Source organism: Dermacentor albipictus, chromosome 1, assembly GCF_038994185.2.
Source record: "Dermacentor albipictus isolate Rhodes 1998 colony chromosome 1, USDA_Dalb.pri_finalv2, whole genome shotgun sequence".
In the NCBI taxonomy this organism is placed as follows: Eukaryota; Metazoa; Arthropoda; class Arachnida; order Ixodida; family Ixodidae; genus Dermacentor; species Dermacentor albipictus.
Genome location: NC_091821.1, coordinates 180028737 through 180317094, shown reverse-complemented (window position 1 = coordinate 180317094; position 288358 = coordinate 180028737). Strand labels below are relative to the sequence as shown.

Below are 288358 nucleotides of genomic sequence, written 5' to 3'. Positions count from 1 at the left end.
TAAGACGATTAGGCATCGTATTTTCCACAGAACTGTTTTCGCCTCTGCAAAATGTTTCCGTGCTTGAATCATTTTCATTCCCAGTGGACGCAAAGAACTTCATTAAGACATTGTTTCTCAAACTGGCGCTCCTGACCATGAAGGGAGTCGTGATGTACTGATCTGGAGGTTGCGGGACGTATCAAGGCTTCAGTAAAAGGACAGAAAATTAGCATGGGCATCGATAAATGCAAGGCACACGTCGAAGCTGCGCAACGTGTTGCAAGTTCGCGAGTTATAGTGACCAGTCACTGCGTTCTTTGTTGAAAAACAATGTTCCTGGAAGCAAACTCGTTTAGATCGTTAAACCCATTTATTCCTAATTATAGGCGTTCCTTCCCCCCCCCTTTTTTTTTTAGTATCCCAAAAGCTTGCAGCAATGCAAGAAATCTGAATGGGTGGCATTGAAAGGTTTTAATAATTTTGCCAACAATGTAGCATGCGTTCAGGTAACATTACATTGAAGTTTAAGTGTGGAATGTGTAAGTTCTGCCTGACCCTGCTTCACCTCAGATCACCGATGCTAAGCAACATTGGGCATGTTTGACAGGTATACCGTCTGGGAACGCTGAATGCTGATCCTTTCCCCACGGAATAATTCAGCTGCTCGTCTGGAGCGACACATTTGCAGTGTCGGCGACTAAAATGTTCCGCTCTCCCCTTCCACCTTCTCCTCAATCAGACCTTAGGAATCACCTTTCATAACGTTAGTACTAATACCAACATCCCCCCCCCCTCCTCGTCCTCAAGACAACGCCAACTTGCGAGTTGCTTTCGCCACATTCCCCGCTGATGTGGCAAGCAAAGGGGAGAGTGCGTTGCACTAAGCGAACTCAGCCTTTGAGACACAGGTAAACTGCGAGGACGCCGGTCGCCGATGACGGCAGCCGCAGCTGAGACCCGCCACCCGTCGCTCGCGGTGTGTCAACCGAAATGTCAGCCATGCCGCGCGGCCGAGGAAGAAGGCGGCACGAGACGCCACCGTGAGGAGACGCGAAAGTGTCACGCGAGTAGTCAGCGATCTCCTCGATGGCCGCCAAGTGAGTGCCGCGCGTGACAGTTTTTGTTTGTCTAGCGAGACAGCGCAAACAGCAGCTGGCAGCATTCTGACAACAGCAAAAGCGGCGAGTGAGAGGGAAAAAAAAAGAAAGGAAAGAGAGGCTCGGTAGCGAAGTGAGGGGCACGCTGCCAAGATCGGAGGACGTCCACCCGGCATTCCGCTTCCTGCGGAATTCAACGCAAAGAAAAATGAAGCAAGAGGGTAGATGCGGCTGCGGTCGTCAGCTGTTGGCTCGTGTAAAAGTGACCTAGCTTGACATACGTGCTGACTGGGATAGTGCATTTTTGGCTAGCACGCTAGCACACCCAGACGACTTGCGAACTGAGATATGTCTGAGTTTGGGGAAGCGTTACTTGTGAGATGTGTATACAATACGTGTAATAATTAGGCGTGCCGTTTCCGACGGGTCAGCCAAGGGCAACAGTGTAGTCTTAATATTGACTGCGTAAGCACGTTTATGAAATTCGCTTCATTGCCGGATCGTTTTTTGCATGACCTCCCATCATCATCCTTTGATCATCTGATCATCAAACTATTCATTGTTTGTGGAGAAGCCGGCGACACATTCGTTGCCAACATTTTCAATTTCATTAAAATCGATAACTCACGCACGCTAGCTTTCATCACCACTTTTCATCACACTTTTGAAGATGGGTCACAAGCACTGCAGCGGATTCACACGGGGATGACCTTGGAGGACCGGCCTCATGTCCCCTCCTTCGCCTCCTTCGAAACATGCCTGCACTTCTGACGCACAACTTTGCTTGATATATATAATGTGGCACAGAAAATTCGTGCACTGACAAAATTGAGCCTGCACTGAACCCCCACCTCCATTCCCTATTTGTTTTGATGAGCACACCATACTAAAGTCCCTCCCTTACACCATACCCGAAGCTACACCTTGGGTCTACCCCAGAAGGCAGTGAAGGTACTTTGATGCTTGTTGAAAACGACTGGTTCGTGCGAGAGCGTTTGACTGCGAAGTGCTGTCCCCGCATGCGCGCCCATTCACCGCCACTCCGGTCCCCCTCACCGTTCTTTATATTCCCATTTTCCCTTCTCATAGTACAAGCTAGCCAACCAGACACTTTTCTGGTTAACATCCCTACCTTCTTTTTCTTTTCTATCTCTCTCTCTGGATCCGCCCCTGGTCACATACAAGCCAAACCCTAATGGCGCAAGATCGATCGAATAGGGAGCGAGCATTAGCAAGTAGGGGAAAGAGGCACTGGTTACTCGAAGAAAGCTTTCGTGTGTGGTGGAGCAAATGAGCAAGTAAATAAATGTTCCCGAGCTTGAAAACGAATGAAAACGGTACACGGTGACAAAAGGGAAAGTAAGGGTGTACATCTTGTCACTCTGAAGTGCAGTCCTGCTGCAAGTGACCGCGGCGTTATTTTACTTGTTTTTCTGTTTGTTCGTTTTAGACGGTACTGGTCTTCTAGCTATGCGACAGCTATACAAATTTTACGCAAAACGAAAAAAAAAAAACGCTGCGCCAAACCAATCCGTTGTGGGATAACCCTTCAAGCAAAGACAGGGCATGAGCTTCCATGATGGAAAAAAAAATGCAGGAATTTTCGACGATGACTGCCAATAAAGCGAACAGCACTGAACGCTTCTGGAAAGAATGCTTTATTAGAGAAATGATGCGCTTGAAGGCGTCTATCGGTTGCAGAGAGGACATCCAGGCGGCATTTGTCGTTTCATTGCATTAATTCCGCAGAGAACAGAGGCGTTAACCAGCACATCTGCAGCGGTGCCGAAGCCCTCTCCTGCATGCAGTCGCCACTGGAGAGGGTGGTGGGAGAAGAGGAGGCCTGTCCTTCACGAGCGCTCCACAAGAGCGTCTAAACCTTCAGACGGCCTAAAGCTCTAGCGCGATAGCACATGGCGGCAGGTCCGGCTATTGGCTTAGACGCGCAAGTATACAGACGATAACACGACAGCACCCCCCCGTCTAACGGAGACAAGCTCTACTTTCGCATTGTCGCCCACTGCCTATTTTCACAACATCCGCAATTAAACTCGATGTAATGTTTATTTCACCGTTGCAAATGCCGCATCTAGAACTCCTACGTTTGTGAGAACATCGAAGGTTTCTTTAATATGATATGTGATCCACAATTAGGTTGCGTGAGAGCACGCGCTCTTTGCATCAGCGCCTTCGTATAAGGGTGAAAGTCGGACAACCAACCACCGACCAAGGAAACGAGCGAAAGAGCCAAAGAAAGCTATTCGCTGTAAAGTTTAAAGCACCAGTAATGCTGATATGTTCTTGGTTAAACCGCAGAAAACATGTTCAAATCAGACGGGAAAATTCAACTGCTGGTATAGTTACCTGGCGATAATTTAAGCAAGTCCCAAACAGGTTTGGATAACGCGCAGTCGACTAGCGAGCGTTCGGTCAGATTACAATCGCTTAAAGCATAAACTGTTTGTTCTGTTCTTTCCCCTTTCACTGCGTTTATGTGCACGATTTCACTCGACGCACATATATCCCTCGGGTGCACTTAGCTTGTAATACAGAAGCCCGGTGCGGAATTGAATTCTGGGGTTTTACGCGCCAAAACCAAAATTTGATTATAGTTACGCCAGAGCGGGAACTCCGAATTAATTTTGGCCAGCAGCGGACCTTTAACGTACCCGCAATGCACGGGACACGGGTGTTTTTGCATTTCGCCCTCATCAAAATGCGGCCGCCGCAGCCGGGATTTGATCCCGCGACCTCGTGCTTATCAGTGCAACGCCCTAAAAATTAAGCAACCATGGCAGGCATTCATCATACAAGAAATGTTACTGCGTATAGAAGTATAGACCTGCCTTTTCATGTTCGCGCATAGCGTCGGAAAGCGCCAGACTCTATATTTCTACAGCACGCGCAAAATAATGGCGTGTCTCCTTGCCTCGCCGCACGTGCGTGCGTTGAGTCGCATGACAGGCCCATACTAATCCGCCACTTCAGTGAAACTGGAATGGTTAGAAAAGCTTTCTCGCATGAGTTCGAACTCCGCCGGGAACAAAAGTTGCCTATAGGCCCATTTTTCCGGTGATCGAGAACTATACGCAGCTGGATGGGAAGGACCGTTGTCGGGTCTTCAGTCTCACAGGAGTACCGACCGCCGCGGTTTCGAGCTTAGCGAGCCACAGGGCCGCGTAAGCCGTCAGCCTCTAGCGCCGCTGCGCGCGAGCTCAGGCCACAAAGGGCTACCGAGCGACGCACGCAAGAACACTATTGCCCTGAGTTAGCGGAAACGTTTGTTGTATCCGGCGGCACTCGACACTGCACAAACGCCCGGTCCCGGAGCGGCGGAGAACTAAAGGGGTTACGCACGGAGGGCGAAAAATACAGTCAGGGGCGCCTATAGCACATCGCTGCGAGAGCACAGGCAAGCTGGGACACGCCGCTAGGAAAAGTCTCGGCGGCTATGCTACTTTCTCTCGCGATAACCGATGGGCCAACTCGCGATAGCTCGGGCAATCTCCTACGGCTAGGACCTCCGATGAGTGCGGCTCGGCGTGGTACGACCTCGCGCGAGCACTAGGCACTCGTTCTTTGGCTTAGCGTCGGGACAGGATCAACACGAGGTATGCGCTCCCCACGGGAAAAGGCACCGTGCGTGAGCTCAGCCCTAGTCACAGAGAAGAAGCATGTACGTATTCGGCGCAGTCCCAAGGAGAAAGAGACACGCTACCGTCACGACAGTAGCCACCAGAGGCCGCTTCGTGACGTCGTTGCTCCGCCCTCACTGCGAACCATCGCGAGTAGAGCGCCACCGTTGACAACTTGTTTGGAGCGAGGAGGCAGTGAGGCGTAGGGATTGCAGAAACAGATGAAATGCGCCCGCGCAATGGCGCGTTAATTTCCCCAAATCCCCACACCATATATGATGACTATCGCAGTTAAAAGCAAACAAAGGGCGCCGGCATGACTGCGAATGGCCGAGCCGAATATCATGTGCGTCTCAATAGGTATACGGTGCCCTATAGGGGGTATGCACATGACATCATGCGCTAGGAGCGCTAGCGGCATCCGCGGAGGGCGCCATAACTGCGGTCGCAAGTTCGCGCTCCCTACGTGAGCAGGCCTGCGTCGCCAAGTGGCCCACCGGTAAGCACGAACCGTCAAACGACCTTTTCAATGTGCCTTTCTGACTTGGCTATCGAGTAGTACGTCTTAGGTCAACGATGGGCCTAAGCACGTACGTGCGTGGGTTGAGTGAACCAGAAAAATCGCCTTATGAAAACGAAGTGCGCTCGTGCGACTGTGTCGACCAGCTCGAACTCAAAGATCATCAGCTTCGGCGTGATGTAGGACTACTGCCTCGCGTGAACGTCGCAGACATCAAGGATTACACTGCGAATGCAACGATCTCCGCGACCCGCGAGCGATCGAAAGCCCACAAGTCGATGGAAGGCCACAATGATCTGGCGAGCGGCTGGGTGCAGCAGCCGCGCGTCAAAGTGCTCGCGTAACATGATCGCCTTCATTATGGAATTTACTCCGCGTTGTCCACTTGCGTCGTCAAAGGATAGCGTTAAATTTGCTTCAATGAAACAAAAAAATACCCCCCCCCCCCGCCCCCGAGAACTAAACACTGATTTTACACAGCCTTCGTAATTTTTATATTGCGTCAATTATTCTGGTCTTGCCAAAACAGTCTTTTTTTTTTGCCCTCCCAGGTTTGTCAATCACAATCATTCGATGAAAAGCCACTCGCACCATGGCGTCTCGCAAAATAAAACGACGAGGTGCTGGTGGCACACTGCGCCTGCAAGGCAGGCCTGGCAGAGGCGTGCTCGCACATAGCTGCTGTGCCCTTTTACATTAAGGCTGCAGTTAAGAAGAGAAATCCACGTGTCGAGAGGAACCCGATCTGCACAACACATTCCTATCACCGAGTTTCTTTCTTGTGTGACTGCTGCATACGAACATAGCACAGTTCACCGCGACAGCGAAGCTCAGTTGACGCAAGGCCACGCCGGAGCGTAGTCTGTCCGGATACGTAAACATTGTATGTAGACCTGTTCGTAGACGTAACATCCTGCTTATATATCAGCAACTGGATAATAAAACAAGGCGAACGGCGGGCCAAAAGGTAGGGATCAGATGTTCGCGCGAGTAAGACCGCTGCCATTTTTTTCGATTTTTTTCGCCGCCTGGCGGGTCCAGCTCAGGGCATACCTCCTATACATCTGTTGCTCTCACAGCGACGAGAGGTGGAATAAACATCTTTATTCATACACTTATAGTCCTATATATTATGGCTCCTTTGATCGTGGAGATCCTTTTCTAATCGCATGAGGAAAAAAAAAGCGCGACGTCAACTTGCACCAATTACTCGACGAAACTGATACGCGCTCTTTAAGCTATTCCACTACATTTGCGCAGTGAGTGGTGCTTCTGTGGGCGACCGCCAGCCCCCGAGAATAGTTTGCACGCAGCGGATGAAATAACAGAATTTGATTTAACAATGAGAGCGGCTCAGCAACAACAAGACATAAGGCGGATCCCGCTTTCACCACCGTGGTTCCGCCGTCCCAGGGCATACGTGTGGGACAGTGTTTTGTCTCGCTCTTGCCTCTCCAGACCCGGTGTTTTCCGCAAAATACCTGCTCTGTTGGGCTGAATCGGCTTCTCACTTTCCCGGGTCTGGTAGGGCGACCTTCAAAAAGACTAGGGGCAGGCGGCAAAGCGAAACGCGGCCAGAGGTAGGGCAGCAGCACCTGCTACCCTATAAGGTTTCGGAAAGCCAAGCGTTAGCTTTCCAACCGTAATAAGATCGCACCCCTCCTAGGAAGGAAAAAGTGGAGAAGGAAGGCAGGGAGGTTAACCAGTTTCGCTTAACCGGTTGGCTACCCTACACATGGGAGCGGGATGGGGGAGATGAAAGATGGGAGGAGAGAGAGAGAGAGAGCACATAACACAGCGAACACATCGTCAGTTACAGTCCGTCACTCTTGCGCAGTACGCGATATCACTGTCACAGCCGCTTGTCCAAGCCCGTATCCTTCAAAAACCGAAGTAGTCCCTTCGTCGCCTTCAGCTGCGATGTCTTCTGTCGGCGATGTGTGAGAATGGTTGTAACTGACAATGGTCTATTGTCCAGCTGCGCTAGAACAGATGCCATGGACTGTCTCTGAACATTATATTCAGGACAGTCGCACAGAATGTGTTCCAGCGTCTCCTCGCAAAGACAGGCATTGCAGAGAGCGTTATCGGCCATTCCAATGCGAAACGAGTAGGATTTCGTGAAGGCCACCCCTAGCCATAAGCGATAAAGCAGGGTGGCCTCACTTCGGCGGAGTCCAGTTGGCATACAGAGACGCATCAATGAGGGCAGGTCGTGTTGATGATTGCTGCGGTTGGTCTGGCTGCTTGGTGTGCACCATAGAGAGAGCGTGATCTCCCGTGCAAGCACTTGAAGTCTGCTGGCTGCGTCGGACCGCGAATGTGGTATGGCCTCTTCCTGTGTGTCTTCAAGAGCTGTCCGAGCGGCTTTATCAGCGTCTTCATTTCCTATGACGCCGCAGTGACTTGGCAGCCACTGAAACGTCACGTGATGTCCTTTCTCATGTGATGTATGAAGCAGGCATCTAATATCGAGCACGAGCTGTTCGAATGGCCCGCGACGCAGAGCTGATAGCACAGATTGGAGGGCTGCCTTTGAGTCACTGAAAATTGACCATTGTCGAGGTGGTTCGCGATTGACGAAACTAAGAGCAGCGCGAAGAGCAGCTAGTTCCGCAGATGTAGATGTCGTTGGGTGGTCAGTCCTAAAGCTGATGGTAATACCTCTTGCTGGGACGACCACAGCACCGGACGAACACTGGATGTTTGTGGAACCATCTGTATAAATATGTGCACTCTCCGCGTACCTCTCGTGCAGTAGAAGCAGAGACAGTTGTTTGAGCACAGGCGACGACAGCTCGGACTTTTTCCCAATTCCTGGCACGCTGAGATGGACTGTGGGGCTGACAAGGCACCAAGGGGGTATCGGTGGCTTAGATGGAGCGGTGAAGCCCGAGGGAAGTTTGTCGTTGTACTTGGCGATAGTTTTCGAGAATGATGCTTGGTGCCTGTCTGAAGGTAGTGTTGCAAGGTGGTGATAGGGGGCACGTGCAAAATGTCTTATATGCGTTCTCAGGGCTTCCACCGTGATGTGAGTTTGCATTGGATGGTCCCGAGCAATCGCAATAGTTGCCTCAGTTGACGTGCATCTGGGCAAACCAAGACAAACTCTGAGTGCTTGAGCTTGTGCTGCCTGCAGAACACGAATATTTGTCTTGCAGGTGTTGGTCAGTACAGGTAGACTGTATCTTAAGAAACCGAGGAAGAGAGCTCTGTAGAGTCTCAGCATTGCGTCTACTGACATCCCCCACGTCTTTCCTGTCAAGTATTTAAACAACTGGGAGGTTGCTGTCAGGCGCCGTTTCATGTAGGCCACATGTGGGCTCCAACTGAGGTCTCGGTCGATAATTACGCCAAGAAATCTGTGGGTTCTGACATAGGAAATGGTCCGCCCATTGATTGAGATGACATAAGGCGTCATTGGTCTGCGCGTAAATGCTACTAGGGCGCATTTTTCTGGCGATGTGCTCAGACCTTGTTCACACAAGTAGCTCGCTGTCAAAGTAGCCGCTCTTTGAAGCCGTGCACGTACCTGAGGACGTGTGACTGCCGAAGTCCAGACACAGATGTCATCTGCGTATAATGAAATTTTGGTGGTAGTTGGCAAGTGTTCAGCAAGCCCAATAAGAGCGAGGTTGAATAGCGTCGGGCTAAGAGCACCGCCTTGAGGAACGCCCCTGCTGGTATAGCGTCGCGTAGTTGGGCCATCGTCGGTTAACACATAGAATGATCTTGCAGAAAGGTAACTTGCGATCCACAAAAATACTCGACCACCTAGGCCAACCGTCACAAGAGCGTCGAGAATTGCCTCATGTAATACGTTATCGTATGCCCCTTTCACATCTAAGAATAAAGCTGCAGATAAACGTTTACGGGACCTTTCGTGCTGGACATAAGAAACGAGATCAACTACATTGTCGATGGAAGAGCGGTCACGTCGGAAACCAGCCATGGAATTCGGATAAATCTTGTAGTATTCAAGGTACCATTCCAGGCGGCCAAGGATCATCCGTTCCATTATCTTTACTACACAGCTGGCCAACGCTATTGGGCGGTAAGAGGCGAGCTCTAGCGGGGATTTGCCCTGCTTCAAGATTGGCACCAGGCGGCTCACTTTCCATTCGTCAGGAACATTTCCCTCCTGCCATGAGGTGTTGTAGAGACTCAATAGTGCTATCCGTGCGGATTCACCGAGGTAGCACAAGGCTCGGTATGATATACCATCTGGGCCCGGAGATGATGAGCGCCTGCAGAGAGCTAGTGCTGCCTCGAGCTCCTCCATTGAGAAAGGAAGGTCCATGCGGCAATCACGGGAATGGGGGACGTCATCTCGGGCTGGAGGGTCTGGACGTGTCGCTTGGTCTGCCATCCGCGCACAAAAGTCTTCTGCGACATCGATGTCTTGCCGCCCTTGGAAAAGCGCGAGCGCCTTGAAGGGAAAACGCTGTTCCGGAAGGCAACGCAGACCTTGCACCGTTTTCCAAATATGAGATAGCGGCTTGCGGGGGTCGAGTGTCTTGCAAAACGTTGCCCAACGTTCAGACGCTAATCTATCCATTCGACGCTGAATCTTCTTTTGTATCCTCCTGGCTGCCCTAAGGTCATGCATTGATTTTGTACGCCGATATCGACGTTCCGCCCGGCGACGAAGTGCGCGAAGTCGCTCTAATTCTATGTCGGAGTCCTTCCGCGTGTAAGAGATCGTCAGCATGCGAGTGGCGTTTCGCATCGTATTTTGAATTGTTTGTTCTAACCCAGAGGGTAGGCCCTCGATGCAGGCATCTTCCATATCAGATTTGAACTTGGCCCATTGAACCGTCCGAATGGTATTCCGTGGGCCAGATCTAGACGACAAGCCTTTGATGTTCAGATAGGTGGGAATGTGATCACTCCCATGTGTCTCAATATCTGGGAACCACTTCACACATCTGGCGAGAGAGTCGGAGACGAAAGCAAGGTCGAGGCAGCTGCCGTATGACACGCCTCGAAGAAAGGTGGGGCTACCATCGTTCAAGAGAGTAAGGTCATAGTTGTATGCGATGTTTGATAGTCTTCGTCCTTTTGCATTTGTCTTTGTACTTCCCCATGCTGGATGGTGTGCATTGAAATCTCCAATGATGATCCATGGGGCGGGGCAAACACTCAAGATATCCGCTAATCTTCTAGTGTCGAAATTGCTGGAAGGCGATATATACACGCCTATGAGAGTAAACAAGAGTTTGTTCTTTTTAACTGTGATGCAAATGTACTGATTGTCGTCGTGGGGCGCAATTGGTTGCAAAACATAGGTGAGTTCACGACGAACAAAAACGATGATTTTGCTGCATGCACTATTTGTTGAGGACACGAAACATTCGTACCCTGACAGTCGGATTGGTTTCGACAAGTTGGGCTCACAAATGACAATGAGTGGAAACACATTGGTGTACACATACTGACGGAAATCTGAAATTCGTGATTTTAGCCCTCTGGCGTTCCACTGCATGACGGACGCTGCCTTGACTTCTTTTCGGAAGGATGGGGTATGGGTGGCCATCTTTCTAGTTGAGGGATTCAAGCACTGGGCTTAAGGCGTCCAGCACTTTAAGTGCGCTTCGAGCAGACGGTGTCCCCATCTCAACTAAAATCGTTCGAATAGCCTCCATGAGGGAACGTAGCACCGAGATGACTTGACCATCTGGTTTAGGCGAATCATCAATGGCCGGAGAAGGCTCCGGTGGGGCCGTGACCTTCTGAGGTTCCCTAGCAAGGGAGCGGCTCGGTAGCGCAGGCCATTCCTCTAAAGAAAGAGTCTTATCTGACTCCCTCGTGGAAGTGGTAGGCCCTTGCGCGGCGCGAGTAAGTGTTACTGTAGTGAAGCGGGTAGTATCGATTCGCGCATGCGCCTTCTTTGAAGACGTACGACGGTGTCGACGTCGACGCCGACGCCGAACTACTTCGGCTGCCTCCCTGTGGGCCGAATTGTCTCTGGCCATTTGCTTAAGAACCGCGCGCTCCCTCTTGATGCGGGGACAGTCCTTCGACGAGGCTACGTGAGGGCCGCCACAGTTGGCGCACTTCAGAACTGTGGCACCACAGGTCTCTTCTGCATGAGGTTCAGCGCAACGGGGACACAGTAGCGAGTTGGGACACACGCCCTTGACGTGTCCCAGCCTGAAGCACTGATGGCATTGAAGCGGCTTCTGGATGAATGGTCGAACCGGATGTCGAAAATGTCCGACTTTAACGTGGGATGCTATGCAATCCCCCTTGAAAATTACTTTTAGGCAGCGCGTATTCCCAAGACGGCGCACTTGCGTAATGATCGTGCCCTCGTTTGCCGGCTTGATGAGGCTAGGTAAATCATCATTGGGAATGGCAGTGTCAATGTCGTAAATTACACCAGCTATCGATGTGTCGTCGATCGGGATGAAGGGGCGCATTTTGATTCCGCCTAGCTCCGTGATTTCTTGAAGTGTTCCAAGCGCATTCGCGTTGTACACGTCTATGGCGAGTATATTCTTGCGTGGGTTTATTCTAATGTCTTTAATTTGATTCGGCACCGCACGTTCCAGAAAAATGGATAGGGCTTGCCTGTTCAGCAACCGTAGGTTGCTTGACGGTTCTTCCGGCATAAAGATGATGACGTGTGGCCAGCGCGCAGGCCTTGACTTCATAGTCGTAGTGCTCGCAAGAGTTGACGGCGCAGTGTTGGCGGTCTTTCTCTTCGCCCTCTTACTCCGGACGGGTATGAAGCCGTCGTCGGATGAGTCGTCTTCCGACATAGAGTACAGCTCGGTGTCCTCGGTGTCGCTGGTGGAGCCAACTCGCTTCCTTGCGGTTGACAGCCGTGATGACTTCTGGCCAGGTGGGCCTCTGGCATGCTCCGCGTCCATGGCCGCAAGACGGGGAGGGGAGGCACCTCGAGAGGCGAAGATTTCACCAAAAAATCAGAGAGCACAGAAACAAGCGTTCTGACAAGAAGACACTTCGTCGTCTTCGTCTTCGTCTCGCACCCCTCCTAGAACGCACAACCACTTACGGCTAGTACATTTTCTCGATACAGGTTCGATGTACTTCTCAATGCGTTGACCAGCCGTAGCCAAGCCGAAACGCACTACCCACTTCGCCTTCATATCGTCTTGCTTGTCACGCATGTGGTAATGAAGCACGTATAACAATGCAGAAACGCAAGTGAAATTTACTGAACAACTCTAGAATAAATTTGCCTTCACATAAACAAAACTTGGAATAAATGTTGAATCTTGTTTCCACCTCCAACCTCTCATATTTCACTATACGCATGCAGCTTATACACGAATCCTGTCGTTCACGTAGTTTACGTTCACTTCAGCCTGAGACCTCCATTGTTTGATCCCTGTTTATCACTAAGTTAGCCACCTCTAATAACCCGTTTGCAGCGCTAAAGACGCAGCACAACACGAAATAGACGGGACGGGCGTTGGACAGCAACAATTGTTCTCCTGCCGCCATCCTATCTGCATTTCGTGTTGTGCTATTGGTGCTGCAATGTGTCGCGCAAATCGAGCAGCCGACTAGTCCAGCTCTCTGCCTTTAACAATAAAACTTTTGGCTTTCGTGAGGCGGAGGAGGCCGTCATTCTTTAAAGAGCGCCTACTTTATGCATAACTAAGGAGGCAGTTATAAGTGACAACGTAGACAATCATCCGATGTCACTAGGTAGCCTGCTCCTTGGGATCTGCTCCAAGGAGCGGCCGATCTCTTTGGGACCTGCTCAAGGCGTTCTTTGCTACGAAAAAAAAAATTCATAGTAGAAGACAGCACCTTACTCTCTATAGTTAGCTGTGTGCAGCTACACAAAGAACGCACGCAGCGCGCAATTTAACGCAATAAAAAACTTTCATGCCAGCAGGAGTAAAAGCGAGATGCATAACGAGGCAGGGCGTGGTGAAACCTGACCATGCCTACGTTGTCGCAGCTGATAAAATGTTGGCACAACTGACAGTTCCCGGTGTTTGCCGTCCTTGGAGGTTCAGTCCAACTCAATTTGGACAAGGTGCGCGTCGCTTGCTAATAAATGAGCGGAAACGCCGAATCATTAGATATACGACCGCTCTCAGAACAACGCGCAGTGCGAGACTATGACACGCCGAGACTGTGACTGCGATTTCTGCTGAGAGTATATGTTTGACTAATCCAAGCAAAGCTACTCGCGTACTAGTGTGTAGTCTCGAATACGTGCTTAATACGATTTTTTCTTTCTTTTTGATGTTATGTGCTCACAGGCAGCGAACGAATGCTAGTCAGCACTTACAACTTTTTTTCTCATTTATTTCAATACCATAAGGACTAGATAGGGCATCAGGCAGGGGAGACTTCAAGATAATACACATATTACATATCAAATATTAAAATTTATTCAAAACCAATAAAAACAATAAAAAAGTAAAGAGTTGCTACATGTTTTATTTTTTTCTCGTAAAAGACAGAAGGATGTGTTTTGTACTGTTTCAGGTCCCAGAAAACGAGTACTGCATACTCAAATTTGCTGTAATCTGCCCTTCTTTTTATCGATACGAAAAACGTAATCATGCGAGAACGTTGCAAAAGTTGACTCGACTCAAGGCTCTTCATTAGGGGCGTTTGAATATTGAAATTTCCGAATCGAATTGAATGCAAATATTCGAGAAAAACTACCTCCGAATATGAAATCGAATGCTTTCTCATTTATGAAGCTACATCAAATACGAGGCTTACGTAGAGTCCATTCGATAAAAAAAGAAATCAGTCTTGTATATATTGGCGCATGCATACAATACCGTTCACACGTGGACGTCCAAATAACTGAGGAGCCCATATAAGATAAACTACTTTGAGTTATCTTTGGCATCATAACAATAGCAGACCTAAAACAAGGAAAGAGCACGTACAGTATTGTTCTAGTACAGGTACAAAAGTATGATACTACAGAACCGCACACTGTTTTAAAGGGATGAAAACAAGGTGATAATGGCGAAATAGTAAATCGGAACAAGTTGATGTATAGGCTGCCTAAAGGAGACCTATTCTTCCTGAATATCTGGAAATTAATCGAAAAGCTAGCACACGCTGTGCTATTCGTATTCAATATTCTACATATTCGCAGGCCCCTACTCTTCGTTGACTTTGAGTCCACTGAGTAGTTCCTGTATACACATGAACATTACCACCGAGGGGGAGGCAACATCGGCACTTTGAATTAAGCATACAATGCGTTTCAATAGTGCTTTTCAGTGATTTCTACGACGACGAGTTGCTTGACAGATACTTCTTCACTCTGTTGCGTTCTGGCAGCCGCCGAAAGCGCCTGGTTACGTCATTTTCGCTACAGAATCGCCGTTGAGTCTAGGTGAAGTGCATTGACCACTCCAGTCGAGATGCGCTGCTACTACCCACTTTCTTAAGTCGAGGCCGACTCCTAAGCCGAGGAACCTTCTAAAGCACAGGAGATAGTCCTCTTACAGTGGTGATGGCTGCTCCAGAAATAATATCAAATAAGAAGAGATCGCACGTGTTAAGTAAAGCAAGCACAAAGAGAGTACATAAGGCTGGATATAATTCGAGAAGGTAAGCATAGCTAACTTGAACGAAGTAAAGCAATTCGAAAAATGCTTCTCTTGAGAATTTGGAGATGACTAGCCCGGTATAGCGAAACTAACAGACACCCCTACAGTCACTCTTTTCTCGTTTTTTTTTCTTTTTTTTTTTCTTCCCCGATGAATTAGGTGGAGTTCTGAGCGATTCGGTTCTACCTCTCCGATCGCCACAGGAATCTCCCTAGAAGTGGTTGTATGGAGCGCCGAACAATGACATACAAAGGTCTGTAAGGACCACAACTAAAGGAACGTCAAGAGCGCGGACATCATAGCCGCAAGGACTAAAGAGGGAAAAGTAAGGTGCCTGGGATATGTAACACGAAGGGGCGATATCTATACATTGGAAAGAAGACCGTCATGGCGGATGAGAAGAATGAACGAGGCCGGCCTCAAAAAATCAGCCGGAGACGCGTAACACTGTGGAGTATGATCTAATGGCCAAGATTAAGCTCAGCAAGATATGGATCAAGCACAGGAGAAAATCGAAATGCACATCGCAACCAACCCTATCCCTATAACCATCCCTATAAAAAAAAACACGCTACTAATAATCCATTACATTTTTTTAGTAGTTTTGTAAATGCTCGATTAACTTTTTATACTCGGTGTAACGCTCACTGTTATTCGGTTACTTTTTTTCAGCACCGAATTACATGTAACCATTTACATGATTGACGAGACAAGCTCTATAACAGGCCACACAGCTTTCTTTGAGCTCTTGCATTTGGCGGGAACTGTACAGAAAATCGCCCGCGGACGTGGCACACAGCCGCTGCGCCGGTGCGCATGCTCAACAAACATGCAGACCTGGACGCAAGTCCTTGTGGCTTCCTCATCTTGAGCTCCACCAGACGTTGGCCGAGTGTTTGAACCGGCGCTGCTAAGACTGGACAGCGATGGTCACTTCGTACGTGGATGCCCGGAAATCACCTCTGGACGATTTTTTTGTCTTCACCTTGGCTCGATCGCCACGGTAGCTTAGTATCCTGGCCACGGCGACGCATTTCGATGGGGGCAAAATGCGAAAACACCCGTCTGCTTAGATTTAGGTGCACGTTAAAGAACCCCAGGTGGTCAAAATTTCCGGAGTCCTCCACTACGGCGTGCCTCATAATCAGAAAGTGGTTTTGGCACGTAAAAGCCCAAATATTATTATTATTATTACGGTAGCTTAGTGGCTATAGCGCTTCGCCGCGGAAGTGGAGGTCGCGGGTGCGAACGCTGTCGCGGCGGCATTGCGTCATTGGCCGCATTCCGATGGTGTTGGAATGCAAGAACGCTCGTGTACTTAGATTACGGTGCACGGCAAAAGACACCAAATGGTCAAAAATAATCGCAAGTATCCCACTATATGGCGTGCCCCATAAACAGATCGTGGTTTTGGCTCGTAAAACTCCGGAATTTATCTAGATTTTCATTGGCTCTCCTCAGGGTGCATTATTTCATTTAATCTTACGCACATGCATTTTACATCAGCGTGATCTCTGTTTATCATCGCAATAACTTCACTGATTAGTCGTGGCGCTCTGCGGCCAACCTAGCCCTCGCGCCAGAAAAACCAAACGAATCTTCTCCGAGCATCCGCAAAGGTGAAACGCTGTGCTTTTTATAGAGGAAGCAGACGCGAGCATTGCGGCTTTGAGTCATCATCATCATCAGCCTATTTTATGTCCACGGCAGGACGAAGGCCTATCTCCCTGCGATCTCCAATTACCGCTGTCCTGTGCCAACCGATTCCAACTATAGCGCCCGCGAATTTCCTAATTTCATCGCCCCACCTAGTCTTCTGCCGTCCTCGACTGCGCTTCCCTTCCCTTGGCTCCATTTTGTAACCCTAATCGTCCACCGGTTATCTAACCTGCCCAGTCATAGGCAGAAAGTTTTCATTTTTCCAAGAGGGGGGGCGACCAGGTTTCCGAACCCCCTCCCCATATATATATATATATATATATATATATATATATATATATATATATATATATATATATATATTTTCCGAACCCCCTCCCCATATATATATATATATATGTGTGTGTGTGTGTGTGTGTGTGTGTGTGTGTGTGTGTACGTGTGTTTCGTGTTGCGCATGAAGAAACTTCGTGTGACCTAGAAGAGTTATCTTAATATACCTCATAGTAGGAGACAGTTCAATTTCACAGCCTGAGTACTCTCCCATCCCCAAGAATCTGGCGTCTCTCGGTGGTGTAACCTTCCTTCGTGTAATTGTCGTATACTTCGCTATCACTAATACTGCTTCGCCTTTCCGGCGAAACTGCAGCGTCTCTTTGTCTTTTTTTTAATTCTCCGCGTCCCAGTATAAGCGCTTCTGCGCATGACTGCTGTTGATTCTGATTTCGAGTGAATCCAGCTTGGCCTCATTTTGGTTACTGAGTGAATTATACGGGGTGTCCCAACTATCATGCACCAATACGTAAAAAAAAAAGCATTTGCGTCACTCGAAGAAAACTATAAATCATATTGTTTCCAGTACGGTGGAAGAGCCGCCAGTAATTCTTTCGTTCCTGAAATTTTATTCGACAATTGCAATTAATTATTTGCTGATGATATTGCCTTGCTTAGTAACTCAGAAGACCAACTGCAATGCATGCTCACTGACCTGGAGAGGCAAAGCAGAAGAGTGGGCCTAAAAATTAATCTACAGAAAACTAAAGTAATGTTTAACAGTCTCGGAAGAGAACAGCAATTTACAATAGGCAGCGAGGCACTGGAAGTCGTAAGGGAATACATCTACTTAGGGCAGGTAGTCACTGCGGATCCGGATCATGAGACGGAAATAATCAGAAGAATAAGAATGAGCTGGGGTGCGTTTGGCAGGCATTCTCAGATCATGAATTATCCCTCAAGAGAAAAGTGTATAATAGCTGTGTCTTACCAGTACTTACCTACGGGGCAGAAACCTGGAGGCTTACGAAAAGGGTTCTACTCAAATTGAGGACGACGCAACGAGCTATGGAAAGAAGAATGATAGGTGTAACGTTAAGGGATAAGAAAAGAGCAGATTGGGTGAGGGAACAAATGCGAGTTAATGACATCTTAGTTGAAATCAAGAAAAAGAAATGGGCATGGGCAGGACATGTAATGAGGAGGGAAGATAACAGATGGTCATTAAGGGTCACGGACTGGATTCCAAGGGAAGGGAAGCTTAGCAGGGGGCGGCAGAAAGTTAGGTGGGCGGATGAGATTAAGAAGTTTGCAGGCACGGCATGGCCACAATTAGTACATGACCGGGGTTGTTGGAGAAATATGGGAGAGGCCTTTGCCTTGCAGTGGGCGTAACCAGGCTGATGATGAATTAATTATTTAATTCGAGAAGTACTGTCCTAATTATCAAAGTGTCAATGAGGCATTTGTAGGCACCCCCAGGAACCCCCAAATGACATCTAACAGCCGTGTTTTCAGAGACGTACTAATTGCGTGCAATTTTTTCCGACTGGCAAACAAACCTCACGAAATAGGAAAAATACCCCATGACTGCGCTCCCATCCGCATCATAAAGCAGCGCCCTCAAAATAACCTGATTGAAAGCAACTGCATTGCCTGTCGCAAACCCGAAGAGACAGCGCATCACCTTGATAATGGTACGGAAGGAGCACCAACAGCAGGTTTCGCGGCTTCTCAGCTGTTCCATCTTCTCACTTCTACTTCACATTTGTTATCCGTCTCTCAAGGCCGACAAATCACATTGATAACAAAAGCCCCTTGATAACGCGGCCGAAGTGCCGCTCTTACCACGCACGAAATGAGAAAAGCAATGTAATAGGCATAGAATGTTTCAAAATCTTGGCTTTTCTTGCATCGCATCAAATTAAGATTGCGCGCGAAGCTATTGTTTGCGCCAGAAACTTTCTTCGGACCAAAGCGAAATTAAAGTCACCGTTTTATTTTTCGTGATAGTGTATATATGTGTTGCAAAAACAGGTTCGTGTCAAAAAATAAAAGCGAAATCAACAGACCGGGAAGCGACCAACGTGTAGAGATAAGGCGAAACCAATGCGTTCAAGAAAGTAAATGAGCCGAATTGAAAATCAAGATGTTTGCAAAAAAAAAGAAAAAAGGAAAAGTCAGATTTTAGTGCTCCCTTATTATCTATGAATTCGTAAGCTCCGTTGGAGACCAGCTTAGAGGACATGTTCGAATAGGTCGCCTCTTTTGCAGCTAGGCAGTACTGTGTCCGCTTTGTCCCATCTTCAGTGGCTTTCTTGCTGACCGACGCCGTAATTCTACGGCAGACATCCGTTATCCTTGCCTTGAGCTAACCTGACGTCCGTCTCGATCGTGTAAGCACGATCTTTCACATAACCCGAAAGAAAGAAATCGAGTGGAAAGAAGTCAGGCGACCTAGCCGGTCAATTTACAGACCCGTGCCTTCAAATCTATTGCGCATGAGAAGTCGCATCCAGCCAGTTTCGTTCTCGGCTGCTGCTGTGTGCTGGTGCCCCATCTTGCTGATACCACAAAAGTGTAAGACGTGACAGTGGGACTTCGCTGAGAAACTCAGCCACCACTCCTTCAAGGATTTCGTCCACGTAACGCTGTCCAGTCAGCTTGTGATCGAAGATGGACCGATTATAGCACCGGCGTAAATTCCGCACCACGCATTCAACGACCACTGGTACTGGTGCTGATTGCGCTTTACCCAGTGTGCATTGTAGTCACTCCAATAGTGTGCATCTTGCAAATTTACCCGGGCGTTTCTGTGAAAATTGGCTTCGTCTGTGCTCGTTATATTGCTCAAAAAGTTCGGTGACTCATCGGCTTTTGTGAGGACCCAATTCGAAAAATCTAGACTGTTTTACAGGTCCCTATCTTCTTAGCATTGGTGCTGGTAAAGGTGGTACGGGTGAAACGCAGTCGCTTAGAATCCTCCAAGCCGATGACTTGGAAATTGGTAAATCGGCGGTCACGTCCCGCCCGCTATCATGAGGGTTTGAGGCCATAAATGCTAGCACATCCGTGCGTAGGCTAGGACTCGGAGATGGAGTCCTGCGCCGTTGTTTCTTGAAGCTGCCGGTTTGTCTTAGGTTTTCGTAATTTCCGATGATAGTCGACGCGTTTGGTCTACCGCCACACTTCCATGACTCATATATATTTGCGGCCTTCCTCTTGTCATTTGCAGCTCCCAAGACAAGGATCATTTTTGCCTTCTGTCATTAGAGGAAGACATGGCGACTGGGACGAAACGCACCTTTAAATATTTGCACTGACGTTGTCAATTCGCTTTTGTGATGACAGGTGTCATGGCAAAAAGACAAACAAAACATCCGCGAACTTTATCTACGCTAAGACAACAGCTAACACAGCTTGTTTCCAACTGATGCCAAACGCGATGTGTTACTTCAGCCGGGGCGCGGCAGATAAATCACTAGCTAGATTGGCTCGATCACGAAGTTTTTTCAGCGAAGCTGTATATGGCTAGCCAATTCGTCCGTCCGTCCGCCTGTCGCCTGTATGCCGAAAATTCCTCCGGCGCAACCTCATGCGAATGCACGATAAAAAAAAAGCGAGAGAGAGGCACGCGATTGGCTTCGCCAGTAGTAACGTCGTTGTAACACCCTGTATACATTTATGACCTCTGTATGCAAGTGACGATGTTTCCGTCCCTAATCCATGCCTTTAGCTATTCATACCTTTAGAAATAATCTTTTACTTGCTACCTTCTATTTCAATAGATATAGTAAACTTTGTCCTGTGTGTATATTTATATATATTGTGTATGTGCACGGTGTTTACAGTGGAAATTTAAAACAAAGTTGAAGTGAGAAAACGCGGATGACACAGCCGCCGCTGGTACTTCTAATGCGCTTGTTCACCTATTGTCAGTATTTGCAGAAATAAAAGTATGAATTAAAATCCGAGTACGTCCGCGTGCCACCAATGATGCCGTAAGCTATTAGCCACAACAAAATTTTAAGTGAGAAGGTCGAGGCAAGTCGAAAAAAATCTGAAATGATGTTGAGTAAACAATAAATATGATCGCTTGGTGCTAACAAGGAAGGACACTCCCCTTGTTCCCTTCCGTCCTTCCTTACTTGCGCCAAGCGATCATATTTATGGTCTACTCAGCAATATGAACCGACTAGATCAGCAACATGTACTTCTCAAATGATGTGAGTGACAAAACTCTATCAATGACACATTAGATGAGGGGGGGGGGTTAGGCTTCAGCATACCCCCCCCCTCCCCGGAAAACTCCGGAGGGGGCTTGGGCCCTGAAGCCCCCCAGTAGTCGGCGCCCATGTGCCCAGCTCCATTTTTTTCTCTTAATGTCAATTAGAATATCGGCTATACCCGTTTGCTCTCTGATCCAAACCACTCTCTTTCTGTTTCGTTAACGTTATGCTTAGCATTCGTTCCATCGCTCTTTGCGCGGTCCTTAACTTGTTCTCAAGCTTCTTTGTCAGCCTCCAAATTTCTGCCCCATATGTTAGCACCGGTAAAATGCACTGATTGTACACCTTCCTTTTCAATGATAATGGCAAGCTTGCAGTCAGAAGCTGGCAAGGTCTGTCGTATGCGCTGCAATCCATTTTTATTCTTCTGTGAATTTCCTTCTCATGGTCAGGGTTCCCTGTGATTAAGTGGCCTAGGTAACCGTACTCCTTCACAGACGGCTGACCGGCGATCCTGAACTCTTGTTCTCTTGCCCGGTTATTCAAGATTATCTTTGTCTTCTGCATATAATTCGTCAAACCCACTCTTACGCTCTCTTTGTTAAGGTCCGCTATCATTTGTTGTAACTCGTCTCCAGTGCTCAGGGCGCCCGTACATTAAAACAGCGCCCTTCCCTCTGTCGCGCACGTCGATCGAGTTTTCAGTGTCGTTGCTGGTGGCTTCACAAGGAAATGAGTGAGGTTGACCAACAAAAATCTTGAAAAGCACTTGTTAGTGTACGAAAACAACCTAGAGCATATGCGGAAGGTTTGAATTTTTCTGTGGGGCGGGGGCACGACCAGCTTTGTATATATATAACCCGTAATAGCAGTTGAACTTGAAGAAACTTCATGTGGCCTCGAAGAATTGTTCACTGAAGTGACGGCCCTATATGAGTGTATACAAGACCTCGTATTAGGAGACAGTTCAGTTTCACAGGCCGTGTCCTCTCACACCAGGAAGAATCTGGCGTCTCTCGGTGGTGTAATCTTCCTTCGTAAAATTGTTTTATACTTCGTTATCACTGATTCTGCTAATACTGCTTCGCCTTTCCGAAGAAACTGCAGCAACTCTCCCTCTCTCTCTTTTTTTTCTGTACGTTAGTCCGGGTATAAACGCTGCTGCGTATGACTCCTGTTGATTCTGATTTTCGAGCGAATCCTGCTTTACCTCACTTCGGTGTCGAGGGTGTATACAGGGTGTCCCAACTATCATGCACCAGGACTTAAAAAAAAAGAGCAATTGCTTTACTCGAAGAAAACCTAGTGGATATTGTTTCCAGTACAGTCGAGTAGCCGCCAGTAATTTGTTTCGTTACTGAGATTCAATTAGCTAGTTATAATTACTTATCTAAATCGAGAAGTACTGTCGTAATTATCAAAGTGTCAATAGGGCGTTTGTATGCACCCCCCAATGACATGTAGCTGCGGTGGTTTCAGTGACATAGTAATTTCGTACTTATTTTTTTCCGGCTGCTTAAAGAAATCGCACGAAAATTGACAAATACCACCTGACTGCGCTCCCACTGGCATCATAAAGGAGCGTCCTCAAATAAGCTGAGTGAAATGAATAGGAGGTCCGGGCCCAGTAGAGTCTTATTTGACTATGGAATCGCCTTCTGCTTACTATATATATACTTGTAATGTGACCCAACTTCTAATAATAAATTCTGATTCTGATTCTGAACTGCTTTGCGTGCCGGAAACCTGAAGAGATAATGCATCACCTAATTGATAATGAAGAGCACCAACAGCAGGTTTCTCGGCTTCGCAGCTATTTCTTCCTCTCACTTCTACGTCACACTTATTAGCCGTCTCGCAAAACCAACTGATCACATTGATAACAAAAGCCACTTGATAACGCACCCGAAGCGCCGCTCTGACCACGGATGAAACGCGAAAAGCAATGGAATAGACGTACAATGCTTCAAAATGCCGGCTCTGCTCGCACCGTAACGAAAGAGTGCGTGCGCAGCTATATTTCGGGGCAGAAGCTTGCTTCGATCGGGCCAAACCCAAATTAAAGTGATGGTTTTATTTTTACAGCGAAGCTGTTACGGGCTACTTTCCCCACTATCGTGTCCGCGTTTAGAAGAAATATCCCGAAGATAGTACAATGCCCGGCCGACCCGCGGCGGAGGTGAAGCAGGCGTTAAGCACTCCCCATACGTGGGCCGATCCCGAAGATAGTGAAATGCTGGACAGAGCCGCGGCGGAGCTGAAGCAGGCATTAAGCACTCCCCATACGTGGGCCGATCCCGGAGATAGTGCAATGCTAGACCGAGCCACGGCGGAGCTAAGTAGACGTTAAGCACTCCCCATACGTGGGCCGATCCCAAAGATGGTGCAATGCTGGGCCAACCCTCGGCGGAGGTGAAGCAGGCGTTAAGTACTTCCCATACGTGTGTGTGTGTGTGTGTGTGTGTGTGTGTGTGTGTGTGTGTGTGTGTGTGTGTGTGTGTGTGTGTGTGTGTGCGTGTGCGTGCGCGCGCGTGTGTGTGTGTGTGTGTGTGTGCGTGTGTGCGTGCGTGTGTGCGTGTGTGCGTGCGTGCGTGTGTGTGTGTGTGTGTGTGTGTGTGTGTGTGTGTGTGTGTGTGTGTGTGTGTGTGTGTGTGTGTGTGTGTGTGTGTGTGTGTGTGTGTGTGTAAGGGGGGTAGGTTTCGGCACCGCCGCGAGGAGCTCTGCCCCCTCCGAAGAACTCCGGATGGGGTTCGGGCCCGGGAGCCCCCCTCCCCCTTCCCCTTTCCCGTAGTCGGCACCTATGACCTAGTGGGCGCACTGAAATATAGTTGAGTTGTCTCTATTTACTGCATATGTACTATGTCAGTAAAGGTTGGCAGAAAAGTAGCGTAAAAGTAATCCTTAACATTTTAGTAATTGCACGGTTGCTTTCGTGGGGCAGTAATTTATCACTGTAATCAGTCGCAGTTCTGAATGGTGCAGTTGTAATCGGTTACTTGCTTCCGTAACGCCTGACTAGACGCTCATCTGGTGTGCTACCTAACGCATGAGGAGGAAGGGGGTTGAGAGATGAAAAGAAAGAAAGAGAAAAAAAACTGAGGGCTTCGATCATTCCAGAAATTAGTTGCTCTCCTACGAGATAGACTTAACATTAACTTTTACAGTGTACACTCATGTTTCACACAAACCAACTTCACATTAATTGGTTGAAAACAATATTCACATTGTTTTATCCAAAAACACTAATTACAACTCCTTTCACTGTCTCGCTAAATAAGTGTGTCATAGCGACATCAGATAATGTCACATTATTTTTTTTCTAGGTGTAATGTTAAATAATTCCCAAAGATATCGCTGTCATTGTAATTCAATAATCCGAAAGGTGTCATTTCGTATTTACGTTATATTTAAGAAGCTTATTTTGAACATCGCATTATTCGGCTGTTGAATCACCCGTACATTCATAGCCACTTATCATACTGTTTATCTTCGTAGAACAAGGCACACATTATGCATCTAAAGAATTTGCAGAGTATTGCAAATCAAAAGATTTAATTTATACATTCAGTTCCTTCCGCTGCCATTACAATTGCCTCTTTATCAATACGTTCTCATCTTGCCCCTTCGACGGTGATTTCGTTATAAACTTTCAATCACTACATTCAGCCTCCTTCATCAGGGCATAACTATAGGCTGCCTATATTTAGAGCACCTCATAAACACAAAAAAGTTTTCTCTGTATTCATGTGAACGAAAACTGGAAAGCGAACTTAATATATGAATCACTCTTCATGACCTCCTAACAGACGCTTGTCTTAATTTCCATGCCGCTGCTTTAGATATTGCTACTCTTCCTTGCAGTGAGTTGGCTTTCCGCTTCAGCATATTTTATTACACAAGTACAGTGCGTGCGAATTGTTTTCTGTTTGTTGGCTATGCGCAACGAATGTATGCGTAACGTGTTCGGTACGAGGTAGTTTATCATCCTAACTTCTAGCTTGTCTCGGCAAAACAGGCTACCGAGAACTCGGTATTAACTGATATTTATGCATTACAAAAACAATTAAATTCGAAGTTCCTACGTGCCAAAACCACGATCTGATTATGAGGCGCGCCGTATTGGTGGACTTTGGGTCAATCTTGACCACATCGTGCTCTTTAACGCGCACCGAAATCCAAGTGCGCGAGCGGCTTTTTTGCATTGCGCCCCCATCGAAATGTGATTGCCGCGGTAGAAATCGAACCCAGGACCTCGAGCTCAGCAGCGCAACGCCATTCGGCTACCGCGGCGGGTTATTTATATATGTGTTAAAAAAAGCTATTCATCTTTTGTGTGTGCGCGCGTGTTGTGCAAAAAACACTTACTAGATATTGTCTCGGCATTCTCATACATAAATTCGGGGATGCAAGGCTTCCATTTCCTTTACTACACCCGAATCACTTTCAGCGTGTACCATCGAACCGCTTTGAAACATTAAATACTTTTCATTTACCTAAACCCAGAACCAATTACGGCAAGTCAACTGCAAACTTTCCCATGGGTGTAATTTTGGAATTCTTTATGTTCAGGTATAAAAAAAGGGATCCGTCGAAATGTTTACAAGGGACTTGCGTTTATATTTGGTAAACTCATAATTATTATTCACGCTAACTGCTTTTTCGTGTTTTATATTGCTATGTCTGTTTATTTACAACTTAACGTGATCATTCTGTACAACTTGTTTTCCGGCGTTTACTGCTGTCCATAACGATGTTATTCTCTTATGTAAGGTCTAACAGGAGGTCTCGCTCTGTGTCTCACGAATTAGCGACCTCCTCTTCCATTTATGTATTTTTACGCAATGTATGACATATATTTTTATTACAAATCTGAAATCTGATACGTTGTTGGTGATGCGATGACTACTGTAATTTTATTTTTGCCTGCGGCATTTGTTTTTTACTCTCTCTTTTTTTTTAACGTTCGCACAGCCATTGCGCGCTGGGTAAGTTGTTAACCCGCATCCTTAATTTATGGGTAGGTCTCTGAAAGTTTTTACTTTGGGACCGCCCAATGTGTTAAAGCTATGTGATATTTCCTGTACATATATACAATATATTGAATGAATATACTTCGACTTAAAAGCGTACGTTTGAAACTCCCTACCCTATGAGTGTACCCAGCATTTCTCGGTTTTACGATTCTTTCAAGGTCAGCTAGCTAAACTTTTTATTCGCACTTGCGAAGAAATGACTCAGGTGGGAAAACGCTTTAGAATGTTTTGATAAAGGCTCGTCGTTGTTGGAGCAGTCTCAGCATAGGAAGCGGACGAGGACTTTCAAACATATACGCACATGCGCTTCTTTTCCGGTTCCTTCCGTTGAGAATGGCTCGTATGCAGTGAACTCTGTTGCATGAGCGGAGCCGGCCCACTGGCTGAAATATGCACTCGCACATATAACATGTATACAAGGTATTATTCATTTCCCTGAGTTCCACAGTGAAGCATGGATGAATACCAGTGACATGTCGGGATCGTATTTTGTAACGTTTCTTTCAGTTTCCCACGGTTTCTGCCGATCGTCACAGGCTCGTGCAAAGCCGCGCCCTTGTTGTCAACGAGATCGTCCACTCGGTAGGACGGACAAGAAATAATTAAAATCGGAGGAAAATGATCCTTACGAAATACGGTCCTGGACTGGTTGCCAGAGGCTTTTCTCTAGCATAGGCTGATCGCGCAGTTTCTGCCGCACAAGCTAAACAGTAATCTAGGAAAGCCTTAAACGAAGCCTTTCGGCTATGTGACGGAGTCACACAAGATCCTATTATAGATTTGATATGCAGGTTGGAGAACTACGGACGGCACGTGTTCGTGCTACTAGTCGGAATTAAAAAACTACTTACGCGTTGATCACATGCCGATGCGTTTGTAGACCAGAAAACGTAGCGTATATGATAGGACTGCAGCAGAGTTCGGGCAATGATGCGCTTTAGAGCTTCGCGAGGCCGGCATCACGTGGGTTTTTGTGTGACACACATCACTTTCGCTGCATTCCAGTCAAAATAACTTTCTTAAATGTGGAAGTGGAAACTCACTACTATTTGTCTTAATGGTAAGCTTGTCCTCAACGTTGTCACGTGCCTCCTAGAAGTCGAAGAACAGTCCATGATTACCCCATTCGACGAATCCCGAGCATGAAATAGTGTGTTCTGAAAATACTGCAATCAGCAAGCCACACTTTGTAATTGCCACGGTTAATTAGGCTCTGGACCAGTACTGAACTCTACGCTATATTTCCACCAGTTCCAGGTTCAAGAACTTTCTGCATGGTCAATCTGAAATCGTGTTAGAACACATAAATACAGCAAGTTTTGTCGCATCCACTATGGTGGCTTCGTGGCTATATGCTGTTGCGCCGCAAAGCACAAGGTCGCTGGATTAAATCGCGGCCGCGGCGGCCGCATTTCGTGGGGGCGAAAAGCAAAAACGACTGTGTCCCGTGCACGTTAAAGAACCCCAGGTGGTCAAAATTTATCCAGAGTGCCGCACTATGGCGTGCCTCAGAACCAGATCGTGGTTTTGGCGCGGAAAACCCCAGAGTTTAATTTAGGTTTCGTCTGATGCACCCTCCCCCTCCCCTCCCCCCCCCCCCCTTTTTTTTTCTTTCGTAAGTGGAAGAGAGCTGGAGTAAGCGGAACCATTGACCGGTTCGACCGCAAGAAGCTTCCATTCATATTCTTGTCTTGCTCTATCTTTACAAAGCTTTCCACCATGAGCGTAGTTATGATACGTTTAGTAGTGCGGTGGCGGTGCATGTGCAAGAGGCTCTCCGTGTAACTGACACATTTCTGTGTCCGAAAGCTGCCGTTCGTTATAGACTACAAACTGTGTGGTGGGCCATGTTCGTTTGTCTGCGACAACTCACAAGACACTGACCCCGCTATACATTTCGTCCTGAAAGATGTTTCGCATATATATGGTGTATTTGCTGCGGCTTGCAGGTCCCCTCCCTCTCTCTACTTTATCTTTCTATTCCCTCTTTCTTGGCCCCTAGAGCAAGGTAGCCAACCAGACGCATTTGTGGTTAACGTCCCTGCCTTCTCTCTTTATTTCCTCATCCTCTTACTGTGCGCTTTATAATAAGTGTTACAAGGCCATAAAAAATATCCCATATACTTCCCGATGGGCCAAGTATTGGCAAGTATTGTTAACGCCATATTACGTGAAGTCAAACTCGTAGTGTTTTGCTCAGTATTACTTGTAGCAAAAATTTCCGGCGCCATCTGAACAACGTGCGTATGTCCCTCTCAGGCTGAAGTCCACCATGTCGCAGGTCAGTCCAAATGCGAAGACATTTGGTCGAGGCCCGGTCCAAACCCGGCCCGCGGCCCTTCGGTTCAGCTGATTCCTTGAAAATGTATGAAAGGAAACGTTTTGCTCGAAACAACTAACTTGTGTTAATGTATACTCTGAACAAAGACTGCAGCGGTATCGGAAGTTAGTTCGCTTTCTTCATGCAAGGGTGCGGAACTACCGTTGTTGCCCAAATCGTTCCGGAAATCTGAGCGTTCGTAACGTCACACTCAGTTCACGTTTAAAGCCGTTCTCATTCTCATAAAAGAGAGAAGAATATAATATTTGACGTAGAGAGACAGATAGACGCAAATACCTACAAATTAAATCTACAAATATAAATGTCGTGAAGTAGTTAGCGTAATCAGACTGGATTGGTAAAAATGGGCGAAATCAAGGCCAAGTGAGGCGTGGCAGTCATTTTCAAAATTCCTCTCTAACAGAAGATGTTTTAGGTGTCAGAGCTTAAAGTGTCGCGATCATGCTGTTGTCGTCGTCATCGCTGTCGTCGCCGTAAAATAGTAGTCGTTGGTTCAGGGTCGTCGTCGGGCTATTAACTGCTTTGCTCTGTAAATGACTTCAGCATGTAAAAGATGTGCGAGTCTGAGCCTTCTTTGCTCCAGTATTTCTTCATGACATCATAGAAATGAGGAGAACTTACAATAGTGACAAAGCTTTTTGTCTTCGCTGTATGCACTTTGGTCTATATTTTGCTAAAACAAAGAAGCGAGAACGACAGCATATATATATATATTTTGTGTTCGTGAAATTAATGAATTCATAAGTTTTCAGGGGCATTCCGCCTGCTACACCAAACGACGGCAACGCTGTGAAAGTGGCTAAGCAGCCCTTACGAAAGTTGCATCCGGGAAACGGTCGCATACGATGGCATCATTTTGCAACATGGAAGGTCCTACCTGAACCGTGAACTTAGTGAGAGTCAACTGCAGGCATTAGGGCAGCAGCTCTACAATAAGGCCGCACAGCTCTTATGGCTGTGCCAGAAGTTTGATCACTCGCCAGTTTAACAATAATGAGTATGCCCATATTGAGGCGTATATCTCTCCCCGAACGAAGCGGAACCGCACATCTAAAGGTTCTAAAAAACAAAAAGGCGAATAAATTCACCGTTAAAACGGCGACAGTTTAGAGGCTAAATTTACTGCATGCCACTAAACCGTGTCACGTGAAGCGGTACGGTCAAGGGACGGCCCTGCAGCACTCGTTTCGCCAGGGTGCCGCGGTGTGTGTATGGGAGGGGGGGAGTCTAGGCGCTGCAGAAGTGTTCCTCCAAGGTTTGCGTCGCGGGGGCCCTCGGAAGGAGGAGGCGCGGTTCCACAGGCGCCCCCGAGCCCGCGCCCCGGCCGAGGGGGCGCCGTGCTGGCGGCGGCGCCCGGACAGGCCCCTCCTCCGTGGCCGGCCGTGTCGCGGAAGCGGGCGGGGCCGCCTTGGCGCTGGGCCGCCGTGGGCCAGAGCGCCTCCATGGGACCCGAGCACCAGGCCGCCTCGGCGCAGGGCTTCTCCGTGCAGCGCCTGCTCGACCAGGCGCCCGCCGCAGCCAGCGCACAGCGCGCCAGGTCCACAGGTGAGCGCTCAGCCCGAGAGTCACTTGCTCGCTGACGGGGCCAACTCGCGCTGTGTGGCATACAGGCATCGCGCGCTTGTCCGAGGTGAGAACGGCGGTCTGCCTGAAACCATCCGCACTTTATTAGTCCGGTTGGCGTCTGGGCACGGCTCTGTTTTGTCAAGGCCGATCAAGCGCTCCGTGAAAGGCGCGTTCGACGCAAGTTCGCCGGTCCTCCTCGAGTGTTTATAGAAAACAACGTGAATTAGTAGGCACTGAAGGGCTTAGGAGTGGCCAGCTCCCTCGTGCCTCTGTGATTGCCGCAGAACTTATCCAGGACATAAAGGGGCATAAAGATCATGTCTATTGGGCAAGTATAACAAGAATCAACAGCGCGAGCTGGGATTGTGATTAGCTGTCACGCGCCTCCTAACTTCTACTATACTCCCCCTCAGTGTCAGTGAAAAATAACCCAAATTGTCGGCAAAGCTTCAGAGGCTTCGCTCAGGTTACCCGACTTCTTTCACCAACGTGTCATCTTTTTCCTGAACACCACAAAATCTGCCTACCACCGTTATACTATACGATAAAAAAGAAAAAGAAACTAGGTTTTCTTTTGAGACTGCATACAGATTTGAGTGTGTGCATGTGTGTTCCCATTATTTGTGCGCTTTCAATGTCTGTGTACACGTCGCGTCAATCCTGACCATTTATCTAGAATAGCATGCCAGGCCTGCGGCCAAGCTACCATATTCTGTTGTCAATACAGCCGACGTCTCTTTCTCTGCAAGCCCGATAGACACTGCCTCTTGCCCATTGTGTACGGCCGCTTCTGGTACCATTCTGGCAAGGATATCCAATAAAACGACGTAGCGTAGCACGGCACACACTACTACGTCACATTTGAATTAAAGATAGCTGCCAGATAGTAATCCGTACCTGGTGTGCAACGTCCATTCACGTTGCGCAAATATACTTCAACACTGAGCAGAGAAACACAGCTAGTTTGAAGTTCCAGCACCGTCAAAACACAAGATATTCTGAAGGTTGGTAACCTAAAAGCGCTAAAAAAGTCTTGCCCCACTTTTTATTCGCTGCACCACTAGGAATATGTTAAGAAGGCTCACTTTTGTGTCTATGTGCGGCACAATTATTTGTCGATCGACTGACTTATTTGAATAAGGCTTCGACTGGGACTAGATGGTATGACATCGTTCTGTTTACTTCGCTATACTGTCCACAAACAGGATAAAATAAACGAAATCGACACACACGTGCGCAAACTTTCTACTGTTTATTATTCGCTGGCACACGTCAGATATATACAAGACAAGGTGACAAAAAACTAATACAAAACATGAAATGAAAGAACAAAATAAATGACATTTAAGTACATCTGATTGAATGTTCGTCCATGAATTTAAAAGATGTTTCTGCCAGCGCCACAGAAGGTGTGCTAACGTAGTTTCCCGAGTAATTTTTTAGCATGAAATAAGCTGCCCAAATTCCAGGTGCGTTTTAGAGCTACAGCAAGCGAAAGCGTTAATTTCGATGAAGACATGCTTGCAGCCGCATCGTGCCCAATGCGCCGTCAAATGTTCTGGTGACCGGAGCATTGCTGTCGCGTACATATGCTCTCTTAACCTGATATTAACACAGTGACCTGTCTGCCCTATGTATATGATTTTGCACATGTGAAAGGGTTCTTGTAGACAAGGTTGTCTACACGTTCCTAATACATGTGTGCATGCTTTATTTTGCATTTGTTTCTGGCTGATTTTTCTGTAGCGTTATTTACTCTTTGGCATATACATTTCATCTTTAAAGGAGCTGAAAAAAAAATACTTTTGCATCGTGTCTTTCGCTAATCTTTTTGAGGCCATGTGATAGCTTACGCATATAAGGAATCACAGTTACTTACCTCTTGTGCTCATTGTCCCGTGTAGCTGCCTTGTTTTTGTTTACTATGCCTCTAAAAACATGTTCGGCAATGGACGTTATAAGTGTGGTAGGATAACCACTGTCCTTAAGCTTCGTGACCTGCCACTGCATACTAATGTTGACCCTATGGTCACATGAATGTCTGATAGCTTTGTTCATGCTTGAGAAGGCGATTACTCTTTTAACTAACTTCGAATGCCGTGAATCGTCAGAGAGCCGAGATTTTTCGCTCCTCGCTTTGTACTCCCAACAAGTGTAAGCTGCACTGAGTGTCACACATGTGTGCAAGTTTCATGTATTTGGTCCTTTGTGTGAACAGCATAGCGCCGTAAACAGAACAACTATTATTTTTAATGGGGTTTTACGCGCCGAAACCACGATCTGATTGTAAGGCACGCCGTAGTGGGGGACTTCGGAAATTTGGACCACCTGGGGTTCTTTAACGTGTACCAAAATCTAAGTACACGGACGTTTTCGCATTTCGCCCATTTGATCCCGTGACCTCGTGCTTAGCAGCCCAACACCATAGCAATTAAGCAACCACGGCGGGTAGAACGATTATTTATTTGATGTTATAGGATATGCAGAAATTATGTGGGAAAATGAGCAAACGAGAACACACGCACAGACATACGCAGCGATGAGCACTAAGCCTCAGCGCGCTTGCTATATATATATATATATATATATATATATATATATATATATATATATATATTGAACACATGACCATTTGCGTTGCTCGTAGGTTCCCTGATGCTTGAAGTCCTCCTCCGCGCTGCAAGGTCTTATGACAGAGCCAACGCAACAAAGGGTTCAGCCACCCCAAACTGCGCAGCAGGTTATCAGGGACGGGGTTGTACTATAGGGCTCCGGATTCATTTTTACCATCCTGTGCTCATTAACATACACCTAAATCTAAGCAACTAGTGCGCTTTTGCATTCCACCCCTCTCGGAACACGCCAGCCCCGAAGGCGACGCGGACAGTTTTGAGCCAAGAAATTACTAGGTTAGGGAGCCTAAATACAAGCTGCATTTTAGGCTCACTAGACTAGGTCGACTAGGTTCGGCGCAAGCGCCATCTATTTATAGTGAGCGAACTAGCCGGTGAAAATGGTTTATGTTCAGACAAGATTGTCTTAATATCAGTGACGCGGGTTCCATTCCACCCAGCACGCGAGAAATTTCAAAGAATTTATTTTTATCATTTGAAGAGCAGCACATACCCATTGGCACGCACACAATGTGCCAAGTAGGCATCGAATTGTGTTCATTGAACCGCGGCACATGCTCAGTAACCCTAAGATGGCGCCAAAGAGGGTAATCGAAATGTGGTACACATTCAGTGGCACACACCCAATGTCGCATACTCAGTGACCCAAGTTAGTACGACGGTTGGTTTCGCATCCGCTTCCCTCATCACAGCAGCCTGATGCCTTACCCATTAAAATACCTATCGACTATACCCTGTGACTCATGCAAATCGGCGGTATAACGGTTAGCGACGAGCATTCCGGAAAGTGCGCGATGTATCCTAAAATATTAATCGCATTAACGAATCAGTTCGGACTGCTTCTCCAGATTACAAGCACCTGGCGTTTCCCTGGCGTAGCGAATTTTGTAACACAAAGATGCTTGAGGTCTCTCTCATCAAATTACGTTGCCGCATTCCCTCCCTGAATTTATACTTGCAGAGGTCGGGTATGGCTCCCTCCCCCCTCTGCTCGTTTTGTAATTAGGAGGAGACGATACATGACTTTCTTCTATCTTGTCGCCGCTTTACTGCGGCAAAAAAAAAAGATTGTTCGAGACACCTTTTTGAAGAATTAGCCTGGACTTAACAGAACCTGCTATTCTTTCATTCCGGGCATCGACATTGGGATTCAACCACAGGGATGCTTGCTTCGCTGTCCGAACATTTCTTACAGAATCCAAACGAATGCGCTGCTAAATTCTGTATTTTTTTGTAATTTTAAAATAATTACTACTCATTCGACATGACTTTCCTGATTTCATTTTAACAGATAATTCTACGATATTCAATGCTACTTACATAGATATTCGGAAATTTATGCTCCATACTGGTGGTCCCATACTCCCAAGTGGTCGAAATTTCTGGAGTCCTCCACTACGGCGTGCTTCATAATCAGAAAGTCGTTTTGGCACGTAAAACCCCATAATTCAATGTTAAATTTCTCAGGGGTTTTAACGCAAATCATAAAGAAAAGGCTTTGCGGATATTATAGTCGATTTTGAGTATAGCTTCGAAGGAGTATGTTTTCGCCAAAGGCTAGTTCCACGAGGCACCACTATACAATGTTCGTCAACCCTACGGCAAACTCGCGAATCCTGCTGCCGAAAACTGATAAAAATTGAAGCGTTGCCGTTTCAGGGAGCTCGCTAACTTTCACGTTCTCCATATAAGATGAAAGTGACATAAAATGCATTTGGTCACGTCATACAAATTGCAGCTGAGCAACAAAAAGAAAAAGAAAGTTTCTGGCATCCGGCATAGAACCTTCGCCAATTTAGCAAGCCGATATTATATGCTTAAGCTAAAAAGCGCACTTTACGTGGTGTGGGCCGTATTGCAGGTATTTACTATAACTGTAAGTTCGGCTTGCTTTCAACACACAACTTTACTTTTTTTTTTTGGCGCTTGCGAATGCCATTTCCCGTGAATTTTACACGCTCTATAAACACTAACCTTGTATCTATGGCACATGTAACGCAGTCACATTTAAAAGCCTCTTTTGATGCAAGAGCGCGCGCCGAGTTGACATTGTCAACGACGTGAGTTAAGGCGCACGAGCTTGCTCAGGGGCCGCTACTTTCAGACGGAGTCGCATAGAGGTATATGCGAGCATGATCGAGTTTGTTCTTAAAAGCATGCAGGCGTCTCCCACGCTACAAATTGCCCAAGTTTTACAGCGGAGCTTCTATACGCTAGGTTCTGGCGGTTTGTGTGCGTATACGCATATGCAAAAAAGATGGCGTCCACCCCAGAGCTCAAAGACCTAAAGCATTAAGCAAAAGCGCATCGCCGGGTATGCCCCAGCTGCGTTATTTAATCCCGAGAAGTGTCAAAACGTATTGATATAAAACAATACCGTAATAAAAAAAGCAAAACCGGAATAGACACTGTTTAGTATGGATTGCGGTTTAACGTCACGGGCTCTATAGGCAAACCACGTAAACTTATCGCAGTTCCCTTCCACCCGTGCAATGGGAAGGTCACGTGCGGTGAGGAGACAGCGGAAGAACCGCGCATCTACGAAGGACCCCGTCGTGAACAGAAGCGCGGGAATACGAGCGCGGCGACGGCTGGCGGCACGTAGTACGGTCGAAGGTCGCGCCGTAAACGCCAAACGCATGCACCTTCGGTTGGATCACCCCTACCGACTCCGCTCCCGTCGTAATTGTGGGTGATTTCAACATAGACGTGTCTCGGCCAGACGGAAAGTGGGTCGTGGCATTTCTCTTGGAAAGGTTCGGCATTCAACGTTGCACAATGTTACACAAACAACAGCGTGCCCACGACGCGTCGTCGGTCCTGTATAGGCCTCACATTGGCCATTGAACCTTTCCCGTGTCGCCAAAGAGCCACTGACCGTATGTCATAGCGATCATCAAGTGATAGTCACCTTGGGGACCAAAGAATAAATCCAATAAAGCAAACAAAAGACTGTTAAAAATTTTTTAAAAATGGCACTGAGTGTGCAATTTAATAAAACAACAAAAAATTATGCGAAAACGAAATTCATTGTGATATGTCTTATTTTCAAGCAATATATTTATTAAGAACATATTTATCACCATACATACAGCTCCGCTGGTCATCCGCCTGAATTGGTCATCCACCTGGCTCTGAATTGTTTCTACGTTGTCTCAACGAAGTTTCGAATGTTAGCGCAGCAACCTGGACACAGGATGCAGCCTCTCGAAATAGAGGCAACCACATATGCAGGCACGTACCCAGGGCGGGGCCCGGGTTACGTGGGGCCCGGGCAGATCCTCGGAACAATACACCCGCGATATCGGCTAGATAAGGCGGAAAATAAAATAATGCGAAACAGCGTCCATCATCAGACCTTGCAATAACCGTTCAGCCCATAAGCAATATGACTGTCACCCGTTACCTTGTTTGGCTTTGCCCTAATTGTACAGCACTTTTCGTGCAAAATTGGCAGCTGGAAAGAAGAGTCACAAGGAGTTGAGAAATTACGCGACCTACAAAGGGAGAGAGCCAAGGCAAACAGGAAGGAAAAGCGAAAATGAACAAATTTGACTGCTTGTGAAAATATTTATCAATCAACTTCTTTTTATTTAAAAAGGAAGTAGAGAAAACGCCGCCGGAAGTGGAGAATAATTCCGTGTGTTTTGAATGACGCTTTTACAGTTATCAGTCGAGCCGCTTGATGTAGCCACTTCTCTGCTGTGCTAATATGAGTATTTTTCTAACCTTCCGCGGTGGGCGCAGTATGTCTAGAACCGCAGCGTCATGCGCTCAATGCGGTTCTACGGGACTGGTGACCACGCATCGTTAGGGAACTTTCCGAATAACAACACGAGTAGGTTTTGCCCCTTGGTAGAGCAGCAAACCAGTAATCCAAAAGAACGGTGATTGTTCCGCAAATATATATTATCCACAATTCTTCCAGAGCTAATTAAAAAACGCGCTACTATAGATCTTTATTTTACACTGTCGCTTGTTTACTTGTTCTTGGCAGTGTTCCTCCTGCGCTTCTTTTAAGCACGAGACCATTTGATGTGGTTCCTTGTTTGCCAAGTAAAGGAGCGATGTATCTCGCTGGGCGTACCTGTGAGATACACCTCATTTCAATTCTCTTTTGCGGGTTTACGCGTCTTTATGGCGAATGGTGGGCATTATTGACATTTGTACTAGTAAAGGTACCTCCTACCCCCCCCCCCCCCTCATTTGCATAGAAAAGTTACCTTTGGTATCATGTTTTCGACGTGACAGAAGAAAGCGCGGATGTGCGACTGAGTGTTTCGAAAGGGCGATGCGTGCGACATGCCCATGTAAACCTGGAAGCATACACAGTCACACTCGATGTTGATATGCATTCTCATTTTTCCAGCTTATTATAGAGAAAATGATGACACTTGCATCCGACATGTAGTATAGCGTGATCCTAAAAGTGCGCGCGATACCTGAGCGCGATAGGTGCAAGTAAAACGTACGATCCACGAACGGTGTTGCGCGAACTTTTCTGCGCTGTCGTTTAGTTCCGTTTGTGGACGTTGCTCGGGCGACGTGTGTACTTCAGTAATAGAGGTGAAGCATGCTGTTTTCGATTTTCTGTTTCGGTCTCGGCCTGGCCCCGTGAAGCGTCATCTGTGCCTGGCGAACGGATTCGACACGCATTTGGCTGCGTAGGAGCTGAAACCGTAACGTTACGCCGATATATTTTAGCACACGGCTACGTTTACGTTAACGTTACGTGCCATCTTTGCACGTGATATCTAAGCCGTCACGTAGCGCTACACAATCAGGGCTCGGCTTCGCTTGCACGCGCAGAGCTGTCAAGGGACCGCTACCACTACTGCTTTAGTAATGGAGGTGTAAATGCCAAAATTTGCGCGGTCGCTGATGCATTGTGCCACGCTTCCGGGGCTCCTTACTTGCTGTTCGCGTTTACGAACTGCGCAGTCTATTGATACGTAGCGCGTAGCATATTTTTTTCCTGAATTGCGCCCAACTGACTGATACCTCTTTTTATGTACCTGTCAACTTGTCAGTTTACACTCGGGTCCCCATATGTAGTCATTGGCCTATGCTAACAACACACATGCAGTTTTGCGGTAGGTCGGCGGAAAAACGGCAGATGCGCACGAGGGTGCAGAAGCTGCCTGACAAATATGACATCCATCCGAGCATTTCTGACGTGTTTTTGCTCGTCGCACCGTCGGCTATTTTTGGTACCTTCTTTCGGTCACGCTGCCGAGGACAACGCCGAATTTTTGCGTAATGGGGCATATAAGGCTTTCGTAATAAAAGAAATGTGGATCCCACGAATAGCATGAATCGGTTTAAGCGAAGCTTTCACCGCTGTTTGTGCAAATCGCAGTTTTTTTTTTTTTTTAGCGAACATTTGTGATTAAGAGCGCACGACTAAGTTGGACACATCTTGAACGGGAAGCGCCTAGCTCAATGCATACTTGTGGTACTCGAACAAGCGGATTCTACACATCTCGACGAAGGGCAGACGGCGATGGCATGACGACACTTGAAGGACAATGACGCTATGACAACGACTGCATGATGACGACGCAATGCCGACGATGGATTGACGAAGAGGAAATGCCGACGACATCACCACATTGAGATGACAAACCTGGCATGGCTACGACAAAATGCAGACGATAGAACGATCATGACGTCGCCACGACGACACTATTAACACGAATGCATGACGGCGATTGGATGACGATGGCAGAGCGGAAAATATATAATGAGTACGAAGGCATAATGACGACACTATGACCATAACAGTTATTCCTAATGAAGTGGGCTGACTTCCTCGTAGGGTAGAGCCCTTAGTTCAGGGCCCCATTGGGTCGCGCCACTCCGCGTACCCGCTGGATCAGCCGTCGCTGCTCCTGTGGGTCTAAGCTGGTCAGCGCAGCCTTCCAGGAGGAAGGTGTTGAAAGAATACGGTAGTAATACGGAGGGTGTGGGCATTCCCAAGTGTAGTGATATACTGTGGACTTTTCTCCATAGTAGGGACAGTATGAGGAAGTCGTGAAGATAAAGAGACGTGGGAATGAATTAGTTTGCAGCTGTCGCCGCGCGACGGCATCTTCTCGGTTAAGGGAATGATGTGGTGGGGGGAAGTGCCTCCTGTTATCTCTGTAATGTTGTAGAGTTTCTGTATGGTATAGTGGTACTGTCGGTGCGTCGTCTGGGTTGGACAGCTCTTTCAATGGCGCCCGGTTAGCAAGCTCTCATTAGCGCGTTCATTACCATGGAGAGAGGCGTGTCCAGATGCCTAAAAGATACGCACCTTGTGTAACGCTGTGTTCGTAATGATGTAATGATGCAGTGTGTGTAGGGTGTAACCATCCCTTGGGCCAAAGTCCTGCAAGCGGTTTGTGAATCAGTGACCACTGTGATGGGTTGATCCGGTGTCAGTATAGTTGAAGCGTGTACGTAGGCTAGGGCGATAGCAGCCTCTTCCGCTGTGGCACTGTACACAATTTTTAGCGTGGCCGAAGACCTAAGAGTAGCTGTGCTATGTAGTACGACTATAGACACGGGGCAGGTCTCTCTGGGTATCGGGCGATGTCGAGGTATAGGACCGGTGTATCCGATGTGTCATCGCCAAAGAGTCCACTCAGGGCTTGAGCTCTTGCCTGTCTCCAGCCTTTACGACGGTCAGGGTGCATATTCCGGGAGAATTGGAGCCACATGAATATTGTTTTGAATGCTAAGGGCAAAAAATGTGTAGGCTTCCTTGGTGTTTGGTACCCTTAGCCGGGATAGAATGAGGCACCCCTGCCCTGTTCGTTGGAGGCGTTATAAATGGCAGCCCACGGAGGTCACCACGTATTCCAAAAGCTGCGTTTCGGATACGAAAGAAAGCTGAGCAGAAAGGAATCGGGTGCCCGTGTCGACTTCGTAACTTGCGCAGCAGTTGTTCCGTTACGGCGAGTGTACCGGGATTGCACGGAACTTGACGGTTTTCGTGCCCTTTCGTGTTTTTCATGCACCTAAATCAGCCCTTTTAAGTACTCAGGACCGCGAAAAGAGAAAGCAGCATATGACTAGAATGCGCAGGAACAGGGCTGCGCATGCGTCAGTGCTTCGTTTGTTTACCTGTTTTGCTTTTTGCGCGCAATGTCGGGGGGCTTGAACTGCTAAGCAGGTTTAGTTGTTCCTAACAGAGTTGGGTGGGGGGTGGGGTGTATTTTGTAAGTGTCCACCTAGTGGACATGTCCATTTTGTATGCTGCTGAAGTACTGGTTGGCTGGGGGCGCATGTCTCATCGCGCGTAGCCCAGCCCAGCCAAAGAGAACTTGAATATATAGCATCCGAAATGGACGTGTCCACTAGGTACGCGCTTACAGTGTAATCCATCGCCCCCCCCCCCTCCCCAGTGACTCATTCATCAATATCAATAATGGATACGCAAATTATTGCGTGTTCTCTATCCACTGCAAATAAAATATCACTACGAATAAAAAAATAAAGCTCGTGACACTGCCAGCACACGCGACTTAAAATGCAATGCTTGTATCTCGCGCACACTGCACGGTTGGTTATGCTGCTGAGTGTGTTCGTTGTCAGTGTGAACAGAGCTTATACAGACCATGCTGCTCACAGTTAGTGTCTTAACAAATAAAGTTGCCTGACCTACATAAACATGTAAGCGCTAGACCTTTCCGTGCGAATGCGTGCAGAGTCCAACAATGGAAATTCACTTTATTGAACTGCTAACAATAAACTGTGTTGTGTATTCCATTGACAAACCAAGGTAAAATTGCAGCAAAGCATGAGAATGCCCTGCAGCACAAACATTCTACTCGTCTCTCAAAAAACGGAGTGCACGCCCACTAGATGGCGTTTGGTCCCTTTAAGAAAGTGCCTCCGGCCCCAAAGACTGGTATATATACGCACATCATAGAGAAAAAAAGCTTCGCCAACTATGCAACTGCTGTGAAGCGGACGACGTTGCAGGGTGCTTCTCGCTAAATCACCTTCGCGGCATAATTTTGTCATCTTAAATGGGATCGACGCATTTGTAGTACTCCGGAGACGCCAAGACGGCTGAAGTGCTTTCGGAACTCGCCATCGCAGTCGACTGACAACTACGAACACCCTGGGGCCTGTTGTAGCTCGAGCATTGCCCGCGTGGCTCCGGCAGTCCCAAAGCAGCGCTCACACTAAAATCATCATCAGAATTAAAAAAAAACATGGCGGCCGCGTTCAGGCGCTGTATATCCTTGTCTGTAAATGTTAAATAAACATGCCTTCAGAAATGCAGTGTGTCACTACATTGCTCAAATGCTAATCGCTTACCATCGACAGTCGTCGTGAGATGAATTCTGCCGCAATTTGCTTTTTCTTTAAGAGATAGATTCCTTTAACACTATGCACAAAATCGAATAACATCCGCTAAACTTTTTCTTTATGAATTCCGTCAGACAAGCTGAAAAAATTTCAACGAGAACTAAGAACAACCAATGTCACGGCACGTTTTTATTCACGCTCTTTCAGCATCTAGAGCAGTCATTCACACATACCACAAAAAGTGCCAAGTCTAAACATAAAAAAAGTGCAAATGGAAAAGTCTCTCAATGGTTATGCCGAAGTACGAGGCTATTCGGCAATCTCTGGCGACTCTTTCGGAGCTGTATTTTGAGAACTCCTGGTGTCCACCGTGTCAAACGTAATGCTAACGGCAGAAAACTTGGGTAGATATATCCACCTGTACACCACACAAGCCGCACTTCGGGGTCGTTGTAAAACGTAAAAAAAAAAGAAAAATAAAGACAGAACCCGTTCACCAACCCATTGGCGAAAAAAAAGGCACGAACAAAATGTCTTGAAGAACTGAAGAGACAGAAGTGGTCACTCACAGATCAACACTGATATCATCTATATCGGAAATGACCGGTAAATATTTGGCGACTGACTTGCTCGGTGAGCCAAGCCCGGCATACAGAGTGGCATGGACGATGACAATCACGGCGATGGCACCGAAGGACCACACAACGGCGGACAGGATCTCGGCGGCGTAGAGAAGAGGCATCGCCACCAATGTGGCGGCGATCCTCCTGTGCTTCTTGGTGAGCGCCAGCCTCGTGCCCCACACGACCGCAGTCTCGCCGCGGTGGTGTAGCTTGAACACGGCGCACACGGCACCAACCGCCACGAGGCTCGCCACTAGTGCCATGATGGACACGACACAGCCCGCCAAGATGCCGAAGAAGATGGTGACGTAGTTGCAGCAGAAGCGGTCCACGTTCGATCGGATCCGGTTGGTGACCTCTTGGGCCGACTTTGGAACGGAAAACTTGGTCGTGTCCGCGAAATCTTTCCACGGCTGTTCGCGGTCGAGCTGTTCGCTGAACCAGGACACGGCGGTGCGGTGAAGGTCAAAAGCCTCCTGTACTGGAGTCGAGGAGAGGCGCCTGCGCGCCTTTACACGGAAGGTGGCTGGGGCATCACCTGAAGACATCGGATTTGGGTTCAGGGACTCCTGGACTTCGTCTTGCTCACGGTTCATCTCTCGATGTAGCTATAATTAGCCGCTGTGCTGGTATATGATGGCGGAATGGAAGCGATAGCTGTTCTCCTTGGCGGGCTCGCGAGCAGATTGACGTGGCAAAGAGCTGTCGTGTCACGCGCCACGTGTCGCGGTACAGTCAATGATGAATTCTCGAAGACGAAGAAGAAGCGCAATCCGATAGAGAAAGGAAGAGAAAGACGACTGATTCTCTGTCAGTTTTCTTGTCCCTGAGTTCCAGTTTTTACTAGCATGCCGTCGATATCGAAATGAGAAAAAGAAATTCAAATTTTCATTCCGAATATTGGGTATTTCTTTTAACTACTCAAAATGTCCTCTCCTTCGGGGATTTACCACTGGGCTTTAGCCACAGGAGCATCTGCGTGGCCATTTGCGTCTACCTCTGTGAGGCAAGAAGTCTGCCTTGTTAATCCTGGAAATCAATAATTCAATAGCTCATTAAATCGTTGATTACATGTTACAAATTATTCCAATACCACACACAAAAAAGATTTGCTGTTTACATATATCTGCGATTATTTTACTTCTACATATGCAGGTAAATCTATTTCCTAATTATCATAAACGTTATACCTCACCCTGATTTACTTTCTCGCTTAGGTTTTTCTCTCTCTCCCTTCCCTTTAACCTTTAACTGCCGGCTTCTTGGCCAGTCCCCCGTAGAGGGCAGGCGCCACAAGTGAGGAAGAAGAAGGCAAGCGAGTTACCCGAGATCTGCTTCAGTCTTGATTGAGTCTTTAATGCGATTAGCACTTCAGGATAATTCACGCACTTTTCGAAATGCTCGTTATTAACCGTTCCACGGCGAATTTGAGTCACTGGGTATAGTCGATAGGTATTCTAATGGGTAAGGCATCAGGCTGCTGTGATGAGGGAAGCGGATTCGAAACCAACCTTCGTACTAACTTGTGACACTGAGTATGCGACACTGGGTGCGTGCCACTGAGTGTGTACCGCACTTCAGTGACCCTCTTTGGCGCCATCTTAGGCTCACTGAGCATGTGCCGCGGTTCAATGAACACAATCCTATGCCTACTTGGCACATTGGGTGCGTGCCAATGAGTATGGGCAGCTCTTAAAATGATAAAAATAAATTCTTTGAAATTTCTCCCGTGCTGGGCGGAATCGAACCCGCGTCATTGATATCGAGACACTCTTGGCTGAACATAGACCATTTTCACCGGCTAGGTCGCTCACTATAGATGGCGCTTGCGCCGAACGTATTCTAGTGAGCCTAAATGCAGCTTGCGTTTAGGCTCCCTAGTCATTTGTTGCCTATAGACTCGCCGCGTCGCCATTGATGCGGTTCAATTCTCTGTCCCGGCGGGCGCGCTCCGAGAAGGGTGGAAAGCAAAAAACCTTCCCGTACTTAGATTTAGGTGCTAGTTAATGAACGCCGCACGGTAGAAATGAGTGCGGTGTCCCAGCTCAACCACGTCACTCATAACCTACTGTGATGTTTAATAACCTGCTGTGACGCTAAACCAGACACATAAAAAAAAATCTCTTCAATATGATATACGTGTAGGTGCTTGAGTAAGGCTGCTCATTATCAATAGTGAATTCACATCTGTTTCATTCTAAAATGGATGTTTGGGTTAAAGGCTCCTATGCTCGCAGTGTTCTGTGCATGTGTACAATGGAGAAGCATCGAAAAAAGATGTACCGCTCGCTAATGGCGCTCCGTTAACACCGCTCTCTGAGCAGCTATACTGCCCTCCCACGTCTTTTCTTCCTCCTTGTTTCTTTACGCCACAATTCCGGAATAAAATGTCGAACCGTCATGTAACTAAAACCAAAATTTTGGTGGGTCAAAACAATTTTGCGATTATTTTTGATCAAAGACAACGTTCCAAAAGAAATACGATCGCCCGGAAAGGACCCCAAATTTAGTAGGCACTCGCTCGCGCTTGTAAACATTATTTTTCTGGTTTGCACTAACATCCGGCGCCACTTTACTGAAAGACAGCGAGACTCACAGTCGCGTATAAAGATGAGTGCAATCGCCAGATAATATGCCGATGAATGAGTGGTTTCCATACCATGTAACGTAAAAAGGTTTGAAGCTTAACATTTCGCCACGAGCGACAACGTAAACATGTGATGAGCGATATTATGGAGCTTTATAGTTCACCCAAAGTCTAGAAACGTAAACCGCCGGCTATACATGAAATCACAAACACGCATGCAAAATATAGCAAGATGGGTACGAAAGAAAGCAAGCAGGGAACAGCACTTTTCGTGGGTCCCGTTGTGCACTCAAAGCCCCATTTGGGCGCACATAATATGAAACTCCCTATTATGTACAGTTTTTGTTTAGGAGCTCGCGTCCACGCTTACGCACATCACCTGCCACCGCGGGCAGCACTGGTTTGCATTGTACCCGGTGTCGGTACCGGTACTGGCTAATCGTGCAAAACAGACGCCAACAGCCACCGCACAGTGGGCGAAAGGGAAATAAAGCTTCGCTTTGACATAAGTTTCTGGCTACGTACGCCACAGAATAGCTTCCGCTAAAGCGTTGTTGCACTTCGGCAACTCACGAAAAAAAAATGTTATCGGTCGAGAATGCCTTGCATACAAAATATGGTTAATAACATTTTATTTTTTAAATGATTCACGACCTGTGTGCTTCTTCCTGGTAATATTGTAAGGCAACTGGTGGCATAGAATGCTGATGACGACTCCTTGTATCGTAAGCAAGTGTGTGCAGGTGTAAGAGTTCAAAGACTGCAGGGAACAAATAAGTCTGAACAGCATAGCACATTGGTGCAAGAACGCATTTTAATAGAAATCTGCATCGATTCCTGTATGAGCGACGCTAATTTAAGAGACAGGAAGAAAGCGGTGGTGGATGGAGGTGGCCAATATATATATACATATATATATATATATATAGTTCAGATGAAGGGGAATAAATGGTGTTGAGTAGGTCACATGATACGTACAGCAGGTCACTGGCGGTCAGTTACAGAATGGGTTCTAAAAGATGGGGAAACGCAGTCAAGGACCGCAGAGAACTGGACGGCATGATGAAATTAGGAAATTTGCAGGCATAGGATGGTGTCAGCTGACGCAAAACAGGATTTATTGAGCATAGCTGAGAGAGGCCTCCGTTCTGTGTAGTGGAGATAAAATATGCTGATTACAATGATGATGATACGCACAAGTGGTTGCGCGGGTTTGTATGGTGGTTTTGTAAAACGCGGAAAATGAAGAAGTGCTCGTACTATTATACCCCCTTGCAAAAGAAGCTCTGCGATGTAGTATTTCTACACATTCGCAACATTACCGCACACAGCCAAATTATGATCACCTATTCTAATGACGGAACGTGGTTATTGAAGCAGCGCGCTTACATCTGACACGTACACGTACACATAGAAAGGACATACACAGGCACTGGACTGCAACTACTGCTTTATTGCTCAAAGACCCACCTTTTGTAGTGTCCCTTGAGAAGCGCACAGGCTCTGACGGCAGGGAGGCGTGAACAAGACCCGCAGTAAAACACAAAAGACAAAGATAACATTTTTTGGATTCCCACTCTAGGAATAATCAAAGTCCACGATAGCCGCGCGGTGCGCTTTGTCAGAGAGGGATACCGAGGGCCAACTGATACAGCTGCCTTTCCATTTGTCAATTTATATTGGTTCAGGAATTTCCCTTGTTAGTTTTTTGTGTTCCCTTCGCCCAACTTCCGTACCTTTTAGGACGGCTTTGCAGCCACAATCCCTGCAGTGAAAGGCTAAGTGACCTGAATCTTTAACCGTGCAGTGTTAACTGTGCTTGGTTAGCCTCGTATTCAAGCACCTGCCCAAACGTTTGTCCAATGTATACCACGTTACAGGACAGAGAGATCTACTCTCTCTGTACGAGGCGATGAGCAAAACGAGAACAAGGTGAAGACGGGAGCCAACGTTTCGACAAGTGGACTCGTCTTTTCCAAGCCGACATGTGCTTTCCTCGCCACAGTATATAAGTAGGGTTCTTCTAAAGGGGAGAGCGGATAAGGCGGGTCGGTGCGGCAACGACAGAAGGTGCGTTAGCGGCGAGGATGTAGAATTGAAAATAAAGGAGAGCTGTGCACAAGGCCGGTGACACGACCGCGTGTCAGCCGCCGTGTCAACGGCCGTGTGCACAGCACCCCTCTATTACCTGCTTCGCTGGTGGTCGTGGGTGATCATGTCTCCGAAAGAGATAATAAAAGGAGAAGGCAGAAAACGGTGCTCGTGAAAAAATAAATTAGAAATTAAAAAAAGTTATTGAAATGGAATAAACATATATATACAAGAAAAATAAAATAAATGAAAGAAAGAAAGAAATAAAGGGGGAGGGGAAAAACACTGAGCTACTAAAATACGTGTTGACTTCTAGTTTTGACTTCTAGCTAGTTTTGACTTCGTGTGTATAACTATTTGCGGTGATTTCAACTTTAATGTCACTTTGAAGGTGCCGGAAGGTTTCGCACCTTCGGCAACAACATGCTTTTATTACGGGGTAATGATGTTGGCTGACTTTTGCGTGCGCCAAGATGTCCTTAAAGTTTCTGTTGGGGCGATAGGTAACCCTTGGTACACCCAGGAACTTTTTTCTCAGACGCTGGTTACATGATAATATCGGGTGGCATTTTTGTAGGATGTTGTTTATGTTTGGGAGGGCATTAGAATATTTTGTTGTAAAGGCTGGCGGTCTGTCATATTCTGGTGTAGGTTGTCTCTTAGCTAATTCAGACTGTCTCCAATCTTGACGCGACATCATAAGCTCTGTCAAGAGGAACTTGTGGATAGTTTCTTTCTGCTAGCGTTTCTTTAAGCTATTTAGGTGGCTGATCTAATAGTTGCCTTCGCTGCAGACCCTTCTTATTCGTTTCGCTTGCCCGACGAAAATTTCATGCTTGTGATGTCGAGGGTGACGACTGTTGCAGTCTAAAATATTGCTGGCTATCCGTAGGCTTACGCTGGAGTGTTGGCAATTTTCCGTTTTATATGTAGACCGTCATGCGCGGTTGAGTAACGTAAAGCTTTATCGCAAGTTTTTCATGTCGCTCTACAATTTTCTCATTGACACTTTTCATCTGATTATAATGTTTGAGGAGTTGTTTAATTGTTAAGACTCATTATCTAATTAGCCTGAATGAAAAAATAATAATTAGAGTATCTCCAAGCAACGGCAAACAACATTACATTGTCTCTGTCCAGCAACGTGGCATTTGCATATGTTTTAATGTTTGGCTAAAGTTACGTGGGACACTCTGTATAGCACCCTCCCATCTAACGTTTCTGCTCTGCCATGCAAACGTTACGGATCTCGGTATATCGGAAGCCCCAGCATGGTGGACAGAGAGAGAAAGAGAGGAAAGGAAAGACAGCGAGGTTATACAGAGAATACCTCCGGCACACAATACTTTTCAGTCTATGCTGGAGCATTGTAATCAATATTCCAGCAAACACTGCAGCTGCTGCGGCAGCACGATATGCACGTGCGAGGAACGTGGTGTGAATGCTCATTGCGCCAACGCACTCGCCGTGGTTGCTTAGTAACGATAGTGTTTGGCTGCTAAGCACGAGCACGAGGTCGCTGGATCGAATCCCGGCCACGGTGGCAGCATTTCGATTGGGGCGAAAACACCCGTGTACTTAGATTTAGGTGCACGTCAAAGAACCCCAGGTGGTCCAAATTTCCCGAGTCCCCCGCTACGGCGTGCCTCATAATCAGATCGTGGTTTAGGCATGTAAAACTGCAGAATTTAATTGCACAAAAGAGATAAGATATTTTTTTATTGCGCTTAGTGAAACTCAGACTAAGCGCTTCGGTTATCAAAACCATGTACTGCCAGAGGACAAGATCACACAACGGAACTAACACGTGTAGAAGCAACATAAGTTAACAAGCAAATAAGGAAAGGAGAAATGAAGTAACCGGATGCCTGTTGCCCTCGAATCTCTTCACCCGACAGCTCCGTTAAACCTATATTCCATCTATGACCTTCTGTACCCATTATATACTCGCGAAGATTCGAAGCTTTAAATGCAATAGTTCTTGTTGTTTCGTACGAGAATATTTATGTTATAGTGAACATACTCCGCTGATTAGAGATGTGCTGTCATGGAACGGATCACTTCCATTCATGCTCCAAGTTCACAGAGTCTTAATTAAACAAAAATGGTATATTTTGCATCTGCATTACACGGCATCACACTCCAAAGATCCTTAGCAAGAGATTTTCGCATAAGCCTGGGAGTTACCCGCGCTATGTTTCCAGCTTTCTCGCTATTGTTGGGAATCGCGCTAACCTTCATTTTCAGTCCCGGGAACTACAGATATGTGTAGGCATGTTTTTAGACTTCAAAGTCAGCATGAAAAGAACCCATTGGTCATAGATCTAATGAAAAGGGACAGCAGTCACATCCGTGGACAATTTAAATAATGTACCGATATCTGGGTATATCAATTCATGGGTTTTGGATACCACACTTTCAACATTTTCCACGGCCAATTAAAACATAAAAATAAAGTTGTAAAGTGTATGCATGGCTTGAGAGCGAGACATGTTTATCAAACATGCTCAATAGCTAGCTAGAACTTACCAGATATACATAGATATACAATATCCAAGAAACACGCCCATAAAGATGGTTCTAGTCTAACCAGCTATTATAATTCAGCACTTGTACACTTCAATTGAATAAACAATGAGCTGTTAAGTTTTCTAGCGCGAGATCGTCAACATCAGCTGAACCATTCGTTATCCCGTGAGCGTTTCAGTTCATAACTGCCGAACGAGGGGCGCCAAAATGGATATAGATTTTGAACCTCTCTCAGGCGATACTCATATGGTCTTAGCAGTACATATATTAAAGCAGTGAACGGAATGATAATTTATGACACCTTCGAAGAGTTCACAAAAGCTAGCCAACCGCAGTGCTCAATAACTTTCAGTGGATACTGGAAAACTGTAATATTGCAGCAAACCCTGCAGCGCGAGCAGCGCGCGAGAGGCAGACGAGGGGCATTGCTTTCTTTTTCCGGAGACCCTTCTGCCAAGGATGGCGACAGATAAGAAGGTACCCACGACAGAGGTCTTCGATAATTCGTAGAAAAATTCTTAACAAAAGCAGTAGGAGCGGTTATCATAGGTTGATGTCTTGGCAAGCGCGCGAGTAAAGCTATGTAATATACTGTTAAAACAAAGTCACATAAAATATATGATACTGTAAAAAAAAAAACACCCACCTCTCTCTGTGCCCCTCCCCTTCTGTTCGTATATGTTTGTACTACCCGCTTGCAACGTTGAAAACACAAGGCGCAGATATTTCAAGGGGCATAGAATCTGGAGGAACAAATATTATATGATTATCAACTCTCGAAAGTGCTAGAAGTTATCGCGTACACTGCTGCTTCTAACGCGACCTTTAAACTGAAATTACTAAGCACCAAGAGCTGCGTGTGAGTACATACGTACGTAAACCGGGCGTTTTTTTACAGAGTCCAAAATTTAGCAATACTACCTGTGGCAGATAGCACAATTCTAACCTTTGATCTAAATTACTTGATGAGGCGGCCATTAGTTGTACGAGAAATGAAAATGCTCCATATTCAAACAACCTGACACTTGTCTCGGGTGTAGTTGAAGATGCGCATGCGTCGGAGGTTATGTGCGGCTATGTGAATTCCAATAAAGTACAGTTGAAAGTCCAGCGGACCGTCCCTGTCTAACGCCTTTTCCTTGTGTGCGCGTCCTTTGTGTTTTGTTGGTACCCCTTTCTCAAGTTCACACTATATATGCTACTAACGAAGCTGTTCAAAGAAAAGGAAAAGATTTAGACACCACCGTGGAAGATACGATTTTAACACCTATACAGTGCTCGGTGGTCAGACCTCTGACGACTGAACACCAAATTCGTGCGGGAGACCTCGCAAGAGAACGGAATATTATATCATTTATTTTTACCTGCCACACACGAACGGTCTTGCGCAAAAGATTGGAAAGCATGCTGCACAGTTTGCACGAGCGATTTCTTTGCGGTAAGAGCAACAAGACTCCGATAATTGTTCCTTGACCTCACCGACGTATTTCACTGAAGACTTCCAATGACTGCATTTCATCCTCACGGTAATTAATCTAAGGCACAGGTCTCTGGTTCGTTATTGTATACCCGCCGCGGTAACTCACTTAATATACCTTTCGGCTATTGAGTGCACGAAGTGGCAGGATCGAATCCAGACTGCATACGTTAAGATGGACAGTTGCGCACTCACACCTTCGTGCCTAGATTCGAGTGCATGCTCAAAAGAACCACGGGCGGTGAAAATAATGGCGGGGCCCTGCACTGCGACGTCCCTCACAGTTTTTTATTGAATCCCAAGAATGTTCGTTCGATGTTGTCAAGCTATTCATATATTTGAACAGAATAAGAACAAAACACACCGCACATTTTGAGATGAATCAACCTAAGCGCTCTGCGTATAGCATGTCTAGGGTCTAGTTCTTTCTATCTCGTCCTTCAGAAGGTTGCTTTTTCTTGGGCATCAGCACATCTACCGTCCACCGACAACAAGTAATTAGCGAACACTCTTCGTTATGTTCGTTAAGCGTTACGTCCGTTAATCGTTCTTTTCTTTGTATGTGAAGGATATATTATGTCGTCTTTGGGGCTCTGTTCTTCGGCTCTTCTGTCCGCTATGTAAAAGATATATGACACCATGAAAATTGCAGGAGTGGCGAAGTCGGCTTCGCTGTGCATATGCTTGTGTAACAAAAGTTTACTGTGTTAAGAAAATAAACGTTAGAGCGCGTAATAGTGACGGTGACGCACGATTTCTCTGTACGTCGTTATTTTATTTTTCAGTGTATCAGCTCATTTTTCGCGTGCAGCATGTATCCAAGACCTTGCCGCTACTTTGGCTCCTAAAAGGAGCTCTTTTTAAATGTCCGACTAAGCGTCCTTGTAGTGCATTTTCTGGCCGTCGCCATAGCCATTTCTCCCTCGTGGGAGCGCGTAAGCTTTCTTTTTTCCTACAGCCCGATCAGGACTGTGAATGAAGACGCGTTCAGCGTCTTGCAGTAATCGTGCGCAGAAGCAAGCCGAAGCTAGTCTCTGCCACTTCTGTAAAGTAAACGTACGGCGTACACGCGACGTAATGGTTCACGTAGTATACGTGTTTCGGCTTCGCCAAAACCGTCGGCAGGTCGTGGCCATCCCAGCGAGCCAACGCGGCTGGGGCTCTCGGTTTCCGTAGCGAGCTTCTAGAAGCAGCCGACACGCAATCTCAGCGGGGCTCGCGTCGGTAGCTTTTACGATGCTTGCACGACGGCGCCGAAATGAGGAAAGAAAGACGACGCGCACGCAGTCGCCGAAGGGGTGACGCACGCGAAGCCACCTTGTTTCCAGGACGTCGGGACTCTCCCGGGCGGCCCACGGCGAGGCGACAGCATTCTGTTGCGCCGCCCGGCTTGCGTGCCTGCTCAGTTAAACCACAATGTATCTCCATTACGCGGAACACGAAAGAACGTATAAACCAGCGCTCGGCGAGATTTCCGGTGACGCGGAGCAGCAAGAAACCTGTCGCGGCTCGGTGACAACGCCAGCAGCACGGAATGGCCTCGCGCCGGATTAACCCGCGATCGCGACCTTTCTGATCCCTCTTTCAGCGAAACATCTTCCTTTTTTTTTTAACGAGTCACCCGCTGGGGTAGCTCAATTTCTTACGGCGTTCCGCTGCTACGCACGCGGTCGCGGGTTCAAATCCCGGCGGCCGCCTTTCGATGGGGGACGCATTGCAAGAACGCTCGTACGCAACGGGCATGGGGTGCCCCAGGCGATCAGAATTAATCCGGAGTCCCCCACTACGGCGTGCCTCATAATCAGATCGTCGTCTCGGCACGTAAAGCTACAGAATTTGTCTTATTAATCATATCATAAGAAGCCAACAAAAGAAGACATCAAGGACAACATAGGGGAAATTACATGCACTTACTAATTGTACGCATTACGCGTGCGATGATCGCGCGCGTACACCGAAGACGTCGCATCGTTCCCCACCTGCGACAAGTTCCTTTTTCATCCATTTTTATTGCCATTTATTTATTATTTCTTTAATTCAATTAGTAAGTACGAGTAATTTCCCCTATGTTGTCCTTGATGTCTTTATTTGTTGGCTTATTATGATATGATTAATAAAAATCGGGCCCCTCGGACAACCCCCTTTCTTCTAGAATTTGTTTTAATATTTTATGAGTGCTCTAGCGTCTCGCTATCAGCTCTCTCTAGTTTGTCTAACGATGAAATAAGAAAACTACTCGTGAACTCAGCGACCTGGCCCTTACCACATTTCCTTGAAATGCCTTTTTTTCGTCATCTCGACAAATTATATTCGAGCGCGGAGTGCTGCTCTGCTTTTCTCGACGCACTTTCGGCTACCTGTACGGCATACGCACATCTGATTGTGCTTAGCTCGAGCAGAAGTGTAGGCAACCCCAGTCTGATACCGGATTCAATCACAGCTAGAATGCTTTCTATCCTTGGCCCGTCGTGTGTGTGTGTGTGTGTGTGTGTGTGTGTGTGTGTGTGTGTGTGTGTGTGTGTGTGTGTGTGTGTGTGTGTGTGTGTGTGTGTGTGTGTGTGTGTGTGTGTGTGTGTGTGTGTGTGTGTGTGTGTGTGTGTTGCTTTAGAAGGTCGGAAATCTTTCGAAATTGCCAGATGGCACCATTCTGACCCTTGATCTAAATTACCCGATTACTTAATCGAATAATTAACGTAATTACCCTAACTAACTTTTCATTTAATTATTTTACGGCCGGCACGTATATAAATCTACAAATTATGATCGGTGAGTTCGCAAGGCGTATCCACTTGACTGCAATTCTCTGGACTGCACCAGTTTAGAGATAATTTCAAATGATGCCGACGAAATACATCAGTGCTCCCGTTACTATTGTGCTTCGATGCATAAAACAACGTGTACTTAGAAGTACTCACCTGCTATAATTCATAGATCTAAGTATGTACCCTAACACAATTAATTAAATACTAAATTAGCGTAATTAAGCTAATTATTTAATGAAGCATTTTCGTTTCTCGTACAACTAATGGCCGCCTCATCAAGTAATTTAGATCAAAGGTTAGAATTGTGCTATCCGCCACAGGTGGTATTGTTAAATTTTGGATTCTGTAAAAAAACACCCGGTATACGTACGTATGTACTCACATGCACCTTCTGGTGCTTAGTAATCTCAGTTTAAAGGTCGCGTTAGAAACAGCAGTGTACACGATAACTTCTATCACCTTCGAGAGTTGATAATCATATAACATTTGTTCATCCAGATTCTGTGCCCCTTGATATATCTGCGCCTTGTGTTTTCAACGTTGCAAGCGGGTAGTACAAACATACGAACAGAAGGGGAGGGGCAGAGAGAGAGGTGGGTGTTTTTTTTTTACAGTATCATATATTTTATGTGACTTTGTTTTAACAGTATATTACATAGCTTTACTCGCGCGCTTAACAAGACATCAACCTATGATAACCGCTCCTACTTCTTTTGTTAGAAAATTTTCTACGAATTATCGAATACCTCTGTCGCGGGTACCTTCATATCTGTCGCCATCCTTGGCAGAAGGGTGTCCGGAAAAAGAAAGCAATGCGCCTCGTCTGCCTCTCGCGCGCTGCTCGTGCTGCAGTGTTTGCTGCAATATTCCAGTTTTCCAGTATCCACTGAAAGTTATTGTGCACTGCGGTTGGCTGGCTTTTGTGAACTCTTCGAAGGTGTCATAAATTATCATTCCGTTCACTGCTTTAAAAACATGTACTGCTAAGACGATAATGAGTATCGCTCGAGAGAGGTTCAAGATCTACCCATTTTGGCGCCTCTCGTTCGGCAGTTACGAACTGAAACGCTCACGGGATAACGAATGGCTCAGCTGTTGTTGACGATCTCACGCTAGAAAACTTAACTGCTCATTGTTTATTCAATTGAAGTATACAAGTGCTGAATTATAATAGTTCGTTAGACTACAACCATCTTTATAGGCGTGTTTCTTCGATATTGTATATCTATGTATATCTGGTAAGTTCTAGCTATTGAGCATGTTTGATAAACGTCTCTCGTTCTGAGGCCATGCATACACTGTACAACTTTATCTTTATGTTTTAATTGGCCGTGGAAAATATAGAAAGTGTGGTATCTAAAACCCGTGAATTGATATACCCAGATATCGGTACATTCTTGAAATTGTCCACGGATGTGACTGCTGTCCATTTTCATTAGATCTACAACCAATGGGTTCTTTTCATGCTGACTTTGAAGTCTAAAAACATGCCTACACGTATCCGTAGTTCCCGGGACTGAAAATGAAGGTTAGAGCGATTTCCAACAATAGCGAGAAAGCTGGAAACATAGCGCGGGTAACTCCCAGGCTTATGCGAAAATCTCTTGCTAAGGATCGTTGGAGACTGATGCCGTGTAATGCAGGTGCAAAATATGCCATTTTTGTTTAATTAAGACTCTGTGAACTTGGAGCATGAATGGAAGTGATCCGCTCCATGACAGTACACCTCTAATCAGCGGAGTATGTTCACTATAACATAAATATTCTCGCGTGCAACAACAAGAACTATTGCATTTAATGCTTCCAAACTTCGGTACAGAAGGTCATAGATGGAATATAGGTTTAACGGAGCTGTCAGGTGAAGAGATTCGAGGGCAACAGGCATCCAGTTACTTAATTTCTCCTTTCCTAATTTGCTTGTTAACTTATGTTGCTTCTACACGTGTTAGTTCCGGTGTGTGATCTTGTCCTCTGGCAGTACATGGTTTTGATAATCGGAACGTTTAGTCTGAGTTTCACTAATTCGAAATCTCTAGGCTGTAGCGCAATAAAAAAACATCTTATCTCTTTAGTGCAATTAAATTGTTCGGTTTTACATGCCTAAACCACGATCTGATTATGAGGCACGCCGTAGCGGGGGACTCGGGAAATTTGGACCACCTGGGGTTCTTTGACGTGCACCTAAATCTAAGTACACGGGTGTTTTCGCCCCACTCGATATGCGGCCGCCGTGGCCGGGATTCAATCCAGCGACCTAGTGCTCGTGCTTAGCAGCCAGAAACTATCGCCACTAAGCAACCACGGCGACTGTTTTTGTGTAATGAGCATTCACACCCCGTTTCTCGCACGTGCATATTTTCCTGCTGCAGTGGCTGCAGTGTTTGCTGAAATATTAATTACAATGCTCCAGCATACACTGAAAATAATTGTGTGCTGGAGTTATTCTCTCTATAACATCCCCGTCTTTTCTTTCCTTTTCTCTATTTCTCTCTCTCACCACCATGCTGAGGCTTCCGATATCCCGAGATCCATAACGTTTGCATGGCAGAGCAGAAAGTTTAGATGTGAAGCTGCTATACAGGGTTTCCAAATGTACCATCGCCCCAACAGAAACTTTAAAGACATCTTAGTGCACGCAAAAGTCAGCGAACATCATTCCCCCGTAATAAAAGCATGTTGTCGCCCCAGGTGCGAAACCTTCAGGCACCTTCAAAGTGACCTTAAAGTTGAAATCACCGCAAATACTTATACACACGAAGTGAAAACGAGCTTTACTTGTAAAAGTTCGGATGTGACTTATATGCTTGAATGTTCCTTCTGTAATAAATAATATATCGGTGAAACGGGACAATAAATGAACGTCAGATTAAACGGACATCACGTGGACACAGCTAAAGAGCTTCCCAAAGCCGTCGCCGAGGATTTCAGCCAACCAGGTTTATAACTTTGATGAACTTAAACTCTATATATTATAGTCAAATTGCCGTTCTGAAGAAGAAAGAAAATACGGAGAAATATACCTTATCCATAAGTTCAAGATATTGCAACCAATAGGCATAAACATTTCAAAGGGAGTTTTAGAATCACTCGCTATTCTAAATTTCAAGCTATAGGCAACAACAAGTATATTGGTTGCTTAGTGTTTTTACCCTCACCCTTTCTTTCTTTCTTGTTTTCTTTCTTTCTTATATATATATATATATATATATATATATATATATATATATATATATATATATATATATATATATATATATATATATATATATATATATATATAGTTATTCCATTTCAGTTTTTTTTTAATTTTTTTTCAAGAGCACCGTTTTCTGCCTTCTCCTTTTATTATCTGTTTCAGAGACATGATCACCCACGAGCACCAGCGAAGCAGGTAATATAGGGATGCTGTGCACACGGCCGTTGACACGCCGGATGACACACAGCCGTGTCACCGGCCTTGGGCACAGCACTCCTTTACTTTTAATTCTACCCCTCGCCGCTAACACACATTCGGTCGTTGCCGCACCGACCCGCCTTATCCGCTCTCCCCTTTAGAAGAACCCTACTTATATACTGTGGCGAGGAAAGCACATGTCGGCCTGGAAACGACAAGTACTCTTGTCGAAACGTTGGCTCCCGTCTTCACCTTGTTCTCGTTTTGCTCATCGCCTCGTACAGAGAGAGTAGCTTATACGATTCCACTGCCCTGTAACACGGTAGAAATTGGGCAGACGGGCAGGTGCTTGAATACGAGGCTAACTGAGCCCAATTATCACTGCACGACTAAAGATTCAGGTCATTTAGTCTTTCATTGCAGGGATTGCGGCTGCAAATCCGTCCTGAAAGATACTTAAATTGAGCGCCGGGAATACAAAAACAAACAAACAAAGGAAATTGCTGAAGCAATAGAAATTGACGAATGGAAAAACAGCTGTATAAGTTGGCCCTCGGTATCACTCTCTGGCAAAGCGCACCGCGCGGCTATCCTGGACTTTGATTTTTCCTAGAGTGGGAAACCAAAAAATATCATATTTGATTTTTGTGTTTTACTCTGGGTCTTGTTCACGCCTCCCTGCCGTCAGAGCCTGTGCGCTTCTCAAGGGACACTAGAAAATGCGGTTCTTTGAGCAATAAAGCATTGCAGTCCAGCGCATGTGTATGTCCTTTCTATGTGTACGTGTACGTGTCAGATGTAAGCGCGCTGCTTCAATAACCACGTTCCGTCATTGAAATAGGTGATCATAATTTGGCTGTGTGCGGTAATGTTGCGAATGTGTAAAAATACTACATCGCAGAGCTTCTTTTGCAAGGGGTTATAATAGTACAAGCACTTCTTTATTTTTCTGCTTTTTACAAAACCACCATACAAACGGGCGCAACCACTTGTGCGTATCATCATCATCGTTATCAGCATATTTTATCTCTACTACACAGAACGGAGACCTCTCTCAACTATGCTCAATTACTCCTGTTTTGCGTCAGCTGACACCATTGCTTCCCCTGAATCTCTACTATGTATATATATATATATATATATATATATATATATATATATATATATATATATATATACATTGGCCACCTCCATCCACCACCGCTGTCTTCCTGTCTCTTAAATTACTCCAATCGTTCCATCGCGCGTCGTTCATACAGGACTCGATGCAGATTTGTATTAAAATGAGTGCTTGCACCAATGTGCTATGCTGTTCAGACTTATTTCTTCCCTGCAGTCTTTGAACCCTTACACCTGCACACAATTGCTTACGATACAAGGAGTCGTCATCAGCATTCTATGCCACCAGTCGCGTTACAATATTACCAGGAAGAAGCACACAGATTTTTTATTTTTTTTTTATTTATTTACAAATACTGCTGTCTCAGTTTCTGAGACATAGCAGGAGTGAGTACAGAGTAACAATAAAAAAAAAATACAATTTCAAGTACTTTTAACAAAATTCACCAGAATACTAGAAAACATTACCAGAATGCATAATTACGCAATTCTTTTTCAAAATCCTCAGTACCGAGTCTGCGCAGAGACCCATCAAGTTTATTCCATAAATCCACCATCCGTGGAAAGAAGGAAAACTTAAAAGAATCAATATTCGACCTGAAGGGCACAATGTTCAGGGGATCAGATCGTCGAGTACAGCGTGCTGAAGCTGCAACAAAAGAAATCGGCGCCAGAACACTCAAGCCGGTGTGAACTATCTTATGAAGAAGGATAACGCGATCAGAATTACGCCGATGTTCGAGAGATTGCAGCGTTAAAACGTGTGCATGCGAAGTAGGCGAGAATTGCCGGTCATAGCGACAAAAAATGAACCTGATTGCTTTTTTTTGGACAGATTCTAACATAGCTATGTCGTGCTTGAGGTGAGGTGACCAAACAACCGATGCATATTCTAGTATGGGCCTGACCAAAGTTTTGTACGCAGTCAATTTGCATTCTCTTGTTGAGTTGCTTAACGTGCGCTGGAGATACCAAAGTTTTCGACGAGCCTTATTGCAGATCATTTCAACGTGCTTGCGCCATTTTAAATTTGACGCTAGAGTTACACCGAGGTACTTAAACTCCGTAACATGTATTAGACCGACCCCGTCATTAGTATAAGTAAAAGAAAGGGGTTGTTTCTTGTTTGAAAAGGTCATTGCCACAGTCTTCTTTAAGTTAATAGACATTTGCCAGGTTTCACTCCAGTTACAAAACAATGAAAAAACGTTATTTAGCGCAACCTGATCATGAGCATCAGAGATGGTGTTGTAGATTACGCAGTCGTCTGCATACATTCTAAGTTTAACTTGAGTATCGCCAATGATTTCTGCTACGTCATTTATGAAAATAATGAACAAAAGCGGCCCCAGCACCGAGCCTTGCGGCACCCCAGATGTAATCTGTACCTCAGACGACTTCGCGTGGTTATACGTAACAAACTGAGAGCGCGACCGTAAGTAATCAGCTATCCAATCAACCAGCTTGCTATCACCAAAATATGTACGAAGTTTAACTAAAAGCTTAGCATGGCAAACCAAATCGAAAGCCTTAGAATAGTCAATAAATATGGCATCAAGCTGTCCTCGGCTGTTAAGGGAAGATGCAATGTCATGCGTAAATTCAAGCAACTGCGTAACAGTGGAATAGCCAGCACGAAAACCGTGCTGCGATTGGGAAAGAATATTGTTGGCATTTAGGTATTCCACAATGTGCTTGTGAATAATGTGCTCCAAGAGTTTCGAGCTGGTGGAAAGTAAAGATATTGGCCTATAATTCGGTATTATTTGTTTGTTTCCCGATTTGAATACGGGCACGACATTAGCCAATTTCCACAGCCGGGGCACTGTTGTAGAGTCTATTGATTTTTTAAATATTATAGTCAGATAGCTTGCGCACCATTCCGAGTACCTCTTTAGGAACATATTTGGAATGCCGTCTGGGCCTGGGCTTTTCGTTACATCAAGTTTTAATATGAGGTTATGTACTCCAGAGGAGGTTACATCAGGATTTGGAAGAGAGGGCAGATTGCGGCACGCGGAAAATGGGGGATTGGTGCCATTATCGGTAGAAAAAACAGATTCGAAGAAGTTGTTGAAGGCGTTGGCTATAGTTTCAGATTGGGAGCAGGATTGGTCATTAACAATAAAGGAAGAAGGTAGAGACGATGCAGGACTAATCGATCTCCAGAACCTAGATGGTTTTTTTTTCATAAATGTAGCCAATGTATTATTAAAGTAAAAGCTCTTAGCCTCTTGCATTTTCGCTCTTAATTTAGACTTCAACGTGTTCAAGAAAGAAGCATTGTTCTTACACTCGGAACGGCTTCGCTTACGCAGCCGTTTAATGCGACGAGTGAGCTGAATTCGTGAATCAATTAAAAAAGAAAATGTAATTAACCACATAGTGAATGCAAGGCATTCTCGACCGATAACGTTTTTTTTTCGTGAGTTTCCGAAGTGCAACAACGCTTTAGCGGAAACTATTTTGTGGCGTACGTAGCCAGAAACTTATGTCAAAGCCAAGCTTTATTTCCCTTTCGCCCACTTTGCGGTGGCTGTTGGCTTCTGTCTTGCACGATTAGCCAGTACCGGTACCGACACCGGATACAATGCAAACCAGTGCTACCCGCGGTGGCAGGTGATGTGCGGAAGCGTGGACGCGAGCTCCTAAACAAAAAATACATAATAGGGAGTTTCATATGATGTGCACCCAAATGGGGCTTTGAGTGCACAAAGGGACCCGCGAAAAGTGCCGTTCCCTGCTTGCTTTCTTTCGTAGCCATCTTGCTATATTTTGCATGCGTGTTTGTAATATTATGTATAGCCGTTGTTTACGTTTCCAGACTTTGGGTGAACTATAAAGCTCCATAACATCGCTCATCACATGTTTACGTTGTCGCTCGTGGCGAAATGTTAAGGGTCGAACCTTTTTACGTTACATGGTATAGAAACCACTCATTCGTCGGCATATTATCTGGCGATTGCACTCATTTTTATACGTGACTGTGAGTCTCGGTGTCTTTCAGTAAAGTGGCGCCGGATGTTAGTGCAAACCAGAAAAATAATGTTTACAAGCGCGAGCGAGTGCCTACTAAATTGGGGTCCTTTCCGGGCGATCGTATTTCTTTTGGAACGTTGTCTTTGATAAAAAATATTCGCAAAATTGTTTTGACCCACCAAAATTTTGGTTTTAGTTACATGACGGTTCGAAATTTTATTCCGGAATTGTGGCGTAAAGAAACAAGGAGGAAGAAAAAACGTGGGAGGGCAGTATGCTTACAAAGCGGTGTTAACGGAGCGCCATTAGCGAGCGGTACATCTTTTTTCGATGCTTCTCCATTGTACACACTCACAGAACACTGCGAGCGTATGAGCCTTTAACCCAAATATCCATTTTAGAATGAAACAGTTGTGAATCCACTAACTATAAGAAGCCGCCTTACTCAAACGCCTATACACGTATATCATATTTAGCAGACTTTTTTTATGTGTCTGGTTTAGCGTAACAGCAGGTTATTAAATATCACAGTAGGCTATGAGTGTCGTGGTTGAACTGGGACTCCGCACTCATTTCTACCGTGCGGCGTTCGTTAACTTGCACCTAAATCTAAGAACGGGAAGGTTTTTTGCATTCCACCCCTCTCGGAGCGCGCCCGCCGTAACAGAGAATTGAACCGAAGCGAAGGCGACGCGGCGAGTCTGGAGGCAACAAATGACAAGGGAGCCTAAACGCAAGCTGCATTTAGGCTCACTAGACTAGGTTCGGTGCAAGCGCCATCTATCTATAGTGAGCGAACTAGCCGGTGAAAATGGTCTATGTTCAGACAAGAGTGTCTCAATATCAATGACGTGGGTTCGATTCCGCCCAGCACGGGAGAAATTTCAGAGAAATCATTTTTATCATTTGAAGAGCTGCCCATACTCATTGGCACACACCCAATGTGCCAAGCAGGCATCTAATTGTGTTCATTGAACCGCGGCACATGCTCAGTGACCTTAAGATGGCGCCAAAGAGGGTCACTGAAGTGAAGTACACACTTAATCGCACACACCCAGTGTCGCATACTCAGTGTCACAAGTTAGTACGACGGTTGGTTTCGAATTCGCTTCCCTCATCACAGCAGCCTGATGCCTTACCCATTAGAATACCTATCGACTATACCCAGTGACTCAAATTCGCCGTGGAACGGTTAATAACAAGAAAGCAGACATCGGGCAACTCGCTTGCTTTCTTCTTCCTCACTTGTGGCGCCTGCCCTCTACGGGGGACTGGCCAAGTAGCCGGCGGTTAAGGTTAAAGGGAAGGGAGAGAGAGAAAAACCTAAGCGAGAAAGTAAATCAGGGTGAGGTATAACGTTTATGATAATTAGGAAATAGATTTACCTGCATATGTAGAAGTAAAATAATCGCGGATATATGTTAACAGCAAATCTATTTTGTGTGTGGTATTGGAATAATTTGTAACATGTAATCAACGATTTAATGAGCTATCGAATTATTGATTTCGATATTAACAAGGCAGACTTCTTGTCTCACAGAGGTAGACGCAAATGGCCACGCAGATGCTCCTGTGGCTAAAGCCCAGTGGTAAATCCCCGAAGGAGAGGACATTTTGAGTAGTTAAAAGAAATACCCAATATTCGGAATGAAAATTTGAATTTCTTTTTCTCATTTCGATATCGACGGCATGCTAGTAAAAACTGGAACTCAGGGACAAGAAAACTGACAGAGAATCAGTCGTCTTTCTCTTCCTTTCTCCATCGGATTGCGCTTCTTCTTCGTCTTCGAGAATTCATCATCGAATGTGCCGCGACACGTGACGCGTGACACGACAGCTCTGCGACACGTCAATCTGCTCGCGAGCCCGCCAAGGAGGACAGCTATCGCTTCCATCCAGCCATCATCTACCAGCACATCGGCTAATTATAGCTACATCGAGAGATGAACCGTGAGCAAGACGAAGTCCAGGAGTCCCTGAACCCAAATCCGATGTCTTCAGGTGATGCCCCAGCCACCTTCCGTGTAAAGGCGCGCAGGCGCCTCTCCTCGACTCCAGTACAGGAGGCTTTTGACCTTCACCGCACCGCCGTGTCCTGGTTCAGCGAACAGCTCGACCGCGAACAGCCGTGGAAAGATTTCGCGGACACGACCAAGTTTTCCATTCCGAAGTCGGCCCAAGAGGTCACCAACCGGATCCGATCGAACGTGGACCGCTTCTGCTGCAACTACGTCACCATCTTCTTCGGCATCCTGGCGGGCTGTGTCGTGTCCATCATGGCACTAGTGGCGAGCCTCGTGGCGGTTGGTGCCGTGTGCGCCGCGTTCAAGCTACACCACCGCGGCGAGACTGCGGTCGTGTGGGGCACGAGGCTGGTGCTCACCAAGAACCACAGGAGGATCGCCGCCACATTGGTGGCGATGCCTCTTCTCTACGCCGCCGAGATCCTGTCCGCCGTTGTGTGGTCCATCGGTGCCATCGCCGTGATTGTCATGGTCCATGCCACTCTGTATGCCGGGCTTGACTCACCGAGCAAGTCAGTCGCCAAAAATTTACCGGTCATTTCCGTTATAGATGATATCAGTGTTGATCTGTGAGTGACCACTTCTGTCTATTCAGTTCTTCAAGACATTTTGTTCGTGACTTTTTTTTTTCGCCAATGGGTTGGTGAACGGGTTCTGTCTTTATTTTTCTTCCTTTCACGTTTTACAACGACGCCGAAGTGCGGCTTGTGTGGTGTACAGGTGGATATATCTACCCAAGTTTTCTGCTGGGAGCATCACGTTTGACACGGTGGACACCTGGAGTTCTCAAAATACAGCTCCGAAAGAGTCGCCAGAGATTGCCGAATAGCGTCGTGTTGCGGTATACCAATTGAGAGATTTTCCATTTGCTCTTTCTTTTTTCGACTTGGCACTTTTTGTGGTATGTGTGAATGACTGCTCTAGATGCTGAAAGAGCGTGAATAAAAACGTGCCGTGACACTGCTTGTTCTTAGTTCTCGTTGACATTTTTTTGGCGTGTCTGACGGAATTCATAAAGAAAAAATTTAGCATATGTTATCCGATTTCGTGCGTACTTTTAAAGGAATCCATCTCTTAAAGGAAAAGCAAATTACGGAAGAATTCATCTCGCGACGACTGTCGATGGTAAGCGATTAGCATTTGAGCAATGTAGTGACACACTGCATTTCTGAAGGCATGTTTATTTAACATTTATAGACAAGGATATACAGCGCCTGAACGCGGCCGCCATGTTTTTTTAATTCTGATGATGATTTCAGTGTGAGCGCTGCTTTGGGACTGCCGGAGCCACGCGGGCAATGCTCGAGCTACAACAGGCCCCAGGGTGTTCGTAGTTGTCAGTCGCCTGTGATGGCGAGTTCCGAAAGCACCGCAACCGTCATGGCGTCTCCGGAGTAATGTAAATGCGTCGATCCCATTTAAGATGACGAAATTATGCCGCGAAGGTAATTTAGCGAAAAGCACCCTGCAACGTCGTCTGCTTCACTGCAGTCGTATAGTTGGCGAAGCTTTTTTCTGCACGATCTGCGTATATATACCCGTTTTTGGGGCCGGAGGCAGTTTCTTAAATGGACTAAAAGACATCTAATGGGCTGTACTTCGTTTTTTAAGAGGCGAGTAGAATGTTTGTGCTGCAGGGCATTCTCATGCTTTGCTGCATTTTTACCTCGGTTTGTCAGTGCAATACACAACTCAATTTATTGTCAGCGGTACAATAGAGTAAATTTCTATGGTTTGACTCTGCACGCAGTCGCACAGAAAGGTCTAGCGCTTACATGTTTATGTAGGTCACGCAGCTTTGCTTGTTAAGACACGAACTTTGAGCAGCATGGTCTGTACAAGCTCTGTTCACACTGACAACCAACACTGCAGTGTGCGCGAGATACAAGCATTGCATTTTAAGTCGCGTGTGCTGCCAGCGACAGGAGCTTTATTTTTTTATTCGTATTGATTTATTCTTTGCAAAGAATAGAGAACACGCAATAATTCGCATATACATCATTAATAATGCTGAAGGACTTACGGGGGAGGGGGGGGGGTGATGGGTTATTCTGCAAGTGGCTACCTAGTGACACGTCCATTTTGGATGCTATTGAAGTTCTCTTTGGCTGGGCTGGGCTACGCGTGATGAGACAGACGCTCGCAGCCAACCAGTACTTCAGCAGCATACAATATGGACATGTCCACTAGGTGGACACTTACAAAATACACCCCACCCCCCACCCAACTCTGTTAGGAACAACTAAACCTGCTCATCGCGTAGCTGAGTGTGAGCTCCGCACAATCACAGCAGTTCAAGCACCCCGACATTGCGCGAAAAAAGCAAAACAGATAAACAAACGAAGTACTGACGCATGCGCAGCCCTGTTCCTGCGCATTCTAGTCATATGCTGCTTTCTCTTGTCGCGGCACCGGGTACTTAAAAAGGCTGATTTAGGTGCATGAAAAACACGAAAGGGAACGAAAACTGTCAAGTTCCGTGCAATCCCGGTACACTCGCCGTAACGGAACAACTGCTGCGCAAGTCACGAAGTCGACACCGGCACTCGATTCCTGTCTGCTCATCTTTCTTTCGTATGCGAAATGCAGCTTTTGGAATACGTGGTGACCTCCGTGGGCTGCCATTTATAACGCCTCCAACGAACAAGGCAGGGGTGCCTCATTCTATCCCGGCTAAGGGTACCAAACACCAAGGAAGCCTACACATTTTTTGCCCTTAGCATTTGAAACAATATTCATGTGGCTCCAATTCTCCCGGAATATGCACCCTGACCGTCGTAAAGGCTGGAGACAGGCAAGAGCTCAAGCCCTGAGTGGACTCTTTGGCGATGACACATCGGATACACCGGTCCTATACATCGACGTGCCCCGGTACCTACAGAGACCTGCCTTGTGTCTATAGTTGTACTACATAGCACAGACACTCTTAGGGCTTCGGCGAGGCTGAAAATTGTGGACAGTGACACAGCGGAATAGGCTGCTATCACCCTAGCCATCGTACACGCTTCAACCATGCTGACACCGGATCAACCCATCACAGTGGTCACTGATTCACAAACCACCTGCAGGACTTTGGCACAAGGAATGGGGACACCCTACACACACTGCATCCTTACATCATTACACACTACAGCGTTACACAGGGTCCGGATCTTCTAGGCACCTGGACACGCCTCTCTCCATGGTAATGAACGCGCTAATGAGAGCTCGCTAACCGGGCGCCATTGGAAGAGCTGTCCAGCCCAGACGACGCACCGACAGCAACACTAAACTGCACAGAAACTCTACAACATGACGGAGATAACAGGAGACACTTCCCCTCACCACATCATTCCCTAGACCGAGAAGATGCCGTCGCGTGGCGACAGCTGCAAACTAATTCATTCACTCGTCTCTTTTATCTTCACGACTTCCTCATACTGTCCCTACTGTGGAGCAAAGTCCACAGTATATCACTACACTTGGGCATGCCCACACCCTCCGTGTTACTCCCCTGTTCCTTCCACACCTTCCTCCTGAGAGGTTGCGCTGACCACCTTAGACCCACAGGAGCAGCGACGGCTGATCCAGCGGGCACGCGTAGTGGCGCGAGCCAATGGGGCCCTGAACTAAGGGCTCTACCCTAAGAGGAAGTCAGCCCACTTCATTAGGAATAAATGTTGTGGTCATAGTGTCGTCATTAAGCCTTCGTACTCATTATATATTTTCTGCTCTGCCGTCGTCATCCAATCGCCGTCATGCATTCGTGTTCATAGTGTCGTCGTGGCGACGTCGTGATCGTTCTATCGTCTCCATTTTGCCGTAGCCATGCCAGGTTTGTCATTTCAATGGGGTGATGTCGTCGGCATTCCCTCTTCGTCAATCCATCGTCGCCATTGCGTCATCGTCATGAGGTCGTTGTCATTGCGTCATTGTCCTTCAAGTCTCGTCATGCCATCGCCGTCTGCCCTTTGTCGTCATGTGTAGAATCCGCTTGTTCGAGTACCACAAGTATGTATGGAGCTAGGCGCTTCCCGTTCAAGATGTGTCCAACTTAGTCGTGCGCTCTTAATTACAAATGTTCGCTAAAAAAAACTGCGATTTGCACAAACAGCTGTGAAAGGTTCGCTTAAACCGATTCATATTATTCATGGGATGCGTATATTTTTTTGAAGCGAAAGCCTTATGTGCCCCATTACGCAAAAATCCGGCGTTGTCCTCGGCAGCGTGACCGAAAGATGGTACCAAAAATGGCCGACAGCGCCACGAGTAAAAAAAAACACACACATCAGAAATTATCGGATTGACGCCAAATTTGTCAGCCAGGTAAACAAAGCCCCTTAATCGAAATGAAAATTTAGTACGTTTCTATCTGGGTGGGAATCGAACCTAGAACACTAGGGTGCGAGACGAGGACGCTTCCCGACGCCACGGTGGACCCACGGCCACGCCTGACGAACGTTTTGCTTAGTGCGTGCATCATTGCACACGTCCCGTCACTGCCTCCGTCACTGTTTCCCACGTGTCACTTGCTCTTCCGATTTCATCGGTGTTGTGTCTACTGCGATGCACTCTCGACGCCAAATCACGAGTGTATAAAACTAGGTGTGCCTAGTGCGTGCATCATTGCACACGTCACGTCGCTGCCTCCCACGCTTGCTCTTCCGATTTTGTCGGTGGTGCGTCTACTGGTATGCACTCCGAGGCGACTACCTCAGCGGCATCTGTGCAACCTGGTCGCCCACGGAAGAACGCCGCAGAAAATGAAACAAAGGAACACACACACACACAAAAAAAGAGGAATGCCGCGCAAGTTTACAACGTGCACGGCGACACACGGATGAACACCTAAGCGAAAACATTTCCATAAAGCGACTACAATACTTTCGCATTCCCACACGTAAGCATTCTTAAGTGTCTTTGACCAACATTTCTTTTTTCTCTGTGGCTGCCACCAAAGCATCTTTTTAAATGGAAAAGCTTTCTTTGGCTCCCGATTTCGCGGTCGGCGGTAGGCGGTCGGACTTTCACCGCCGATGCAAAGAGCGTGTGCGGTCGCGCAACCGAGTAGCAAGGCGTGTTAGTCGCCACACTCCAACAGTAAATACTAAAACAGATTATAAGACCTTCGGTACGAACGTACTTCTCACAAACTTATCAGTTATAAACATGACATTTGCAACGACAAAATAGATATGTTATCAAATTTTTAAATGTGTCCAGGGCTGTTCCGGGGTTTGTAGAGATAGGCAATAGGCGACAATGCAAACGTTGAGCTTTACTCTGTTAAAAATATGCCTTAGTAGACTTTTGTGCGTAAGCGATAAGTCGGGCCTGGCGGCATCTGCTGTGGCACGAGAGCTTTGTGGCGTCTGCAGGTTTAGGTGCTGTGGTGCAGCCCTCGGGAATTATTGCCCTCCTCTTTTCTCGCTGCCCTCTCCTCCTGTGGCGGCTACTCCGGCACCGGTGCAATATGCTGATCAAAGGTTCTGTTCACAACGGAATTATTGAATGGAACAACAAACGCTGCCAAAATATCCTCACTGCGACAAATATACGCCTTCAAGCGCACTATTCCTTTAATAAAACGAATAGTCGGGGGAGGGGGGGGGGAGTCGAGAACACCCCTGCGCCCACCCCCCGACTCCGTAATTGACGCTTATGGCTGTCCCTGTGTTAGTCAAAAAGAACACGACATTCGTGAGCTGAGCAGTTGTGTCCCATCTGTTGTCTCTTCACCCGTTGGTAGTGGGTCAGTCAGTCGTCTATACGTCTTGCGTTCTTCCACCGAAGCTGCGTCTCTCTCTGTGATGTGGTCAGTGACCACCAGGCGTTATCGTCAGAGCATTTCCGTTGCTGTACATTTCCGAGGGCAAAGGGGGACGCGACAACTGCGATAAAGCTTCAGGGGATGCGGTTCCGTAATTTATTGCACTGCCTCACATCTCCACGAAATTTTACGCTGTCGTGAGTCGTTTATTCCGAGTGCGAAAACGAGACGATGCGAGGTCCTTGTTGATACCATGGCCTCAACAAATGGCTCATACCCACGAAGCAGATTTTCCACACAAGGAGGAATAAATTGCACACACAACATAGATAAACAAAAAGATAAATCAAGACGGCGAGAGTACGCGACAGCTCAAAAAAAAAAACTAAGAAGAGCTTATGAATTGGTGTACGCGAAGCGACTAGTGACGCGCCGCTCTAGCCGCTGGTGGGGAAAAGGCTAATACCCCTGACACGTGTGCACTCCAACCGCATTTATCTAGAGGAACATCTACCGGAAAGGCGCTCACGCGGAATGACACGACAAAAGAGTATCTCCTTTTTGGTGAGGGCCGCTTGCGGAAAGGAAGATACACGAACTCCTCTGTGGGCTTTAAAGGGGTTCCCATTAAGGGAGCTCAAACCCCTTTATAAACCTCATTCGTTGCTCTTCAATAACAGAAAACTTGACAAAAATGCAGCAGATCCGGCAAGCTGGAATTTACCTATAGCGAAGTTTTGTATAAGTGCATAAAGAGTCGGAAGCACTAGTACACGCACGCACGCAGGCAAGCACGCACGCGCCACACACACACACACAAGCGCGGGCGCACAAAAATTGTACCGAGCCTTTCGTTAAGCGAAATTGCTGACTACTAGTGATCCAAAAACAAGAAAGGGGCTGACAGATGGAATTGCACATTGTGGTATAAAGTTTATAAACAGGGATAAGGTGCCTCAGACAGGCTATCCAACGTTTCGATAGGAGGACCTATCTTCGCCTTTGACGAAGATAGGTCCTCCTATCGAAACGTTGGCCAGCCTGTCTGAGGCACCTTATCCCTATTTACAAACTTTATACCACAGTGACTACTATAGTGAGTACGACGGACGCCTTGAACGCATTATGGTTTCATAGGCAGCATGCGCATACGTACGTAACGCAATTCGAATCCATTCTATCCGCAAGAAGCGTTTACTTCCTCATTACCGTGCAGCCGCGGATGCGCGTAGGCGAGCTTCCTGGTTCTTTTTTTTTTTTTTAGCTCTTTCCACCGCCCGGCCGGTGCCGTAGGTGGATGGATGCTATGAGGTTCAGCGCTGTGTGTGTCGTCTTCGCCGTCCTGGTCTTTCGCGCTGTACGTTATTTTTGATCATGAATTACCAACTAGCTCAAGCAACCACCCTAGTTCACTTCATATGAGGTTCCCCTTTGGAATGGTGCGGTGGGTTGCGCCACCAAGCTCTTGTTATTACATTACTTACAACGTCCTACCTATGTTAATAAAAAGGAAGAAAAAGAAGGGAAGAAAAACCACGAAGAATTCCCTTCACCAAACTTTATGAAGCCCTATTGTGAAGTTTGTTCTTGTACGCCTCCATTGTTTGGCGTTTCGCTACATTTCTTCCGCCAATATTCCAATAGCCTCTTATCTCTATTGCGGACATGTTCACTTCCCCTTGCTCTCGCTGAACCGAAGGGCTTCAAGGAGGTCTGAGGTGCCCAAATCGACCGCTGGGCAGACTACTTCACATTCTAATAAAACATGCTCCCTCGTTTCCCTAGCTTTACCGTAGCAAGCACATGCTTCTTCTTCCTTGTTGTATCTCACTTCATAAGTGCGTGTTCTAAGTCATCCTGATCTCGCTTCAAATAATAAGCTTCCTTTGAGTTATCATAAATTGCTTCATTCCTGATTTCGCTTTTTTTTCTTTTATGTGCTTACTCATAGCAGGTTTCTTTTCCGTTGCCACCACCCATCAGACTATTTCAGCCTTTTTGACTTTCGCTTGACGCTCTTTGTTGCCATGTTGCTCACCATACCTGCCGCATACTTGCTAGTAAGCTTCCTAGTTTTTTTTCCTCCACTGTGAATCAATGTTTTTTTTTTCTGTAGAAATACCTGAACACTCTCGCAGCCCATTTACTTTCTTCCATATTCCTCAGTCATTCATCATAATCAATTTTACTCTGAGCTCCCCTAACTTCAAAACTTGTCCAGCCCGTATCACCCTGCACAGCTTCATTTGTAGTCTTCCCGTGAGCGCCCACTGCGAGGCGTCTCACTGACCTTTGGTTGCCATCGTGTCCTGATGGTACTCCTGACTTCAAGCAAACAAGCACATTTCCAAATGTAAGTCCTGGAACCATTACACTTTTCCACATACCGCAGAGCACCTCGTACCTATTGTATCCCCATAGCGCCCTGTGTTTCATTATGGCCTCATTTCTCTTCCCCTTTAAAAATTAAAATTAAATTATGGGGTTTTATGTGCCAAAACCACGATATGATTATGAGGCACGCCGTAGTATGGGACTCTGGAAATTTGGACCACCTGGGGTTCTTTAACGTGCACTTAATTCTAAGTACAGGGGTGGTTTTCGCATTTCGCCCCTATCGAAATGCGGCCGCCGTGGCCGGGACTCTTCCCCTGTGCTATTATTGTTTTTTCCTGTGTTTCCATATATCTATTGCCTTCGCTTATCCATATACCAAGGTATATATAGTATTTTACCCGAGGTATTTCCTGGCCCTGTAATGACATTGTCTTTTAACTGTTTTCATTGAATACCATAACAGTTGATTTTTTAACGCTAAATTTCACACCTAAATTCTCGCCTTCCTGTCCGCAGGTATTAGCCAGGCGTTGCATATCACTTTGCTCGTTAGCTAGCAACACAATGTCGTCCGCATAAAACAAACCTGGAAGCTGCTGCTCTACTACTGTACCCGCCTGTCTGTATGAGAGATTAAAGCCGATATCGCTTCACTCAAGCGCTCTTTCCATCCTTACCATGTACATCATAAACAGCAGCGGAGATAGAGGGCAACCCTATCTCAGTGCCGTGTTGATATCAACTTGCTCTTCGCTTCTCATCCCTTCCCATCTCATCCCAGACGCGCGGAGGCGAGCGCCACCTGGTGGTGCTGCAAGGAACCCAGCCGTGCGCGCGCCGCGCGTCTTCCGCTGCGATTGGTTGGCCTAATCGCCAAGCGAACAGCCAGACTCCAGCTCCCACGATCACGAAACCCGGCGAGGTTCGCAAAACTTCGCCTTAAACACAATGGTGACTTATCAATAATTCTACTGCTTCCTAAACAGTTTTATACTTAGCAGCGGCGCAATTTTACTGCAGTGCTAATCTTAAACCGTGGCAGGCGCTGTCGCCACTGTAGCATCATGTTGACCTCCAGCAGTTTCTTCGCTCTATAGCTTCGTTCCCATGCGGCTTAAATGTGGAATCGCGGTTCTCACAGTCCAAATGTTGTCAGGGTTGGGAAGCTCCATGCACAATTTTCGCTCGACGTTTATTCCATTCAGACAAACCTCTGCTAACAACTCGCACACAGCTGCACTACAGGAATGCTATAGGGCGTGTTCGCCACGGTACGTGTTCGCACAACGCTCATTCCGGCGTGGGACGGGTAGATCAGCATTCCAAAACGCCCTCTCAACCTGCTACCAAGCCGACTGAGCAAGTGCAGCCAAGCTGACTGCGTGCGTTTGGCGTCTGACAGACGCGCTAATGCATTAGTGAAATTGGTGGCAATTCTTCGCAACGGTTGAACAAATGAAGTGTGAGTGGAGTGGACCGTAAGCGATGCTCGCCTTAAAAATTTTAATGCTTCTGACAGAACTAAAGATAGTTTACCTTTTCTTTTCTTTTTTCTTTTACTTTCCGTTCACCCAATACACTACTTTTTTACCGTTTTGTCAGTTTCGGTTTAAAGAAGCAGCGCCATGTGATCTCCGGCGTCGTTATAACGCATACTGCGCCGTACTCTGTGTCAGCGGCGAAACTTGGCGAAACTGCTTTTAGTAGGGTGTTCGGTAAAGGAAAGAGGTTTACTTCGAATGACTTTGCCCGTATGTCAGGGCTAAAAGAAAGCTTTGCTCTAAAATTTTGGTAGAGCACAATTTGTCTTTCTTATCCTTTCTCTACCGGATTCTGCATCTTCATCTTCGAGAATTCTTCGGTGAACGTGCCGTGACACGTGACACGTAAGCTCTGAGCAGTGCTAGCGCCACGTCAATCTGCTGCCGAGCTCGTCAAAGAGGACAGCGACCGCTTCCATCCAGCCATCAACTCCCAGCACAGCGGGTTACTATAGCTACATCGAGAGATGAACCGTGAGCAAGACGAAGTCCAGGAGTCCCTGAACCACAGGCCGAAGTCTTCAGGTGATGCCCCAGTCACCTTCCGCGTGTTGCAGCGCAGGCGCCTCTACTCGACTCCCAGACAGGATGAGCTTGACGTTCGCCGTGCCATCGTGTCCTGGTCCAGCGAACGCTCAACAACGCACAGCCGTGGAAAGATTTCGCGGACACCACCAAGTTTTCCATTCCGAAGTCGGCCCAGGAGCTCACCAACCGGATCCGCTCGAACATGGACCGCTACCGCAGCAACTACTGCGTAATTTTCGTCGGCATCATGGCGGACTGTGACGTGTCCAGCGTGGCACTAGTGGCGAGCATCGCAGCGATTGGTGCCTTGTGAGCCGCGTTCAAGCTACACCACCGCGGCGAGACTGCGCTCATGTGCGGCACGAGGCTGGCGCTCACCAGGAACCACAGGCTGATTGCAAACACATTGGTGGCGATGCCTCTTCTCTACGCCGCAAACATCATGTCCGCCGTTGTGTGGTCCTTCGGTGCCATCGCCGTGATTATCATGGTCCATGCCACTTTGTATGCCGAGCTTGGTTCACCAAACAAGTCAGTCGCCAAAAAGGTGCCGCACATTCGATCCCGAAAAAGCTGATATCATGGGTCACCTTTAAGTGACATTTCCGTTTTCTCAGTTCAGGATATTTCGTTCACTGTTTTTTTTTAATAATGTGTCGGTGTGTTCTTTTTTTTATGCTAGGAGCACGAGGCCCTGCTAGAGTGGTCAACAGTTTGACATGTGGAATTTTCTCGCCGTCAGCATTGCATTTGACACGGTTGGCGCCATGAGATTTCAAAACAAACCCACAGCAAAGCATTTGAAAGAGTCGAAAGAGACTCCCGAAGAAGCTCCTGCTGTGGGACTTCTTTTACAAACCTTTCCATTTGCATCGAGTTCTTTTCGTTTTTTTTATTTATTTATTTTGTCGTCCTTGCTTTTTATGAGGAAATGTGAAGTACTGCCAGAATGGTATCTGTATAGGGTCAAGTGTTGCGCCGATACTGTGTGCTATTTTCTTAGCGAAATTCGACAGGTCTTTGTCAGACGCCATTACCGATTACCGTGTTGCCCGGGTGTTTAGGTATGTCGACGATTTCCTGGTTCTCTTAAATATCAGACGAAGTGATTGTCTCCCTGATATCATTTGCAGTATTTTATCAGTTTTTTCAGCATTGCTCTCGGCATCTTAGGTTCACACACGAGGCACCACAAGAAAATTCCATCAAGTTTTTAGATTTGACTCTAACCTTTCACCCTCAAGGTGACATTTGCTGGGCTTATAGTCCAAGAACTAAAAAGACGTTGCTACCGTACCAATCCGCTCACTCGAAACTGGTCAAGCGTGGCATAGCCTCTTTGTGCTTGTCGAATGCGGTGGAAAAGAGTTGTACGCATCTAATGCAAGACAGTGCCGCCCAGCAAGAAAGGAGACTGTTAGCGGCAGGCTACCCAAAGACTTTGATCACTGCAGTGGCTGAATCTGTGTACAAGCGTTTGAAAAAGAAAAACAGGGAGGATCGCGAAGTGCGAGACAAAATAAAGAAGAACTTGGTGGTCATGCCGTATGTACATGGCATTTCTCATCGATTGAAAAAGATTGCGGCAAGAAACGACGTCAGTTTGGTTTGTTCTGCGCCTTGTAAGCTTGCAAAACTTTGCAGTAGGGTCTCACAGCACAGTTCGCGAAAGAGTACGTGCAATACCAAGCATGTTGTGAAGCACCGCACGTGCGACACTTGTGTAGTGTACAGCATCCCTTTGACATGTGGTAGAGATTATATAGGACAAACCGGTCGCTGTGTCAATGATCGCATGCGTGAGCATGCAAATCTAATACCCACAGGCACAGGAGGTAATCTTCCGCTGCATTGTAAGGAGTGCGGTTGTGATCCTATCTTCAATGACGTTTCAATCTTGGCGAAGGCGAAGACTCAGCAAGAAAGAGAACTGATTGAAGCCTATCGCATCTATAAACTTGGCCCCGAGAAGTGTGTAAGCGCCCCATCTGTGTTCCTAACCAAGAAAGAGCTTTTATTTCTTGATAACTGTAGACGTGTATAGATAAGGTGTTGACCGTGTTTTTTGTTTTGTTGTGCCTGCGCATGTTCAGTACGGACTTAGGGGACGTTGTTTTCATGAATAAAGTTCAGTTGTTAGTCCAGCCACCTTCCTGTCTCTTTGTCTATGTCTGCCTCTCGATTTTTTCCTACTCTAAAGTTTGCTGGCATTCTCCTAGCATAACTGCCAGAAGCTGAGAGAGATGGAATGAAAGGTATCTTAATAGTGTTTGATCTTTCAAGTTGAAGTTTCTCACCAGGTTTCACGGAATTCACATGAAAAAATAGCGAATTTTTCTCGTTGAAATTTCTCTGGGAGTTTCACGGAATTCATAAAAACAAAAGAATAGTGCATGTTAGCAGACTTCAAGTGTAGTTTTCCGGAAAGCACGTGGACTATCCTAAGAATGTTAATCGCATTAAAATAACACAATTCACTGAAACGTGATATCTGCGCTTTGGTACCAAACGCTGCGTTATAGCGAGAACGACCCATTTATATTGTGCTGAGTGCAGTATGTCAACCGATCTTTAATTTAAACCTTTCTCATTAGTCGCCAACTACTTTTGAGTGATTGTGTTGATCTCTCACCTGCATTGATACTTCCTTTATTTTTAAGCGAAGCTTTCTCGGATAAGCCTCCCGGACTTTCCTGATCGTGGCTGCTGGGTGAAGTTTCTGTCTTGTCGAATAGCGCACACCTAAGGAAAAGAAAAAAAAATAATTACGTGCCCGAGGATGGGAACGAACCGCGGACATATAGCAATGCAGCCTTATGCGCTACCATTAGGCCCCAATCAACTTTTTTTTTTTCGTGGTATTTATTTGAGGCACTTAAGGCACTTGCGAGAAGCAAACAGATAAAGAGCTAAGAATTCTCTTCCACGTGCACTGCGAGGAAGGCATACACGGAGCACCATGGAGTTGCTGCTCATGACAGGGTTGATTTTCACAAGAAACACTCAAACGGTGGTAAGGATAAATACCTTAACAATACAGGATAGCACTCTGGGCGAAATTCAGTTCGTTCATATAGATGTTTCAGTTGGAACATTCTTTGAATGAAATCCGTTGCAGATGAAAACATAGGTTCGACATTTCGATTCAAAATGCGTCTTTTTCCACAGGCTGTATGCATTTCAATGAGCATAAACATATCGAAGGGTACATCGTCGCAACTAGTTGGCACCAGACATCGCACGGAATGATGATTCAGATCAAAGTCTCTGATGCACATCCCGAATTAAAACGGCATCTCAGCAGCCTATAAAACAAATTATTTCGGGTGCATCACAGGAGCGACAATTAATGGGTGTCACGAAAAATGTCTATTGAACGTGTACCCAAAGTCCTGACGGCCAATATTGTTTCAGAATGTAATTTAAGGAAGAACGTTTTTATAGACACACACCCCACCCCTCCCCACCTCGGTCTCTCATTGTCCCGTGCTCCTTCGGGATGTTATAAATCCAATAATCAGCAAGCGTGTTCAGAGAGAGAGAGAGAGAGAGAGAGAGCGAAAGGGCTGGCAGCATTCGACGGTGTCACAGTTCGAACTCTGTCGCCGGTGGCGATCAGTTCTCGCCTGCTGCCGCGTGGGAGCAGCGGTTAGCGGCTCGCGCCCGTTGCCTCTTCCCGCAGCGCCCAGCCGGAGCAGCGTCGAGCCTGCCGAGAGCCGCGCGTCCGACGCCGCTCGACGCAGCCGCACCGCGTTCAGCGCCCAGCAGCTGAGCGCCCTGGAGAAGGCGTTCGAGCGCAGCCACTACCCGGATGCCTTCGCCCGCGAGGAGCTGGCCGCCAGGGTGAACCTCAGCGAGGCACGCGTACAGGTGAGCCGGCGGTTGCAAAAGAACGAGCCGGTCCGCTCTTGTTCGACCAGCTCGTTTTTGCATGCAGCCGATCCATTTCAGCAAATCCAGATACTGCAGCGAGTAAGCGTGTGATGGTGGGGTACATTATGACTGCGTCGCTATTGGTAGTGATAATAAATTCGCACAACTTTCAGTAGCACAATCATAAGCATTCTATAGACGTTGTAAACAAATGCTTTAACGCAATTTATTGTTTGTTTTCTCGATCTTGATTATTGTTTGTCTCGATCGTTCTCTCGGCTACGAAATTCATATTTAGAGTAATAACATTTACCTGTAGCGCAAAACGACGAAGTGCAGTTACAGTGCGAAGATACACGATCGCTACTTTTACTCTACTTGCTCTCCGCCTTTTTACGCTTCATTATTATATGGTCAGCCAACTCGCTCAATTTTCTGTTTTGCTAAAGTATACTTAGAGTAACATTCGTTTTCAGTATGGATTTATACGCCCGCCGCGGTGGCCGCATTTCGATGGGGGCGAAATGCGAAAGCGCCCGTGTACTTAGATTCAGGTGCACGTTAAAGAACTCCACGTGGTCAAAATTCCCGGAGCCCTCCACTACGGCGTGCCTCATAATCAGAAAGTGGTTTTGGCACGTAAAACCCCATAATTTTAATGGGGGCAAAATGCAAAAGCGCCCGTGTCCCGTGCATTGAGGACACGTTAAAGAACTCCAGGTGGTCAAAATTAATTCGGAGCCCCCCACTACGGCGTGCCTCGTAATCAGATCGTGGTTTTGGCGCGTAAAACCCCGTCAATTTAATTTTTAGATTTATCTGTATGACTTCCCTCGCTCGCCAGACAAGTCATGCCCACAAAATAACAGCAATTTTTTCTTTCTTTTGTGCGTCGACGGGCGCACCATTTGCTTCTCCCTCTCTCGCGAATTCAATTCACCGCGCTTCCGAACGCGTTTCGCCGGGGAAAACGGAAACGAGCTGTGGCACGGGCGGTTGAGCGTCGTTGACACAACAGTTTTTCCCGGAGTCAGCCACGCTTATCCGCGCGTAGCGTAAAATGCGCGGGAGTACGGTTTCGCTTTTCCTTCGCCTTGCGTGCCTGTAACGCGATCCGCGCGACGCAGACGGGCCCGCCGTCGGGGCCCCGAGCTGCGGCTGCCGACGCCTCGTTGTCGCCGAGTGTCGGTCCTCCCGGCGGGGGAGATAAGCATCGCCGACGCCCTGGCGCGCGCTCTTCCGCGGCTCGCCCAGTCCCATCAGCTGGCGGGAACTTTTGGCTGCACTCGCGGGGTCGAGCCGAGATTTCAGAAGGGGGGGGGGGGGGGCGCACTGCGGGCTTGCGCTCCGCGCGCGGCCGCCGGAAGTCTCCGGGCGTCGTCGACCCGTTGTACGAAGCTGTGGGGCGCAGCCTGCAGAAGTTGCGCCTGTTGGTTTTAAGAGCGACGTCTGGTGGGATCATTAGAGCAGTAAAACGCTGTCTACACAGCGACCTCCGATTCTGGCCGAACACATGCGGGGCATATATATATATATATATATATATATATATATATATATATATATATATATATATATATATATATATATGTGGCTTGTGATTCACGAGTTTGCATTGCGGGGAAAAAAAAAGAGATTTAAGAAACACGAACACCCGGATATCGCCGTCTCGTGACTATGGGTAAAAGCGAGCCAACCGAGCGAATTTTTGGCTGAAGGGACGCGTTGAACCAGTTCAGACTGAGTAACGCGGAAGCTGTGGGCGCGTTTGCTGGGTGACACCCAAGCACAACGCACCTGGAAAAGTGCTCAATCCCTGTTCCACTTGTACTGAATTAGCGAACAAGAAGCCACACTGTTATCTGTATAATTGATTGATTTGTCTCTCAATAATAAAGGGCAAAAATAATATAGAGCTGATAAAAAGCTGTTTTAGCCTTGTGGACGAGGCGTGGGGCGCCCGACGCCAACAACTAACCTCGGAGGGACAGGTGTATATTTCTGACAGGCAGCTCTTTCGGAACTCAGTCTGTATCTGAGCTCTGCACAAAAGAATGACTCATCAGGGGAGCACTTAAGTAAGCATCATACTTCGTTTCATGGTGCCGTCCAGTGAACGAGAAGAAACGCACAGAAGTGCACTCAAGGGCGCTCTCAAGAGTTATCATGCCAGTTTCGGCATGAAAGATGATGCCATCCCTTTTTGTTTTTTCATGATGAAAAAACGTAATTACGCTGAGTGCGCGTCCGACGCCGTACAAATTGTTTTCTACACTCGTTGCTGGGGTTCTGCGCATGCGCTGTATACGACCATGCAAAACGCGGATTGAGCGCCGGCAGTCAAACTATAAGGGGTCAAGCTATGCGGAGCACACAGTGTTGTCCCTCATTCTACGTCTACGAGGCGCATCCGATATCCACCAGATGCCTTCGCCGCATACGCATATCCAGATTTTCAGAGCACCCAAAAACAACACTAAGTGGAACACCAGTCTATTCTATACATTTTTAGGACGGATATCTCGAAATCGCTAGCTTCATGATTTCTATTAAGTGCCGTGCCTTGAGGACTCGCCGGCTCCAATCTCGCGACTGCAGTCTTCTTAAAGTCATATTACTTATAGTTTTTAGCGAAATTTAGCTAACCATTTAGTTAATCACAGAATATCGCACATTTACTAATATCCAATGCTGCTAATTATGTGTTGCCAATAAATAGGACAAGTTTCTCCACTTCACTGTCTAAAAAAAGAATTTGGCTCTTCGGATTCAAAAGGTGTGGTACGTTGTGGGATTCAGTGACATCCAGTTAATAACTATAGGGTATGCGAGACTAAATTATCATTTTCGCTGGTCTGCAGCTGCAATCGTCTAAAACTGTACCATAATCACCAATAAGATATATTAATGATCCGATTATTTAAAATAAATTTTATGTAGCAACTGTGGCACACATGTTGCGATTGTGCAGTTGAAGCTGGTCAGTGTTGATGGCGTGAGCACTTCGGAAAATTGTGAGAATGCCCTCAGTTTCGATATATCCGTCTCGAAACTTTTGCCGAAATTCACGGGTGTTCCACGTATCATCTCCCTAGCGAAGCTACATGGAACATCTACATTTAAACGTTAATCAGTGTAATTATGCTAATTATCCAATTAAGCATATTGATTTCTCGTAGAAGTAATGGTTGCTCAAGGGTTAGAACCAAGGAGGTTGAATTGGTTAGAACCCTTGAGCAGCCATTTTTTTAGCTCAAGGGTTAGAACTGTGCAATCTGCCGCAGGCATGTTTTTTTATTTGGTGCAGCTAGAAAACAAAGAACTAGTTAGTAGGAGTCGGATAGCATTATCGCGTTCAAAGTGACCTGCGCACTTTTAACAGAGACAACAGAAGTACGAGCGGACAAGGGTGATGGTGGGTGCACGTTCTCTGTGGTTGGTGCGTATAGTGCTTCCACCTATCTCTTTGCCTTCGTTTTTTTTTTCTTGAAACAGGTGAACGTGGTATCGCTTTCAGGCATACAATTGTTAGCGTGTCTTTATTTCACTTTTCTGTTGCCTTTGCATATACAGGGTGTCCCAACCATCATGCACAAATATATACGCAAACTGCCTCGAGCGGCCAGTCGCGCGGCAATTTTGCGTCTATTCGCGGGCTTCGGTCACAGTCGAAAAAACACTTTTATGTAGTACGTATTTAACAACAGAAAGCTGTACCGGGAGTTTTTCGTGCTGCTCTACAATTATCTCGTTGGCACTTTTCGTCTAACTATGATATTTGAGAAGTTGATCAATTAATTATGACTGATTATGTAATTAGGCGGAATGCGAAAAATAATCTGGGTATCTCCAGGCGACGGCAAACATTACCTTGGTTCTGTTTACCTACGTGGCATTTGCATATGTTTTTTTTTAAATCTTGGTGTATGATAGTTGGGACACCCAGTATATTTGCGTACCAATACACCAATAATATTTTTCATGTATTTATTTTCACGTATGATGCATGAGGGATGATGAGAGTCAAAGGTGCGTCGACCAACTGCCATCACCCGTTACAAGGGCAACAACAACAAAGCAATAATATAGGGGGTGATCATTTCTAATTTTCCCGGTAAATAAAGAAATGTTTAAAAATGTGTTATCTGTTGCAGATAACACAATTCTAGTCCTTGAGCTGGATTATTCAGAACAGCGGAGAGTACTTGTATAAGAAATGAAAACATATATCCAACTAATTAAAACAATATTAATTAACTTCTTAATTGATTACATTATGCCACATATTGCAGCTTACGAATTGTAGCCGTTGAGTTTGCGGTGCGTATCCACTTGGAATGCACTTCCAGGATGACACCAGTTCCGAGATATGCCACCAAACTCGCCGTAAGAAATGCGCTGTTGTTCTACTCATGTTCTTTTTTTTTTAACAAAACACTCTTTTATCTATTGAAGCACAAAAGTAACTGGAACGGTCATGTAGTTTGTCCCACACTGGGAAAGAATATCTCGAAACTGGTGCCGTCCTGAAGATTCATTTCAATGGGATACGTCATGAAAACTCGCCCGCTACAATTCGTAAATTGCAACATGTAAGTAAAGTAACTAATCGGCAAATTAATTAGTGCATATTCTGTAGTTATTTGAATAAGTGTTTCGATTTCTAGGGCTAGTAATGTTCGTTTCTTCGAATCGTCCAACTCAAGTACTACAATTATGCTACCTGCCACACAGGCGATTTTTTTTTTTTTAGACATTGCGCAAAACCTTAAAATGATCACCCCGTATATCCACAGGAAAACCTAGCCAAAGGAACATTGCACGCCGGAATAAGGTAGCAGTGAGAAACGCAATAAGAATGTTTTTTAAGAAAACGGCTCGTGCCAGGTGTATTGAAGGATCTCGAAACAGAGCCGTGCTGGGCAGGGGCGTAGCCAGGGGGGGGGCTTATGGGGCTTGAGCCCCCCCCGAAATTTTTTCGTGCTGTCATGCGCCGCCGACCAAAACAACTCCCGGCGCCGGAAATCATGCTCGATTTTGTCTAGAATGTCCTGAATTCATGCCCGAAAAGACATTTTAGCGCGAACATAGCGAAATCGGGCTGGATTTCCTGGAAATGCCCATGCATCGGGAGTCACATACCGTAACGCAAGGAGCCCCACCGAGCACAAAATTTCAAGGGCGTTTTGATGGCGAGCGGGCTCGTCTCGGCATCTCGTGGAGGCCGCGGAATCTACCGAGCGCTTGGATTTCAATTCTGAAACTTTGTGGGTATAAAGTTCTCATAACATTTTGATGCGAAAGGTGCATTGACATTTCCAAAGTCGTGCTTTAGATTTTCGATTCCGGAATTTTGTGGGTTTAATGCTGTTGTAAACATTTGACGCCAAAGGTGTATCGACCTTTCTAAAGTCGTACATCGGGCCATACAACGAGGCAAGCCAAATCAACATACTATCAGACAAGTTGACAAAGCACGCAGCGAGGTCCGATGAGACAAAGCGTTGTGGTGGTTCATTTGTGCCAATAGGTCACAGAAAAGAATATGAATTTTTTTTCACCTGCGCCAAAGCATCCATGTCAAGACACTAAAGCCACCATTGTAACTAAGTTCTTATTTATTTTTCTACCTAGACTTTTATTTGCGAGGATACATTAAGCCTCTTTCTCATGTTTTTATTTTGTTCTCGCAACCCACGGGCTGCCAATCCAGCCAGAGCGGCATGCGTTTTTCTCGTGCTGCATCGACAACCGCGCGGCGCACTTAGATGCGCGTTCGTTTTTTTCTGGCCGATTGCCTTTTCACCTGGCAGAGTTTTGGACGCTTTCTGGCTAGCAGACGAGAAAAAGAAACAATGCATAGTCGCTCGCTGCCAGCATTGCGGGGACTCGACGGATTGCAACGCGTTCGCTTGTGTGCGCAAGGGAGAAAAGCGGGGAGGAAGCGCGCCGCCTTCTGTCGCACGCGATACATTTTGGGAGTGGAGGGGGGGGGGATGCTGTGATCTGTGAATCTGTGGTTGCGCAACCTGTTTATTTGCCTTGTTTGACGCATTATATATAGTGACTTTTTCTTAGGTACGTACATTTATTGGAGACTTATATATATTACCTGTATACGTATATTTAAACATCTTGTTGCGAGGGTTTCTGTATATGCGCAGTGAACTTTGTTTGCAGTGCCAATTTTTGCCCTGTATCACGCTGTATCTTCACATATGTATATTCCATTGTATCTTCGCATTTCTAATGTACGAAGGCGAGTCAAATGAAAGTGAGACGACCCGCCCCGCGCAATAATGGTTCGGTTCATTATTTTCGAGGCACGCGCGTAGCACATACACATCTCATTTACAAGTGACATGCAGAGGTGAGGTTAAATGTTCTTTAATGTTCTCATACACTGGGTTGAACAGGGTTACGTGACATAATGGACACTCCAAAAGTTGAACAGCTTGGTGTCGAGAGGTTTTTGACACATGAAGATGTTTCCCCAAAAGAAATTATTCGCCATATGGCTGCCGTATGCGTTGAACATTGCGTTTCATTGGCCACTGTGAAGCATTGTAGCAAACTGTTCAAAGAAGGACATGAAAGTTACAAAGATGACCATGGCCGGGCCAAAGCCACCGTGCAATCATCCCCAACACAATTGAAAAGGCCGTGGTTGCTCAGTGGCTATGGTGTTGGGCTGCTGAGCACGAGGTCGTGGGATCGAATCCCGGTCACGGCGGCTGCATTTCGATGGAGGCGAAATGCGAAAACACCCGCGTACTTAGATTTAGGTGCACGTCAAAGAACCCCAGATGCGGGTGACGACATTTTGTCTGCAATTGTGACCGAGGATGACTCATGGTGCCGCTACAACTAGCCTGAAACACTACGGCAAAGCTTACAGTGGAAGCATTTGAATTCACCACTCCCAAGGAAAACTAAGGCCGTCATTTCTGCCGGAAAAGTGTTGACTTCTTTTTAGATCGTTAGGGGCCATTATTGATCGCATTTTCTAAACCTGGAGAGACTCTAAATCGTTTCAGATATTGTGAAAGGTCGGATCGGCTGCGTGTCGCAATCAAGAACAAACGACGTGGAAAATTGAGCATTGGGAACATGTTGCTTCACAACATTGCCCGTTCCTACGTCGCTGATGTGGTTAATACGAAACTGGCAAAGTTCAAGTGGGAAACGTTGCAACATTCCTCATGCAGCCCAGACCTGTTTTCTTGCGTCTTCCACATTTGGTAAAATTTGAAAAAAACTGCTCAAGGGAACCAGATTCGTGTCAAAAGATGACGTGTAGTCATTTACAGATTTTTGAGGCAGCAACCCAAGGAGTTTTATGAGACGGGAATTACGCGACTCGTTATAGTAGGACAAGTGTCTAAATACTCATGGTGACTACATTTAAATAAAGTACCCCGTTTATCATATATTCGCATTGGCTCACTTTCATTTGACTCGCCCTCGTATATTTTGCAGAACTCCTGCTTTTTTACATGTGCTCTCTGTTGCGACTATAATTTCGTAGCAATTCCTCGCAATACACGAGCGGTGACAGCTGCTCCCGCGCAATACATTCTAACAAAGGACAGCGTCATTGAGATTTACCCGTGGTCGTTGCATATGCACGAAAATGTAAACAAGGTTCTTAAATGATATATATATATATATATAGGTCCCTCGACTAATTCTGTAAGGAGGAGGCCGAGCGGCAAAGTGAGCCCCCCACGAACGAAATTTCTGGCTACGCCACTGGTGCTGGGCATTGCAACCGCGCGCGAGGACGGCTTTCATGCTGGGGCGCCGTGTCGCAGGTCTGGTTCCAGAACCGGCGAGCCAAGTTCCGTCGCAACGAGCGCAGCGCGCAGCGCGTGGCCCGCGGCGAGGCCAGCGAGCAGCCGGTGCTGGCCGCGCCGCCCCCGCCGCCGGTCGCTCAGCTGGCGCGACTGCCGCCACAGGCGCCCTGGCACTGCGCCGCCTCGCTGCTGCCTCAGCCACTGCACGGGCCGGCCCGCTGGTGCTAGTGGACGACGACGGCACCGACCGTCCAAGCCCGGTGCGCGCTGTACACACCCGGGACTGCGAAAGAGTGCTCACTGACTTGGAACGTGTGACGGTCGCACGCGGGGCCGCACCATCGGCTGAGGTGCCGGGAAGCGGAGAAGTTTGTGTTTAGGCGCACAGCTGCGTTTTCAATAAAGCATGCCTGAGAGCGGACTCTGCGACGCGAAAAGCTTACGACACCGGCAGAAATGGCCCACGAAAGGGCCGCACGTGTGAGGAGCTTTTGTCGTTGGGCTGTCTTCCTTCGTAGGACAGTAAGCCGTTCATTTCGTTTCATCGTTTGCCCTTGCTGCGGTCAGGTGGTCAGCAAGAGAGCTCTGCAGCAAGGTTCACCATCCGAGTGCACTGACTAAGTTCAGTGCTGCTCAGCCTCGATGATCTCACGAGAGCCAGGCGTATTTAGGTATCAAATGACCGATGGTCCAGTCTATACACTGTATACGACTCTTGGTATACCTATAGCTACGTACGGTATAGTACACAGGTATATGCGTATACCTATGTGTACCTTAGCACACAGAGAGATCTCAATGCATGCAAAGCCGTTCGTAATATTGACTCCTGGCCAAAAAGCGATACAGTCAGCCAGCTTGTTTGTAGTTGTTTTTACGACGAAAACGTTACGAGTTGTTGCTGAAGGACCAGTTTTATTCATTGTGTCACCACGAGATCATATCTGAAAAACAGAAAAGATACAGTACAGCTTCATCGAAATGACAAAAGGCAAGTAAAAAACGCGTCATATCCTTGTCGCGACGAAAAACGCGACAAGGATATGATACGCTACTCAAAAGCACTTATTTTGTGATTGTAACACAAACCGTATTTTGTGGGCCTAATGATAAACAGTTACTCATACGAGTCTTAAACACTTACAGTTACATGACAGCTTTAGCCACCTTTTCGAGGAACATGAACTTCTGCTGGCGAGTGAAGGGGGCCGGCAAGAGCTCCACCAGATGTCGGCCGACAATTTTAACAGGCGTTGCTATGATTCCACGCCGATGCCCACTTGGTAGGTTGTTGCCGGCAAACCACCTAAGGACGATATTTCAGATTTTCCCTATACCAGGAGTGTGTACTCGACCGCCAACTACAATGAAACGCTACGCTTCACAGATGATCCCGACGCGAGTATTGCGGCAGCGTGCAACCGTGATCTCGTGTGCAAGGTGTTTGTACGACGCAACACCGCCATTCCTTCGGGCACGCAGATCGACCGAGTTCTCAGTGCCGCTGATGGTGTCCTTAGAAAGAAAAGATGGAAGTTGAGCAATGGAAATTTTCAAAAACAGTTGTTAGTGAAGTTAAAGTGGGGAAGCTGCAACGACGCACTGAAAGATCCGTGCCAGCTTGTTTTATATATTTACTGTGTTCGTGCAATATTCACAAATGTTGAAAGGAAAGTAACGTAAAACTGATCGATCACTTTTTAGTAATTGCCAGTTAATTTTGTAAGGCTAAAATTAATAACTGTAATCAATTACATTTTTGATTGAAGTAATTCTAATCGGTTACTTTTTTTTCTATAATATACGTGTACAGGGGTAGTAGAGTGGCAATGGAAATAAACCATTACTTCCACTACACACTCTGAGGCAACTTACTGGCACTTCCGCAAAGTTTTTTACCCGTGGGTAAACTTACCTGCAGATAAACGTGCAAAAGGCCCCTGGGTGAATAGTCAGAACAAACGGCCTCTGCGTATACATAATTTCTATGTTTGTCTGTTGTCTGTACCGCTGTATATTGCAGCACCATGATAGTTTGTGCTCCTGACGAGTTTCTAACATGACGTAGACCAAAATACACAGAGAATGCTCATATGAAATCGGATCAAGACCAGCGTAGTTGATATTTATTAAGCCTATGTGCATATCCAGGTGAAATTTGAAGGTATGACAGTTAACACCCTTTTTTTTCTTTATTCTTTTTTTAAGAAAAAAAGGACGCTTCTCATTTAGAATTACGCGCAAGCGATGTTAACATGGTTCTTGCTAATATGACAGGTTCGATCAGTTATATTTAAATTATTATTCGTTTCTTACAATTTGCCAAAACATTACCAGACCTTAAAGTAAAATAAAACCAGTGCTTGAGATACTTCCCAACCCCTACCGAAATATACATATCAGATCATTTATATCTACAGGAGAGAGCAAAACGGAGCCGATTATAGTTGGAAAGTGCGCGGTCAAAAAAAAAAATGTTAACGGCGTACAAAAAGCGTGTAGGAATAGTCACAGTGACAGCGCGAGCAGTGCTACGGTATGTCAACCAATATTAGTGTTTCGAGTTAGAAGCGTCGCAGCTATATACAGGGACGGCGCTGACGCCTTCCGCCAGCAGAGACCAGGCAGAGACGTGTCGTTGCGGTTCCAGCAGGCGGGCGCGGGTATGGTGGCAAATATCTCGTATATCTGCGAGATATATGCGTCCTGCGGATGCCGTGCCAGGGAACGTAGTTGGCGCAGGAGGCGCCAACACGTGCTCCTCGCGGGGCGCGCGAAACGGTGACGAGTGGTCGCCTGATCGATGTCTGAAAAAGAGGTGGGCCGCGCGCGTGCATCTGGTGCGGAGCCAAAAGGGCGGCCGCACGAGGGAAATTGCGCGTGACACAAGCGATGAGCGCGGGTTGCGCCGCTGACAGCGCGGCTGCGGCGGCCTCCGTTGCTGCTGACTCGGCTGCCGCCCGCCCGTGCAAGCGGTCGCGCTCCTGCCAAAGCAGGGACCCGTCCACGGTGGGTGATGGATACACGTCGTTCGGGGAAGCCCTTCGCAACCTCGCTAGCACCTGCGGCTGCTTTTGAGGGGAACCGGCGCATCTACGCGCTATTCTCGCTTCTCCGCGCCCGCGTGTAAAACGCGCGGACGTTCGTCAATGATAGATAGTAGTATAGCGCCAAAAGCGCGAGTAACGGCTAACACAGAACCCCACGCTCACCCTGAGTGTTTCATGCAGTATGCGTTGCGCTCCCCGCGCTAAATCAACCTCCATTTTCTTCTAGTCGAAAATTCATTCGCTCGCTAAACTTAGGAGAGAGACATTAATGTGGCAAGAAAAAAATTCACCGACGATTATGGTACTCCCTAATGCGAAATTTGAGCGCAGCTCTATAGGTGTTGTCATTTCGCGATATATTGGCTGATGCGGACAGTCTGTCTCATGCGGCACATTGCAAACGGAGCGAAGTGTGGTGCGACTGCCTCGCTAATCGGGAGATTGTGAGAAGCAGCGCGTGGGTGACGCGATTCACAGCAACCGCCGAAAGACCTCGGCTCATGCAGCGCTTTGTTTCGATATACGTTATCGGTCGACGCGCTCGCTACATGCCATCGGTGAACAGACGACAGCGCGCTACTCTGGCGCCATCTCGTAGAGATCGTCACTGCATATATCCCATCCTGCGCGTTACTACACTTCTCACGCTTTCGCCGCACCCTCCTCCTCCGCTTTGCTCCTCGCACCCTCTTCACTATCGCCGCCTTTCATCCCTTGCTGCGCTCCGCGTTTGCTCTTTCATCCTTCACTGAGCTCGTTCGCTCGGTGACGCCGATGGAGGACGCCGAGGGAAGACGACGACGCGAAACGCAGGAGCAGGCGCCCAAGAGCTGTGCTCTAAAGAAAGTGTGGAGGTCGGCCAGAGGGAAACTTTTCTGACGTACTACTCTGCAGTACGCTGGGGGAAGGGGGAACAATATAGGCAGAGCAAAAGGGTAGACGAAACACAGCACGACGGTGAAGATAACGGCGAGACAAAAGTACGATACGCTGTTCTGAGCCCATTCTTCATTCATCCGTCGCTATGTCGACAGAAGGACAGCGCATTGTGAAAAAAAAAAAAGCTATGGGGGTTACTAAACAATTCTTATGATGGGTAAATGCGAGTGCATTACTTGTGGCTGAGTTATGTCGCTGAGTTATGTCACCGAGTTATGTCACCGAGTTGTGTTGGGGCGAAATGTTGCTGAATTTAGTGCTGCTGCGTTATGTTTCCGAGTGTAATGTTGCAGTTTATGAGGTCGCAGTAACACAAGACGATAAACCGGCCATATTGCGATCTCTCAGCTGAGTTTTATTTGAGAAGTGTTTCACGCACATTGCGTTGGATGTTCTTTCTAGATGACACCACTTTTCAGCACGATGACACCACTTTGCCGAGCGATGACAGTACTTTTCCAAGCGGTAACATGGTGTTAACACTACATTTCTTCATCGGCTTCGTAGGCAAACTCCAGCTCATCCTCTGGAGGCTGTCGTAGTCGTCGTCCGACGGGCATCTGAAGCGCGTTGCACCTTATTCGTCGTCGTCGTCCGTGGGTTCCGAAAAAGCAGCTGCGGGTCCCCGACAACGTGCAACGCAGAGCGAGAGGCTGCAGCTCGCTCTGCCATCTAGTAAATAGCCCGCCAGGCAGAGCCCAACCCCGTACACAGGCTCGAAGATATTCATCACTGTCGCCTGTTGCAACGGTGCCGCAATGGTTAGCGCGCTCGGCTATAGAGCGGTGGGGAAGAGGATCGAACCTTCACCGTGGTCACTGCTCTTAAATGCGTAAGCACTTTTATGCCTACCCAACCAGGAAACCCGTCCGTCCGTCACGTAAGACGATCGCTTTTAAGGTAGGGCCCGCAGCAGCGAGCGAATTGATCTTCGTGCTGCCTCTCACTTCAACGCGAACTAAGCGACGAGAACGCAGCGCACACGAAGCTATCAGCACTCGGTGCACTGTGTCCCCATTGCAGGTCGCTTTCGATATAGGGCCCGCGCTGCCGCGCCATACGCAACCGCAGCTCGAATACGGCTGATCACGGTTGACAATGGCTCGACGCGGATGGATGAGGCTCTAACGAGCGATGACAACTTATAACGATCGGAACGTCATCAGGGCACCTCGCGCCGCCACCTGCAGTAGTTAGTTTGCGTCAATTCACATTGCGCCGCCGTCCGCAGCAGTTCGTGTCGCCGCAGCGCTGTCATTTATACTGGCTAGTTCAAGTTTCATAACATTGATAACGACATCAGGCTGCGGGGAGGTGAGCACGGGGCACAATGTTTACGCACACTTAGAGAACTTCCAGAGGAGTTTCAGCGTGAATTTTTTACTTAGTTGAAGATGATGCAATCTGCGTGCCGTTTTTCTGCCGCGGCTTTCTGCTGACGGCGGGGTGGCACAATGAGCTACGTAATGCTCTCGCATTAAAAAAAGAAAGTAATAGTAATAAACTCATCCTGAGGCCACTCACGCATAACGAGCATAACTGCGGCGTTATTTTCGCAGTGCCTTAGGGGTGTGGTTGATCGACAAATTAGCTCCTGCAAGGTGTTACTTGTTTATTACCCATTTAGTGTGCCATTCCGACACTGTGCCCGCGGTCCTCCCGACTTATGCTCGAAGCTGCGGGTATGGAGACCCCGTTTCTGGACTCACTGCACCGAAAAAACAACCATCAATTTTTTTTTTTGCTCTTTCCTGCTGACGGTCACTACGAGGCATGTCACTAAGATTGGAGGCACACAATCCTCCCTTCAATGACGCGAACGTCTTCTTCCGCGGCACATCTAAGCTGCTGTCTCTGGTACGGCCGAACTTCTCCTGGCGTTTCATTCAAAATCGAACTCTTGCGTCTCTTCCTTGGTATTGCTTTTCTCTCTTTCTTTCCTCTTATTACACCTAACTCCTTGGTCGCGGGACTGTTCATGTGTCCGCCGACAGGTAAGACTCACAAATACCGCGGCCTATCCTCCTGCTCTGCTTCTTTTGAACACCCAATAAAACAACCAGATTTATTTTCCAGCTTTGCCGATTTCTTATCAATCGTGCTGCGCCGCGCATTGTATAGTAACTATTTCGCTTCTCTGCCAGTGAGGATTGCTCGAAAATATTTAAGTCACGTACGTTCACGGTATATGGGACAAAAGCTGACATTGCTTCGTATATTGAGCTTCCTTCCTATACGCACACAAGCCATAAGGCTTATGCGGGCTGGAACTTTCTCCTATTCATCGTTCATGAGTTGTTGTTATTATTATTATTATTATTATTATTATTATTATTATTATTATTATTATTATTATTATTATTATTATTATTATTTCTCCATCCATTAAATGTTCTTCAGAGCAAAAAAAGAAAAGTGTCGTCTTCGCCCTAAAAAGCATATGAACGCAAAAAGTTTCACAAGAGCCCCAGCCCACCACCTAACAACAGCTGGCTCCATTCAGGCGTTGTGTGAATAACAGGTATATTTTGACAAAGTTATGCTTGCATGATCTACACAGCCCGTTGCAAAGAGGCAATGAAACCATTCCGTCAGCACTCGCGAGCATTTATTAAACACTCTCGGGTGTGATGTATAGGTAGGACACCCCTGCACACAAAACCTTTAAGAATGCAGAAACAACAAGGAAACTGATTTTCCTTGCTCAGGGCACACGCTCTCACGGCAAAAGACTATAAAGAGAAATTCCTCTAACTTTTTTGTTTCCCTAACTACTTTGTTTTATAAACTGTACACTGATTTTTGGCACTTTTGTGTTTTGTATGCTATGAGTTTGTATTTTTGCATTGCGAAGTGTTGAAATGGTTACGGCGTTCTGTATTCGTGTCGTATACCTTCTTGGGCCTTCTATACCACATTATTCACAAACAAACTACTAATCCATGCCGTAACAGAAGTGGTTCGATCATGGCGAACTCACGGTGTGGCGATAGGGCGACCGCTTCTCCCTCCCCTAATGTACACGACGCTTTCCCTATGGAAGAGAAAAAAAGACTTTAATCTGCAATGCGCGACACGTAAGATTATTTTTCTGGCAACTATATTTAATGATTTTACTTTCAATCACCTGAGCCTTTGAATCTTGTCCAACACTGAGTATCATTCACCTATGTTCACTGCATCCTTTTGTTGTGCACACGATGGTAGCTTCAAATATTCATTGATTCACACTACCGCTCCAGGTGAAAGTACTGAGAAAAAATAAAGACAGCACTGGAATGAGGGTGTGTAGTCGAAGAAAGTTTCAGCTTTTCATAAGATAGTGCATGTTTATATCACTCAGAAAACTGGTATACAGGGTGTTTCACGTAACCTATTGAACCAAGGATTTAAAAAAAAAAAGTGGTTAACAGCAGCTGGGTGAAACCAACGACATATGGATTGCCGTCATGCGGCACTCCTAAAATTATTTTTAATATTCCGCTGAATTACAGAATTAACTGAGATCATTTATTCAAAATTTTTAATATTCACCTTAGGGCCAAGTGCGCTTCGTTACATAGCAGAGGGGGTTCAGAAACGACCGATCCAATTTTTTTGTGGCAACGTACGTGCTGCGTGATGATTTTTTTCGGCGTTCAAATAACGCTTGCGCATTAGTAGACAATTCTCAGATTTTCTGTTGCATATTTTTATCGATCCTCGCTCTATAAGGTCGTTTCCGATCCGCTTCTGAACACCTCCTTTCATCTTCTCTCTGTCTGTTGATGATCTCCGAGTTCATGTCGCTGTTCTCGTTCTTCCTTCTGCCGACTACGATATTCTCGTCGTTCAGCTTTCCCATACGCCACTTCTCCGTTTCACCAAGGTAACGTTTCTTTGGTGCCACTGCAAGGACTCATCTTGGCACATCCAACCGCTTCAAAGTGATCGTACGAACTAACCGTTACCACAACGCGTATATTGCCAAACCACATCTGCCAATCAGTTATTCTTATCATTTTATACTTTATTACATCAAATGACTATGTCGAGACGATGGCAACGTGACCACATCTTTTTTAATGACTCTAAAGCTACCAAGCATCTTCAGTTACACTACTATAACGATAATCTTGACCAGTTACGCACTTATTTCCCACTTACAAAGCGTTACGGACAGACACGGTTTCTCCGGGGTACTCGCCAAAGAATGCTTACGCATTAAAATAACGGAGGGGTGACCCCTCCCCCCCCCCCCCTCCTGACTTTAAGCACTGCATGCAGTGCTTAAAGTGCTTGAATGGATGTGTGTGAATGAGGTCTACAGCTTATTTGTCACAGGAGAGCCTCAATTGACGGGGGGCATTTACTCAATCGAATGAGGCGACTTATCTAAGCTTGGGATGCCAGACCGGCCAGATAGCTTCATCCAGCGCTTCCGTGTTCGAAGCTAACTTGGCAACGAGAATAGACTGTCAGGCTAGTTGGTTCATGATCGCACAACAGCAGCGCTAAAAAACAGGACAATAGAGACGTGTGTGTTGTGTAGGTATATCCTTTTGTCATGTATATGTTTGAGCGCTGCAGTTTTATGGTGAAGTTGTACCGCCCGTGGGACAGCCTACAGGACCCTTCCTGGGCACTGTTTCCAACCAATCACCCTGGCTGTCCAACAGTGATTCGGCCGCGGCACGTGCCATGGAGCCTTTGAAAAAATTATACCATAACACGATCCACAGCGCAACGCCCCCATTCGCTTCCTGCATAGAGCAACACCCAAAAACTGAACGTTGGCACCTAGTCGGGTTACGTCCCAAGGTTGTAGCTTCGAATGCGTATAGATGAATTTTCGTCTCAACCCGGGAAAGCGAACTAACGATGATTTTTCCGCCGATAGCGAGAAACCATGCGTTTATACGAGCGGCCTTGGATAGCACAGTGCAATGTCTGCTTGCCAGACAGTGGCGCTGGTACCCAAGCAGAGAGCCAGAACTAGATATAATCTACACAGATATATGAACATTTCCTCTGGCGTTGATCTCAATAAAGCGAGAGGCTAGCATGCGGAGAAGATATCAAGCAGCGAGAGATATATCTTTCTGCAGTTATACAGATTTCATCACTTACAGTGCCTCCCGGTTGAGCAAGAACGTGGTGATCAACCGACAATATAGAAGCGTTTAAGCGAAGCACAGAATGCGCCTTGTGACGCCCATACTTTGCAGTCGGCTGAAGAGGACACGGCCGCGGCCTGCGAGTACGCGCTCCTTAGCGAGAGGAGCGCGTGGGCTCCAGACCGAGCGTGATGAGGGCTGCCTGTGAAGCGCAGTCGTATGTGTGCCTCGAAGACGTCCGTGAAAGCGCCAAGCGCCGGGAAGCCATCCATTCTCTGACGCTCAAGAGCTGCAGCGCCGTCGTCTTCCGCGACTGCCACAGCGCCCAGGCATGCACGCCTCCGTCTCTGCACAATTGCTACCTTTGTTCAACGTACCATGTCAGCCATGCACACACTATTAGGTACGCAAGAAGTCTATCTGATTTATTCACGCAGTTTAACATCCCAAAGTGACAAAGAGGATAAAACAGGGAAGGCGGGAGCTGGAAATTCAAGACGATGAGCAAAACGAGAACAAGGTGAAAGCAGGAGCCAACGTTTCGACAAGTGGACTCTTCTTCTTCAAGGCGACATACGCTTTCCTCGCCCCAGTATATATAGGTGGGGTTCTTCTAAAGGGGAGAGGGCGTAAGGAGGGTGGGTGCGCCAACGAGCGAAGGTGTGTTAGCGGCGAGGGTGTCGAATTGAGAATAAAGGAGTGCTGTGCACAAGGCCAAGGACACGGCCGTTTGTCAATCACGTGTCAACGCCCGTGTGTCAGCCGGCGTGTCAACGACGTGCACAGCAGCCCTCTATTACCTGTTTCGCTGGGGGTCGCGGGCTATCGTGTCTCTTAAAGAGATAATAGAAGGAGCGGTAGAAACAGGTGCTCGTGAATAAAAAAAGAGGAAATACTGAAATTAAATAAATAAATAAATAAATAAAAGAAAAAAAAACGGAAACAATAAGGAGAAGAAATAAAAAACGCTATGAAACCAAACGAAGTGTTGTTGCCTATAGCTTGCAATTTAGCATAGCAAATAGATTTTAAGAGGATAAGGGCTCCGCATTATTGTCGACCGCGTGAGGTTCTTTAACCTCCACCCAAAGCACGATACACAACCGTTATTTGTTTATTTATCTTTTTTGCACACCACCCCCATTGGAATGCAGACGCCGCGGCCTGGAATCGAGCCCGCGACCTCACGCTCGGCAGCAGCCTCAAGAAAATAATCTGAGTATCTCCAAGCAACGGCAAACATGACCTTGGTTTCGTCCAGCTACGTGGTATTCGCATATCTATAAACAATGATGCATTATAGCTCGGACACCCTCAAATATATATATATATATCTATATATATATATATATATATATATATATATATATATATATATATATATATATATATATATATCCCACGTTTTGGTAGTACCACCCCATCACACTCCCTCAAAAAGAAAAAAAAGAAACCAGGATAAACGCCTGCATGGGTTGGGCTTCTTTTGAAGTCAGAGAAGAGCAGAGCAAAATAAGTGTCGAAGAAAAACCCAGGAAAACTGACAAAACCAAGCTAAAAAAAAGGGGGGGGGGGTTAAGTGTACGAAATACCAGTGCCTCAAAAGCGGGAATACGGAATAGAGGAGGAGGTCAAGAAAGCTGTCAATCTGCCGTGAATAATGAGCTCTAGACAGACCATGGCTTTTTTGGACTGAGGAGCGCTCACACGAGCCTATGACAGCCTTGCCAGTAAAATTCTAGTTTGGCAAAACTGCTCTACGCAATCATATGTGCCTCGGTTGCGAAAAAAGCGTTAGTGCTGTCTGGCCAAAGGTGTTACGATTTGCATCTCTGGTTGTTCACTTCAGCTAGCGTTCGCACATTCAATTTGGTTAGCTTTAGTAATCTCCTAGTAGTGGTCAAAAGATCGGGCAAGGATGACTACAGGAGAGAAAAAAAATGGACAGAAACGAAAGGACCCAGTGATGCAAGAGGTACGATGAACAAACCTGGTGGTGGTTTGCAATGATATAGATTGCACTACCATAAGGGGAGGGGGAGTTGGGGGGGGGGGGAAGACAGGCTTTGGACAACAATGTGTTCTCACTTTAATGATGTATGGGAGAGGATAGAAGAATGATCACGGTGTGATTGCACGCTGCCGGAAGAACGGTCGCACAGAGTTGGCCTGGTGGTATCATTGAGAAATGAAAAGACTATAAAGTGGCCGACTTGAAAGCTGTGTCTAACTGGTGTGCCCACTGGCAAATGACCATCAATACTAAGAAATCTGCTGTTCTTTCAATCACCAGAAAAAAAAAGTAACTCGAGCTTTATGTATACCGTTAACGACGTGCCACTAATACGAGTTCATGAACACAAGTACCTCGGATTAACGTTAAGACATGACTTCAGATGGAACTCCCATATAAATAACGTTAAAGCAACTGCAATGAAACGCCTTTTCTTTCTTGGAAGACACCTCCGACTAGCACCACCCGATACAAAACTTCGGCTTACAAAACTTTCGTCAGGTCAGTCCTCGAGTACGCAAATGTTATCTGGTTCCCATAAACTAAACAACTAATTAAAAAACTAGAAGGTGTACAATGGAAAGCGCTACGGTATATATACAATAAACATAAATTAACAGACTCGCCCACTGAACTACTTAACAAAGCCGGAATCCTAAAAGTACAAAACCGAGCTGTACTAGCTCGTTCTAAACTTATGTACCAGCTCTTACACAACAAGCTTAATATTGATACCTCTAGATACACCTCCAGAAATGAAACACGGTCAACGCGGCATAAAAACCCCCAAACACTCAATGAGCATTCTTTTCATACCGATTGCTTTAAGAATTCATTCTTTCCTTTAGCGATAAGAGAGTGGAATAAACTGAGTGAATCCATTAGTAACAGCCCCTCATTAGATACATTTGCTAATTCAGTGGAAGAACATCTCCTTGCCTTACAGCTCTGAATTACATACTCAGGTTTATTACCGATCTTCATAGCCTAACACTTTAATCTATGAGTGTTCTTTTTGTATGATGCATCATACGCATGACTGCATCCTGTTTGTCATGTTCATTAGGTATTTTATATCACATGTGTTTTTAGGTTTTTTTTTCTTGTTTGAGATTCTTCTTTGTTATAGTATATTGTACCCAAATATTGCATTTATGATGAACAACTTAATTCTTTTGTTTAGCGAAGCCAGAACCTTTGCAATAACACACTTATGATTATATAATGTATTTATATTCTCTGTTCATAAATACTACCATATGTACTTGCCCTTCCTGTTATAATACCAAAAGGGATTGACAGTATGTGAAATAAATAAATAAATAAAAACCAAGGGGTAATTGAAATGAGAAATATGGGACACGAGCCGTAAGTATACTACGTAGAATAAGTAACCTGCGTTCTAGTATGCGAAGTGACCCACTAATCATGATTTACCGTATGTATGTACGACCGATTCTAGAATTTGGCTGTGTTTTGTGTTTCCGGAAATGCAAAATATAAAATAAGACTACTTGTCCTTCTAGAGAGAGGAGCTCCTCGACTATGTTTAGGTCTTCCTAAATTCTTTGCTAACAATGTGTTATACAAGGAAGCGCGCCCACCTTCTCTTCACACGAGATTGCGCATGCTTGTGGTTCAAATCTACTTAAGACCTTATGAATATCCTTTACGACGTACACAATATGCATTTATCTGGGAATCAAATTCATTTTTTGAGAACACGTGGCCACGGTTGCATACCCCGCTGGTAGTATTTGTGCAAGCACAATTAACACCTTTATATGTTGGTATTAGCGAAATCTTTCCGCTTGATAGGTCCACGTTGTCATTCGAAATAGAATTTGGAGACATTTTCCTCCATAACGCTAAATTGCTGCCCCCAACGTATTTGAATGCCGTTTTGCAAGACTATTTGGTCATTTCCCAGTATGTGCAATGGCGGCTGATGCTTCCTCGTGTGAAGAGAAGGCAGACTTGGGAACCTACTGACCATCCCTCGATTGGTCTTTTTCAATTAGCCTGCCAGATCATACATCAATTTTTCAGGCCGAACTCCTGGCAATAGTTCTTGGTTTGCGAAAGTTATCCCTTAATGCTACAAGAGTTGTTATCGTCAAAGATTATCCTTCTCCGTGCAGTGCGCTTAACGCGTCTACAAATTCGACAGCTCTGAAGACGTTTTATGCATTAGCTCCGCCCCACTTGAGTTTAGTTCATTTAGTATGGGTACCAGGTGACCGAGACATTCATCTTAATGAAATAACTACCGATCGGGCCGCTCACCTTTACGCCCCCGCTAAACCGTAAAACCGCCCGCGCTTTCCCGGATACCGGACACGATAAAAGTCCCTACTGATTCTCTAGCACGGCCTTCTTTAAATGGTCCGGTAATATATTTGCGCTGCCGGCAACTGCGCATATCACTGCAGCTAGATATAGGCAGTTTTCTTTGACCGAAAAAAAAAGCCTCTCATAAGAAAAATCTACAGACTTTATGCATCTGAATTATTTTTGGAACTGACAGTGTTGTCCTAACCGACAATTCGAAGTATCATTTACAAGGCTGCGTCGCCGTATTCCACCACTTAATTTTTACTTACACAGATGTAGTCTGGAGGCATTCCCTTTATGCTACCTCTGCAATTAATGAGACGGAATTCATCAAGCAAGCCGCGAAGATCTCTTTTCTAGAGCCCAATAAATGTTTTCCGATCCGATCCGATACTCTCATTTGGAGCAACGGCATTAGGATACAGCCACAGGAACGTTTGCCGAGCCATTTACAATTACCTCTGTGACACAAAAAAGAGTGCCTTATTAATATTTTCCAATTTTCATTAATAATTTATTTCTCCTTCGATAAATTACAAATTTCGAAAATTCAAATAGCAAGAACAGAAGTTCACAGTAATTATAAATATTATTCAAAATTTACCTTATACATTCTTTATGTCTACCCTGTACTGTAAGTATTTTTAATATTAATTTTAATTACTATTCTTGTCTATGCAAGGCTGACTACCTTATTATATATATATACACTATATTATTTCATTTATTAACGATTTCTTTCTCATCCTCGATTATTCCTTTATTTTTCCCCTTTTTTGTTTTTTTTTATTATATTACCACCCGATTCGTGGCCTGTCCCCCACAGTGGGTTTATGCCATTCGATAAGGCCATCATCTTCATAATCATCATCATCATAATCATCATCATAGACAATCCGCAGTCCTCAAAATGATGAGATAAAAAGAGACGGTACATTCAGTGCAAAGGTTGGAAACAAAAAAGTCCATGAAGATTACAAAGACGACAAGAAAGAAAACGAGGGAGAAAATTTGTACGATAATACAAAGGAGAAGTGTTCTGCTACTTCAAGCCCGAGCTGGTTGTCCGAGGACTGAAAAATATAGGAGCCAATACTCGAAGTAGGACAAGGCATACGTGTAGCTGCACGAAAAGACCGGATACGACTCAGCACATCCCAACGGAATGCCAAGATATTGGCCCAGCCATGACCGTATGGAACGTCCACCTTCCAGAAACGCTGGGGTCAAATGTTATGGGAGCGTTAACTCTTCAACGGTCGAGATAAGCAACAGAAAGTAAGTAAGTAAATGGAGTTTAGTGGCGCAAAAGCAACCAAAGCTATGCTGCGCCAAACACTAGGGGTTATAAAATCCAATTGAAAAACAGCAAAATCTGTGTTGTTCTACACATTGTGTAAATAGCCGGTGTCATCTAGAAATTTAAGCAGCTCAGGTAACGGCATTGGCGTATCATCTCCTAAAACTAAGGCAGGGTGTAAAGGTACGTGTAATTTATATAAATTGTACAACAGTTTTCGCCTGTATGTTTCAAAATGTGTACATGCCAGTGAGATGTGCATTACTATTAGCGGTTCTTGACACTTCTCGCACGTTGGTGGGTCTTATTTTGTAAGTGAAAAAAACGTGTGTATGGTGTGTGTGTACTCAATCCGTAGTCGGCATAAAATTACTTCAATTAACTGTCCCTGGTGATTACAAGACTTCCACCCGCCAAGCACGGGTTTGTGAGATGTAGCTTGTTGTTCTTGCAAGAGTCTCATTCGTGCTGCCATTTTAACGTAAAGGCCTTCCGAATCACTCGGATACCATCGTTATAAGGAAGCGTCGTGTTCGTTTTACCTTTGTACGCTGCCATGGATGCGCATCTATCTGCTGCTCCATTGCTTGGTATCCCAACATGGCTTGGGATCCAGTAGAAATGAATTGATCTACTGTATTTGTTGCGAGTCACCATGTGCAAAATAACCCCTGCATGGGTTTCAGACTCAGATTCCCGTTTTAGAGCCTTCAGGGTACTTAACGAATCAGCGTATATGATTGTATTCCCTTGCTTGTCGGTGATGATTTCTTTAACTACAGTCCTGATGATTTCTTTAACTACAGTCCATACAGCATGAACTTCAGAAGTAAAAACAGAGGCCTGCTGTGGTATTCGAATACTTGTTTCCCAATTTTCCCTTAAGGCCCCCGCACCCACGTATTCATGTGTTTTAGAACCATCTGTGTAAAATGTTATTTGTAAAATTTAAATGTAAAATTTTAGTTTGTCCTGAAGAGCGCGGAAATCTTGCATAATGTGTTCTTTTGGGGTGTCTCTTTTCTTTATATATGTCAATGTCCAATCACATAACTTTGTAAAGTCACACCCCGGGGGCAATCGTTCTGGCTTTTTAGTAACCCGACGGACATCGTGAGGAGGGAGTAATGTCAAAATCCCGACAGCATTCCCCATAAGGCAAGTGGTCTAATCATGTTCGGTTTATTTGTGGAGTGTAAGGCATGAGTTACATTGAGTGACGATGCGGTGGCATAAGTGCTGTGATGATGATTGAATTCTGAGTACATGTAGGAAAGGGTGAGCGAAGCTCTTCGCTGCCGTGAGGGAGATTCATTACAGTCAACGTATAAACTTTGGACAGGTGATGTTCTGTAAGCCCCACTTGCCAGTCGCAGTCCTAGATTATCGACTGGGTCAAGTCGTCGAATGTATGACTGTCTTGCTGAGCCATAAACTACGCAACCGTAGTCCAGAAGGCTACGCCCAAAGACCGGTAAACACGTAAGAGGCACGTTCGGTCGCAACCACAGTGCTTATGAGAGAACGCTTTCAGAATGTTCAGCGCTCTATTTGCCTTAATTTTTATAGTAATAATGTGGCCTAGGAAATTTCGTTTCTTATCGACAAACACTTCAAGGAATTTGAATTCTTGTTTCACCGGCAGCGTCGCATCGTTAAGCTTTTAGGATCGGGTCCAAGTGTAATCCTCGTTTTTGCGAAAATAGCGCTGCAACTGTTATTTGTGTGGATCCATTTTTTTGTCAGCCCATTGTAATAGTTTATTTATTGTAATCTGGAGCTGCCTTTCACACATGGGCAGATTTGAGGCGCGGTGCGCTATTTGGAGATCGTTGACGTATATGGAGTACATAACAGTTAGACGAGGGGACTACATTGTTAATGGAGCTCATCTGTATAATAAATAATGTTATCCTAAGTATGCAACCTTGTGGCACGCTGTTTTCCTGGACAAATATGTGCGAGAGCACAGTGACTAGAGGGATTTGGAATGTACTGTTGGACATGAAATCTGTGAGACAGTTTAGCATTTTGCCACGGATTCCTAAAACAGCGAGGTCACGTAAGATTCCAAATCTCCAAGTAGTGTCATACATAGAACTGAGGTTGAACAGCGCGAATAAAACAAGGACACGAGGAAACAAATGCCACGGACAAGCGCTGACTGCCAAGTGGAAGTTTATTTGAAATTCTCCAGCCATTTTATACCTTATTCAGCAATTTCTCCAGCATAATTACGGTTGGAGAAGTTCAAATAGACTTCCAGTTGGCAGTCAGCGTTTGTCCGTGGTATTTGTTTCCTCGTGTCCTTGTTTTATTCGCGCTGTTTAACCTCAGTTCTAAATATGAACCAACTAGCCCTCATCAAGATCTCACTAGCGACATACGCTTTTTCGATATCAAAGAAAACCGCTAGAAAGTGTTGTTTGAGCAAGAATGCTTCACGTATTCCATGTTCAAGTCGCACGAGGTGGTCAGTCATTGAACAGCCTTTTTTATACACGCACTGATGAAAATCAATTAAGTTCCGTATGTCAAGAGTGAATGTTAAAGGGACACTAAAGGTTACAATGAAGTCAAGCTAAATTGATAAAGCAATGCCCTAGAACGTCTAAGGCATCAATATAATCGCGAACAGAGCTTTAGTAACCGAGAAATTGAGGCAAATGCACGACACGATTTCAAACCCTCCAGTGACATTCCGGTACTAGCCCGATGACGAAGGCACTCATCATCATAATTTATTTCACTAGTACTCAACTACTCGTATTAAAACGATCATTTCATTAGGTTATAAGACGGAAGAAAATGCTGCTTGTCTACTTCTGTTCAATTCCAAGAAAAAATAACATTTTGACGTTACCGCTCAGTATAGTATGGGTGGTCGAAAGGTTTCGTTTTCGCTCGACTCTGCGCCGCGCGCGCTTTGTAGTTTCAGTTGTTTCGTTATTGCGTCGTGCTGCACTGGTTCTGCTGGCTCGCGAAACTTGCATTTTGAACAAGCAGTGAGGATGCCACGTCCGTGTGTTGTCGTGGGATGCGCGAACGGTCCACGGAACTTGGCCAAGGGCAGTTGCAGCGGCGAATCCAACGTTCCTTATCACTGCATGCCAACGAGTGAACCTCTCCGTTCGAAGCGGTTAAGTGCCGTGCCTCTGCCACAGCGCGTTGACAAAGAGCCGAAAAATCGCATAGTGTGCTCGCTGCACTTTCGTCCAGAGGATTACGAGTTCAACGGCGACTTTCTGAAGTCGCGTGTAGTGCCTTTCAAAGCAATCATTTTCCGTAGCGCTGTTCCGTCGGTCTTGCCTGCATTTTCCGAAGCGCAAGAACAACTGCAGGTCGAAGAGGCGGTGAGTGCGGCATTTGGTTTTCACAAAGGAAAAGCTACAGATGTGCGAATATGTACAGCCATGACATACAGTTGTCGTCGTAGGAGTACGCAACGACGCTGGCAGCGCGAGCCCTCAGCAGAAGGTCACGTTCATCAGTGCTTAAATCGCTGAAGTCGAACGCAGCATCGCGAGCCAATGTGTCGTTGTCAGGGTCGTCCATTGCAACGAGCGTTGAAGTTGGCGTCATAAAATAAAGAACCAGCTTATCGTCGCGCGCTTTCCCTTCCGCTAGCCACCATAGTTTCGCTTTCGCGCTGCTGTCGGCTCTGTCTTGGCTCTGTTTCCGGCCGCGCGTTTGCATTTTGCGCAGAAAAGCCGTAGCACGGTCTGCGGGCGCCGTTTTACTCACCGACGGCGCAACGTCACTATGAGACCATGACGTCACCACTCCTCTATCGGAGGGCGGGAGATTTGAACTGCGCTAGAGGTACGCGGACGCTTCAGAACGCATTTTCTCTTAAAATAAGTCTCTTCTTCGCACGAAACAAGTGTTTCAAGGTTTCTGAGATGGTATTTCAACAGTCCACGTTGACTTAATATTAACGTTTAGTGTCCCTTTAATCTCGCATTTACGACACTTTCGTACGATTTAGCCAAACAGCTTGTCAGGACAATGGGTCGAAAGATGCTTGGGGATGTGGGGGATTTACCTGTTTTTAAAGAAGGCACAACTATTGCATTTTTCCAATCTTTTGGCATCATTCCAGATTCAAATATCTTATTGAAGAAATTAAGGAGAGCACACACCGGTGCTTGGGACAAGCATTAGCATGGAAGAATGGTTGCGGTCAACACCTACTGTTTTTTTTTAACCAGTACAGAGTGCCTGGTTTATTTCCTGGAAAGCGAATGGAGCGTTATATGCTCCCTTGGACACACAAGCAGTTAGTAATTTCTCCTTTTCTGCTGACTGTTTGTATTTTAAGAACGTGTTTGAGTAGTTCGCCCATCTTGAGACGTTATAGAAGTGCTCCCCAAGTGTATTCGCTTGTTCCTGTAGTGTTGTCTGGGTGCCTGAAGGTGTAAGTAAGGGTATCGTGTATGATGAGTAGTCCCCCCTAAATTTCCTGACCTGTTCCCACATCCTTTTGGATGTGATGGTGTTATTGATTGCGGATACGTATTTCTGCCATGACAATTTTTCGGCTTGTCTCCGATGTATTGGACTTTCATTTTGGCTTGTTCGAAGTTCAGCAAGTAGCAATTGTTGCAACTGGGTCGCAAGCCCCAAGGGTAGCGTTGGCCTGGTGGCCTGAGGCACAACTGGAAGCATTTGAAGGTCCTGGCAAAGCATGAGTCGACTGCTAACAGAACAACTTGTTTATTCTAGCATCGCAAGAGAGCGGCCGGTCAGGTCGACCGAAGTGGAGAGACGGGAGAGCACGTTACTCGACGGAAGAAATCGGAGCCTCTCTCTTGGCGTCCGGGGGCAGCTGCTTTTATACTCTCGGAGTCGAGGGCAAAAAGGAACGCCTCGTTAGAGGCGCACGTGACGGCGGTGCTCGGGCACGTTGAGACGAGTAGTGACGCATCCGCCGTGCCGGTCAGACCTCCTCGCTTCACACTTGGGGAGCTCCTCTCCCCGGCTGCCGCGCTTTGACAAGCGTGGGCACAAGCATGCACACATACACACACGCACACACGTGGCATTGAAACATGCCTGGACGCGCTTGGCGGGGAGGTGTTGCGTCAGCGCTGAACGGGCCAAAATGTCCGCCGCTTTGAACGAAGCCCCGGCGTCCATTGCATCCGCGCCGGCTATACCGCGCGTCGTAGGCGAAACGTAACACAATGCATTGGGTATCTACGCAAGATGCCCCAGTCCTTCTTTTGCTGCTCTTTTTTTTTTGCTTCCGTGCTGTCTTGTATCCACCAGGGATTCAGCCTTTTCCGAACAACGCCAGAAGGGGTTGAGAAATAGCCTTTTCAGCTGCGGCAATTACGCACTGAGTAAAGTTTTTATTGATTTCATCAATCCTTAGTTCCGTTAAAGTGAGTTCTTCCAGCTTGGCATTTTCCGAGAAAACAGACCAGTCTGCCATTTGCAGTTTCCAACGGTGCGGTTTTTAGGGTATTAGTAGCGGTGATGGGAGTTTATGGCAGGTAAATGATCACTGCCATATGAGGCGTCCAGTACTTGCCATTTAAAATCGGTAAATACAGAAGGTGAGCAAAAGGCTTAATCAAGGCAACTAAAATTACGGGAGCTTGGTGAAAATTATGTTGGCGCACCTAAGTTCAAATTGTTAAAATTAAATCTTCGATAAGTTGCCCTTTTTGGTCAGTTTTATCGCTGCCCCAAAGAGGGCAATGAGCATTAAAATCTCCTACTAAAACAAAAGGCTCCGACAATTGGTCTGTTAAATTTTCCAGGTCTCGGGTTGTGAAATGGGTATGGGGTGCAATGTAAAGTGAACAGATGATGACAGTTTTGTATGATAAAACGGTGATGGCTATACAGCCTTGCACAAAAATAGCGACAGATCCTCCTGATAGACGGCTGTAGTGTTCGCAAACCTTTCCTACGACAGTAAAACCTTTAAGAAAATTTGTATTTTTGGGGCCTAAGTTCATTTCTTGAAGGCGTAATGCTACTGGCGATAACTTATTTATGATGACTTTGACATCGCCTATATTGTGGATTAGGCCTCTGCACTTCAGATGAATGATGCAATCCATTTTAATAGAATTGAAAATATTTACTTATGTGTGTGAGCTTAGACCTTGTAAGCGACATGTATTAAAAACTTGGTTGCTTTCATCAATGGCGGTATTCGTTCAGGCTACCTGTCCTTTTCGACGCAGTTACAATAAGTTTCTTCTTCTTGGTACACTCCAAACTTACGGCGTCGATGACACCGGGTATTTCGGGTCGACCTCCATCGCCTTATCCGAGGCGCTGGACGATCGAGAGCCAGGCGCCGAGACGCACGTTTCGGGCCCCGCGATCTGCTCGCCAGTCTTCGATGATGATGGAGCAGCACTGGCTGCAGCCACTAAAGGGGCGGATGGAGTTTCTACAGGGATACCATACGTATGCCCTGTAGAACCCCGAAGGTGCGGCGCCACCCCTGCCGCGTCGCATGCACTGGCATAGCTTATTTGAGATAAAAGCCCGAGCCTTTTCCTCGCTTCATGGAGTGAGATTCTTTCTTTTACTGTGATTGCAATTATTTATTTTTCTCTCTTCTAGCAAGGACAGCTCCGTGAGTAGGCTGGGTGGTCTCCCTTGCAAATGACACATTGTGCAGCAGCACTGCAATTGTCAGAAGGATGGTCGTTGGCACTACACTTCGCGCATGTTTCTTTTCCTCTACATGGTTGTGATGCATGCTCGGACCTCTGGCACCTGAAGCTCCACCTCGGGTTCGGTATATACGGTCTCACGTTGATTTTCATATATCCTGTATCAAGTAAATTGGGCACAGCAGTCGTACCAAAAGTGAGTATCACGTGTCTCGTGGGGATCTGTGGGTATTTTCGCCGGAGTTATTCTTTGTACCTTAATGACGTTTTGCTCTTGGAATCCTTCAAGGAGCTCTTCGTCACGAAAGACGGTCGTCTTTTGCGCTGGAGCTTGGCTCTTCAACAGTACAGCTTCGATATTCGTTACAAGAAGGGTAAGCTTAACGGCAATGCCGATGGGTAGAGTAGTTACCCCTAGAGTAACGAAAGCCTCATGCTCACCCAGGTTTCCGTGGCATTTTTACGTTCGTTCATACGTTTTTTTTTTTCCGAAGTGTAGTCGATTGTTAGCTGATTTTAAAAACCAAGTCTTCACGCTTTCAAGAAATGGCTGTTTTTAGTGTTCAGGGGGGGAGGACGTGCGTAGGGAATGGGAAAGGTGTAGCAGGTTTTCTTTCTTTTTTTTTTTTTAAAGCCGGGTGTGTCTTGGGGGAGGGTGGCCTTGTGCTCGCTGCTTTGTGGTTGTGGGTCCGGCACTGTTCTGGGGCGATCGCTTACCCACGCAGGAGACGAAAAGTTGCGAGACCTGCTTGCAAGACCAATTTCAGCGGACCGGACCAAGGAGAAAAAGGAGAAAAGTCACAAGAGCGCCACGAGGACTGATGACCACTCCCAGGAATCTACCTGCTACGAACTAAGGGTTCGTCACCTCTACGGCGAATTCTGCTACCGAAACGCCGATCCCTACAGCGATCGTATAGCGGCTGCTGGCCCCTACACGTCGGGATCTTCCTCCCCCGCCGGAGATGCTGTTAGGGTTGGCGTCTGGCACCACGTGCAGAGAATTTCAACCGACCATCTCACCCTGCCTCGTCGAAATGACGCGTGGCTTCGCCTGCTATTGTTGGTGTCTCGCACCTCGTGCACAAAGAACTTTCTCTCACCCGACACTCTTCCACCAGGCCTCGTCGAAATGAAGCGTGACTTCCTAATTCGCCATGACCGTTTCGAGTGTCTGCCTGTCTGCAGGAAGCCCTGCAGTGTACAGGCCTCTTTTGTGTATGTGTGCGGGTGTGCGAGTTTAGAGAGGCCCTTTCCTCGAATTGGACCTAGAGGAGAACTTCCACGAACCCGCAACGCGCAGAAGAGACGGACAGGCGTCTACAATTCCAGGAGGCGTGACGACCTCCACTCTGCAGCAAGCTCGGTATAACCAGAGGAGACGGGGCCCTCCTTCTGTGCCGGTCACGTGGCATCGACGGAAGCAAGATCCCGCCAACGATTGTAGAGAGCCTATTTAAGGGGCTCTGAAATGTACTTTTAAACACTTCTTGCTCTTCTCATTTTATTTCATCTACCTTTGAATAAACCGCGTGCAAGTCTCGCACTAGAAATCGCCTCGCCCTTGCTTGGTCGCCATGGTCTACCGGATGCCTGCAGCCCGCCGACAACGCCACGCTACCCAATAAGTAACGTCCGTCGAGCTTCAATAGGCAGGCGTCGCTACAACTTGGGAGCAGTACAATATGCTACCCTGGAATACGCAACAGGGTCCAACCTTCATGTGCTCGGGTACGTGGTGTCACAACACACCAAACGCCTGCTGACGCAGACGCCCCTGCGGGGAAGTAATAGAGAGGTGGCGCCGGGATCGTTAAAGACATATCTGTACACCTTTACATTAAAGAGAAAAAAGGTTTTAATGAAGCTAAAGAATACAAAGTAGAGATATATGCAAAATGAGAGACTGCAATGTATTAAAACTTGATTAGCTCAACCAGGCTAGGGGACTATTTGTTGACGCCCCGTTTCAAAGGGCTGTGATACCATTAATCATGATATTCGGCGGCGCCCCAGTTAAAAAGGTCCACGTTGACAAGCTCTGTCGAATAGACAGACACTTAACATGACCACATATGGAAGAGCCGCGCTGTCAAAAGAAGGGTAAAAAAAGGAAAAGAAAAGGAATAAGAAAACCAGTCTCCGAGCGCTACAGAACGGCGCGCAGAAGCAGCCATTTGCTAAATCCGTGCAGCGTCGCGAGCCATAGCTCGCGCAGCGAGGAAAGGATGAGTTAACTTTAATTGCTTGTTCAGTTGTTTTGTTTATTATGTTGCTAGTTTTCTTTTCAATTAGCTGACTCCAGAGGTTTTGTAACGTGCGCGAGCCACAGTGCAGCGGTGAATGATCCTTAAGCTGGCTCACATATTTGGCCTAAAGTGTTTTAATGAAATCTTCATCCAATTGCGGTTGCGCGCTTGGTGGTTAAATTTTTCCACGCGCTTTACGGAAAAATAGGTGTGCGGAACGACCCAAGCAGCCCTAGCTGATGATTGGCGAAACAATGGAAAACAAGTGGCTGCCACTTTTCGCGGTCAGCCATATATGTCAGAACGAGGATTGCTTTCTCGCGTTTAATTGCGCAACTCAAAAAGTCCAGACGAGAAATATGGGACTTTTTGTTGGGAATTTTACCTCTGTGGGGATATTTTTTTTTTTCAGGGGAATTTTGCCTCTCTTGCGCCTCAAAATGTACCTTTGCGTAAATAGCACTCCGTACGTGGCAAAAACTGAGGAGGCCGCCTAAACTTCTGTCCAAACGGGGTCATAGTGGCGGATACAGACTAATGGCGAAGCATCAGCTTTTGGTCAGTGGATGACCCGTGACACTGAGGCGCACGTAACATAAGGTTATTTGCCGCTTCGCAGTGCGTCTCGGGCTCTCTCTCTGCCAGTGGCACGGTCGTCGGCGACGGGAGGAGTAAGTGTGTGTCACATGGGCACGGCTCTGCGTGTGCGCCGCGCCCAGCCATGAAATGAGCACAGCGAAGGATGAAAGCGAACGCGGAGCGCAGCGGGAGATCAAAGACGGCAAGAGCGAAGAGGGTGCGAGGAGGAAAGCAGAGGAGGGTGCAGTGGAACCATGAAGCGGAAAGTGTAAGAGGGTATGGCGAAAGTGTGAACAGAAAAGCGTAGTGCCGCGCAAGACGGACTTTGTGGCGACGATGGCTACGAGATGGCGCCAGCGGTGCCCGTCGTCTAAAACCCCTTAAACTTCGTAAAGTAGCGACACTCTCCTCCTCCGCCTTCACTCCTCTTCGTTTTTCCTCTCTTTCACGCTCCCTCCTCGACCGTGGCGCCGCTTACATTGCTCAAGCGTAGCCACGGCGCCAACATGCGCCCCTTGCCACTCCGTAGACGCTTCTCGAGCAAAAATGGCGCTGATGCATGGCGTGAGGGCCCACGTGATGCTTTTAGGCCAATAGCGACGCGGCGCCGGCCTCGGCCAGAGCGCGCGAGGAGGAGGTGGCATTCTTCAAAGCGTGGCACTACTTTAGGAAGTTTAAGGGGCTTTACCGTCGTCTGTATGGATACAAAGCCTTGCGTGAGTGGAGATCTGTCTGCGGTGGCTGCTGTGAATCGCACCCATGCGTCAAACATGCGCTGCCTCTCGTGACCTCCCGATTAGCAAGGCAGTCGCGCCACACTTTGCTGTGTTTGCAACGTGCCGCACGAGACAGATTGTCCGCGTCAGCCAAAGCACGTATAAAGCTGCGCTGAAATTTCGCATTAGGAAGTATGGTAATCGTCGGTGATTTTTTTTTATAACACTAAACGAATTTGCAGTGACGTGTCATTTCATTGCTCTACGGCCGCTAAAGCCGCATCTATACCTGTCACGTTGTAGTGATGGTCAAGAACTGTTGTAACTGCAATATTCTTCTTACCATTTCTTGGCTCAACTGAAGCCAACAAATACACGTGCCATTCTGGCTGCCTATCTTATGTTTCCTTCACCTTGGTTGATTCCCTTCTTCTCCTTCCTGCATCTGTCTTTATATTACGACGTGAACTTAAAATAAACGTCCATTCTTCCAGCTTGTCCGCTTGCGTCTAGCTTGCTTTTGTCCAGCGCAGTGTCCGACTAACGATATTTATTTATTTATTTAATAAGAACACAGTAGAAAAACTTCCCAGAATAATGTTGGCATTCTTTGGCAGAATTCTGTTGGCAGAACTGGAAGAATGCCAACATTATACTAATCCACAATAAGGGAGACGTTAAAGAATTGAAATATTATATGTCCATTAGCTGACTTCCAGTATTGTATAAAATATTCACCAAGATAATTTCCAATAGAATAAGGGCAACACATGACTTCAGTCAACCAAGGAAACAGGCTGGATTCAGGAAGGGATACTGCACAATGGGTAATCATTTAATTATTACCATTTCCACGCTCTTAAGGACTATGGGTAATCAATCAGGTAATCGAGAAATCTGCAGAGTACAATCCACCTCTCTATATGGCTTTCATAGATTACGAAAAGGCATTTGATTCAGTAGAAATACCAGCAGTCACAGAGGCATTACGTAATCAAGGAGTAGAGGAGGCTTACGTAAATATTTTGGAAAATATCTACAAAGATTCCACAGCTACCCTAATTCTCCACAAGTAGGATGATACCTATAAAGAAAGTAGTCGGGACAAGGAGACACAATCTCTCCAATGTTATTCACTGTGTGCTTGGTCGCAGGCGCAAGTTGGAATCGGTTGGTGCAGCACAGGGGTAATTGGAGATCGGAGGGAGAGGCCTTCGTCATGCAGTGGACTTCAAATAGGTTGATGATGATGATGAAAAAACTGTGATGATGATGATGAAAAAACTTTTTATCGGGCAACCTTCTGCCCACAAAATGACGCTTGAAGTACAATGGTAGTAGCAAGAACAGTCTGCAATCGTCGAAATCTGATCAGCGATTCAAGCGCGTCGGCTTTTATACGACTCTTCGAAGGTTTCAGGGTAATCACCTGCCTTCCAGAAATTACTACACAATTTGTGTCGTGCATAGTCCGACTACATAACATTCGGTGAGAAAATACACAACAGGTAGAATCAACACTTCGAGTAAGTTCCAAATCATGCAGGTGTGTTCTGCGCTCAACGATAACACCAAGTTGTTAGCGGGTGAAATGCAGTCCCCGAGAGAATGATAAGTAAGTACACGTGTCAATACCTATTCGCGTGGGTTGATCGCTTCGTTCTTTTTGGCAGGAACCCTCCGTGACAGGCGTAGTGGTAAAACATTAAAAATAAACTAAAATAATGAAATGCTTGGGTTTTATGTGCCGAAGCCGCGATCCGATTATGAGGCACCACCTGTGGTTCTTTAACGTGCACCTGGGTCACGGGTCGGGTGTTTTGCATTTCGCGTTCGGGCGGTAGGACTGCTAAAACGCCCTACTGGAAAGGCCTCCTTCTTTGTTTATTCCCCTCATCCCTTCCCTGTGCAGTACTGTTGAGGTGTCGCCGTAGCGAGACCGTTCAGGCGCTGCACTTTCTGTTCCATTTTCATTCCTTTAGAAGTCACATCCTAATTTAATTGGCTGTATAAACTTGTAATCATTTGCTAACTAAATTTACAAGCATGTTGTCACGTGTGCACAGGCAAACACATCTCACATGATGACCGCGGACACTCGTTGTCACAACGCTGGTATGTATGATGCTGGCATGAGAAAGAGTGGAAGCAACAGTGAGCGAATTGACCTTTGTGCTGCCTCTCACTTGGATGCAAACTAAGCGGCGAGAACACAGCGCATACGAAGCTATCAGCGCTCAGTGCGCAGACTCTACCTATAAGCATATCGCCTTCGACATAAAGCGGGCGCGACAGCGCTCAGTCGCGCCATACAGAGCCTCCGCCGGAGTTTTCGTGGCTGCCATGTTGGGTACCAGCACAGTGCAAGCTGCGTTCATGACGCCACATGAAACATGAGAACCGCAATCGGGCCACACTTGGGGGCCAACTACACTGGTACAAACTGGCCGAAAAACGCATGAAGACCATTTCCCAATGTCCTAACAGAACATTCGGAATGCCAAGCTGGATTGTGGTATGTCGCATAGCTTCTATATCACTATATATCTTGCGTAATTATTTTAAATCGGAACGCTCGCGTCTCCTACTGCAAGCCGGCCTCCGCTACAGTGTGACAACCAGCTATGACCGCTGGATACATGACAAATGATTCCACAAAACACTGCTTCAATTCATACACAACACAGGCCTCAAAGCACACATATAATACACATATACGCACCAAGAATTATGCCTTAAGGGCAAGTCTTTATAGCAATAAAAAAAAAATATTTTAAACCGCCGCTACAAACACTGATTCATTATATCGCATTACTGTGGAACTGCGGCAGCTCAAGAGGAGATGAACGCTTGTTAAACTTCGTAAGCTGCAAGCATATATCTATTCTTCAGACAGCTCAATCCAATATTTTGTGGCCTTCTTCAATACACGTATGTAATTACAAAGACCACAGTTAACGCTATTAATGGTAAACATACCTTGCGAGAAATTAGTAAATAATAATCGTATATGAAATGCAGAGCGCATGTCAATGCTAGGATTGAATTCACACCAAAACAACAAGTCAGGGTCTACTCGTAAGCCCATTATTTTGACTTCGGACAGATCAGAGCCACCCAAGAATTTATGTTGCAACATGCAAAGCGCACTGTTGGCACAATATAGGCACCATGTTAGTCAGCCAACGTGAGACCGTCAATTCCTAAGCTCAGCCCAACCAATTCTTGGTTGGCTCACCTCTGTGTATGATGCTTATCGTTATTGCTCTCTCGCATATGCACAAAAAATTCTATGGTAGCTTTGGTACCCAAGATCAATATAACAAGACAACCAACAGCATGGCCATCGTGGAAAAAAACTTTATTTACAAAAGAAGGATGGCAACAGCAGTGCAGAATTGCACCTACACCTATACATATGGCTTGCACATTCCCGAACTAGAATCACATTCAATAGCAAAGAAAAAAAAAGTTCATTCACTCTCATTACCTAATGGCCAGACTTGCTATCCATCACGTATTGTACTCCACCAAAAACAACCAACCCACTGCAACATTTCCACAAACAACACAGCTGTCAAAAGGCAACTGCTATTAAAACTGCACTTTTCCCCTACATGTCTTAATGGCAGCAAGTGGAAACGTCAGATGTACTTTGTACTGCCATTGTACAACCAAAGCCAACCCTTTCGTTCTACATTGCACTCATATGCTTAGGCACAGCCCTGTTGCTTATTAGCTTGGGTCAGTCATGTTCTGTGTCATCATCACTTAAAATCTCCAGGCAGGCAAATAATGACCGTGAAAACACACAAGTGCCAGAAAAAGAAATCCCACATATTTTAATAGAATACGAGAGCTGCAATATGACTAAAAGGAAACTTGGAACAGGCAGATCATAGTACTTTCTTATGTTGTGCTCTGCTAGTTTGCTTTCACAAAATTTAGCATTCAACATTCTACATTGAAGCTTTGGATCAAAATACAAAACTAGAATTTAACCTAATTTTTTAAATAAGAAGTTCTCCAGAAGTTATGAACGCTTCAATGCATTGAGGAGCTGGATGTGCTGAATGTTGAAGAAGATTAACAATGAGATATATTTAACATTACAACATGATGCCTGAACATAACTAAACATGCCAGTGTTGGTACTAAAATGGTGTGCATGTGTCCCAAAAAAACACTTTTGTTAAAATCACAGCATATTTCAAGCAAGCCAGCATGCCCCAGGTGGATGAGAGGTCACAGGAGCCTCCACATGGCACATTTAACCACAGTCAACAGTGTACAATAAACATACAAAATGACAAGCAGTTCACATGACTTTATGGTGAAGTAAGGTCATGACAAAATATGTCTTACTAGGCAAGACAAAATGCAAATTGAGGCTTTATTTTCTATAGCCTGATGTTCCTAGTCCACAAAAATTAAAGCATGATATGTCCTTCAAGTTTTGTTCAGCTAACAAATTTTTGTGCAGTAGACTGTAAAGTCTGTGCTCATCCAGCAAGCAGCACCAAGTAATAAGCATGAAACTCAAGCAGCACATAATAAATTGCTGGTGAAACTGAAGAAATTGTCAGGTGACTGCATGAAACTGTTGCTGGAAATGTACAAGGGGCACGAAAACTACGGTGATGGACACAAACACAGTGACAAAAGATCAGGTCACCTTGCAATGGAGCAAGAAAATGTGGATTCCATGTAATTCCATTGTTTGAAATGATCAACGAGTCAGTACATGACATAGCATTATTGCTTTACACTTTACAGTTCAAGTTACAGTGTCATAAGCTCAGCTGGCAATTTTTTCAATTTCACTGGAAAATTCAGTTTAATGTTCTCCTGTTTACATCTACTTTCTAAGGCTGTTCACAGAATAATTACGAGTGGCAGCTAACCCAGGATTCTTCCCTTAGCCTCAGAGTCTCAAGTTGGCTTCTCACAATGCAATTTTTGCTACAGACTTCTTGCAAGGTTGCCAGTCTCATTTTTAGCCAGCACTTGATTGTGCCAAGATCTTATGATAGACATTATGTCAAAAGCAAGAATTAGCATGCTTTACCATCTATATGAAAGACATGCACTAAAAAGCTAGTGAAGACATGCAAGCTTCTAAAAACTGGAGAGTAGAACAGATCTTCCACATCTTAGCATTATTAACTTAGAGAGATATCTCCAAAAGTGACACGAAAGAGCCTTATGTATAAGTTTTACCATTCGTGGAATATTGAAAGATATAGCTGAGAATAGCACAGAACAGCACTGCTGCAACATCTACTGATGCTGTATTTAGCCAAACAGCACAGAATTCTTAGAGCAATAGCAGCCATGTTCACTTGGCTGCTGGCGTAAAGGTATCAGCAGTGAGATCATATTCCCTAAATTTATTTTTTTTTTACTTCAATAAGAAGCAGTGCACAACACATTTCTCATGTATTATGATTGATAAATGTGTCAAAAGGATGCCACTACCAGCAGTGCTCTACCAGCATTGCTCTACCAGCACTACCAGCAGTGCCAGCACGTTGTGAACAGTAGAACACATACATAAGGCCGAAAGTCTAATGATTTTTATTATACAACACAAAACCTTCTATTTATTAAATTATAGTCATTTTTCTTTCTTTTAGGAAACAGGACTAGTTGGCTCTGGATGTATTACAAAGCTCAGATGTGTTAATAGCAACAGGCAAGCACACGGTTGACAAAACCATCAGCACCATCTGCTATTAACCACGGGCACTATTGCGAACCATAGGAGGGTGCACGGCATTCTTGAGCAGCACAGCCTCTTCAATCCAACATGAACCATGGTTTTGGCATGCACTGGCTTGGCAGACGCTGATGGTAGAGCGCTCACCAGTGTGGCTAGTTGAGCCTCCAGCTGACACAGCTGAGTCACCTGTGCCTGCCCATGGACCAATATCAAGCCAGCACATGCAAAAATCACGACTCACATCCTTCAAATGTGGACAAAAATGCGACCTAAGAACAGGTGTCTGATCTTAGAAGGGCCAGCTCATACCCTTGACGAGAGCTGCAGTGGCTATCAGAAGACAGCACTGTCGCTTTTAACAAATTGAAGCCTTGTACATCCTCACTGGCAACACATACCAAGACGAAAAGCACAACCATATATTTGTCTAAGTCACTGGATAGGCATAGCAAGCCCTCTGCATATGCTGCCAGCTCTTAATCCTATGTCCATCACAACAGTCCATAAGGCAATCACCAAAGGTGCAATGAAAAACTATATTGATGACATACACATATACTAGAGGCCATTGTGATTTCAACTGGAAGGCTGAGGATTGTTGGTGTAGTCACCTGTAGTACTCTTGAAGCACGTCTGCAAATGATTATTAGAACTAGCAGACCAGCACTTGAGCGATCTTGGGCATTTCATCATGGGCTTGGTGCCCATGACTACATGCTTGATTACCATTTAGCTTTCCACAAATAAAAGAAGATTTAGATTTAGTAAAATGACATTCCAACAAACAATGGTGGCTATGACACAACTGTTTCCTTAACAATACTGTGGCTAAAGAATTCTTGCGGCAAATTGAAGTAACCAAGTACTGCATATAAGGAGCTCTTTCATGCTCAAGTAACAGTGCAGCAGGGAGTCTACAATATCATGGTTTCTTACATTGACCTGGGTTTTCCCTGCCTGGCACAAGTACTGGCATCACTTACATCTTGTGCAGTGTGGAATGCTGGCCAGATCATTTAATAACACGTGGGTGCCATCTTTTCAGTGCCTCACAACAGTGCGAGAAAGCGAAATGAGTAAGGTTAAAAGCATGCGTAGTGTAACAGATGATGCTCCCACTTTCACATGCTTTCATCGCATGTGCTTAACCTCACTCTCTCACTCATCTCACTATCATCAGGAACTTAACAACCACAGTGTAAGACATATTCTTAATGTGTGGACATAGCATGTTGAATAATGCTGCAAACACCGTTGGAATTTTCTCTCAAGGAGCTCCAAAACAGACTTATGGTAGAGCAGCCCAAGTGTACGGTTACAAAATATAGATAAACGAAATGGGGTAGCCAGTGCTGTTCAACAATGAACTTGCACATCCCTGCTTGTTCTCTCAGGAGAAGTTTTGTTGTTGGCAGTGGTGCTGGCTGCTGACACAAATTTAAAAGTAAGATAGCGAACTGAGTACAGTGTGCAGGCCTTCCAAGTAACAATAATAAATGTTTCACTCAGAAAGAAAAGGACCCTTCTTTATAGCAGGCATTTCTCGTTCAGCTCCGTTTTCACCCCCACCACAGCATTTCGCCGAAATTTCAGCAGACCAGGGATCATGTCCCAATACGCTACGCTTCATGAATGTGATGCCACAGCATGTGCACAAAAGAGTCAAACTTCACTGCTTGAGTGTAGAGTGGTGATGTGCCGGTGCTGGACACCATAAGCTGGGTGTCTGTAACGAACACATCTGCTTATGCCAAAGAAAGCAAACTAATGTTTTTACATGAGGTATAAGAAGCATGTCAGCATTGAGTGAAACTTTATGAGCTTAAGAAATACAAATCGCCGAACTCTGTGTAATAAATTCATAATTTAAATTTTTACATAATAAAGCTGATTAATAACAATTATGTGCACATATACATATATAAATGAAGCTGCAAGTGGCTCAGTACATCAGGACGATTTGGCATATTTTGTACAACTACTATTGAAATGTTGGCATTCCATGCTTAATGCAGTTGACTTCTGGTAATTGACAATCACTGCACAATGTGAAAAAAAAAAAATTGTGGGGATTATTTGATGCTTGAAATAAAAGTAGCATATAAAAAGCGTGGCCACCTACTGGTACAGGTTGGTTGAATTAAAGGAAAACAAATAATTTTTTATTTTAGCTCTTTGAAGAAAAACTGCAGCAATTATGTGCACTTCTGAGGAACTGTTGTCAGAAAAGAAACATGACTACACGGCAATAGGATGCTTCTTAAACAAAATGTTGAGGTACTCACAAAAGATGTGAAAATAGCATGCTGCAAAAAATATGTCTTATTGCCTTCAATATCGACCTCACCAGGCATATGCATAAAGTCATAAGGGCATGAACCTAGCTTGACAACCAAAGTCTGAGGAAATAATAAAGCAAAGGTAATTGCATTCCTTACACAGGAAAGCATACAAGAGTAAACTGTGCCAAAATGGTGACCATTTTTTACATAAAAGCACTCCTTAGACTCGCACCATAGCCTTATGGAATGCAAGTAACTGGTAGCACTTTGAACTGGAGGATATCTGTTCCATAAGGCACGCTGTCCACACAGAATGAGTCTATGTCTTATACCATGTGAAAGAATGAAAGGCTACCGACCGTGTGATACACTTAAAAATTCAGGCAGCACTATGCCAGATTGCAGGTTACACTGTGCTAGCATAGGTCCTCTCTAGGCTGCAGACTGTGCACAACGAATACATGGACATTCACCACTCCCGATTTTCCATTTGACATTACGTTTGCAACTTTGCAGTCTATGGCTGACCTCGCACATTTTTCATGCCCATGTGAATTCAACCTTTAAGAATTTACAGCCATACAAATTGCTACTTTTGTTTTTTTTCTGCTTGAAATAATAAATGGCATAGCTAGACAAGTAGAACAACATTGGTGTGACACCAATATGTGCCGCATTTTTGCTGGCAAGCTTTCTCTACCAAGGTGTTTCATTACTGTGTCAGGCATACATGCTGTTGCATGCCAAGAACAGCATGTGTTCTAAGCATTCGCAGGTCAACCTGTGTTCTGCTGGTGTGTACATAAAAAATTCCTGCTTTCGCTACAATCCCATCGCATCAGTAACAGCTGCAAACCAATCTGTGCACACAGTTAAAGTTCTGTTACAATTGGCCAGCAGAATATGCCTTGGCATGCACTGGACATGATTGCAGATTTGATCCTATATGCTTACAGATATCATACTGGGTCTTTCAGTGATGACTCTCTTTAAACGAAAATCAGGAATTCAAGACACAATATTACTCTTTACAGGAAAACATTCAGAATGAGGGTGAACCAATGCCAATTGTACATATGTCACTAATGGCAAGCTCATATCAAATCAGCTTTTAAAACTGATCAAAAGCATTTATTTAAAGCATGCTCGCATAAAGAGTTCCCACTTATTTTCAGTGTGAAAGCGAAACCGAGCATGTCAGGAGCGTGTGTAACCATGCGTTAACTCTTTCCCTACTGCGCCCATTGGGCATCGTTAGGCCGCTATAGATGGTTTGAAACACAGCTTTTGATACCTTCCGCGCTGCTGACGAACACACTGCGCTATCGGACATAAAGAAGAACAATGTTTTTTTATCTATGCAGTTCACTTTTTTCTTGCAAGGTGGCGATTTTTGAATGTGCTCCGATCGTCGAAGCAGAAAGCAAAAATGGGCACTGGTATCGACGGTATGAAATGCCGCTTTTGAGACCTTCTGCACCGCTCACTAAGTGGCTTTACTGCTTACGGACACTCTGTGCCATCGGACGTGAAAGAGGAGAACTACATTTCATTTTCTAAGCGGTTTGCTTTTTTCCCCATCAGGTGGTAACTTATTAACATGCTCTGAAGTTTCATGATCGTCAAAGCAGAAAGCAAAAATGGCCACCTCTGGGAGCAGCGCGCGTGCTTCGAAAGATTGCATATCTCACAATTCCGCTGTGTTTATGGCTGATCATATCGATAGATTAAGCAGCAGCGAGTCTGAGGATGCTGCCTTTTCGTCATACTTTGACTCTGAGAGTGACGACAGTGCAAACAAGCCCAGCAGGCCAACTGTAGTGGTTGCAGCAAAATTTTTGTAGTGGAATACCTGTTCAACAAAAAATTTTGATTTTTTTGGAGATAGTGCTTATTAGACAATAAATTTCGTACATATCATAATTCTTGTTACATTTTTTTTCGTAGTAGGTACAAGCGTGTTTTTGCAAACTTTGTTAATTTTATTCCACATTTTTTATTCAGGAAATTTGTCTTTTTTATTACTATACCACGTTAATAAAATCTTTAAGTGTGAAAAGTGCATTCATTCTGCTTTTTGTTTATGTCTTACATAAAATATTAAAATCAGCAGTTCCGCAAGAAAACAAAATCTGGCATAATGTGCAAAAAACGCCCATTTTCCCCATGGTAGGGAAAGTTATTATATCATGTGGCGACATGACGAGACATGTGACATGCCATGGGTCTGATTGGAGTGCCAAGACAATCTATTCAAGGCAATTTCAGCTGGCGGCTTCCATTTGGTTTGTGCTTGTCACTTGAAAAAAGAAAACGAAGAGACTATGGTACTGGTCAATTGCAGATTCACACAGCTGTGGATCTATTGCCGACCATCGAACGCCCAATTTTTCAGCCAACGACACCTAGTTGGCGCAAGGGCTTCTTGTTTTTGTTTCTCGGCATGGCTTTTGCTATTCAACACAATTTTAAGGCATCATTGGGTGCACTCCTGATGCACTCATCATTCCCTACAACCACCCAATTGACATTAGCGGAATAAAGTTGATAATTAAAGGATTCATGAGCAAATATTAGTTAACTAGGTTGCTAAATTGCCTGACAGGGAGTTTTATTTTGTCAGTCTTTGTTGTTAATCTTGACCTGCAAAATGCATAATTGTCTCTTGAATCCCCTATTATTTAATGTTAAGAGACAGTCATCACTGAAACACATGGTAGAATAAACATCATTGAGTGTTTGACTGGCGATTAATGGAATTCTTTGATTATGCAGTCCCCTAGAGTCCTGCACAGGTAGAGACATAGCATACGTAATGCTAGTTGGCTGAAAGCACTGCCTTTTGCAGTCCTGGGCAGTCTGGAACAACAAATCGAAAAGCCCCGGGGTGGCTACTTTGACTATAAGTTTTCTGTAGTGATAACAAAAGGTTTCCATTAACCTTTTAGCAGGCAAATTTTTTGTCGGAATCATGCAAACATTTTTTGCTGTATTTCAAAAGAAAAAGCTATCAAAAGTTCCTTTGCAAAATTCCTAAATTTCTGAAGCAGCAAATGGAGACTGGGAAGCTTGTTTTTCACTTCCAAGTACAATAGCACTGAGTGAAGAATTATTCAAACTTCAGGCATGAAACCAACGAAAAAGCCTAGGACACTTTTCTTCTGTAAAAATTTTCATCACAAGTCGTAAAGAAATGCAATTAATATTTACACAGCGCTTTGTAAAGTATGACTCAATACACATGTCGCCAACACACAAGCCTTGCAGGCCTGCTTTATTTTGCTGTCTTCACACTCTAGTTCCAGCACCTTCCTTGTCACCTGTTTCCAGCAGGTGCACATCCACTCTAAGGTGTCTGATTGTATCTGGCACTGGTGCTTATTTGCAAAAAAATGTGTGAAATAATATAAACCGTTACCAAATCCTAGCCAAGGCAACCTGCTCCATGTATAGCGAGTAGAAAGCTGTATTCCTGTGCATGTTCACATTGATTCCACTCCTATTTGTGCATACCATGAATGTTTTGAAGCACTTTAGGCACCTTTACGAGTACGTGTAAAATAACATGAGGCAAGTTTATGTGGTGATGATGCACTGCTACAACTTGCACACTGCACAGGAAAAGTGGCCCCAGTGAAGCTCATAGTACAGCAGACAAAATGTCGTATTTTTCCATAGCTTTTGATAATGGCAACACTGTCCAGTATTGGGGAGAATGCTTACTGCAAGCTCAGCACTGAAGTGGGATCGTGGGAAGTTCACTGCTGCCTATTAAAAGGATAACAGAACAGTTATGTAGGCCAGAAGCCTGCTGGCTGGTGTAATAGCCTTGCTGTGTACGCAATTTCCATCCTGCATAAATTGCACCTCTCTTCACAGCACATGTAAAGCAAGCATTGACATTATGGTGTCATCAAGCAAGGCAGGGTAGTTATATAGCTGGAAATGGTCCCTTCATCCTGCTTTCCTCATCATTTTCTTTTTTGTAGCAATGGCTATCTTCAAGGTTCAGAACCTTGAGTTGCTGTTTTATTACTGATGACTGAAACAGCATGTAAGAAGCGAAAACACAAAGTACTCCTCAATGCTAATAAATGAGGTGGAATTTTTCTGCAGGATTCTTGGACATATATTGAAAACCCATGCACAAGCTTTCATACCTGCCAAGTCTCCCCCATATATCGACACAATGAGCAGATAGCTAATTTGCATGATGCAACAAATTTCCTGACAAAAGCACAATACCTGCCACTACTCTGGTCCCATGGAAATGAAAACACAAGGGGCTAGGCCAAGCCAAGTGCCATCACCCTCTAAAAATCTTAAAATGGAGAGACTCCATCTCGGTACATGCGATTGCAGCACTTCATTCTGCAATGTGCGGCTCCTACAACTTTTCACTATGCTAGCCGTGAAACAGAACAAACGTTGGTTAAGCTTACTAATGAAAGCATTTCTCTTATAAGACTCATTTAAACCACTTTGACTTGGTTAAAGTTGTTGCATTGGTGTTAAGAGTCATATCCAATATGACAGTGCACACTGCATCAACAAAAAGAAGAAAAAAAAAATTGCCTAGCCTTTCCCACTTTAGGTCAAAAGGCCATGTCTTTTCCCAGACGAGTCTTTCATTTATTAATTCATTCATGTTGTCTAGATAACAGTTGGTATGTGCTTTAGTACTTGTGTAGTTGCTATTTTGTAAGCACAGGTCAAGCAGGTGTTATGCAAGCCATTCATTACCTATGTCATGGTACTGCTCTTGTAGCTGATACAAGAAGTGTTGCATGCTTTTCATTTTTTGACTAGAATACCAAGAGCTCAGACAGCTATGTCATCAGAACTATTAAAGTAGTTCACAGGCTGGACCAACAGCAGAAAACACTCAAGAGCCCACAATGGTGGGCTCTCTATAATTCTCTCAGTACTGTGAAAGTACAACAAGGGGCACTTTTTCTCACACTTTAAAGCATATATTCCTCAGCATCAGGGAAAGTCACCAAACTTCAAGATGCACAGAGAATCCCTTGTGCTCTTTCTTTTCAACCTATGCATGCACTTAAGGGCACAGATGCATAGCACCTAAGTGAATGTCCATGCTAAAACACTCAAATAGTTACACAGGACTGATTAGAAGGAAAGAAAAATTAAAAGCACACACATGCTAATGCAGAGGCTGTACCTGTTATAAGTAGAGAGTCAATGGGCGTCTGGCTCAGAGATGTGCAGTCAGCACTCATTTCAACATCTATTTAAGGCTGGTTACGCCGCGGCTGAGATCACATGCTGACAAAAACTTGCTGTAGCAGAAAGACACAGTATGTCGCTAAGTCTATGAAATTCAAGAGCTGTGAAAAGAAGGTAGGAAAATTTGGGTTATGTAGCAGAAGAAGCCAGCTTATCGCTCAGTCTATCAAATTTAGGAGGTGTGAAAAGAGGGTAGAAAAATTTGGGTTATATAACAAAACCCAAAAAGTCACACTTTTCCACAAAACACAAGGCATTGATAGTGATAGCAAAGTATTAAAACTATTACACAAAGTAAGGCCCATAGTTTTATCGGCAGTATAAATTGCAGTAAACATCCGCTTACTAACTAAAAGAGCATTGCATATCACGTGATCTCAGTGGCAGCAAAAATGCACCTCGAGTGTCCGTATAACTGCTATTGCAATCAAACACCGACACGGAACCTTGTGTTACCAGAAAAGTAGTATTGGGACTCCTGCTCAATTTTCGCAGCCCCATAAGTGCTGCACAAGCTTCACAATGAATTCCTGTCATGTGCACCGTGGCCTTTGAGCTTCTGTAGCAGGCAGTACTATATATCGGGATTAAGCCCATTCGTCACAATCCCACTCGCTACTGGAAAACTTCTCATAGGGAAACTGGTCACACCAGTCATCTGGTTTGAGGCCATCTCGAGATAGGAACTCTCGGGGAGGGTGCCTTTTTGTTGATTTGATTTCCCCATATCACAAATGTTGATACTGGGAGCACTAATACACAGATCACCAAATTTCTTGATGTGGACTGCCTCGACAATGTCTTTTTCTGGTTTTGTGTTAGCATGCTTTAAATATGGTGGCTAAAAAAAGGGGCAAGCAAAGGCTTCAGGTGATTTCATATTTACATAAGCTATAGCACAACATAAAGATGGCAGAAAGATTTGACGTCTGAGTTTTTTGTTGTTTTTTTTTTTTGGCGGCTTGTAAACTAGTGCAAATATGCCTCCTCTTAACTAAGCAAAAGCATGATTCGTGCGCCAAGAAGCATGCGCACCGTTACACTGAGTGCACAACGTGGGTAGCATACAGGATTCTGCTGAGTGGTGACCGGTGTATATCGGTCGACCAAGGCGATATTTCAATGTCAGAGCATGTGAACATGAACTGAAAGTTATAAACAAATCTGTGGGGGGGGGGGGGGGGGGTCATTTAGTGGATCATTGCAACAGATGTGGGTGCACCCCCTACTTAAATAAGGTCACCATTCTAAAGTGTGCTAAAACAAAAACAGAAATTGCCGAGGTAGCCCACATCCAAGAAATATGGCAATCTGTGTGTCAGTGCTCCCAGTATTAACATTAGTGATAAAAACCTGCAGTTATTGGAAGATCATCTCTGGATGTTTTTTTATTCTTGTTGCTCATGATTTAACCATGTGTCGGCATGTATAAAAGCTGACTGATGATTCTGGTAATAAACAGTTGGAAGGCAGTGCCTGTCCACATCATTTTTGTGTTCCTTGCTGTCCTGTCTGTTCATGACATCATGCTGCAAGATATGCCATGTACAAATAATTCTGCAGAACACTGGCAATGCAGCTTTCAGGTCTGTTATGTATTCTACCTCCAATATCTTCCCTTGTTTATATGTTGGTTTATTATTTAACTAATTTAAATTGTTACTGTTTTATTGCAGTCTAAAGTTGAGTGCTGCTTCCTGAATCACTGGGTATTCTTGAGGTGCCTGAAGGATGAGCAAGAACTGCAGGAACTTAAGATGGCACAATCAAATGTCAGACAGCACACTCCCTGCCTCACATGCAAATACCAAGATGACTGCATTACAAGGAACCTGGTTCAACATGTCAGTGGAACAGCAGTCAATACGCTTGGCAAGATTGATCAGAACATCTGTTTTGAGCTTATTTATCAAGCATGTTGAATAAACAGTATTTTTCATTGTATAAAAGCTGTTCAATGTGCCATTTATAATGTCAGCTTGTCTCGCGCATTTTTGCTGCTAAAATTGCCTGCAACGTGTGTGCAGGTATATTACATTCCCCTCACTTCAAGCATCTCAAACTTTGATGAGCAATCACTCTAACGAGGCCTTCCATATTACTTTTCTTGTTATAAAGCTGATGAGTGGTAGGCAAAACAAATTGCTTGTCACATCGTAAACCCAGATCTTGTGTTTTGTCAAACGATATGTCATACGAGAAATCCTCGTACGACATGCCCAACGAAAAGTTGGCCTTCCCGACAAGTTTACCTACAATGAGTTTGCCTAAGATGAGTGAACTTGACAAGTGGGGCTAGGCCCCTATATATCATAACTGTGCTCTCATGGCTCACAGACTTGGTCTGCCTTTGCCTTGTTTCACGAACTTAACTTACACAACAGAGAAAACATTATGTCGTGTAAACAATAATAGAGTTTTCCCACACCATGCTTATGATGCACAATGGGCAAAGAGAAAACATCACAAAATGGACCCTATTCATAAATTTTCGGTGCTATATGAACCATGTGGCAATGCTTCCTTTATCCACCTGGCCAACAAGTCCCTCCTTAGTTTTAATCCTTACATTAAACGATGCACTTATTTACTTAAATAGCTGTTTAGCCATAGTATCTTAGCTTTGTGCTTATAAGCCATGTTTGCCCTTCTTTAATTACTGCCGATGCTCCGCAGCAACTCGCAGCAAAGCAGTAAGAGTATATTGAGAAAAAAAGGTACCTCCACATGTTTCTAAAGCATTTGATTGCATGATAATTTTGCATTCTAGATAGAATAAAAGGGAAACACTCGGCATTTTATGTCTGTGATGGCATACAGGTTCCAACCAATAAGCATGTAAGTCATCTTCAGTGTAAAGGCAGGCACAATCTCCCATCCCCTAATGCAAGATATTCCTTGTTCTTGAATGTTTGTGGCCAAAAGCCTGGAATGAGCAGCATGTTTTGTTCTATTAAACAATGTTTAAATGAAGCTTCTGCAATGTGAATGCAGCATGTCAGCAATCGAATAAACAAACTAATCAGCTATTTTTAAACAACCAAGCAGATGTGCCCTTTTTTAGCTTCACTAGCATATATTGAGACAAAGTAAAAACAAAATAAAAATATTTCAAATTTATAGTTCCTCATTAAATAAGAAATAAAAACTACCCCATTAGACAACACTTAAAGTTATCTGAATCACAGTAGTTTTCCATACCAAGAAATGAACCAAATGCACCTCAAAATATTAAATATTAAAATGATTTAAGTTCCCTGATAAAGAAAGAGTAGCAAGCTGTAAGTGCAAAAAGAAGTTTTGAAACGGTGTACTAACATGGAGTGCCAAGAACACTGTAATTAAATATTCCACCAACTCAAACAGCCACTACAGCAGGCAACACCAGCTTGGAAATTCATCAAAATGACTGCCCTCATTTACTGCCTGCCGACATAGGCAACAACAGCTTGGAAATTCAATAGGACTGCCCTCATTCACTGTCTGCCGACATCTCAATAGGTAGGCTCCAGTGAGCCCTGTCAACTTACGCCTATACTCAAGATCAATGCTTGTGCTTCATCTTCAGTGCTTGCATTTTCCCTGAAGATTTTGATAGGTCACATTTGATGGACTGCAACTGAAAACCTTGCTATCTGATATACAAGCCTGTAGAGACCCATCAACAATCTATATAGTAATAAACTCTGCAATTAACAACAAACACCCAAAGACAAAGCAAAGCCCCCACTTTCTTCTTCACCAGCAATGACTGCCTGTTTAAGTTTACAGAAATGAAATTAGTGAGCCAGAGCAAAAGTGGCCAGCAATCAGTGCCAACTGAAGGGCTGCTTTGAGCATGGTGCATGTAATGAAAACCTTATATGGAGGAGAAAGTTTTTACAGACAGAAGTGTAATCTGTCTTATTGTTAATATCCAAACAACCAGTTAGGTGGGATATTCTTGGTTTATGACCTCTTACAGGCATCATTATTCCTGTTCAGGTAAGTAACAGAGCACTAGTGGTAGAGTGCCTAAGGCCAGGCCAAGCACTGTACATCAGTAAAAATGATCACTGTTGCACCTAATGGCTGACCTAATGCTGACCTAATGAACCACTCTGGAAGGTGCATGTTCATGATTGCAAGAACAAAGGATCACATAATTTTTACTCAAATAAAATTTTGTCAAGGCAGTTGTGCATGGAGTGACATGGCCTGTGTAAACACAGACTAAACCATGGGGTACTCTGCACTGCAAGTTGTGAGCCAATAGCCAACAACCTATGCAGTAGCAGAAACCAACAGTGACACTGACGATGGAGGACTTCTTCAAGTTAACGAGCGCCAAGATGGTGAATGCTAATTATAGTGGAAGTGTGGTGTCAGGATGTGTACAAGGGCAACAGATGGGCTTCGGTATTGAACAGGTATCTGGTCGGAGAATACCGCTCCAGAACGTCCTCTTCACTAAAAAGCAAGAAGAGGTATTTCAGCGTTTCTGCCAGGAAGAAACTTTCCATCATATCTCGTGGGCCAGTTTGCTTCGTGTTCAGCACACTCCCGATAGTTGTGTACCCACCACCAGGCACCTGCACAACCCAAGAAAGACATGTCAAAAGGTTTCTGGGCCCCACCAAACTGAGCTTCTTATGTCAGCAGTAAATCCTTATCACAATATTTTAAACCACTGGCTCATCTCAGTGACGCCAACTGTCGAAAAGTAATACCGTATTTTCTGGTGTATAACTCGCACCCCCCTCAAAACAACAATTCGTCCGAAAAATAAAAAATTTGAGTGCATATAAGTCGAACCGGTGTATAAGACACACTTGTTCACTCGTTCAGTGATTTTAAAAGAATACAGTGACGTTTCACTTCGTGAACGCAGGTCACGCACAAGCAATGATATGGACAATCCAGGCGCATTTCTGCCGTCGTGGTCGCCGCAATGTACTGTATAAAGTGCAAGGGCAATAACATTGTCCATGCGTGCTGAATATGCTGTGTGTGCAAGTGAAAGCATGCGACAGTGAGCCGAATTGCAGACAAGGGTGGAAAGCAAGAAGGCAGCACGGGAGGGAGGGGGCCTTGTGCTCTGGTAGCAACTGTGTAGTTTACGCAGTGGTACACCATATTTGTGCCGTATCTTGAAAGCGACCTGAAGAGTCGGTCGAATTGTGGCCTGCCGCCATTTGCGTTGTTACTACATCCTTCTCGCACTGCACTCGGCAACTCAATCATGACAAGAATCCAGTATCCCCATGCACACAACCTCTAGCAACTGCCAGAGGAGGTCAACCCTGCGTGTTTTGGGAGGCCATAGCATCCAATCCGATTTTGACACCCGTTTTTTTTTTTTTAACTTTACTGCCAGCATCTGCCTTGGCGGAGCTCAGGGAACAGTGAATGAGTTGAACGCACATCGTCTCCCATCGAAAATGCCTATTTTTGGCCTGCCCTACGAAGATTTTCAAGCAATAATGGTAGCTCACAATGTCTAATTACAGCATTTACCCGATTATAATGTGTGCCTTTTGTTTTCTAAGGAAATTGAGATGAAGATTGCCTGCGTGGTGCAAACGGATACAAAACCGAAACCGCCTTCGCAGCGTTCGTTCGCCTTATCGCATAACACAACTGCATAGTGGCGAAGCTAACTTTAAAAACCATGCGGTGAAGCTGACTTTAGGAAACCGACCGCCATTCTAAAAAATCAGGTAGTGTTGTAGAAGTGCTGCTTGCTAGACCAGTTAGTTCATACTGCAACTTGAGAATACCAGCGACAAAAATTGATACGCAAACACTACTGAAAGAAGAGACACCACAATGCTAGACTTGCACTGACATATGTTTGAAAAGATGTATAAAACCTCGAACACCACACCGCCGACGCACGCACAATGCTCTTAGTAACATACAAAATTCTTTAAATTGATGAACACACCATTTCGCCGAATCTATTTCTACTTTCTACTTCCTTATGTTAAAAGCTCAGCCTTTTAGGAATGCTATCTCTTTATCGCTCAGAGAGATACAGCTACAGAAAAGCTGTTGCCAGATCATCCAGGAGAGCCTTGACCATCAAGTTCAGAGGGTAACTGCAGCAGGTTTTCCTGCACAAGTGCCTAAGGCGATAGCTGAGAGCCTACGTGTAAAGCTTAAAAGACAAAACAAAGGTGACCTAAAATCCGACAAAAACAAAGAAAAAAGAAAAGTTCATGTGATGCCTTATATTCATAAAAAATGTTGCACAATATCAAGAAAGTTGCTGGTTGGCATGATGTACAATTAGTGTTTTCCACTCCGTGTAAGCTGTCAGGACTGTGCCACCCTGAGCACTGAGTACTGAGCAGGATTGGCCACCCTGGTGGCCAATCCTGCTCAGTACTTGGCCACAACCTTCCCATATGAACACAACAATCAAACCCTGAGCTTATTGCTTGACAGCAAATGAGATGAGTGACGACTGGTACAAGGTCAAATGCCTCCAAGTTTACAGGTAATCGATGTGGTATAAAAAGGAACAGGTTGGCAAGAACAGATTAGTGGAAATTACTCAATTTTCCAAAGCTAACATGAGCTAAATACACAATCTTTTAGCATAACTGCTTACTAGTTCAATTGTTTAACCAATGGCAATGTAATTGCAATGTTCCAACATGTTAAAATAAGCCAACTTGCTAATAAATGCATGTGCATATTATTATTCGATATTTGATTTGTACTCAACAATGACATTTGACATTTGCACAGTCCTAGCCAAAATACCATAATACACAGCAATCACTAGATATACTTATACTCTTGCAAACTACACTGGCACTTGGGTGCTACCAATGCATTAAGCACATTAGCAACTTTCACAGTGACAGAACATGTTTTACCTCAGTGCACATCACACTGGGCAAGCAGAAGTAACAAATACCATGTCGACGAGAATTTTCTTTTAAGTGATTGTTTGGTGCCCTGTCAGATGCTGGCAACCATTACATAGCATACTCTTTAGTTGTCAGTTCATATCTTTACTGGTCGGCGTAGGGTGCACTGAGCAATAGAATATAAGCGAGCCTTTTAGATGCCATTATGGCACAAATTTGTCCTTTTCGAACAACTTGGTGAAAAGGTTTCCATGGATATCCAAACAGCACAATTGGCACAGTTCCCACACCACTGCTATATTGTCTGTACACCTCCAAAGATCACAACGATTTATATGCACTGAGTGAACAGCCAGCTCTTCTCCACATAAAAAATGGGCAGCTGTTAAATGCTTACAAACCTTGCAGTGCTTCTCAAACCCCTGGAAAATACGCCAAGCCAAATCCCGGTAAGTCTCGTTGCGTGTAAAGTAGTACATGTACCAGAGGCTTTCCAAAGTCTCTGGCCGAAGAAGATTGTGTGCATCATTGCCCTGCAAAAAGCAAACAACGCTATATCAGCATTGTGGCTATTGAGTTGCATAATTGAATGCACACACAAAAAGCCATAAATAACAATATTTTGTATAAACAGAAAAAATAAATCAAGTTGAGTGACCAGTAAAAGCCTTTTTAAAGGTTAAAAAAGAAAAGTCTCTAATTCTGATTTGTGAATGTACAAAACAAAGCAGGACATAGCAAAAGAATAACTAAGAGCAACAATGGAAAAATGCCTATATAGACTTACAAAGGTCATTGATATACAGGCAATATTGCTAAATCTTAAGCTGTGAAAGAAATAAGCACTACAACACATTCAACATTCACATGGTGAACACGATGTGAAAGTCTTACTAGTAGTTCTTGCAGGAATACTCTTCATATGACACCTGTTTTTTACTAATGATTTACCAATACAGAATACCATTATACTACATATTGCAGTACCCCATTCATATGCTATGAAAAAAAAAGAAGAAAAACATACTAACCGGGAAAATGTACGATCCAAAGTCACTCAAAAATTTGGAAGACTCAATTATAGTTGAAATACATGTAATGCGAAGTGTTGCGCAAATCACTGCAGCATGAGACGCTGACACACGCTGAACCGATGGTGCCTCAAGCGGTACCCAGACACGCAGTTGTTTTTTGTGGTTACGATTGTGTACCTAAGAATTTAGCCTGGGTCAGTAGCTTCCTCGGGCGAGGGGTTTTGGCGGGAAGCTTTGATGTGCCCACTCAGTGAGCATCGTTAAGGCACAAGACGCCGACGCGCTTCAGGCTGTAAGGCCTGAGCAACACAAGACGCGCTTTGTTGTTTTCCCACTTAGTAGCGTTTGACGATGGCGACGAAAAATCTAAACGAAATCGACTTGGTGAGCAACACCGGGATACGATGTTGCCAGAACGAAACCTGACTTCATGCTGCCTGCAGCAGGGAATGGCAGCACGTTCGGGTTACCGCATGCAGCATGCTTCCAACGGCACTGATAGCACTATGCCACATGCTCTGTCAAACATAAATGAAGATATTTCTTGCGGTAGGGTTGGCAGCGAAGCGTGAAGCACGAGAATGGTGATGTGCGACGTGATGATTCGTTGGTACCAAAAGAGGAAACTGAGCGTGCACCGGCATTTTCATGTGAGACAGGTGGGCGAGTTGCGGGGAAGCTGCTGCAGCAAGAGGCTACTGTTCGCGATCATGTGCACCTTGCGACTTTCATTGTTTACATGGGATCTAGCGGCCCCAAAAACGTAACATACAATCGCAGTTTGGCAGTGCACTGAAGGTTGGTGCCGAAAGATTGTGTCTTCCGGGAACGTATTGCTACGGGATAGTATTTCCAATGACGAAGAGCCGAGCAGGAAGAAGATGACGATTGGAAGCTAGCGCCGGCTGTTGCCTCTTGGCCAACTGCGGCGTATTGCCTTGTAAATAGCTTATCGTCGGTGTCTTCCTACGTAACATATCTGGTGGAGGTGGACGTTCCCTGTACCTCATCACGGAGCTTCGCAGTGGACGGTACGTTGAGCCTTCCTTCATGGCTCCCGGTGACGACAACCCGACTCCACCGGCTCCAACACCTGCTGTCACTTCCACGACCTACATCACCCTCTCCGCTCCCCGTGATCCTGGCGTATTCTCGGCAAAAGATGGGGAAGACGTCGAGGACTGGATCAGCCTGTACGAACACGTCAGCCGCAATAACCGGTGGGACCCTACTATCATGCTCGCCAACGTAGTCTTTTACCTCGGTGGCACACCTCGAGTTTGGTATCGGACGCACGAAGATGAGCTGACCAGTTGGGATTTGCTTAAACAAAAGCTTCGAGACTTGTTCGGCAACCCCTACGGTCACCAACTTGCCACGCAGAAGGCGCTTTCCGGTCGTGTGCAGACGTCAACGGAGCCCTACGTCACGTACATTCAGGACGTCTTGGCTCTATGCCGCAAAGTTGACGCACACATGACTGAGTTCGACAAGGTCTCCCACATCCTCAAAGGCATTGCCGATGACGCCTTCAACTCGCTCGTATTTAACAACGTGGCAACGGTGGATTCAGTTATAAAAGAGTGCCACCGCCTGGAACTCGCTAAAAGCCGACGTATCAACCAACAGTTTGCCCGTCTGCCCAACACCGCAGCGACATCTTCCTGTGCCGACGCTCCTCGTCCCAACAACACTGGCGATGTTACCAGGGTTGTCCGGCGTGAGATCGAGGCTGCCTATCCGGCTGCGTTTGACTCCAGCCCCTCCAAAGCACCTGCAGTCACTGTTTCCCTGATCCAGGCAGTTGTCCGCCAGGAGTTCGCCAACATGGGTATTCACACCATCTGCTCGGCCCATCGCCCTGATACCCACCCGGCTTCTTCGATTCCACCCCGTCCCGCACCTTCTTACCCACCACGTTTCCGCAACCCCTCTGAATGGCGCACTGCAGACGACAAGCCAATTTGTTTTCACTGCCATCGAATTGGGCACATTTCTCGGCACTGTCGCAGTCGCTGGAGTTCCCTGAACCAGTCTACATATACTGCCTACTCTCGCCCCCCAGGTGGCCTTTCTCGTCCCTATGCTGCCCGCTCAGATAATGCCGCCACCAATTCTCCTGCGCCGAACCGCCCCTATTCTCGTTCGCCTTCGCCCCAACGATGACAATCTCGCTCCCCCCAGCCCCGTCGCTCCTATTCGCCGACTCCCTTCGGACGCCGCTCCCAGCCAGAAAACTAAACAATGCAGCGCCTCGAGGTGACGCTGCATTGCTCCCTACGCCGCCAAATCCTCTCCTGACGTTGCCCACTCATCTGAACCTTCTTAACGTGCAAGTCGACGGTGTTCCTGTATTAGCTCTCATAGACATTGGGGCGCATTTGTCGGTAATGAGCGCGGACTTTCGTAACCGGCTGAGGAAAATAATCACGCCCGCCACGACGCCTGTTGTCCGTGTCGCCGATGGCGGAACAGCCCCCGTAATTGGTATGTGTACCGCCCGCGTCTCCTTCGCCGATCGCTCCACAATCGTGCTGTTCAAAGTCATCGCCCACTGTCCCCACGACATCATCCTCGGCCTAGACTTCCTCTCTGCACATTCTGCTCTCATCGATTGCTCCGCCAGTACTCTCCGCCTCGACCTGCCTGTTCTGGATCCCGCTGAACACCACCTTACTCGCCTCAGTCCCGTCGACTTCGTTCGCTTGCCACCTTCGGCACTGACTTACGTTGACTTCGTGTCATCCCCACCAGTGCCCGACGGTCACTACATCGCGGCTCCTATGCAAGACGTCCTCCTTACACACGGGATCACACTACCTCATACAGTTTTATCTATTACGGCGAATTGCGTATGCCTGCCAGTGGTCAATTTTGGCTTGACGACACAAGTGCTGCCACGCAGGATGTCTCTGGCCCAAACTTTGCTCATTCGAGGATCACTCTGTAGCATCGATTTCAGTAGACGACAATTCAGCCCATCCTCCTCTACCATCACAGTCGGCAACTTGTACCATAGCCAACTTACAGAAAATGATTGCACCCGACATGCCCTTCCAACACGCTCGTGCGCTCTACCGCGTTCTGATTTCCTACCAAGATATATTTGACTTTAACGATCGTCCTTTGACCCAAACAACAGCTGTTAAACATCGCATTAATACCGGCGATGCCCCTCCTATTCATCGCCGCCCGTATCGAGTATCAGTGGCTGAGCGTCAAGTTATTCACACCGAAGTTCGCAAAATGCTTGCCAAGAAAATTATTGAACCGTCATGTAGTCCATGGGCGTCACCTGTTGTGCTGGTAAAAAAAGAAGGATGGCTCATGGCGCTTTTGTGAGGATTATCGGCACCTTAACAGGGTTACCAAAAAGGACGTGTATCCCCTACCTCGGATTGATGATGCCCTTGACTGCCTCCACGGTGCTCCCTATTTCTCCTCTATTGACCTTCGCTCCGGCTATTGGCAGATTGCCGTGGACGATCTCGACCGCGAGAAGACTGCCTTTGTAACACCCGACGGTGTTTATCAATTCAAGGTGATGCCGTTCGGCCTAGTTAACGCTCCTGCCACTTTTGAACGCATGATGGACTCCCTTCTTCACGGTTTCAAATGGTCCACATGCCTGTGCTACTTGGACGACGTTATAGTATTCTCCCCAACATTCGCTACGCACCTCGAGCGCCTCTCAGCAGTCCTGGACGTTTTTTGGCAAGCCGGTCTGCAACTCAACGCATCGAAGAGCCAATTCGGCCGTCGCCAGATTACCGTCCTTGGACATCTCGTTGACGCGAACGGAGTGCAACCGGACCCAGGCAAGATCCATGCTGTTACGCACTTCCCTGTTCCGAAATGTGTCAAGGATGTGCGCAGCTTCATCGGCCTTTGCTCGTACTTCCGCCGTTTCGTGGAAAATTTCGCGGCCATAGCACGACCACTAACCGAGCTTTTGAAAAAAGACGCCCCTTTCCAGTGGGGCGATAACGAGGCCTCTGCATTCTCGCTTCTAATCGACCTTGTCACAACGCCTCCCATTCTGGCCCATTTCGATCCTTCTGCGCCTACCGAAGTCCGTACTGATGCCAGCGGTCACGGAATTGGCGCAGTACTGGCACAACGCCAGCGTGGCCACGACCGTGTTATCGCTTACGCCAGCAGGCTCCTCTCGCCCGCGGAGTGCAACTATTCCATCACTGAGCGTGAGTTTCTGGCCCTAGTTTGGGCGGTTGCGAAGTTCCGCCTATACTTATATGGCCGACCCTTTTCCGTTATCACAGACCATCACGCGCTTTGTTGGTTATGCTCATTGAAAGACCCTTCAGGAAGACTTGGTCGCTGGGCCTTACGCCTCCAAGAATATTCGTTCTCTGTCACCTACAAATCTGACCGACTACACAAGGACGCTGACTGCCTGTCACGCTACCTGGTAGACGAGCCTGACGACGCCGACAGTAGTACCGCCGATGGCATTTTCTGTGTGTCTGCCTTCGCTAACATCGCCGATGAGCAGTACCGAGACCTATCGCTGCGAGTACTCATCGAGCGTCTACGCTCTCCACCTATCGACACATCTGTTCGCCGATATGTCCTCCAGGGCGGCATTCTGTACCGAAGAAACTTCATCCCTGATGGCCCTGATCTTCTTCTTGTCGTGCCAAAACATCTACGACAGATTGTGCTCTTTGAGATGCATGACGCACCCACTGCAGGACATCTTGGGGTAACCCGCATGTACGACTGTGTCCGCCGCCGCTTCTATTGGCCTGGTCTCGCTCGCTCCGTCCGACGCTATGTTGCTGCCTGTGATCCCTGCCAGCATCGGAAAACACCTCAGGTGCTACCTTCCGGTCATCTCCAGCCAATCACCATCCCTGTGGAACCGTTCTTTCGTGTTGGATTAGACCTCCTCGGTCCCTTTCCCACGTCATCCTCTGGGAACAAATGGGTAGCCGTCGCAACTGATTACGCCACCCGATACGCTATCACGCGGGCTCTCCCTACCAGTTGCGCCACTGACGTCGCGGACTTTATCTTGCGTGACATTATCTTAGTGCATGGCGCCCCGCGACAGCTGCTTACTGACCGTGGTCGTAACTTCCTCTCGAAAGTTATCGCCGACATTGTGCGTTCCTGCTCTATTCAACACAAGCTAACTACCTCATACCATCTTCAAACCAATGGCCTGACAGAGCGGTTAAACCGTACTCTTACCGACATGCTGTCCAAGTACGTTTCGAAGGACCTCCACGACTGGGACGTTGCCCTTCCTTACGTCACATTTGCTTATAATTCTTCCCGGCACGACACTGCCGGATTTTCTCCATTTTATCTACTCTACGGTCGCGAACCGACCTTGCCCCTTGACACGGTACTTCCTCCTGCTGCGACCTCAACAACCGCGTATGCGCGCGACGCCATCGCCCTCGCCGACCATGCATGCCAGCTTGCCCGTGCTCGACTGACGGACTCGCAAACCACGCAGCAGCGTCAGTACAACGCCCGCCACCGGGACGTACAGTTTTTGCCTGGTGCACTCGTGCTCCTGTGGTCACCCTCTCGTCACGTCGGACTTTCAGAAAAGCTCCTTTCGCGGTACACAGGGCCCTACCGCGTGCTGCGCCAGGTGACGCCTGTGACGTATGAAATTGCTCCTGTGAGCTCAACCTCGGCATCTACTGTGGCATCCAGTGATGTCGTGCACGTCAGTAGGCTCAAGAGCTACTACACTGCTTCAGAGTCAGGCCTTTAGTCGTTCCGGGACGGCGCTTTTGTCGCTGGGGGTAGTGCTACGGGATAGTATTTCCAATGACGAAGAGCCGAGCAGGAAGAAGACGACGATTGGAAGCTAGCGCGGTGCTTGCAGCAACGAGGTGCAACTGTAGTGGGTTGTTTTCTGTATTCTCGATGGCGAACGTTGGCACCAGGGAATTGCACAAAACAGGATCGTATCAACAAGATTCTACATAACACCATTATAGCATACTTTAACATTTTCTCTAAGCGTACTCTAAGTGAACTTACTTTTGAGTGTATGCTGTAGACTAAACTATATAGGTCAATACAGCACACTTCTACTGCTTTTCAGAGTTACAATTTATTTATAAGGTGCAAAAATAGAGTCAACATATCACAATCTGGTGACACCATCTTCACTAACTTGAAACACTGTGAGCTGCAAGTAAAAGCATGCATGTGATGGGCTGACATTTAAGTATCTTTATTGACTATACCAAAACTTGTTGCAACAGTGCTTCATTGTATTTTTATAAAACGAATTCTCATTTCAACATATGTAAGCATGATGCTTAAAAAAACGAAAATAGACATATCATGACGCCAGTTCTCTGAAGTGGTGCCCCTATCAGCAGCTTTACGTGAAACCTGGCCCGACACCTTTTCAGTAATGTCTCACATGGTGTACAATACACACACTACAAGATCACACCTCAAATCCACACAGGAGGTGAATTTGAAACCAGGTAACAAAAACCCAAAGATTGCAGCATGGGGACTGCCTAGTTCATGCATCCTGACATCTCCAAATGGCAGCCTCCTGTCTCGTTTTGTCTCTTGGGACAGTACTCTAAAGAAAAAAATCCATGGGCCAAGTCCACAACAAAAGCCTTGTGTTGAGTGCTCTTCAAAATGTGACCCTTGATTAGCATGCGAACATCTCCTTTCCCGCCTCATCTATGCAAATGCTAGCTAGCCAAGCCTACAGATATAGCTTAGCCAAACCAAAAGCATTTTTTGTAGCTCCAGTGGCACCTATAATAATACCAGTCGAAATTTAATTGCGGGGCTTAACGTCCCGAAACTGCGCAGTGGCTTATGAGGGACATGTGGAGGAGTGCTCAGGGATAATTTTAACCATATGGCCCTCTTTAATGTGTGCCTACATTTAAAGAGCCATTAAAGAAAATATAATTTGAGCTAGATTGATGGAGTTTTCATTTAGTCTATCAGTGTTTTCTGTGTGCCAATACAGCCAAAACTGTTTATAACAAACTCGACAGTTCCACGCAAAGTGGTCATTGCATCACTAGTTCGTCTATGTGGACTCCCATTTACGAAACGTTTTATTCCGCATAGCAAACTTACAAATAAACTAGAAAAAAAAAACCTTTAGGAACAGACAAAAATTAACAATACCGTAGCCGGAGTCTGCATTTACAATTCGTCACCACTTCATTCCACAATAGGTTTCTGAGTACCTTCATTTTTGTTTCCGGCACTTTTCCAAACCTAAATGCAAATTTCCATTAAAAACGTCACCTAAAGAATGAAAAGCAGCTTCGTAGCCCTTTTGAAAGAGCACCTGACCGGTTCCGATCACCTGCCATTTTGAAACTACGAGCGCATCCACCGCAATTTTTTTTGCAAGAGCTTGTGATATATTTTATGGCAAATTAGTTCGGCGGAATCCTGCAATCTGGAACAAAATGTAAAGAAAGGGAAAACTTTCATCTTCCCAAATTCAGCATGAAGCTACAGAGGAAACCCACACGGATTCCTCATGAACAAAGTTTCCCAGTCGAGGAAAAATTCGTCCTGGCCTGGACCAGGGCCCGTATTCTGAAATGTTCGCCTTCCGTGAAACTATCGCCTTGACCACGCCTCCGTCAACGGCACTCGCTGATTGGCCATTTCAGCAAAACCAGAAAATAAACATCGCCATCTAGTAGTTCTGGCCTACCTCATTTTAACGTAATGGTGTCGATGGGTCCTCTCGACATATATTGAATAAACGAACATGTCCTTTGGCGTCTCTTGGCGTTCGGTTGGTGGTGGAGTGCAGTAGAGATAAGATAGGTGGTAGTTTATAGTAGCCTTTTTGGTGGCGTCTAACACGCGTTGTTTCACAGCGATATTTGTCGATTCATTTGAAGTAAAACATCTCATACTTCCTTATTCAATTTATTTTACCCAAAGCGGCTGTAACCAACCGTAATCACTACGCAGAACCTGTACTGCGGCCACTACACTCGAAAACAACACACCCGAGCCGCTCTGCACTCGCACGGTACAGTCTCTCATATGATGTGAAGCACTCGACAGCGCGTGTTGGTAGTGCACGCTAACGTCACGGATAAGCAGACGCTTGATCTACTGAACGTGACTATCGCGGCGGTGAAACTATCGCGGAAGGTGAACATTTAAGAATATGGCCCCAGGATGAATTTTCACTAAGATGTAAATCGTAAGTGCCTTGAAATGTGGTCATTATAACCAAAAGATCCTTATATCTGGGATCGCTATAAGTGGATTCAACTGTATATGGCTTTTACCTAATAGTTCTGTGGAAACCAGTAAGGTGGAAAGAAGTAATTAGTAATGGGAAAGTTAGACATCCGCCCAATCGTAGCAATTGTTACAAAGGAAACTTTGTTACACAGAAAATTGCCGCCGAAGATCCCACTGGTGCTCCTCGATTTGAACTACCCACGCCATAACGCAGGAGTTCACATAATCTCCACGTGACCTCCCTCTATGTCGCTTCTATGTCTTTTAGAAACTCTTTATTGCACTGCTTTGTGGCTGCACGTGTTCTGCTTGCGTAAGTTGCTCCAAGAAAGCCATACGACCCACAGTGGTGAGACACAGCAGCCACTCTGTGTGAATCAGCCATCTGGTGTCACATATGAGAGGTGCCATAGTCCATAGCAGGTGGCACGACTTCGATTTCTTATTCTCATCATCTTCTCGCTTACAAAAGCTGTGTTTTCATTACAAACTATGAACTTGTTATTACAGAAGATTAATCTCTCAAACTAGCTCAGCTTAAAATTTTCCTTTAGTGCCTCTTTAGGTACACATGTGTTTCGCCCTTATCAGAATGCAGCCGCTGTGGCCGTGAATCAAACCCACAACTTTGTAATCAGCAAAAGAACAGCCACTTAAGCCACTGCAGCGGGTACAGTAATACAGCCAAATTCCGATGATTCAACTCTGAGAAGATTAACGAAAGTGATCGAAATATCCGACGGGTCGAGTTATACCAAGATGCAGAAAAAAATGCCAAAACACACTGCTGATTCATTTGCCTGTATTTGCCAAATTCTAACATGATCCCCAATCAAATGCGCTCCCACTTTCTATGTGTCCAAAGTAGAAAAAATAATATTAAACCTCCTAGACAAAGTAGAAATCTAAGGTGTATGTGATTTTGTCTCAAGAAAAAATAGGTAAGGGTCTAATATGTGTTGCACAATCATGCAGGCAAATTACGGCGTAATTTTCTTCCTAAAAAACATATTGTGCATTAGAAATTTGGTGAAAACCATAATGAGAAATTGCAAGCTACCGTTATTTCTTAAAGATGATGACAGGGCAGGCTAAAAAAAGGAGTTTTCAACGGGAAATTTCAATGTGTGTCCAACACATTCACTGTGCCCTAAGCTCCGCAGAGACATGCTGCCACTAAAGAGGCCGCTATTGTAATAACGATAGGGGCCAGGCATATGAATTCTGAGGGGACAAGTTTGAACTATCCGGTGAAGGCCAATTTTAGGACCGAAATAACGAAAGTTTAGGCACATAGAAATACATAGGCACTGGTTGGTGCCTTTGGTTGGGATCGAATTAACCAAAAGATCTAATTAATTAGAGTATTAACAGAAGTCTATTGTACCGGTGCCTCCCTCCCAATTGGTAGTTATTAGGCTTGTGCGAATATTTGATCAAATACAGTTAAACCTCGATATAACAAAGTTGGTAAATCGGCAGTTTGCTTCACTATATAAAAATTTAGTTGTATTGAAATTCGACCTTTTATGCAAATAACTATGGTCGCCGATCGATTTTTCTTCCACGGAAAAGGGCTGCAGAATTTTCCAAATTATCGGGCAATCGAAAAAAAGCAAATTTGAATGAGAAAACAATTATATTTTAATGAATTTGGGAGTTGGCGACGAGTGATACGGTTTCATGCTATGTACGTCGACGATATCTTATCGGCGGTAAAAATTAAGTGAAGCCAGCCATGCTTTCGTGTGCACTCCGCCCCCGCAGCTATCAAGAAAAGTGCCGGCAGCAGGGAGTGGATGCTTCGTCTGCCTCTCGCTTCAATGGATCACCGAAACTCAACATTACGCAACCTCCAATACTAAATGCGCAGTAAGACAGCTTACATGGTGCCACGCCGTTTCAGCATGCCCACTCTTTGCACATGCCACAGACTACCTCTGAAGCACGGTGCGCAGCTGCATATGTGCTCAGACGTGCTTACAGCCATGTGCAGCCACAGCCCAGATGCATGCCACAAATCAAGACGCACGCCAACTTAAACCTTCACTTCGCCCCCTCGGGTGCGCTTGATCGCGTTACCACGAGCTGGCTCCCCTCCCCTCTTTCCCTTTGCTTGCGCGGCAAGGAGGCACTGGTGAAGCCACCATAAATTATTGTCTCACCCTTGCACACTTTCAGTCGTGTCTAAAGCACACTGTGTGGGGGGTACAATAACATCTTATCGCACTTGGACTTTATACGGAATATGATGCGTCTCCACTTCGAGGGACGTTCTTGTCATGCACAGAGGGGGGAGGGGATTTGAGAGGAGTGTTTGCAAACAATCGCTTGTAATTCAATCACTTGACCATCTGTGTCTGTGGAAGTTGCTATTTATTGTCTTGGCATTCCTCTGCGGCAGCAGTGAAATATCATTATATTGAAATCGCACACAAACACACTTTGTTATATCGAGGTTCTAAATACATGGTGTTCTATGGACAAGAGGTTATGAAAAGTTAAATAGTTTGTTATATCGACAATTTTGTTATACTGAAGTTCATTATATCGATGTTTAACTGTATTAATGTATTCAATATTAACTTCTGCTCGAATTTCATTTTTTGAAGTACTATTTGAAACTAATAAATATAGATTTAAAAACCTGGTAGGTTTCAATGCGCAAGTTTCATTGTCATAACATCACTCATAGTTATGACAAGCTAAGACAAGAATTCGTTTACAGTTGCTGCCTGAATTTTGCGGCTGAGCGATTATTCAAATATCGATCTCGTGGCACCACCGCCTTCTCTCTTGAATCAGTGCACGACAGCAACCAATGTCCTGAGCGCTTAAAGTTCTACGACTCTATTTCTTGGATATGACCTGCATGTAACAATGTATCTGAAAATAGCAGCCATGAAGAAACCTTGCATCATTCAGGCTGTCCCCCATGCTCCCGCTTTCGCTGGTGAGATGGTTTCTCAGCTTCCCAAGAGCAATACGGCAACTAGAAATAAACTTGCATCGACTCAGCGTGAAACAGTAACCTTGGTCACCAACATCCGGTGAAGCAGCGCTGAGTGGACCTAATGGTTGGGGCTGGCATGGCAGTGGGCAGCACAACGTCGTGGTACGTTCCGCACAAATCGGTGATTGGGCCCGAAATCATGCATACAGGCTAGGCTGAGAAGCAGCGAGAGTGCCCGGCAATTTTTTCTGTCTGCTTACTAGATATAATGGGATAAGCTCGCAAGTAGGCGGGCGAGTACTGTCAGGGATACTGCCATAGATACTTTCGGAGATGCTTTTGCGGGATTTAGCACAACTTGGCACTGGACACGGTGCTGTTTACGCCTGCCAGCATTTCAGCTGCTGTGCCAAGCTCACTCACTCTCTGTGAAAGGAACACTTTTGGCCGACTGGTTTGCTTGACACATCCTGTGCCAAGTCACACGAAATCTCACAAAAGTGACCTCTGAAAGTGATCGCCCAAGAATACCGCCCCTGAATTTGCTTACTGCTGGCATCGCATAGTCAATGTCACACTTTGCGCCATCGCCTGCATCGCGCCGGGCAAACGGAAAACACTCTCGCAGCCTCAATCATCGCGAAATTTCAGACTGAAGGACAACATGGAGAAAAAGACTAAATGAATTTTCTGTGCTGTTCGTATTGTAATGCATGAAAACATCTGAATAGCAGTACTGTGAAATTTAACTGATTCTAGGGATGAAACTGTTTTATTCTTTGCAAGAAAAGTACAGTCGAACCTCGATATATCGAACAGCGCGGTGATCGCAAAATAGTTCGATATAGCCAGAATTCGATATATAAAATCACGTAGAAAACGCGTCAAAAACTAGCACAAATCAATCAATGAACCAATCGTGGCACAATAGATACTCACATGAAGCTTCAAACAAAGTATTTATTTAGTTCGCTGAAAGTACTGAAGCAGCGTAGCCTGCTTCATATTGGCAACCGCGTGCTTGACCACGGCATCCTCAACATAGTCCAAACGGTCCACAAGAGACAGTCCAGTGCCTTCTATCGTGCCGCAGTAGCGGCGTACAACGGCCAAAGCAGCTACAGCCTCAGTTGCAGTCAGGAGCAGGGCAACATCAGCGCTTGCTGGATCAGCCTCGGCAGCGTCTTCGTTTTGCCGCTCAGCAGTCACTTCTGCCGCGATCTCCACATCTGTTAACTCCGCCACTGTTCCGGTGCTGTCGTCACCGCCAACGAAGTCCCCAATGCACATGATGTGTGGCTCAGCACCGACAAAGCGCTCCAACTGGCTCCACGGCCGCCCCGATCACGCGCGCACGGCGGGGGCAAGCCTCGCCGTGCGCGCGTGATCGAGGCGGCTTGCCCCGCCGTGCGCGCGTGATCGAGGCAGCCATGCTGGCTCCAAGCCGCCGCGTGTGTACGCCGCTACGTTCAAATGGCGCCCTCGGCGCAACCGATGTGGGCAGCTGTCGTACGCAGCAGTCTGGAACGCCGAACTCGCCGCCGCTATCTTCGAGAGTGTTGCGGGAAAGCTCGCCTCCTGTCAACATAGCGCACTTGGTCTGGGGCGGCGGAGTTCGATATATCCATTTTACATCCGGCGCCGTTCGAAATAAAGAATTAAAAATGCATGCGATTTTCCATGTGATATAGAAATTGTTCGATATATGCAATAATTCGATATATCCGTGTTCTATATATCGAGGTTTGACTGTACTATATTTCTATGATTGTAAGTCGACCTATATTTTTTAAATTTGATTATCCGAAGTGGTGGGGTCGACTTACAATCGAAACCAAAACATGGCACCGCCAAAAAAGCAAGACCAATGAGATATCAGGGGAGCTACAACATAGTTACAATTTTATGTTTACTCTATGGCCTTACCCGTAGCTTTTCACTATCCTGCGCATTTGTTCGCTTTTTGGAAGGGTTTTTCAACATTTTTGAGAGTTTTACAGCACACGCAACATTCATGGGGGAGTGGGTGTCGATAGTTGATTTGGAAGTGCTGCTGTTCCATTTGCGGCGGCACCCTCAGAACGGTGGCGCTTGCGGGGAGTGTTGATAGTTCGTGGAAGAGCAGATACCACTCCTGTGTTTCTCTTTCCCTGTAGCTCTTAGTTTGACATGTTCGACTTGACTGCTGGCTACGTGCTACTTCCACGCTTTCTCGGTCGTCATGACTCGTGTCATGAGTGTTCCAGGCCCATAAACATGCAGCGTTCATTTACGGCAGCATTCAAGAGGGCTGCCATCCTTTACGCCTAAGAAAAAAATTACTGCGCAGCGCGGAGCAAGTGCGATATTTCTGAACAGGTGGCGCGAGAGTGGCGATTGCAGCGAAGCAAAATTTTCATCTGTGATGGCAAGCAAAGAATTTCCCATGGGCCGAAGTCGGGACGCTTTCTGGAGCTGTAAGCCAAGCTTGCGGCGTACGTGATCAGTCCCTGCTCGGTATGCGAGACTGGTCCCTGCCAGTGAAGTGCGGCATGGCCATGAAACAAGCCCAGATCTTCGCCTTTTCAAGACCTGCTCCGCCGTGAGTACGAGTGGCTGGCGGCAGAAGACCGCGAACTTACGCCAACCGGACCTGTCAAAAGAGCTTCCCTGACGGGTGCGTGTGGTTGGGTACATTCAGTGTGGGCTGCTGTTTCACAATATGTCATGGTGCGGTCGTTTGCCAAATGTGGAATTTCGCTGAAAGACGATGTGCTATGGGACCGTAGCAGCAATGACGATGGTAGCACTAGTGAGAACGATGGCACAAGTGAAGACTAGTCCAGTGACCATGCCAGCTACTAATAAATTTTCGTTATGGAATGCACCCTCGGGTACGCTTTTTTTTCCCTTGTCACATGCGATATGGGGGGGTCAACTTGCATTCGAGTCGACTTACAATCGTGGAAATACGGTACCTTTTTTTTAGCTTTGTCCCCTTATGGCACTTGTCAAGGTTTTATGCCAAATCCACAAATATTAAAACTGTTCACATTGAAATTATTAGACACTAATTACTATTCATCATGACTTCGCTTCAAACCAATTTATATATTTGCACTACCCTCGTAGTTATCACACATTATCGGGGTACCACAGATAACAACATTTAAAGGGCCCCTGAAACAGTTCAGACAAATTTTGTAGACGTGTAGGGTACAGCTAAAGTTATTTAGTCGCACCACAATTTGTGTGAAGCGTGTCATATTAAGAGAGTTACGGATGATTACAAGTTACCCTCCTCCATAGCCATGCATTTTCTCCTCAACTAATTCGCCGACTGATCGGGGCTAAGTTCCGCCTTCACTGGCTCTGCGTCATGATGGCACCTCATGTCGTCTACTTCCGGTTGTCTAGGAGCGTGCACGTGAAGCCTCTCCAACCTCTTCGCCAGCTGCTTGGCAGTCGACCCCAAGCGAGAGCTATCGAAGCAGCGTGCGTTGCGAGCATTCTGTCACAGCGCTGAATGTGTCTGGTATTCTGGTAACCAAAGGCAAGCTTAGCGTTTCAACGGATGGGTAGAGGCATAAACTCAAGCTGATGAAGGAACTTTAGTGTCAACGTACGTGAGCGGCCTGATCGGTCTGCACGGTCCAGCCACCTGGTGGCGCAGAGCTTAAAGGGACACTAAAGGCAAATACTAAGTCAAGCTAAAGTGATAGATTAGTGCTTGAGAATCTCTAAGACGCTAATATTATCGCAAACAGAGCATTACTAATAGAGAAATTGAGGTAAATGCAGGACATGATTAGAGACTCCCCTGGGACATTCAAGCATTTCTTGATGACAAAAGCACTCCTGAGTTAAATTCTGTTACTACAGTCGAACACGGATATATTGAACCCACATATATCGAATTATTGTCTGTATCGAACTTGTAAATTATCCCCTTGAAAATTCTGTGTAAAAGTATAGAAATTCGTACGTTTATATCGAACGATACTTTTAGCCGCCATTGGATATATAGAACGCTGCGCGATCTCGGCACTCGCTGCACCCACGAGCTCCGCTCCTCCCCCGAAATGCTCGGAAAATGTGAGGGCGAGAAGGAGGGAGGCTCGGACTGTACTCCCGCTGCGCACGCTCTCCGACTTGCGGAACTACTTTTATTTTTCTCTCTCCCAATGTCTCTCACCCTTCACGTAACCATAGTGATCGGCTCGGAAAAGGTAGCCAGGAACGAAGGCGGCGGTGGCCTCCTCCTTTTGCCTTTTTTTTCTTGTTGCTTTTTCACGAGTTTTGCTCAGCCAACCACAGCTCATGCCTTTCGTACGTCGCTGTCGCCCTCGGAGGTGGCCGTCGCGAGCGCTTTGTTGGCGGAGGCTGCGCACGTGAATTCTTGTGTTTTGTGCGCGTTCTTGTGTTTCGTGTTCATTATTGTTTTGCGTGCGTCTCACGACCCATGTGACTGGATCGTGGTGAGCTGACGCGGAAGCAATGGCTGCAGCAAGCGCAAGAACCTGGACTTTGCGACAAAGCTGGGATGCCGAACTGGGCAAGTCGGGGCATCATGCTTGCCTTCTCATTGATAACTGCTCGGCCCATCACACCACCTGCGAACTCGAAAACATAGCGCTCAAGTTTCTGCCGGCGAACACGACAGCGAAGTTGCAGCCGCTCGACCAGGGCATCATTTAAGTCGTTCAAAGTCGCCTACAGGAGGCGACTCATTGATAGGCTCCGCATGGGCACCGAGCTTAAGGTTGACCTGCTGGGGGCCATTCAAATGATGACGGGCGCCTGGAGAGACGTGAAGCAGGATACTGTGGCCAACTGCTTCCGGAAGGCAGGCCTCGTGACGGCCAAACTTCCCGAAACCTGCGAAGACGGCGACGAGTGCATGGACGACGCGTTTCGCGAGTTGTCGTCCCTTTTCCCGGCTGCCTTTCCAGCCGAAGTGTCTGCTGACGATTTTGTGAACGTTGACAGCAATGTTCAGGCTGTTGCGAGCCTCGCTGACGAGGACATTGTAGCTGCAGTCGGAGGGACCCAGGCTAACAGCTCGAGTGGCGACGAAGATCGTCCGGACGAGGGCGCGGCTACACGCTCGTACTCCGCCGCTGAAGTGGCGGCGACATGGAAGGAACCGGGCTTTCGCACCTGAACAGCGTCGATAAGATCGAGGTTGGAGTCTTTAATTTCATTTGCAAGGCGAAGAAGCAGACCAACATAAGCGATTTTTTTTTCACGCAAATATAGCATTACGTTGCGTCGTTGCGTGCGGAAATAGTTGTCATTCTTGAATGCGCCGATCGGTAGGTCATCGTCCGCCACAGGTAAAGTCTCTGGGCCTGTATTTTTTATATCGAATTTTTAATATATCGAATTAATTCGCGATCCCCTTCGAGTTCGATATATCCGTGTTCGACTGTAGTACTCTACTACTCGTTGAAAAAAAACATCCTTGTATTATAAGATGAAATAAAATGCTACCTGTCCAGTTCTATTTCATTTTTAGAAAAAAGAACTAAATCACTGTTGACAACGATGCGGGCGGTCGACAGGTTTCGTTTTCGCTCGACCCTGAGTCGCCCGTGCTTTCATGTTTCACTACTTTCCTGATTGCGTAGTGCTGTGCTGGTTTTGCTGACTCGCGAAACTCGCACAAACTGCAAGTAGCAGAGAATTCAACTTTCAAGTGATGTTGCGGGATGCGCGAACAGTCCATGCCACTTGACCGAAAAGCAGCTGCAGAGGCGAATCCACCACTCTTTCTTGGCTCAGTACCGCCATCTGTCAAGTGCTGTTTTACTCACCGACGGCAGTAAAGGGTGGTGATGGTGTATGCAACGTCACCACTCCCCCGGTTAGGTGGCGGGAGGTTTTAATTTCGAAAAAGGTATTCGGAGCCTTCAGATGCAATTTTCTCGTAAAATAAGTCTTTTCTTGGCACGAAACAAGTGTTGCAATGTTTCTGGAATGGTATGTAAACAGTCCATGCCGACTTAGTATTTGCCTTTAGTGTCCCTTTAACCAGCCAAACAAAGAGCTAATATTGCTCTAACCAAGTGAAAAACATTTTAAACATTTACAAAAACAACGAGTTAACAATTACGCTCCTGAGAAAAATTTAGACCAGCAGCAAAGAATACACTTCGTTACTGCTACTGTGTTTGGTTGAGCTCTGTGCCACCAGGTGGCTGCACCGTGCAGATCATTCACGTTTGCGCTTCTGCTCATCCTGTGAAACAGCACAGTCAAACGGCCAGTCCCTGTCGCTTTACGCTTGCATTTACCCGAATACCTGACTCGCGAAACGCTATTGTGGTAGTAATATTTTGTTGTAAAGTGACGGCCGCAAACGAGCAAATCCTGGCTCCTAATGGACAGCGACGGTCCGGTGTGCTGCAGCCACTCCGCTCGTCTGCTGCCTTGCAGAGGGACACGATGTTGCAGCCTGATATATTGCCAGTCGCTACGTTTGCAGCCCACAATGCAACAAAGGCGAATCATGGTGCTTGCAAAAAGACTGAGACAGACACTAACTGCGGAGCTTTCGTCAACACGGAGCACATTGTAGCACAAGCAGACCACAATTGCTGTGTGCCGGAAATGCGCTTAAATGTAGTGAGAAATTGTTCTTGTGCATTCTCTTTCTGTTACTTTCTTTTTATAAAAACAAATTAACTAACATTCCAGTTATTACGAACAACATTTGTTCGCCATAAAATTATCGATTATGCGCCCTGGATAGCCAATCGTATAGCTCGCCCTACTAGCGTCATTAGGACAATTTACGTCAAGTGGTTAGGGGCTGGCTAAAAATTCAGCCGAGCGGTGTGCTGCGATCGGCAGCAATGTACATTTTTAAAACGTTATAATAAATTACACGCTTCATGCGGAGCACTTAGATGCGTCAATTAATGATCAGAAGGACCTACTCTAGTGACTCAGTATGCTTGTACAAAATCGTCAAAATCGTTTCAGAGTCCCTTTAACGTCTTTTTCCTAAAAAAAAAAGTGCATTTACATGATCCTTGAACTCATGAAGCATGATGCAAGACACACTGAATTCGAATTTTTGGATGCCATTATACAAAGCAGGATATTGTCTTCAGTATAACCACCTAAAGTGTTGTATACAACATGGAAAGATTCAAGAAAGAAACAGACCTTATGCAGCAGAGAAAGGGAAACGGCCCACCAACTCACCTTTATCAAGATATCACGAGTTCCCTGTGGTTTCAGGTTGAAGTGGGCAATCTCAGGTGACAAGAATGTTGGGTTGATTGAATACATGCGTATACAAGTGTCCATAAGGTCTAAAGCTAGTTCCATGTGGCCTTGTGGCATTCCTCCAACAACGTGGCCCAGCATCAATGTCCCAGGAAAATAGCACACCAAGTGGTCCTGTAATTACCGATACATCATAAAGGGAGCAAATGTGCTCTCTGGTCCACTCTACAAACATGACACCAAACAACATAACACTTTGGCAAAGTAACTTTGCCTAACAATCACTGTCAGAGTTCCTTTAAGACTGTCTAAGCATCATTTTCATGATTTATTTATCGCTTTTATTTCTTTTTTTAAGTACAGTAGACTTCTGTTAAGACGCTCTTGTAGGAACAGTAAAAATCTGCTCACATAACCAGAAGTTCACCTTAAAAGTTATTTAAACATGTCAAAATGTATTATTCTTGGCGAACCTACATATTAATGATACAAAACTATAAATGAAACATTATTAAAACCAAAAGGCAGATGTAAGAAAAGAAAGATTTATTAGATGAGCATATTGCAAAACAACTGCTTTGCTTCTGTCCTGTTGGCATGGAATCTCTTTTCCTGACAATTTTTTCTGCTCAGCACAATGATCAAGACATTATGCACACTTATTCTATTGAGTAATTGTTGCTTGCCAGTAGTACTGTGCAAACCTGTGCGCTGTCACAAAAGCTGACATTTCACCTATCTAGCTAAACATAATTCAAGACCTTCACATTGACAAAAAAAATGCAGAAAAAGATTGCAGCTGCATCATGTGAGAACACCGCTAGTTCTTATGGCTACTGGACAGTGTCATGATCATAAGTGATCAGCCTGCAAAAGAAACTTAAAAACCTTCCCAATTATCTCCATGGTAAGCCCTGTGGGTTTCCATGCTGTTGTCAATGCTGGCGCAGCTGTTTAAGTGCACAGAAACCCCATTTGCTCCTCATGTAGCTATCACAGTTGCCTCATCAAAGTCTGGCAACCCAAGCCCTTCTAACTGAGACAAGTAGCAGGCGTCTGTAACGACAGCAAAAGTTCAGCTTTGCCAAATTAGTGGTTTGCATTTAGCGCATTTATTTTGCATTGTACCTATGAGGAAACAGCCAAGTGTTCACACAGTGTTCCTTATACAGTAAAAGCTCATTAATTCAAACCGCAAGGGGAAGCCACTTCAGTTCAATTTAACGAAAGTTCGAACTAACGAAAGTGAAGGAGAACAACAGTACACTGCGATTTGGAAGCAGTAGGGCACGTCAGAAAGTGATGGCGTGTGCCGCGGGCATACGCCATCTTCAAGTCGCAGCTCTGGGCCCGACTGTGCCACACCACCGGCGTCCACCGAAACGAACATTAGCCGAGGTTTAACACCATCATAAAGAATCGCGACGGCCAGAACATCCTAAGCTGAAAACGGACGTGCACAACCGATGAAGACTGCCGATACAAATACGCTGAACATGTGAATGTGGCGAAGGTCCCGATTCGTCAGTTCTTGATTGCAAGCGCAGCTGCGACGCACTTGATTCACTGTGTTTCGGTGCTTGCCGCACCACCTGCCGCACAACATTAGCAGCTACACAAGATTTGCAAAGCCTCCGAGATTCCCGACGGGCAAGAAGTATCGGAGGTCATGTAGAACGGAGAGGAGGCAGCAGCCGCTGCCTTTTGGCTGAACCCACGCCGGTTAGATATTTTCCGATTTTGCATTCTCTCACCGTTGTCTCCGTTCCGGAGGCGACCGAGCCTTGTGTGTAGGCAGTAGGCGCGTTTCTCTGGCCGTGTGCAAGGTGCCAAGCCGCCGGCACGGTGGCGCGTAGTTCGAATTATCCGTGGTGGAACCTTCTCACGTTCGAATTAACGGGCTTTTTTTGTGCATCGACTTCTGTGGACCTTGGCCGGACCAAATCGTACAGTTCGAATTATCCATAAATTCAAATTATTGAAGTTTGAATTAACGAGCTTTCACTGTATATACGAAAATTAGGCTTAACCGGGTTCGTCTTAACGGGAGTCTACAGTAGCCGACGAATTTTTTGGACTCCAAAAATTCGGACTTGTTGGATCTTCTGGACTTTGTATATGCACTTCCAGGGTTTCCATGAGTTATTGCATTTTTGCGACCAATTTTTCAGACGAATTTAGCTGCCAAAGTTTGATTTTCCAGACTAAATCACCATTCTGAGCCATGCTACCTGATCTTAAAAGCCGCCATGTTGGATTTTCTGCTGGCTTGGCTTCCAGTGGCCGCAATATCGTCATAATTACTTAATGCGGGATCCGTTTTTTTTTTTCCCTATCTTTCCTTTTTTAAGTTTCAATTGCTATTTTGCATGCGGTGTCCACAGAGCAGGTGTGTCTCGGAAGCATTGCACATCTTTGTGCGGCTTCACATTTGTGTTAATGGCGCAACCTCCTGTGCCTTTGCGAGAGCCAAGTGGTGCAAAGAAACATGCTCGTTTCTTCGTGTCTCGGAGACATTGTCAAATCATTGTGCATGCTTGTGCGGCTTCATGTTTGTGTGATCAACGCCACCTCCTGTGCCTTTGCGAGAGCCAACTGGTGCGAAGAAACATGGCTCGTTTCTTCTATCTCCATGGCGATCTCCACCAACAGAGGTCGCTAATGTGGTGACGCTCTTGTCGACTGTATACGGAGACGACATAACTCTTGCGCAAATCTAAGCAAATCTGATCGCCTCCAAGTGATACCCTGCCTTCCAAGGCAGGGCATCATTAGGAATTTTCTTAAGCCACTCTAAACCTTAATAAATTTCATTTCTTTCGGTGAACCGAGTTTTTCTGACTGTTCAATATTTAGGACTATATTTCAGTCCCTGCAAGGTTCGGAAAATCAGTCGGCTACTGTGGGACCTTCTCAATAATGGCATCAACTGACGTACCGTATTTACTCGCATAATGATCGCACTTTTTTTGTCAGAAAAATTGAAGCAAATTCAGGGGTGCGATCATTACGCGGGTTAAATTTCCCGGGAAAAAAAAAATTTTTTTTTCGTCCGCGTTTGCTGCGGGATGCGAGATTGCGGGTGCGGGACACCAAAACAAAAATGGCGGCTAGCGGAGCGAGCCGAACGCGCCGAACGCGATTTTTTTTTTCTTCTCGTGAGTACATTGCGTGCATTGAAACAGTTTCTTCCGTATTAGTGATGAATAATATCGTTAATATCGGCAAGTTTGCGGCAATAATGTAGCCATGTCCACTTTGAGGGGACAGAAATAGGTGGGCGCGCTTAGCTGCCAGTGACAGAAACACATGACGGGCATGCTGCGGAAACTGCGGCATCTGTCTTCACTACTTTCCGCTAAGGGTGGGCGAATATCTTAGCTGTGTTACAAGCGTCGGCGTATGAATAGGGTACACTTTTAACGTATCAGAGTAAACGTGGCTACTATCATTGCCGCGCGCGATTTGTTGCGTGCTCACGAGTGCAAAAGCAGATGAAAATAATCGAAATGCGCCTTTATTGTTTTTGTTGACATCAGCCATTATAAAGCCAACCCATAATAAAGGCAAGTTTGGTTGTACCTCATTTTGTCATGGAAGTGCGGAAAGTGATGAAAGTAATGAAATGAGGCATCTACTTAAGAATGTTTAGTGCGTGCAGGCCGCTTGGCTTGTCTTGAAGAGTCGTTCGCGTAGCATTCGACAGGTGGTAAGCGCGATCATTATTCGCTAGACTTAGCACAAGACATATCGCTGCGGCAAGTTCGGGGTGCGATCATTACGCGGGAAATAAAAAAAAATCGAATTTTGACTACAAATTTTAGGGGTGCGATCATTACGCGAGTGCGATCATTATGCGAGTAAATACGGTATATCAGCCTGGGGATTAACTGATGATGAATATCAGATTGTGGATTCCACACACTTACTCCAAACAAAAATTATGAAAATAGATTACAGTCAAACTCTGTGATAATGAAAGACAGAGAGAACAACATTCTCAAATGAAATATTTTCGTATCCGCAGTAAACGCTTATAGGATTCAATGTATTTCGTGTCTCTGCACCTTATGCGTAGGTGTCTTTGGGAGAGTTTCATGCACAAGGCTAACAGCATTCCTGGTGCCAAGACGGTGTGCTTAGCAATGCAGGAATGCTGTCAAATCGCGGAGCTTTCACAAAAGTGATCATATCCCCGAAAGTGATGGAGAATACCACTCTATGCCACTGCCACCATCACTAATTGACATGCGAGGCATACTTTCTGCTGTTGGCAGTGTGGTTTTATATGATGGGGATACCACTCCATGCCTCAGCCGCCATCGCTAACTTTTGCATGGGGCGTACTTTATGCTGTTGGCAGTGCGGTTCTAGATAGCCTCGAGACAGGCTTACCAAAGTAGGCTAACGGAAGTTTCACAGTGAACTTCCATTTCTCAGCACATCTTGATGTCTGCGCTGTCTAATTTCACAACGAAATTCTCACGAATAAAATTTTTTCGCTTGCCACGCTGATTTCATTATTGGGTCTATCAACTGTATATGTAATTCATGCTGAAGCTTCCAATATGTGCTATGCTCCCTGAAAAGTAACTTTAATTAACCATACCATTTTGGGGTAGAAGGTCCGACCACGCACAAGTTCTCCAATAAAAAGCAATTTGTTGGGCTCTGAACGCCTAACCAAATGCTTCTGCACACCTTCCACAGCAGCCAGGTAGTCGTCTTTTAGCCTGCATTGAATATTAAAATTTTCAATTAGCAAAAAAAAAAAGGAAGAGTGCAAATAAAATGAAGCATACGGTAACTTTAAATGTACACCTGTAGCCCCCCGCTCATCATGAATAACAGATTTACAGTAATGGATAGTGTAGCATTAACCTTCAGGCAACTGATTACTTATACTTACTACAGTTAACCCTGGATGTAATGAACCTCTATGTAACGAATTCCTGCATTTTACATATTTTTCTCAATCCTCAATGCTATCCCCATAGAAGCTCATGTATTTGTGACTTCCATGTAACGAAGGCGTTGCGATGACTGACCCTGATCTAACGAATTTGCAACAACGATCATTTATTATTTACAGCCGCAACTTTACTGAAAATTTGTATGCACAACGTGCATTTGTAATTAAAAATATGTAAGATAATGGGCAGGCTGCGAGAGGAATGCATACGATCACAAATGAGTGCTCACTGCGATAATGACACAACAGCCGCTAGAACAGCTAGCAGCGCTCAGTGGTAAGCAGAGCAACCTTCTCACATGGCGTTCGAGATTGTCAGCCGGCGTGTCATTGCTGCGTTGGGCGTCGGGGCTGGCGGACCATCTCAAAGGCCATGCTCTGCAGCTTTTGCTTATGTAATTGTGACATCAGGTGGCACTACTATGCCTGCTCAGTTTGGCGCTTATCTGTGTTAGGCTTACTCCTGTCTCAGCGTGGCACCGGGCATGCTTTCATTGTTGGCCATGTCGGTTCGCTGCGAATATGAGTTCTGTAATCAGAAAACGCAAAGCTTTGTCTGCTGAAGACAAACTTGCCACTGTGAATGCGATTTCCGCAGGCAAAAAGAAGAAGAATGTCACTGCCCAGTTCAACATCCCAGCCACCTGCCTATTGACAATCTTGAGTTCAAGAGACAGGACCCGCAATGCAGCGGAGCCGGGTACAAGTTGCAAGAAAAAAAGGCTGAAGCCGTCTATGTACATTTACGTGGAAAAGGCTGTTTTTACATGGTTTCTGAGCACATGAGCACGAAACATGCCCACAAGTGGCACGATCCTGCAGCAGAAAGCTAAGGATCTTGCGTGCATCCTTGGCCATGATGACTTCAAGACAAGTATGGGCTGGTTACAAGGATTCAAGAGCCGGAACAGTGTCGTCGGTAGAGTTATTAGCGTTGAGTCTGCCTCTGCACACTGTAAAGCCTTTGCTTCGTAGATGGCCAAGAAGCTGCCTGACATCATCAGCCGCTATGAGGCGGCGGACTTGTACAATGCCAGTGAGATGGTTTTGTTCTATCAGATGTTGCCAAATCACAAGCTGGCGCTCAAAGGAGATGACTGTTGCGGCGGAAAACAAAGCAAACTCCACATGACGGTTTTGCTTTGCACCAATAGTGATGATAGTGATAAGAGAGTCTCATTTGTTATTGGGTGAAATATCCGGCTAATTTGAGAGCCTGGATGACATGGGAAATTCCCTCTGACTGGTTGAAGCAGTCAACGAAGACATCAAGTGACAAGGTTGTCAAACCTGCCTTCTGCTTGACAATTGCTCTGTGCACCACGCATAAGGCCTTCAGCTCTCGAACATCGAGCTGCAGTATTTTCCTGCACAAATTGCACATCCCTAATTCAGCCCTTAGACAAAGGGGTCATTAACAGCTTTAAGTGCTGCTATCACTGCCGCTTGATGGACAAGATTCTACTGGATATTCATTTTGAACAGCAGATGAAAATTGATATCTTTCATGCGATCAAGATGCTTGCTGCGTCCTGGCAAGAAGTTAGAGCAGAGACAGTCTCTAAATGCTTTGTGAAGGCCCAGATATGTACAGTCACCCAAGCTGGAGTCTGCGAAGATGAAGAGGTACCTTCAAATACACCTGATGTCACCGAAGTGTGGGATGCACTACACGCGAGTGGTGGAGCTCCCAACGACATCCGACTTCCTGACTTTTGTGGGCAGACAGTGGTGCTGTATCTACGGAAGAGGTCTCAGAAGCGGCACTTGTAGAAACCAAAGATTGCAGTGACGGTTTGTCAGAGGCAGATGCACTGTTTGCGATGCCTACCATGAAGGAGGTTATGAAAGTTTTGCACCGTCACGTCTGTTCACAGGACGATGAGGCAGCCTTGGATGGTTCAGTTTCATTGGAGCACCGCGTCATGTCATTTCTTGTGCGGAAACAGCAAGCAAAAATCACAGTTTTTTTTCTGCTAAACAAATGTTTCAGAGGGTAGTTAAGCATCCGTCACATTTTGTTTTTGCATGATCTATGCTAGTTTTTACTCGAAAACTGCATGCAACGAAAACCTGGATATAAAAAAAAAATTTGAATTTTTTCAATTTTGTTACATCCAGGTTTAACCGTACACCTATGGGCAGTGTTTGCAAGGATATGTGATAATGATGGGGTGGAAATGAATGTAACAGACTGTCTACTTGTGCAAACAAACAATCAGTACTTTTGTAGACCTTCATAGGACTCCAGGATGTCCACTCTGCGATTAGTGCTATAAATATGAGCCCTTGCGCCTCACAGAATGACTTGCTTTTTAAAGCAGGCCATTACAGCATCTAGGACAGCATCTAGCTGCTCACCAGTCAATGGTCTTTCCTGTCTGGAGCCACTGCTTCAGGAGGTACTCATAGTAGCTGTCAGCTCGAGCCCCCAAGGTCAATGTAGAATCAGCATTGAAGCGGCCAGTCTCCGCATTGATGAACATGGGCACTAGGCCTTCCTTTTTGGGCAACTGGTGCAACAGCTCTGACACGGCAAAGGCCTTCTTCTGCAAAAGAAATGTTACCATGGTGATATGTACTAAACTATCACGTACACATCCCACAGGTGTGTGCCTGGTGTGTCATAAATGCTTGTCTAGATGCTTACTGCAACAAATCAGGATCTTACACACCACAGGTCAAAATTCTGAAAAGCCCTGGAGCTAGCAATTGCAGTCAAGGGTAAAATGTAAACCCGTAAAAATACCGAACCTTGGCATAGTATGAAAGTCTGCGCACAAATAAACATTCTAGTGGTGTAAACTAGAGCAGGGACCATAAAAGTTATAACAAAATTCTTCTTACATGATGTCTATCAAGAATAATGCTACATTTCACTTAAAGAAAGGGCTCAAGCCTGAGTATGAACAGTAGGTTTTCTCTAAATAAGCCCCCCCCCCTTCTTAGAATCTTGGAACTATTCATGATAGTATGTTTGCACATAAACTTGTGCAAACTGTTATGCAATGTTATCAACTTGTGCAAATGTTATCTGCTAGGAGCAGCCTGCTTGTAAATGCACAAAACCTTCACTCATGGTTAAAAAATAGGTACATTTATTTACGCAATAAGTTTTCTTTTACAGAAAAAGACACAATTTCTAGGACTAGAAAAATGCCAACACTGTGCAAAGAAAAAAAAAAATCGCCCTATGCAAAGCTTTGTACCAAGTCAGCTGCCCTGCACAGCGGTAATCCTTTTCACAGCCACTATGGTGAAGAAGTTCAGGCTCAATTTGAGTACAACAGTGCCTGCTGAACTTGGAGGCTGCTGCCATCGCAGAGGCCATGTGCAGCAGATGCAGCTACGCACAGTGCAAAGATGAAATTATTTTTTCAGTTTTTGAGATCACAGTCACATATACAGTTTTCATTCATTTAACACAAAATTAGAAATTATGTATTATTGAGAATGTTCTCGCGATAATGAATCAGCCAACAGCGTTGGTGGGCCAACTGCTTTCGATCAGCTTTTGACGACGACACTGCGGAGGCGAGAGAAAGCATCTGTTCATTATTTTTGACACGAGATTGTAAATTCTCTGCTGCATGCAGTGCAATAATATTTGGCTCCCATGTTCCCAGGAGCCTGGCTAACAGGTTGGGAAAGTTTTTTTACAATGTTCAAAAAGTGTTTCAGGGCCCGTTCAGCTTTACCTGAAAGGCAAGCCTGCACAGCATTCTTTAATTCAAACAGGTTCTTGCAGAAAGTTACCGCATGTCAGACCCCAACATGCTGCAACTAATTGTGGCCCTGAAGACGGCCCATGCTGCCATAATAAAGAATATTTCATTGCAGAGGACTTTTTATTGTACAGAAAAGCTTTTTTGAGTTTTTGAAAGGAGCTGATAGTCTGTTTTGTCAAAGCCAGGTGCTAAGAAAAGATACATGATACATCAGCTAGAGTGCACACAGCATGGAGAAAACATGCAAGTACTGCATATGCCAGGCTGTACAACAAAACAATGTGGCATTTTAAATTTACATTCAGAAGTCAGATTTTTGTGCTAAGCAGTGAGCATAACAGGAGAGCCTTGTAAAAATTGGCTGTCCTGCATCTTGTTTGAATTACTAGCAGTCTTGTATTCCAACATACTGATTTTGCCAGGAGTTGTGCTGCACCATTGATGCTACAGTTGTATTTCCCCGATTGCCATCACTTTGTTTCTGCTCTGAGAAATGTGAAAGCAGAATAATTAAAGAATCTGTGTGACTTATTCTGTTCCTCTTGATTACATTCAATAGACAAGAACACTCTAAGTGCATCAATATGCAAAAATAGCAGCAGCAGCATGCAAGAAAAGGCCTCCGACTCTGCACCTTTACAAAAGAACCAAAGGTTCAGGTGTATCAAATACATCAACAAAACTGGCTCATGCAGCAGGCCTTTGAGCAGGATAGAGGACTTTACAAGTTTTGCACTTGAGTAAAATGAAAGTATTCATTTGAATATCACGCAGAACGCTCCATGTTGTATCACACAGCTATCTTTAGCTGACAGAACTTGTTCGCCGCCTGTTGTACCTGACTAAAGTAGCCATTCACTAAAGTTGAATGTGTATGCTTTAAGGTAGAACAAGGAAACACGCTTTCTGGAAGCTCTATTTCTGCTACTGGTTTGATTCTGTGAAAAAGTAAAAACAAGCAAATTTCAATACTTATTTCCTTATATAAATACACTGTCACAAATGGATGGAAACAAGTTTATTCAATGCATTACGATGATAAACATACATCAGAAATGTGGGCAGTGATTTCAACCAAGTTTGGTGGCCATCCAAATCGGTGATACATGCAAGAAACCTCAGATGATTAAAAAGTAGGGGTGTGCAAATATTAAAAAATTTGAAATACCAGTGAATATTATATTTTTCATATTTGTATTTGATTCGAAAACTAGATATTAGAAAATTTTTGAATATGTACGCAGCTGGATACGAATATTCAAAACAAACCGAATATACTGCTGGCTGTGTGGGAGCAAACACAGTTCTTAGCGCTTGTTTCTGTCTAATCTAAGAATATGTGTCTGATTTCGTGCTGGACATTGCAACAAATTTGTGCTGCTGGCGGAATTTCACCTATAAAAAGAGCTCAACCACTAGACACCCAAGATTTGCCAAAAAGCCAGCACCCCAGGAGCAAGGGGCATGGGTCTGCCAGCAAGGGTTCACTTAGAGTGCAATGAAAGTGGATGGGGGAAACTGCATAAAAGAACCCAACTGCAATAAGAATGCTATTTGTGGGAGTATAGGTCGCACGGGCCAAACCTCAGCCGCGATTCCTGTCTATGTGTCTGGCTTCACTCTGCAAATGTGCCAGCTCCCCACCGTATGCCCATGCCGAGTCTCCGTGCAGCATATCACATGCTGTAACAACATTTTAGGATAGAAAAATGGCCAATTCTCTACCATAATATGCGCCCTAGCTAGAGCGAAGACTTGCAGCACAGATCTCGCAGGCTATGGATGTTCCATGAACATGATTAACACGATTCCTGCATGCATCAAGGTATGCTAAAAGGTATTGTTCTGAACGACCATGGGTGCATTACACGTGCTTACTTGAATTTATCATCAAAACATTTCTTATTGCAATAGCAATTATATGGACACTCCAGGCGATTTCCACCGCTGCCGTCGGCATTGCCAGGACATTCCACATAAAGTCCAAGAGCAATAACATCGTCGCCTCACGCTTATGCTGTATCTGTGAGTGAAAGTGTGTGGGGGTGAACTGACAATGGTGGCTCCATTTCGTGCATGCAAAGGAAGGTATTGCACCATCTTCCATCGCATGCAAGGCAATATGGGGGGGGGGGGGCAAAAAGGGAGGGGAAGGCGTTCTACACCGGTGGAAACTGCGTATGACGTGGCCCTATCTTGAAACTGATCTGCGATGGGGACAGTGTGCACCAAATGCTGATAGCTTTGTGTGCACTGTGTTCTTGCCGCTTAGTTTGTGTTGATGCAAGAGGCAGCATGAAAGTCAATGTGCTTGCTGCTGATGCCATGCTTCCTCACGCCAGCATTTTGCGTGCGAGTGTACGCGGTCATCAAGTGAGATGTGTTCATGTTTGCTTGCCCACGTGTAACACCATGCTTGTTAATTTCATCAGTAAGCAAATGTTTACAAGGCTGATAAAGCTACTATCCTTACTTTGTGTAGCTGTATACTAATTTAGTACTGCAATCTATGCTTCGCCTTTCCAGTGAAACTACGGCCTTCTTATTTCATGCATTCAAAGGTGCTCTCTCCCTACTTCCTGCAGTATATGTAGTACAACTACTGTAACATGATATCGGTGGTTATGCTATATTCTTGCAACTGCACTACCTTGACAACAGTGAGTCAGTCAGGTGAAGAAAAACAGTAGGGGCTTATTGCACAAGCTGTGCTGCAAAAGTCCTGCTTGCAGTGGCATGAAACATACGAAAAGTAAAGACAATGTTCTTGCAGTTTATTTCTAAACAACGGTCATAGCAAACAGTACAACACTACACTGTTTTAGTTGGGTGTGAGTGCAACTTTTAGCTTGCTCATTTATTAGTTTTGCAGCGCCGCCCGCTATCTTGAGCTTATTGCTTGATAGAAAATTTGATGACTGACAGCTGGCACAGCGTCAAATGCCTCTGAGTTTATGGGCATTTGAAGCTGTAAATAAGGCACACGTTGGTGAGAAAAGACAACTAGTGGGAATTACCCAATTTTCCAAGTTAGCACGAGTCAAATACACAATCTTTTAGTATAACGTCTCACTAGTCTAATGTTTTTACCAATGACAGCATAATTTCGATGTTCCAACATGTTAACATAACGAAACTTGCTAATGAATGCAGCATATTTTTGTGTGTATAGCCTGCCACCGTGTATAACCTGCACCCCCAATTACAACAGCCCGGAAAGAAAAAAATATTTTCACGCATAATCTGTGGAAACAGCTGAATACAACAATGTTCACATTTTTGCAAAATCAGTCTCCACTAGCGGACTCATCCACGTCATATGTTTGGTCAGTAGCTCAGTACTCCATTCTTTGGCGATACTGTGAAAGCTGGAGTCACACGTCGGACATTCTCACGGCGAATCAGTCACATGATATGTGACATGATTCGTAGCGCATCGCAACTAGCACTAACATGACAGCGGATGACAGTGCGGATGGAGAAGCCCTCACATGGGCAATCGCGATGAAGCAAACGCGACCGAGCCGAAAATCCCACCAGCGGTTTGTCTCACTACCGTATTGCAAAGAGCTTTGTGCGAATCAAAGGAACGCCGTGAGAATGTATCAGCTTGCACGCATGAATTTGCCGGCACCACGTGCGCTATTCACTAACTACTAAATGCAACATGCCTACCTGTAACGGGGAGAAGAATTGGCGACCATCAACGAGGGGAGAAGGGAGCTTTAACATGCAGGAGTGGGGAGAGGGTGGGGTTACTTAGGAGATAACGAAACTCTGACTGGCTGAGAACCTTGCCTTGAGGTGTGGCTTCACGGCAGCACGACTGGCGTTGCTGTGAAAACACACTTCGAGGTGAACTTTGCATATAACCAGCACCTCCACTTTACTGATAATTTTCTTGAAATTTTGGCGCGTGTTATATGCGCAAAAATACAGCATATGCATTTAATTATTCAACATTCGAAGTTAACTTTTTCCATTCAATTTGTAACTGAACATTTTGATATTCATTACAGCCATACTAAAGAGCCCTATTGCAATCAGCTGAAGGACACAACTAATATGTCGGAAGAGCAACTTCCAGAAAGCTCATGGAAGTACTGATAGTGAAATCTCCATATAATGAACTTAAGGGAATGTGCAAATTGTTTATTATTCTGAAAAGTCCTTATAGTGAAAGCCCCAAAATGAAACATTCTGCCCATCAACCCATTAGTTTATCAAATGGCACCATACGAGCTATCAACGAAAACACAGCTGTTGCTATTTTCAACATATATTCTGCCATCATGCACCATTAAAGCACCTTATAGTAACAGTGGTGCACGCAAAAGAGATGCGGACGCCAAGAAAACCACCAGCAAAGAGGAAGCTCCATGTCGTTTCCAAAGCGCAACATATCTTATTGTTTGTTGTTCACATTCCTTGCCCCCATGGTCACCACAACTGTCTCACTCAAGGCAAACAACTGAAATATTCGAAAGTGTAACCGTGTGGCATCCCTGTGAACATGGAGGTTACATATCTCTGTGCACGTAGCTGGTACAGCCACAGAAAGAAGCATGAAAGAAAGAAGAGGCATGTGTAGAAAAAAAGGGCAATAAAAGAAAGAGACGTGTCTCCATTGCTAGGTGACACCTGTCTGGGCGGAGCATGCGCTAACAGAACCTGATGCGTCGTCGCTTCCGCAATAGAAAAAAAAAGTCCGCTCCTGCATTTTTCTCCTCTGGCGCTGTCTCAGGCTTCCCAAACCCATGCATGGCGGCGGCCGCTTTCTGTGCCTTGTCGCCTGCTAATCTACTGTTCCGGCTGCTACGAAGGATACATGGAAACCCAAGAATCCCCAGATTTCTTAATATTATTTCGTAGTACTGAGGCGTTGCTAACGTGACATGGAAAATGAATAACGATTGCTAGTCTGAAAAGTTTGGTATTCTGAAGTTTGTAGTACTGAATTATTTTTACATTGAAACTATAAGCAGTAAGCAGGGGATTTCCGAAAAGTCTGTTAATCTGACAAATTAATTAATGGGGTGTTTATAGTAACGAGGTTTCACTGCCTGGTGAGACTGTTCTATTGTAATGCATGAAGCTGTGATGTGACCAAAGAATAACTTCAAACTATCAATCAGCTTGAGTTTAAATTATCAAAATTTCATAGAATAAGGTATTAGTAGAACAACTATATCTGGTCCCCTTTGAATTACATATCTACAGGCTGAGTTACTTCCATTTTGGAGCAGGATGACAAAGCAAAGCGGACTGGCACAATTGTAACAGCACTTCCACTACTGCAGCTGCAAGTGGTCTGCAGTATGCAGCGTAAGAAAGTGCCACATACTTCAAACTGTGGGTCCCCTGAGGCACGACTCAGAGTACGAAACTCGAGCTGCAGTGTGGCCACCTCCGAGACACTGCTGTCTGGAGCCCAGACAGGGGCATGTGCCACTCCGGAGGCAAGGTTCACGTCAGAGTAAGGCACCCCTGATGCTGACCGGAACCCAGGTAGCAGGCGGCGCCCAAGCTCCAGCTGCAAGTCAGGAAACAATGAACAACATCAGAGAGACTATGCTACAGGCAGCTTTGCTACATATGTAGTATCCGGCTTCCTGTGGAACACAATATGTGTTTGGGAGGAGAAAAATGCAGATTAAGGACTTGAAAATATATAAGCTTGGAAGTGCAGAAAACCCAAGATGATCACTCAGCCCACAGGCCACATGTTTGAGCAAAGCCCTGTCAAAAATAACTAAATAAATAAAGAGTCCTATGTCAAAATGTACACATTAAAAGTAAAATCCAACCCCTCAAACCTGTCCAGAAAAGCCACTAGTTCACCACCACTAGTTCAACATCCAGTAGAGATTTTTGATTAGGGGGACGCAATCATTGGGCCCCGCTAGTGCTTGGGGCCATGGTACTGTATATGCGCAGTACCGTGGCCCTAAGCATTAGCGGACCTTAACACTTGCGTCCCCCTAATCTAAAACTCTCCATTAACTTTCAGTGAGCTGTAAGAGCAATGGAACTGTTTGCATAGTAGACTCCCTACGCATATTGTGTTAATGGTCAGTGCTACTTCAGGATTATCTTTTCACCTATGCAGCTCCTGTAGTCTGCAATACCATCTTCATGTGATGCATTAGTGCTGAAAATATCAAACAATACAAGCCATCTGCAATCAACTTGAAACATAAGCAAGAATGCCTCCTAATAAATGTCTGCCGACATTGTGGCTCACAAAAGCATGCTCTTAACTTTTTCATTACCGCTACAAATGCGCTCATTTTCAGTAGATTCATGTTTTAATATTTTATTTCAAGACGTAGTAGTCGCAATGGTACAACGGTACTGCGATACATAAAATTATAGCCTGATCACTGGAGTCTTGAATGGATGTATACCAGAAATAATTTCAGACAATTTTTTAGAACTCTTATGTTAAACTTCAAAGAAGCACCCCAGGAACACAAATGAAAGTAATGATTTACTGTTTTTAGTATAAGTACTGAGAGTAAAAAAGATATGAAATATACAAAATATGCAGCTGGTTCCTAGTTCCCAACTTTTTAAAGTCAGATCACGCAAAAAAAGATATTAAGAAGATTTGTTGGCCGTCAATACTAGCCATAGCGATGGCCATGCTCAACGAAAAAGCTGTAGCTCCACAAACGTGAAAGCAGGTAACTTGCTACTGTACAGGGCACACTTGATTTAGTCACTGAAGCAAGCACCTGGTTTGCTCTTACCTGCATTCTTGATGCTCACAAAGCAATGATTGTCAGGTCAGAGAGCGTGCGGAAGCCCTTCTCAGAGTTAATTATTGCGTTTTATCGGCTTTTCTTTGCAAGCAATGTGGCCTAGCGTGCATTCAACTGGCACTGGAGCCTCCACATGCTTCGTTTAGTTCCTGTACAGTGGTGTACAGTAATGTGGAGTGTTTCACAATATTGTACAGAAATCAATGAGGGTACTTGCACCGGTGGTGTTCAAAATGTAAGAGATTAAACAGAGAGTCAAGCTTCAGTCGAAGGTTGGTCCAAAATCGACTGCGTGCTCTTGTGCGAGTGGAAACCCCACACGACGACAAGGAATGCTCGTGATCATTTGTACATATGCTGTCAAAGCACTCGTGGATAAAAGCAACCCACAGTGGGAAAAATAAAGTTGCCTTTGACATTAGCCGATTGAACACAATTATCAGCATGCTTAACACATACTCATGAGCATCTACCATTGTTTGAGACATCATTAAAAGAGCCTATACGTCGGATCAAAAAACTGACAACCACAGAGAAGCGTCTGCGCCTTCAATGCTGCTGTCATTTAAAGATTATGTTGCCAAGTAGGCCAAAGTGCAAATTCTGCGTCTTTTTATTGAAGAAGTGCTAGAAGTACTGGAGGCTGGTTTCGGCAATACTACCTCCAGTTGAAATTTTATTTTTCCAGACACCCTAGTCTGTCAGAAACTAAAATCTGACAAATAGTTCAAATTCAGCCATCATTTCATACGGTGCATGACAATGCAAGTAAAAGAATTCCAAAAGAAACATTTACCAATTGGTAGAAAAATTGACAATCAAATTGATCGATTTCTATAGGTGCAGTAACAAAAGAGTTAAACTTGTAAACATAACTTGGATTTATCTGAAATCTAACTGAAAGCTCACAATCAACTCTAAACAAATCTGAAGAGTAGACCAACATGCCCATTATGCCCTTAAATTGTATTTTTACATACAAAATCCTGCAGGATATGAGAGGTAAGCAGTCGAGATTCCTTAACATGAGCCATAACGTCAGTACACAGGCCTATCCACAGCCTGCCCTCAATCAAAAATGGTGATGAAGTTTAGATATGAAGCCTCTGAAGTGATGCCCTGCAGCAGAAAGCCACATTTTTAGTTATAAACCACTGCAGCAGAACAAAACACATGTGCAGAATGATGTACTATCAGCTTCAAATGAAACGTGAACAGTGGAGTGCGTGGCCCATGCAGAAGTGAAAGTGCAGTGCGTGCCATCCAGTCATCACGATCAACAGGTGCGCACATCCTATTTGGCCACACGGCGCTCGTTTGGGAGTCAAATGGCCAAACGCGCTTGGCACGCCCACGCCGGCCAACGTCACGACTACCAGCGATACCGCGCTGTGCAAGTTGACCAATTGAAAGAATGAATGTGGTGCACAAGCATCAAAACACATGAGCGAATCTATCTCTAATGATGACGGTGCAAACTGCACAACGCGCACTGCTGTTCGCGCCGATAGCACTTATGGTTTCGCGAACTGTGAGACAATACTTGCCGCAAACTCCAATATTTTAACATATGTTCTTTTTTATCTTTATTTTCTCCCTTTCAAATGCAAGAACCAGAACAGAAGCGAAAGTATCTCTCTATAGGGGGATGGTGCTGTGCGGCCAAAGTGGATGTGCGCGCTTGTCAATGGTGATGACTGGACGGCATGCACTATAGCTTCACCTATGCTTGGGCCACGTGCTCCACTGTTCACATTTCACTTGACACTGATGGTACAGATATGATTAGGACTTTTCTAAATAACTGACTTGTTGTAGCACATATGAAGAAAACGAAGTTACTGGCTTTATATTCGTATACATGCAAGCTAAAAAAAATTCCTGGGCCATGGAACTTGTCTAAGCACTTTCGAAGTGAATGGAAAGTTGAGAATACATGATGTATTCTGCACATCTTTATCAGCCTCGACAAAGCCAAGCTATAAATTAACACAATAAGTTTGATAGAGACTGGAACCTGAATATTTCATAAAAACTTTAACCACTGTTCTTCTTTCACTATGCATCAAAACTTACCAGTTGCTTTCTGTGACTCTTCTGATGTGCAAGAAGCTCGGACAGAGTTGGAAAATTACTTGCACTATCCACACTTTTGCATGCAACAAGCTGGTAATATTTTCCACAAATGTTAGTCAGCAGATAGCATCTTATGCCTTGAAAGTAATAATCTTATTTAAAATTTTTTGAAGCTTCAGAAGTCACATACCGAAACATAGAAGTTTGTTATGTCTGAAGCTGTTGTCAAGCAGCCAGTATGAACAGCACCTCAAGCAAATACAGATATATTTACATAAGTGTAGAACATTTACTGTTTTGTGAAAAAGACTTTTGCAAAACTTATGAAACAGTGTTACCATTTTATGTAAACTGTAAATTTAAAAGTCTGTTCTAAAAATTTGGTGAGAAGTTTACAGAAATCAGGCAAAACAGTACTTTGTTGGGAAGTTACGCTGTTGTAAACTCTTATTTCCTTTATAAATTTTAATTATTTATGCCAATAGTACTTTCAAAAGAAACTGAGGGTAACAATAAAAATATGCTTGGAGATGTTCTTAGAATCTGACTTCCTTAGGCGAAAATTTCATTGCAATGAGATCATTTCTGTTTGTTTCGTACGTACTTACACTCGGAGAGACTCAGCTGAAGCTTTTCTTACAAAAGAAGTGTCACTGGATAAACATTCATTAAATGCAAGCTGTCTAAGCCTCTGTTTATGCTGCTAAGAGGGGAAAAGTGAAGGCGAAGTGAATGACACACACAGAACATGCTAGCAATCAGAAGAGCCAGACAGGGCCGAGCACCTCGGCACCTTTCTCTATTAAGACTTGACATTCCTAAACCATTACATATAGGTAGCCCTCCACATAAGGCCACCTGGCAAATAACAGCCGTTTTCTATTCCAATGTCTAGCAACACAATTAAATTACTAGCTTTCCTGGATTACACCACCTGCCCCCTATCTATGAGGAGAGTCCAAAAAATATATATAAACAGGGTTTTACTACAAACAATATATGGATCACTTAAATATTAGTTAACAAAATGCTGCCACCAGCAAATACTAAAGAAGTATGCCTGAGGTTATAATGCAGCATCACTTCTAGATACAAGCTGTCTCACCGCTTTGTCAAGGTACAGCTGCTCCTCAGTAAGGGTATGCATACTCAGCAGGCCACCCAGGACACGAATAGTAGTCTCAAACACATTCACATCTCTGTGTTGTGCCAGTTGCAGACTGTGTGCCACCCACTCCTGAGCAGCCGCCAACTCTGTGCAATATATGCAATAACCAAACTTTAAAGAAGAGCACACCTTACCACTTAGAACATTTCACAAATATTGAGCACCATCATAAGGTCTACTCTTGCAAATAACCAATGGTTACCTATAAGAGTGTAGCCATACTTGAAAAGGTGCAAGACCTTAGTCTCCTGACATCGCACTTAAAGAAAATATAAAGAGCTTCCCAGCATATATCTTGAAAAGGCAACTTTCACATATACTCCACACTTAGAGCTCTTGACATTGGATTTTAATGGGTCAGGTACACCAAAGATAATGCAGCCAATCACAACCAGACCATTTCAACTCAAGCTCAATACAATTCAGGCCTCACAATGTGACAGTACACAAGGGCTCATCAGTTAAAACAAGCATCAGCAGTGAGGACCGCTGCTTCTAGCAAAAATAAAGCAGGCGGCCCACCTTCATGAAGGCCCATGAGGTACATGGTGTCCATGCCATCAATAATGGTGAGACCCAGGCCAAACCAGGTGTGCCCTGTGCGGGAAAGAGGTCGCAGGTGGTCCTGGCCCCAGGCATACGCTTTATAGCCTTTCCACGCATGGCGAAATGCATCCACCACAGCCTCCCGGCGCTCACGTAGACCCTGCATGTTCGCAGCAGAGATGGGACCTACTCATCCAGGTGCAACACGCTATGTGTGTTGCACAAATCATAAAAATGGGAAATATAACACGCAGCATTTCGATGCTAACTATAAGTGAGGAGTTCCCAAACTGTGTTCCACAGAAACCAGGGGGTTTTAGGTTTAGTATTTTTGCCTTCCACACGGTCCAGAACCAATGCATGTGCATTGGTCTTGCAGCTTTGGACCCGACCTCGCCCCAACTCCCCCCTTTCCTCCACATTATTTTAAGGGGAATGGTAGCCGGACAGACGACTTTAACGCTTTTGGCGAATATCCACTAGCTCAATTTCCATTGGCAACAAACGAATTCAAAATTTGCTTAGCTATACAAATGTGTTTTTGCTTCTTTCATATGAAAATGTGAGCAAAAAGGTTGTGTAGTATGTCATTTACAAAAACAGAAATGAAACAAATTTGTTACTTTGGTAAAGGAACATTTAAAAAATAATGATTCCTTCTAGAGCAACAAAAGTGCTCTCAAGTCTTTTACAATACAGCGTTCTTATTGAACTACAAGAAATAAATTTCATAATTGCACTCCTCAAATACATTTTTTTTAATATTTTACACTCTAACTAGGCAGTTTTTGGACTGAGAAATTGGTAAAGTTTTAGGTGAAAAACAGTTTAGTTCAGTTTCTGCAAAGACCCCTAAAAAATTTTTGATTAAGATTTCAAAGATAAGCGTTCATTCGCTGTAGAAAAAGTTTTCCTTATACAAGTCAAAACAGCATTTTCAGAAATCTTGTTTGAAGTTTCAACTTTTCGGCCACCCTAGTACGCACCTGGGGTGTAGTCTGCAGCATCATCTGCATCAGATTTTTTTCGGAAACCTTTTCTGGCCCTTGCCTTGGTCTTCTTTCATTGTTTGCCTTACTGTTGCATTACTTTATTTAAAGTGAAAATTGCAACGTAAGCAATCTCTTTAGAAAGCCACGCCCACTTTCACGAGCGGGTGTGCATCAGAAGCATGATTTTTGACTCGCTTGTGGTGCAACTACAAGCGTGCCACTTGTTGGACATGTTCTCCATAAGATGAAGTATTTATTGCTCCTACTTTTGAAACAAAGGTGTTTTGGGTACCATACCCCTTTAAGTCTGATGGAGTAGTCGACATGCTGCTTCCTTTTTCAACCATAGTGCTTACAAGACAATCTCAGCCGTGGTAATATATATGCAGAAAAACAAGTATTCAAACTGGCCTGTACAAGGCTGTCAATTAAGTGCACTAACACAGAATTGGCTTGGTAGAAACACTAATCAGGGTCTCAAATTTAATGAACACAATGCTCAACATGCTCTATCAGCAAAGTTCTAAAACTTATACAACCTTAGCAGCTTACTGAGAGACAAAAAGTTATTTCATACTTATTTATGCAGAAATACCTCGTCAGAATTTTGGTTAGAGGATAACAAATCTATGTTCAATTGAATAACAATTAGAAAAGTTGAAGAAGCCACTAACATTAAATTTGAAAAGTATTCAGCAAGAATTGAGCAATAATTTCACTTGTTATTTGCGTATTGCTGTATGTTTAATGTTTGACAAGCCCATGTCAGCATGCATTCCTACTGAAAAGCCCTGTGTATGATGTCATGCCAACATGAAACACGTGTGAAAAAGAAGTGCCCTGCTTTTACATACAAACAGCAGAGTTGCATTGCACTTGTCTCACTGTCAAATGAAATACGAAGCAGACAGTTATGGCACAAGCAGAACACCTTTAAGAAGCTCATCTGTATACAACACTTTACAGCAGCATTGACTGCAGGCACACCTTATTTTCATAAATTTTGTTTGCCTCAAGCATTTGTGAATAAGTTGCTTTCACTAGGTAGGCAACCAAAAAAACTGATCAGTACAATGCGGCCTACCACTCTTTCCCCTAGATAGTATGCCTTGCTAATGCGCGATTCACAAGGAGCCAAGAATGTGGCAAGGAGCCATGACCATGCTGAAAGGCAAGGGAGCCAGCATCTGCATAAACTTGCCACAATATAGAAGTGGGCTTGATGTAATGCCACCGTCAAACTTGACCTAAACGCGCGAGCACGCGGCACACATGACTATCGGTTCCATAAAGCAGCACCACTTGGAATAGAGACAAGAGTGGAAACATCACATAGGCAGCTCACTCCCACGTTCGGGTTAAGTGTGACAGTGGCAGTACATCCCTTTTATCAGTCAAGCTTGAGTGCTATTTTGATTTTGGTGGTGCAATTACTTGGAGCATTTATCCCAACCAAGCAACCTATGCAATAACACCCAGTGCTCCTCATGCTGCATACTGCAGCAAATACACACACAGGCTGTGTCCGTTCTCAATGAACTACATGGACTGCACTTCTCACAAAATACACAAGATGCGCAGTGTAAATTAACTAGCATACTCCAGCACAAGGGTACAAAAAGTGGATACAAGGGTACAACAAAAGCGGCCCTTGGAAGAAAACTGAACAAAAGACCCCAGCTACAATGAGCGGGTCATGCAAACATGTAATGCCTGCTGGTTGCAAAGGGCAGTCAAGTAGGCCTTACTTCCATGCAATTTGCATATTCCTGATGTTACCACTGCCTGCTAGTACACCAGTCAGAGTAAAAATGCAGAAATTAGTTGTTCATTGCTTGTTTCTGACTAAAACTGGAGCTAGCCTCATTTTTTGCATTGTGCCAGCTTCTCAAAAGGCAAGATTACTCTTCAGTAAACCTTTCAAGAAACGATTATGCACATATATTCTGACACTGACATAGATGTGTTATCTAAACACAACACATATTGAAGGAACAACATCAGTTCAGAACAAGAAAACATGGGAGTTGGCAATTTCCTCATGCGCCATAGCTTAACTTTCTGTTTCCCTTGAATATAGCATGTCCTTCCTAAGAATCCATGAGAAGCAAACTAAATGTTTCCAAGATGTCATAAAGCTGATGGTACCAAATATACTACATAATTACAAGCACTATTGCAAGCTACACAGTATGTGGCAGAAGAATTGAAAGTTGGGAGAGTCAGTACTGGTTCATATTCCGAGTTTCGCGAGAAATGCATGGACAAGAAAGGAAGGTGATGTGGAGACATATATGATATCAAAGGTGATGTCAAGATAATCCAAACTGACTTTAGGTACAGGATGTGTGCAACCTAGAGAAAGTGCAATAGTGACTACAGCAGCTGCACGACGAAAAATCTACTACAGAAGTATAGAAGCTGTAAGCTATTACTGTAAGTTAAACAAATGATTCCTGCATATCTCTGTTTAAGCATCACCTTAATTAAATTTTGCTGTTATTCTGATTACGATGCAAATTTAATTTAATAACATAGTAAACAATTAAATGTAAGTGCTGCCATCATCATTATCAGCCTATTTTATATCCACTGCAGGACGAAGGCCTCTCCCTGCGATCTCCAATTACCCCTGTCCTGCACCAACCGATTCCAACTTGCACCTGCAAATTTCCTAATTGCATCACCCCACCTAGTTTACTGCCGTCCTCGTCTGCGCTTCCCTTCTCTTGGCACCCATGCTGTAACTCTAATGGTCCACCGGTTATCTAACCTATGCATTATATGGCCTGCCCAGCTCCATTTTTTTCACTTAACGGGAATTAGAATATTGGCTATTCTTGTATGCTTTCTGATCCATGCAGCTTTCTTTCTGTCTCTTAATGTTACGCCTAACATTCTTCATTCCATTGCTCTTTGTGCGGTCCTTACTTGTTCCCGAGCTTCTTTGTCAACCTCCAAGTTTCTGCCCCACATGTTAGCAGCGATAAAATGCATTGATTGTACACCTTCCTTTTCAATGATAATGGTAAGCTTCCAGTCAGGTGCAGACAATGTCTGCCATATGCGCTCCAACCCATTTTTATTCTTCTGTGAATTTCCTTCTCATGATCAGGATCCCCTGTGAGCAACTGACATGGATAAACCTACTCCTTCAAAGTCTCTAGAGGGTGACTGGCGGTCCTGAAATCTTGTTCCCTTGCCCGGCTATTGATTCTTATCTGTGTCTTCTGCATATTCAGCTTCAACCCCACTCTTACACTCTCTCTGTTAAGGTCCTCAATCATTTGTTGCAACTCGTCTGCAGTGTTGCTGAACAGGACAATGTCATATGCAAATCGGAGGTTGCCGAGATATTCGCCATTGATCCTCACTCCTACAACCTTCCCAGTTTAATAGTTTGAATACTTCTTCCAAGCATGCAGTGAATAGCATTGGCGAGATTGTGTCTCCTTGTCTGACCCCTTTCTTTACAGGTATTTTCCTACTTTTCTTGTGGAGGATTAGGGTAGCTGTGGAATCTCTGTATATTTTCCAAGATATTTAAGCAAGTCTCCTGTACTCCTTGACTATGTAATGCCTTTATGACTGCTGGTATCTCTACTGAATCAAATGCCTTTTCGTAATCTATGAAACCCATGTAGAGAGGCTGATTGTACTCTGCAGATTTTTCGATTACCTGATTGATTACATGGATGTGATCCATTGCAAAGTATCCCTTCCTGAAGCCAGCCTGTTACCTTGGTTGGCTGAAGTGTAGTGAAAACTGTTATTCTATTGGAAATAATCTTTAATATTTTATACAATACTGGAAGTAAGCTAACGGGCCTACAATTTTTCAATTCTTTAACGTCTCCCTTTTTGTGGATTAGTATAATGTTGGCATTCTTCCAGTTCTCTGGGACCCCTGAAGTTGTTCGACAGTTCGTATAAAGGGCCACAGGCTTTTCAAGCATGATAGCTCCTTCATCTTTGATTAAATCAACTGTTATTCTATCTTCTATTGCTGCTTTCCTTTATTTCATGTCTTGCAAGGTCCTTCTAACTTCATCGTTAGTTATAGAAGGAGCCTGTGTAACCTGTTCATTACTACTTCGCATGGAGGTATCGTGGCTGCTCTGGGTACTGTACAGGTCAGTATATAATTCTTCTGCTGCTTTTACTATACCGTCGAGATTGCTGATCACATTACCCTGCTCATCTTTCAGTGCGTACATCTTGGTTTGTCCTGTGCCAAGTTTCTTTCTCACTGATTTCAGGCTGCGTCCATTTTTTACAGCTTCTTCAGCCTTTCTCACGTTATAGTTTCGAATATCACTTATTTTCGCCTTGTTGATCAGTTTTGACAGTTCCGTGAATTTTATGTTATCTCTTGAGTTGGACATTTTCTTTCGTTGTCGTGTCTTTATTAGGTCCTTTGCTACTTGGGAGAGCTTGCCTACTGGTTGCCTTGGTGCCCTGCCTCCCACTTCAGTTGCTGCCTCTGAAGCCAGCCTAGTTACGGTTTCATTAATTATCTCTATGTCATCTTCATGTCTCTGTTCTAAGGCTGCATATTTATTTGCAAGTACCAGCCGGAATTTGTCTGCTTTATTACCCTGCTTATCTTTCAGTGCATATATCTTGGCGAGTCTTATGCCAAGTTTTCTTCTCAGTGATTTCACGCTGCATCCATTTTTTACTGCTTCCTCAGACTTTCTCACATTATAATTTCAAATATCCCTTACTTTCCCTTGGAGTACTGTGGAGCACTCCAAGAATAACTGCAAGAATTTGTACTGGATATTGTTACAATAAGATTAGACTATGCGTGTTCTTTGAAAGAAGCTAAAAGATTGGAACAAACTATGAACAATGCATTCTATTGTATACAATAATAAAGTATAAGATTGTCTAAGAAAATGCAACACACTACACCCACAAAAATACAACTGTAAAATGTGTGAATAGTGTCATTTCGTTAAAAGTTTACACAAATGAAAAAGGAGATGTTCTGCATATCAAGCAAAGTTTCTGCTGAAAGTTTTGGACCTCAGCAAAAAAGTTGAGAAAATGATTTTTATATTTAATTAAGCAAGTCATTGAGATTTTGGAAGCTCTGCTATTTTCACTCATTATTTTAAGAGTCACAATGAAGATCGTCTACTAAAATTTTTTTCCCCCAACATGTTCTCTTCACTTCCACAGTGGCCAAGCTATTCCAGGTTCTCTTCAGCAAATGAAGCTGCAAGCATGTGTACTTCACCCTTTGTTATAGCTTTAACATGCAGCACACCTGCTGTAACAGAACTGCTTAATGCTTATCTGTGATGAATAGTAGTTATGTGTTCCTGGCTTTGGCTGTGCCCCATAAGAACCTGGAGCATGTCATAAAATATTTGATGCGAGAATGTCAGCCATCTACCACGCTCTGCTGGAAGAGCCGTGAGGAGGCTGTTTCTGGTGTTGCCCCAAGGAAGCTGGGCCCAAGGGTGACCTTTATGTCTTCCGGAGGCTGAGAGGACGAGGGTAAGCTCTGCCGAGGTGTTGCCTCCTCAGGGGGCCGGCCTGTCTCTGCAACAGGAGCTGCTGGCACAGGAGCCTGGCCCATGCGTGATGCCACAAGTAGCAGCGCAGCCACAGCGAGCACCAGCAGCAGTGATCGTTGGAGTCTTGACAGCTGCTTCCATAACTGTACATGATTCCAGCACAGCAATGCTTAAAATGAGGAATAATGTCAGACTTGCATTACGTGCAACACAAGCACCTTTCACACCATAACTGAAAGAAAAAGTCTGCTTTCGCCATTGTAAAAATGGTTTCTCAGAAAAAATTCAATTACTAAGGTTGTTATGCACCTGCACTGGGAACACATAGCAGTACATGGTTAGTGCTTGCCACCTGTAATCTGCCTTTAAATAGGCCACGCCTAATATATATATATTTTTTTATGTGTGAGCAACTGTCATCATGCGTGACCAAAGAAGGACCACATTTACATCAGTAGCACACACACAAAAAAAGAAAGCATACAATGAGGAGTCAACAAGGGTCTGGATTACATAAGCTTAGTTACAAATAATTAATTCATATCAGCCAGAAGATTCAGGCTGCACACCACTTAATAGTATCTACCACTTGAAAAGCACACCCAGGCATGCACGCATGAAACATGCACACACACTCCTTCTCTCTCTTTCAAAAAAAAAAAAAAATGCACCTCCCACATGCAATAATTTTATGTGCTCATACAACCTTGAGGAATGTACATGTGCATAAAGCGACTGCACAAACAATATCAATCCCGAGTATTTGGTTGGTGCGTGCTCCATGTAACCCAACTCAGCCAACTCATTCCTTTGAATCATGCAAATGTAATGTGCATGGGAAGACAGGCAACACACAGACTAGCACCGAACATAATTAAATGTTCACTACTCAGTTTTACCACTACAGTTTTCTCAGTACCCATATGTGTTTACTGTTTGTTCCTTTTTCGAGCTGCAGCAACATAGCAAAAGCGTTATGGCCCTGGCCACACACATGTGTATGTGACCAATGCCAAAGTGTTTATGTGTATACACATGTGCATGACACATGCATCCTTGCCTTTCCCCCTTTTGGCTCTCTCAAGAACTAGCTATTCCCCTCTCTTATATTACAATTTCGTTGAAATACCTGCTTCTGGCCAGCAATAACCAACCCCATGAATGTCTGACAAAAACACAAAATGGACATCGGCATCTTAGATTATCTTTTGCAGCAGCCTGTCACAAGCTGTAGGCATATTTTAAACTTCAATTGCATAGTTTTAAGAAAGAAACTGCTTTTCTTACTGCCAAAGCGGTGCTTATATCGAGTTAAATTTTTACGTCTTGCTGCTGCCATTGTCTAAGTTATCTGCACTGCCGGCATCCACAAACTTATTTGAAACAACTCAAACATTGAAAAAAATGTTTACAATTTTTCAAGTTTTCCAAAGTAATCACTGCAGGTATGGATACTTTCAGTGATATGCTTTTGAATGAATTCTGGTGTTTTACATGCCAAAATCACGATTTGATTATGAGGCACACCATAGTGGGGGACTCCAGATTGTTTTCGACCATCAGGGGATTTTTCAGGTGCCCCCACAATGAGAGGGACCACGAGTGTTTTTGCATTTCACCCCCATTGAAATGCTGCCACCGCAGTCGATATCTGATCCCACGACTTCGTGCTAGCAGCAACACCATACCTGCTAAGCCACCACGGCGAGTAATGATAAGCTTTTCATGCCATTGCAAAACTAAGGACATTATAAACTGGCAGACAGTTGCATTAACTCCAGATGACAAGAAATGTTTGGCTGCCACTATGAAGCAGCAGCAGCTGAAAGAGCCCCCTACACAAGAGCATGCGTTATACCAAAATTTTACATACTCACTTTGTTTTGTGGCAATTAATAAATACTAGAAATGATAGCTGTCATTTATAGGTCGTGCTAAACTTAACAAGAGAGCTTCCAGTTTCTAGTGCCCATATGGGTTTTTAATTGGCACGCCCATCAATGGCCAACTTTAACTTACCTTCGATAAAGCACAATTCTTCAAAATTTGGAAGTGTGTAGGCTATGGCTGCTATCTTTTTTGGAAAAAAAGAAAGAAAAAAAAAGAAATCCTGGCACTGGGGGGAGTAAAAGGGGGATGGGTAAGGGGCAGGAGGAGTGTGTTTTTGCAATAAACACAAACAAAATGAAAACCAAATAAAGCGGTGATATGTTGAGTACAAACTTAGCATAAGTGAATTTTCTTGAAAGGCATTACAAAATTTGGCACACGTTTACAACTTTTAAGAAGACCAGCGATAAAGCCAAATGTCCAGTGGGTGTTTTCCGCAGCCCAGAGATCTGTGAGGGCATGTAAACAAATTGTGTGTTTATTAACCCACTTCCGTGCTCACTTCCGTGCTGCATTATTATACCAAATTCTGACCAAAAAATAGCCAATTTATTTTTATAAACCTCAGTTGCCACGTTTACCTTTTAAGAAAGAATAAATTCGTTGCTGCTTGCACTGTCCCATAGTTTATGCGCTGCCATCTACCAAAAGCCCATCTAAGCACTGTGACAAAGTTAGGCTAGTCCATGGCATTGCTACAAAATGCTAGGTACCGCTGACAATCTGAGCTCGTCTTTGCTAGAAACCTGTGGATGAACCCAGCTCGTCTAAGGAATGGAAGGGGTTAATTTGGCTCATGGTCAAACTGTGCCACATGAAGTGGGAAGCGCCATCAGTCGGTGGCTGCATAGAAGGCATATCAGAAGCATAAGTTGCACTTGGACTTATAGGAGAAGGGTGAGAAGAAAAAATAAATGGGAAAGGATGGAGTGCTCAGTATCAGAATTTAAGGTAGCACAACAGTTTTATTATTGCAAGGAGGTTAAGAAATTGGGAATGAATGCACTTGCAACCATTCCACTGTTTGTTATGTACAGGGATGTGCATGTTTCACTTAAACCACTGAAAAAAATCTCTAAAATATACTTTGCGCGCACCGCTGCTCTGGTGTTGATCAAATTTTGCAGAAAGATAGCATTACATGGAGCAGATTGTTCAATGTAATATTTCGCACAGTTACTTGCCTTGTTCTTAAGAAAAAAAATGCAAAGTTGCATTTGTCCAATCGTCTATGGGGAGCTAGCTGCTGCCCAAGGCTCCACTAGCATAATCTTGTGTCAGCGCCTGTCGGCAGCTGCAAAAAGCAGTTGTTCTAGGAGGGTTGCCGCATGTTCCTGAGGAGTGGGCAACATTCGACCAACCAACATTTGCCTATATTTTGTCTTCACCACAGAGTACCCCGGCAAAAGTTATCGAGTTCGACTGACACATTTTTTTGCTGCAAAAGGTTATCAACTTTCCTCAGACACTGAAAAGGGTTTTTATCTGGTAGCTCTTGACAGCAACAAAGTGTTTTGGTTACTTTGCGACCTCACCTCAAAGCGCTTATGTGGAATGACATGCAGCTGAAATTCACCCATGAAAGACCATTTTAATGAAATCAATTTAGTGCTAAGCTATTAGTGTTTTTGACATGCTTTCTGACAACAAGCAATGTGACAACTAGCTCTCATAAGCATGGTACTTAATTTCAGACCTTTCGATTTACGTCAAGAAAAGTGCTTGCATGATATCAAATACAACTCTTCACTTCTAAGCCCCGATAATCACAGCCCCTGCGCCACACAAAACAAAAATGATAATCGATCGTTAATGCCTGAAGTCCCTTAATTTTTTTTCCTACGGAGCTGCCCCACAAACAAATTTAATTACATTTGAGATGATCATGTCAACGACAGCATTTTCTGAAGTAAGCAATTTTAGGGTGCAAAATACATTTACAAATACATACCATTTACAAAAATAACACTACATCTCTTGTGGCAGGTACACTCCTTCAAAACTGAAGCTGAACACTTTGGGACCCTTTGTCAGTTTCCAAAGGCGAAACCCACAGAAAATTTGGGTGACACCGATCCCTCCACTCATACGCATTCACCAGCACAAATATTGAAGCATTGCATTAACTAGAACCCCAGAGCTACAAGGAGCCAACTACCATTTTCATAAGACACTGCACAGCTTCATATGAAAGAAAGTGTCACATAGAGAGAAACAAGGAAAAAAAAATACTGCACAAGCTATAATGAGCATACCCTTATGTAAGCACACAAACAGCTTTACCGAAGCATGAAGGTTGTAAGCAGCACCTCATGAATAATGGACATGCCCTCCATTACAATGGGCAATTAATAAAGAAAAGACAAGCCACTATGATGAAGTACATGAAGCCTTCTTAGTGGGATCAAAATCGGTCATTTTCTTAAAGAATGCTTAATAATTGCTTTCCTGTAAGTGCCACTTTACTCATGTTTATTGAATTCCTGGTTTAATAAATATAGTGCCTGTTTGCTTTTACAGCAATATGGTACTTCACCCACTCCAGTGAAACTGGGTTTTAGATAAGTGAAACATTATTTCAATAAAGCTTCGACTGGGGCTAGTTGACATGGCATCGTCTGCTTGCTGCACTATACTGCTTATACGAAGGACAAAAAAGAGACACACATGTGCGCAAACTTTTAACTGTTTATTATTTGCTAGTGCACGTCAAATATATACACAAAGGGTGACTGTAAATAAAAAGAAAATGAGATGATCCAAAAGAAGCAGCCCTGCAAGCTGCTGATGAATGCATCCATACCTACGGGGCAGTAAAGTTTCAAAATCATAGCGGAATGAGTGTTGACACCTTTCTGAAACTATTAAGGTTATACCTTTAATCACTGTTCGTCATGTTTCAGGGACAAGTGTTTTTACAGAAAGCAGGGTTCTGTATTGGGTCATGTTTAGCTCCATTGCTATGTGACATACTTCTAAATAAGGGGGGCAGGGTATTGCAGAAAAACCTACATGGCCTTGGAGCAGTCAGATGTTTCCATTACATTGATGATTTTCTTCTTTGTTTTCCATATGACCAATATGCAGAAATTACTGAAACTGCAAGTGTGGAAATGTTCACAAGGGCGCACCAAGGGCTGTAGTTTACGGTGAGAATGCCAGACAATGATATCTTCCAATTCTTGACATTCAATGCAACTCACACATGTTGGGAGTACAAAATGAGGAGTGAAAAGGGTCTGCTCCCTTACGATTCAGGGCAATATAAGTTAATAAAAAGAGCAATTGTGAAGTCAAAAAATCATGTGACCACAGCATTAACGATAGTATGCAGCGGCAGGTCTCGAAGCTTAAGGACAGTGGTTATCCTGTAACACTTATAATGTCCATCGCCGAAAAAGTTTTGAGAGGCTTAAATAACAAAAAGAAAGTTGCTACAAAGGGGGGCGAGGATAAGAAGGTAACTGTCATACCTTATATGCATAAAATTTCAGATGGCCTCAAAAAGATTGGCAAAAGGCATGGCACCAAAGTGGTTCTTTCAGCTCCTTTAAAGATTAAAGGCTTATGTAAGAAAGTAAATGATGAAACAAAATCTGACAATAACGAATGTGAAATAAAGCACGTAAAAGAAAACAGTATTTGGATTGTGTCGACAACCATGTGTACAAGATACCTTTCATGTGCGGAAAATCATACATAGGCCAGACAGGCAGATGGTTTAATATTAGGTTAAGAGAACACAAGTATGCAACAAAAATGCTACAGTCAGCAGGACATTTGGCGACGCATTGCGCATGATGCGGCTGCGAGCCTATCTTCAAAGAAAAAAAGGCAATGGCTAGATGCAGATCTAAAAAAGCGTGAGAAATTTTGGAAGTGTATTTCATGCTCAAAAATGACTCTGGAGACCACATTAGCACACCTTCTGTGGCGCTGGGAAAAGCAGCTTTTAAATTCATAGCCAGATGTTAGATCAAGCCATAGTTGTCGTCGTCAAATCAGATGTGCGTAGATTGGCTTCTTTTTTGTCTTTCATCTCATTTTCTTTTTATTTACAGTCACCCTTCATGTATATATTTGACGTGCGCTAGTGAATAAACAGTTGAAAGTTTGCGCACATGTGTGTCTGTCTCTTTCTTGTCCTTTCTATAAGGAGTATAGAGCAGCAAGCAGAACGATTATTTCAAACTGGATTGACATCTGCCTTGAAGGCAGCCTTTTTATGGTCATACTAGCAAATTAAAAGCATCTTCTGAAGATTGTATGACCACATATGAAAGTGAGCGTTCCCCTAGACAGAAGGCTGGCATGATAACAGTAAATAAAATTTAAGCAAGCCTTGAATGCCTCATGATTATTTTCTATATCAGTAACAGCTCTGTCTAAATATCTTTAAGCATCAAGATTTTAATTCTGTTGTATTTCAGACAACTAGGCACAAATTTTACACAACAATACTGAACAACTTCTCACCTGGTTCCAGGAAATATATGGTGGCATTGCCCAATATGAAACTGAGTTCACGTTTCAAGTAGCTGAGAATACAACACTACTCATAGACACAGGGCAAACCAGCCACAAGAGCAGCAATGTTCAAATGTCACTCTTTATCAATGTGTTCGGGACTGGCTATAGTATCGACGGCCTCAGTTAAAAGGCAGACTCAAAGCAACGACGACGATGAAATCCCTCGCAAGTCCAAACTAAAATCCATGTTCTAGGCCCAATGGCACGTGCAGTTATGCTTCAGAGCACCAACAAACCACACAAACAGCAGAAAACGTTATCGCTATCGCACAGCGCCTTGGCAGCACTGAAGACAAGGCGACCAGGCGATACAACAGCTCCAAAACTTCAAGTCGTATTTCTGCTAGGCAGTTACGCTCTTATCCCATCCAACGTCGCGAGACACTTGAAGGTAACTGCACGCATGAGATAAAAAATATTATTTCTGCTAACGGCACACACTGATATAGAAAAGGAAAATAGAACTGTCTTTAATGAAAGAGACTCAGGGTGACTTTATTGCAGTACTGTTACTGACTTTACTTTACTTTACTTTACTGACTGACAGTACTGTTACTGTTACTTTGACGATCAATCAATCAAACTTGTTTCACGTGGCACAACAGCTTTTGCAATGACGCGAGAAACATTACGTAACAGGAGCGATACATTTGCCGATCAGTCAACGCACAGATCTTATTTTACTTGGAAATTTGGATGATGTACAAAACAACTACGCGCATCATAAGCGTTTGATAAACCGCCTTTGATCATTCTGATACAGAACATTTTGCCATGGCAAAATGGACAAGAGGACTTCATGCGGACAGCAAACACTGCGTATGAGAGACATACAAGGAGTAAGCGTCAAAGCCCCGTCACAAGCACATGATGTGGCATAAAACATTGTACGCACCCTCCAGAGACTTTTCCTCTGACCCATCCTCCATGTAAAGCTCCCAGCCCAAGACGGCGGTGCGCCCGCCAAGTTTATCAGGCCAGTTTCAACGTCGCTCGAGCGCATGATTCGTTCGTTAGACGTCAGGACGCCGCTCATCGTAGAAAGTGATTTCTGTGCGGCGACGTTGACGCACCAGATGATAACGAAACAGTTTTAAAGCAGACAACTGATCGACATTGCGGCACCTTAGATGTCTGCCACGTTTTCGGTGGCGCAAGAGAAGGGACACCTACGTCGGAGTTGCAACCGCGACCTCGACAAATGTACAGCAACCTGCACATCGCGCATGTTGGTTGCAAGCCCCAGTCGGAGGGCAAACGTAGCACAGAAGCGGCCGATGGCCGATGTGTTTTACAACAAACCGCTAAAAAAAAAAAACTTTGCATTGTGGATTGACTTGACTCTAAATGATTTAAGATAAAAAATAAAAACGTATCATAGCATAAATTTAATTATGTACGTTTGCTTAGATTACGGCATGTATTACAGTATAAACACCAATAAATAAAAGTAACTTTCTACAAGGGTGTATTTGTTATGACCCTAACGTGGCATGTAGCCATAGAGTTACCACATGTAGCCAAAATCACGTCACGACCTATCCAACTCATGGAGGCAATGGAGGTTTCAAAAATCTGCCGACTCTATCGTATCCCAGCTGCTGCCGTGTTAAAATTGACGGTTTGGCCCGCTTATAACTAGAGTGCGCCGTTTTAGTCTAAGTAGGTACCTATTTATTTACGTGCGAACGGCAGAAGGGACAGCTAAAATTAAACGGATAAAATATCTGCGTTTGATTTGGTATTTCAAATCTCTCTTGCTCAGCGCTTCAAAGAAATTAAGATTCTAAGCAAATGGCTCAGGGTGATCACGCAGATGTACTAAAGGAATGGGACGAGCAAAAGGCCATGTTCTTGAAAGCGGCGGAGCATGTCCAAGCCCACACCCGAAACCTGGCTAATGATCAACTGCTCTACCTTTATGCCAGGTACAAGCAGGTGCGTGCGAGTGATTTTGCGTTGTAATGACCTCACGTCAGTACTATTTGTTAATGTAGGGCACATTGTGTAAGCATGCACACGTGCGCTCAGATTTTGAAGCTCGAGGAGCAGTAAATGTGCACTTGACATGAGATACTAGTAATACAAAACCGTTGAATGTGAAACCAAAAAATGACATCTTTTTTTTTTGACTCATCGTAAAACTGTTTCTTTCGTCAGTACTATATCGTGTCAAAATTACGCGAGGTAATGTTAGGCCAAATAATGCTTGAATTAATGTTGTGCTGAGCATATAATAGCAACAATAAAATTGATTCACCAAGCATCGTAGTGACGAATCAAGTAGAGCGGGACATCCTATCTTTTTTTTACAAACAGCTACGTTGCACAGGAATAAAACTAATTCTTGAAGAATGCCAATTGTACCAAACGTAGTACAATTAGTCCAAGTGCCAATTGGTACAAGTGCCAATTGCACCAAATATGGTACATTGAACTTTCGCAAATTTAGACGTGCTGAAGTCATGGAGACAGGTTGAACCAACCAAAATGTGAATTAGAGAAAGCACATTCCCATTTTGCAAGATCTTAGCCTGCGTTTAAATTACGCAAAAATTGCAGTACGTTAAATATTTAAAAAAGAGGTCTTGCAAGGGATCTCTCTTAGCCTGCGAGTTGTTTTGGGTCGTTGAACACCATAACTTAAGGTTTAACAACACAACTTAATTTTCACAACAGACAACTTGTGCTGTCTGTAAAATGGTTGCCCTTCACGATTAAGCACTGTGCACCTAATTTAAATACAAGATCTGTTGCTGTAAGTCGTGGCTAGCCCCTGGATTAATCCTTCTCTCTTTTGCAGCTCACTTCAAATGAATGAAAGCCATAGGAAGCCACTCTACACAGCACCTCCATTTATTAAGCGTAACTTTCTCTAGAGGTTATGACATTTTTCACCACCTTCTTAATGCTGTACATGATACTACAAGACCCTGAATATCTGTAGATTGCATGACATTTTTTTTTATTTTTCTTTAAACTATTGACTTAAATTATTCCAGATAGGAGGCTGTATTTCCCAATGATCCATTTCATTTTGCATTGTTCTTGCCCTTCCTCATTGGCTCAGACACCGCCACACTTGTTATCACTCCGTGGCACCTAAGTACATGGCACTTGTCAAGTGTAAACTGATATCTGGCTCAAAAATGGACCCTTTGCAATAACTCCGAGGCAGGATCCCTGCACAGTAGAAATCCCTTCACCACGCTTGTGTAGATTGTCCTCAAGGTAAAAATTGTGTGCATTGTGGTATCTGCTAATATGTTGTTTACTATGGGAACCTTAACCAGTCCATAGCAGTTGCATAAGCTTGCTGATGTCCTTCAGCTGATTGGATTAAGTCCGGCGGTCGCAAGCCAAAGTATACCAAATATAGTAGCTGCATGTAATGACCATGCATGCACTTGTTTTGTGCTAAAAGCAGCCAATGTCACCAATTTTACCTTTAGTTCCTGTATAATGGCCGATATAGAAGGAAATTTCACTGCTGGCTTGAAGGTAAAAATCTGAAATAGGTCCAGAAGTACTAAAAAAATTTTTTTTTAATGGGTGCATGTATTTTTGCTGCACAGTGTCTTTGATAAGGTGAAAAAATGTTAATGTTCAGCAGTGCCTTTGGCAGCTCCACTCTTTGGTATGATGCATATTGTTTCTTTATGTAGGCCCTGGAAGGACCATGCAAGCTACCCAAGCCAGCTTTCTACGACATTAGGAGACGCCAGAAATGGTAATTGGCTATGAAAGTGTGAAAAAAAGTCACTGGGCCTTGAAACAGGTTATGCAATGCATTGAAAGTAATAAATAAGTTATCCCAGACATTCGATCATGTAACAAACATCTGAGCTAAGCATTATACCCTCACAAACAGCAAAATATGTATAAGTTCACTCAAGGTGACTGGTCCATTTATCCATCAATTTGAAATACCTGCCATCCTTCAGTTGATGAATTGAAGTGGCACCAAACACCAAACATAGTTTTCACCAAACATAGACATTGGTTAGCTTTCAAATGTCACCAACTAGCAGCTACAAAAAACAGAAATATGCCATGAATTTGAGATGAACTGAGTGAGTGCAGCAAGTTGCATGCCTAAAATGAGTCGCAACCAGATTAGGCACAAGAGGCGGGAAAAATTGAAAGCATTGCATGGTGATTTGTCATGGGCAAAGAATTACCCCCACTTGTGTCGTCAAAGCTTTCAGCATGCTAGGAATGACAAAAGGAAAAAAAAAGAGCTTAGATGATAATAAATGGCAACTTTTGGCTTTTGATAGCTTTACTGGTACAATGTACTCTGAAAGAAGGCAGAAGGAGACTCAATGGGTTGTGCATTTTCGTACCTATGATATTTCGTAACATAGTTGAAAACGGGGCCTCATGGAAGTTTATGAGTGATGCAGTTTGAATATGAAAGTGGCGAGAGCCATGTTTAGTGAGCGCCCATTCTTTATTCCATTGGCTTGCATGCTAATGCACTGCCATCATCAACAGGATTGACCATTCAACATTATGGGTAACAAGAAGTGAATAGAATGTAAAGAAACGAATAGTTACAAAATATGGTCCCAAGTCTTCATTATGTCTGCATTCACTTCGCTTCATTCTTTCCTCTTAGCAGCCTTGTAGTATGTGGGGGTTTAACATGTCTGGCAATGAATTTCACGTTGCAACTTTTCACCAATAATTTGTATGCATGTGGTACCATGTGCTTGTGTTATTTTACTTATTGTTTCAGTGCTAAGAGAGAACTGCTATGAAGAATTGTTCAATGCACAAGTTGCAAAAATACTTAACTGCTGTCATCTGCTATTTATAGCATGGAATAAACATGTTTTTTGTATATCAAGCAAAGAGGCAGCAGTGGTGGTGGTGCCTATTCTCCATCTTGCAAGTCATTTGCAGCACTGTGGAAGCTGCAAGACTCCTTAGCCAATAGAAAAGCCAATTGTCCCTCCATATGTGTTCATTGACGCCTCATCGTCTTCTCACTGCTACAGTAATTCGCTGTATACAACATGCATGTATAAAGCTCCTAATATGTCATGTCTCATTATAACATATCATGTACCAAGCAAAAATAAAACACTGATCTCGCCAATAATCAGACAGGCCAGAACTACATTACACTGATAAAGGATATTGCCTGTGTATGCCTCGTTCCTTCGGTAGTGCTGCAAATGACTTGTGAGATAGAGTATAGACAGTTTTTCAGCAAGCACATTATGCAAAAAAAATATTGTCTTTTTTTAGTGAGACTGATCACTAGCAGTGAGTGCCCAAGAACACCCATCTGACAATTGCGAGAATGCTCCACACTGCGTGAACTCTGATGGGGAACACGCCGCGTACTCGCGGTCCTGTCCATCATGGAAAAAAGAAAAAGAAATAGTTACAATCAAAGTTAAGGAAAATATATCGTTCAAAGAGGCACGCAGGCGGGTAGCATACCTGCCAAAGGAAAGCTTTGCCGAAGTGGCGCGTCAGGGGGCAGCGTCGCAACGGCCTCCAGCGGCTGTCCGACCCACACGCAGTGAGTCGGCAGTTACGCCATCTGCCCCCACGGTGGTTGCAGCTAGCGCTGCTCCGCCAACCGAGCAGAAGGGACCATCGACCCTGAAGGTGGGCGCAGCCGAGGCTGCCCCAACCTCCCCGGCCCCTTCCAGCGCTGGCAACAGCCGGCGCAGCCAAATCCCTCAGGGAGCCCCACCGACCTCCGGGGTGGTGGGCGCAGGGGTCTTGCCCTCCAAGGCGGGACTCCCACTGAAAACTTCTCGCTCGCAAGAGCACGTGTCCGGAGCCTCACTAGAGGCAATGGACACAACACCTATCCTCAACGTGCACCAAGCGCCTAAGGAGCGGCGAGGCTCCCTCAAACGCTCCAGAAAGGGCAAAACTCCCATTACAGGGCCTCGAAAGTGCTCTGTAATTTAATCTCTGTAATTTTCATAATCACTACTTCTGTTTCCGCACACACAGCACCTACTGACCTCCAATATGGATACACAAATAATTCAATGGAACATCAGAGGTCTTCTTAGGAACCTTGATGATGTGCAAGAGCTTATCCAAAAACACAATCCAAAAGTGCTGTGTCTACAGGAAACACAGCTAAAATCACAACATACAAACTTTCTCCGACCGTATGTCAAGTTTCGCAAAGATCGCGATGATGCAGTCGTATCATCAGGCGGTTTGCCATTTTGGTTCATAAAGGTATTTCCTTTCAGCGTTTACAGCTACAAACGCCCCTTGAAGCAGTGGCGGTTCGAGCTGTTCTTTTAAATAAACTCGTCACAATTTGCTCGCTTTACGTACCCCCAAACTACAAATTAAACAAACATGAATTTCAGTCATTTATAGACGAATTGCCAGAACCTTATGTTGTTCTGGGCGATTTCAATGCGCACAGCTCCCTGTGGGGCGACTCTCGTACAGACGCACGAGGTCGTCTTGTTGAACAGTTCCTTTTTTCTTCAGGTGTGTGCTTGCTGAATAAGAAGGAACCCACGTATTACTCCCTAGCAAACAGAACATTTTCTTCAATAGATCTTAGCATAGCTTCCCCGTCCATACTGCCCGAACTCGAATGGGAAGTTACGAACAATCATTACGGGAGCGACCACTTCCCTATACTGATAAGAACATCTAAAGAAAACGAATATCCTCCACAAGCTCCTAGGTGGAAGATAGACACAGCCGACTGGGAGAAATTTCGAACTCTCACTAACATCTCATGGGCCGACATGTCTTCTCTAGATATTGATGCTGCTGTGGAGTATCTTACATCATTCATAATAGATGCCACATCAAAATGCATATCCGAAGTGAGTGGTCTGGCATGCAAACGACGTGTACCGTGGTGGAACAGTGAATGTAGGATCGCCCGTAAGAATCAGAACAAGGCGTGGGGGTTGCTACGCGCTTCCCCCACTGCAGAGAATCTTATGAACTTTAAAAAAATTAAATCCCAAGGCAGGCGAACCCGCCGACAGGCCAGAAGAGAAAGCTGGCACAAGTTTTTATCGAGTATTAACTCGTTTAGGGATGAGGCCAAAGCCTGGAACAGAGTTAATAGGATTAGAGGGCGGGAAACACATTCACTCCCCCTGGTAAACACACAGGGCGATACACTGCAGGACCAGGCAGACTCACTTGGGGAATATTTTGAGAGCGTGTCAAGTCAAAGAAATTATACACAATCCTTTCTCAAATACAAACAAACAGAAGAACCTAAGCCATTAACAAGAAAAGGTCGAGAGAATGAGCCTTACAACCGTCCTTTTTGTATTGCCGAATTGAGAGCTGCCTTGAGTGCATGCAACAGCTCCGCACCAGGATCTGATAGAATCATGTATGAAATGCTCAAAAACTTACACAATGACACGCAGGTTACACTACTCACACTTTTCAACACCATTTGGGATGCAGGGTACCTTCCAACTGCATGGAAGGAAGCCATTGTGGTCCCTGTTTTGAAACAAGGCAAGGACCCTTCCTCAGTGGCAAGTTACCGCCTGATAGCCCTCACAAGTTGCATTTGTAAGGTGTATGAAAAAATGATTAATCGGCGACTCATTCATTTCCTTGAACTGAGCAAAATCCTTGATCCCTATCAGTGCGGCTTCCGAGAAGGGCGCTCCACAACTGACCATCTTGTACGTGTAGAAGCAAATATCCGGGACGCATTTGTACACAAACAATTCTTCTTATCCATATTCCTCGATGTGGAGAAGGCGTACGATACGACGTGGCGTTACGGAATCTTAAGAGACTTGTCAGAAATGGACATCCACGGTAATATGCATAATATAATAGAAAGCTATCTGTCAAATCGTACCTTCCGGGTAAAAGTCAGCAATGCACTCTCACGTTCTTTTACGCAAGAAACGGGTGTACCCCAAGGAGGCGTGCTCAGCTGCACGCTCTTTATCGTGAAGATGAACACGCTTCGTGCTTCATTACCACCCGCCATCTTATACTCTGTCTACGTGGACGACATTCAAATAGCTTTCAAATCTTGTAACCTCACAGTCTGCGAGAGACAGGTACAGCATGGCCTGAACAAAGTCTCAGTGTGGGCAGACAAGAATGGATTTAAGATCAATCCCAACAAAAGCTCTTGCGTTCTTTTTACTAGAAAGAGAGGCCTGGTTCCGGATCCTTCCTTAGAACTATGTGGACAACGAATACCTATCAGCAAAGAGCACAAATTCCTAGGTATCATACTTGACTACAGACTCACTTTCATTCCACACATTAAATATTTGAAAGAAAAATGTCTAAAAACAATGAACTTAATGAAACTTCTATCCCAGACTACATGGGGTAGTGACAGGAAGTGTTTAATGAACCTATACAAGAGCATAATTCGGTCTCGATTGGATTATGGTGCTGTAGTATATAACTCTGCCGCCCCGAGCGCGCTAAAAATCCAAACCAGTCCACCATCTAGGAATCCGACTGGCCACTGGCGCATTCAGAACGAGTCCCATACAAAGTCTATTTGTAGAATCAAATGAATGATCTCTCCACCTACAGAGATCATACATCAACTTTACATATTTCCTTAAGATACGCTCTAATCCTGAACATCCATGTTTTGATACCGCTACCGATATGACGTGCGCTACACTTTTCAGCAATCGTCCCTCCATAAGACAGCCTTTCTCGCTGCATGTGAAGGAGCTTAGCGATGAAATGCATGTCCCACTCCTCGAGCATCGCTTAATGTACCTAACCAAGCTCTTACCTCCTTGGGAGTGGCAGGTGATACAGTGTGACATATCCTTTATAAAAGTTACAAAGCACGCTCCTGAGGCCGAAATCCGAATGCATTTCCTAGAACTCCAGCACAAGCACTCCTGCGCAGAGTTCTACACAGACGCTTCGAAGTCAAATGCCGGGGTATCCTATGCAGCCGTCGGCCCATCGTTTTCGGAATCCGATGTACTGCATCCGGAAACAAGTATCTTTACGGTCGAGGCCTACGCATTACTCTCTGCTGTAAAGCACATAAGAAAATCGAAACTTCCAAAAGCAGCGATCTATACAGACTCTCTCAGCGTCGTGAAGGCCTTAATGTCACTCAGCAAGCATAAAAATCCCGTATTTAATGAACTATATTCGGTCTTGTGCAAAGCGTACTCATCTAACCAGAATATCATAATATGCTGGGTCCCTGGCCATAGGGGAATCGAAGGTAACGTTCTGGCGGACGAGATGGCCACGTCAATCATATTGCAAGCTACTAACCCTACCGCTGCGGTGCCTGTCACAGATCTGAGGCCTTTCTTGCGAAGGAGGCTGCGAGATCACTGGCAACACATGTGGGATGCGGAAACGGATAATAAGCTCCACCTGATAAAACCACAGTTAGGATTTTGGCCCTCTACTACAAAATCGCGCCGAACAGATGTCCTATTCTGTCGTCTCAGAATAGGACACACGTTTGGCACCCATAATTTTCTACTCACCGGAAGTGAGCCTCCAACCTGTGGTAGATGTGGGGAGAGGCTGACCGTACTCCACGTGCTCCTGGAGTGTCGAGAAGCCGAATCTGAGAGAAAGAGACATTTTTCATTAGCATACCGACAGCACATTCCTCTTCATCCTGCAATGCTTCTTGGTCCAGAACTGCTTTTTAATACTGACACAGTGCTAGGTTTTCTTAAAGATGTGGTCTTACATGTTATTAGTCCCATGAATTCGTAGCGCCTCCTCTCTCGAGAGGATGCCACTGCGATAATTGTTTTGCATAGCACATGCCTCCAGGCCCTTGTGTTTCAAGGGCTCTAAGGAGGCAGTAGTGCTCTAGGATTTTTTACAATCAGATATATTTTACCTATCGTATCATTCTTTTTAAATGCATCTAAATGTTCATAGTACAAGTCATACGTCATCGCCATAATTTTATCATACAGATTTTACGCACTTTAGAGCGTATATTTTAAGGCCTTTTTACAGCCACCTCACACGAACTTCATAGTAATCATAATTACACCGCAAACTCATTAGCACAGACATGGCGCTCTTTGGCCATACCTGGCCCTTGCGCCACAAAACCCCATACATCATCATCATCAGATGCCATGCAGTGAATGAACGTGAATGCAGGTCATGAACTGTGCATATGAGGCTGCAAATGTGGCAGCCATGAACAAAGTTGCTGCCATGTGACTAGGCACAAAACCGCGTCTTTGGTTGCCAACTCTCAATGAAGTGGCGCATCGTTAGGCCACGTAGTTTAAGCAGTGCAGCTGGTGTAGTTGCTGGTGACGAGTTGTCTCGGGAAGCTTGCCACCAGTATGTCCACCTTCATAGACCTTACGGTGATCAAGTGTGAGATCAGATGCACGGACGAGACTGATGGCTGTAATAGCAGATTACGAATCCATGTGTGGTCCTCTCTGTGTCTGAAAAGTCTGGTGGTGGTGGCTTGGCTTGGCTAAACCATAGTTAGTTTAACCAAGTTACCTGTTGGCAAGCCAACAGGCCGATCCTATACATGGAGGACTCCGTAGTCCTGCAGGATAACTCTGATCGCACGGTTGGGTATTCACGATGATGCAGAGTACGTGTATGTAATTTGTTGTTCCTGTGCCTTGTATCGGCACAGAAAAATGCACATGGGCCATCAAAATCTGCAGGAGACCATTTGCTGTCCTGTTGGAGGTGCCCAGCTTACTTCTCTTTCGCATGGACCTAACTGGAATTTTTTTTATTAATGTCTATGTGCATGCTTGTAATAAATATCAAATATAACAAAGGTATTTTCGTGTCCAATGCGACTTACGAGGTTTGACTATTTTGCAAGTTTCACACCAACTGACATGTGCCTCTCTTTCTGTGCATGTGCTTGTAAAACTTCATGCAGTAGCACTTATATAATTGGGTACCATTGCTGTCATTTCAATGCAACTACACACTTTTTCATGTCGAGTTTGCTGTATTTTATGCAAAAAATTAGGCATACATATGCTGGAAGCGCACTTGCAGTGACTAGCGAATGGAAAACGTGAATGTCTCTAATTCTGATAGCATTTCAATGTCCCATACAAGTCTAAAGAGGTTATAGAGGAAGTTTGGGACAAAGAGAAAAAGAAAAAGGAAGAAACAGTTCTTAAGAGTGAGTACCTAACCAGTCCTTCTCGGCAAATCACTGGCCCAGTTATCACAAATGCACCCTGTCAAAGTCGCTGCTTTCTTTGTGCTGTACCACAGCACCCTTGCAATTTTCAACCCATCAGAATTGACATGGCAGATAAGCAGAGTTCAAGGATTCAGATAGAATCCAACAGGTCCCCCTTACCATGCTGAACACTGCTATTGTTGATGTAACTTTCAAGTACTGTCTAAATAAAAATGGTTATACAGAAAATGGCTTGACATCGAGAAGCTAAATTCACAGTTGTGATTTACCATGCTGGACATTGCTGTTCTTTATCTAAATTTCAAGCACTGTCTAAAAAAAGCAGTTGTGCAGGAAATGGGTTGACAGCGAGGAGCTGAATTTACAGTTTTGAGTGAACAGAATCAGCAGATGCAAACAGCAAGCTCATGATCAGCAATCATTTTCTAGGATTCTGTTAAACCATAAGGACATGAAAAACATTGATTGAATGAAATTGATACTGCAACAAAGCTCTTTTGTCTTTATATCTGGCTCTTATTGAAAAGTCATATATGTAACAATGTTCGCCTTTATGTCGCACAACATTCACTTCACTTTCCCTTCTAACCTTCATTTTTGTGGCAGAAAAGCAAATAATACTGATAAGTGACAACTAATAATATTGGTATGGATAAGTATATTGACAAGTAAGCAAAAATGTACTAGCAACAAACAGATGAAAAATAAAATAATTTATAAAGTATTATATTTAATTGTAATTGACATCAGTAGACTAAGGTCTGAATATGACCTGTGCCGTATCTACTTGACTAAGGGCTGCACCCCCAACTTGGCAGCCCAGAATTCAAAAAAGAAGAAAGAAAGAAAAAATGCTGAAATGAGAAATTCAAAGACTGAAGAGAGTGTCGCTGGTTGGTAGTAGTTGGTTAGGCATTGTATTTACAGTGAAGAGCATTAAGCACATTTTTCTGAGCAAATGTTAGGGAAGCTTAGAAGTCATGCGCAACATGCATTGCTGTGCTGTCTCTTCGCCTTAAACCTGAGGAAGCTTATTCTAAGTACCACTCTCATTTTTGGGCGTTCCCAGGAAATTCTCAAGAATACATCAGCTGCAACAAGCAGGAGTTCTTGTGAGTTGACAAATGCAGCTGAGTCTTAAAGGAGTACTGACACATATTCTTGAATTTGTAAAAACTACACCACATGCTTCTTGCTTAAAGAAGGATGACACTTGGCAAGTACGAAGGTTGGGGGAAACGTAAGCTATTTTTAATTGATACTAAAGTTGGTCTGTAAATGCTGGGTGTGGCGTCATCGAAACGATTGTGACATCATGACACGAAGCAAAATTTACTGATATTATGTAGCAATAAGGCCAAGTATGATGATGCTGCTCATGAAAAAATAAAATTAACGACTGCTGCGCACATTTCCTCTTGCTGCACTTGTGCGTAGCAACTCCAGCGATTATGAGAAGAAAACAAGCCAATGTAATATGATACATCCACCTCCTGGCTACTGAAACCATAACTAGTTTGTAGAAGAAAGGTACTATTATAGTAAATTATTTATGATGCTTTGACGCTTGTGAGTATTTCTTCTAGGGTTTCTGAGGTTTGGACCTTCATTTAAAATAAAAGAAAGGTAAAAAAATGCCATCTCAATACTCCAATATTTGTTTGTTCAAGAACGTTTCACTTTTGCAGCTACTATATTCACTACAAAGTGCTAAGAAAAATGTCCAAGATTTAAGAAATGACATTTGGTGCTCTTATATCTAAACTACAGCAGTGCTGTGATCTTGCTTCAATAACTAGACTTCACGTGAGTGTTACAGGACATATTCACAAATATACATCTAATGACAGGAACTGCAATCGTTGCAGCACATTCTTGTAAAATTTTAATATGGAAGGGCATATAAGATGTCAGCCAGAAAGAGTGTTTAAAAAACACAGAAGCTTAAGCTGCTAGAATATACAAGACTTTATGGAAATAAATGTGTAATTAAAATAATTTTTCACCAAAAATGCAACTTTGTTATGGTGAGATTCTAGTGTAGTCCTGTGGGAGAGAGGTAGTCAGAATTGTAGGGTTTCTCATGAGTTTTTATCATTTGTTGCAAACTTGGATAAATAATGATGACCTTGATGGGGGGGGGGGGGGGGGGGCTTGCTGTTAATGTAGTTTGTCATGGCACTAGGTAACTACGAAGGCTATGTAAAATGTTGTGCTTTTGTGCTTGCAGATAAAAGTTTTGCTGCGATGCTTCTAGCATAGAAGAGTTCACACACATGTGTCTGCAGTGGGTTCATTAGTTCACAAGGAGCGCTAGATTTTAAGAGTAAATTTCCCCCATGCAAGCTAGCTGGCTAGAGAGCAGCTGCTTGGGGCCGTCCTCTTGGCTTCTTCTGTAAAGAAACTCTTTCTCACTGTCTCCATGTTTCATCATAGCCATGGTTTTGACATCTACAGACTGGATTGCACAACAGGAGAAAAGACAAAAAGATATTTCTCTTGTTAACAGGGATGCCTGGGACCAGTTGGGTGGAATGACTGCTACCACAGCAATGGATGAATATGTGGCTTTCGTCCGTCATCTCTTCCCTGATTGGAGGCCTGAGGTAGTGTTACATTTGTCATACCAAGCCTTCTGCTTAGGAGTGAGCACCCAGCACCTACTTTTAGTGTGTTGGCATTCTTTTGGCAGTTTGCATGCTTTCAGGGGCTGTATATCTTATTTATCTGCCTATCTATGTACGTTTATATCTAACCATTTTCCTGCTTGCTTGGTTCACTGGGTTGTCTGTGGTCAAATGGTTCTCACATTGTGCTGGTGTGCTGAGGTAACAAGGTTCAAAACCAACCATCGAACCAACTTCAGTCGCTGAATACGTGGCAATGCGCATATACATGCTGATCTTCAATGAAGGCCTCTTTCACGCTGACATAGGTCACTGTATATGTGGGACTAGGTAGGCACTGCTGTTTGAAAAACTCTTTGGCACCAACTTGGAACACTGGGTATTTGCCACTCTGTATGTGCTGGTCTTGACCTGCTCAGCCACTTGGTCTGAGCGGGTCTTCAGTGAACCTCTTCAATGCCAACTTGGGTAAGTAGGTATGTGCCACTGGAAATGTGTTGCCCTACAGTGACGAAAAAGATCCCCTAATTTTTTTTGAAACTGAGCGGAATCAAACCAGCGTTACAAATGTTCCCTAAGAACAGCAATCCAATGCATTAGCAGGCTGTACCACAAATGCACTGAGTAAGTGCATCTTTTCAGTTAACGTCTTTCATGCCAAGGCTTCAGCGAGTTGTGCCATGAATGCACTGGGTGTGTGCCGCTCTTCAATGAACCTCTCGTGAACTTGGGTCACTCAGTATATGCCACTGGGTGTGCGCAAAGCAAGGGAATACTCTCAAGGCATGCACCGGCACACTACACATCTAGTCTCAGAGGCCATGTGCAGACTGCTCAGCTGCGCCACTAGATGCCACAGCATATCCCGAAAGAAGCACAAGAGAGGAGCCTGGCTGCCGCATGATGCATTTCTCGGCATTCACATGCACCAGCGCACCATGATTTCGGAGGCCACGCACAAGCTTTGGGGCAGCGGCGCTAGATGGTGCGGAGTGTTCTTAGAAAAGCATGAAAGAGGAGTCCCACTGCAGTACGTGCCTCATACATTACTCGTTTCAATGGTGGAAATACGAAGTTTTGCTATATTGATTCAATGCTAACGCATAAATGTTGACAGTCATAGTGAGATGGGTTCTGCCACAATTTTTTTTATGTAATGCTCATCTTTTGCACATACCCTAACCACATTTTTCACTCTGGTCTATCAGTTGCTTCTACACATACTGAATTGTGTTGGGTACACCCTAAAGTGTACAAACTTTATTTAATTATGTCCCCGTTCCTTGTCAAGCTGCAAAAAAGCAGCTTTTAGTTCATGTCCCAGCGTTCATTTTTTGTAAATGAATGAATGCGAAATAAAAATTGATTGATTGATTGTTAAATAAGTTATTGTAGCACCATCTGGCTTTCATTTCTCAGCATATATATATATATATATATATATATATATATATATATATATATTAGTGTTAAGCATGCATGGTCTTCCAATTTGTAATTAATTTGCTCTGCTTATAGGGCATATCATGAGAAGCCAACCAAGAAATGATAAATTATTTTTTTAATGCAAATAATCAGTACAAGTACTTTCCCCTATGTTTTCCTTGGTGTCTTTGTTTATTGGTTTCTCATGATATGATTAATAAAAATTGGGCGCTTTCTTCTCGTTCTGCTTATAGAAGTTACACATAACACAGCTTTGCATTTCGTGGTGTTCATTTTTATGGGGACTATCTGGCAGACGCGTTCCAATGTTTAGTATGCCTTTTTTTTTTTTAATAGGTGCATTTGTGCTCTACAAGGACGTCACAAAGCAGCAGTTATTAATGAAAATATCAGATCAAGAGAATGTTGAAAAGTCCAGTGAAACATGATCACACATGAAAGCAATTCTTGCATTCGTCAAGGATGGAGGCCAGATGGGCACTCGCTTTTCACCTCACATGATGTACTTTTGCTCCCCTCATGCATATTGTATAAATGTTCCGGTGTTACTCAGAAATACAATGACAGCAGCAAAGACTTAGTTCAAGGCCAAGTCAGAAAACACTACGGTACACAAACTAGCCCAAGTGCAGACTCTCTTGATTCATCATACCTTTTGTTGATCTGATGAGAGAATGATATTCAGTGCCCCAATAGTGCAGGCAACATACTTTAATTCCTGTTTTACTGAACAATTTGAACTGTTTTGAGTGGCACCATTCATATCTTCATGAGCCTGTGGCTCTAGCCACTCACAATGATGAGGGCACTGTGCTGACTTGCATTGGCCTTCTACAAACTATTGCATTGAGCAAAATCATAAAAGTTCTGTTGTTAAATTTTGCACGCCTGAATAATTAGGCATAGTAAAAAACTGAAGTGAAAGGAACATATCGGTGTATTAAAAAGCATCTATGATCGGAATTAGGTAGACCAGGTGCATCAAGCTTCATACAACAAGCTTTTCACGCTAATATGTGCTACTTAGTGTTATTTTCAGCAGATTGGGGCGGTGAGAAAAGTGGTGCTCTTCTGCTGCTCCTTTGGTATTGGAAAGATCTTCGGGTACATTGTCCATTTCAACCGCTAGTCATTGATGTGGCCTATTACTGCACTCCTCAATAAATGTCGCATTTTGTTGGCCTTTTTAATGTTGGTATGTGTAGTGGCTGTAATGCTAGCACAGCGTCGCAACCACTGGGAGGAAATTCCTCGAGGTCAAAAGCTTCCAAGGGCTGGTTGCACGCGCATCTTTTCAATGCAAATTTACCAATAAATGCCTGTGTGGTATTGAAGTTGTTGTTTTTCATTTGTATTTTGTTGTTGCTGTTAAAACTGCAAAGAGCCTAAATATAAAGTCTTGTACTCCAGAACATTAATAGTGTATTAGCCTATTTACTCATATCTGAGTACCCTCTTTTTTTCGTGGCCATAATGACCAAAAGAGAGAAGGTGCTTAGAGTTATAGTGAATATACAATACTATGAAGTTTGACCGTCAAATACAATTCTCATATCTCCTTTGAGCACTCTGTGCACAATTCTGCATTGGAAGATAGTCCATCAGAAGCAAAAGCACTGATGAAAATATAATTTAAGGCTAAACCCTATAAGAACGATTTTGTGCATGATGACGACGAGTGACAGCTTCAAGCGACGAAATGGGCCGTCACTTGAACAGATCGCTCGGTCTTGTTGCTCCATTGCTCGGTTCTGAAAATCTAGAATTCATTGCTCGTCACCTGGAAGTGCTATCAGCGACTAACCAACAGCGCGAAGCCGGAACTGGATGTACAACACTCAAATACTACCGAATGTCACACAGAACAAGCAAACAATAGAATTGTTATACTTGCAAGGAGAAGAACCTACTGCAAGACCTTTAAATTTTTATGCTGCTCTTCACAGTAAAATACATTAACTTCATAAAGCATGCAATATGTTAGATTCTATGCATATTTGCTGTCCTCATACCGGCAACACCGGGGAGACATTGCTCAACATCATCGCTCGCATGGGGTACGACTTGTAGGCGATAAGCGAACGCGACAGCCATCTCCATCGCACTGCCTGTCGCTGTCGTGTGCAAGATCACTTGCATGCTGTGTATACTTTTAACATCAATATAACGAAGTCAGTAAAATTGGCAATTTGCTTCGTTATATCAAAATTTTGTTGCATTGAAATTCAACCTTTTATGCAAATAAGCACAGCCACTGATCTATTTTTCTTACACGGAAGGGGGCTGCAGAATTTTCCAAATTATCGGGCAATCAAGAAAAGCAAATTTGAATGAGAAAACAATTCATTTTGATAAATTTGGGAGTCGGCGACGAATGATACAGTTTCATGCCACGTACGTTGACGATATCTTCTCGACAGTACGAATTAAGCGAAGCCAGCCGCTCTTTCACGTGCACTTCGCCCCTGCGGCTGATAGTGTCGCCGGCACTGGGACGATGCTATCAGGAAAAGCACCGGTGATGGGGAGCCAGTGCTTTGTTTGCCTCTCGCTCCAACGGGCCACCGAAACTCAAGATTACGCAACCTCCAATACTAAATGCATGGTAAAACAGCTTACATGCCGGCATGCTGGCATGCCGGCTCTTTGCATACGCGGCAGATTACCTCTAAAGCAGGGCGCGTGGCTGCGTATGCACTCAGCTGCCGAGACGCCCGCTAACTTAACCCCCACTCCGCCCCTCGCACGCACTTGATCACATTACAACAAGCTCACTTCCCTTCCCCACTTTCCCTTTGCTCATGCGGGAAGGCACCACCATCTTTCTTCTCACACACTTTCACTCGCACCTAAAGTGCCTAATGCGCAATAGGATCTTATTGCACTTGGACTTATACAGAACATGATGCGGCTCCACTTCAGAGGTTGCTCTTCTGCATGATTTGAGAGGTGTCTTTGCAAACAGCTGCTTGTAATTCAATCATTTGACCATGTGCATCCATGGATGTTTCCATTTATTGTCTCGGCATCCCTTTGTGGCGGCAAGGAAATTTCATTATAATGAAATGGCATACAAACACACTTCGTTGTATTTAGGTTCTAAATACATGATGTTCTATGGACAAGAGGTTATGAAAAGTTAAATACTTAATTATATCAGGAATTTCTTTATATTGAAGTTCATTATATTGAGTCTTACCTGTAATGATATTTAAAATGTTTGGTATAGTGCATCTGATGTGGGTCTAAAGGGACAGCATGGCAGATTGGTCACATTCATTGTTAACTGCCCCTTCTTTTCAAAGTGTTCTCCTACCCTGACAAATAAAGGAGTGTGGGAAAGTACCGCGCTTCTTATCTTACAAGTGGGGAGTCCCAATTACTCCTGAATGTAGCAGAGGGAAGTGTACGTAGCAAACCATTTCCAATCTAAGATGGGTCAGAAAATAACAGCATTTAATGTTACATTGAATGCTAAGTAACCCCTTGTCTTTCCAAGACATACTCCTACCCTGACAAAAGGGTACGGGAAAGTACCACGCTTCTGATCTCACAAGTGGGGAGTCCGAATTGCTCTTGAATGTATTTTTTCAATACTCCTTGAACAGTTTATCTGCACTAACACCTGGAAGATAAGGTACCCAAGAGTATATTATATGCGTTGTAAGCTATGCTAAGCTCAAGATGTATGACCAGTGGGCTACACTTAAATTGTTTTCTATATGTAAATGTGCTTCAATATAAAACTTTTCCTTCTAGTTTTCACTTCAGCCCATCTAAATGGTGCCAATCTTTGCTCATCTTAGGAGCAGTGAGTCATGGTTAAATTGGTTCATGAAGTGGCTGAAATTTCTATTAAGCAATAAATGCTCTACTGTCCAAAATTTATAAAGTACACTCACTTAAATATACATAAATATTCATTTTTTATTTATTTATTTATTTATTTATAGCTACTGCGATCTTTTACAAGATCTTAGCAGGGTGGGAACATACAAGTACATCCACAAAAACATACAGTTTAAGCAATCATGCCGACGCTTGAATTCGAAAATGGCAAAAGGACAAAATGCATGGAAAAAGGAGCAAATAAAGTATGTGCGGTTGATTCATGAGTGCAGGTGCGCCTGAAAACGGGATAAAGAATTTTCTGTAACGACTTTATCAGGAAGTTTATTCCAATCAACTATTGTTCTTGTAAAATAAGAGTATTTGAAGCAGTTGTTGTGCGGTGTTAACGGGGTTACGGCTAGGGAGTGTTTATGATGAGTAGCATAACCAGTTAAAGGTGTTAAGATGTGTGAGGTATCAATATGGTAGTGGCCATTCATTAGTTGAAAAAAGAATTTTAATCGGGAGACACAATTTTGTTCTGTAATCGAAGAGAAGCCACTACGTTTAAGAAGATCTGTTATAGATGTTCGACCGTAAGAATTGTAGATGAATCGGACAGCTTTCTTTTGAATTCTTTCTAATTTCTCAATATTTGTTTTTATGTAGGGGTCCCAAATGATTATTGCATATTCTAAAGTAGGACGAACTATTGTATTATATGCCAGGAGGCGGACAGTTGGTGTGGAAAATTTAAGCGACCGTCTGAGGGTGAACAATTTGCGAAGACAATTATCCATTACAGTGTCAGTATGTTTTGACCAGGAAAGATTGTGGGATATATGTACACCGAGATATTTATAGTGAGATACTTTGGAGATATAAGTGTTCTGGGCAAAATAGTGGAAGAGAAGAGGCTTTTTTCTTAGTGTAATTCTCATAAAGACGGTTTTTTCATAGTTAATAGTCATTTGCCATTGATATGTAAATATATATTTGTATATATATATTTATATTTATATATAAATATTTATATATATATATTTATAAATATGTATATATATATGTAAATATTTGCCATTTAGATATGTAAATATATGGCACCATGAACTAGTCCCAGTGGTGTGCATGGTTAAAAAACGCCAATTTTTCAATTCTTGGTTGCCCAGTAAGTGCTGCCACCTTGTGGAATTTTTTTTCTGGCGTCACAGATGCCAGCGCGTCGGCAACTGTGTGAGTGCACGGCAGTTAGTTTTGGTTTCGTCTCGTGGGCTGTTTCCATTTGTTGCTTTCCCCAAAACTTATGTCCATCTGGTTTCTAACCTTTTAAAGGGTCACTACTAGATGCTCGCTCGTTTATTGCTCACAGGTGTGCATGTACATCTGTTCACAGGCAGGTGCTGGTACATGCAAACGAGGCCACCGTATACGAACGATGCTGCCGTGTTGGTGTTTCCTTGCTCAAGGCTCGCGAAAACTTATTGGTGTCGGCGATTGGACAAAAGATTACTGCAACTTTCTAACTCGTTTGTTTTTCTTGATGGGCACACAACCATAGAGTTCTCTTGCCTGCACTCACATACACCGCTAGATTATGCTAGGGACATGTGCGCTGGTAGCTCTGCTACAAGTGAGTCGAGCGGTGATTCCTCTGATGCAGACTACTGCCCCAAGTGCCAAATCACGGAGTCATTGGATGGCAGCTCTCCTTACGAGCAACTATTACTAACCACTTTGGACTTGGAATCTAACCAATGAGCAACTTCAAAGAAGCATGCGCGACACAACGATGCTGACTGGGACAAAGATGATTTTTCCCACTTATTGTTTACACTTGACACCACTCATTCTGGAAAAATGTTGAGCTCTGCATTACCACTAGATGCAGAAGAAGTCAACTACTTCAGGGTTTCTGTTTTTTTTTAATGCAGAAAAACTACAGGTTTTCCCACTTAGTTTAATCCTAGTGCCATTGAAAATGATCCAGGTGCCAGCCAATTTGATCTGAGTGCCAGCATTTTTAATCCAGGTGCCACCACATTCAATCCCAGGGCTATCTAAATTAATCCGCGTGCCAACTGATTTAATCCTTGCCCAAGCCGCTTTAATCCAAATGCCATTCATTTTAATCTCAATGCCAGTAAACTTTATTCTCTTGGAAAATGATTGAGGAACGAATAAATATTGCAACAAGAGGTCATAATAGGCTTCATGAACTCCATCTATTTATTGACCCCATTGCTGTATTGGCGGCCTCTTCAGAACCATTTTCGTGAGTTATATCACTCATTTCCATCTTTTCGAGTCACGTTTCCGAGTGACAAAAGTGAGTCACATTCGTGGCACACATTGCACGACTTGGGTTGTATCATAATTTTCGATTTCCTTTCATATCGTCATGCGTATAGATAGAAATAGTTACTCCAAATAGTTATCATTGCTCAGCCACTTGACATAATAACTAAGCAACTCATGATAGGTCACTAAGCTTGTACATTAGATATACAGAGTAGCATGCCAGCGGTTATATACGTGCCGGCAAAATTCTCTGTTTTTCTAATAAAGAGCCCTCTCTCTCTCTCTCTACATTAGCATGCACTCCTATGCTCCCGACATGCATATAAAACAAAATGGTTCTGAAAGTGTAACTGCTTACCCGCCATAGTTGCTTAGTGGCTATGGTGTTTGGCTGCTAAGCACGAAGTCGCAGGATCGAATCCCAGTCGTGGCGGCCTCATTTCGATTGAGGCAAAATGTGAAAACACTTGTGTAGTACTTAGATTTAGGTACACATTAAAGAACCCTAGGTGGTCCAAATTTCTAGAATCCCTCACTACGGCGTGCCTCATGATCAGATTCGTGGTTTTGGCAATAATTTAATTTTTTTTAGAGTGTAACTGCTTATTATTCAGTCACATGGTTAAGCCACTACTGACTCACGCAATGTCACCACCGTTGTACCCAAGCTGCACTCTCATAACCTACCAACATGCATATAAAATGAAATGTCTTCTAAAGGGTAACAACCTGCTCACTATCACTTGTTCAAATGATGTGATCAGTAGTGGTTCACATGAGGTCACCACATTTTTTAGCCACACATGCACTCCTAACCTGCCGACATGTATATCAAACGAAATGGATTTCAGAGAATAACTACCTGCTCACTATCACTCAGTCAAATGACATGATTACTTGTGATTCACGTGACGTCACCATGGTTTTTATTCAAGCATGCGCTCTCCTGATCTGCCGACATGCACATTGCACCCTTGCAAACCATTTCGATCTATATGCATGATGATAGGGAAGGAAATCGCACGTTATGATACAACCCAAGTTACGCAGTGTGCATCACGAATGTGACTCACTTGTGTGAGTCACTTTTGTTACTCGGAAACGCAACTCGAAAAAAAGGAAATGAGTGATATACCTCACGGAAGTGTTTCTGAAGCAGCCATGACGACACTCGTAGTGTGGAAACTGTGCTCCTATAGTGCTGACACCAATACAGTGATGACATCAATAAATAGACGCAGTTCATGATGCCTGTTCTGACGTCTTGTTGCAATATTTATTCATTCCTCAATCAATTTCCCAGAGAATTAAGTTGACTGGCACTGGGATTAAAATAAATGAAATGAACGGCATTTGGAATAAAGGGTGGCTGGCGCAAGGACTAAATCAGTTGGCACGCATATTAATTCAGATGGCACTAGAATTAAATGTGGTGGTGCCTGCATTAAATTATTGGCACATGGATTAAAAATGCTGGCGCTCAGATCAAATTGGCTGGTACCTAGATTATTTCCATTAGCCATCGCAAATGATGGTTACCTAATGAAAGATGACAAAAGAAAAGCAGAGGTTTTCAACAAGTATTTTCATTCAGTTTCTACAAAACCTTGTAGCATTGCAATTTCTGACACATCGACACAATTACCGGAAATGGAAAACATTGCTGTAAATGAGGAAGGAGTGGCAGCATTGTTGTGTAATCTGAACCCGCATTCAGCTCATGGATCCAATGGAATTTCTAATCATATTTTAAAACGCTGCTCAAGACAGGTAGCACCTTCTTTAGTAATATCATTCAACAAGTCACTAGAAATTCAAAGGCTGCGCGAAGATTGGAAGACAGCCAACGTGACCCCAATATTTAAAGAGGGGGATCATACACACATAGGCAATTACAGGCCAGTATCTTTAACTTCCATTTGCTCTAAGATGCTCGAACATGTCCTGTGTTCTAATCTGATGAAGCATTTTCAAGCAAACAAATTTTTTATCTCAGCGGAGCTTGGGTTCCACTCTGGTCTTTTGTGCGTAACACAACCGAATTAATGCATGACATTGTAATCAGCTTGGACCATGGTGAACAAATAGCTGCACTGTTCCTAGATTTGCGGAAAACATTTGATGTTGTCACGCAAAATCTGCTTTGCTTAAAATTATCATTCCTAGGCATTCCTGAACATATTCTCAGCTGGATAAAGGATTATTTACACCTGCGCAAACACCAGGTTGTTCTTAATGGGGTGACATCGGCTCCAATGCAAGTGCTATCGGGAGTGCCCCAAGGCTCTGTACTTGGGCCACTTTTATTTCTTGTTTATATTATTACGATATTATCGGTAAATACCCAAGAGACGAGCCGCCGCGAGAACGACGACGAAATGGGGCTGTGCCCTTGGCGCGAGAAAAATGACGGCCTGGCGCTCTGGCTCCAGTCTAATGTAAATAGCTGTAAATAGCCTCTTCCGTTTGTATCTTTCTACATGTAACATTCTGGTGGAGGTGAATGATCCCCGTCCTCGCCACGCAACTCCGGAGTGGTCGGTACATCGAGCTTGTCACCATGCCTCCCGGTGACGAGACCACCTCTGCAAAGGCTTCGGCTTATCCAACCGCTCCTGTCGTCACGGTTGCCCAACATCGCGACCCTGGTGTGTTCTCTGGCCTGGAGGGACAGGACGTTGACGAATGGATCAAGCTATATGAACATGCCAGTGCTAATAACAGGTGGGGCCCAACGATCATGCTTGCCAATGTCATCTTTTATCTCGTCGGCACCCCACGCGTGTGGCACCAGACACATGACGACGAGTTAACCAGTTGGGACAATTTCAAAGATAAGCTCAGGGGACTGTTCAGCGACCCCATTGGCCGCAAGGTTGCCGCGAGAAAGGCTCTTGCATCTCGTGTTCAGACATCTACAGAGCCGTACGTTTCATACATCCTCGACGTCTTGGCTCTATGCCGAAAAGCTGACGACGCTATGTCTGAAGCTGATAAAGTGTCACATGTCCTAAAAGGCATCGCCGACGACGCTTTCAATTTGCTTGTTTTCGGCAACGTCACGACAATCGACGCTATCATTAAAGATTGCCGTCGCCTTGAACAGGCTAAGAGCCGCCGTATCACAAACCACATCACGCGGCTACCCAACACTGCTGCTACGTTGACCACGTCAGGCTACCACGTCAAGGGTCGACCACGTCAGGCTACCACCTGTGACGACGTCACCCGTATTGTTCGCCGCGAGCTCGAGGCCGCCTGTCCGCCAGCTTTCGCCGCGGCGCCTCCTGATCCACCAGCAACCACGATTGCGATGATTCAGGCCGTAGTCAGACAAGAATTTGAGCACATGGGTCTGAACTCCATGTGTACGTCTCAACCCAAGGTTCCCCAGTTCTCTACCGGCCCTCCTTGTCCCCGACAGTCCTTTTCTGCCATATCTCGCCGCAACCCGTCCGAATGGCGTACCCCTGATGACAGGCCGATCTGCTTCCACTGCTGTCGCATCGGCCACGTCGCTCGTCACTGCCGCAACCGATGGCCACCACCTTCTCGGACATACGCCGCCACTTATTCCCGCACTTTTGGACCTTCTGTTCCCTATGCCACCCGCCATGAACCCACTGTTGCTGATGCCCCTGCTCCGAACCTTCGCTACAGCCGCTCGCCCTCACCTCGGCACCATCAGTCTCGTTCGCCCTAACCCCGCCGCTTCTCTTCGCCACCTATCGCCTCCCGGACCCAGCCGGAAAACTAGGCACTGCAGCTTCTGGAGGTGAAGCTGCATTGTCGACCGTGCCCTCAAATCCTCTGCTCACGTTACCAACGAACCAAAACCTTCTTGATGTTGACGTTGACGGCATCCTGTCACTGCACTCATCGATACAGGTGCACATCTTTCTGTTATGAGTGCTGCCCTCCGACGACGACTCAAAAAGCTCCTCACCCCAGCGTCGGCACGTGTCGTCCGCGTTGCGGATGGCGGTACTGTGCCTGTTATCGGCATGTGTACAGCACGAGTCAGCATTGCCGGCCGCCACACCCCTGTCCTCTTCACCGTGATTGCTCATTGCCCCCACGACCTAATTCTCGGCCTCGACTTTCTCTCCGCACATTCTGCTCTTATTGACTGCTCCGCCAGTACCCTTCGCCTTGAGTTGCTGATTCTTGCAGAACCTTCTGACGCACCCCAGTGCCGCCTACGCCCCCCCGGCTTTATTCCCCTGCCGCCAAAGTCAATAGCTTACATTGAACTGTTGTCTTACCCACCAGTCCCTGATGGCGAGTACCTCGTCACTCCTCTACCCGGCATTCCAATAAGGTATGACGTTACAGTGCCTCACAGTATACTTAATATTACTGGAAACCGCACTCGCATGCCTGTCTGTAACTTTGGATTGGCAAAGCAAATTCTACCGCAAGGTATTTGCCTTGCCACCGTTGATTGTCTCGGCGACCAATACGTGGCAGCGTTATCGACCGATGCTTCTCGCAAGCTTAGCAGGCCCCTCGCGCCAGCCTCGGGTGCCGATCCCAATATAAAGAAAATGGTTGCGACGGACCTGTCCTCGGCGCAGGCTGAAGAGCTTTGCCAAGTATTATCGTCCTACCGAGATATTTTCGACATCGACGATCGCCCTTTAGGCCAGACGCTCGCGGTCAAGCATCGGATTCTTACTGGCGATGCTGCTCCTATTCACCGACGACCGTATTGAGTTTCTGCGTCGGAACGCCGAGTAATTCAAAGCGAAGTCAACAAAATGCTAGACAAAAACATCATTGAGCCTTCTTCGAGTCCCTGGGCGTCACCTGTAGTGTTGGTTAAGAAGAAGGATGGCACGTGGCGCTTTTGTGTAGACTACCGCCATCTGAACAACATTACTAAGAAGGATGTCTGCCCGCTCCCACGTATAGACGATGCCCTTGTCTGCCTCCATGGTTCCAGCTATTTCTCTTCTATCGATCTTCGTTCTGGATACTGGCAGATTGCTGTTGACGATATGGACAGAGAAAAAACCGCGTTCATCACACCTGATGGCCTATACCAATTTAAAGTAATGCCGTTTGGATTATGCAACGCCCCTGCCACCTTTGAGCGTATGATGGACTCCTTGCTCCGTGGTTTCAAATGGTCCACATGTCTCTGCTACCTCGACAACGTCATAGTCTTCTCGCCCACGTTCGACACTCACCTTGAGCGTCTAACAGCTATACTTGATGTATTTCGAAAGGCGAAGCTGCAACTTAACTCGTCCAAATGTCGTTTCGGCCGCCGCCAAATTACTGTTCTGGGCCACCTTGTTGACACTTCCGGAGTACAGCCTGATCCCGACAAAACTCGCGCTGTCCGAGACTTTCCTGTTCTGAAGACAGCCGCAGACGTTCGCAGTTTTGTAGGGCTATGCTCGTACTTTCGTCGTTTTATTCAAGATTTTGCGGCAATTGCTAGACCCCTCACTAATCTTTTGAAGAAAGGCGTACAGTTCTCGTGGGGTACTGCAGAAGCCGCCGCCTTCTCTCGTCTCATCACTCTTCTCTCCTTACCACCCATTCTCGCCCACTTTGACCCTGATGCCCCTACAGAATTGCATACAGATGCCAGCGGTCATGGCGTAGGTGCCGTCTTAGCCCAGCGTCAGCGTGGCCAGGACCGCGTTATTGCTTATGCGAGCCGCCTCCTCACTCAATCGGAGCCCAACTATTCCATTACGGAACGAGAATGCCTCACTGTAGTCTGGGCGGTTGCGAAGTTCCGTCCTTACCTTTACGGTTGCCCTTTTTCTGTAGTCACTGACCATCATGCTCTCTGCTGGCTCTCATCCCTAAAAGATCCTACAGGCCGGCTTGGTCGATGGGCTTTGAGACTACAAGAATTTTCGTATTCTGTGGTCTACAATTCTGGCCGCCTGCACCAAGACGCTGACAGCCTGTCGCATTACCCTGTTGACGACCCTCATGACTCCTCCAATATTACCAGTGCTGCTTGTGTATTCTCTCTGTGTCGCAGCTGCTTCATTTCGCTGACGAGCAACGTCATGACGCCAACATCAGAGGACTCATCGACCGTTTTGACCACTCTCCGGCCGACGCCACTCTACGCCTCTTCGTCCTCCACGACGGTACTCTGTACCATCGTAACCTTCATCCGGACGGCTCTGAGTTGCTACTTGTCATACCTAAACACCTCCGCTCAACCGTTCTAGAAGAGCTCCACGACGCACCAACGGCAGGACACCTCGGCGTATCCCGAACCTATGACCGCGTACGTCGCCGTTTTTTCTGGCCGGGCCTTGCCCGTTCCGTACGACGTTACGTTGCCGCTTGTGAACTTTGCCAACGACGCAAGAAGCCTTCCCAGCCCCCCGCTGGTTACCTGCAGCAGCTCGACATCCCTGCCGAGCCCTTCCATCGTGTTGGCTTAGACCTTGGCCCATTTCCAGAATCTACATCAGGAAACAAGTGGGTTGCAGTCGCGGCTGACTACGCGACCCGCTACGCCGTAACCCGCGCTCTTCCGACCAGTTGCGCAACTGACGTTGCGAACTTCCTTCTACATGATATCATTTTGATGCATGGTCCTCCACGTCAATTGCTAACAGACCGTGGCCGTACATTTTTGGCGAAAGTCATTGACCACATCATGCTCCATTCAGCATAAATTTACTACCTCCTACCATCCTCAAACGAACGGCCTCACTGAGCATTTGAACCGCACCCTTACAGACATGCTATCGAAATACGTTTCAGACGATCACCGTGACTGGGACCTGGCTCTACCCTACATTACCTTTGCTTACAACTCTTCCCGTCTCGAAACTGCCGACTTTTCCCCGTTTTACCTCTTGTATGGCCGCTGTTACGACTTTGCACCGCTGCACCACTATTACGACTTTGTGGTCCCGTAGCGCTTGTCACCCGTTTCGTGACAGAGCGTTGGTAGCGAAGACTCCGAGCCAGGCGTCGATGAGAATAACGAAAGGGATTTTATACATTATATACAGGTCATTGTACAGGACAAGATCGGATCGGCACTGGGGCCGAGAGCTCACACGAACACGACTGTTCCCGCACGGCGACGTCTGGCGAAAACGCGTGACACATCTCACCCCAGTCGGGAGCGACACTGTGCTCTCGGAGGGTCGGTGGATCCGATTTTTCAGGCGGTGCGTTGCTGCTTTTATAATCCCCGAGGAAGCATTGTCACTCAAATGGCCCAATACAAAGTCAGCACTCGGCGGTCGTCCGAGAGGTCCAACCAGCGACCGCGCTGGCCACCCGGTTCAAAGTTCGCGCGCGCGGTGACCTCCATGCAAAAGGAGGTGCGGCGCCGGGCTGTCTGGCACTCGCTGACACGTCTGAACATGCTGCTCGCTGAGGCTTCTCCCGCAGGACACCGCTGCCTGACGGCTCAGCATCTTGACTTGTGAAGGGAGAATTAGGGCGCTCGCAGGATAGATTCTGCATCTTGCAGATTTGGAATCCGGGCTTGTGGTAATGGCACAACAGCATCCCCGCCCTCAGATAAGGCGCCGGGAAGACGAGCTGCCTCCACGTGGCTCGGATGCCAGGCGCGCACGTTCGTCAGGCTCGTCCAAGTTCACGTCCAGTGTCGGGACGCCTGGTAACTTCACGTGCCCAGGTCCGACTCGCCAGGACAGGAGCTCTGCTCATCATGTTGTCGCCAAGGCACCTCGACCTGCTCCGCTCGGGTCGTTCCTAAGCCCTTGCTTCTCGCCACTGGTCCCGGTTGGTCGTTCTGCAGCTTGCAAAACCGACCGGGAAAAGGCAACACCTAACACGAACAAGTGCCCTCTGTCTCCCGTCAAACACCAGACAAGGCCATAATCCAAATCAACCTAACTAAATTGCTATCCCCCTTTTGCTCCCGCTGCAACAAGAGGCAGGTGCACGATCTAGCACACAAGGCTCAAACAACCAGTTTTCAAATTAACAAAACACCAAAATATCAGGAACAATTAATAATCAGTAATAATAATTACAAATGGAATGGTCCCCTTGAAATCACTTGGACCGAAAACATACTACTGAGGAAGCAAATGAGGTCATTCATTATTCCCGGCGATATTTTCGCGGAATCCGAAGCTGCTTATATTTGCGACCCTGCTTATCCGTGTAGCGGTGGTACAATAAGCCAGATTCCTTGCCAAATGAAACCCTCTTTTTTTTTCACTCCCCGTTTGATGCTCTTCCTCGGATCGGCTAGTGAACAATCTTCCTGTTGCTCGCGAATCCGAGTTTCCCTTTCAACTGCAGCCTGCTCCTGCCAGCTGGCGAAAACCGGGGCGAGTGTGGAGCCCGCGTCGCCTAATTGCGGCGTCGCGTCTATATCGCGGCTAGCACTGCACGCGTCACTCCCACTCACTTCCAGGACCCGCTCGTCTAGGCCAGCCTCCGAGCTCTGCCTCTCCCGTGACTGCTCGCCACTCAAGTTACCTTGATCAGTCCGTGTGCCGCACCGCCTTTCGCTCACCGACGCAAAGTCAAGTTCCCTCGACAGCGGGCGCGCTTTGGATCGCGTGAGCGCCATGTACGCCACGTCGGCAAAGAATGATTTGCCCTGATCCTTCAGCAGCTGCTCCGAGTTATTTGAGAAGGGGTAGGAAAAGTGCTCCGGGAGGGCGGCTGACACAGCGGCTTCGGTATTAAGTTTCCCAAACTCTCCTTCAATGATAACCGTTGCGATCGGTAAACAGACACTCTCCTCCTCGGCCACTTGCCGTATCCTAGCACACTCTCCCGTAAAATCACTCGAGGAGATGAAAGACGGGTGAACAACGTCCATAGTTGCTGCCGAGTCCCGAAGTGCACGGCACTTCTTACCGTTTACCTTAATTTCCTGCACATAGGGCTCCAATAGACGTATGTTTTTGTGAGTTTCCTGTATCGTTGCAAAAGCAATTCTCTCTGGGCAGCTTGCAGCGATGTGCCCTTGCTTTTTGCAATTGTAGCAGGTTAACGGTTTCCATTTTTCAAAAGAACGCGTCGTATCGTTTCGCTGTTTCGGACCATCGTCATCATTCTGAGATGCATTCTGTCCTTCCCTTACAGTTTCTTTGGGAAGGGACTCGTCTTCCCGAAACTTGCGACGCGTGATTTGCTTCCGTTCGTCGGGCTCCCTGGAAAACCCATCTCTCCTATCAGCTTTTTCTACGCGCACTGCCTTGCTGTGCAAGCTGCGGCGGGTGTAATACTCTTCCGCTAACTCTGCTGCCTTGTTTAGCTTAACCTCCTTTAGCCTATCTTGCAGCCAGAGCCTGACCTCCTCATCAATGCAACGGTAATACTGCTCCAACGCGATGCATTCGACGATTTTGTCGCGGTTGTCGTAAACCTCTTCGCCCTTCAGCCATTCCACCAGGTCGGCTTTCAGACGAAACGCGAAGTCAACATTCGACTCCTTGCCCTTTTTTGCATACCGGAACCTCTGCCGGAAAGCTTCGGGCGACAATTTGTACTTCCGCAGTAGCGCTTCCTTCACATCACTGTAGCTCTCAAACGCCTCTTTCGATAAGCAAGTTATTACGTCTGATGCCTCCCCAGGAAGCAACGCTAACAGATTCTGTGCCCAAAGGGATCGCTCAATGCTATTCCGTTCACACACGTGCTCAAATTTCACGAGGTATTTGGCCATATCCTCTCCGGCGACAAAGGGTGGAAGTTGATCGCGTATTCTTGGACCGTTAGAAGTGAGACTAGGCGCTGGCGAGCTATTTCGGGTCTCCAACTCTTTCATTTTAAGCTCGTGCTCACGAATCTCTCTCCTTTCCTCCACGCAACGTTCCTTCTCCCTCTTTTCCTCCTCGCGATGTTCCTTTTCTTTCCTTTCCTCCCTTTCCCGACGTTCATTTTCTTTCCTTTCCTCCCTTTCCCCACGTTCATTGATATCCGCCCAGGCCTCTGCGGCTTCCTCAGCCGTTACGTCCCCGGTCCTCATGACCTCAAGGATCGCATTCTTTCTTTTGGTTGAGCCCAACTCAATGCCCAACTCCTCACAAATTTCGAGAAGTTCCTTCACCTTGTACTTCTCCATCGTTCACACTGTCCTCCTGCTGTTTACCCTTTTTGAATATACCTGCCGTACGCTACTATAACACTACTAGTAAGACATATGCAAGTATTTCACACACTGCCCTGTTTACCCCCTCAGCATCCCCTGGTTTTCAAAACACTCTTACTAGGCTTGAAACACACAAGGTTATCACAATGCAACACCAAATCCTTCCCTAAGCTACTATAACCTGTGTCAGAGAAAGTCTGGTGTTTGAGGTAAACTTCAGGCACTCACCGTGCCGAGGTAGCTGATGCCGGTCAATCCCGTAGCTGCCATCCACTGTTACGACTTTGCACCGCTGCACCACTATTACGACTTTGTGGTCCCGTAGCGCTCGTCACCCGTTTCATGACAGAGCGTTGGTAGCGAAGACTCCGAGCCAGGCGTCGATGAGAATAACGAAAGGGATTTTATACATTATATACAGGTCATTGTACAGGACAAGATCGGATTGGCACTGGGGCCGAGAGCTCACACGAACGCGACTGTTCCCGCACGGCGACGTCCGGCGAAAACGCGTGACACATCTCACCCCAGTCGGGAGCGACACTGTGCTCTCGGAGGGTCGGCGGATCCGATTTTTCAGGCGGTGCGTTGCTGCTTTTATAATCCCCGAGGAACCATTGTCACTCAAACGGCCCAATACAAAGTCAGCACTCGGCAGTCGTCCGAGAGGTCCAACCAGCGACCGCGCTGGCCACCCGGTTCAAAGTTCGCGCGCGCCGTGACCTCCATGCAAAAGGAGGTGCGGCGCCGGGCTGTCTGGCACTCGCTGACACGTCTGAACATGCTGCTCGCTGAGGCTTCTCCCGCAGGACACCGCTGCCTGACGGCTCAGCATCTTGACTTGTGAAGGGAGAATTAGAGCGCTCGCAGGATAGATTCTGCATCTTGCAGATTCGGAATCCGGGCTTGTGGTAATGGCACAACACCGCGAACCGACGCTACTACTAGACACCGTGCTTCCGTCCACCACAGCTTCAACTAGCGCTTATGCCCGTGATGCAATCGCCCGTGCTGACCATGCTCATCAACTTGCGCGCGTTCGTCTACAAGTCTCTCAAGACAAACAGAAGCGACACTACGACCTCCGTCACCGTGATGTCGATTTTACGCCGGGCACCCTCGTGTTGCTTTGGTCACCATCGCGTAAAGTTGGCCTTTGTGAGAAACTGCTTTCCTGTTATACCGGCCCATATCGCGTGCTCCGCCAAGTGACCGATGTCACCTATGAAATTGTTCTAGCCACGCCCACTACGTCCTCGGGTGTGACAACCAGTGACATTGTCCACGTCACCCGACTCAAGCCGTACAACTCTCCACGTGCCTTGGATATTTAAAAGCACCGTGACGGCGCTTTTGCCGCCGGGGGCGTAGTATTACGATATTATCGGTAAATACCCGAGAGACGAGTCGCCACGAGAACGACGACGAAGTGGGGCTGTGCCCTTGGCGCGAGAAAAATGACGGCCTGGCGCTCTGGCTCCCGTCTAATGTAAATAGCTTGTAAATAGCCTCTTCCGTCTGTATCTTTCTACACGTGACAATATTAATGATGTAGTAGTAGGCCTTAAATTAAGCATTAGACTGTATGCCGACGACTGTGTCAGGTATCATCCAGTGAAATGCCATGCCCAAATGTCTCGTCTTGCAGGATGACCTTGAAAAAGTGTCTATCTGGAGCAGCCGGTGGCAAATGACTCTGAATACTGCTAAATGTTACCATGTGCAGTTTACAAAGAAAAAGAAAAAATTCCCCGGTTCCTTTAACATAAATAATATTGCACTTAGTACCACTGAGCATGTCAAATACCTCAGAGTTATGTTTTCTGAAACGCTTGACTGGTCTAATCATGTTAACTCAATTACCGCAAAAGCTTACCGTCTTCATCACTGAAAGCAACCTTGTATTTGAGTAGCATTAGGACTCTTCTAGAGTATGCATGCGTAACCTGGGATCTGTACACTAAACACTTCATAGACAAAATAGAGTGTGTACAGAAGCAAGCAGCACACTTCATAACAAGAAATTATAACGATGATGATGATGATGATGTCAGAAGATCCGGAATATGGGAAGGGTTGGTTTGGAAAACTCTCTCTTCACGCAGGAAAATCCTAAGATTGAAATTCCTTAACAATATATACAAAACTAAAACTGGTGTTGACAAAACACTGTTCATTAAGGAGCTGCATTACATTTGATCTAGGACAGACCACACTAGCAAAATTAAAGCTTACCAGTACCGTACCAATTTCTTTCTAAAACGATTAGCGATTGGAATGAGGTGCCTAATAAAGTAATGGCAGCATCTAGTATTGAAAATGCTATTGAGAGCCATATTCTTTTAATGTTATTTTATTCATCTCTGAACATACACTACTGTGTGCACTGCTGTTCCATTTTTGTTGCTCTGGAAATTATTGTACTGTTTGTTAGTTTGTCTTCCGCTATTGCGCATTTCTGTGCTTAGCCGATGTTGCATTTACTGATGTATTCTTTTGATGTTGAACATTTTTCCATTATGACCACCTGTATTTTAACCCCCCTACAATAATATGTCGTACAAGCGATGTAGGTGTACTACATAAATAAATAAATAAATAAATAAATAAATGTCAACTACAATATCGGCTATCCCCGTTTACTCACTGATCCACACCGCTCTCTTCCTGTCTCTTAACGTTACCCCTAACATTTTTAATTCCTTCGGTCTTTGCACGTGTCGATGCACAAGCAAACAAACTTCCCCATTTTACCCGTCTGCTTGCCCATCCATTCATCCAATCCAAATAGCAAGCAGGAGGCTAAATAAAGTAGAGTATTGACCTAGCGAATACTGTGAAAATCTGCATGGTGGAAGTGGATTGTTTAACCCTTTATTGGCAAGTGTTGTCGCAGGCAACATACCCAATAAATGTTTTTTTCTTGCTAAATGTCTTTGGCCAACACTGAATCACAGGCAGCAAGCGTTGTTTGTTAGTTTAAAGCAGGAACACAGGAAAAGGAAGAAATTTGGCACATGACTCACTTTGTCTTGAAAGTATGGCCAGAGGAGGCAGATCGATGCAAGATGTCAAGCTGCAGTGGTGTCACACACGTGATGTTAAGTAAATGAAATGTATGCCCATGGTTCACATATGACCAGAGCTGTCTGTGCAAATTCCAAATGAAACCACAGATGGCTTGGGGTGAAGCCCACTTCCACTTTTCTGTCTGGTGTTTCCTTCCTATTGCTGAACAAGTTTCCGCAAAATATTTTTTTCTTTTAATTTATTGTGCTTATTCTTGTTTTGTTTAAACATAGATAAAAAGTAAAATTTTTTCTCTTTTATTTATATGTGCTGTCATTAAAAGTTCTCCTTTCTTGCAACTAAAACTCAAAAATTAAATTCAGGGGTTTTACATGCCAAAACCACGATCTGATCATGAGGCACACTGTAGTGAGGGCTCTGGAAAACTTGACCACCTGGTGTTCTTTAGCATGCACCAAATGCACGGTACATGAGTGTTTTTGCAGCATTTAGCCCCTATCGAAATGTGGCTGCTGTGACTGGGATTTGATCCTGTGACCTTGTGCTTGGCAACAAAAGGCCAAAGCCACTAAGCAACCACGGCGGGTTTTTCTTGAAACTACCTCCATAGGCCCTGCAAATTTCCAAAGTACACATTAAGACATTGCAAGCAGGTCTTGTTAGATGCCTTGGAAAGTCGGGTTGACACAGGGAGGCAGTATGCTGATGCCTAAGAATGATGTAGTACAGCAACAGGTAGAGCTGGTAACATTGAAAAACCAATTCCCTCCTTCCCCTCTCCCTCTCTCTCTCTCTCGCACTCACACACACACACACATACATACACATATAAACAAAGGGGGGGATAAATGTGACTCACCCACATGTCATTTGAATTCAGGATGCACATTGTTGCAGATTTTATGCTTTTGAGAGTGTATGTGAGTTGAATCACAACCTTGACAAGGAGTATCCTGGAGCCTGAGAGAATTTCACAAAATAGGTTTATTCAGAAGATTGTTGCTGTCAACTGTGCATTATAACATAATCTCTAACATTAGTAAAGAATTAATTAGTGAATGCTAACTTATTCATCATCTGAGGGTTGCAGCCATATTACCAGGGGTGCGATCGAATATCGTTGTTCAGCGTGTTCCTTCGGTTACCGGCGCACGCGATTGGCCTACTCCACACTGACGTCGCCAGCCGCAGGGCGCAGCCCCATTTTTGGTGACGTCAAAGTGACGACACGCTCCTGTCAATCATCGTGCAACCAAGCATGTTGTTTGCTAGGCGCCGAACCTAACGGGAGTTGGAAAGTTTGGAGCGATCATACGCTCGTTACGAGACCGGCTTCGCACGGTGCATCTGGCGGATTGGATCCAATTGGCGGTTGCGGTTGGGAATGGCACGTTTGTATCCAATCCATAGTTTAATTCGAGAAAATGGTGCTTGCATTGGGAACTTTGGTTGTTGCGCTGGCATTGCTCGAGGAGGAAGGAAAGTGGGTGGAGGTGCGAAATGCGTTTGAAGAAATGGCAAAAAGCAAATTCTGACGCTGCTCTCGTTTCTCAAAATAAATAGTGCGTTGGTTGTACAACGAAATCGATCCCCTCATCGGGTGCCAGCGAGCCACTGGAATGTAATTGCTCCCTCTTGAAAAGTGCGCCGCTGTTCCCGCTGTGCGCAACACCACCTAGGGATGACGCAGAGAAACGAATAGTTATAAATTGTAGTAGTCACACGTACTACTATTTGAAAACGTGTTTAAGCTTGAGAAGGAAAAAATACATTTTTTTAGATAAAGATTTCATTCATTGTAAGACAGGGAAGACAAGAAACATTTCGTTTTGTAGTATACTGACTGCAAGCAGACAACAAACTAGAGAAGTAAACTTCTGGAGAGTTCACCGCTTGCCAATTGGCTGCTCTCTCCACCCTGTTCTCACAAATTTTGCATACTGCCACTTTGTGACGTTGCAGCAACTCGACAGAACGCGTATCGAACAAAGATCTCCGATCGCGCCCCAGGTTGTGTTTGCCTGGCCATGTTATTCTGCTGTGTTACTCCACTACCTGTGATGAGCTTTCTTAATTTGTTCATAGTAACAGAAGCATACTGGGTATGCTAAAGCCTAGCTTTGAGCTAAGGTGTGGATGGGGCATTCTCTCTCTCTCTCTCTCTCTATTTATCTATCCATCCATCCATCCATCCATCCATCCATCCATCCATCCATCCATCCATCCATCCATCCATCCATCTATCCGTCCGTCCGTCCATCCATCCATCCGTCCGTCCGTCCGTCCATCATGCTCATGAGCTATATGTCAGAATGCAGTCTAGGTTATGTATGCATTCAATCATGAATATGTAATATGCATTAATTACATTGAATAATATGTTTAGTGTTTTACCTGGTTGCATCCTTTTGCACGATTGGGAGCGTTTTTGCTAGTGCACGTTTATCAGCTGTGCAAGAGTGCTTCTTTTTTGCATGCAGGAAACAAAGAGTAGCTCAAAATCAATGCTGGGAGCTGTGGTGAGCCGGCCCTGCTGGGTAAGAGTGGGCACATTTCTACCCATTTTGCTTTTTTCTGCACCAGAACACTTTCAATTCTGTTTGTTTTCTTGAGAAAAGCTAAGCCTGCTCATACATAATATCTTGTAGCACTTTATTTTACCAGTGTGCTGCCTTCTACATGACAGGTACTTAGGCTGTAAAATCATGTGTGTCCATTGGTATGGTTTAGCAGTGGGGTCACATCTGCTCTGTCGCCAATTATGTGGAAATTGTGGCATCTGTATGCATGGGTCAGGAGCAGCCTCCGTGCATTGAGTCAGACATTAATTGATGAGGTATATGCCTCAGAAAACATTATTTTATCACAACATAATTATATAAAATATAGAACATTATGTAGCGAAGTAGATAGTAGTGCAAAATTGCATGCATCCATAGTACTAGTTCATCTTGTTCATCAGTTAAGTAGCAGGTTGCATTTCATCTCCTGTAAAGCCTCTCTTTCTCTCAAATTTCATAGAAACATGGAACATTACTTTATTCATTGTGAAGCTGCATTACAGCTTCATAATGAATAAACACATCATAAGTTATTAAGTACAATTGCTCATAACAAGATTTGTGTTTTAACTTTGTGCCAAGAATAATTATGTAAAAAGAAAGAGAACCAATGATAAAAGAAATATGGTTTAAGATAAGTGCCACTCACGTTACAATTGATTATTGAATATGACAAATTAACTGGTTGGCCATGCTTTATTTCTCTGAATGTCTTATGATGGAATAAAAATGCTAAATCTGTTGTGGCTATACCGAAGCTGTTTGCTAAGTGCAGAACACTAATGCAGAAGTTCTGGTTTATTGTTTATCCTCAAGACAGGTATTGATGGTGTGCCAAGTTCCCAGCATCAATAAATGAAATCAACATTGTCTTTGTTTTGGATGGTTGTTGCTTTACTTTTTTTTTAGAGGGCGGTGAACTGTAACTTCACCATTAGGTGCTTTGTCACTTTGCTTGAGGGTCATACTGGTTGCACCAAGTTTCATCTCCCACAGTGATGCTTAACACAAATGTGGGGTCACTTGTGGCCCTTTCCAAATGTTCAGTAGCAATTGTCCATCTGGTTTCTCTCTGTTTGTCTGTTAGTGTGCAAGGGACACTTTCTTCATACAGTTTTCATACTTAAATCATTGTGTAAGATCATGTGACGCACATTTCTGTTCAATTTCAGATCTTTTGGTATTATGCACACAGTAACACGGCAATTTTTATGCAGTAACTGTCTACACATTCTACATATATAGGGTTACGTGACACTGATGGGTGACAGACTCTAGGATCGTCTTGCACTGAATCCCAGTGCAGAAGTAACATTAACTCTCTGGTCAGAATTTGTGTCAATCAAGTCACTCGTGCAAAGTCCAACTATATACGCTAACAAGCCAAACAGTGGGTTACTAAACACAAATCTGTGGCCTAGTGAGTTTGCATGAGAACCCTTTCAAGGCTATGTCTACTCTGAGCACATACAAATTAACTCGGTAACACCCAGTTTTTGAGTTTGGATACCATAGAAAAAGAAATAAAAAATCCATTGTGTAACTTTTCTGACAGACAATATATCTTGGCAGTTTTACTTCTTTTTTTTTGCATTTTGTGTAGGAACCTGGTGTAGCCCCTGAGAATAAGGATGCATTTGACTGGACAAAGGAAGGCTGCCTTGAGAGGCTTACAGAGTGCCTAAACAACAGCACATCAGTACATGAGCGTGATGCGCAGGTGAGAGATGATGTAAAAATATGCATTTTGCAGATGTTGTGGGCACTATCTATGTGCAGTTGGCAATGAATGAAGCAAAATACTGTAAGTGTGCTGCCTTAAGGGGGACATTAGTCTTGGAAACAAAAAAAAATATTTAAAATATGTATTTTTCATTTCTATTATTTTTTATGTACATATCATGGTGCACCAGCTGGCAATAAACTAACTCAAAACAACATGTCGTTGAGAGAAAGAAACACCATGCTTATACTTTGAAATGCTCTGTTACCCTTTGCCATTCCAAAACCACTTATCAGAGCCTCGCCTTAATGGTCTCTTTTGAAAGAGGATCTTTTCTGCTTGCTTTCCTGTCCAAAATGACCCTTCAGTGCTGCTTCAGAAGAAAGCTACCTGGCTTTGTTGCTTGAAATGTATATTTTTTCACTCTTATTAGTTCATTGTATTCTTCTGAAAAAAAAATATTTTGACAAATTGCAAATTTTTTTCTCTCTGCTACTCATTCAATTCTCCTAATTTTTTATTGCCAGAATGTCTTAGAGTGCAGAACTCTATGATATAGTGTTTTAGTACATGGCAACGTTTGAAATCTTGTAGAAATTATCAACAAAATTTCATACCTGCAATGTTGTAACTTTAGAATGTCATAATTTCATCTAAAATATGGGTACAAACATTAAAATACTTAGTTGCACTTTTTGGATATTAAAAAACATACCTGCTTCATTTTAGCTCTCTTGTTAGAGTACATTTTTTGCAACTTGCCTACCAAATTTATAACAAAAATGTTTAAACACTTTTCATAGAATTAACTTAAAAATGCCATGCACATATTTGCAATCAGCACACAAGATTGAATATTTGCTAAAGAGTTCAGGTGTCTAGAGCCGATAACAAAAGTGTTTTTCCTGAAACCCATGTTCCTCCTTAAATAAATTAATTCTGCACTCTGTTATGGCATACGTGGATGATTTATGCTTAATCAGTGTGGCATATGCTACTTGCATATTTTTCTTCGACTATGGTGCAGGTACCACCTGTAGAAATTGAAATGCAAACAGGAACAAGTGCCTGTCACACATAATTACATGGATGTGCAATCTGTAATTGCTCCATAGCCAGTTTATAAGGATGGAGTGTATGGCTTGGGAGTCACAACTAAGTCGCCATTACAAATGTAGGTGACTCTGGAAATGAAACAGTGCATTGGAGTAGTTTTAGAGTTGCTCACATTTGAATTTATACTAATAGTACATTTAACCAAAGTGCAGAATATGATTAAGCCCGTGTACTTGCATTGTTATGTTTCATTATTATTGGCTATGCTTGTACTTGTTTGTGCTTTTCTTTTACTGGAGTTGGCTGGTGAACATAGAATCTTTGACTAACTGGTGTAAGTACTAGTGAGAAATTAAGCCTTCCTGGAATGTAAAACACACCAAGGCTTCAAAACTGCAGTTTAAATTTATTATTAGTAGCCTATTGGCGGTGCAGAGACACCTGCTTTTTCTTCTGTGGCAGCCACATCCAGAGACTTCAGGCTTCATTCAACTTATTTCAGTTCTACCAGTAGCTGCTTGCCACAGTGCAGCCTAAAAGTAGAACATGACACCATCAAGATCCTTTTGAAAAGGTGCATGTATTCGTTGTGCAGAGTGGCAACTTTTGCGTGAAATAATCTTTTTTTAAGATGGTATTGCAGCTTCCCTCTCCCATGCTTATATATTGCTTTTTGACTGCTGCAACTGATGCCTTCCGAAGAAAAATTCAGCAACTATCAATGAAATCCCCCTTGAAACAACTGTCAGTGAAATTAAGAACAATAACAATAGCCAGCATATCAAACGCTAAACTAGCTGATTTTATTTCATTTATGTTTGTGCAGTATACATTCAGAATAGGTAACAGGAAATATATTACTTTTTTTGTTATTGCTTAATTATGTTTCTCAGGTTCGTTTTTTTTTTTTCTGTAAAGTGTATAAGGCTGTGTAACACAGAAGCAAGGATGGCTTGTGCTACAGGGTTGTACACACTAGTTTATTAATGTTGAATGTTTTTCATATTTTTCATGGAGTAATGGGACCGCATCAGGACTCTGTAAGAAGCCCCTCACTAGGCCCAATTGCAATTTTTAGTTATAGAGTGGCAGTTCTAAAAAGCATTCTAGGGATCACTTTACCTAAATAAATTTCCAAATTGGTTTATTATTAGAGGCGATAGAAGAAAAAATTGAATTCCCTGTTACCATGCTGCTAGGAGGTGAATGTGACAGCCAACAGAGACTCTCTCTCTGCCTCAAGTAGTGTTCCAAGCGACATTCCTTCCCCGCCTTCTTCCATACTGGAGCTGAGGGACTGCGTCGGGTTCACATGATGAGGCCCGCCTCGTTTTTTTTTTTTTCTTCTTTCTTCCTTTTGTTGCTGCTCAGTGCATTTCTGGTGGTGGTGTTGCACATTCCACATTGGACGATTTAGTGAAGTAACATGCCATGGTGAGCGACGTCGCTAAGGCTGCATTTTATGACACGGCATTTGGGCGTCTTACCTCAACTTTCTGGCTGGGAGCAACGCTTTGAGGGGGAGAATGCCCGGCGTTCGGTTTGAAATCTCAGTTGTGTTCAGTGGCCTGCAGCGCTGTAATATTTTTCAGAATGATTGTAAGCACGTGAAGTATTGTGCTTGTCTGTGTAAAATGGCCGAACCTAGTGAGGGGCCCTTTAGGGCATCTTATACCTATATGTTTCGTACAAAGAGACTGTAGCTGAAAAGTTTGCAAGAGGTTTTTTAAAACTTTCTTTGCCTCTTCCCTCAACTTTTCCACTGCTGCTGCTGCTGCTGCTTCTGATGTTGCTGTTGCTGTCTTGCACGCCGCGTTGGGGGCTGGTTGAGAATGTGTATAATGCACATGGTAGGGACACAGGAGAGGCGTCTGTGAGCCCTCTATAGCAAGAACTTCATGGGAATCACCACAGTGCCCTCTGGAGCTCTCTGGTCATTGTCACAACGCCCTCCTGAACTCCCTGGCCATCGACACAATGCCCTCTGGATGGCCATAATTACATGTTAGTCCCTCGGAGAAGCATTGCAGAAGCTGTAGGGCTTACTTATGTACTGACGTGCAACAGCCCAGAGGGAAGATATGTATGGTAGGAATAGGAGACAGAGAATGCGTAAAGCCAACACCCTGACGAAACAGGTGAATAATAGCCACTCTTCGCTTGTGGCAGCTTGCATGCATGGTATGATCATGGAAGAAGGGAAAGGTGCCATCAGAAGATAGGGGCTCTTTAATAAAAGAAATGCTGCTACTAGACATGGCAACAGTTACGGACAAACTTTAAAAATTTTAATTCAAGGTATGATACAGCACGTTCCTGCTATTTCTGAAAAATAAGCACCATACCAGTTTGTACATGCGGACAACAGATGCAGGGTGTGCTGACCCAAAGCTACACTAAGGTACCGCAGCGTCAAGACAACACAAGCAGCTGTCTAGCAATTCAAAACTTCAGCCACAGTGCGATGCGCCCGTGTAAGGAAATGACAGTGCTAACTTTCTCGCAGCCTACGAACAATAGTGCACGACAACACCTCGAGCAAACACATCTCACTGTGTTTTGTGTGCTACGTAGACAAACACTAGTAGTGCACATAAGGTAACATTTAACATCGCATCATCACTGTCGCCGGCCATCAACATCACCGCTACATATTGTCAATGAATGCAAACAGCACAGATAGCTTTGCTTACATCGATTCCTACAGTGCATGGAATATGCATAATTTTTTATAGTTTACTTGCTTGAGATACTCTTTGTACAGGCTATCCGAAGTATTAATGTTCTGTGGAATGACATTGTTTCTCTAATACTTAATACTTTTACTGAAGCAGTGTAGTCACAAAGTTCTGTGGTCTCTTATTTCTCATTGTGCTACTTTTTTTTTTATGCACTCCTTACAAAACTGTTTTGGTTAATACGTTTTTGTCAACTCCCCCTGCTGTAAATCTTTTTTGTCCATGCAGGAAATGAACTAACACTGATGTAGAATTGTAGCTTGCATAGCAACTATAGCTCTTTTGACATGGCTTTTTTAGGAGCTGAACTTTCAAAATTTTGTGTATAGTGCTGTGTGTACACATTGCCAGCCTCACTCCCATCTCCCTTCCACCCCTCCGACGTCAGTGCAGTCAACTTGTGTATTGAAGGGGTGGAGGAAAGATGGGAGAGAGGGCATGTGAGGTCAACGTAGGTCGGGAGATGTCATGGAAGCCTGCCATGGTGTATGGCGCTTGGATGAGTGCGTCAGCTCGTGTTTTTTTTTTTCCTTCTTCTTCTTTTGTTTTCCTGGATTTTGCGTTCCTTTTCTTTTCAGTATAGACACCCAGTAGCCAGATTTAATTGTTATAGCTAGTAATATGGCATGGGAATATCGTAGCCAGTGGTTTGTAGTAAGTGGTTTCGACTCTACTTCTTTCTGTCTAATTAAAATGTTTGTATGTTTGTCAATTCTGCTTTTTTTCGTGCAACTTGGTTATAACAATGGGATTTTCTTGGGCACTTGAATATTGTTATAAGTGGGTTTGACTATGTAGTACATTATGTAGTAGGCAACTGGGGTTGGTGAATTTGTAAACAACATTTAGTGCAATTTAAGGCGCATTTGCAGGGTATGTGCATGCTACACTGGGCATGTGACCGTGGCCATCTGGAGATAGTTGAGTTGCTTTTGGACAGAGGTGCTGATCCTGAAGCCAAGGCAAGTTGCTGCTCCTTCTTTTTTTCTTGTGGTTTTCAGGTGATTGAGCTACTTACACAAACTGAATTAGTTAAACAGTTGCAGTGCAATTAACACATAACAACTGGAACTCAACACAGACTGCAGTCTGTTCAGTGATTTTTGTTGTCCTACATTTTCACATTGTAGTCATCACTTATGCCACACCACAAGTCCAAGTATATAGTCATGTGTACTGGTTAATTACAGGTCCATACAAATTACATGTTCATACAAAATAAATAGTCATACCTTGACATATAATGAACACAGCTCTAATGGAGTAAATCTAAAATGTTTCTCGCCAATATCAGCATGTAATGAATATATAATTATACTAAAGATTATTGGATAGAAAAAAAATGTATTTTCATGTTGGATGTGACTGTTATAAAAACATTAAACTGTGTACCACTTTCTCTAAAAGCTTGCACAGACTTTCCCATGACTGTAGAATGTGTGGTGAGCCAGTGCTAATACCTCTAACCATGACATATAACAAAACGAAACTGGAGTGATTGCAGCTTATATGTTGGTTCAATAATACTATGTTCAATAATTCTAGAATACTATGTTCAAGCAGAAGCTACTCACTGTAAAACTCCACAATAGCTGGTGATGTTGGCAGAAATGAAACACAGAATATTGTGAATGGGAGTGTAGAGTCACTGGATAGCAAATATTTAGGATGAAGTAAATAGTGTTATGGGAACTTATGGCTCCACCATGTATATTAATTCTTTGAGGACTTGCAGGGTGTAGGCAGCTAGGCCAGGTGATGAGAGTAGAGCATAGATGAGCGGACAAATCACAATTTTTATTGCTTCACAATTGTAACTTTGTTATTATGGCATTGTTTTGCAATATAAAAGAAAACTGTGGTGAAAGGGAATATTTCTTAAGTGCCTTCAAACTTAGTCAAATGAAATTTTCAAGTAAATGTAGTTAAAGGACACTAAAGGGGATCTTATAGTTGATTTATTTGCTTCTGAAATGTTGAATTCAGGTTTCCCGCCCCCGTTTTATGGGCTGTCTATGCTAAGCACATTTATCAAAAAGTGTGAGTTGAAAAAGTCTGTTTGTCCTTCACTCCTAATGATGTAATAATGTAAGCCAATCATGAGTTAAGTGCTACTGATTATTAAAGTGCTATAGAAGTTATATAATTACTTATCCACAATGCAGACATTGGTGCACATACAAGTCCATGTCAGAAAAAGCATCAACCTGCGGGTAGTGAAGTATGTGCGCCTGCCAAGAATAAGAGATCCATAGCAAAAGACCATGTTCATGTCAGAAACAGGTGGCTATGCTCCTCCCTGAAACAGCTCTGTGGGCATAAAGCTCAAATCAAGACTGTGATAGTGCTGCGTTCTCTGGAAGGTATGCACCAAATACACAACTGCAAAGCACGGTGAAGAATTAGAGATGAGGAGAAGTCCGAGGACCATGGCAACAAGTGGGATAATATAACATGACTCGAGCTTTGTTGTGACCACTACCAGCTAGCAGAAATGACGACACATCATCTACAAAAATGAAGGTGTATTTTTCGCAGCATGCACATCAATTGACCTTCTACCTGATAATTCACGGTTTAATTTGAGAGTATCGCCTCTAAAAACAGTGAATAAACGGCCACTTCATGTTCTGCTTGTGATACACCGAGCATATTCAAGTATCATTTTAACCGGCTAGAATATTATATTTACTGTATTACTAGAAAAATAAATTTTTTTTACCGTGAGAAATATAATGCAGATAACCCATTCTTTAGTGAACAATTATTGAGATATTCTGTAATGAAGATGGGATTGCAAGAGACCCATTTACTTGCAGTAACTAATGACATGCCCTTCTGTAGGTATCTTAAACATCATTGACATTAAGATGCTGAGTAAGCCTAGTGACAGCTTACTTACACAGACTCTGCTGTTTTTGCACTCAGCGGCTTCCCTAAGAAGTTAAGTCAACAAGAATGGCGATAAACATTCACACAGGCCTGTAGCTTCTTGATGGAATCCCTGTGGTTTGGCATAGTCAAGCTTTGCGCAGCTGCTAAAGCACAGCTGTAACTCTGAAAGGCAAGACAATTCTTTGCCTCATTAGCTGGCTGGGACAGTTGACCTTATGGGGAGGGATGAATGTTATGGGCCAGAAGAGAAAGATGGCATACTATCTAAATAAAAGGCTAAGAAGATGCATTGTGTGCAGAAGATCAAGGAACATAGTGGATGTATAATGCAAGTTTCTTTCTTTTTTTTTTTCTTTTTTTCAAGGTCCGATCGGTCGCGAAATAGAAGCCACAATAAAAATCCAATGACGCTGTACGTACATGTGTTGCGCAGTGTCTCTAGTATGCCCATCAATCGCGTGAAGTCGCAATTGTCAATTCTAACGCGCAGTGAGCATGTAAACATGCCTCAAACAATTCTATTGCTGTCATTCGATTTCTGCATGCTGAGGGGTACAATGCGGCTTAAATTTATTGACAAATGGGTAATGTGTACGGTACAACGTTCGTGAGTGATGGCAAAGTGCGGCAGTGGTGCAGGAACTTTGAAGCAGGGTGCACAAACGTTCATGATGCAGGCGGGCAGGGAAGGAAGCAAGTGTCAACCAATGATCTTGTTCGGTGAATGGATCAGACGACTTGAGAAAATTGGCGGTTCATAATTTCTGTGTTGAGCGATTCGTTTCCCGAAATTTAACAGTCAGCTCTCTATACCATCGTGAGTGAGAGGTTCCAGTACCTCAAACCCTGTGCGAGATGGGTTCCCAAGCTGCTGACCGACCATCACAAAACACAGCGAATGGGTGCAGCCTTAACGTTTCTCCAGCACTATCATGATGGAGAAGATTTTTTGAAGAAAATCGTCATAGGGAACGAGACATGGGTCCGTTTCAAAACTGAAAAAACAAAAGAGCAATCCAAACAGTGGATGCATTCTGATTCCCTGAAAGCAAAGAAGTTCAAGCGAACCTTCTCCTGCAGAAAGTGTATGGCTACTGTGTTCTGGGACAGCAATGGTGTTCTCTTGGTGGAATTCATGGAGTGTGGCGCGACCATCACTGCAGCCTCGTACAGCGTGACTCTTGAACGTCTTTGAAAGGCAATTCAGAAAAAGCGAAGAGGAGTGTTGTCATCAATCAGGCATTGTCTTTCTTTATGACAATGCACGGCCACACAGTGCAGCTCCAACAAAGAAGCTCCTGCAGCGTTTTCGATGGGAAGTATTTGATCACCCATCCAGACTCTGCTCCCTCTGATTACCATCTCTTTGCTCACATGAAAGGCTGGCTAGGAGGACAGGAGTTTGACTCAGACAATGAGCTGCAGACCAGCATACAGAATTGGCTGAAAGCACAGCCGACTGCCTTCTATGACGAGGGTATAGGAAAGTTGGTACCATGCATTCGGAGTAGTGACTATGTAGAGAAGTAGCTGGAAAGTGTGTCTAAATGTTCCTAATAAGACAGTTGATTTTCACTGTGGTTTTCATTTTGCGGCCGATCGGACCTTGAAAAAGAATATAGCCCTCGTAGCTTTTGCCCCATTATGAAATGCATGCTAAAATGCCTATATATAAACTATTTTTCAGCCTCAAAGACACAAATATGGCATAAGCTCATTTTCTATTAACATAAGAACATGTTCACAATGCATTTTAATGCAATAAACAGGATGAGTAAGTATCAACCAACCAACCAGATACGTGTTGACTTGTTGCTCGCAGCAGTTCACACAAGCTCCAGTAAAGTTGCTAGCAATGCAGTAGAATGTTGTTAATTCAAACTCCAAGGGTGATTGAAAATTTATTCGAATAAATCAGAGTTTGTACTAAGGGAAGCCCCTTTAAACATAGTGCCTTATCAATTGCACGCTACAATGCATAAAACCAAAACAGTCACTGAACTTGCATTGAAAAGGTCTTCTTTTTCCTCCATCAGAGTGCAACGACATGTGCCAGAAAAAGCCTAGGTTTCGTGTAAAGTCCAAGTGCGATGAGATCACGCCTCGCATGTAGTTTGTCCTCCCATGTACCCAATGTTGGAGATGAATTGATCGAGAGTGCAGTAAGAGGTGGGTGTAGGCATAGGTGAGCAGAGTAATGTGATGGGGGGGTGCTCTGCTTGCTCCGGTTCCGGCTTCCCGCATCACATCATTTTTACGGCGTGCGAAATTACGGCAGCCAGTGACGCATCTTGATTCACCTTTGCCTCAGGTTTGTCTGTAAAGCGGCCCATGCTAGCAAGGAATTTCATTTCAAATAACCATTGCGCGATTTTTGGAGCTCAAATGCACGGGAGTTTTTCTCTATTCAAATACATAAGACTTTGCCGGGACCAACAGAGCAGTTCGAATTATCCGTCAGTCCGAGTGAAAAGGTTTATCAGGATTTCGCTGTATCTTCTTTTTCTGCATTATGTAAACGGAGCTCTGGACACTGGCAAATTGGTGCATTAGTGCCCTGTATGACATGGTCTACAACATACATTCAGAATTCAAATTCACTTTAGTGTCCTTTAAAATAACTCACTCTTTCAGTCAGTTTTCTTCATGCTGGGTTTGTGTGGTCTCTTGGAAGCATACAAAGTGTAGCAATTCACTATTGCACAAGATTTTAGTGCTTCATCGTTTCCAACTATCGTTCATTTTCAGGATGAAGAAGGCCAGACACCCTTGCATTATGGTAAGTAGGACCTAAAGCATTTATGCCACATGTACAAGTTTTTCTGGAAAGGTATCTAGTTATTTATTATGCACAACGATACAGATTTTCCATTCACAAATACATACATGCAAGACACAGAACTGCTCTTACTAGGCAACTGCTGAACGAATTTGAGTGAAATTTGTTACATTTAAAAGAATTACTGATGATTTTTTTTTATTTCACAGCTACCCTAGTGCACCAGAAACAGGTATCGCATTCCTGTAAACAGTAACTAGTAATGTTGAAAGCAGACAAAATGAACACGTTAATTTATATTTTACACTAAATTCTTACTCTATTCTTGTGAGCTATACAGAACTGCTTGTCACAAAATGTGGACGTGTATATAGACGTTATGTCAATAGTATTGATTTTGTCCACTTTAATTAGTATAAAAAATGCAGCTTAGAGAATTTCAATATCCGTTTTTCTGGCTGATTTAGTTGAAGCTTTAATTTCTTAAACTCTCATTTGTCTGTAAATTATTGTAATGAAAGCTACAGAAGAGCAACACCCTTCATGCCTACCTGCACTGCAGTGCTGAGCTGTTCCTACTCTCCTGTACTTGGATGTTCTTGAAGGAATCTGTGAATGGCAACAATGTGTGCAGGGCCTTCCGCTCTTAATGGTGGAAGTACCTCATTAGTAGAGGTGCATGAATATCAAATTTTTCTAATACAAATCGAACACGAATATAAGTATTGAATATTGAATAGTCAATGCAGATGCACATAGGCATGTATAAGTGGTACCACGCCTATTTTGACTTGTATAAGAAAGACAGCTAACTATCAGGGACAAACAATAAACACAAGATCCCTAATTGTTATTAAAAACACTGCATCAATAGCGGCTTAAAACTTTAGAGCCTGGTTACAAATAAGCTTTCCAAATATGTGTAGTAGTTGCCGAAAAAAAAATATTTAAATTGAGAAAAAGAAAAGAAAGCTGCTAAAGAACTTATTTGCTGTAAGCATGTATAAAAAGGCCCATTGCAAGGACATCACTGGTTGTAACGTAAAAGATTTAAAAAATTGAAAATGCCACATGGCTAGACTGCTGAAAACACTAACAGGTTGTCAGGCTGCATTGTAGGCTTCCGCCATGAAACCATACACAAAACTTGCATTATTAATTTTTAATGCGAGACAATTATATGCTCCATTATGCAAAAATGCATTGGCATTGGCGTGACTGAAAAATGGCACCAAAAATGGCCAACGGCGCAAAGAGTAAGAACACGTAAAAAAATGCTCGGATTGACGTCAAATTTCGCAGGGAGGTTCCTTAAAGTAAATTAATGGCTTTGAAAAGAAAATTTGGTACATTTCAGTCTGAGTGGGAATCGAACCCGGGCCTCCGGGGTGCGAGACAAGCATGCTTCCCCTTCCTCACAGCGGCTCCACAGTTCTGGCTGATTAAAGGTGTGCCTAGTGCATGCATTCATGAGCACGTTAATGAGCACATTCATGCAATGATCGCGTTCATGACGCTTCGAGGTCTGCAAACGGTATAATGCTTTCACATTCCTACACGTAAGCAGTCTTCAGTGTCTCTGCCAAATTTCTTTTGTGCATTCCCTCAACTTTAAGATGCAGTGCTTACTGCTGCTTAGTAATGCACAAAATTTTCTTTTTTAAATAAAGCATTACACTTTTAGCTACATATTTCTTGTATAATTTTTCTGCTCAAGTTATAACCCCTTAGCCATTTTGTTATATGAGTAAATTTTTTACCCTGAATGCTAATTTATAATAATATAATATATAATATATTAATATATAATATAAACAGCAGGTTGTTGAAATAGGAAAAGGATAGCTGACTCATAGAACAAATGAAAGTAAATTACTGAAGTTTAATGTATGCCATACAATAAGAGCGCCAGCTACCTGCTAGTAATCAACAAGACTTGTGGAACAAATATATAGTGATTTTTTATTTTTCTCACATCAGCTGCACATGCTAACAGTGTGTTATCTTACAAAGGGAGCTTTGGCAGTGTGTAGCACAACTCAAAGCAAGGCATTAGGCAGAGTGGCATTCCGATTGGTTTCATCGGCTATCATCAAAACCAGCTCGTCTATAAACATTCAATATATTCAACAATTCAGCAGGTGGGCTTACAGTAAACTTCCTACAGATTACAGCCAAAAAAGGAGACCGTGGAGGCTCCGGCAGAACGCTGTTCACGTCAATTTTAGTTCACTGTTGTGCACTTGCAATGTCATGCTCCGAGCTGTCCAGTTAGCCTTTCTTCGCCCGAGGAGCTGCTGATCTTTTGTATTTGGTGTCTGAAGCATCATTGTTGGAAAAAGACAACAACAAAGAAATGACTCTTTTTCTATCCTTTGGAAGACTGGCCAGTGATACATGCATTGCCTTCGCTGGATGCATCTTGAAAATGCCGGCTTCCGCATGAGAAACTCCCTTCAGTGGTAGCAGAAAAAAGAAATCACTGGCCATGTACTGCCATCTGGCAACCAAAACACCAATTAAGTGGCAAATAAGCTCCTCTTGTCCAGTCTAAATAAAGTTAAAGGGGTGCACAAATACCACAAGGAAGAGTTGCATTCATCCTAAACAAATTGGGGATGCATCGGGTTGGAGAAGCAGGGTTTGTCGGAAACAGTTAAGGAGTTAAGTTTGTGTGAGGTTATATTCCGAGCAACATAATATGCAGTAGTTTACATCTTTGTTCCACAACATATGTCCTATTAGCATAACGCGTTGGGCAATTTGGGGATCAATTGTGCCCAGTGCGGATGCAGTCCTGACTTCCACCAGGCGCATATTGCCCGCAGCTGCCACGATAGCCACCCTCGGGAAATCTACGAGGCATCTGTCAAGCATTCCACAGGGGCCTGCCCCTGTGTTAGTTCACCTTCAGTTGCATTAACAGACAAAGAGATTAACTATCTCTGCAGCTGAGCTATTTCACTGTTCTAGATAGGGTAGGACACATGCACGTTTCAACCCCCACCCCCAACCCCCTCTCTCTCTCTCCTTGAATGCGTACATATATTTGCTTGCAAAAATAAATGCTTTGTTGGCAGTCGGCACCTGACCTGTCCATCTTCCTTGTCTCATTTTTTATCGCACTGTTTCCCTGTAATGATACCAGAACAAAAACATTGCTTTGCTAAGTAACATCTATTCAGAAAGGCGACAATCATAATGTCCAAGCATATCTCATTTTTGTTTTTGTTTTTTTGGCCATGCCACAAAAGTACCAAACTACGTGGGTGACTGGTTTGGGCAATGTTTATAATATGTTTGTAGTGGAAAAGATGTCTTCAGCTATTTATGAACACTTTGTGCGCATGTTTCATGCAAAGGGGATGCTTTTGCAGCATCATCGTGTGGGCACTTGCAAGTGGCTGAACTGCTGCTCAAACGAGGTGCCCAAAGAGACACCAAAGACGTGGATGGCCAGACTCCTGCTCAAGTGGCACTCTCCCCAGAACTAGAGACCCTCCTCTCGCCTTCCTGACTCCTCTCCAGAACAGAGGCCTCCAACACGTTGTGATGTACCTACATAGTACTCTTCCCCCCCCCCCCAGTTTCAAACATATGCCAGCATATGTTATCTTGTAGGTAATAAGCAGTGTTGCTGCAAATTGATTTCAGGTTGTACCGCAGTAATGTACATAAAGTCATTTGGTTTCCTTACATGTACCGAGAGGCTCCTATATTAGGCACATTCTTTGCTGCCAATACCCAGTGATGACATCGCAGCTCAATACTCAAAGCAGAAGGCCATGAATGTAGAGCATATTGTGCTTACATTTAGCTGCCTTTTCATAACAGCAACATCAGAGAATAGTGTCATGTGCACACAGCACTGCTTCCGAGTGAATGCTTTCACTAACAGCAAGTATCATATTACAAAAAGCAATAGCTCTGTTTAAGTATTTTTGACACTTTAGTACCACTATATAAACATCCTCAGCAAATTCATGGTTAGAGTTCAGCTCAAGCAGACCAAGACAGAATTAGACTTTTGCCAAGAACTGCAATCATGCCAACACTTCTCATTTTGAGGTAATACCTGTTGTTTTAGGATGAAGTCATTTCAGGTGCACATTATTTTTTTACTGTGCTCCGTGAAATTTTGTTGTTGGCTGGTTACCACAAGTTTTCATGTCACAACGAAATAAAGAGGAGCTTTTTACTGGAGTGCCCCTGCCTGTCAGTTCTGTATGTGCCCAAGGGTAGCCTTTGGCATACTTATAATCCAGCCACACGTTATAGGCTGGCTTTTATTGTTTCAAGCAGCCATGACAGCATCAGAAATGGCACAATAATGACGAAGTACCATATTTGAGCGATTCTATCGTGCCCTCAGTTGTAACACAGTTATATTACTGCCCAAATGTATATTAAAAAAAAACTTGGTGCAGATTCTACCTGCACATCAAATAACGAATCTTGAGTCTATGCGTAACGTGTTAAAACAACTTTATGGAACATACAAAGACACACAGACTCGCACAGAGCTGTACCTTAGCAGCTAGTCGCAATCGGAGTCCGGCGACACCTCCTTGTTGCCGTCTACCAACCACAGATGTCTTCAGTTCCATCTAATGCATTAGAAATGCCACACGTACAGCAGACTGGAAAATGGTGACCCCAAACCAAGACATAAAAAACAATGTCCCAAAGCAACACTGAGCTACGAGATAAATCATACTGGGGGCCTGCAGGTTAATTTTGACCATCCGAGGTTCTTTAAGCACACACACACACACAAAAGTGCTCGTTTGTCTTCTCAGTTCAAAAGTGTTGTTTCTTTCCCAAGTATGTACCAATCGGCCAAAGTTAGCACTTTGTTAGAAAAACTAAACATGCTGTTTTAGAAAACAACAAAGCTACTTGAATAGCATTCAAGCCCTCTCACTTCCACCGTCCATCTCTGCAAATGATTGTTAGGATTTCCAGAATCTTGAGTACAGTAGAAGCAGTTTTGAGCTTATAAATAGGGCCCTTAGTATTTTGGCAAAACCATATATTTCTCAATTTTCCCCAGGTAGCTTTGCATTTTTTGGGTCAAGCCCTATTCACAAAAAGTAACATTTACCATAATGTAGTCACTGACAACACAACAAGAACAAGACTTACACCAACTGCTCAAATCTCTAAACCAGCATCGTGATGAGTGTTGTGCTCTGGTCACTCTCAGGTGCCCACAATGCTTCAGAGCAGTGCATTGTGGCTACCACACTTTGATTGCCTTGTCAGCATTATGCTGCAGCAAACTACTGACAGTTGTAATGATAACTGTTGAAGGCACTTGGGGCACGGCTACTTCAACTACTGAGCCTTGCTATGACAGCAGCAAAGGTCACTTTGCAGACGTTTTCTAAAAAAATATGCACAGGTTAAAAAAGTATCGTGATGCAGTGTTTACGACAAAATAAAGAGCAAGCTATAAAAATGAAACAATTTGACAAAGTCCTTTCCCACAAAAAATTTTCAGCTTACTCCAAATTTAACTGCATTTGTGGATGTAGTTCATTGTGAGTCACAGCAGTACTTGTAGAATCTGAGCTCCCTCTGAAAGTACTGCCCTGATGTTTTACAGGCATTCTTTCTTTTGGGGGGGGGACACAATATCACATATATGCAAACACAGCCATAAAGTTGTTTTGCCTTTCAAATGGCAACTCTTGCAATAACAGAAACGGAAGGGATTCAGACGATAACATGTACATTAGTAAATGTTTCTTAAAGATGGCTCTCATCTATGCTTTCCATTGGCAAATTGTTTTTAGATATCTCCACAATCACCAGCCAAAAAGACAGTGCCCAAATTTTATACCCTCCCCAGGAACACTGAATATTATAAAATCCGATAACAAACAGCCCTACACATGAATGATTTAGAATGCTTCTGTCAAACCAACAAGGTGTTCAATTGCTGTTGTCGGGATTGGGGGCTCAATCCCGTCGCTCGTGATCCGTTGTCAAGATTGGAGTCCGGCATGAATTAGAAGGTAGCTGGCCCATGCCGTCGTCCAACTTATCCACGCTGAGGACGTTGATGAAGGGAAGGACTGCTTCTCATCGAGAACGAAGAATATGGGTTTATTTACAATATTTATATCAGTCTAACATGACTGTTTGAGAAAGTACATCAGTCTAACATGACTGCTTGAGAGAGAGTGTCAGTCCAACATAACTGCTCAAGAGAAGTGTGTCGAGCATCCGCACAACAGCAGTTTTTAAACACTCGGTCCTCCGGCGATACAAGGCGGCGAACGTTCGTTTCATCAACGCAACCTAGTCGCCTCCCACAGGACGGCCTACGCACACAAAGGCACACACGTTCCAATGTCCAGAGCCAACGTCAGAGGGGCCCCGTAGCACTCGGAGCCGTTCCGGGTAGCTCGTTGGGGAGTTTGGGAACAATAGTTGGCCCGCCGAGCTCATTCCGTCACAAAGTCGATTTAGTCACGCTGTGGCTAGAAGTTGGCGGCGAAGTTCCCGGTATCTTGCCCTCATAGTCGTAAGCGGGCGGCAATCCGGCACTGCAGGTGGCCATTCTTAACACTGTACACATCTTTATTACACATATAGACAAAGTACACATCCCATTCTTTAAATTGAAGTCTACACAGGAATGACCCAGCAATACAGAGCATCTACGGTAGCTTTACACCAACTGGACTTCTGTCACAACCAATTACAAAAGCCTAACCACCCAAATTTTGTTTCTTCCTTTGTTCACTGATAGTGGTCATGCTCCTACAAATTATGCTTACAGCATGTGCAAGTGTTAATGTAATTAGCAATATTTGGGAACTTTACCCCTTTCGCATTATGTTTGTATCTAACCTATTTCATATCCCAACTTAGGCCATTGGGCATGTGCAACTGGGTCTGGGTCCAAATAGACAACTTGGACCACTGGGTACGTGCAACTAGGTATGTGCCCATTCTTGGTCAATCACATGCCACACTCTAAAAAAAAAATACATCCAGTTGCTAGGTGCAATCGAACTCGCATTACACGGGCTTGCCAAGCACAGCAGCACAACGTTTTAGCACACTGTGCCACGAATGCGCGTAAGCAGCAAGTGAACAGTTTTCAATATTCACACGCACCAACGTGCCACATATCTCAGACGGAGGCTGTGAACAAACTTAGCAGAGGCAGTGCTAGATGGTGCAGCGTGTCCAGAGAGAAGCATGAGAAAGGTGGCCGGCTCCTGTACGTTTCGTACACGACTTGTTTTGGCGGTGGCGACAAGGCGTGTCACTGCATTACTTCAGTGCTAATTGCATTAATTTGCATTAATGTCGACGTTCATGTGGGATCGGTTCTGTCAGAATTGTTTTATTTTACGAGCAATAAGTATGTTGGAATGGGCACTGAAAAAAATATCAGTATACTAACACTATATACTAGGGATGTGAAAAATGAAAATACTTGGCGGCGCCTTACAATATAGTTTGTAGTTTGCAGGGAGAACATGGCCACAATTAGTACATGACTGGGGTAGCTGGAGAAGTATGGGAGAGGTCTTTGCCCTGCAGTGGGCCTAACCTGGCTGATGTTGATGATGACAAAATCTGAGCAAGGTCCCTTGTGATTGAAGGCCAGTGCCTCAATTACTTGGCCATGGCACTGGAACTACAAATCAGAGTAACTTCACAGTGGCAGCAGTGTCTTGTAGAGGCTGTTGAACTTTATAGTCAAGATAGTGCAAGCAAAGGATGTGCGATTGCACTGCTGCTAGTAAATGTGACAAGGCTATCATAAGTGATAGTGAAGCACAGAGAAACGCAGAAGTGCAGAGGTGAACCAATACTACAAGGAGAGAGCAGCATCTCATGATACAGGATGAATGTAAATGTAAACCGTACAGAAGGGACTGCCATCTTGTCCCAAGTGATTTTTTGTATGCTATGTATGACAGCAATCATTCCAATGTTCATGGGAACAAATGAATACAGCCTCAGGACCATGGAAGAAGTTAAAGGCCAGCTAGTGCGTGCTCTCTATTTGCAGGTACACCAGAGGGGGTCCCATAGTTTTTGTTCTTATTCGTATTGCTGCTGCAATTCTCTGCATTTTTTCATCATCATATTCAGTAATTGCATTATATATGGCTGTGAGGATTGCTTAGCATAGTTTAATGTACTTTTACTATAGTTTAAGTGGTTGCAGTTTTAGTCTTCTACTTTTAGTCTTCACATGCAACAGCATGATACCTTCACGAGACTGGCAGGAAGCATTGTTTTGTTCAGGTAACAGTTATTGTCATGCTTACCTTTCTTGATTAAGGAAGAAGTAAGTAATTTGGTTAAGCGATAAAATTAGAACTTCAGTTTGGCCTAGTTGGTATTTACTGCAAATCATATTGACCGCAAAAAAGACGGGGACAGAGGAAGAAAACACATAAACAGCACAGGCGGTACCGCCTGTGCTGTTTATGTGTTTTCTTCCTCTGTCCCCGTCTTTTTTGCGGTCAATATGATTTGCGATAAAATTATTCCTGATGTGACACCGTTAAGCAATTTCTTTGTTGCACCACTGAACTATTGCCATGATGTACGCATATGGTCCAGAGTTTTACTGGATAAATTAGCGTAAACTGGACACGGACGGAAGAGAGGCACTTACAAGCACTAAATGCACTTGTGCGTGTTTTTTTTTTCTGTCTATATCCAGTTCATGCTTATTTGTTCTTCCTTACGGAGTACCAAAGTGCCCAAACTACCACCCTCGTGAATTTTTATTGAAGCTCGCAATGAAACGCAACTGTGTCATATATATATATATATATAACAAATTAACCGACAATTACGATACTCCCCTACGCGAAAATTGAGTGCAGCTCTATATGGATTTTTATTTTGCGATATATTGGCTGGCACGGACAATCTGTCTCATGCAGCACGTTCCAAACGGGGAGCGAAGTGTGGCACAGCGCATGGGTGACGCGTGGGCGCAATTCACAGCAGCCTCCACAGACAGACTTCCACTCATGCAGTGCTTTGTTTCTAGAGAGACAATGCGCGCTACTCTGGTGCCATATCGTAGCCATCGTCACCGCACAGCCAGTCTTGTGTGGCACTATGCTTTTGTTCTCACGCTTCTCATGCTTTGTCACGGGGAAATCGTGCCACCAGTGTTAGCGGTGACAGCACATTAGGGAGCATCACATCGAGCATTACTCGTAGTTGCTCGCCATCACCCCTTGCAATAGCAGTGATCCCTATCACACACGCTGGTATCACGGACTTACCTCAGCAGCTGATATCGTGGACGAGCGTAGCCTTCCCCACATCATGGCACCTTCCCCCCCCCCCCCCCCTTCCACTCGGAAGCGCAGATGGGCTCGCCCACGTGGCTGTGGATGCCTAGGCCGCCGGCAACTCCGCACATGCACAGGCCGTCTCCCCTCCACTCCTCCTCCGCTTTCCACCTCATGGTTCTGCTGCATCCTCCTCCTGTACTATCGCCTTTCTTTCATCTCTTGCTGCGCTCCACATTTGCTTTCATTCTTTGTGGTGCTTGTTCGCTCAGTTATGCCAATGCCGCCGGCATCGTCCGACGGCAGGTACCTAAGAACTCCACTCTAAGAACTAAGAACAACTAAGAACGGGTACCTAAGAGCTCCACTCTAAATGATGGGCACCCCTTTGGATTGCCTAACAGCATTCTTATTATGCATGCAGCTCTTAAGACGCTGCAAAATGGCATGAGGCATACCACAGCTGGGCTACATGGGCATTCAACAAGTAATTGCAGGTCACTTTCATCTGTTACATGAATGACTAGTTGTGACACATCTGTGCATCAACTAAATTGGTTTCATATGTATGGTTTTCCATACATATGAAACTACATATACACATACTGTTCATCTGGCATTGTTGGTGCACAGTAATGATTATGATAGTCACAGGGCAACCAACGCTTTGTGCACTATCAGAATATGTGGCAGCCAGTGCACAGAGCCATGTTTTCGATTTCAAAATAAGCGCAGTGAGTTCCAATACAACTATGGCTTGCCTCATGTAAAGTGATCCCCTCTGGGTGCAAGAACATATGTGGCTTCATGTACATGCCATGTTCAGCTCCTCTAATGCAGATGCAGACAACCAAGAATTATGGAGTACAGTCGAACCCGACTATATCGAACCCGTTTACATCGAATTATTCCATATATCGAACAATTTCTGGACACGGTATAGTTACAATGAGTATATATAGCAAAAATTACGCATACATCGAACAAAACTAGTAGCGACCCCCTATATATCGAACGTCAAACGGCGAAAAGTGCCCCCGGAAGTTGGCTTTCCCTCGCGGTGAAGGGAAAACCCGGCGGCGCGGCTCGATCCAACCGCTCTCCCTACGTGACTGCGCTACCTCGGAGCCGCCGACACCACCCTACAAAAAAATGATCCTGGCCCGTCCGCCCGCAGCGCTTGCTCCGACAGCCAATCAGAGGCTCTTGTGCCCTCGTCGTGCAAGGTGGCGAAAGTGCTAGTTGTCTCGCTGCTTATCTGATTCATTGTGTGCGCGTTCTCCCGCAGTGTTGGCGTGATGAGGCGGCAGAATTCGCCTTTCATCGTGAAGCTCGAAATAATAAACCGGGTCGAACGCGGTGACAAGTCGGATGTCCCCGCAGCGTGCAAGATTTCGAGGAGCACTCTCAGCACGATCTTGAAGAATAAGGGGGAGATTAGGGCTAAAGCGGCTGAACTCACGACCCGGTGCCTGTGGCGCCCAACGCGTACGCGCGGCCGTGTACGAGTGGTTCATCCGAAATTGCTTAAGCCGTACCGACTTCCGCGTGCTCGGTGATGACTGTAAATTCTGATTAATGCGATGAAGCCGTTGTCGTTGCCGAAGTTTGGAGCGAGGTGTCAGAATTTCCGGAAGCTGTTGACAAATCAACGGTGGACGAGTTTGTGAGCGCAAATGATGGTGTTGCGACCACAGGAGAGCCCGGAAACAAAGACTACATTGCCGGCATCGTGCCGAGCACAAGTGAAAATGGGCACAACGAGGAAAGCAACGACCGTCTTTGGCCCACATCCTCCGAAGCGATTGGTGCGCTCGCACTAGTCCGGTGCTTCTGCGCGAAGGCGGAATGTTGCGGCCTCAGCTGCTCCGACTCCTTAGACAACGTGGGGAAGTGCGTGCCTCGCACGCAGCGAAATTGCCCAAGCAGAAGAAAATGCAGGTCTATTTCGTGCGAAACGAAGCTAGTTTCATCAATAAAGTGATTTCATAAATGGTATGTGCTTTTATGGCATCCAATTATTTAGCAGGCTTATGTCGAATTATGCTCTATATCGAACTGATAGGCGTTTTTTTGCGAGTTCGATATAGCCGGGTTCGACTGTACTACTCTTACGGCTAGACAAAATGGCACACTGGATGCCACTATATTGTGCCACAATCACTCATATTTCTATTAAAATTTTATTTAAGAATGGTCATTTTCAGTGTGGTAGCCAACAGGACTATTATAGGAACATATAAAGTTAGACTATTATGTAGGAGTTGTGAATATTCAAAATGTCATGTATTGAATAGTCTGTTATTCTAGTCATGCTTGATTTGAGATTCTGATCTAAAAATGTTCAAATATTTGTCTGTTTCAAATAGCACTCAATGAGAATAATTGTTAGTGCACTTTGGGTGAAAAAAATAATGCAAGGTCACCGCAAATATGTGTTCTTAATCCATCTCTACAGGAAATACTGAGCCAATACTCGGTGGCACCAGTTTTAATTTGCGGTAGTTCTTGGAACAGCACTTCCTTTTTTTTTTCTATCCTTTTTTGCAATATCTTATTACCAAATTTATAGCTACCAAATTAAGGCTGTTTCTTACTCTGGTTTCCTGCTTATTGTTATATCAGGTTAGGCAAAATATTTTTTAGCAAAATTCATTGTGGTGTTTTCTTTCTTTTCTTTTTCTAGGAAATATTTGGTACTCGATTTAATATTCAAAGGAGAATTTTTCTTAATCTTTGTATTCAATTTGATTAGAAAATTCTTCTATTCAAACACACCTATTAATATGGCATGAAAAACCTCATTTTGAGTAAGGTTTTGGCTACAGAGGTTGAACTACAGGTGCATTATACTTAATTTTCAGGCTTCATGTCCACACATATTTACCAAGGATAAATGTTACACCAATGTTACTTGCAACAACCAGCACAGAACAGAATTTGGTGCTAGGACAAAGGAGCTAGACATTCACTAACTTATCATGCCATGTGTTTCACCGCACAAAAGAAATAACATCATGCAGCACTGCAGATATTGGTTTTTCAGTCATGCTTGGTGCGCACTTAACATGTACTCTTGCACATGCTCGCACCATCCTCTGTGGCACTGCCAAGACTGGCATGAGTGCTGAAGAGGGCGTTTCTGGAGCATTTCTGAGCGCTCCTATTTGCCCATTTGACAGTAAAACATCTGTTGTCATAACTGCACCAGAAGGCATCTGACCAGAACATCAGAAGGCACGTGATCTTAAACACAGCAACACAACTTGCTGGTGTTTTCATGCCAAGTTGCATTTCTATGCTGCAGCTTCTGGTCCTGTGTTTTCATGCCAAGTTGCATTTCTATGCTGCAGCTTCTGGTCCTCAAAACTGGTATGCATTTTAGATGAGTTCAATAGCACTCCAGCTTAGTGTTGCTGGTCATCAATGACAGCTTCGTCCCATGGGCCATGGATACTCCTGCAGAGAAAAAGCACCAGCTATGTCCAAGCATAACTACAAAGGCAATTAGGTCTGCTGCATACACTCCCGGGACTGCCATTAAAGGGGACCTGAAACACTTTTCTAACTAATCACAGACTGACATCACTATTAAATTATGTGGCCTTGCGAATCTCCCGACTCGAATCCTTCAAGCACAAACGAAGTTAGTGGACTGATCAGCAGCTTTCTGTCTTTTCATTTCCACTAGTGCACTGGAAGCTACACAGGGAAGATGCCAAGGGGGTGCAAGGAAGCAACGTGAAACAGCTAATGGCGGCACCTCAAGGCAGCCATGGTATCTACAAGGTGTGTTCAAACAGTATCAAACCTTTGGCCAGCAGAGAAACATTGATTGATTAGGAGGTACAAAACCCCAGTTCCCTTCAAAGTAATCTCCTTGGTGATGCACACACTTCTCACAGTGCTCCCGCCATTGTTGGAAACACTTCTGGAACGAGTCCTTTGGAATGGGGATCAGCTGGGTCATCGTATTCCGCGTGATGTCTTCTCTTGACTCTTATCAGGTTCCTTTCAGCAGCATTTTCAGCTTGGGAAATAGCTAAAAGTCACACAGAGCCATGTTGGGGGAGTAGGGAGCCTGACAAACGACAGGAATGTTATGTTTGGTGGAGAAAGTCTGAATCAGATGTGCAGAATGGGCAGGTGCATTATCATGATGGAGCTGCCAAGTTATTGCTGCCCACAGATCTGGTCATTTGCGCCGCACAGCACCACGAAGGCTTAATTACAACAAAGGCGCTAAATAAAACAACGGGCGAAGGAAGGCGACACGGGACAACCACGTAGGCATGCTCACTGACCACGAAGGCGACAAAGGACCTCCTGGTAATATTCCTTTGTGATGGTTTGGCATTGTGGTGCGTACTCATTATGTGCCGCCCCACAGGAGTAGAAGAAAATGGTCAACATGACCTTGACATTGCTGCAGACCTGCCGCGTATTTTTTGCCTCGGGGATGATGGATGTTTCCATTGTGACGACTGCATCTTGGTTTCAGGGTCATACCCATAATCCCACAGCTCATTGCCTGTGATCATGGTGTTCAGAAAGTTGGGGTTACTGTTTGCATTGTCGAGCAGGACCTGTGTGATTTCCAGATGTAGTTGCTTCTGCTCCATTGTTAGAACTTTTTCACAAGTTCTCGGACTGTGATGTGACAGTCCTCTATAACCAAAGTTTGCACTTGCTCAATCATATTCTCTTTTCGGCATGTTGATGGTCTGCCTGAATGTGGTTCACTGTCCACTAATGTGAGGCCATCTTTGAAGCAATTCCACCACTCCTTTATCCGTGAGGTGCTCATAGTATCATCCTCAAAAGCCTGTTGAATCTTGCAAATGGTTTCTACTTGGGTATCACCAAGCTTTTGGCAAAATTTGATCCAATATCGCTGCTCATGTTCCGTCATTTTACAACTTACTGGAATCAGACAGCGATCACTACACATCCTCACTCAGAGACCGCCTGCCAGCAACCGACGCTTTCTGCAGGCAGAAAAAAAGCCATGCATGAACGTCCCCTCCATATCTCCACATCGAAGGGAGCCTCCCACACTTCAATGGTTTACGTGGGAAAGAAGGTTCGATACTTTTTGAACACACCTTGTATTCTACACTTTTCATCTCGAAGGCCATGCGCAGCTACACCCAACTATCGTGTTTAGACCAGGAGTGCAAAGACAAAATGGTTTTTCTGTCTTTTTGAGATTAGAAACATATATTTTTCATTCATTTAACTCAAATGAGCAAAAATTGTATTATTGAGAATGTTCTTGCGATTACAAAATCAGCCAATAGCTGTTGTGGGTTCAGCTGCTTGCGATGCTGCTGCATAACAACACCGCATAAGTGAGGTCAAATGATTTTTCACAGCTTCTGACATGAGATTGTAAATTCCCTGCTGCATGCAATGAAATAACATTAGGCCCACATGTTCACAGAATCCTTGTTAACAAATCGGCAACATTTTTTCACTACCTTCAAAAAGTGTTTTGGGCCCCTTTAAGGAAATGACTGATCATGCTGGAACTATTGCCTTCTCTTGAAATGCCATATCTTTCAGCAAAGCTGCAAGCACTATCTGAAAACACTTTTTTTTTTTCCCTTAACTTTCCAATTACTGGCAAAGTTACATGGGAATGAACAGTTCCTTACATTTTTTTTTTCCCCCCCTAAAGCTGCAGCTCCATTTAAAGACACTCGGAGTGCTGTACCATCTGCTGCGAACCGCATCACATCACTACTCAGCATTTTTTTTTTCATGTGGGTGTATGACAAATGTGTTGACAACAATGGCAGCTTTTTGTACACTAAATTGAGCTGTAGTTATTTTAGGTTCACTTGGCTTCAGATTGTGAGTCCAGCACATGGCGTGACCCAATAATAAAAAAAAAAAAGGAGTGGGGTCTTACTGTCTGTACTGGTGGCAGTAAACAAAATGCCCTGGAAGAACCAGGCCTACAGCCAGCAAAGCTAAGGCCAGTGCTGCAGCCAAGGGAGGACTGAACTGCCAGCAGCTTGTCAATGCCAGTATTCCATGAATCAGGGTCAGCGCAACCTGTAGCCTAGGCCAGCGATCCTGCAGTAAAATGTTGGAAGGTAAGCAAATACTTTTAAAGAGCATACAAATTTCATTCAAAGATGTTTTACGTGCTTGCTACAGGAGTCGTGAATACTAAACGAGAAAACTTTTTTTTTTCCTTTAGTCAACAATGCAAGATGCAAATATTCTATTTTAGCTGGTATATATACAGCACTAATTAATCTCCTGCTGTCTAAATTACTATGAAAAGAAGTAGCTACCCTTCAGCATTTTAGAACACTCTTTCATAGACTGTTGTGCCATGAATTCAAGCTGTCTGTGAATGTTTCGTCAGTAAGCCAGAATTCAACACACAGAAACTAGCTCATTCGTTGCCTCTTACACCATGCAAGCAATTAACCTTGAAAACTGGAATTAAATCATTGGGAATAAGTATAAATTGATCTTATTTTTCAAATTTTAGCCTGCGCACTAAGGTCAATGAAGTTGGATATTCTAAACAAAACAAATGCACTGACCATGGTTGAAGGAAATGGATGAAACAAGATTGCCAAGACATCCTACACAAAATTCAGGTATTGGTAGCATGCACAAAGATCCTCAAACAGCTAGTTTAACCTTTATAGAATGCAATTTCCCTATGTGCTTCATAGAAGAGGCTCAGGAACGCAGCAAGGACAAACATTCACAAACACGTGCATGTGTTAAAACTTAAAACATGCAAGGAGCAACTGTTTAAAAACAATAAAGCTCAGAACGTCGCCATTCCAAGGCAAGTCACGGGCCTCGTTGCAGTTCAAGAGACCTATGAAAAAATAAATATTAATATTCTGTTCCTTTCAATACTTTGAATCCTGTCTGCTTGTCATGGTATAACAGCAAGTAAAAGAGGCCTCTGACTTGACACTTCATCCCCGATTCACTGCTGTTGCAAGGTGATTTTTTTCCTTTTTTTCCTTTTTTTTTTGTGAAGGTGCCATATCTTCTATTGTTTAATAAAGGGATTTGGGGTCTTGCGTTTATGGCTCGCCATGCACCACAACACTAACATTTAGAGCACTTAGACAAAACTTGTCTAGCACATACCCCTTCTACCTCAACGCTTTCTCAAAGACAATGGCTGTTTTAATGTGATGTCTGTAAGACATCACCACTGCAAGCAAGCCGACATATCTAAAGGTCTTCCAGAGTGCCTGTACAAGGCTTACCTGCACCCAGGAGGCCAACAAAGGAGCCAGCAGAAAAAGGGCAACTGCCAGGGAAGAGAGGGCAAGTACAGGGCCACTGCCGGTAAGCCGTGAGGCAAGGCACACCGCGCCAAAGAGAGCACCATTTAGCGATATAGCAGCCCATGGTCCACTGCACCAAGGAAATAACACTTTGTGTTATTAAATAATAGTGCACTATTAAATGGAGCAGCACAACCTCAAAAACAGTGCCACAAAAGAAGACACACAATAAGAGAGTCATCACAAACTTTAGCATTTCGTACAATGTCAGCATTTGCACCAACACATCTACCTTTGTGCAACACCTTGTTTACACACAAACATTGCATGCACTAGCTGCTTAATGGGTAGAAAAGTAGGCTTAAGAGGAAGCTTTAGCTTGGGCACAGCTCTGATGCCACTTATTCAAATGGCAGTGACTACAGTGACGGGGCCCGGCACTTTAACATCTGTACTACAGTGACGGGGCCCGGCACTTTAGCATATACACTACAGTGACGGGGCCCGGCGCTTTAACCTCAGCCCTGCAGTGACGGGGCCCGTCTCCTTAACCACAGACGGGACGGGCACTTTACGTCAACACTGTAGCGACGTCAATGGCCGCACTTCTTTAAAACATTCTATGCAAACAACTTCAAGCACTTCACGGCAGGCAGTGAACTTTATTAAGGTCCTGAGGAGCGACTCCGAACTCCCCTTATGAGGGAGGGGGCCGCCGCGAGCCGTTCCGACGTTGGGACGGGCAGGCCGTGCCTGACCGCCTCCTCTCACTCTTCTTTCGTGGTGAGATGACCGTGGTCCCGTATTAACGAGGGACACCGCCAGAGCATGTGTTCTAAAGTGCAGAATGGATCTCCGCAATCCGGACACCTGCCCCGCACGGACGCGGCGTTAGGTTGCCCCTGTGATCCACCACGGCCGCCGCGAACCGGTCGGACGAACCGTATTGGGCGACGTCGACGAACGTGGATCGTCGGCGACAGATCCGAGAAGTGCGGCCGCTCGGGCCCGGCGTGTGCCTACATAGCGTTGCGGGTGCACGTTGCGCGGGAACGGCGACACCGTGACGGCCTCCCGCGACCACGCGTCGAGCACGCACCGCCTTTCCCTGACGGGTTAAAGTCCAGCGCCTCCAGGATCCGCCTCCCCGCAGGCGAGGAAGCGAGCCTGACAACCTGGGCTAACTTCTGTGACCCAACCTCATCGAAGGTGTTGTGGACCCCCAGCTGCATGAGCTACTCGGTGCTGGCGCCTATGGGGATGCCAAGCACTTCACGGACCGCGGTATTTTATTCCAGTACTGTCCACAACACCACGTGAATTTCACGATGTCAGCAACTTCCGTGCAGTAATGGAATACATTGATTGCACACATACGGATCGAACGACCGCAATGGGTATTTGTCCACGAATGTACAATCTTTTGCGTATGCACTGTAACACCTATGATCAGTGGCGTAGCAACAGGGGGGGCCGGGGGGCCGTGGGCCCCGGGTGCAAGGGGCCAGTGGGCGGGTGTCATATACGTCTGAAGACACCCGGAACCTGTTTATATCCTCGCCTTCCTCGACTACAGCCAGGTGGGGGGGGGGGGGGGGGTGACAGAATACCTATGGGCCCCGGATGCCAGACGACCTAGCTACGCCACTGCCTATGATGATTATAATAAAGAAAGAAAGTTCACTCTAATGGAAGGGGAACGGTAAAAACACATTAAAAAAGGCACGGCACATGTTCCTGCTTGTGTAGCACCAGACAATGAATATTCTACTGAATTAAGAAAAAGAAGCAGCGGGAAATTGCTCGCTTAGAAGACCGATAAACATGCAGTTCGATGAAATTTGAGAAATAATGATATTGAAGCTTCCAAGGCTTTAGAAGAAAAGGAAAAGAAAATTAAGACTGAATCATCGCGACGGAACATCATAAGTCGCTGTAGACATCGAAGACCCTAGCTATAACGAAATTATTTTTGAACAGCTCCCATAGTGTCCATGCAACAATGGTTGCTTGCGTACTGTCAAATGCTCATATGGTGCGGCATAAAGCTCACGGCACGGTGCGAAAACGTGCTCGGAGCAAAAGCGAAACATTGCGCGATGACATGCATGCAGACGCGAAGTCGGTCACCGCGAACCCGTGCGATCGCTGCATTGCAGCTTCATTCTGTTATGCTACATTTAGTTACACAGACAGCCATCCCACTATAAGAACATATTTCAAATAGTTTTCTCAGCGATTGCTTGCGTTTCGCGCAAACCGGTTCGGTGGAATCGATTGCGGCGACCGCTCGCAGTGTCCCAGCTTACTGTACGTAGTAGGCAAAGAGATAGCGTTTGTAAACCATTCTGTGCTTTCTGTTTGTCCAACATGATTATTTTAAAGGTAAAATACTGCCATGTCGAGAGTACTTGCAAAATTGTTCAGGAGGGCTGCCGCGTAGTATGTTTATTTAACCTTTATTTAACGCCGATGCATGTGAGGCGCTTCTGACAGATGGCGACTCCGTAAGTCGTCCTCGCCCCCAATACCGACATCGTTATAGCAGAGTCCTTCCAAAAAACATGGAAGGACTCTGGTTATAGTGACGGCCCCGTCGGTGTAGTGTTGTTGTTAAAGCGACGGGCCCCGTCACCGTAGTGTGGTTGTTAAAGTACCGGGCCCCGTCACTGTAGTGCAGATGTTAAAGTACCGGGCCCCGTCACTGTAGTGCAGATGTTAAAGTACCGGGCCCCGTCACTGTAGTGCAGATGTTAAAGTGCCGGGCCCCGTCACTGTAGTCACTACCTATTCAAATACATGCAAAATGCAGAAATGCTTTTCTAAGATAACTACTGGGCCAATTTCAATGAAATTCGTTGCATTTGAAAGAATGTCAAATTCTAGTGACTGATGGAAGTGGAATTCTCATATAGGGCCCAAATTTTTAAAAGGTGCTTTCAGAAACTGGTAAGTTTGAAACAAATGGAAGTATGAAGTTTACAAATTTGTAGCTCTGCACTAAGAACAGATATCACAGCTCTACATTCGGGTAAGGGGGGGTGGGGGGGGCAGCCTAGGAGCGGGAAAACGGCGCTTTGAAGTTCCTGCACGGTTTATTGCACATGGAGTGCTGCAGAGTATCAGTGCTGTTTAAAGCGCGTGAGTGGTCCTGCATGTGCTTTCACTTACCCCCTGGCATACTCGCCGTTTTGCACAATGGGAGAGTAAACTGCATCCGCTGGAGCATCCAAAGCAGACAAACTTGATTTATCAATTTACCTCTTACATGAATTTGTTACATTCTTTGCAAGGGTTTTATAAAAGTTCTACTCGCATATTAGTGGTCTATTTGAGAGCCATATATAATGCATCAATTTTGTCTGCTTTAGATGTACTCTTAGATACAATTGACAGAATTGGGATATCGTTTTCATTGCTGAATTACAGAGTTGTAAACATTATTATTTCGTTTTCCAAAAGTTTCAACAATCTTTTGAAAATACTACCAGCCTAAGTCAAAACTTCGCTACCAACAGTCACTGGATTTTGAATTTTCTTTTAAATGCAACAAACCTCATCAAATTTGGTGCAGTGGTTGCTAAGAAAAATGATTTCTTCTTTCCTATGTATGTAGATAGGGACCCTCAACTAAAGCTTCCTCCTAAGGACTAGTTTCAGCTGGCTTCAACTAACATGGCCTAGCCGGTACCATCTATCCTTGTGCTGTCAAAACATGCAACTCCTACTTGCTTTATGGCATATAAAAAAGCAATGGTATACTACTGTGCTGGTGATTACGTCTACAAAGAAAAGCTCTTGATCGACATGTCCAAAAGTGCTTCACCTTGCTTTGGCACCTGCCACCTAATTGAATGCCATTTCACATCTACTGTCACTGTCATAAGTGGCAGCGATTAACACTCCTAAACACTAGTGAACACATTCAGTCAAAGCTCAGTTAATCACCCTTAATTCAAAACTCCCCATGCAGCAGAACCTTTTGTGCTTTTGTCTCACTTCTGTGGACAACTACCATATAATGCCACATATAAGTTAACCGTTCACCATATTGTAGACCAAAATTTACAGCACTTGTAGGTGCAGCAATCTTTAGTCAAGGAACATGGGAACTGGTGGAATAGACGGCCGAGATAGCACTCAGTCTTTTCCTCTCACATGCTTGCTGCCAATGTCCGCTCATCATAGCATTGTCAACAGCTACCCCATCACCAAACCAGCAGTCCCTACATGGGCCTCACCGACAGCTTGTGACTGGGGTCGAGATATAGCACACTTGCTCTAAATGTGGATGCAAGAGTAAAGAAATTTTGGACTATAAAAGAATGAGTGTCTTGTGTTGGGAGATTGACCTACATATGAAGTTGAACTATATGTGAAGTCTGTTCATGACATGCATGGTGGTATGCATGTAGAGCCCATGTTATGGTGGATGGAAGGGAGAGGATTTAGTATTGCACAGCTTCTGGGCAGTATGCTGATATTTCATGACAGTGATGTATGGCATGTTTATCAATACAGAAACCCACTGCCTGTGGCTGTGCACGAAAGGGTTTGTTGTTTGCATTGCAAGCATCATTCTCTCTGCTTGTTTCTTTTTTGTATTTTGCCTGGAAAAGTCATTCCATGAGTCGCAGCTGCCATGATTGTAAAGGTCTTGAAGAGGCTGTGCCTAAAGGCCTTCATTTTCTTACACATGATGACAAAACATCACCAGGCCTGACAAAATTCTATTCCACAAGCTCACCATCAGCTGCTCACTTCATGCTTGTTTTTGTATTTTGGTTGCAAATGTCAATGTTCAGGTTTTCTCCCTCTGCTGCTCACTCTGGCGTCGAAAACTACACATAAGGTCTGACAAGGTCACATCATTTTTTGGACGAGGGCAGCAACGGTAAAATACCATGTGGATTTTCCAGTTTGTCCTCTGATCTGCAGTTACTCACTTCTTAATTCTGGGATGCTTTGCTACTTCTACCTAGTATATGTGCTTTCCTAACAATTTTTTTTTTAGTTACAGGCTACTACAGTACAGCATTATTGTTTTGCCTAAATCTATCTGCACTTTATTCAGCACCGAGTTTATCAAAATTGCTTTACCTAAAAATTGGCATGGCAGCAATTTTGAGACACATTAACAGTTTCATGTGTGTAAATTCTTACCACTCACTTTATCTGGGAAAATACTGGTCTTCATGAGGTTTCGTATGCTACTAAAGTCTTGGCAGCACATTTTTAACTAAGCTGTTTGTTCCTAATATAATAATTTGCTCCACTAAACTATGTTCACTCATTTTTTAATGCTATCACATATAAACTGTTTGGCTCTGGTATCTGAAAATAAAAGACGCACAAAAAAATCTGTGCCAACTTGCAGGAACCATTGGAATGGTGAGACTTTCCTATCTTAAATGATGCAGTGGCATTCAGTGATTTCTCAGCTTCATAAACTGCTAAAATACAAGAAGCAAATGACAGTGCTTGTGATATGCCCGTCACAGGGAAACTTTCAAGCTTGTCCATGCAGATCAGGTGCTGCTACACATTATGTTTAAGTGCACTTTGATTATACACACTATGCTCACATTCGCTGCTTTAATCATGCTTTAAGAGGTCAATGCAGATCAGCTTCTATGAGGACCCATATTTCCCATGTTACGGCAGTGTCAGTATTCTTCATTTCGTACAGAACTGTGCTCCTGCTGTACTGCTGCAGCAGCATTTATTTTAAATCTTTCTTGTGCCCCACCAAGAAGTGCCAATGACTGGCATGGTGACAGTTAAGCTCTTGGAGAACACATCTTTCTCAGTGTTGGCGAGATGTTATCAGAAGGAGTACATGTGGTGAACATGTCTGACAGTAGCTTACCTGGCAATGTTACACTTGACACGAGCACAATGTGCACTATGTGAACTTCTGGTGCACTGAAAGCCTGCTACAGAGGAACAAAAGTGCCACAGTGGAGGCAAGCACATGGGAGAGCACATATCTATGCAATCTTAGTATCAACATTGAGTGTTTGTCAGCAGCAGCACAACAGCAGAATAATGAATGCACATCCCTTCTCTAGCAAACAATTCATACACCTGCCCTTGTAGCAACCATACCTGTGCAGAACTAGCTTCGCATTCGGATGCTGAAATTTAAACTTCGCCTAGCGGCTGCCTTGGCCGAATGTTAGCGCTTGAGTTGGTTTGTAGTCAATTTTCTAGCTAAAGATGCAGGGGTTTCACTGGGTTAATACAAGCAGTTTCTCACAAGGCCTGCAATGTTGAGAAAATGCATCAGATGCACCTAACAACGAAAATGCCTCGACATGCTCTGCTTTAAACAGAAGACTGCATTTTTATCTGAAGTAGAAAGCAATGTCACAGTGAAAGGAAGCTTTGATGCCTTGGAAAACTATGATCGGCATGTAAAATGGTTAAACACAACACTTCGGCAATGTGGCCAAAGACACCAATTGACACGGTTAATGTGGTGTTCACGAAATACTCCATTTCGACGAGCCAGAGCTGGCCACATTTCGAAAAGATAGCGCCAAATTCAATCACTACGACACATCGTCCTTGTGAGAAACAACAAAGTTGATGAACTCAAGTATTTTGGAGCAAGCAGTAGCATCGGCTGTGACTTTGATATGGCAAATAAATTAGTCATAACGTGTGTTTTCAAGATTCTGTTGTTTTTACCTTTCATTTTTAGGGGTTCACTTTAAAGGGGGGGGGTCATATATGCATAGTTGGCTTATACACAACAGTATACAGTATGCATGTTTAAGCTTAATATAGTAAAGCAATTTTGCTCTGCAGGGCTTTCACAACACACTAATACACACATAAACAAGCTCAAGCTTTACAAGCAAAAAATTCTAATGTGAAAACTCATTTAGGTCTCATCGCTTACTAGCAGGAAAGCAGCAAGCAAAATGTATGAATGTGTCACACACACACACACACACACACACACACACACACACACACACACACACACCGAAAGAATGTAAACTACATGAAAAATCATTTTTAGATGCACAATTCACTCTTGATTTAAGAATGCTAGGGTTTAGCTCATCTGCATGCAGACAATACAGTGTGCATATTTTCATCATATAATACAAGTGAACTCACTCATCAGAAGCTGGTTCTTGAGCTTCTGTTATGCAAACTCCTTGCGTCCTGCAAGAAATAGGCATCTTAATTTAGTATAACAGCTTGCAAATGCATAATACTCTACAGTAAGCTCTTGAAGCAAACTTACAATGAAAGCAGTCAATTTCTCAAATCATATGCTTTGAAACGTTGAAGCTACACAAAACAATTGGCATGTAACTAGCACAAATACTCTTGTACTTTTCAGTTGCAGCTTGTTCAACATTTGCATTCGATTAATATGACTTCATTAAATATCTAAGCTTCGCAATGCTAACCAACATCAGAAATTGAGGCACATTCTAGAATTTACAGTAAAATTAAGTCAGTAGGCAAACAATATGATTTTCATATGAAACACAACTAAATTGTAAAAAGAATGAGAAAGAAAATTTTTAAGAAAAAGATGGCTAAAGAAAACAACACAACTACAATGAATTCATAAACCACATAACGCTGCATATAATCCGGGGCACAAGCATTCAACTATTCGTGATTATGTTGCCAGATTCTGACCATGTCATAAACAATGACCTAATAGGCAATCCCAATGTCCCTAGACAGGTGGTTGCATTTTACATAACTCATAGACATGCTGTGGCCTACTGATTATACTGATCGAAGGGTTTTTGTTATACGTGACTTTGTTGCTCATAATTACACTCGGTTGGAAGCAACACAACTAATGTGCATACTCCTAGCTGCAAAATTAAGAAAAATTGATTTCTTAATAACATGACCTAAAAGTGCAACACTATTCCTCCACTGTTACAGCTGCAACACTGGGTACACTTAAGTTAACAGTTTCAAGTACAGTTGCTTTCAGGAATATACAAGCATGCAAACCCTCCTTGACAATACGAGAGAGGTAGTGACCTTGCATTAAAATGCATAGACTGAAGAACCTCTATCGTATCAAGGCATATAATCACTACCAAATACCAACAAATATCAAAGCGTATAACCACTATGAAAAATCATTCAACAATCCAAATCACCATATTCATTGAAGTAAGAAGCGACTACTATAATATTTGCTAATAGTGCTCACAACCTCATAAAACATTCACTTAGTACATGTTACAGACTGATATACCACCATATGTCACACTATAGCACTGCCTGGTAGTCTGGCACACACTGTAATCAGCCAGCTAGAAAATACCGTAGGGTCAATGCCATGAAAACATTTCTGTTTGAACAAAATCTCTCTAAGTAAAATCAGTCCACATATTTCTTCACTGTATTCATGCACTAGATACCACTTGTGCTTACAGGCTACAAAAGAACCATGCACAGTGTTAAAGATTATAATAGTTAATATTTTAGTAACTTCACAAAGCTATAATGAACTTGAAATTGGTGTGCTACTAGTAAATTTGAATTACATTGTTTTTAATGCAGAGAATTAAGCTGTTGTACACTTTCTTTATTTGCTTCTTCAGGCACATACAAACATGAAATAAAACATTACATGGGCACAATAAAATTGCGCATATTCACATAACAATCACAATAGGTATAACTACACTCAGTTATTTCTGCACCATTGCAAAAATAACTATGAGATCTCCATAAAATACATCTGCCTTCACAATGTGCGCGCATACACATATGCCCAGAACATCAATGCACTGCTAATTACAGCCAGTGGGGCCCACCTTGGACCAGGAGTATAGTCATGGCAGGCCACGTGTAGCAGCAGTGCCCCAGCAGCCATAGCATACACAGTGTCAGTGCTTATGGTCTCTGTCAGGGTACCCATGATAGGTGCCAAAGATGATCCAAATGCCACAAATATGGCTGCTCGGCGAAGGTCTTCCAGCACTAAACAACACAAAATGAGTTCAGTTGAACAGGATGAGTGCAGGTTAGAAAAGGTGCATGTGCACAAGAACACTGCCATTGGGTACTAAACGTCTAAAAATAGAGGGCCCACAGTTTGTGAATGCTGAACATCTAATTAAACAATGTGCCAAGACAGAACTATTACATTTCACTGTGTTGATTTGCATCTAAATGAAACAAATGGAGAACGTCTACAGAGAGTCACAGCTAAGGTGCACCAAATTTAGAAAAAGAAGGCAAAAGAAAGAACAGAGCTTCCATATAGATGTATCTCTTGCACATAGATCCATATATATGGAAGCAATATATGGAAGCAATGCCACCACCTCCCAGACAAGTTTGTCTAGGAAGTGTTGGTCATGCCAAGAAGCTGTCAGCATTTAGTGTTGTTATTCTGCCCAATCAGCTGATTAGTTATGATAATTAGCCAACTTTCTGAATATTCATTTGAGGACTAACACTTCAATTACCATCTAGATAATATTTCAATCACGCTTTAGGTTGCCTGCAAAAACACAATATAAGCTGGCTCTTCAATTCTATTTTTCAATTCTTTGCTTGCTCATTTAAAAGAAAGCTTATAAAAGGGAGAAAAGTCCCAGGTGACAGCCAAAGGCAGTGTAAAGCCTTCATAGTAAATGCACCAGAATCAATTTTGATCATGATTCTCATTAAAATGACTACTAATTAGAATGCAAGAAATACTATTATATTTTATAAACATAACTGCTAACAGTCCACAGTTGGTTGCACCTGCATAGAGTGCTTTGGTTGGTTTATGTAATGGCACACTGTGTGAGAATGATAAGTCCAGGAACAGGAAAAAAAAAAGAAGTAAGCAATGCACTATCCACACCTATAGCACAGAAAGTTAAAACACAGAAATTTCTTTGCTTGAACTGTGGACAAAATTTGACTGAATGGGAGCCTAAAGATAACTGACATAACTAGGGGTGTGCAAATAGTATTTGAAGCTTGCTAATTACAAATCGAATAATGTCCTATTAGATTCAGTCCTCCAACTGAACAGTCACCACATAAAAATTTGAATATATTTTGAATACTTTTTGAATACTCTATGTCATCAATTGTACACAATGAAGCATGAAATTGAAGCAAGAATATGATATTTTTCAGCCCATCCACAGTGGACATAAGTACGAGAGCATGCTGCGTCACTCAGACAGCCAGACTTTTTCGACTAAACAGGATCACCTCCAATAAACTTTTGTTCAGTCACTGCATTCGGCAGTTGGTATTGTTTGGTACTATTTATAAATGCAGCAAAATCAAAATGTGCCTTTCATCACAGCATACTTTATACAATATAGCTGCACTATCTGCCGCAATCACTCTAAGCATAGAAACATTTTTTTCCACTTGGCCATCGCCACAGATGACACGCTCATCTGGTTTGATCACGAAGATATACGCAGACAATAATTGGCTTACAGTGTTACCTTTATAAACTTTATATGATAATGTATGACCTCATATGCTCCAAAGAGTCCCTAAGTTTGCAAACAATCTGCTTAGTTGTTCGTAATCCTCCCTTGGTGCTTTTAATAAAGTGTGCTTTATAATGTGCAAGGTAATGACAAACTTTCCTTTGTTGTGAACATCAGGATGTGAAAATTGCTGGTAAGAAGGCTGTACATTACTTGTAAACTATTAGAAAAATTTTCAGAATTCGATTTGATTCACTTTGGTACTATCTGATTCCAAAAGGACTTCTTCTTGGGCAAGTTGGTGCTTAGATTTCCTAGGTACACTCTGTGGCGCAAAATACATTTCTTGGAAAGGGACAGAAGAAAGGAAGACAGTGAAGCGCCAACTGTCTTCCTTTCTTCTGTCCCTTTTCAAGAAATGTATTTTGTGCCACAATGTATACCTAGCAAACTATCTGATTCATACTCGATTCACTACTGGCGCTATTCGATTTGCATTCGATTTGGTCTCAAAAATGGGTATTTGCACACCACTAGATATAACGCAAATAGCGTTACAACTATAACACTCTTTTATTTACTCCTGTTTGATCAGACTTTTAAATGAAAACTCTTCTGATCTGATAACAAACACCACAAAGGCATGCTTTGAGGTTTTTCAAAAGCCAATCTGTTCAAATACAAAGTGAATATTGCGTGGAAATATGCTTACACCACAGCTTAAGCCTTTCTTACCTTCACCAGTTTTCCTTTCCTGCACAAACGCATAGAGCAAGTATGTTGGCCAGCCAAGCAAGGCCAACCCAACAAAAAGCTCTGATGGATGCAGCAGGCCTCCCTGCAGGTGGCCAAACAGCACAGCAAACAGGACTGTTCTGCATTCAAATAATCCTCCTTGAGACCCACACATTGCAGTGATAAACAGAGTCTTTAAAGAGTACCAGCAATATTTTTGAACATAGTAAATAAGCCTGCCTTGATGATGACTTGAGCCAAATATTAATCCTACACTGTAGCAGGGAGCTTACAGTTACACTGAAAAATCAAATAAATATAATTTTCTGCAAGTTTTCAAAATACTTGCTGCTTCAGTATGATAAAATTAAATATGATGGCTGTAGGGACTGTGCAGCTGCCAGTTGACAACAGGTGGCACAGTGAACAGCGCCACAAATGGTAGGAATGTCATTCGTGGCATAAGAAGCAGAAAAGAAGTGCCCGGCGCATATGATCATTGACTTCCGCCATGATTTCAAACAGTTTACATTCCCCGAGTAGCTTTTTGCGCTTTAAACATTAAAATGCTGCTATCCATGTGACTGACCATGGGCTTACTCGAGGAAGGCATATGAAAGAGGCATTAAATTTAGTTAGGGTTCAGCATTTGCAGTTTAAATAGAAATAAATTATAATTTATGCCAAATTATTTATGCTGAAAATTTTCATTTATGGCGAAAATAGGTCAGCAAAAGTAAATTAACCAGAGAACAAAGACAGCAATTGGAACACAGCTGTGAGTGTGAACATGCACACCAATGCAATTCACCCCTGTTGTCCAAGTAATCATTGCTTTTTGAAGACAAGGGTTTTCTTAGCTGACTTCACACAGGTATGGCATATATGGGATTTCGATTTCTTGTAATCACTTCCAGAAAAAAATGGTCCTTTCATGCCTCTAGAGTGGTGTAGTGAGTCGCGAATGGTATAAAAATATAGGTCTCAATGAGACAAGATGTGAGAATGAGTCATAGAGAAGGTAAAATTAACGGTACGGGCGTAATTAGAGCCAGTGTGGTTGAAAACTAACCACACTGCACTAAATGCGTGTAATGGGTGCAACACCATAGATAAAGGCATGTTGAGGCAAAGCTGCCGCATGGCATACTTTTGGGAAATGGAGCGAGTTCGCTTGGACTAAGAATGGCTGGCACGAGGCAATGGTGTCTGGAAGATGGCTTTGCCAGTGCCCAGAAAAAGTGAGAATTAACGCTACAGTAGGTAAAATTAACAGTATGAGTGTAGTCAGCATTAATATAGTTCAAAATTAGCCACATTGCACCATAGACTGCATTATTTCCAGGATCAGCCCACCTGTCCTCTCGGTCAAAAAAAAGAAAGGGCCAACCAAGTTTTGACTCTAAAGAAGACAAGGTCAACGTAATTGCATGTGAAATATGCTACGATACATATAAGATACCAAATTAGTAAATAATGAGCATAAAAAAGAGACAGAAAGAGTAGAGAGATATAATCAACACTAATCATATAATTATTTAAACCAGCATGTAGGTCGACTTCGTCTTCTTTAGCGTCAACACTTGTTTCAACTTTTCCTTTTGTTTGTCTACAAGCATCCACCGTCATCTGCCCCAAGACCATTGTGGTTTGCTTTAGGTTCTGCGGCAAACACACTGTACATGGGAAATTATAGTCAGAAACACTGTGAATGGGAAGTTATAGTAAAAAATTGAGTAGTTAAAAGGGGAGCTGGGTCACAGACAAAAATAAAAAATTTTACTCATTATAAGGTTGGTCTTACTGAATTTATTGAATCATTCAAACCCATTAAAACACTGTGTAGCGAAATCCAAGGAACAAACTTTCTGCAAATTTTTCAGAAACATTTAGCAAAGAGAACTTGGATAAAATTTGATTTAAATGAGAAAAATAAAAAACGACCGTATATATTAAATAAGCATGCAATATAATATATAAAATGAAAGTTTTCTGTACCATAACTCAAGAGTAAAGATAAGAAATGTTTATATTTCTTATAAACAAACCAAACATCCCTTAATTAAAATTAATTAATATTGTTTAGTATTAATACACTTGCATTCTTAGAGTACTTCACGCACTTTTTGAGGGTTATGTATCTATCTGTCTATCTATGTTTGTATCTATGTTTGCACGTTTGTATCAAACAGTTTTTCTGCCTACCTGGGTCACTGAGTAGTCAATGGCCGAATGTGCAGCGCATCAGACTGCTGTGCTGAGGTAACAGGGTCCGAAACCAACCACCAGAACTTGGGTGACTGAGTTTGCGGCAGCATGTACATACATGCCGCTTTTCAACAAACCTCTTTCACACTGACATGGGTGACTGACGACAGGGAACTGGGTAGGTGCTGCTGTTCAAGGATACTCTTTGATGCCAACTTGGATTACAGGGTATGTGCCCCATGGTCTGTGCTGGTCTCCAATGAACCTCTTTGATGGTAACTTGGGTCACTAGCGTTATAATTGACCCAAGTTTTCCAAGAAGCCATCGATTACCACATCCAGTGACGGGGGGATGCCCCACCAGCAACACGCAGCTGTCACAGTTGATGTTCATGCCTCATCATTCACTTCGCTTCAAGACAGCAACGTCGCCCTCCTGACCATCACGAAGTGGCCAATTATCTATGAAAAGGTCCTCATCAAGAATTCCCGGAGGCAAGCATCCATGGCAGGTGGTTGCCTCCTACTGTGACACGTTGGAGATAGGTGCACCATGTACACAAGTAGCTCGTTGAAGACATGAGCACCCAGAGCAGCTCATTGAGGACATGAACACCCCAAGCAGCACAATGACGACCAGCGATGGGCGATAAAGGTGGTGAACGATTCAGCGTTTGTGAATGGCCAGTGGATTCCCTCAACGAAGGAAAGAGAGGTTATTTAAGGCTGTCCTGGCACCCATGTGAGATTAGAACCGCTCGAGACTCAGATAAGAGTCACAACCATGTACCAATGAAGTAAACACATTCTTTTCTATTTTTTTATCATAACGAGGCCCGGCTTCGTCATCGTTTCCTGATACTTACGGTGAAGACACACCTAACCTGGTCAAGATCGTGTCACTAGGTATATCCCAGTAAGTGCGCACTGCTCTTCAATGAACATCCTTGACACCAACTTGGGTAACTAAGTATGTGCCACTGGGAATGTGCCGAACTACAATGGCAAAAAAGATACCTTACATTTCTCTGATGTTGAGCAGAATCGAACCCATGTCACAAGGGTTCCTCAAGGACGGCAACCCAACACATTAGCAGGCTGCGCCAGAAATGCACTGGGTACATGCCACATTTCAAAGAAAGTCTTTCACGCCAACGCTTTAGCGAGATGCACCATAAATGCACTGGCTATGTGCCATTCTTCAATGAACCTCTTGCCAACTTGGGTCACTGAGTATGTGCCACTGAGTGTGCGGCAAGTGAGGGAACAATTTTCAATGTTTGTAGGCACCTGCCTGCCAGGCTCCTCATCTCAGAGGCCACAGGCAGACTTCTCAGCAGTGCCACTAGATGGCGCAGCATGTCCAGAAAGAAGCGTGAGAAAGAAGCCTGGTTGCCACATGATGTGTTTCTCAGCATTTGCATGCACCAACGCACCTTGCATTTCGGAGGCCACACACAGGCTTCACAGCAGCAGTGCTAGATGGCATGAAGTGTTCTTAGGGAAGCGCGAAATAGGAGTCCGGCTGCAGTGCACACCTTATACATAACTCATTTCAATGGTGGCAGTACGTTGTGTTGCTATTGGCGGCGAGGAGTCACGGTGTCGCCATCTATCGGAAGCGCCTCGCTGGCGTAGTATGAGGGATCACGTGGCGCGCTCCTCCTAGGTTTTGCTGTCAGCGCTCACTGAAAACACTACGCGCGAGCTCTCCTGGACATTTCTGTAAGTACTTTCGAAACTAGAAGTTTTTTACTGCCTAAATAATAATCTTGGGCAAACTGAAGACACAGAATCGTTTACAGACGCTATTTCTTTACCGAATACGTACAGTGAACGCCACTGCGCACAGCCACCGCGATGGAGTCTGCCGAACCGGCTTCTTGTGTGAAAGGTAGGTAAACGCTGAGAGCAAACTATGTGAAATATGTTCTTGTAACGGGCTGTCTGTATAACTAAATGGAGCGTAATAGAATGAAGCCTCAACGCAGCGATCGCACAGATTCGCAGCGACCAACTACGCGTCTGCATGCTTGTCCACGCACTGTTTCGCTTTCACCGCATGTGCATTTTCGCACCGTGCCATGAGCTTTAGGCCGCACAAAATGAGCATTTGACAGTATACAAGCAACCATTGTTGCGTGGGCGCTATCAGAGCTGTTCAAAAATAATTTCATTGTAGAGACTTCGACGCCTATACGGGGAGGACTGTGAAGTGCTGTCGCGACGATTCAATCTTTTTTTTTTCTTCTAAATTCCTGGACGTTTCAATATTATTTCTCGAGTTGCGTCACACTGTATGTTTATCGGTGTTCTCAGCGTGCGATTTCCCGCTGCTTCTTTTTTGAATCCAGTGCATTAATCCATAACACAAACATGACCATATGCCATGCTTCTTTTTTTAATGTGCTTATTACCACTCCCTTTCCACTCCCGTGAACTTGCCAGTATCTATAGCATCGACAAGTTCATAGAACAAACCGTCATGACATTAGTCGGGCAGTGGACTCGGGAGAGCGTCTAAGTGCGCGTTTTCCGAACATCGCAGACCAGGCACTGTAGCAGAAATCATCCTCATATCTGTGCTTCCTGCATACCCGAGTTGTAGCCGATGACTGTTTGCCGGTTTTATGTTTCGCGAGCCAAGCATCACGCAGCTTCTTCTCCTGCGGCTACGTGCGAATAAGGCTGACACCGGGCTCCGTTGCGTACGTCCGGCACTGCGGCACCAAGCAGTAGCCTACTATGTTGCGCGCCTTCAAAGGCCTACTACCTATTGTAGTGCTTTCAAGCGTTGTAACGGAGACACTCGAAGCGGGAAAATCTCACCACTAAATGAGGACCGCAGCGTACGAGGCAATTTAAGCTGTCGTTTTTAGGTCGCTTCGACGCTCCCGAAGCAGCCAATGCGGCCGCCATGTCTACGTGATCCCCAATAGCACGTCACGCCGACGGTGGCGCCAGCTTTCCCAGTGGTGGAGCTCAAGGCCAATATTGATTCAATGCTAACGCATCACCATCGACAGTCATCATGAGATGGGTTCTGCCGCAATATTTTGTTTACAGCACATTTATATTGGGAACTTGAACACTGTCATATCCTAAGGGAACTTTTTGTTACAAATGAAAAACAAATAAAAAAGACAGCATAATTTGGGGCAAGCAAGTATTGACACTGCAACTTCACCAAGCCACCTTCTTATCTCAATTTAATCAGAACCACAGTCACAAACCAGGAAGTGGATCTGTGTACCTACTCTTTTCTGTTTTGTAATGTATCAAACATTTAAAATTTTGCACTTATGTAATCCTAAATCGTATGTTTTAAGCTTGTAATGTGCCAAGCACATAATTTATGCTACGCTGAACTTGATACCTCAAAATTCTGATCTAAGCAGAGAGAACTTAATGCATAGATTATAGTAGCATTTTTGATACGCTGAAGCTTTTAGCAACTGAAGTATTTAGTTGTGGCTAGTTCAGGAAACCAATCACTAATTGATTAATTACTATACTAAATAAGTTTTTCACATAACATTTAATTGTTTTATTTTTGTACAAATGTTCTCTCCATGGCCAGAAATAAAGATGAAGTTGTTCAATCTTCCTTGATGTGGAACTGCATTTAGACATTAAAGTGTTAAGCTATTCCAAGATCAGCAGTTAAAGTACAAGGCTGCAGGCTTAGCTAAACATTTATAAGCTATGATTCAGATGTAATCCGGCTATCAACATAACTGCCTTCGACAACTTTGAATACATCATAACAAAGTTTAATATTGTGCACAGACTGATTATAGCTAATAAAAGGGTGTAACGAGCACTATCAAACTTTTAACTATTGTGACACACTGACGAAGAAGCTGTTTTCAGCTTGGTCGGAAGAAGACGATGCTCTGGGCTTTGTGCGCTGTCTGCCATCTTGTCAGCTGCTACAATCATTGTAAATATCCTGTAAATATATGTCTGACTGTTTTTAACCCCGTAGAATTTTTGGTGGAGGTTGCATAATCATTACCAGGATGGATTTACGCAGCGGGCGCTCCTTGGCTGCATCTACAATGCCAGCACAAGGCGAGGATGCTTCAGGCCCGCCGGCACCCATGCCCACCATCATTCTAGCACAACCCCGCAACCCAGGAAGCTTTTCTGGCACCGACGACATTGATGTTGAAGACTGGCTTCCACTATATGAGCGGGTGAGCTCCAGCAACCACTGGGATCAGACCATCATGCTCGCTAATTTGATATTTTACCTCACTGGCACGGCACGTGTCTGGTTTCAGACCCACGAGGAGGAACTTACCAGCTGGGACATTTGTAAACAGAAGGTCAAGAATTTGTTTGGCAAGCCTGTTGGATGTCAGCGCGCCGCCCAAAAAGACCTCGCTTCGTCTGTCCAGACGTGCACTGAATCCTACCTCACGTACATCCAGGACGTGCTCACTCTGTGCCGCAAAGTGGATCCGAAGATGTCCGAACCAGATAAGGTCGCACATGTCATTAAGGGCATAGCAAATGATGCCTTCCACCTCCTTGTGTTCAAGAATTCTTCAACTGTGCAAGCCATTATTACCGAATGCCGGCGGTTTAAAGAAGCCAAGAGTCGCCACATTGCCCAGCCATTTCTCCCTGCCTTCTCAACACAGCTGCTATGTCCACCTGTGAAGACCTCCGCAGTCCGCCCACGCCCAATCGCACTGATGACATCCTACATATCATCTGACGTGAAATAGAAGCCGCATCTCCTGTCACAACACCCACGATCAACTATACTCGTTTCATACTTAGCAGGCAAAACTGCGAAAGCTATCCAAGTATGTAGTACAGTCATAGTAGTCTCACTCCACGTGTTTCGCAGTGCAGTTGTTTTGATCTTCAACACTTTCTATTCAAGAACTACTTCATAGATTACAACTAAAACTTCTGAACATAAGGTTACGTCACATCATTTAATGTTTGTGCAACTTTGGGCTTCCAGTATGTGATGTACAATTGTTTTAACCAAATGCGCGCTCTAGACAGGCCGTGCATGAAGCTAAGACTCGCTAGACGCATTCAATAGTTAGGTACCAGTGGCATAGCCAGAAATTTCGTTCGGGGGGGGGGGGGGGGGCTCACATTCCAGCTCGGCTTCCTCCTTATCAAATTTGTCGAAGCGTCAAATACATGAATAATAACTGTATTGCCATTGCCAAAGATGCTGCAAACGAATTATTGAATGCTACGCAATGTCAAGACAAGTAAAATATGCATTTTTTCATAAAAGAATATACTCGCATGTCTGAAAAATTGAACCCGAAATAACTGACATCAATGCTTCCATGTTTTCTCTCTATTTAATAAGTAACGAAAACATCACACGAACTTTAGAACTATATCAGTTTGAAACCAGCAAAGCAGTGCATGTCGCTGATATGAAAAACATAAAGGCCATGAAATAAACAAGTTGAAGACAAATATTTTAACGAAATTTTGTCATTCAAGAACCTTGTTTGCGGTTTTGTGCATATGCAACGGCCAGGGAAAAATCTCAATGACGTCGTCTTTTGTTCAAATGTATTGTCACCAATGCTGTCAATGGTCGTGTATTGTAATTGCACCGATGTTATAGACGCAACAGAGAGGACATATCAAAAGCCATTCTGCAAAATATACGGGGGCGAGTCAAATGAAAGTGTGCCAATGCGAATGTATGACAAACAGGGTACCTTATTTAAAAGTAGTCTCCATGAGCATTTAGACATTTGTCCCACTGACTAACGAGTTGCGTGATTCTCGTCTCATAAAACTCCTTGGGTTGCTGCTTCAGAAAATCTCTAACTGACTCCTTCACGTCATCGTCCAACACAAATCTGGTTCCCTTGAACGGTTTTTTCAATTGCCCCAAAAAACAGAAGCCACAAGGCGACAGGTCTGGACAGTATGGCAGATGTTGTAGTGTTTCCCACTTGAACTTTGCCAGTTTTGTATTAACCACATCAGTGATGCGGGGACGGCTTTTGTCGTGGAGCAAGATGATGCCAATCGTCATTTTTCTACATCATTTGTTTCTGATTGCGACACCCAGCCGATCCAGCGTTTCACAATATCAGAAACGATTGATAGTCTCTTCAGGTTTAGTAAATTCAATCAATGATGGCCCCTGAAGATCGAAAAAAAAAAAGTCAACAACACCTTTCTCGCAGAAATGACGGCCTTTGCTTTCTTTGGGGCTGGTGAATTCAAATATTTCCACTGTAAGCTTTGCCATCGTGTTTCAGGCTCGTATTAGTGGCACCATGATTCATACCCGGTCACAATTGCAGACAAAAAGTCGTCACCCTCATTGTGCTACCGAATTAGATGAGTCAAGGCAGCGCCGAACCTCTCCGTTTTCTGGCGGTGGTTCAAAACCTTGGGCATCCATTGCGCACACCAGAGCCGATAACTGAGATGTTAATGAATTATGGTGTGACCCGAACCGTGACTGAAGTTCACACGCCCTACCAATTCATCGATGCTTATCCTCCATTCTTCTCTAATCAGCTCATCAGCCTTTGCAATTGTGTTGGGGGTGATTGCATGGTGGCTTTGGCCTGGCCTTGGATTGTCTTTGCAACTTTCACGTCCTTCTTTGAACCGTTTGCTGCCACACTTCACAGTGTCCAATAAAATGCAATGTTCAACATACACGGCAGCCATACGGCAACTAATTTCTTTTTTGGAAACACCTTTAGCTGTCAAAGACCTCACGACACCACGCTGTTCAACTTTTAGAGCGTCTATTATATCACACAACCACGTTGAACCCAGTGTATGAGAGCAATAAAGAACCCTTATACTCACACCTGCGCCTCACTTTTGCAAATGGGAGATGCCTGTGTACTATGTGCATGCCTCGCAGATAACGAAAAGAACCATTATTGCTCCGGGTAGGTTGGCTCACTTTAATTTGACTTGCCCTTGTACATTAGAAATGCGAAGATACAATGGAATATACAAATGCGAAGATACAGCTTGATAAAGGGCAAAAAAGTGTCACTGAAAACAAAGCTCACTGCACGTATACACAAAACCTCGCAACAAGATATTTAAGTATACGTATGTCTCCAATAAATCTGCGTATCTAAGAAAAAGTCACTGTATATAAAGCGCCAAACAAGGCAAATAAACATGTTGCACAACCACAGATTCAGAGATCACAGCCCCCCTTCCCTCCACTCCCCCTGATCTATCGCGCGTGACAGGAGGTGGCTCGCTTCTTCCCCGCTTTTCTCTCTTGAGCACACACTACTGAGCCACCATCGTCGGCTCACCCATGCCACCCCCACCCGCCTGCGCTTTCACTTGCACATACAACGCACGGCGCGTGGTCACAATGTTATCGCCCTTGGATTTTATACGGAACACGAGGGCGACGGCGATGGCAGTAATGCACCTGGAGTGCCCACATAATTGATGCCGCAATGATATTATCAGAGTATCTGGCAAATGAAGCGTCCCATGTCCCATTACTTTCCGCAAAAGAAGAAGTAAAAAAATCAAACTTTCACCATGCGACAATTTGCTGTGAAAAAGAAAGAAAGATCTTTCTTTTGTGGGGCGGGGTGACGGAAATGAAAAAACGCAAAGGAAAGCATGTTGGCCACAATCGAATGTCTACTTTGGGCACCTAATGTGGCTACCGAAAGAATATCGAAGAAAACGTGAGACGCTTGGTCCACAAAGAACCATACGCATACTGCTCGGTATCCTACACCGGCGAGACGAAATTTTCCAGAGAGGTTGCGCCTAACCGAACGTGTTGCAATCCGTTGAGTCCCCGCAGCAGGGTTGCCAGGACTTTGGAAGAAAAGAAGCCAAAAGATTCCGAAAAGTAGCAAAAACAGTCGCCGACTGCGGCAAAAGCTTTAATTGCTAGCCAACAATCTAGCCACAGTGCGATATATGAACATTTGCCCATTTTTAACGTGAAAATAAAGAACAGGCGGAAAAGGCCCGTAGTTTCCTGCTGCGCTGATGACAAACAAAAATAACAGAACAAAACAGCAGTTATCACATAATACTGTATCGTAACTTAACATAGTGTCTGACCAACTGATATTCAATCATTTCTGCCGCACATTTGCGTGCGTTCTCATAGCCAAAATGGTATCTCCAGTTTCAGTAGAATAAACTTGCTGAACACGGTCCTTGCACAGATGGTTATATTAACTTTATGCCACTATGACTTCATTTTAAACATTCCCGTGCGAACTGTATGACGTCACACACTTTCTCCACTCCCTGGTACACAGTCGCATAGTCAAGTAGACATTGGCACCTGTAATGTCATGGCTTGCATGACGTGTTTCTGGTTGTTACAGTCATTTCTGACGCGAAGAACCATGGTCTTCAAGATTTTCTATAGAGGTAATCGTCGCTGGGGTGATATTAGGACACCACCTTATTGCTTCAGTCTATCAGAGGAGGCAAAAGCATTTTCTATATGATTGGTTAATTACTTTTACTCGGAAGGAGCTGCTTGTGCCTCTTCAATTATCCGTCAATGACAGTCCCGAACTGCACGAGACGTTGATTTCAGCCAATGAGCGTTGCATATGATGCATCTCAGGCCGCCCGGGGGAGCCCAGGGGGACAAGTCGAAGAGGCCCACCGAACATGTGGTGGCTATGATATATTTTCAGCTCCTGAATTTGCTTCCGGAGCTTGCAAGACACAAAAGCACGGCCTTGAAGATCTGACGTTTGGGGTTGTTGCTTCGAGGGGACGGTCGGGAGGAGTATGAGTTGGCCACTATCTGTTACAATCACCACCTTCAAAAGGAGTCGTAAAGTAGCAAAGTCCCTAAACACGATTTTCAGTCACTAGGAGCTTCTAAAAGTAGCCAATTTGGTGAAAAATAGCCAAATCTGTCAATCCTGCCCGCAGTGATAAAAGAAAGTGACCATGCATTGTTTATTTATCTTGTCTGCTAGCCAGAAAGCGTCCAAAACATTGCCAGGCAAAAATCCACTCGGCCAGAGAAAAACGAAGACGCATCGAAGTGCGCTGCGCAATGGTCGGGCCAACACGAGAAAAACGCATGCGCTCTGGAGGGCTCCAGCAGCCCACGGGTAACGAGAAAAAAAAATTGAAGAGGCTCAAGGGTCCTCGCGAATAAAAGTCAAAGTAGAAAAACAAATAAAAATGTAGTTACCTTTGCTGGCTTTAGTGTCTTGACATGGTTGCTTTGGCACAGGTTAAAAAAAAATTTGATATTATTTTCTGTGACATGATGGCAAAAACGAACTACCACAATGCTTTGTCTGATCGGACCTACGTGCTTTGTCAACTTGTCCGATAGTGTGTTGATTTGGCTTGTCTGGTCATGTGGTCCGATGTACTACTTTAGAAAAGTCAATGCACCTTTGGCGTCAAACATTTATAACAACATTAAACCCACAATGTTCCGGAATTGAAAGTCTAAAGCACAACTTTGGAAATGTCAATGCACCTTGAGCATAAAAATTTTATGTGAACTTTATACCCATAAAGCATCAAAATTAAAATCCATGCGCTCTGTAGATTCCGCGGCCTCCACGAGATGCCGCGACAAGCCCGCTTGCCATCAAAACGCCCTTAGAATCTTTGTGCTCGGATGGGGCTCCTTGCGTTATGCGACTTCTGGTACATGAGCGTTGCTGTGAAATCCAGCCCGATTTCACAATATTCGTGCTGAAATGTCTTTTCGAGCGTGAAAAGGATTTTCAAGATTTCCAGCACCGGGGGTTGTTTTGGTCGGCGGTGCATGACAGCAGGAAAAAATTTCGGGGGGGGGGGACTAAAGTTCCATAAGCCCCCCCCCCACCCTCCTGGATACGCCCCTGTTAGGTACTACAATGCTGCCGCTACAAGCAGCACTTTGCACGACACGTGTGTCAAGGCACAGGATACTTTCGTCGCTGCACTGCCTATACGTTCTAGTTCACTGTAGCCATGTCAAAGCAAATATGCCATAACAACAACATCTTGTGTCCTGGCATACATATAAGTGCAACAGGTTACTTACTACACAGGCATATCATCATCATGACAAAAAAAATTTGGCAGACACACTTAAGACTGTTTACGAGTGGAAATGCAAAAGCATTATAGTCGCTTTGGTGAAATGTTTTTTCTGTGCGTTCCTTGTCCACGCAAGCTCTCGCATGTGTTTTACCTGCGCCCTGAAAGGCCAAATAAAAATGTGCCAAGCGTCTCAACACACTCGCTTGCCTGCGAGGAGTTCATAACTCGAAGGACCGCATAGCGGCATTTAACTGGACATTATTGCTTTTTATTTTATGCACTTATTTTATATACTCATGACGTAGCACCACCTCCTACCCATTGGCTGCGCCATCACATGCCCGATGATGCACACACTAGGCACACGTTTCGTTAACTAGAACCACGGAGCTGCCATGGCATTGGGGGAGCGTGCTCGTCTCGCACCCCGGACGCCCGGGTTCGCTTCCCACCAAGATGAAAATTTACCTAATATTCTTTTCAAAGGCATTAACTTATTTTGTTTACAGGAACGTCCCTGAGAAATTTGACAATTCAAGTATTTTTCTATGTGGTTTTACTCTTTGCTGTCAGACACTTTTGGTACCATCATTCGGTGACGCTGCCTACTACAACACCGTATTTTCGCGTAATGGGGCATATAATGCTTTTACACTAAGACTATACCAACAATTACGATACTCCCTTATGCAAAATTTGAGTGTAGCTGTATATGTGTTTTCATTTCACAATATATTGGCTGATGCAGACAATTTGTCTCGTGCGGCACGTTGCAAATGGAGCGAAATGTGGCACGACTGCTTCACTAATCGGGAGATAGCGAGAGGCAGTGCGTGGGTGATGCGTGGGCATGATTCACAGCAGCCGCCAGAGACAGCTCTCCGCTCATACAGTGCTTTACTTCCATACAAACGATGCATGCTACTCTGGTGCCATCGTCCTCGCAAAGCCGTCTTGCGCGGTACTACACTTTTCTTCTCACGCTTTCACCATACCTGCCTCCTCCGCTTACAGTCTCATGGTTCCGCTGCACCCCGTTCTCTGCTTTCCTCCTCGCCCTCTCTTCGCTTTCATCCTGCTCTGTGTTTGTTTGCTAAGTTATGAGGGACAACGCCGACACTCGCCCCAGGAACAGGCACCTAAGAGCTGCACTCTAAAAGGCATGAAAACAATAACACAAGCACTGCTTGCTTTTCATTTCATAAAATTGTCTGCGGTGTTTTGTGACACAATATAGTATTTTCAGTAGTATGCAGTTTTTTTATTAACAATCTTCACACACAATGAAGGTGCCTAGTTTACAGGAGTACTGCCCTTCAGCAGAACTACTGAAAAGTACCATATTTATTCAAATCTAGGCCGATAGTTTTTTTCAAATAATCATATTCCAAACTCTAGGTTCGGCTTAGATTTGAGGATTTCAAAAAACGCACCAGTTTTTCATTGAAACTGCTAAATATGGTGCATAGCTATCGCCATCTAGGAAAGTCAGTATCGCAGCCGCTACTAGCCGTGCCAGTAGCCAACCGTACACAAGCGAGCTCGCCATTTTGACCTGTGTCGTGTTGGCCGTATCAGTGTACGGCATGGTGTTGTCGCGATGGCACCAAGCAGGAGATGCCACTACAGCGCCGCTTTGAAGCGAAAAGTTGTGATAGCCGCAGAGGCATCGTCGAACCTTCAAGCCGGGCGGGACTTCGGCGTCGACGAGAAAAACGTTTGTCGTTGGAGGGGACGACAGCAGCTTTTTGAGTGCGCCGCAACGAGGATGGTATTTAGCAGGCCAAAGAAAGGCCGTCACCATGAGATGGAGACAGTTTTGGCCGACTTTGTTCGGATGCAGAGAGCAGCTGCCCTTCCAGTGACAACAGAAGTGCTCCAAGTGAAAGCTAGGGAACTTTCGAGGGAGCGAGTCCTAATGCCAAAGGATTTCAAAGCCTACCAGGGCTGGCTTCAGAAATTCCCGAAGCGCTTCGGCTTCAGCCTCTGATGTCGCACTTCAATCACCCAGAAGCTGCCAAGTGATTTCGAAGAAAAGCTGATAGCTTTTCAGCGCTACATGCTGTGAAAGAGAGAAGTGGCAGGCCACAACCTTGGGCAAATCGGCAACGCCGACCAGCCGGCTGTGTATTTTGATATGCCAGTGGCGTACACCGCGAATGAAAAGGGTGCCAAGGAGGTGAAGGTGCGCTCTGTGAGCTACGAGAAGCAGCGCGCAACTGTGATGTTGTGCTGCACAGCTGATGGACATAAACTCCCTCCTTATATGATATTTAAAAGAAAGACACTGCCTGCTCGAGAAACTTTCCCAAGAAATGTCATTGTGCTGGCAAATGAGAACGGGTGGATGACGGGTGCGATGGTGGAAGAGTGGGTTAAGATTGTGTGGCGACGGCATCCAGGAGCCCTTTTGACAAAGAACTCGCTCCTTGTCGTCAACTCCTACCGTGGGCACTTGACCAACAACGTGAAGGCTGCACTCGCCCAAGCGAACACGGACCTCACTGTCATACCGGGTGGCATGACGGGCCAGTTGCAGCCACTTGATGTCTGCATCAACAAACCTTTCAAGGATCGTCTGCGGAAATATTACACGGTCTGGTTGACTGATGAAGACCAGATGCTAACGGCAACAGGCCGCATCAAACGTGCATCGCTATCGCAGCTGGCGGGCTGGGTAGCTGCAGCATGGGACGACATCCCAGGTATTTTGATCATGCGCGCCTTTAAAAAGTGCAGCATATCTAATGCGCTTAACGGTACCGAAGATAGTGCGCTGTTTGAAGGTGACAGTGACAAGGAACACAGCGACGAGTCTAGCAGCAATGACGACGTTGAATGAGCTCTGCACATTCAAATTCAATAAATGCTGTTTGCATTTTGTGAACGCTGTCCTCGCTTTGTTTGTTCGGCCTACATCCGAGGTAATATATATATATATATATATATATATATATATATATATATATATATATATATATTGTTCTTTTTTTCTTTCGACTTTAGGGGGTCGGCTTATGGCGTTTTTCACTGGTCGATTCGGAGCAGAATTTCTTGCTCTGCGGCAACGAATCCGAATTTCAGTGGTCTATCTGGAGCGGGTTCGCGCATTCCACTGGTCGTTTTGGATCAACTCGCTCCGCGCCGGATTACTCTCACTTGCTCCGCCGCCGAGGCGCGGATTCGGGCGGAAATAGCTCGCGTCGCTTCCGTCTTCAAGCGAAATCGGTACCTGGTTGGTATGCATAACATTGTGTTGCTTCGCAAAATGGCTGCGTTCGGTGCTGCTGCAGCGCTCGCGTTTAGCGATGAGAGCTCGGACGACAGCGATTACGAAGCGACGCAGGTGCTGTACGAAGCCTTCTATGCACGTTGTTCATGCACAATCCTTGCGGGCGCGACATGGAAATGACGGACTATGCGACTGCCACGGTCAAATTACACAAGGTGGACGGCGAGTTTGGTTGCCGGGAAACAACAGAACAGAAGTCGGGCATGGTTTTCGGAACCGGTTCGTGCAACGCGTGCGACGTGTACGCAGACTTCCTGTGTGATCCACCGTGGAGCGTTTTTGCGCTCTGCTGGCTGATTTGGATTTGTGAAACCCGAGCGCTCGCTCGCGGATTTCGGCGGCCGCTCCAGATCGACCAGTGAAAAACGCCATTAGAATCACGGTCGGCCTAGATTCGAGTAAATACGGTAAACAGGTAATGTAGCACAACCTTCTACAATGAGGATTCGATCGTGTGCTACTCAGTATTTAAGATATAGCTACAACTATAATGTAAAATTGAGGGTCTGATGGAACCGTCTCGTCACGGAAGATTATTGTCAAGAAAACACACAGTGCCGACCAAGGTTCACAATATTCAAATAAAAGACATTTCGGCTCACGCACAGGAGCCTTGTTCAGAATGACAGCAAACGGTGAACTACACTAATTTACCTTTTTTGTTACACTTATTGAAATCTATCAAGTTGATCAACAGTTTTTACGTATCATTAAACATTTTTGTTAGAATTCTTCTCCTAGCAGCATCATGCACCATCTGAAATTACAACTTGACTTTAACTAGTCAGATTTGACAATTCTTGACAGATTAGGGATTCTTAAAAAATAAAGCTTCGACTGGAGGAATCGTCAAAACTAGCCTCCAGTGATCCAAGCACTTCTATAAAAAGACGAAAATTGCGCTTTGGCCGACTCGGCAACATAATCTTTAAATGACTGTATTAGTGAACTGACAGAACAAATTTTTCGATCCGACTTCTAGGCTATTTTAATGATGTTTCAAACGGCAGATGCTCATGAGTTTGATAATTATGTTTGACTAATATCAAGTGCAACCTAATCTTTCCCCCCATGGGTTGCTTTTATCCATCTGCACTTGGGCAGCATATGTAAAAATTATTATGAGCAATCTTTCCTGTTGTGTGGAGTTTTCACTCACAGAAGAGCACACAGTCAATTTCAGACTTACCTCTGATCAAAGCTTGACTAGCTGTCTAATCTCTTGCATTGTGAACACCGCCTGTGCAATTCTCCTCATTCATAACTGGGTAATACTGTACAATACTCCACATTGCCATAATGGTGATATTATGTACAAGTTCCCTTGCTCCTTTTCATTGTTTAACCTTACTATAACCCCCCCCCCCCCTCATGCAATACTCCACTTCGGAGCCTGTGAGGACCTTGAATAAACTTGAATAAATTACTGTACACCACTATACAGCAACTGAACAAAGCATGTGGAGGCTCCAGCGCCAATTGAATGCATATGAGACCACCTTGCTTGCATGGAAAAGCTGATCAAATGAAATAATCAAGTATGAGGAGGCTTTTGCATCCCCACTGACCTGACCTTTGCTTCGTGAGCCTGAAGAATGCAGTAAAATAAAATCTGAGCAAAGATGTATATATGTAGGTGACACTGGGAAATTTAAAAGAAGGCTTGGTGAACATTCTAACGAGGTGAAGAAGAAGAAAGTGTTGTCAAATGCATTTAGAGAGCATGCTGCATCTACTGGGCATGTGATCAGCTGGGATGGTGCATGTATAATCGCCACCGAAAGAAAACTGATCCTACGCTTGCACTTGGAATCTTTAATCATTCAACCTACTGCACATATGCTTGACAGGACTACTGCTCCCCCTCCCCCCCCCCCCCCCCCCGTATATGCATGATGCCTACAGCACATGATAACACATACTTAAATGAGTGTACTTCACCATTTGTTGTGACTGTAAACAAGGCTCCTGTTTGCAGGTGCCAAAACTTATTTTATTTGAATATACTGTACCTTGGTCGGCACCGCATGCTTTATTGACAACTGTAATATAGTAAAAATGTATACCGGCAAATTTGCTGCACCATGCCAGTGACACCATAGAGTGCTTCAGTCAGGCTGAAATGGACCAGGTTCACTACAACAGACACAAAGTTGCAAATAAAGTTGCACAGGTAAGACAGTTCAGAAAGAAATGCAGTAAAAGCTACAGTAAACTGCTCAAAGGAAAATATGCTACCCTGACATAACGAACATATAATAATGGGGATTGCATAACTTCTTAAAATGACAGTAAATAATCATTCTCAAAAGCATTGGTTGTTCACTACTATATGGTCTCCAAAAAGGTATAATGTCACAACAGTAAAACACAAAAGGCAACTTTTAATAGCGCCTGCCCACCTAGTTCACAAAACTAAATCTGTGCTTGCAGCATCAACCAGCAATAAATGAGAGCTACTGGCATGCCAGTGGCATCAATCCTCAGATCCAATAGAAAAGATACAAAACAGCACTTGTGTTGTGCGTTTAGTGATTCCATCAAAACACTGGGTGAGTGCATGCCTTTTCTATGTTGTCATTGGCTACTCCACCTGGCAATAATTTTTTTTTTTTGCAAACAGTAATCATGAGCTAGAAAATGGGCCAATCAGGTTCATTTGTACGTCACACTTCTGTACAGTCAAGGCATGAAGTGACATAAAAAAAAGATGCTAAACCTGGTAAAGAACCAATGACCTTGTGTTTTCAAGCAGTGAATTCTAACCGCAATGCCACTTCTGCTCTGTGCAAGCAAACACATAATATTTGTACTGGGCACTGAAAAATGTCAACAGTTTTCTACTGGCCTCCTCTTGTACAATGTACCACAGCATCCAGCTGCACACAGTCAGGCACTGAGTGTTATCATGACAAGGTGAGTTCAATTCATTTGATTTATTTCCCTCTAGGAATGGTGCTTACCCACTATGGATAAAGAATTGAATGGTACTTAATAAAGGTCATCGTGCATCGGGCTTGCTAAGCGGCTCACTAGTCCTGTTTGCAAATGGATGATGCCGTGAAAAGCAGCTATTTTAAAAATCTAAATGGAAGAGATTTTGTCACCTTATAATAGCAATAATAAAACACATAAGATAAAAAAGAAATGTCACAAGTTGGCAATGTGAGCTAAAGGGAGTAAGCAAGGTTCCCACAAAGTTCAAGACATACTGAAAGATGCAGAAACAAAAGGAAACAAGTTGCACAACACACTAAACAGTATGTTGCTACATGCTACCTGCATGTTGCTTCAAATTGGGAGGGAGCCTCTTAGCATTGTCCAATACACTCCAGGAGCTCTTTCAGTAGCTCTAGAGTTCTCTATGCTTCCCAGTGGTACCAAGGAGCTCTTTTAATTACTATCCACAATAATTAGGCAAATCAAGAGTTCACAGGAGTATGGTGATGTTTTTGCCTCTGCTAACTAAATGCACAGCTACTATACGGGGTGTCCCAGCTAACGTTAGCCAGAGTTTAAAATCATGCGAATGCCACGTAGCTGGACAGAACCCAGGTAATGTTTGCCATCGCTTGGAGATACTCAAATTATTTTTCTAATTCCAGCTAATTAGATTATTAGTCTTAATTAATCAGCTTCTCAAATATTATACTTAGATGAAAAGTGTCAATGAGAAAATTGGAGTGTGACATGAAAAACTCCCGATACAGCTTTTTGTTGCTCAATATGTGCTACATCAAAGTGTTTTTCCGAGCATGAAAGCAGCCCACAAATGCACACAAAATTGCCGTGCGACTGGCCGCTCTAGGCACTTTGCATGTATTCGCGCGCTTCTTTCACGCTTGGAAAAACACTTTCATGTAGCACGTATTGAGCAACAGAAAGCTGTATAGGAAGTTTTTCTCATTGACACTTTTCATCTAATTATAATATTTGAGAAGTTGATTGATTGATTAACTAAGACTAATTATCTAATTAGGCAGAATGAAAAATACTAATAATAAATAATAAAAACGACGGCAAACAATATTACCTTGGTTCTCTCCAGCTATGTTGCATTCAAATATTTTCAAATTCTGGCTAAAGTTAGCTGGGAACCCTGTATATACTATTGTATGAGGTAAGGTTTTATTAGACAAAACAAATGGACACTCTTTTACAAGACGGTGAATTCAACCAATCTATTAGCGTAATATATGAGCTCATACTATATGACAGAATGCATCTGTATTAGAATAAAGAAACAAACTGTAAAGAAAGAAAACCCTCACACAGAACACATCTCTCAAGCATATCTGTGTTGTACTTTGTACTGTCAGTACAACTGCACTTGGCAGTAATAAAGCATGAATAAATCAATTTTTCTGGAATCGCACCACTTACCATTTTTACGCAGCTGGCCCAGAAACGACTGGTCAACATAATTGTCAGGAAAACTCTGGTCGTCATAAAGCACTTTCTTCCAACTTTGTTCAGGCACCTCCATCCTCAGTGCTCTAAAACAAAATGTGCAACATCAGAAGACTCAAAACAAAAATGCTACAATTGTCAAAGGACATTTCAATAGTGTAAAAAGAAGCACAACACATGGGCATTTTCCTTTTTTTCCCCAGAATAAATATAGTACTACAATAAGACAAGGCCACAAGGTTTGTTTTGATTTCCCTGAATGAAACATCACATACCAACAATGGTAGATTGGCCAAGAATTGCATGGCATTTGTTGTCTGATTAAAATTGCACACATCCATCCCCAGAAGGGATGGGCCAGGGTTCGCCATCGAAACACAAAAAGGCCTCATTTAAACATTGCAGTTGCTTTGGACAGACTGCACAATCTTGACTATAAATGAAAACTAGTTGACAGTGGACATGCACTTCCTGAAACTGTGGGCGTGATGCTGGCAGGCCGAGCTCCATGCCAATCACAAGCCAATGCAACACGACGCCCATAGCTTGCTTGAAAGCATCAAGGCACACGTTCACCATAATGGGAAGTAGCTTTGCATTGTTGGTGACAAGAATGGTGTAAAAAGCTCAGCTACCCCCGAGTTCAGGTTAAATGAAATCATGCCACTTTCAGACCGCAGAGTGTTGCAGCAATCATGCATATTTTTCAGCAAGCATTTGCTTGGCTCTCGAAATTTTTTGTCAGAAGAGTTTACAGACCAAGCAGCTGCAAGTTATTTCTCAAACCAACAAAAATGACAAATTATTCCTTCTTCAAATGGCATTTCAGACACTTCCAGCATCACTGAACTATTCAAAAGGCCAAGCTAATTGCTGCCATTGATGGAACAAAAAACCCCCAGCATAATTATGCTAGCCTGCTGAATTACAACCCAAATTCCAGAGAAGCAGAATTTTGAGTCAAAGAAGTGGCGTGTGGCTGGTGTGAGCGTTTTCTCAGCACGTAGATGCATAACGTTCCTATGGAACTTTTTCGTAGCTCTCAAGTACCCTCATAACCACTTCTGCAGTATGGGCCAAGCTACAGCTGTGTGCCAGTGACTGAATGCACAACAGCTCACAATTAACACTCACAGATTAACACTTCTGAATTTCAGTACATTCAATGGTAAATTCTTAATTATAAGCATAGACAGTGTCCTGTATGTGTTTGCAATGTTTCAAGCAGACATGGTGAGCTATTTGCTACAGAAACAATTGTAAAACCTAATTTACTGCACCAAAGAGTGTTCTTAGGCTCTAAATGGCATATTGAAAATTTCCTACGGCATCCCCAATATATCTGCAACTTTAAGATTTTTCCAGGATGTTCCTCCTAGTGCACACTTTATGCTTACAAAGTTTCATTTCAATACACCTCGTTGTTTGCAAACAGCATATGTGTTAGCTCCCAACAAGCATATAGAAAACCACTTAGCATAAATTTGATTTCACGTGGCCCTCTAAGTCACCTACAACTAAGAGTTTTCTGTCATTTCCCTTCTACATAATTATTACACACAGCACGCACTAAAAAACACGGACGAAGAATAGACACGAAACATGAGTGCTGACTCATGACTAAAAGTTTATTGCATTTGAACACCCATATAAATAGGAAAAACTCGCACATGCATACACCCGCGCTTCATACATTTCCCTTCTAAATTACTTAATTTTACCATATTTCATTTGATACACACAATAGCTCTGAAACAATGCACCGTTAAATACATCCATAGAGGACCGAAGTCCAATTAACTGAACTTTGGTTATTTTATAAAATTATCCCACAAGCTTCTAGCTTTGCCCACGCATAACCCTTGACATTTCCAACATTGCCTTGAAATTTCTTTGCACTACCACCAATGTTTCTCTAAAAAAACCGTTTGCAAATGTTTGAAGTGGATGCTGCAGAGCTGACAGTCAGCATCACATCTAATAGCAAAATATCTTAGCTGAGAAAACACTAACTTGGAAGCCAATGTCGTCAAAACACTCGTCATCACCAGACAATCATCAGCTACACCAGAAACTGAAGGGTTGCGATCCTGGGGCTTTTAAGTGCATCACAATGCTCAGGCTCTAAGTGACTTCAAAAACTCTGTCATATGTAGTCTAAAACATTGCACCTAAAACACAGTATTGCACCAATGAGTGATAAATTTTGCACTGAGGTGACTTTTTGACTTGCATATCACCTCTTGTGCATAAATACTTCAACCACACACTATCGATGAAGCACTGTAATACCAGTTGACAGTGCAACAGTCAGCAAGACTCAAAGCTTTAAATGCCATGAAGGCAATCAAGGAGCTACCTCGTCTCACCCCAACTCCTAACCTACAAGGGCACACAAAGGTTAATACTATCAAGAAACTTGGCAGTCAGCATGAACAAGCAAGACAATGCAAAAAATAACACATTCCATCAGTGGCAGCACTTTATTCCCAGTTCCATGAAAATTGTCTTCTGGCTACCACATTACATGACCTCCCATTGTGGTGCTACATTTCGATCACCATTAATGCAACAGCAAAGCTTAGGCAATGTTATCAACCACATAGAGCACCAGAGACTGACCCTCAATGACACTGCATGGCAATGTTATCAACCACATAGAGCACCAGAGACTGACCCTCAACGACACTGCATAGTCTGCAGAGATGCAGCTACTGAATCACGGAGAGGCCAAGTCGACTTTTGTCAGTGCAATGCATCTTCATATTCAAACAGTTCGAAGTTGTTATACATTAGTCTTTTGATGTACATTTGTCTCTGTTGGATCAGACTGGGCATATTAACATGGAAACATCTACATGTGCACATTCTGACATGTTTATTGCTATTGAAGGGACACACATTAAGGCTAATAATTAGCTGGCACATTTAGTCCAAGTGATACCACTAGGGGGTGCCAGCTTTATAATCTATGTGTAACAGAAACTACCCAAGACAGAAAACTTAGACACCTTACTACTCAAGCTGGAGGCCATTCATGATGCACTTAAGGCTGCTAATACCTTGACCAATATTAATGTAGTCCACATATAGACTGATTTGCTCAGTGCAGTACCACACTGTAAGCAAGTTGCCAAGACGCCTCAAACCTGTGAAGACATACAGACTTCACGTCTTTTCAATTCGTCATAAATGCCCACCGCGTGCAGGGTCATGGTAGGAATCAGTAATCAGTACAGTGATCTAGTGGACAGAAATACCCTACCTCCACATGAGAAAGCCCACTTGCTTCCTTCCTTTAAGATGCCCCCCCCACCCACTTTCTATCTTTCAGCCCCAAAACAACTTTAACAGGGCACACATGCTTTAATCTCTCCATATGTCTACTCCCTTCCCCATAATCTTTCTTAAGTGCAGGAAGTGTGTATCACCTGGGCCTGGGATCACACACCTCAGACACTGCGAGCAGCTGGAAGTGTCCTTCTGCAGCTTCTACAGCAGTCATTCACCATCTGTTTTGAGCTATCCAGCAACTACACAAGACACGATTCTCAGTGCAGTCAACCTACAAACTAATTAAGCTGAGTTAAACCAATTTTATCATAAATAATAAATTATATAGGCTACTACCATTTTGACACAAGGACAGCCCTGCACCCCTTCCTACTGTTACCTTCATATAATGACCTGTTTAATTGTTTTTAACCTTCAAACAACTTATGGCTAATTTCCCAGACCGGCACAACCCACTACTAGAGATGGCTAAAGAATCGAGAGAAACATATTTTTTTCCCCCTGGTTTCTAACTACCAGTAAAACAATCAGAAGAGTTCCTTATATGCTTTTATTATGGTTAAATACTTTTATCTCTTTTTATTTTATTTCTATTTCATTTTCAACAGTAGTACTATAGGAAGGGGTCCTGTAGTTACATAACCACCAGGGGGACCTCCTATGACTATCTACAATGCAAGTGACACAGTATTGGCAACTTATCAATGACAACAAAGAATTATTTTTCTAAGGAAGAATGAACATTAGGTGCATACAGTGTTGAATTGTGGTGAACCATGTGTACTTTAAGGATAGTATTCCTAATGAATGGATGGTTGGTACTACAAAGGTTATGGAGCCACAGAATTTGATAACTGTCAGCTTAGTGTTGTACATGTTGAAGACGTAACATCTACATAGAATAGGTGTTTTCCCAAATTGCAATGCAATATTATAACTGCATGGTTATGGATAAATGTATAATAAATGGAAGTTATATGTTAGGGAAAGTATGGGCACCATATATATTAATTTCTTCCTTTGAAAGGAATGTAATTCTCCTAGATACTTTGTTGCCATGCAAACAAAACTTAAGCTGAAATGTCTAATTTTACACTAGAGGTGCATGAGGTCTAATGGACATTAGGTGCATACAGTGTTAAATTGTGGTGAAGCATGTGTATACTTTAAGGATAGTATTCCTAATGAATGGGTGGTTGGTACTACAAAGGTTATGGAGCCACAGAATTTGATAACTGTCAGCTTAGTGTCGTACATGTTGAAGACGTAACATCTACATAGAATAGGTGTTTCCCCAAATTGCAATGCAATATTATAACTGCATGGTTATGGATAAATGTATAATAAATGGAAGTGATATGTTAGGGAAAGTATGGGCGACATATATATTAATTTTTTCCTTTGAAAGGAATGTAATTCTCCTAGATACTTTGTTGGCATGCAAACAAAACTTAAGCTGAAATGTCTAATTTTACACCTAGAGGCACAACACAGCATAGATGCTTTTGTCAAACTAGTTCTGCCTGACATGATATCAGCATTAACCCTGCATCCTTATACGATTAAACCGATGTGTCATCACCTGCAATAAGCTTAAGACACCTTGCTGATGCAACAGTCAGACAGTGCATTAAATCACGCGCCCGCGATTCTCCACAGCTGAAAAAAAAATGAAAGTAACGGCGACTGTACGCGCAGACATGATATATTCCCGGAGAACAAACAAATGTAAACCGCAAAATATACTACTGAGTGTTGCATCAACAACAGCGCCAGGTTGACTCAATGAGTAAGTTTTAGACAAGATTTGTGCAGCAACAAAGAGGATACCGACGAGAAACGACACGGATAGGTGCACTGCCCGTCTGTCCGTGTCGTCTCTGTCATCGGCGGTGTCCCCTTTGCTGCCGCATAATTCTGATCCAAAACATGCACCAACGACCCAACAACGTGTTCATTAAGCATTGGGCAAGGAACCATATGAAAGAAATCAAGAATAATTTCCGTACCACTTTAGTACGTGTGGTTTTCACGATCCTACCATTCCTGCCAGCAGACTTAAAACTAAAAGACTAAACAATAGAATAAAGAAACAACTTAACTAAACCAACTAAATGCTCAGCTAGAGTACAGAACACCTGCTCAGGCCCTGAACTTAAGCGCTACGGCATAGAATACGGCCGTCAAACCTATGGTCAAACCTAAATTGTACGAAACTACTACGCATCCAAAAAACATCCAAAAAAACGGCCGCCACTCCTGCGACCCGGTCGTAGGAGTGGAAAGGGGGGGTAACCGTTATAGTGCCCTGGTCGTACGAACGGTTAGGAGCCCGAAAGCGTTAGGTTCACCCAAATAGCCGCTAAATAATGATTTGGCTTGGCTCCGTATATTATTTTTAAATAGGTGTCGCTAAAGTGATGGACGCGACGTGAGCTCCATTCTGCCCGTGCGGACTTCGGCCGTGCCCCTGGCTGCTCGTGTGCTTTACTAGCTCTGTGGAACGCGACGATCGAGCCCAGAATCGGTGCTTCCGTTCTGTCCGTGCGGTCTTCGCCTGGGTCAGTGGCTGTGGAGAAGTGATTGTAGCTGTTTGATGTCGTTATATGTGAGAGCTTGTGGCGAAGTGATTGAGTATGGCCGTAGTACTGCTCATGTAGTGTTTTGCGGACTTCACCTGTGCCTGTGACTGATCGTGTTGCCCAATTGTGCCCAATTGCTTTGTGAAAAACCGACGTGGTTTGTGTGGATGTCATCGCAGCGTTTGCCAGCTCCTGGGTGGCCCGTGTGCCAGTTATTGATGGCGTTGCACAGTAGCTTTGCGGAAGTTGATGTACCTTGTGTGGATTTCGTTGCCGCTTATGACTGCCTTAATTATAGGTGGTCACACGCTGCCTTTTGAAGCGCGTCCGAGCGCGAGAAACTTCACCGATGCTTTTGTTAACAACGTGGACGTCTCGAAATGTTAGCTAGAAATCAACCAGCAGCAAGCCAAGTCTTTATTTTGTGGTTTTTCGAGCTTATGCTCATGCGAGCAGCAGAAGAACAAAAGGTCCGTTACATAATGTCAGTTCCATAAAATCAGCTTTGCCGCAATACAGTCATGTTATGCGGTGAAGCATACGTAATGTATTGCGGTAAAGTATATGAAAAAGTAGGCAGGGACCACTGCGTTACTGGGCCGATTTTCTTGTATTATGGTCATGGCCGTGCGCGAACAAGAAAAAATCACGGTCGAAGCGCATGGCACAAACCTTGCCAATGCTTCAATTGGAAAAAGAAAGAAAACGAATTGGAGTGGGTGATGCCAAAAACAAAGCCTTGACTTTTGTATTATCAAAGCAGTTCCGAGAATAGCCAATCATATTCCAAGCTCCTGCATTATTTATGATTGTTTAAAGTATATGCATATATTGTGCACCAGCCTTAGCGCACCAATTCTAATGTACTTTAATTATGTAAGTTTAATACGTGGCGAATATATAATTTGTGCTGTATGGTGTTGTGCTGTTTATAAGCTGCTGCTTTCATGTGGTAATGTGTACATTGGCTGGAAGAGTTGATGCATCCTCCTTATAGAACTCACTGAAAGGTAAACCACCTGTCAAGCCATCATTGTTCTTGCAGTTGTACACCAGATTTCACAAACATGGGGACAGTTATGATATAGAAAGAGTAGCTGAGGCTTAACATATCCACATGCATGCACAGGAGTGCGGGAGTCGACCATCTATCTCTCTAACTCAGGTTGAATGTGCATACTTGAGTAACATGCATGTAACACTTGTTGGGTGTCAGGTTTCTTTTATTGTTAGCCTAGTTTGCGTTTTTTCTCCCTTTTGTAGGTTTTAGTGTGTGTTGCTGTGTATGTATATAATTGCTTCCAGAGTGGCTTTCTTGTTGCTAATAAATTTAGAGAAGGCAGCGATCTTCATTTTGTGCATCAGACAGCAAGTGAGCATGTTTCAAAGGATGTTGGATTTTGTTGCCATAAGCGACAAAAAGGCATAAGCATATAGACTGCTTGCTGGAGGTACTCTTTATAGCATTAAGGATATTATCATGCTGATAACTCTGTGCACAATAATTAGAAAGATCACATCAGGTCCGACATGTCTTCTTGCCACCATGAAATCTTGTCAGATGCATAACACGGGACATACACCACAGATCTTGGCCAGCCATTCTCATTTGTGGTCTCGACCTCCTACCACTGAGCAGACTGGTCCAAGAGACAAAAACATGCAACTTTTATCTGATTAAATGTAGTGCATGTTGCACAAAATTAGTTGTCAATTGTTATTGTTGACACAGATACATATCTGTGAGCCTCATAAACTAATGTCAAAAGAAAGAGAGTAATACCCATGAAATGCACTCTTGGTAGGATGGCAGGACCATTCTCTTGCAGAGTTAAATAACAACCATGCAGCAGTATCATGATATCAAGTTGAACAATAATTCACTCCAAGAATAGGTTTCTTCATGCAACATTGCACTGATAGTCTTGAAATACAATACAGAAGGCCTTCCAAATTATGCATGATAGGAGGGCATATTTTAGGAAGCAAGAATGAAAACGGAGCCGGTTAACTATGAAAGTTGTGAATGCAACTCTGCAGAAGTTAGAAAAATGAACCAAACGGAATAGTTTAAAAGTAAGTGGTTTAGGGACAAAGGCCGTTTTATTCCATGCCAGAAAAGCAAGCAGAGGTTGAAATGCTTTCCACATACATACCTTCAAGGTGCATGTACAGGGTCTGTCCTGAGAGTAATGTCAGTAAGGCGATTAAAAATCATTTATTGAATTTGTTGTTACAAAAAGTTTTAAAATCTTCAAAATACTCTCCTTTTGCGTCAATACATCGGCTCCAGCGAGACTTCCAGCTCTCGAATGCGTTGCGGTAGTCCTCCTCCGGAATGGCCTTTAATGCTGTGGTGCTAGCTGCTTTAATCACGTCCGCTGTCCCAAAATGATTGCCTTTCAGGGGTGTTTTGAGGCATGGAAACAAAAAAATGTCAGGGGGGAGCCAAGCCCGAGCTGTACGGGAGCTGGGGAATCGTTGGCCCCACTGCATTAACCAGGTAGTCGGTGACGATGAAGGCACTGTGGGCCAGCACATTATTGTGGTGCAACTTCCAGTTGTGTGCAATGTCCGGCTGGATATGTTGAACCCTGCGTTTCAGTCTTTCAAGGACATCCACATAAAATTTGGAGTTCACAGTGGTTTTAGGTTCTTCAAACTCATGATGAACCAGTCCGTGGATGTAAAAAAAAAACAATGAGCATAATCTTGATCTTTGATTTGCTCATCCTGGCTTTCTTCTGGGGAGGGGACGAGTGTGTGTGCCACTCAGATGATTGCCTTTTGGTCTCCAGGTCATATTCAGATACCCAAGTCTCATCTTTTGTAATGACATTGTCAAAAAATTTTCGCTCATGTTTGCACATGTTGAGATTTTCTTGGCATGTTTCAACGCGGCGTGACTTTTCGTTGTCAGTGAGCACTTTTTGAACCATTTTTGTGCATGCCTTCCGCATGCCGATATTGTTAGTAAGAATTTCGTGAACTTGAGTTTTCGAAACGTTTAACATGTCGGCCATTAAACGAACACTTAATTGTTGGTCTGAGTTCAACAGTTCTCTCGCTCGTGTTACATTGTCAGTCGTAGTGGTCGTGGATGGCCATCCAGCGCAGTCCTTGTCGTCGCCCTCTTTCCGGCCTTCCGAAAGGCCTTGTGCCACCGAAACACTTGCCGATCTGACCAGGCATGTTCTTTATAAGCAGTCTTGAGCATAGTAACAGTTTCCGCAGCGGTATTGCCAAGTTTCACAGAAAACTTGATCGCAAATCTTTGTTCTAATGAGCGCTGCATTTTCACTTGCGCAAGAATAAAAAACAGCTCACGGACGGGCCCGTCCGACACTCTCCGATGTTCGGAGCACACTGACTGACGGACCGCTGCTTAGCTAGATTCCGTCACTACTAGTTTCAACCAGTTAGACCGTTCTGACAAACAGTCACATCACAATAAATTTACTGACATTACTTCCAGGACAGACCCTGTATGGGGTGATAGACAAGCTTTTTAGATATAAATGTTGGGAACCTGGATGGAGGTGAGGGACATGTACAGTAAAAACAAGATGTATAAGGCCAAAAATTAATTCTTTTAGTCAGAAATTGGTCAGTGGTGTCTGGCTTCTCTTGTTCCCTGGCCCTGGATGGTGAATACAAATTTATATATATATATATATATATATGTATATAGATATATATAATTTTGGACAATCAAGCATAGAATCATTGCCTTCTATCTGAGCTAACGTATGGGGCAGAAACTTGGAGGTTTCTTGGAGACAAAAAAGGGCATTGTGTTGTCATGTTGGAAAGCACTTTTCCGGAGGAGGGTGTGTCAGCCACTGACATCAATTTTAATGAAATTTATACCAATATAGCTGACATAAAATGTTGAGCTGTCACGAAGTTGAATCAGTTTGGTTTGACAACAGTCTCAAATGATGTTAAGGTGGAAAAAGGTTTTCTTTTATGCGCCTTCTTCAGTGCAAAACACACAAGCTTAGGGAATCCATTTCAGAACCATTGTGTCGGAATATAAATCATGGCTTCATGTTTCAGAATTTCTGCAGACACACCTTGACAGGCTGGGAATCAACGACCAATTCCTTGCTGCCAGCTCTCAGACTGTTGTACACTTCCTGCAGGAGCATAATCTGGGAAAATGGACAGGCTTTAGTATAGATGCAGAAGATTTATACAATTCTTTACCGCAGGCGCGTCTCTTGCAGTTTGTTAAGGACTGCATACACAAGCAAACAGGTTAGCTAGAATTTGCTGAAAGGTGTAAAATTCTTGTTGCAAACTTTCTGGAGCTTCTTGATTTCTATTTAAGGTCAATTTTGGTCTGGTGGGAAAGTAAAATATGTGTCCAGAATGCTGGCATCTGCATAGGTTCCGGTGTTGCACCAGTACTCAGTAATATTTTAAGTTATGTTGACCAGAAGATAATCAAAACCTGAGTGGGCTTGCTCTTAAAATTTTCAGATACGTGGATGATTATTTGTTTTTCATGAGCAAATGATAACTTTCACAGAGCTGTCATCGAAGTACTGAAGCTATTTAGAGAACAATAGCAAGGTTTCAACTTCACTTTAGAAGTTCCAGAAAAAAAGATTCGCTGCAACTTCTTATGTCAGGCTTACTTTTATGTGAGATCACGTATGCTGGAGATATCAGTTGAGAACTTCTAAGCTCCTTCTTGATTATAGGTCTAGCCATTCAAAACTTATTAAGTACAGTATTGCCACTCACGCAATTGGAGATGCCTTAACCAAGAGCTATCCTCACCTTATCCTTGAAAGTGTAAGAAATCTGGTGACAAGGCTTAATGAGGCAGGTTATTCAGTTTCAGTGGTTTTTTATCTTGAAGCACGTTAATTAAGGAACTTAAGGTGCGACCAGGATGGTAGAAGCTTAAGGAGCAAGAGCGGAACAAAGTTGCCATTATCCCCTCTATTAATTGTCGCACAGGCAGAAAAAGGTGGCTTCTAAGTTCCAGGAGAGGATTGGGTTTTCATTTAAAGATAAGCTGAAGGGAATATGTGAAGCAATAAACAAGCACATTCTTCACAATGAGTGTCTGAGCAGGGAGGACTGCAAAGTGAAATATAACATACAGTTTGTATCTTGCACACGAAATAATGTTTATTCGATTCCTTTTTCTTGAAGCCTACAAAATATACATCAGTCAGACTGGAAGGTGCTTAAACATTCGACTAAGGAAGTACCATAGTTTTTTGAAGGGTTTTTGCACATCCACACCTTTCTGTGCATTGTTGCAGCATTAGGCATCATCCAGTTTTTGAAAGTACTATTCTGCTGTTCACACACTGTGAAAAGCTCTCACGTGAATTAATGGAGGCTTATCACATTAGAAAGAAAGGCTCACCATGTGTTAGCCAGCCATCCATCTCGCTGTAAGATAGCGAGGTTGCCGTGTTAGATCTTAAGTAAAGCCACTGAGTTGCATTGTGCCTTAGTAATTCTTTTTTTACATTGATTAATCAGCCGTGACATGTGTGTTGCCGTCAAAACATGTGCATTCGGTGATGTGAAGGTTGTTTTGGTATGTATCTGCATATGCTAGGGGGCCGGGTGTTGGTCACGTGATGTGTGTTATATGTTGGTTGTTTTCTTTCAATAAACTTCATTTGATAGTGCTG

General features: G+C 44.4%; 5 protein-coding genes across 7 annotated transcripts; 2 read left to right on the top strand and 3 right to left on the bottom strand.

The window, feature by feature from the left end:
* Positions 1–29531: 29531 nt before the first annotated feature.
* LOC135897718 (paired mesoderm homeobox protein 2-like) lies at positions 29532–84665 on the top strand. Its single transcript, XM_065426429.2, has 3 exons — positions 29532–29880; positions 76258–76445; positions 84263–84665. Exons 1-3 carry the CDS (start codon positions 29547–29549, stop codon positions 84470–84472), a joined length of 732 nt encoding a protein of 243 aa, XP_065282501.1. The 5' UTR covers positions 29532–29546; the 3' UTR covers positions 84473–84665.
* On the bottom strand, positions 41011–42159 carry LOC135897727 (prenylated Rab acceptor protein 1-like). The gene has a single exon (XM_065426437.2). It carries the CDS (start codon positions 42052–42054, stop codon positions 41401–41403), a length of 654 nt encoding a protein of 217 aa, XP_065282509.1. The 5' UTR covers positions 42055–42159; the 3' UTR covers positions 41011–41400.
* A 41862-nt stretch (positions 84666–126527) lies between the features above and the next one.
* On the bottom strand, positions 126528–182227 carry alpha-Man-Ib (alpha-Mannosidase class I b). Of its 2 annotated transcripts, none has more exons than XM_065426439.2 (10): positions 181812–182227; positions 174445–174639; positions 167953–168136; positions 167368–167516; positions 162767–162955; positions 156056–156243; positions 153332–153455; positions 148699–148896; positions 129675–129806; positions 126528–126984 (listed from the first exon to the last, which is right to left on the bottom strand). In XM_065426439.2, the coding sequence occupies exons 1-10, from the start codon at positions 181950–181952 to the stop codon at positions 126778–126780; spliced, it is 1707 nt and encodes a 568-aa protein (XP_065282511.1). In that variant the 5' UTR covers positions 181953–182227; the 3' UTR covers positions 126528–126777. The 2 variants fall into 2 exon arrangements, with proteins under 2 accessions (XP_065282511.1, XP_065282510.1); XM_065426438.2 differs by having other exon boundaries at positions 174373–174639; positions 181812–182226.
* Positions 182228–182434: 207 nt separating this feature from the next.
* Positions 182435–233336, top strand: anox (acyl-CoA-binding domain-containing protein anorexia). Its single transcript, XM_065426428.2, has 8 exons — positions 182435–182854; positions 184582–184646; positions 194581–194677; positions 217862–217918; positions 219546–219662; positions 224332–224421; positions 229103–229133; positions 232511–233336. The coding sequence occupies exons 1-8, from the start codon at positions 182711–182713 to the stop codon at positions 232648–232650; spliced, it is 741 nt and encodes a 246-aa protein (XP_065282500.1). The 5' UTR covers positions 182435–182710; the 3' UTR covers positions 232651–233336.
* Positions 233337–240589: 7253 nt separating this feature from the next.
* Positions 240590–282424, bottom strand: PIG-C (phosphatidylinositol glycan anchor biosynthesis class C). 2 transcript variants are annotated; one of them, XM_070530170.1, is made up of 10 exons: positions 282123–282424; positions 276793–276905; positions 274476–274545; positions 268267–268297; positions 256878–256980; positions 254508–254673; positions 252826–252873; positions 245674–245824; positions 244335–244501; positions 240590–241879 (listed from the first exon to the last, which is right to left on the bottom strand). In XM_070530170.1, the coding sequence occupies exons 2-10, from the start codon at positions 276893–276895 to the stop codon at positions 241828–241830; spliced, it is 891 nt and encodes a 296-aa protein (XP_070386271.1). In that variant the 5' UTR covers positions 276896–276905; positions 282123–282424; the 3' UTR covers positions 240590–241827. The 2 variants fall into 2 exon arrangements, with proteins under 2 accessions (XP_070386271.1, XP_070386262.1); XM_070530161.1 differs by lacking the exon at positions 268267–268297 and having other exon boundaries at positions 256878–257017; positions 282123–282415.
* Between the last annotated feature and the right edge of the window lie 5934 nt (positions 282425–288358).

What these genes read in the sequence shown, in the direction of transcription:
- LOC135897727 (XM_065426437.2), bottom strand. Translation starts at nt 42,054, where the DNA reads ATGAACCGTGAGCAAGACGAAGTCCAGGAGTCCCTGAACCCAAATCCG.
- alpha-Man-Ib (XM_065426438.2), bottom strand. Translation starts at nt 181,952, where the DNA reads ATGAGCGGCGTCCTGACGTCTAACGAACGAATCATGCGCTCGAGCGAC. An exon ending in AGCTGTACCTTGACAAAGCG is followed by an intron (nt 162,956 to 167,367) that starts GTGAGACAGCTT and finishes CCTGACTTGCAG; the next exon opens with CTGGAGCTTGGGCGCCGCCT. An exon ending in CTCGTGATATCTTGATAAAG is followed by an intron (nt 129,807 to 148,698) that starts GTGAGTTGGTGG and finishes TGCTTTTTGCAG; the next exon opens with GGCAATGATGCACACAATCT.
- LOC135897718 (XM_065426429.2), top strand. Translation starts at nt 29,547, where the DNA reads ATGGGAGGGGGGGAGTCTAGGCGCTGCAGAAGTGTTCCTCCAAGGTTT. An exon ending in ACAGCGCGCCAGGTCCACAG is followed by an intron (nt 29,881 to 76,257) that starts GTGAGCGCTCAG and finishes CTCTTCCCGCAG; the next exon opens with CGCCCAGCCGGAGCAGCGTC. An exon ending in TCAGCGAGGCACGCGTACAG is followed by an intron (nt 76,446 to 84,262) that starts GTGAGCCGGCGG and finishes GCCGTGTCGCAG; the next exon opens with GTCTGGTTCCAGAACCGGCG.
- PIG-C (XM_070530161.1), bottom strand. Translation starts at nt 276,895, where the DNA reads ATGGAGGTGCCTGAACAAAGTTGGAAGAAAGTGCTTTATGACGACCAG. An exon ending in ATGGTGCAGCAAATTTGCCG is followed by an intron (nt 257,018 to 274,475) that starts GTATACATTTTT and finishes ATTTGAATGCAG; the next exon opens with AACAGTCCTGTTTGCTGTGC. An exon ending in TGTTGGCCTCCTGGGTGCAG is followed by an intron (nt 244,502 to 245,673) that starts GTAAGCCTTGTA and finishes ATTTTACTGCAG; the next exon opens with GATCGCTGGCCTAGGCTACA.
- anox (XM_065426428.2), top strand. Translation starts at nt 182,711, where the DNA reads ATGGCTCAGGGTGATCACGCAGATGTACTAAAGGAATGGGACGAGCAA. An exon ending in TTTATGCCAGGTACAAGCAG is followed by an intron (nt 182,855 to 184,581) that starts GTGCGTGCGAGT and finishes TTCTTTATGTAG; the next exon opens with GCCCTGGAAGGACCATGCAA. An exon ending in TGGTGAGCCGGCCCTGCTGG is followed by an intron (nt 217,919 to 219,545) that starts GTAAGAGTGGGC and finishes CATTTTGTGTAG; the next exon opens with GAACCTGGTGTAGCCCCTGA.